Below are 288358 nucleotides of genomic sequence, written 5' to 3' on the forward strand. Positions count from 1 at the left end.
CAGAGCCCAGCTGACCCTTGTGAAGCCCAAGCCTCAGTGGAGCCCAGCCATGCCATGTGGAGCCCAAGCTGCAGTCACTACTGCCATGGGATTGGTTCCCATTTTCCCTTTGTTTGGAGATCATGTCAAGTGCTGTCTTTGAAGAGTGTTCTTCTTTGTTCCCAGTGGTACATTCCTTTTTCTGGGTAGGGCATGTTCTTTTTGTGTACTTTTTGCTATCGATGTCAGTGTTGTTATTTGTGATTTTAGTAAATTGGTATTTTAATTTTTAATCTCTCCATATTGTCCCTTCATTGTCGGAGGGGGTGGGGGAAAGGGGAGTGACTTTTTTAGAATTTATTTTCCCTGTTGGTTCTCAAAACCAGCACATCAATTAGCATCTCAATGTGGGGCATGAGAGAGAAGGTAAAATAACAATTTTGGTCAAAGCATTTGTGTATTAGGTCCAGAACTCCCTGGTTATCATGTTTCTTGGTCTGTTCATGTGGGTGTTGCTCCTAGTCCTGTATATATTCCCATATGTACTCTTCATGATAACATTTGTCAACATATGGAGAGGGATCAGCATTGCTCTGGTAATGTACTGTGTGATGTTGATTTATGACATGATAACATCAAGGGCAATGAGGGCTATTTGGGATGTGTATTTAGTGTTGTTTGTCTGTACTGGCCTTGGCTGCTATCTCTGGGGTTTCATTAAAAATCGTACCCAGCCTGTTGGGGGAACAGGAGAGGATTATTTCTCCCAGCCTTCCATGTCCTTCTCCTCCTTCAGGTCTGCTACAACAGTTTTTGAGAATGTTGAATTCCCCCTGTATTTTAAGGACAGCATAATCTTGTTGTTAGTTCTGCTATGTCTCCTCTGTATGGTCTACACCATGTTTAGAGACAGGACAAAGATTTGTAGGGAGGTTGTCCAGAGGCCTGCCCTGGGGGGTGGATAGTCATGAGTGGCATGGAATGTGAGAGTACACAAGCCAGTATTTGGAGGACTTCTCCAGAGGTTTTGAAGTTCACTCCTGAACAACTACAGGACCCTGTTAAAGTGATAAAACGTGTGAAGGAAAAATGCTGTGGCAGTTTCAGAGGTGTGAAGTTATGCAACGTGCTGGGCCCTGACCACTGCCTACCAGACACTGCTTGTTATGGTACAGCACCTTCAGGAGAGGGGAAGGAAACCAGATCAACAAGCACTGTGGCCACTCAAACTGCAGCTGAACCAGAGGTACAGTCCAAGCCAGTAGTAGTTGCCCCTATTCAGAAGAGGAAATCCAAGACCAAATCAGTTTGTGTAGTGAGGGATGAAGAGGATGCAGGACCCTCACAACCAGTGGAAGAGAAAGGGCCAGAGATAATCACCCAATCCCTATCCTTGTGTGAATTGCACAGTATGTGGAAAGATTTCAGCCACTAGACAAGTAAGTCCTTATTGACCTGGCTGCTCTGATTCTGGGATGCTGTGGCCAAAAATATAAACCTAGTTGGTAGTGACGTCAAACAACTGGGATCCCTGTCCCAGGATGCGGGTATTGATGAGGGCGTTGGGAGAAGACCAGAACCTCTAAACCTCTGTAGGTGACTCCTGTCAAGTGTGAAGGAAAGATTCCTTTGCAAGGAAGACCTTTCAGTGTGCCAAGGCTAGCAGGACACCATGGAGCAATGTATCCAGTGTCAGAGAATTAGCCGTGCTGGAGACAATTTATTCAGATGACAAGCAGTTCCCTACTAATCCAGATGGTGTCCAATGTACACCACAGATGTGGCTGAAATTTGTACAGAATGCGCCAACATCATACGCCAGCCAATAAGCTATGATGGCATGGAAGGAGGGAGAAGACTAAGTGGGAACTTTGGTTGGCAAACTCTTGATATACGAAGAAACTATCACCATCCTGTTGTGGGCCCACATCTAGTCCATAGGAGAAACTGCTCGAGAATTTCTGGAAATTAAAAGAAGAAAGTTTAAGAGGGATAACAAAAACATAAGAGAGGAGCTTAGAGAAGAAATTTTCCATGCCCCACCAGTACAGACAAGAGTCTCTGCTATTAGGAGCAGGCACCCCCCACCAATGGAGAGGGTCCACTCCATGAGGTAATCTCTAGTTTTACCTGCATGAACATGGAGAAAATGTGGAGGTAGGATGGACAACCCACCTCTGCCCTAGCAGCATGGCTACCTGAGTTGAAAGGAGGAACGACTACCACAGGAAACTTGTCAAGAATAAATGCTGCTCTGGTCTATTGTGGGCAAGTCCCTAGGCAGAATAGAAGGGGCGATGTTATGTCTGATCCTCTTGAAGAGACCTGCAAGTCATATTTACAAGAAGTGACTGAGTACCGTGACCAGAACTAGAGCGGTCCTGCCTCCAGCCAGGAGAAGGAAAGGGACAATCAAGTCTATTGGACTATGTGGATCTGATGGTTTGGTACATCAGACTGTCTTGGTTTAAAAGACAGCTGTCTGCCAAGGAAGGTGGGAACCTTCCTGGGATGGAAAATATGACCGCCTTTCCTCCAAATTATTATAACTTTGAAATTATGGGGCTTTCAGGCAAAGATATGGGAAAAAGAATAACAGTTCTTTACTAATATGTATGTGTATGACAAGACAAACAACAACAATGGCAACAACAACAAAGAAAACAGAAACCAAATAACAGCCTTCTCTCGGCCATCAAGCACTTTCCCCTTTTGTGTAGTTATGGTCATAGCTGGCAGGGGCACTGTTGGCTCCCAGCCAGGAAGAGCCAGTGCAATTATTCCCCTGCTGATGCAGGGGGCGCTGTCGCATGAGTGCAGCTGCCTCTCCACTGGCAATGGCAACTCAGGCAATAGGGAAGAGGGGAGATCACTCCCTTTTGCAAAATTCATGGGAAGGAGCCAGTCTCAGTACCACTCTGGGTGGTGAAATGGACTGTAGCAGCAACTTTGGAGTGGCGGGCTGGAACAGCAGAGGCGAGCACATCCAGGGTGGCAAACAAAGTGCAGCAAAAATCCCCAAAGCTGTGTCAGGAGCAGTGGAGGTCCAGCTGGACGTGGGATATCAAGTTAAAGTGTAGCAAAAAACCCAAAGCAGCAGCAGAAAACAGCAGGGCTGGGCAACAGCAGCTGGACTCCTGCAAACAGCTGGGAGATGCTCCCTCTGGAGACGGGAAGGGGGTTGGGGTCCTGGGTTTCCCCTGAGGCACCTGAGCAGATAGTGAAGGTCCCTCCCAGTGAGATCGGGTGTAGAAAAGGTCCCAGTTCAATGACCCCTCTTGTGAGCAGAAGCTCACCCATGATAAGGAGAAGCAATAAAGGACAAAACTCCACAGTGGCAGCGAATCCTCTGGGTAGCAGCAGTCTGGCACCAAAACCACACCTGTCTCCCTTCTGATCCCATGAGAGCGAGAGTGAGAGAGGACTGAGCCCAGCCCCCTGGCCCCCAGCCCAGTCTCGTGGTATCTGCATTTCCCAAAAGAAAACCCCCCAGCTAAGAGACTGTAGCAAACTGCACCCCTTTCCCCTTCCTCCCCATCTTGGCCACATCTTTTGTCTCTCTTAAGTACCTGTCATTCCCATCTCTTGGGCAACAAATGGGAGAAAAATTCCCTGAAAGAAAGAAAAAATAAAGGAAAAAATCCTAACCTCCAACACAGACGCACTGCATGAGAAGATAAGGCTTTAGCTGACACTTGCACACAATGTACCCTGATGCCATCTAGACATGTAGGGGCAGAATCTCTATTTCTGGGGTGACAGGTGTGTCGCTATTGAGTAAATGACTCATCAGAAGGCTGGTTGGCATAATAATGTGCCGTATACTTGGAACTGCTCCTTTTTGTAAGCTGTTCCAATCCAGGTAGATTTGATTGGTCATTTAGGTAATACATTTCACCTGATTGGCTAATTAACAAGACACCATTTTTATAAACATTCTTTGAGAAAGACAAGTAAACAGAGAGCAGGAAAACACCACCTGCAGGTTGTTTATAATAATAAGCTATCACTGTTTATCTTCAACTCCCTGAAGTCTCTCAGGCTGATTCTGGGAAAACTTATCTAGTTTTCTCACTCTCTGATCAGGCTGTCACATCCACAGGTCCCCCTTTTGGTTTAAAGGAGGAGGCAGTGTTTGTAATCCTCCGCGGGACCCCTTGAAGAAAGGAGAACAAACACAACTCCAGAGGTTCCCCTAGCAGTTGCTAGTTATCAATCAGAACCTCAATCAGATGCCATTTTGAAATGGTCGGAAAGATCAAATCTTGTGATTCCCTCTTACAAGAAATACACTATTAATCTTAAAATCAGTTACCTATTCTGATACAATATCAATACTAATTCTGATATAGTAACAACTTATCATTAGTTTGTTCAAAGAACTGACAGTCTTGTCAATAGTCCTTTTCTAGAAACAAGGAAAGGGTAGAATGTTCATTCCCTACTAGTGGAGGGGTCATCTGATTGATGGTCGGCATCTTGATCATTGTTCGGAGGTTGCCTGTCGGCCACAATCTGTTTTTGGTGTTGCAAATCAGGGCAGACACACCTTGCAGGTACCCATCGTACTCCAGTACCTGTGGAAACACATATATACCCATGGCCCCAAGTGATAAGGTTGTAGAGGCCCTCCCACTTATTAGTGGCTAGGTCCCGTATCCAGACTTTCACTCAAGGCAGGTGTGTCTCACCTGAAGGGTGCAACAAGAGGAAATGATTTAGACTGACAGGATTCACTGAATTCTGTGGCACTGTAAGATGATTGATTGTATGTAGAGCTTTTTCCAATCGACTGTATGGGGTTTCTCCAGGCATTCCCCTGTTTTGTTTGTCCAGAACAAGCTTTAAGGTACCATGAGCACATTCAACAATGGCCTGGCCCGTTGGAGAGTGAAGAATACCAAGTTTGTGTGACACTCCCCATAAGTGTAAAAACTGCCGTGTCTTCTGCGAGACATAGGTGGGGCCATTGTCAGTTTTCACAGAAGGTATTCCCAAGATTGCAAAAGCCATCCTCCAATGGGCAATCACATCACGACCCTTTTCTCCAGTGTGAGCAGAGGCACACATGGCAGAGGAGAAGGTGTCAATAGACATGGGCACATACTTAAGTCGGCCAAATTCAGTATGTGAGTGACATCTGTTTGCCAAAGCCGCAAGGCCTTTAGGCCTCTGGGGTTCACCCCCGCTGGTAAAGGTGCAGCAAGTCCATGACAGCGCAAGAACTGACAGTGTCACAAGCCTCAGTTGGCGTTAAGTGAAATTGTTTCTGCAGGGTATGTGCACTTTGATGGAAAAAATCATGTGATGCTTTGGTTTGTGCAATCTTGTCAGGCTAAGGCGTTACCCACGCAGGATGAGCCAACCTGTCTGCCCTGGCATTACCTTCTGCTATGAAACCTGGCAACTTGGTGTGACTCCAAATGTTCAAGATGTAATACAAATGAACTCAGGCCTGAATTGCACTCCACAAGGTTCTCAATAACTGAAACAAAACTGCGTTATTGACTTCCTTCAGAAATGAACAATCCAAATGTTTGGTTATGTCTGCAACATAGGCAGGATCAGTGACCAAGTTAAGAGGCACCTGAGAAAATTTCTGGAATGCCATGGCAACGGCCTTTAACTCAACCAGTTGGGCCAAGCCTGACTCATGGCTCTCCAACATTTGCCATCCTGATTCATCCTTCCAAGTAACAATGGCTTTCCCCATTTTTCTGGAACTGTCAGTGAAGACAGTAGGTCCTTGCACTGGCGCTCAGCTGCTTTTTGGCCGCAACAACAGATTGGTTGTTTTTGCCAACTGCAATAACTTGTGACTGGGCATATGATAGGCAATCTGCCCTGAAAAGTTTTGCAGTGCACTTTGCAAAGGAGCACTGTTAGCAAAGCTCCATTCAAAGGCTTCCCGCTCTATTGGAAGAATAATTCTTGAGGGATCAACTGCCATTAATTGCAAACACTGTTGATGGCATTGGATTATCAAATGAGAGATTAATTCAAACAACGTGGGTGCTTTTTTGGTTGATGGGGCAAGAAGACCCATTCCAAAATGTGCAAAGGATCAAACCATTTGTCACTCCATTGGCCAATGATACCCATAGGATAAAAATCTGGATTGGTAATGAAGGCAGTGATATCAATGGAAAGGTCTACTCGATGAACCTGACAAGCAGAAACAGCCTTTTGGACCTCCCCCAGTGCTCATCACGCCTCAGGAGTCAATTTCCGAGGTGATCGCAGGTCAGGGTCCTCCTTTAGAGTATCATACAGCGGGGACAGTTGTTTCTTGGTGAGTCCCAAGTAAGGACTCAACCAATTGATGACACCCATCAATTTCTGGGCATTGTTCAAGGTCTTAATAGAATCCGAGAATTGCACCTCCTGATGCTGAATGGTTCAGTCAAGAATTTTGACTCCCAGATATTTCCAAGGAGGGTGCTGTTGAATCTTCTCCAGAGCCCCCTGAAGTCCATAAGAACACAGATCAGCAAACAGCTGAGGCTGTATGCTCAGCAACTCATCCTGGGTGGGTGCTGCCACCAGGATGTCGTCCATGTAATGATAACAACATGCATCAAGAAACTGCTTGTGGACTCCGAACAAGGCCTGAGCCACATACTACTGACAGATAGTTGGGCTATTGTGACAGTCCTGTGGCAAAACTTTCCATTGACATCTCTGCACAGGTTTGGCATTGTTGATTGAAGGCACTGTGAAGGCAAACTTTGGTTTGTCAACAGGATGCAAAGGAATTGTGAAAAAACAATCCTTCAAATCAATAATCAAGATTTCCCATCCCACGAGGAGCATGGTGGGTGAGAGCAGACAATGCTGCAGTGCCCCCATGCTTTCCATCACTGCATTAATTTTTGGAGGTCCTGTAAGAGCCTCCATTTCCCAGATTTTTTCTTTATCACAAAGACAGGAGTATTCCAGGGACTAGTAAAAGGCTCAATGTGTCCCTGTTGAAGTTGTTCCTTGTGGAAGGGGCTAACAGCGGTCCTGTTAGCTAAAGGAGTGAGAAGAAGCTGAGAAGCAAGAAGAAGCTGATAAGGAGCTCTCTCCAAGGCTGTAACGAAGGAGACTGAGAGAAGAAAGATAAGAGAACTTTGCAGCTGGACGAAGCATTTTTAGAAAGTTAGTTGAAGTCACTGTAACTTTTCACCAATGGTGTTATGTTGACTTATTGTGGCCAATAGTTAGGGTAGAAGAAGCATAAACAATTGGAAAGTGTATAAAAGGTCAGCCATGTTCAATAATAAAGAGTTGCCATCTGAGACTGCTTGTGGTCTCTGCTTTGTGTCATGACCACCTCGACAGCGACATCTGGTGATCGCTGATGTGATAAGAACATAGTCGGTGGGGACCCATACGGGGTCCTAGCAATTGGCAACCGTGACCCACTGGGACGTAGTGGGGGAGGCGGCGATGGTGTAGTTGAGAGTGGCAGGTAGAAGCCACAGGGAGGTCCGGACCTGATTTCCTCCTATCAAGACACCTGGAAGTAGGTGAGCCACCAACTAGTAATAATGGGACATAATTTATCTAAAGAAGAAGAAAATGTTTTGGCTACATGGAAAGTTTTGTTAAGAAATAAGGGAATCAATACTTCAGACTATGCCTTTCGTAGTATATTGCTGTGGGCTAAATCACAGGATTTTGGCACTGATCCCGACACAGCATTTAGTGTTAAAGCATGGAAAAAAGTCAGGGACAGACTGTGGGAAGTCATCCGAGCGGGAGATAAAATGGTTGTCGATCTAGCAGTTACTTGGGAATCGCTCTTTGAGGCATTAAAGGAATGGAAAACAGAGAGAGAACAAGCAGAGCAGGATGTGGAGGAAGAGTTGGGGCTGATAACAGAACCTGACGGGGGGGGATGAGGCAGAGGGGGCCTCTGATGGGGAACTTGTTGAATCTATCCTTGAAGAAAGTCTGGGTGCCATGCAAGTTACCTGGCAAGCCGCCAAATCTTTCAGGAAAGCTGCCAGAGCTTCTGGGAAAGCTGCCAAAGTTTCCAGGAAGGCTGCCAGAGCTTCTGGGCTGGATGCCAAAGCTTCTGGGAAAGCTGCCAAAGTTTCCAGGAAGGCTGCCAGAGCTTCTGGGCTGGATGCCAAAGCTTCTGGGAAAGCTGCCAAAGCTTCTGGGCAACCTGCCATAGCATCTTCTTATCAGACCCCTAAACCTCTTAATCTCACACCTGCACAGCAGCTAGCTATGGTGCCTGTATATACTACACCGCTACGCCAGTTAGCTGAAATGTCTTTAGCAGAGAGAGAAACCCAGCCGTCTGCCCCCCCGCTTCCCTCCGCTCTAGTCCAGCCATCTGCCCCCCCGCTCCCCTCTGAGCTGCTTGAACAGTCTGCAAGGCCATATCCTCCGTTACCTGACAGTGACAGCAACAGCGAATCAAGTGATGAGTCGCCTGCAGTAACACCTGAGTTGGGGCAAGGAGCTCTGGTCACTTTACCTCCTAAGAGTTCTAGCCTTACTGTCCCATGGACTTTGCCCCCATGTCAACTAACTGTGCTTCCTTGACACCCTCAGGAGTTTTGGGAATTTGTTAGGTGTAAAGCAGTTGAAGAAAAGAATCGGGACATCACAGAAAGGTTAGGTGCTCCAAGAGTACCTCAGGAGAACAGTGCCAATGCAAATGTTGCTTGTGATAACCCTATGGCTTTTCCAGTTTTTAAGGCAGCTCCTGGAACAGGGCAGGATGATATTCATCACGTCTTTGCCTGGAGGGTTGTGCAAGATCTCCAATCGAAAGTGGCTCAGTATGGTATTGATTCCTCACAGGTAATGCAATTAATATGTGTAATTCATGCAGATCTGCTTGCACCTTATGACATCAGGCATCTTGCTACAATTCTGTTCCAGCCAGTACAATACGGTGTATTTCAAGACACTTGGAGGCGAGTGGCTGAGCGCACAGCTTTAACAAATATGCAATTGCCTCAACAAGACCCTCATCATGCTGTGGGTGTTGATGCCCTACTGGGCACTGGGCCTTTTGCCAATCCAGATTTACAGGCAAGGTGGGATCCTTCGATTTTGGCACAAGCTCAGCAAATTGGCATGAGTGCCTTAATTAAAACAATGGAAATGGCAGCTCCAAAACAGAAATATGTCACTATACAGCAAGGGACAAGAGAACCATTTTTGCAATTTGTGGAAAAACTTGCTGCAGCTATTGAGAAACAGGTAGATGATAAAATTTGGTGAGACAAATTGTGTATACAATTGGCTAAAGAAAATGCAAACCCAGACTGCAGAAAGATTATTGACACTTTACCTGGGGAACCCACATTGCCTGAAATGGTTACTGTTTGCTCGAAAGTTGGTTCAGTCAAGCATAAAATGGCAGCTCTTGCTGCAGTGCTAAGACCTTCAGTGAAATGCTATAATTGTGGACAACAAGGGCACGTAAGGTCACAGTGTACTATCCGTAAAACAACATCTAAGCCAAGCACAAGCAGCGATGTTGTATGCAATTGTTGTGCTAAATCTGGGCACCATGCTAAACAATGCAGGAGTAAATATCATGCTAATGGTCAGCTATTGCAGGGAAACCCAAAGAAGAGTGCAAAGGGGCGTGTGGGGAAACAAATACCCCAACAACCACAACAGCAAATGCGGGCCTTCCCAGCACTGCAAAGCTACCCATTTGCAAACAATACTCAGGGGCAACAAGTGGGTCCGCAGGGATTGATATACCCACCGCTGACACAGTAACCATTCTAACAAAAGAAATATGTAAAGTGCCCCTTGATGCCTATGGTCCGATAGGACGGGAATTGAGTGCGTTTTTGATAGGGAGATCAAGTACCACACTTAGAGGTATTCATGTGCATCTAGGACTTATTGATGCTGATTATTTAGGACAGATTCATGCTATGGTATCCATCGATGACCCTCCTGTCACTATTCAGAAAGGAACTTGCATTGCTCAAATTGTACCTTTTGGGAGTTCGGTTCCAAATACAGTGGACCGAAGTCGCGGCGCAGGAAGTTTTGGATCAACAGGAGTACCTCAAGTGTTCTGGACTGAGAAAGTAACAGAGAACTGTCCAGAAAAGACATGCATTCTCACCGCCAGTGGATGTCATCCAGGAACTATATCAGTAACAGGTTTGATTGACACTGGAGCAGATGTCACAATACTCTCGCGACTTTGTTGGCCTCAATCGTGGCCTCTCACTCATGCAAGTTTTGGACTTCTGGGGTTGGGCGGTGCTACAACAGGTGGCCTGTCAGCCATTGTAATTAATGTGAAACATCCTGATGGCCAACAAGCTAACATCAGACCCTATGTTGTCGATGTTCCTCAAAGTTTGTGGGGACGAGATTGGTTATCTCAATGGGGTGTCAAAATTACTACAGATTTTTAATAGGGGCCACTGTGATGCAGGGCAATGAGCGTCCAGTTGTGGCCCTGACATGGTTGACAGATAAGCCTGTCTGGGTTGGCCAGTGGCCCTTTACTACTGAAAAGCTTACTGCCCTGCAAGAATTAGTCACAGAACAATTGCAAGCGGGACATATTGAGGAATCATTCAGCCCCTGGAGTACCCCTGTTTTTGTAATAAAAAAGAAATCGGGAAAATGGAGACTTTTACATGATTTACGGCAGATAAATGCTGTAATGGCAACAGTGGGAGCTTTACAACCAGGCCTTCCTACACCTACGATGATTCCACAGGAATGGCAAATAATTGTCATTGATGTGAAAGATTGTTTCTTCACTATTCCATTGGTTGAGCAGGACAAAGAAAAATTTGCTTTTACTGTGCCTTCTATAAATCATGCTGAACCCAATAAAAGATATCAATGGAAGGTACTTCCCCAAGGCATGAAAAATTCGCCAACTATTTGTCAATGGTTTGTGGCACAGGCCTTGTCAGAAGTGCAGGAGCAATTTAAAAACTGCTACTGTTATTACATGGATGATATCTTGTTGGCATCTGACAACAAACAACAGTTATCAGCTCTTAAACAATGTGCTGTGACAAATTTGAAGGCTTTTGGTCTGATCACTGCCCCAGAGAAAGTGCAAGAACACATGCCTTGGAAATATCTAGGTATGTTGGTGACTAACCCTCAAGTTATGCCTCAACCTGTAAAGTTAGACCTTGATATTAAAACTGCTACTGATATACAGAAATTGGTTGGTTTAATAGGTTGGATTCGATCATATTTAGGCATAACTAATCATCAGATGCAGCCATTGTTTGATTTGCTGTCAGGCATCACCTCCTCTACTGATAGGAGGAAATTGACCCCAGCAACAAAAAAGACCCTAGAAGAAATTGAATTAGCCCTAGCACACAAATTTGTTAACAGGATAGATACCTCTGTTGGTGTTCAATTGTTTATTTTGAGAGACCATGAAATACCATGTGGGATACTGTGTCAATGGAGTGATAATTGGGAAGATCAACTGCATATTCTGGAATGGATATTTTTATCTTTCAGATCTCGGAAAACAGCTCCAGGACTTTATGAGCTTTTTGCAGATATTGTCATCAAGGGCCGCAGGCGTTGTCATGAGATTTTGGGACACGACCCTGTGACCATTGTGATACCTGTACAACAGTGGTATTTTGAATGTTGCTTTCAAAATAATCATGACTTGCAATCTGCTTTATCTTGTTTTACAGGCCAAATCACATACCATTTGCCTTCTCATCCTGTTCTAAAACTGGCCCAAGAGATTCCTTTTGAAGGGAAACAAATTTGTTCTCCTGTTCCAGTGGAAGGGATAACAGTTTTTACAGATGGATCCAGGAAAACCAGAAAAGCAGCTGTGAGTTGGAGAAAGGATGATCACTGGGAATATGAGACAATGATTCAGCAAGGATCTCCTCAACTGGTTGAACTTTGTGCTGTTCTTTTGGCTTTTACTTTATTTCCTGGTTCTGTAAATATAGTTACTGATTCCATTTATGTTGCCAATTTGGTTAAGCATTTGGATCAAGCAGTGTTGTATAATATTCAAAAGAAGCCATTGTTTATCATATTAGTGAAGTTATGGGCAGTTACTGGTGCTCGAAAACATCCTTACTTCATCATGCACATTCGCAGCCATACATCATTACCGGGATTTTTTGTTGAAGGCAATGCCTATGTAGATTCTCTAGTAGCAGCTGCTGCAATCAAAACTGTACCTAATGTGTTGCAGCAGCCAATTTTATCTCATCAATTTTTTCATCAGAGTGCTAAAGCTTTACAGCAGCAATTCAAATGGTCTCCTGGTGAAGCAAAATCAATTCTTTCTTCTTGTCCTGACTGTCATGACTCATGTCACTCAGTATTATGGTACCAACCCTAGGAGTCTTTCCGCGTTAGAGGAATGGCAGACTGATGTAACTAAAATGCCAGAATTTGGTCACTTCAAGTATGTTCATGTCACAGTTGATACTTTTTCTCATGCAATGGTTGCTTCGGCATTCACAGGAGAAAAAACTTGTGATGCTATTCGTCATTTTTAACATTCTTTTTCTATCCTAGGTGTTCTGTGTCATGTAAAAACAGATAACGGCCCAGCATATGCTTCGCAGAAAATGCAAGCATTATTTCGTGCTTGGGGCATTGAGCATTCAACAGGCATTCCACATGTCCCCACGGGCAAAGCAATTATTGAAAGAGCTCACGGTCTTCTTAAACGTCAGGTTCAAAAACAAAAAGGGGGAATGCAACAGGAGTCACCTCAAGTGAGATTAGATAAAGCTGTTTGTGCGTTACACTTTTTGCGTCCCCTACCTGACTCACAGTTATCTCAAATCTTTTACCATTTTTCTTCTTTGAATTCTAAGCAACCAGATTTCCATAGAAATGTTAAAGTATAGTTCAAGGATTTATTTACTGGTATGCGGTCTGGTCCAGTGGAACTAATAACCTGGGGTAGGGGTTATGCTTGTGTTTTGACAGATAATGGTCCTCGATGGGTTCCTGCTCACTGTGTTAAACCTTACCTGGAGCACGCAGGAAGGGACAGGATGGATGGTTCCACAACTGAAGCAGAACGTGCGGATGACACTGGCTAAGACCATATATCAGTACTTATTGATGCATGAAGGACAGGAATGATTGTATTAAGAATGGGAATTTTGTTGATGGTTGTGATTGTTGTTTTGTGTTTCCCCTGTCTGCTTGGATTTTTGCAAAGGGCCCTGCAAAAATCCATAGCAGCTGTATTTACAGTTCAAAAACAAAAAGGGGGAATTGTGGGAGTGTCATGGTTTGACACTGGCACAATGCCAGTGCTCCCATGAAGATACCCTCTCCCTGGTAGCTGCTGTGAGATGTGACCAGGAATAAGCAAAGCAGGCTCCTACTTAGGAAAGAAAAGAAAACAGAACTTTATTAACTACTCTACAACTACAAATAAAAAGGAACACACACACAGGGAAAATGAAAACCTCACAAATGCATTTCCTCCTCCCCCCACCAAATTTCCAACACAATACATTTATTCCTCAAATAACCAACTCTCGGTCCAGCACCACCTTTTAGACAATCAATCCTCAGTTCATCAAGAGGAGAGGAGTCCTTCTTGTACCATGGGCTTCCCCTGGAAACACAGCTGAAGCCTCGTGTGTTTCTGTGTCACTCGTGGCACCGCCCGGAGTGCATCTGCCGTCGTGACCTCTTCCTTTCATGTCCAGTGCTCTCACCACTGAACACGGACCAGAGCTGCTTCTAGGGTTGTCTTTTTTTAAGGATTCTCTGTCCTGATCCAAAAAAGGCACAGTCTCTCCTTTGGGACACCTGTCCCCCCCATATTTTTTCACCCCCTGGGGCCGAGGGGCACCAACACTGAACCCTCTTGGTTCTGTGGCCATTGCCTCCCCCTAGAATGCAGTCTCTGTGTCACAAGGAACATGGTTCTGTCCATGGCTATACAAAAAGAGTCCAGCAAAAGCCACTCCATCATCTCTTCCCACTAGGATTCTTCTCTACTCTTCTACTATCTCTCGCTCGCCCAGACCTCTCTCACACTTGCACATTTCCTTCCTCATCTTCCACTCTATCTTCCAGGAGAGGTCAATGATCTGTAAAGTTCTCATTCGCCAAAAAAGGGGTTAAAAGCTCCTACAAGTGGCCGGCTGAATCCCCCCCCCTTCTTCTCCTTCCCAGCCGTGCTGCCGGCACAGGCCCATGTTTATCAAGCTTCAAGGTTACAGTCCCAGGCAGCGGCTCTCTCTCTCTCTCTGTGTCTCTCAGGGGGGGCTGCCCGATGGCTCCCGGTGTCTCTCTTTCTCTCTTCCACCCTTCCACCCCGGGGTCAGGCCTACCTCTCCCGGCCACATGGCTTTTCCCCTCCCCCTGCCCAGCCAGCAGCTGGGCCGGGGGAGAGACCTGAACTCTTTCCCGCCGGAAACCCAAAAAAGACCCTCCCAGGGGAGAGCTCTGCTTTTAACCCCGTGTTCTCAGAGGCGTGTCCGTGTCCTAATGGCCAGGTTAAATGCCAATATTAAAGCCTGAATATCCATTGGCCCAAAACACAGCATCCCAAAAAAAACATTTCCTGTCAAACCACCACAGGGAGGGGCTAACAGTGGGCCTGTTAGCTAAAGGAGTGAGAAGAAGCTGAGAAGCAAGAAGAAGCTGATAAGGAGCTCTCTCCAAGGCTGTAACGAAGGAGACTGAGAGAAGAAAGATAAGAGAACTTTGCAGCTGGACGAAGCATTTTTAGAAAGTTAGTTGAAGTCACTGTAACTTTTCACCAATGGTGTTATGTTGACTTATTGTGGCCAATAGTTAGGGTAGAAGAAGCATAAACAATTGGAAAGTGTATAAAAGGTCAGCCATGTTCAATAATAAAGAGTTGCCATCTGAGACTGCTTGTGGTCTCTGCTTTGTGTTGTGACTGCCTCGACAGAGACAGTTCCTGAACCAATTCACAAAGGGTGACCAATTTTTCTTTTGTCAGGGGCCGCTGGTGTACCCAAATGGGTTTGTCCACCAGCCACCATAAAGGCAGCGTACGATATTTTCCGCCCTTTAGTGCAGTGGCCCCAATTAAAAATATGTCCCAATTCGTACCCCCCAGGCTGCCAACACATCCAGCCCCCAAAGATTGATCAGAGCTGCAGTGACATAGGGCCAAACTGCAGCTGTCTGCCCATCCATGTTTTTGACTAGCACAGACCGTTGGCTTACATAGGTCTGCGCTGCACCCCCCAACCCTTGGATCGCCGACCCTACGGAAGCCAAAGGCCATGTAGCAAGCCAAGCAGAGAAGGACATGACTGTCACATCCGCCCCTGTGTCAATCAAACCTTGAAGCCAGGTCTCTGGCAGGCAGGCACCCGGTAGGGTCAAGGTACATACCATCTGGGGTTGTTGAGCGGAAATATCTGCAGACCAGAAGACTTGTGGAAGTTCCATGGATTCAAAGCCACCATTCCCATGAGTCCACTGGCCAGTCCTGGGGACACATGGCGATTGGAGAGATGCTGCTGGTGCGGCAGTCACTGTCGCTGTCGTCTGCGCAGGCACCATGGAGAAGGGGGGTGAAACTGGGGGGGGTGGGGGGGCGTTGGCTGGATCAAATGCTCACTGGCAGTTGCCAATGATGGGTGTGGCCAGTACAGCTGTGCAGGCTCCATAGCTGATGACAAGGGAGCTGACAGAGTGACCAGTACGGCTGTGGCAACTGCTGATGACGGAGGTGGTTCCGCCCTCACCCACAGTGCGGGGGGGGAAACTGAGTTGGGAGTAGCAGCTCCTGACGGCTGTGAAAGAGTCGGTCCCCAGCTTTCAGGGGGGGAGGAAGGCGGGGCTGGCAGGCGAGGCCAAGTGGTTTGCGGGGCAGCGCAAGGCTGTCCTGCTGAGCGGGGCGAGGCTGGCCAAAACACAGACATGTCCACTGCTTCCTGGGGAGCAGAGATGGGCATCATCGGCAGCTGGAGTAGGGCCAGTTGTCGCAGCAGCATGCCAGCCATTCTTTGAGGAGCAGGGGAAAAGCTGATCCGCTGGACGTGGTGGCTACAGTTCTGGCGCTGCCAGTAGTGCTAGAGGGGCCGAAAGTGGCACAAACAAGGAGAGGCCATCCCCTGGGTGCGTCCAGGACGTGGCTATTGCACTCAACAGTGCCAGTTTTGCGGGAGGAGAATACGTTGTCCTCACAGAGTCATAGGGATGATGATATTTCAGCGGAACATAATCTCTAAGAAAGAGATAGGTTCCGCGGGGGGTCCCCATGCCCCCTGTCCGTCTGCATGGAGCCAGAGAAAAGCCGGCAGCCGCCCAGTCCTCCAATCCTCCCCCCAGGGTGTCGGCACCCCCAAAGGCAACATTGTCGTCCTCTGAGACCCCCATTTCCAATTCGCTTTCCCTCTAGGTGTGGCCTTGGGAGATACGGGACAAAAGTCCCCATACAGGTATGAGTCAAGGTACAGCAGAATCCCCTATAGTAACTTCCTCCAAGAGCCAGTAGCCCAACGCCTCCCACAATTGTGGACTAAAAGTGGTCTCTATATCTACTGGAAAGTCATGAGATTTGGCCCAGGCAAGTAGAGCTCAGAGTGACTCATCTGACACAGAGACTCCAACAAAGGAAATTATGTCCTTCCACACAGAAATGATTGCACATTTTTCCCTAGAAAGGTGACTCCCCATTGTGAAAACACTGGCCCCCAACCTCCAGCAAGAGGTACTGACTGTCCACTTTGCTGGGGAATTTGTTCCCACCTGAGCTTTTAAGCTATCAGGGCAAAACTGTGTTCCCAGTCCTTTCCAGGAGGATGTGGGGAAAGGTCGTTACCTCTCCAGGGAAACAGAGGGTGTCCAGATGTGGATGGGCTGCGTGGGCGCTGCGGGGTACTGGCGGAGTTCCAGCAGGGGTCGAAGGCGTCCCTTCGTCTGCCCAGCAATCCACGAAGGGCTGACCGATGCAATACATGGTGTGATCACCAGATGTTGCTATTGAGTAAGAAATGGCACAGACTCATCAGAAAGCTGATTGGCATAGTAACGCACCATATATTTGGAACTGCTCCTTTTTATAATCTGTTCCGATCCAGGTAGATTTGATTGGTCATTTAGTTAATACATTTCACCTGATTGGCTAATTAACAAGACACCATTTTTATAAACAATCTTTGAGAAAGACAAGTAAACAGAGAGTAGGAAAACACCACCTGCAGGTTGTTTATAATAATAAGCTATCACTGTTTATCTTCAACTCCCTAAAGTCTCTCAGGCCAATTCTGGGAAAACTTATCTAGTTTTCTTGCTGTCTGAGGAGGCTGCCACATCCACACAGGGAAATCCCAACAACTCACTGTACTTAAAGCTGAAATAAGCCCGACCAGGAAACAGCGGCAAAAACACCCCCTTGTGACTGGTCCAGAGGCTCCATGTATCCTTGGCATAGATTACCTCAGGAGCAGGTATTTCAAAGACCAAAAAGGATATCATTGGGCTTTAAGGATAACTGCTGAGGACACAGAAACAACACAGTTGAATACCGTGCCTGGCCTCTCAGAAGACTCTTCTGCTGTGGGAGTGCTGAAGGTTGATGAACAACAGGTACTGATTGCTGCAACATCGGCAATACCACACCAACCAGGACTCCATGATTCCCATCCATTGGATGATTTGTGAACTGGAGAGCCAAAGAGTGGTCAGCAAGACTTGCTCACCCTTTAACAGCCCCATATGGCCTGTGCGTAAATCTAATGGAGAGTGGAGACTGACAGTGGACTATCAAGGCCTGAGCCGAGTCACACCACCACTGAATGCTGCCATACCAAACATGCTGGAGCTTCAGTACAGGCTAGAGTCCAAGGCAGCAAAGTAGTGCCACCACTGACATTGCTAATGCGTTTTTCTCCATTCCTGTAGCAGCAGAATGCAGGCCACAGTTTCACTTGGAGCAGTGTCCAGTACATCTGGAACCAACTTTCCCAGGGGTGGAAGCACAGCCCCACCATTTGCCATGGACTGATCCAGGCTGCACTGGAAAAGGGTGAGCCTCCAGAACACTTAAAGTTCACTGTTGACGTCATCGTATAGGGAAACATGGTAGAGGAAGTTTTTGAGAAAAGCAGAGGAGATAATCCCAATCTTCCTGAAGGCTGGTTTTGCCAAAAAGCAAAGTAAGGTCCAGGGACTTGCCTAGGAAATCCAGTTTTTAGGAGTAAAATGGCAAGATGGATGCCATCAGATTTCAATGGATGTGGTCAACAAAATAGCAGCTATGTCCCTGCTAACCAGCAAGAAGGAAACACAGGCTTCCCTAGGCACTGTGAGTTTTTGGAGGATGCATATTCCAGATTACAGTCAGACTGTAATCCCTCTCTATCATGTGTGTTGGAGGTTAAATTTTTTTCCTTTTTTTTCTTTTTTTTCTCTCAGTGAATTTTGTCCCATTTGTTGCCTAAGAGATGGGAACAACCAATACTTACGCATCAAATGAAGTGGCCAAGGTTGGGGGAAGGGTGAAGCTGACTGCAGCCTCTTAGTTTGAAGGCTTTCTCTTGGGAAGTGCAGAGATACCACAAGATTTTGCCTGGGGGGTCAGGGGGCTGGGTTCAACTCCTCCCTCTCTCGCTCTCGGGATGGGAGTGGAGAGGTGCGGTTTTGCTTCCAGACTGTTGCTGCCCAGAGGATTCACTGCCACTGCAGAGTTTTCTTCCTTCACGGCTTCTACTTACTGTGGGTGAGCTTCCACTTGCAAGAGCAGCTGTTTAACTGGGACACGTGAGCTGTTTAACAGCTCGTGCCACAGCACCCCCTGCAGCCATGGGGGAATAATCACACCTGCCCTGCCTGGCCAAGAGCCAACAGTGCCCCTGCCATCTGTGGTCATAACTACACCAAAGGGGAAAGTGCTTGACAGCCGAGAGCCGGCTGTTAATGGGTTTCTGTTTTCTTTGTTGTTGGTGCTGTTGTTGTTTGTTTGCCTTGTGGTATACTTATATTCTAGTAAAGAACTGTTGGGGTTTAGGATTTTTCCTTCTGTTTCTTTCTCTCAGGGAATTTTCTCACATTTTGTTGCAAAGGAACAATAACACCCGGGTATTTAAGAGACAAAAGAAGTTGCCACAGCTCAGGGGAGGGGTGCATCTGGCTATTCTCTCTCTTTACCTGGGGGTTTCTCTGGGAAGGGCAGAGATACTGCAAGAATTGGGTTGGCAAAAGGGGTTGGGTGCAGCTCCTAGCTCTCTTCCTGTGCTCTCGGCATTTGGAAGGGAGAGAGGCTGCAGTCGCTGTGGGGAGAATTCTTCACCACTGCAGGATTCCGTCTCCTGCTGCCTTTCTTCTACCGTGAATGGAGCTCTGCGGCCGTTGCACTGGGACCTTATTAACACCTTACCTCACCAAACAGGGAGACCCTTCACCACCTGCTCGGGTGCCTCAGGGGAAACCCCGGGATCCATGAGCCCCTTTCCCCCCATAAGGGAGCCTCTCTGACGAGTTAAGGAGCCAGTCTGCCGCTGCCCAGCCCCCTGCCATTTCTTTACCACTGCTTCAGTTTTTCTGCTACGCTGTAGCCCTTCACCCCCTGCCTGCCGGGATGTCCCACGGTTCCAGCTACAGCTGCGGAGTTTCTGATACATCTCATCTGCCACCCTGGAATTTTGCTCATTCCTGCCATTCCAGCTTGCTGCTTCTGAAGGTCCTGCTGGGGCACCAGGATCGACTGCCCCTGGGGGTTTGTAAAGCAAGTTTTTTTTCCATTCCTTCCTGTCTCAGTCAAGCTGCCATAAAGTGCATGCTCACCAAGCTCACACTGGAGCCCCCCCTGCAGCTGTGGGGGAATCATTGTACCTGCCCTGCCCCCCAGGAGCCTGCCAGCACCCCTGCTGGCTCTGACCATAACTACACTAAAAGGGAAATTGCTTAAAGAGCAGAAACTGTTTATTGGGTTTTCTATTTTTTTTCCTTTTGTTTGTTGTTGCTGCCATTGTTTTTGTTTGCCTTGTTATACATATACATACTAGTAAAGAACTGTTACTCCTTTTCCCATATCTTTGCCTGAAAGCCCCATAATTTCAAAGTTATAAGAATTTGGAGGGAAGGGGGTCACATTTCCCATTCTAAGTGAGGTTCCCACCCTACTAGACAGACAGCTGTCCTTCAAACCAGGACAATATGACATGAAAGAAGAATGATTTCAAGTTGGACCCTGAATAACAACAAGCTTTTGAACAAATTAAACAGGAGATTGTTCATGCAGCAGCCCTTGGGCCAGTCAGGATAGAACAAGATGTGAAAAATGTACTCTACACCACAGCAAGGGAGAATGATCCTTCCTGGAGCCTCTGGCAAAGAGTACCTGGGAAGACTTGCGGATGAGCCCTGGGGTTCTGGAGCCCAGGATACAAAGGATCTGAGGCCTGTTACACCCCAACTGAAAAGGAGATCCCAAAAGCTTATGAAGGGGTTCAAGCTGCCTCAGAAGTGATTGGCACTAAAGCACAGCTCCTCCTGGTGCCTTTACTGCCAGTGCTAGGCTGGATGTTGAAAGGAAAGGTCCCTTCCACATCATTCCACTAATGCCACATGGAGCAAGTGGATCGCTCTCATCACACATTGAGCTCGGATGGGAAATCCCAAGCACCCAGGGATCTTGGACATCATCATGAACTGGAGTGAAGGCGAAAATTTTGGACTCATATCAGAAGAGAAAGGGGAGCAGGTGACACATGCATAGAAGGCCCCACCATATAACCAGCTACCAGAAAATGAAAAGCTATATACTCTCTTCACTGATGGTTCCTGCTATATATTGTAAGGATACTTTGAAAAATGAAAGCTGCCATATGGAGTCCCACACGATGACTCATAGAAGCTATTGAGGGACAAGTTGGATCAAGTAAAGTTGCAGAGCAGATAGACATCCAGCTGTCTTTAGATATCGCTGAAAGAGAGAAATGGCTAACACTCTACATTGATTCCTGGATGGTAGAAAATGCTCTTTTAAGGTGGCTAGAAGAATGGAAAAAGACCAATTGGCAGCATAGAGGGAAACCCATCTAGACTGCTGAATTCTGGTAAGACCTCACTGCCCAGGTAGAGAAGTGTGAAAATATGTCATGTAGTTGCACACATACCTAAATGATGGGCTACTGAATAACATCTCAGCAATGGACAGGTAGATAAAGTTGCCAAGATTAAAGTATTGCAGGTAGATCTTGATTGGCAACACAAGGGAGATACATTTCTGGCTCGATGTGCCCGTGACATCTCAGGTCATCAGAGAAGAGCTGCAACATAGAGATGGGCTCATTTTTGAGGTGTGGACTTAACCATGGACACTATCTCCCACGTTATCCATAACTGTGAAACATGTGCTGCAATCAAGGAGGCTGAGCAGGTAAAGTCTCAGTGTTATGGTGGATGATGGTCAAAATATGGGAAGGCCTTGCAGACTGATTGCGTCACCCTCCTGCTAACCTGCCAAGGCAAGCAGTCTGTTCTGACAGTGGTGGAAACAACCACTGGATGGCTGGAGACATACCCTGTGCCTCACACCACTTCACAGAACACCATCCTGGGCCCTGAAAAGCAAGTCCTGTGGTGACATGGCATCCTTGCAAGAATTGAGTCTGACAGTGGGACTCATTTCAAAAATAGCCTCATAGACACCTGGGCCAAAGAACATGGCATTGAGTGGATGTATCACATTCCGTATCATGCACCAGCCTCTGGAAAAATTGGACAATGTAATGGACTACTAAAAACCACATTGAAAGCAATTGGTGGTGGGACCTTCAAACACTGGGATTTACATTTAGCAAAGGCCACCCGGATAGTTGATACTGGAGGCTCTACCAATCAAGCTGACCCTGCTCAATCAGAACCCTTACATACCATAAAAGGAGATGACATCCCTGTGGTGCATATGAGGAATGTGTTAGGAAATACAGTTTGGATTAGTCCTGCCTCAAGCAAAGGCAAACACATCTATGGGATTGTTTTTGCTCAAGGACCTGGATGCATTTAGTGGGTAATGCAGAGGGACGGTGAAACATGTTGTATACCTCAGGGTGATTTGACTTTGTGTGAGAACAGCCTATAATATTGAATTGCATATGTAATTCTGGTTTCTGTATGACTCTGCCACTGTATGTTGTAAATATCATGGACAATGAGTATGGACTGCTCCAGTTATACCATCCATGGACTAAATGAACTCTACAAACATCTTGGGGGGATGATCAGTGACTACTGAAATCATACCTGTGCCTGTGCCTAGTTATATGTGTATATATATGTATATAGTTGAAAGGTGTAAATCTGCGCATGATGTAGACGGTATAGAATAAGCAGTGGATAATGTTATGGTTTCAAAGCCAAGGGATGGAGCTTTGGTGTTTAATATTTGATACCACCTATGTCACTGCTGGGAGGTGTGGTTTCATCAGGAAAGGCTGAAGGCCAGATGCTGGGAAAGGGCCATCTTGCCTGGTTCTCTCCAGGGAGAAGGTACTGGGGACAGCCCAGCAGACCTAGCTCCTCTTTGCCACTGGCAGTCCCTTTCCCATTTCTCTGATCTATGGCTTTTGTGGTTTGCTGCTGGATGACAGCGATGGTGAGCCCAAGATGCCACTTTGAGGAAAAAAAAGAGTGGTAGTGGCACATAGTGGAGCCCAGCTGAGCTGTGTGAAGCCCAAGCCACAATGAAGCCCATCTGAGCTGAGTGGAGCCAAACTGTAGCCGCAGCCACAAACCAACACTGCAGCTACCACTTCCATGGGATTGGTTGCCATTTTTCCTTTGTTTGGCGATTATGTCAGGTTCTGTCTTTGGGTGATAAGGACAGTAGAACAGAACAGCATAGCTTTGGAGAAACAGATAAAGGATGTAACTTAGGCAAACAGAAGTTATGCAAAACAACAATATTGCACTTATTCAAAGCAGGGGTTGAGGAACAGCCACCTAAAAAGGACACCAGACATTGAAGATAGACTCCAAAGAACCATATAAGGACTAAGAGGTACGACAATGTAAAATAAAGTAATACATATAAAGCAAGTAAGTGGGGATAGCTAATGAATATGTAATCAGTGTGTATAATAAAAGCTCTGTTTACCCAATGCTTGAGGCACTCAATTATGGGGAGGATCCTCTGAGTAACCAGCACTGCAATAAAGAATGCCTGCCTTCTAATACGCAAACCTGTGTTAGAAAGTTTCTCCCTGGCCTATTTCAGTATCATGGGAAGCGTTTTTCTTTGTTCCTGGAGGTAAATTCCTTTTTGTCGGTAAGGCACCCTCTTTTTATGTATTTTTTAGATTGATGCCATTGTTATTTGTGATTTTAGTAAATTGATATTTTAACTTATAATCTCTCCCTATTGTCTCTTCATTGTCTGAGGGGGTGGGGGAAAGGGAGTAGTTTATTTGGAGTTTAGTTTCCTCACTGGTTGTGAAAGCCCGCAGAAGCCCTTAGGTTTTATTTGTTTCTGTTCCCTGCAACCTTCTATCAGTGTTCTTAGATTATTTTTTTAAATATACTTTTGTGGTTTTGCATATAGTTATTGAGTGGAGTAATTTTCAGCTGAAGTAAAAATATCTATGCTTTGCATCTTTAGAGTGCCTATTCATTTTTCTTTAAATATCTCCAAAATTTCAATTATGCTTTTGATTGCTTTCTTTGACAGGGCTGCAATAGAGGAAGCATATTCAAGATCAATGACAAAACTAGCCAAATCAGTGAGCAATTACACACAACTTGGGTAAGTGTGTAGAAGAGAGAAATAGTTTAACATGTTAAGCATCAAGTTTGATTCTATTTTATTGATGATGTTCACAGTACCATAACTTTTCTACATTTAATGATTCTTAGTTTTTCAGTTACTGTGCAGCTATGCAAACTATCATGCAGCTATGAAAAACAAGACTGTATAGTTCTTTATTCACAGTTTAAAAAAACCAACCCAAACCAAAAAGCCCAACACCATGGAGGAGTTGCCTGTTCCTCTGTGTTTAAGGTTGAGGTTTTTTGAGACATAATAAAGAATGTGATTTTCTATTCTGTGTTCCCAAGCCTATGGTAATTAATTTGAAGAAAGAACTTATGCTCTGCAAATGTGGCAGCAAATTTTTTTATTTTATTATTTCTATTTTTCAAGTGTTTTCTCTGTCCTTGGACATGTTAAGAATGAGAGTTTTCAATAGATTTATTCCATAGCTTAACTAAATTTTTATGCACAGGATATGTTTTTAAAAAAATTGAATGTTAATGGATTTTTTAAAATTAGAAATATTATGCCAACAGCTCAGACTTCTTAGATGAGGCTAAAGATGATTTTTATTTTTCATAATCACAGCTAGAAATGGGAAGAGCTTTCCTCACTGGATAATCTGATACTAGTTGTTGCTGCTCTTCAAAGGTTCAGTATTTTCATGTTAGTTATAACATCAGTGCTTTAAAGGCTATACATAGTATTGATTTTTCAGCCACACTGACCTAGAAATTGGAGTGTATCTTTAGAATAGCTGTAGAAGTCCATGCAGTATAGAAATCTGAATCTGAAGAATTACCTGTCCTTCACCTTCCTTTATTATATGGTTAACCCTGTGGCCATAATGATGTAAGACAACTGAAAACTTAATTAGCCAAGTAACTTTTGCGTTCTTTTCACTATTCAAGTATGAACATAAAAATACCTGTACATGTTCAATTATTTGAGCTGCTCTTGTATAATCTTTGTCATTATTGTGTTGCTGATGGAGAAGAATAAGTTAATTTGCTGCATTTTACTCAATAGAGTCAACACAGGTAAAGCATATAGCACTAAAAAATTAAGTAAGATGCCAAGTACATTTAAAACATCAAATAATATTTATAGCAGTGGCTGGGTTTTTTATTTGCTTCAGTTTTAGGAACAGAGCTGAAATTCTACAGACATATCAGTTACACTGTAGCACTATTTTGAAAAAATATATAATCAACAAAGAAAAATAACACAGAATAATTAGGGTTGAAAGGGACCTCTGGAGATCATCCCACCCCACCCAACCCAACCCCCCCCCCCCCCCCCCCCCCCCGATAAGGCAGGGTCACCTAGAGCAAATTACACAGGAATGCATCCAGGTGGATTTTGAATGTCTTGAGAGAGGGAGACTCCATGACTTCCCTGGGCAGCCTGTTCCAGTACTCTGCCACTCTCAATGGAAAGAAGTTCTTCCTCATGTTCAGGTAGAATTTCTTGTGTTTTAGTTTATGGCCATTGCTCCTTGTCCTATCACTGGGAACCACTGAAATGAGTTTGGCATGATCCTATTGGCACCTGCCTTTGAGATATTTATATGTATTGATGAGATGCTGTCTCAATCTTCTCTAGACTAAACTGGCTCAGCTCCTTCAGTCTCTCCTAAGAATGATGCTCCAGACCCCTCATCATCTTTGTGGCCTCTGCTGGACCCTCTCCAGTAGTTCCTTGTCTTTCTTGTACTGAGGAGCCCAGAACTGGACACAGTACTCCAGGTGTGGCCTCACTAGGGCTCAATAGAGGGGCAGGATCACCTCCCTCACCCTGATGGCCACGTTCTTCCCAATGAACCCCATGATACCATTTTCCCTTCTGGCCACAAGGGCACACTGCCAGCTCATGGTCAATTTGTCATCCACCAAGACTCCCACATCCTTCTCCACAGAGCTGATCTCCAGTAGGTCAGCACCCAATCTATACTCGTAATTGAGATTATTCCTCTTCAGGTGCAGGACCCTACACTTGTCCTTGTTAAACCTCACTAGGTTTGTCTCCATCCAACTCTCCAGCCTATCAAGGTCTTGCTGAATGGCAGCACAGCCTTCAGGTGTATCAGTCACTCCTCTCCATTTTGAATTAGCAGCAAACTTGCAGAGGGTATATTCTATCCCTTTGTCCAGGTCCTTGATAAACAAATTGAATAAGATTGGACCCAGTATCGATCCATGGGGAACGCCACTGACTACAGGCCTCCAACTGGGTTCTACTCTGCTGATCATGACCCTCTGAGCTCTGCCATTAAGCCAGTTCTTTATCCACCTCACTGGCCATTCATCTAATTTATGGATGTTATGGGAGACTATCTTAGGTTGCAAATGCAAGATGTGGCTGGGGGTGTGTATACTATTGCCATCTGTTAGAACCAGGTGGGGGAGTTATCTTCTGTTAATTGGGCCACCTGTTAAAACCAGGTGGGGCAGTTTTCTTTATCTCTTCCACAACCAATCCTCCCTCCAGGAAATCTCTTCTGTTAATGGGCCATTGAGTGTCATTGTATGACTGATAAAATGACATCACCCTATTGTGAGATGCTCTGCCCAGGGAGAGGAGCCAAGCATTCCTACCTGGATATAATCGGAGATTTGGAACACCACAGGCAGCCTTTTGCCATTGGATTCCCAGAGGAAGACCAGGCCCATCTACACCACCACTGGACCTTCAGAGGAAAACTACACCCTTCTACAGGATCACTGCTTCAACAGAACCACATCTATCACTCCAGGAGGACTGCAGCCACCATTTAGTCGGACTTCTACCAACACCCTGACCAACAGGGTGTCAAGTCACATTCTGACTCTGTCAGTGTTGTTTTGTATTACTACATTTTTATTTTTCCTAATAAAGAACTGTTATTCCTACTCCCATATCTTTGCCTGAGAGCCCCTTAATTTCAAAATTATAATAATTCGTGGGGAGGGGGTTTACATTTTCCATTTCAAGAGAGGCTCCTGCCTTCCTTAGCAGACTCCTGTCTTTTCAAACCAAGACAGAGACAGAGTCAAATGCCTTGCTGAAGTCAAGGTAGACAACATCTACTGCTCTCCCCTCATCAACCCATTCTGCCATGCCATCATAGAAAGCTGTCAGATTGGTCATGCATGATTTCCCCTCAGTGAATCCATGCTGACTACTTCTGATGGTTTTCTTTTCTTCTACATGCTTGGAGATGCATGCTGACTGGCCAGTAGCTTCCTGGGTCCTCCTTCTTGCCCCTTTTGAAAATAGGAGTAACATTGGGCTTCCTCCAGTTATTGGGTACCTCGTCCATTCTCCATGATTTTTCAAAGATGATGGAGAGTGGCAGAGCAACAACATATGCCAGCTCTCTCAGCCATGGGTTCACCCTATCAAGGCCCATAGATTTATGACTGTTGAGTCTGTTTAGCCAATCTCTAACCCAACCCCCTATGACCAGGGGGAAGTCTTCCTTTCTCCAGCCTTCATTAACCTCCATGGTCTGGGATTCCTGAGGGCCATCCTTGTTGCCGTTACGGCGTGGCGACCTGGTTCGGGAGGTCCGGCACGGTGACCCAAGGCCCAGGGTCACTCGGTCCAATGCTACATACACCAATGTGGTGGACAGCAAAATGGCGTTTATTGAGGGGTCTCAGGGGTATTTATGGCTTGGGCAGTCTGTGTCACTTCCCTCTGCTCATGTCCGGCCAGGTGTGGCCGGGTACGGAGCAAAGGTCAGACTGCAGGGTGAGGGGGGCCTTCTTATCTACCTGTACAGCCCGAGATCTTCTGCACGCAGATCCCTAGCTCTCCACACATCCTCAGCAGTAAAAACAGAGGTGAGACAGAGTAGAAATTCTCCAGAGTAGAAATCCATTTTGATTTAGGTGAAATGTACATCTTTGAGTCTGTGGTTAGAAAACATAGCTATGTAGCCTGACTGCAAGGCCTAGGCTCAGGGAAACTATTTCAGTGAAGGACAGAGATAAGGATTGGGGGGGGGGGGGAGAGACAGAGGGTGATAAAGAGAGACAGAAAGACTGCTGTGAAAGCAGGTCAACCTGACCTAGGAATTCTTTCTGATAAAGAAGAACTAGCAGCAAATGTCACGCGAAATTCGTAAAAATGAATATGTATGAACCTATTGTGAAATTGTATGCATATGTATTTGAGAGGGGGATAAAAAGGGACCTGAAGTTTCCAGAGGTATGCATGTCTTTTAAAAAGAGTAATCTCCGCATGCGTCCGGCGCTGTAATAATAAACATACCGGCTTTACAACTTTCACAAAGTTGTGGAGTTTTTGGCTATCTCCGCAAAACAGAGGCAAAGAGGCACTCAGTAATTCCGCCTCCTCTGTGTCTTCCATTGCCAGGACACCCATCTAATTCAGCAGAAGACCCACATTTTCCCTAATCTTCCTTTTGCTGATGATGTTCTTGTAGAAGCCCTTTTTGTTGTCCTTGATAGCCCTTACAAGACTCAATTCCAAGTGGGCATTGGCCTTCCTCATTGCATCCCTGCATATCCTGATGATGTTCCTATAGTCCTTCCATGTGGCCTGTCCCTTTTTCCACATCCCATAAAGTTCTTTCTTCCATTTGAGATTTGCTACAAGTTCCCTGCTCATCCATGCAGGTCTCCTGCCCCTTTTGCCTGACTTCTTGCTCATGGGGATACACTGCTCTCGAGCTTAGAAGAAATGGTACTTAGATATTGACCAGTTCTATTGGACTCCTTCTCTAGAGCCCTATCCCATGCAGTTCCTTGAAGCAGGTCCCTGGAAAGGTAGAGGCTAGGTTTCCAGAAGTTCAGGGTTCTAGTCCTGCTTACTGCTTTGCTTCCTCCACACAGGATCCTGAGTTCCACCATCTCATGGTTGCTACAGCCAAGGCTGCCACCAGCCTTCCTGTCTTCAACCAGTTGCTCCTGGTTAGTACCAGTCCAGATTTTAGTACAAATCCAGATGAGCATTAAATTTTGTATTATGTTTTGTCCCCTCAATCTAGGACATTTGCACCAGTTTGGGATGTTTCCAAAATCTCAACAGAAAAACTGGCAAGTGGTCACTTGGACCTCATGCAGAGATTACAAGAGCTAGTAAAAGAACTTCATAAGTATGGAGATGAACAAATCAAAACTTATAAAAGGTTATTAATTATTTTTCTTATGCATGAACAATGACTTGGTAATGTTAAAATGTTTTGGGTTTTTTGACAAGTATGTGATATTTGGCAGACTAAAGAAGATGTTTCAGGAACATTAGAAGCAGTGCAAAATATTCAAAGTATCACTCAGGCCTTACAGAAATCAAAGGAAAACTACAATGCAAAGTTTGTCAAACAAGAATGTTTGAAAAAGGAAGGAGCAACACAGAGAGAAGTTAATAAGGTATTTCTGTGACATCTTACTTAAATTTATTGTGTTGTCAATCTGTAACATTCACCTTGTACTAATGAAATGCTCAAAAAGGACTAGAAGTGGTTATGACTTTCATAATGTGCATGATGCTTTGAATGCCTGGTTATGTTTTGTTTACACTTCTTTATCTGTTCTAACTGCACTGCAGTTTTAATTCTTTATTTTGTAATTATCTGCATCATATGATAATTTTGTTCAGTGACCTTTACAGAAATTGTATGTTTCAGCTTCTGTTTTCAGATGCATTTTATTAAGTAAATATGCAAATGTTCAATGCCTTTGTTAATTGATTAATGAGTAGGAAATTTTGTGTTGCCTCTTCAAGTGAGGTAAAGCAGCTAATTATGGGAGTATTTGAAGTCTGTTTCATTGGGAAGAAAAACAAGTTAACATTACTTTCAATGATAATTTAAGAGGTTTCAGTAACATGGACCAAAACTCCAAGGGATTGCATTTAGTACTCTTCTTGGGTCATGGAGGAGCCTAATCCATTTATAGAATCACAGCATGTTTACAGTTGGAAGGGACCTTAGAGAAGATTTGAGTGTCCCACCCCTGGAAGTGTTCAAGGTCAAGTTTGATGGGGCTCTGAGCTATCTGGCCTAGTGAAAGGTGTCCCTGCCCATAGAAGGAGGGTTGAAACTGGATGATCTTTAAGGTCCCTTCCAACCCAAACTATTCTATGACCTCTGGAGGTCATCTTGTCCAATCCCCCTGCTCAGGCAGGATCACCTCAAGCCCGCTGCCCTGGACCATGACTAGATGGCTTTGAAAATCTCCAAGAATAGAGGTTCCATAATCTCCCCAGACACACTGTTCCAGTGCTCGGTCACCCTTACAGTAAAAAAAGCATTTCCTGATATTCAGGTGGAAGCTCCCATGTCTCAGTCTGTGCCCATTGCCTCATGCCCTGTCACTGAGCACCACCGAAAAGAGCCTGTTTCTCATCTTTGCACTCTCCCTTCAGGTATTTACACGCATTGGCAAGATATCCCCAGAGCCTTCTCTTCTCCAGGCTGAACAGCCCTAGCTCTCTCAGCTTTTCCTTATGGGAGAGATGCTTCAGTCCCTCGATTATCTTTTTGGTCTGTTGCTGAACTCTCTCTAGTATGTCCATGTCTCTCTTTAAGTACATTAATAGCAAAAGGAGGTCTAAAGAAAACATTGGACTGATATTTGTTGAAGATGGTCATCTGACTAATAAGGATGAAGAAAAAGTGAAGGTACTCAGTGCTTCCCCCACCCACCAGTTTTTAATAATACTGATGGGTGACTGGGTAGCTCTAGATCTGATTCAGAGGACCATGACTGTGGGAACAGTGCCTTTCCATTTGTGGACACTGAAATTGTGAGGGACCAGCTGTATCAGCTGAATGTTCATAAGTCCACAGTGCCTGATGGGATTTGTCTCAGAAGGAGCTAGTAGATGCTACAGCAGGACCCCTCTCCATCATCTACCAAAGGTCTGTAGAGTCTGAGGAGGTGCCTACTCACCAGAAGCTAGTCAACATTATTCCAATTTACAAAAAAGACGAGAGGGAAGACCTAGGGATCAATAGACCTGTTAGTCTAACCTCAGTATCTGGTAAAATTACGGGAAGATTGTACTGGGTACTATTGAAAGGCGTTTAAAGGACAATGCAAACAGGCACAGTCAACATGGGTTCACAAAGTGAAAGTTCTGTTTAACTAATTTGATCTCCTACAATAAGGTCACCCACCTAGTAGATAAAGGAAGGCGGTTGATGTAGTTTTCCTGTGTGTAGTACAGGGACCTTATCTCCTCCCACAGTATGTAGGGATTTTATTTGGGCAGGACCAGGGCAATTAGTAGGTCCTCTGGTGTTAACCATCCAAGCGGCTTTTGTTAAATTTGCATCCCAATGCTTCCATGCCCCATTGTCCAGTGGTCTCCACATAGTCTTTAACAGTCTCAGTCTTTCCAGTGGGTAATAAGGGATGTTATATATCTACTCAATACCATGTTTCTTTGCCCAGGAGTTTATGAGGTTATTTCAGAAATGAGGCCCATAGTCTGATTAAATTTTTTCTGAGGTACCATGTCACCACAAAATGTGCCTTACGAGACCTGAGATGGTGTTTAGGAAGTGGCATGGTTTACAAGGTGTGTTTCCAGCCAACCAATAGCTGCCTCCATCATGGTGAGTATGTAGCTCTTGCCTTGGCAGTAGCAGTGGTGGCTCTTGTCTTGACAGTGGTCCAATAGAGTCAATTTGCTAGGTGTAGCGGGTTGACCACTGGCCAAACGCCAGTGCACTCATGAAAATCATCTACTCATCTTCATCTTCCTCTACTATAATTGGAGCAGAGGAGGTGAAAAAAACCCAGTTAAAATAAAGCTAATGGGGTTGAGATAAGAATTAGGAGAAAAGGCTTCAAGGGCAAGACAGGCTCAAAACTTTAAAAGGTATAAAGAAAACTTTATTAACTGAATTAAAAGAAGAATAGTAAGAACTAAAATAAACTTTTAGAACACCTTTTCTCCCCCCCAGACCCTCTTTCTTTCTCACTGACAATGCAAAGAGACAAAACCCAGGATATTCAGTCAGTTTATCACTTCTAAAAAGAATCTTTCTTCAGTTCACTTAAGGAGAGGAGTCTCTTTTGCTAGGCCATAGAATTTTTCCCGTGACTTAAAGTTCTCCCATGGTTTTAATTTCATGGCTAAACAGTCTGCCTGGTACCTGCTCACAGCGTGAAAGTCCTTCCCATCGACTTGGCAGTCTTCCCACAACTGCTATCGAGGGCCACTGGCTTATGGGGTACAATTTTTAAGGATGAACTGTTCTAGTCTAGAAGCAAAGAGCCCTATCTCTGAAAGCAAAAGTTGTCTCTGTTCAAGTCAGATCAAAGTTTTTTTCAGCATCTATATTCTCCAGTTCTCATGGGCTGCTGGTGAACGCTGCATCCCCCCATATGCTTTATGAATTACAGGGAAATAGTCTGGTGTACTATAATCTTCACCATTGTTTGCAGAAGAATTTCTGCTCCAAGGCTTGAAGCATCTCCTCTTCCTCCTCCCTCTCCACTGACCTTGGTGCTTCCATGTTGTTCTCCTCACATGTCTTCACCTTTATCTTTTCTCTGATTCTGGAGAGAATTGGTGTCTGTAGGTTTGTCTGTTCTCAAGCTCTATTAATTGAAAAAACAATAAAGTTCTGCAGTGCTGAAAAGGTTAATCTCATCCAAGCTTTGCATCAGGGAATTGCCTCTCCCTGTTGGTGGCACAATCTCTGCTGGGCAGCAGCCGCGGAGCTGCTTGCGGTGTTGATTTCAGCTGCATAATTACTCGCAGTGCTGGGATGACTTCCCAGTGGCAGAAATCTCAGCGGCTGTGCTGGGGGGCTGCACCGGGGCCCAGTGCCCCCCCCCCCCTCCCTGCAGTGGCAGGAGCACCCAGGCAGAATCTCAGCAGTTTTGCTGGTTTTTGCTGGGACAGCTCCACCCGGGGCCCAGCAGTGGGGCAGGGCCCAGACTGTCCTGGGGCCCGCTGGGCCCCCCAGCCACTCCTTCAAGGAGCAGAAAGGAAAAAAGGAACTTCCTGAGGTTTCTTCTTTCTTAAATATGGTCTCATAGAGGTGTTTCTAGCTTCTCTAATTGGCTTAGCAGTGTGTCAATTCTCAAAGCTAGCCAGCATTTGGCTTTTGCCAGGCACAGAGGAAGCTGTTAAGCAGCTTCTCTCAGAGAATTACTTCCATAGCTGATTTATTCCTCTTCACCAAAAATTCAATTAATGCAAAACCAGGACACTAGGCTTTGCCATATTTGTTTGCTTAATTGCAGCATGTTTCACATTTGTGAATACCCTGTGCGATGGCCTCCATGGTCAGGTCCACCCCTCGATCACTAGCCCATCTGTATGTTGCATCCTTTCCTAGATGTCCGGATGTTTCATGGGCCCCTTGGGCTATAAATAGCTCACACATTTGCTCCCAGTCTAAGCCTACCTGAGCTATTCCAATCTTAGCAGCCTCATCTACCTCTTCATTGTTCTGATGTTCTTCAGTGGCATGACTTTTGGGCACTTGAACATCTACATGATGTACCTTCAGAGCCATGTTTTCTACCCGTGCAGCGATGTCCTGCCACAATGCAGCAGCCCAGATGGGTTTACTTTTGCACTGCCAATTGGTCTTCTTCCACTGCTGCAGCCACCCCCATGGGGAATTAGCCACCACCCAGGAGTCAGTATAGTGTACAAGCCACTTTTGTCATTCAGCAATTTCTAGGGCTAGTTGGATGGCTTTCACTTCTGCAAACTGACTCCACACAGCAGCTTTCCACCTTCAATGGTTTCCTACCATGACAGGATCCATTAGTAAATAGAGCATAGCCTCTTTTGTCTTCCAATAACTTGTTATATGGTAGTGGTTCTTGGAAGCAACATTATCAGTACATTATCCCTTCCAGGATTCCTGGGCTGTTGGGTTTTCCCAGTCAAGCTTGCTGCATGATCAATGCTACCCACTTACTCCATGTAGCACTGATTGCATGATGTGCCATGGGGATGTTTCCTTTGAACAGCCAGTGTAGCATGGGCAGTTGCAGTACCAAGAGGAGACATGTCGCAGACATCTTTTTGTGAAAATCTTTTCGTGAAAATCTTTTCTTAGGGATTTTCCTGCTGAAGCTGAGAAGTTTCAGCAACAAATGTAAACAATTATTATCTGCTGCTGTGGAATGTGACAGGTCCACCTGTGATTGGCCCCTCTTGGATATTTATAATTAATGGCCAATCAAGACGGAGCTATCTCGGACAGAGTCCAAGAGAGCTGCCTTTGTTATCATTCTTTTCTATTCTATTCTTAGCTTAGCAGCCTTCTGAAGGAACCTTTTCCTTCCTTTTCTTTTTAGTATAGTTATAATGTAATAAATATATCATAAAATGATAAATCAAGCCTTCTGATCATGGAGTCAACATTCTCGTCTCTCTCTTCACCTGCAAACCCCTGTGATCACCGTCACAGAGACATGCTTCTGTCCCAACAATTTCTGAGGTGGCTTGAACCCCCTCATCGGCTGCTAATATCTCTTTTTCATTTGAAGTGTACTGGGATTCTGATCCTTAAAACCTCTGTTCCAAAACCTTAATGGTCAACCTCAGGTTTTTCCTGATGTCTTTTAACAGAGGCTCCAAGTGAGACCATGCTCCCCAGCTGCAGTGTAGAGTATATTTTGCATGGCTGGTCCTGTCCAAACAGACCCAAGAGCTACCACACAAGCTATTTCCTGTTTGATCTGCTCAAAGGCCTGTTGTTGCTCAAGGCCCCACTCAAAATGGTTCTTCTTCCAGATCACTCAATAGAGGGTGCTCACAAGCTGACTATAACCTGGAATGTGCATTTTCCAGAACCCCACAAGGTCTAGGAAAGCTTGTGTTTCCTCCATGTTGGCCAGTAGAGACCTAGTTGCTATCTCGTTGACCACATCCATAGGGATGTGACAATGTCCATCCTGCCATTTTATTCTTTAAAACTGGATCTCCTATGCAGGTCCCTTGACCTTGCTTCTTGTTATGGTGAAACCAGATTTCAAAAGAATCTGAATTATTCCTTTTCCATTCTCAAACAGTTCTGATTTGTTGCCCCACACAATGATGTCACTGATGTATTGCAGATGTTTAGGGGCATCACTGTGTTCCAGTGTAGCCTGGATCAGTCCATGGCAGATGGTTGGGCTGTGTTTCTACCCTTGGGGCAGTCAATTCCAGGTGCATTGAACACCCCTCCAAGTGAAAGCAAACTGGCCTGCATTCTGCAGCCAGAGGGATTGAGAAAAATGCATTAGCAATATAAATTGTGGCACCATTTGGCTGCCTTTGACTCCAGCTCATACTGAATTTCCAACATGTCCAGTATGGCAGCACTCAGGTGGCGTTACTTTGTTCGGGCTATGATAGTCTATTGTTAATCTCCATTCTCCATTAGACTTTCCCACTGGCCATATGGGGCTATTAAAAGGCAAGTGAGTCTTCCTGAGCACTCCTTAGCTCTCCAGTTGATGGATCAGCTCATGGATGGGGAGCTAGAGAGTCTCGGTGCAATATTGCTGGTGCACTGGCCTGGTAGCAATTGGCACCTGCTATTCTGCTTGCAACAATCCCACAATGAAGAGATCTTCTGAGAGGCCAGGAAGGGTAGATAACTGTTTGATCTTGTCTGTATTCATAGTAGCTACACCAAGAGCCCATTGATACCCCTTTGGATCCTTGAATTACTCTCTCCTGAGATAGTTGATGTCAAGGATACAAGGGGCCTCTGGGCCAGCCACAGTGGGGTGCTTTTTCCATTTTTCCCCCGTTAAACTCCCCTCAGCCTCCAATACAGACAACTTCTGGCATACCCCTGTCACTCCAGAGATCCAGATGGGTTCTACACGCCAGTGCCTTGAAGGCATCAGTGTGTACTGTGCACCAGTATGTTGCCTTTTTGAGACCTAAAATCAAGAGCCAAACAAGGTTACATGATAAAAAGCAGTTACCATTTTAATGAAAGTCCCTCCAGGTGCACAACACGCCAAAAATGTGCAGAAGATGCACATGTGACATAGGGCATATACAGTTTTATAAGTTTAGTGAATTAGCATAATTGACAAGAATCCCCATTTAGAAACACAGGTGATTAAGTAATTCCCTCTCTTGGTTCAATCCCTTCTGAAGCCCCCCTTCCTTGCTAGTTGTTTATGGGAAAGTGTCTTGGGAAGGTGTCTTGTCCTTGATTCCCATAAGAAGTAAGATTAGAACTGGCCATCAGGAATTTGTTTGTCTAATAGGAAAAGTACCAAAATTAGGAAACTATATAATAACAGTGTACAGAGTGATTAATAGATATGATGAATATATAAAAAAGGAAAAATAATTTTGGCATCAATATCTACTAAAACTTTATGCTTCTGTGGATCTGATGCGCCAGGCCATTGAATCCACACAGTCCAGTATGCCCAGCCATCCCTTTCCTCCTCCTGGCTGAAAACAGGGACCCTCTATTCTTGTTCCTGGTCAGAGTATTCACTGCCTGACCCTTGCAGTGTCAGACTGGAAGTCCCCTCACCAAGTTCAAAGGAGGTCATTTCAGTTCTTTGATTCACAAAAAAACTCCACAACTCGTAAAAGTTGTAAAGTAGGTATGTATTCAGTGCCAGGCACATGTGGGACCACTCTGCAAAGGCATGTGCACCTCCCAAGAATTCAACCCCTCTTTTAACCGCTAAAATGTTGCATATGCATTAAGTTTTGCAATAAGTCCATGCATATTCATATCCTAACCCAGCCCAGCCCCGCTTCATATAAAAATTAGCTTATCAGTCCTTCTGGGCTTGCGCAGAGCTCTCTGGTGGTCATCTGGTGGTCATATGGGATGAAGTCATGACTCTTCCTCGGGGATGAACTTTTTTACCCCGTCCTTCTATGCATGCCCCCTTGGTCTCTTGGCTGTAGCCCAACCTCAGGTTTCAAGGTTCAAGGAGCCCTTCTTATCTCTCTCCAGCTTGGAAACTCACATTCTTTTCACCTTGTTTGAGGTAGAAGACTGTTCTTATCAGGGCCTTGCATTCCTTTGTTCATCTCTGCAGGCCTTTTCCAGCACAGCAAGTTACAGACTAAGCAAGTTAAACATCACATTTCATCTAAAACAGCTATCCTAAATCCAAAATTAATTTCTACTCTAAGTTAATTTCGGACCCCCATGTCTCATTCTTTTATGTCCGGGAGACTGCTGATTGCCTTCTTGTCTCTCTGGGGCAACTACACTGAAAGTCTTCTTGGGTGATCCCTTCTCAACCGCTTTCTTCCTTCTCAGTCCATGGACACAGGCTTCCAGCTTTAAGGTGGGATCACCATCCTATCTCTTCATGTCCTCCCCTGATCATGCAGAAAGAGCCAAAATTCACCACATGGCCTGTGCTTGGGGCTTCCTTTCCCTCTGGCCAGGGCAGGAGAGGACTGATTTCTTGGGGTGCCCCTGACAGCTGAGGTGCTTTCCCAGGGGGATGAGGAAGGACAGAGATTTTCTTCAAAGTTTTAGAGCCAGGAAGACTCTCTGCGACTGGTGTATCCATTTCTGGGTAATACATTGCTGCCAAGCTGCTGGAATATGACCAAGGGGCACTTTGAATCACCTTCCTCCACATGGCCATTGTGCAAGGGACATCCTCTGGATCTTTAGAGACATCAAAATTTTGTAGATCACTACAGATGACTTACAGCACTGCTAATTCTCTCAAGTACTGGATACCTTCATCTGCAGTGGTCCACTTTCCTAGGGAGTTCACAAGATCTTCCTTAAATGGATATCTTGCCCTCGTGCTTAAGAGGAGCCATCTCCAGAGACTGAAAATTACTGCCTCCTTTACAATTCCGCTCTCAATTCCCCAGTCTCTAGCAAGGGATCCCAGCTGTCAGGCTTCATGACCTTCCAATTGCTGACTGTCAGCCCCATTATCCCAGAATTGAAGCAGCCAGGCAGAAGTCCACTCACCTGGCTGGCAGCTGTTATCTTGCTGCATGTCTCAAAGTTCTGATGAGGTCAGGGACTGAGTAACCAGTTTCCTGTTTGAATTGTCTCACTCCTTTCTTCAGTTTCTTTGTTGAAGGACCAGCTTTGTGATCAGACCCTACCTTTTCTCATTCTTTTCCTTCTTCTTCTTCCCATCTTCCTCCTCCTCCCCCTTTCTAATCAACCATATGGACCTCTCCTTGTCTACCTTTTCTTTTTCACTACTGCAGCAATTACTGTAGTTGCTGTGATTTGAGTCCCTGTCTCAGCTATAGTGTCCTGAAACGCAGTTTTGGTTCCTGCCTCAACTACAGTTCTCTCAGAGTACTGAGCTGTGGCTCCATAGGCACAGGCCAGGCCCCAGTACAGGGCAAGAAGCTGCTGGTATTCATTGGGGTAAGCAAGGCACCCTTTTATCAGTTTGTTAGGGTTCATTGCCTGTTCAGGTGTAAAGTCCCAGGTAATGGGAGGTGATAACTGCCCTAGGAAACATCTCAAATTCTTCCACACACACTGCCACCCAGGAACTGGATGCCTCAGGCTGCATTTCAGTATCCCCTCACTGAAGAGTCATCTCTTACACCAGGGCTACACTGCATTCCACAAACATTGTAATATGCCAACAATATTTATTAGTAGTATCAAATAAATCATGTAAGGGTTAACAAGGACCTCTGGAGCCTGCATAATAAAACCATCCACATCAGACCCAGGTAGGGAGAGGGAGATGTATTCCCTCATCTTTTTCACAAGACAGTTCCCACAGCACAAGACTGTCAATGCCAGGGCAAAGCACAGAACAATTGTCTGTATTAACATGTTCCCAAATTCAGCAAAATAAAGAGATAATTGGTGCAGCTGACAAACTCCGTGTCCTGCACAGGAGCTTGTTACTTGATAACTACTATTACTATAGCATGAAATATATATATATATATATATGTATATATATGTATATAACTGCCTTTGTCTCACCCTACATTGGATGCCATAAGGACTGTGGTAGGTTGACCTTGGCTGGATGCCAGGTGCCCACCAAGCCACTCTATTGCTCCTCTCCTCAGCTGGGGGAAGGAGAGAAAATATAGTGAATATAGTGAAAGGTTATAGGTCAAAATAAGGATGGGGAGATCACTCATCAGTTACAGTCACAGGCAAAACAGACTCTACTTGGGGAAATTAACTGAATTTATTACCAGTCAAATCAGAGCAGGATAACGAGAAGCAAAACAATTTCTAAAAACACCTTTTCCCCACTGGGCTTAACTTAATTCCTGATTCTCTTCCTTCTCCCTGCCAGCGGCACAGCGGGATAAGGAAAGCAGATTATAATTAGTTCATTATGTGTTGTTTCTGCTGCTGCTTCCTCCTCAGGGAGAGGATTCCTTCCCCTGCTTCAGTGTGGGGTCCCTCTCACTGGAGACAGTCCTCAATGAACTCCTTCCCATAGGCTGCAGGTTTTCACGAACTGCTCCAACATAGGTCACTTTCCATGGTGTGCAGTCCATCAGGAACAGGCTGCTCCAGCCTGAGTCCCCCATGGTGAAATAAATAGGGCAGGAAATCTTTCTCCTTTTAATGCCTTTATTAAAAATCAGCTCAGGTGGGAAGAATCGACGGATCGTGCTCACACCGCCGCTGCTTCCAGGAGGGGCACGGAGGAGGAGGAAAAGTGCAGCTTTGTCCGCTGGTCTGCAGGCAGAGCTGGGGCTTCCGCCCTGACGAGAGCACCAGGAGATTCCCCATTTTCTGGTTTGACATTCAAGGTCCTCTTTCCAGCTGACATCTTTTTAGGTTAGGATGAGGGGTAAAAAGGGTCTTAGCAGACACTGGATTTTGTTCTTCACATCTAGACATCACTTCGACCCCTCAATTCCATGTTGGCTCATTGTTTTTAGGGGTTTTTGCTAGGTTTGGTGAGGGGCTTCTTCATTTGCATGCCAGCCCCGATGTCATTTGCATGCCAACTCTGACGTCCCCTCCTCTTCACCGTCCCAGGTTCCATCCTCCAGGAAGCAGCAGGGTACCACTCGACAAAAAGGGGAATTTCCAACCATCAACAACTGTAGAGAGCTTTTTGGATAATTGGTTAGCTGAGAAAGGACATTTCGATGTGATACCGATAGATAAGGATAGGGGAAACAAGCTGGGAACTGAGCAACCAGTGTCCAATCACTGACAAAGGTCATAGTGACCTTCTCTGAAATGGGAAGACGGGGGAGAAAATCGCTTGCCAGAAAATGTAGTTATCTTAGGTAGAAAAGTTAGAAGAATGCAAACATAGAAGCAAAATAATTGTTAGAAGATAGAAGTAGGTGTGGTTGATCTAAGTGTGCTTTAACCAATAATGAGCTCAGCTTTTGCAATATGTATAAGCTTCATTAACACCAATATAAATATGGGTGAGCTTTCAATAAACTTCGGGATTTGCTATTCACGCATATGGTGTGTCGCATTTCTCCCGCCGTTCACGACAAACAACAGGTAGTTAAAGAAAACCTATTAGCAACAGGTGATTACCACAACAAATAGTTAGAACTCCACCCTGGCAGCAACTGGCTCAACCTGTGAACTCTGCAACCTTTAAAAAAATGGGCAACTTTTCTACTCATAACAATGGGGACACAAGTCCTGTGAGGAGCCTGCTTCAGTGCGGGCTTCCCACAGGGTCATGGCCACCTTCAGGCATCCACCTACTCTGGCATGAGTCTCCTCTGCAGGTGGATCTCTGCTCCTTCGTGAATTTCCACAGGCTGCAGGGACACAGCTGCTTCACCATGGTCTGCACCACAGGCTGCAGGGGAGTCTTTGCTCTGGTGCCTGGAGCACCTCCTCCCACTCCTTCTCCATTGACCTCGGTGTCTGCAGAGCTGTTCCTCTCACATATTATTACTCTGCTCTTTTCTGGATGAAATTACTTCTGAGGCATAACTTTTTTTTTTTCCTTCTTAAATGTTACCCCAGAGGCATTACTACCATCTTTTATTGGCTTGGCCTTGGCCAGTGGGGAGGGGTCTGTCTTGGAGACAGCTGACATTGGCTGTGTCAGACATGGGGGAAGCTTCCAGCAGCTTCTCACAGAAGCCACCCCTGTAGCCCCCCCACTACCAAAACCTTGACATGCAAACCTAATACTCCCTTGCAGCATCCTTCTGAACAAGTTGTCCAACTGTGGGATAAGCAGGTTCATGATGCACTGGGTGAAGAACTGGCTGAAGGGCAGGGTTCAAAGGGTTGCAGTGAATGATGCTACATCTGGCAGGTGACCAGTCACTAGCAGTGTTCCTCAGGGCTCAATTCTAGGGCCAGTTCTGTTCAGTATATTTATCAATGAGCTGCAGGCAGGAGTTGAATGCACCATTAGCAGGTTTGCTGATGATACCAAACTGGGAAATGCTGTTGACTCTTGAGGGACAAGAGGCCTTGCAGAGGGATCTGGATAGATTGGAGCATTGTGCTACGATTACTGGAATGAAATTTAACGAGTCAGAATGCCGGATTCTGCACCTGAGACAGAGAAATTCCAGGCACAAGTATAAATTGGGAGAGGAGAGGCTGGACAACAGCCCTGCAGAAAGGGATCTGGGGGTACTTGTGATGGTGTTCACAGGGGTTCTTGGATGAGGGAAGAGATGAGGATCTGACTCCATGTTTCAGAAGGCTTGATTTATTATTTTATGATATATATTACATTAAAACTATACTAAAAGAATAGAAGAAAGGATTTCATCAGAAGACTAGCTAAGAATAGAATAGGAAGGAATGATAACAAAGGTTTGTGGCTCCGCTCTCTGTCCGAGCCAGCTGGGCTGTGATTGGCCATTAATTACAAACATCCAACATGGGCCAATCAAAGATCCACCTGTTGCATTCCACAGCAGCAGATAATCAATGTTTACCTTTTGTTCCTGAGGCCTCTCAGCTTCTCAGGAGGAAAAATCCTAAGGAAAGGATTTTCCATAAAAGATGTCTTCGACAGGTACTGGTTGGCAGCAAGCTCAGTATGAGTCAGCAGTGAGCCCTGGCAGCCAAGAGGGCAAACTGTGTTCTTGGGTGCATCAAACACAAAAGAACCAGCCAGTCAAGAGGTGATTATCCCACTGTATTCAGTGCTGGTGTGGCCCCACCTTGAGTGCTGTGTGCAGTTCTCCGCCCCGCCATTTAAGAAGAATGTGAAGGTCCTTGAATGCATTCAGAGAGCAACCAAGCTGGTGAAAGGGCTGGAAGGAATGTCCTGTGAGGAGTAGCTGAGGACTCTGGGTTTGTCTAGTTTGAAGAAAAGGAGGCTGCAGGGTGACCTCATGGCTCTCTGCAGCTCCCTGAGGAGGGGAAGTGGAGAGGGAGGTGCTGAGCTCTTCTCCCTGGGATCCAGTGACAGTATGCGTGGTAATAGTTCACAGCTGTGCCAGGGGAAGTTCAGACTGGACCTAAGGAAGCATTTTTTTTTGCCGAGCGGGTGGTCAAACACAAATGGGCTTCTCCTAGAGAGGCGGTCAATGCCCCAAGCCTGTCAGTGTTTAAGAGGCATTTGGACAAAGCCGTTATTATCCTGCTGTAACTTTTCATCAGCCCTGAAGTGGTCAGGCATTTGAATTAGATGAGTGTTTTATGTTCCTTCCAATTGAATTGTTCTATTCTATTGTATCGGGGAGCCCAAAACTGGACACAGGACTCAGGTGTGGCCTCACCTCCCTCGACTTGGTGGCAACATTGTAACTTTTTCCAGTTTTCACAAAAGGAAGTAGTAGAGGAAACAGGTTATCTTTCCCTGTCTCTAATGATGTCTTCTCTTTTTCATGGAATCATTAAAGTTGGAAAAAACCTTTAAGATCATCAAGTCCAACCATCAACCTAGCACCACCATCATGTTCACCATGTTCTAAAATGCCATATCCACATATTTTTGAACACTTTCAGGGATGAGAACTCTACTATTTTCCTGGACAGCCTTTTCCAATGCTTTACAACCCTTTCAGTGAAAAAAAAATTCCTAATATCCAATCTAAACCTCCTCTGGTGGAACTTGAGTCTGTTTCCTCTCATCCTGTCACTTGTTACCTGGGAGAACAGACTGACCCCTGCTTTGCTACAACCTTTTTTCAGGTAGTCGTAGAGAGTGATAAGGTCCTCCTGAGTCTCCTTTTCTCTAGGCTGAGCCCACCAAGCTCCCTCAGCTTCTCCTCATCAGACTTGTGCTTCAGACCCTTCCCCAGCTCTGTTGCCTTCTCTGGACATGTTCCAGCACTTCATTGTCTTTCTTGCAGTGAGGGGCCCAAAACTGAACACAGTACTTGAGTGCCAAGTACAGGCGAAGAAACACTTCCCTAGTCCTGCTGGCTGCACTATTTCTGATGCAAGCCAGGATGCCACTGTCATTCTTGGACACCTGGTCACATGCTGGCTCATGTTCAGACATTGTCAATCATCACCCCCAGGTCCTTTTTTGCCAGGCAGTTTTCCAGCCACTCTTCCCCTAGCCTGTAGCACTGCAGGGGGTTGTTGTGACCCAAGTGCAGGACCTGGCACTTGGCCTTGTTGAAGCTCATACAATTGGCCTTGGCCCATTGATCCAGCCTGTCCAGATCCCTCTGTAGAGCCTTCCTACCCTCCAGCAGATCAACACTCCTGCCTGACTTGGTGTTACCTGTGAACTTACTGAGGGTACACTTGATCCCTTCCTCCAGGTCATCAAGGAAGATATTAAACAGGACTGGCCCTAATACTGAGCCCTGGGGAACACTACTAGAGACCAGCTGCCAACTGGATGTAGCACTATTCACCACCACTCTCCAGGCCTGGCCCTCCAGCCAGTTTTTTACAGAGCTGAGATTACACCTGTCCACACCATAAGCAGCCAATTTCTCCAGGAGAATACTGTGGGAAACAGTGTCAAAGGCTTTACTGAAGTCCAGGCAGACAACATTCACAGTTTTTCTCTCATCCTCTAAGTGGGTCACCTGGTCATAGAAGGCAATCAGGTTGGTCAAGCAGGACCTGCCTTTCGTAAACCCATGCTGGCTGGGCCTCATTCCATGGTTGTTCTGAACGTGCCGTATGATGGCAGTCAAGATGGTCTGCTCCATGACCTTCCCTGACATCAAGGTCAGGTTGACAGGCCAGTACTTCCCTGGATCCTCTTTCTGAAACTCCTTATAGATTGACATCATGTCACAGTAGAGACGGAAAAGATACTTATTTCTTCATATGCAATAGCCAATCTTTATTCTTCATAGCTCATATTTATATGGTTTTCTAAAGGCATCGTATTTAATTCTAATTGGTTAGTAACTTATGGCAATTCAGTTCATTGGTTAGTAGTTGCTAGTATATGTGTCCATGGAAAACTTTCCTCTCTAACGATGTTTACATTCTTGTCTCCTAAATAGAAGATGTTTCACGGGGGTAAAGTCTTTCTTCTCACAGGTGCAGATTCCTTTCTCACAGGAACTTACCAGGCTAGCTGTCAGCTATGCTTAGTTGAAGTAGCAGGCCTGAGCCATGATTTTACAAGGGTAACAAGGCTCTTATTTTATAAGGCTTTACCTATATGCAACAATTGCTAATTCACAGTCACCTGGAACCTCCCTGGTTGACCAGGACTGAATGATTGACTAAATGATTGAAAGTGACTTGGTGAGCTCTTCTGCCAACTCCCTCAGTACCCCTGAGTGGATCCCATCTGGCTCCATAGACTTGTGGGTGTCTAAGTGGCACAACAGGTCACTGACCATTCTCTCCTGGATTATGGGTGCTTCACTCACCTCCCCGTCTCTGACTTCCAGCTCAGGGGGTGAGTACTGTCCTGGTTTAGGGCAAATTTTGGCAGGAAACCTCTGAAGGGGTTTCCTCTAAAAAGCAGATTTCAGCAGTCCCTCCCTCAAACAGTTTGAGAGAAAAATCTCCTTGGAGAAAAGTGGAAAAGACTGTTTATTTAACAAGCAAAGTACTCGCAAACATGAAAACATGAATAATATTGAACCATAAAACCTCTCATTGCTCTAAAGAGATGGTAGATTCAGAGAGAGTACTTTTTGTGGATGTGTCTTGGCTCAGCTCTTTCTCAGTCCCTCCAGGGCTCGGGTCTCTCTCTGGGGCTTGGATTCGATGTCCCAGCTGCAATGCAGCTTGGGGGCCCCCCGGGTGATAGTCCTGGTGTTCCTGGACTGAACAATAGCTGAACAGTTAAAAAAAACCTTCTGGCCTCAGCTAGGTAGAAAAAACTAACTAAAAGCAAAGGAGAGCTCTCTCCCGCTGTCCGTGCTGCAGACATCACAGTCCATGTGAAAAAAATTCCGGGGGAGTATAATGAAGCTTCTGCAGACAAACTGCTGCTTCTCCCCCCCCCACCCCCACCCCCCCCTTTGCCCTCTCTGTCTCTCTGGGCCTAGCTTAAAGCTACAGGACCCATTTCTGGGCAAGAGAACAGAGGATGGGGATACCATCATCATAAAGTCACCCTAGGACAAGTACCCTGAGGACAACTGATCTTTGTATTAAAGACTGAGGCAAAGAAGACATTAAGTACCTTGGCCTTTTCTTCATCCTTTGTCACTGTGTTTCTCCCCACATCCAACAAAGGATGGAGACTCTTCTTGGCCCTCCTTTTGTTGCTGATGTATTTGTAGAAACACTTTTTATGTCTAAGGTGGCAGTTCTGCTGGCCCCCCTCCTTGCTTCTCTGAGAATTGAAAACTCTTTGATTCATCTTGATTTCCTGGTTGATGTTTCTCCATGTGAACAAGTGATAACATGGTTCTATTAGTCATGATTTTCCTTTTTTTTTTTTCTCTCGAAAATTACAGAATATAACTATATCTTTTCTGAGTACATTTTTTTAAAATAATTTGAAAATCATTGATAGTGGTCAGCTTTATAAGTAATCACAAGTGAAAATTAGTTTCCATTTTCCCTGAGGGACACATGAAATTTTTTAAAAAGAGGTGAGTATTTAAGAATAGTTCAGACCCTAGGTTCTGAGGCAGAGTCGATTTATTTCAGCTTGAGCTGGTGCCTCAAGAGAAGGACCCTGACAAAGAAATTCTTTACACCTTCATAGTCTGTGGCCCCAGTCTTCACATGCCCTGCACACTCCTCTTGGTCCAATGGCAATTTATTGTCTGGGGGTCTTCTAGAACTTCATTGGATTCTTTCTCCATGTCCATGTGGCCAGGCCATTAAACTGCTCTTATCTTCCAGCTTGGGCCAACCTTGAGGCCCTCCAGGGTCTCAACTCCTATCTGAAGGCATCCAGTCTTTCTTTGTTTCCTCCCCTGCATAGCCATTCATGCTGACAGAGTTCATTTAGAGTTCACCTATGCCAAGCTTTGAGCAGGGCCCACTTGTGCTAAGCTGTGAGAAAGTTACAATTAAACCATAGAATCACAGAATCTTAGAACATGCTGAGTTGGAAGGGACCCACAAGGATCATCAATTCCAACTCCTGGCCCTGCACAGGACACCCCAAAAATCAGACAATGTGCCTGAGAGTATTTTCTAAATGCTTCTTGAACTCTGGCAGACAGTGCTGTGGCCACTTCCCTAGGGAGTCTGTTTCAGTGCTCAACCACCCTCTGGGTGAAGGACCTTTTCCTAATATCCAACATAAACCTCCTCTCATTCAGCTTCATGCTGTTTCCTCAAGTCCTGTCACTTGTCACAGAGCGATCAGTGCCTGCCCTTTCATTTCCCCTTGTGAGGAAGTTGTAGACTGCAATGTCTCCCCTCAGTCTCCTCCAGGCAGAACAGACCAAGTGACCTCAGCTGCTCCCCATACAGCTTCCCCTCCAGACTCTTCACCATTCTTGGGGCCCTCCTTTGGATGCGCTCTAATAGTTTAAATGTCTTTCTTATATGGTAATGCCACTTAAACCTATACAATTAGTTTCTAATATTTTTAATATTGTATAAGTAAATTTATTTCAATCCCCAGTGGTGAGGAAAGCAATTCAGAACTAGAACAAATGATAAATACCTTATTGATGTCATTAACAATTCATAAATATTTCTGAGTTACAGCTGATGGGAATTTTCAATGAGATAAAATAGGCACGTTGAACACAAGCTACAAAAAGGCTGATGTTCTAGGCAAACAGTTTTTATTTTAATTTGTGGAAATAGCAAGATTATAAAAATTTTGAAAAACTTCTTCTTGTGTTTGCTATGCTGTAGACTCTGAAAATCACTTTTTCTCTACCAAAAACAATCATTGAGTTTTGTTGTCCCTGTAATATTGAGATTCTCCTGTATTTCTTTTTGTCTTTTAGGAATATTAAGTCCACAAAAAGAACATTTTGATTCATTAGCAACAAATAATGAAACAAAAAAATTACAAAACCAAAAAGGACTATTATAAACAACTCTGATCTGCATAAATTTGGTCATCAGTATGTTCTGCATTAACTTCACTTTCAAATATCTCTTAAAATTTCCATTGACAGAACACCTATACTTTTGAATATCTTTTCCCTTATATTTTTTCCTTCACTTCTAAGAGAACTGTACTGCCTTGTGTTTTTTACCATTACCTCTTTCAGAATTTCCCTAATAAATGTTTGCTCTGTATTCCAGCCCTGTTCTCTTCCTGCTTTTCTGGTGCAGATCTAAGTATTTGACATGAGCTATTTAGTTAACTCTGGTAATACAAAATTTTAAATATTTATTTCAAAATAAGTATAACAGTCATTACAGATAAGAGGAAGGTATTTAAATGAGGCAATTGCTTTGTTACCTTTTTATGTGGTTTACATATAGCTTTAAATAGGAATCTAATGGCTTGAATCAGTTATTTAGTGGTGAAATTTTGTTATGAAATTTCACTGTTTTGATATGCCCCTGAACATTTTTGTAGATCATCCTAGGCTTTCTGTTAATAGTGACTTTAAAAGTCTTGGATCAGGTTGGATGTGTGACATTTGATACTTTTTTTTTTACTAATCTATAGGCAGCAGTTAAATTGAAAAAAGCTACAGATACCTATAAACTGTATGTGGAGAAATATGTGGCAGTTAAATCTGCTTTTGAACAGAAGATGACAGAAACCGCACAGGTAAGTGTTATATTAAATTACTTTAGAATAAATTAATCTCCTCTATTTTACTTCTCTGATGATATCTGAAATTAAAGCTTTTGAAAAATTGGTTCAAGATAGAATGATCTCCATTGGAAATTGATACGAACAATAATGTCAGAAGTAATATGTTTGAAGGGCAAACATTGATCATGTATGTTGTGATGAGTGTCCTTGAATGACACAGTTGAACACTAGCACTCTGAAAGACTTTTTTATGAAGAAAACTTTTGAAAGTATTGTAGATACATTGAGATCATGTGGGAAATCTTGTGAATTGCTGGAGAGATAAATTCATTCATAGGAGTTTAAAAACTGAGATCCATCATGTTTTCATTATCATTCTGGCAAAACACTTCAGTAACAGCTTGTGAAAATGATTTTCCAGGGTTTATGTGAGGTGGTCAAAAGCACATATACTCAAATTTTTGTTTTGTTTTTCTTAAAGCTGTTTTAATCTGTATTTCAGAGGATATAAAGTTCTCTGTATGATTTCATGTCCTGCTGCTTGTTATGTTTTAAAATTTCTTTTTCAGATTTGTTGATTACCTTGCTCTGGAAGTTACTGAACCCTCACTGAAATAGATCCTGTGAATGCTTCTGATTCACTTCAGAGCAAATTCAGTCAGGTTGATTTAAATCTTTATTTAGTCTCAAAAATGCTGTATGCTATCTATTCCTTACCTAACAAGAAAGAGATTGTGTTTATAGCAGTTGACGCACTGCTCTCTAAAACAATAAGATAAAAACCACCAAATATTACTTTAATAGATTGGCCTTGCTAAAATTGCACTTCAAACTTTTCTATAACAAGCAAGAAAGCTGTGAGTAATGAACAGGAGTTTTTGTTTAGAACTGACAGGAGATAAACATGAAGAGTATTTGAAATAGAATTTATTGTCAGTGAAGGAAAATTTAGGGTATTTCAGCTAGAAAATTAGCTGGGCTTTTCATAATATCTTTAAAATTAATTTGAATAATTCTCTACAACAAAATAATGAAAAAAGTAGCAGGTTCTTTTGTATCCAGGGACTGAATATGAAGGTGCTTTTTGTTCAGCTTTATTTCTGTTATTAGGTAGGCATGAGTTATTTAAAACAGGCTGAGGTGTAGAGAAAAGAAATCTTTTTACTGTACCAGATCTTACAGATGGAAAAATGTGGCCATACTTTTGGGCTGTTTTGTTTTGCAATACAGAAATGATATAAATTTATGTCTCACTGCAAACCACACTTGCATAAATAATCTTAGTTCATTAACTTCAACAACCCTTTTACTCATAATTTAAATTTTCACTTAATATGATAACGGACACATGGAAACTGAATACCTTCCACAGCTATCCATATTGGAAATGAAAACTGGAATTCTACCAGTCTAAGTCCTGGCTGTGAACTCTGTTTTAAGTATAATGGTGTACCTGCATCTACAGTTTGGTTGCAGGGGAGCTACTTTAAAGATGATGCAAAAATAACACTTGTGAATATCATAGAATGGCCTGGGTTGGAAAGGACCTTAAAGATCATCTAGTTCCAACCCCTCGCCGTTAGCAAAAACACCTTGCACAGATCAGGTTGTTCAGAGCCCTGTCCAGCTGGGCCTTGAACACTTCCAGGGATGAGGCATCCACAGCTTCTCTGAGCAACCTGTGCCAGTGCCTCACCACCCTCAGAGTAAAGAATTTTTTCCTAATATCTAATCGAAACCTACTGTCCCTCAGTTTGAAACCATTCCCCTTTGTCCTGTCACTACGTGCTCTTATAAAAAGTCTCTCTCCATCTTTCTTGAAGGCTCCCTTCAGGTACTGAAAGGCCACAATTAGGTCACCCTGAAGCCTTCTCTTCTCCAGGCTGAACAAACCCAACTCCCTCAGCCTTTTCTCATAGGAAAGGTGATCCATCCCTCTAATCATCTTGGTGGCCTCCTCTGGACTCCTTCCCACAGGTCCATGTCCTGCCTGTGCTGTGGCTCCCAGAGCTGGATGCAGTACTCCAGGTGGGGTCTCAGAAGAGCAGAGGGGCAGAAACCCCTCACTTGACCTGCTGACCAGGATGCTTTTGATGCAGCTCAGGATACAATTGGCTTTCTAGGCTGCAAGCACATATTATCATCTTGTGTCCAGCCTCTCATCCACCAGCACCAAGTCCTTCTTGGCAGGACTGCTCTTGATCCATTCATCCCCCAGCCTGCATGACACCAGGGGTTGCCCCAACCCAGGTGCAGCACTTGGTCTTGTAGAACCTCATGAGGTTTCTGTAGGTCCAGTTCTTGAGCTTGTCCAGGTCCCTCTGGATGGCATCCTGTCCTTCAGGTGTGTCAGTTGCACCACTTAGCTTGGTGTCATCTGCAAACTTGATGAGGGTGCATTCAGTCCCACTATGTCACTGATGAAGACACTGAATAGCCCTAGCCCTAATATGGGCCCCTGAGGGACACCACTTGTCACTGATGTCCGTTGGGACTCTGAGCCATTGACCACTTCCCTTGATTCATAGAAAAACTCCACAACTCGTAAAAGTTGTAAAGTAGGTATGCATTTATTCAGTGCTAGGCACATGTGGGATCACTCTGCAAAGGCATGTGCACCTCCCGAGAATTCAACCCCTCTTTTATCCGCTAAAATGCTGCATATGCATTAAGTTTTGCAATAAGTCCGTGCATATTCATCTCCTAACCCAGTCCAGCCCTGCTTCATATTAAAATTAGCTTATCAGTCCTTCTGGGCTTGTGCAGAGCTCTCTGGTGGTTGCACAGGAGGAAGTAAATGGTCTTCCTCAGGGATGAACTTTTTTACCCCGTTCTTCTATGCACATTTTGGTCTCTTGGCTGTAGCCCAACCTTAGTGCTGGTTTGCACAGGTTTCAGGGTCCAAGGAGCCTCTCTTATGTCCCTCCAGCTTGGAAGTTCACATTCCTTTCACCTTGATTGGGGTAAAAGACTGTCCTTATTAGGGCCTTGCATTCCTTTGTTCATCTTCACAAGCCTTTCTGAGCACAGCAAGTTACAGGCTAAGGAAGTTAAACAGCACACTTCATCTAAAACAGCTTTCCTAAATCCGAAATTAATTTCTACTCTAAGTTAATTTCTGACCCCCATGTCTCACCCTCTGGATGCAACCATCCAACCACTTTCTTATCCGTCTAACAGTCTACCTTTTGAATTCATCCCTCTCCAATTTAGCGAGAATAATGTTGTGGGGGACTGTGTCCAAGGTTTGACAGAAGTCCAGATAAATGACATCTGCAGTCCTTCCCTTGTTCCCTGACGTAGTCGCTCCATCATAGAAGGCCACAGGTTGGTGTGGCAGGTTTTGCCCTTGGTGAAACTGTGCTGGCTGTCCTGCATCACCTCCCCTTCCTCCATATGCCTTAGCAGAGCTTCTAGGAGGATCTGTTCCATGGTCTTCCCAGGCATAGAGGTGACGCTGATGGGTCAGTAGTTCCCAGGATCTTCCTTTCAACCCTTTTTAAAGATGGGTACAATGTTTCCCCTTCTACAGTCACCTGGGACTTTACCTGACTGCCATGGCTTTTCAGATATCATGGAGAGTGACTTGGCAACTACATCAGCCAATTTCCTTAGGACTCTGGGATGCATCTCATTGTGTCTCATATACTTATGTACGTTCAGGTTCCTCAGGTGGTCATAAACCTGAACTTCACTTACAGTGGTAGGGACTTGGTTTCCCCAGTCCCCATCCTGCTATGCATCCACTTGAGAAGTGTGGGAAGAGAGGTTACCATCGAAGACTAAGAAAAAAAGTTGTTGAGCATCTCCGTCTTTTCCTCATCTTTTGGTGCCAGTTCACTGTAGTGGTGTTCGCAGGGGTCCCAGGATGAGGGAAGAGATAAGAATCTTGACTCCATGTTTCAGAAGGCTGATTTATTACTTTATGATATATATGATATTAAAAGAAAATGATATATTAAAACTATACTAATAGAATAGAAGAAAGGATTTCATCAGAAGGCTTGAAAGGAATAGAAAAGAATGATTATAAAATCTTGTGACTGACCAGAGTCAGAGACAGCTGGACTGTGATTGGCCATTAATTAAAAACAACCACATGAGACCAATCAAAGATGCACCTGTTGCATTCCACAGCAGCAGATAATTATTGTTTGCATTTCGTTTCTGAGGCCTCTCAGCTTCTCAGGAGAAAAATCCTAGCAAAAGTATTTTTCAGAAAATACGTCTGTGACAGTTCACCAGCATTGGTTTTTGGGGGAGATATGCCTTCTTTGACTTTCCTTTTCTAGTTGACATACCTGTAGAAGTCCTTCTTGCTATTCTTTGTGTTCCTTGGCAGATTGAGTTCCAGTTTTGCCTTGGTTTTCGTAACCCCATCCCTACACAATCCAACTTCATTTTTATACTCTTTCCAGGTCACCTGTCCTTGTTTCCACTGACTGTGCATTTGTTCCTTTCCCTTTAGTTTGACCAGCAGCTCCCTACTTAGCCATGTTGGTCTCTTGCCTTCCTTGCCCAATTTCTTGCTCCTGGGGATCACAACCTCTAGCTCTCTATGAAAGACTTCCTTAAAGATCTGCCAGCTGTTCCACTCCCTTATCCCTGAGGGCAGTCTCCCAGGGGATCCTATTGACTATCTCCTTGAAGAACTGAAAGTTTGTTTTCCTAGAAGTCAGGGATCTAATTTTCCTCCTTATGTGACCCTTGTCCCTCAGGACTGCAAACTCCACCAGTGCACGATCACTGCAGCCCAGGCTGCCTCCAGTCGTGACATCCCCAATTAGTTCGCTTACATTGGTGACCATCAGATCCAGTATCGCATTCCCTCTGGGAGGGTTGTCTATTACCTGGCTCAAGAAGTTATCCTCCATGCATTCCAGGAGTCTCCTGGATTGCCTACAGCTCTCCTTGCTACTTTCCCAGCAGATGTCAAGGTGGTTGAAGTCCCCTGGCAGGACAAGAGCCTGTGTGCGTGATGCCTCCTGCAGCCAGAGCAAGATGGCTTCATCAATAGGCTCCCCTTGGTCAGGCAGCCTATTGTAGACACTAACCACTAAGTTCTCTTTGTTGCTTTGGTCTGATTCTTGCCCTCAGGCTTTCAACCTGTTTGTGGCTGTTCTTCAGAGACAACTCTTCACACTTAATCCAGCTGTTGATGTAGAGGGGAACCCCTCCTCCTCTCCTTCCTCCTCTGAACAGCCTGGAGCCATCAATAGCATCACTCCAGTCACAGGATTCATCCCACCAAGTTTCAGTAATGGTAACAAGGTCATAGCTTTCTAGCAGTATGGTGGCTTTCAGCTCCTCCTGTTTGTTGTTCATGCCATGTGCATTGGTGTAAAGGCACCTCAGCTAGGCTGTCAGCTGTGTCACTTTCCTAGAGGAACACCCTTTAATTCCTTTGAGATAAGTCTCTGGTGTTTCCCTGTTGGCTTGTTATCTCAGGTCTCGGGTTCTCCAGCTGGTCAGAGTGACCCTGAGAAACATTAGAAAGTCTCTTTTCCCAGCCTGGCGCTCAAAGGAGGAGTCAGAGCTCTTCAGTTCTCGGTCTCAAGGTTGTTTATTGTATCTTATCTATAAAATTCTTTCTCCTGTCCAACCAAGGTCCACTCAGCAAGATAGTCCAAGGCACTTTGCCTGCCCCCAGGACGGTGTTATGTTTTTATACTAAAAACTACGTATACAATATTTACAATTACTTTCCAATACCTATCACCTATGTTAGACAGTGAGCTTCTACTCTAAACCAATCTAAAAGTGCCAGCATCACAGCAGAAAATGGAGGCCAAGAAGAAGAAGGAGAAAGGCTGGACACACCCAGATTCTTGCCTCTTGCCCCCTGAACCCCCATTCTAAAAACCCCAAAAATCTATTTTTTCACCCCGTGACAAATTCACTATCATTCTACTTAAACCGTCATGGCTTGCAGATCTTCATCTAAGGTTGGTAACTTGCTCCATGGGTCATAATCAAAACCACAAGCATCTTGGGCTTTGTGCCAGGGTCTCTGAGTCCCCTGGCAGGGGTCTTGGCCACCCAGGACAGCCAGAGGGATGTCCTGAATTCCGACACTCAGGAGTCCATCTCATCTCCGTAAAACTGCAAGTGTGTTCCAGTGCAGCCAGCACATTTCAGAATCATAGGCAAGGGACCCTCGCTAGCACCCTGTACCAATCAATCACAACCTAGATTATCCTTATTTGCAGTACATCTCACATTAAATATACTAATTCTAAAAACAAAATAAGTGAACAGCATGAGTATTTGAGCATTCTCAGCTGTTTCAGCACAAAACCAGTTCACTTAACTTAAATCTGTTTTAGACCATACAGATAAAGTTTTTTCTGAGGATGCAAACACCTTCACATGCTTGGGCTATATTCTAGGTAATTATGTACCAACATCCTCACTTAACGGTCCTCCTTTCATAGTTAAACTCCACCACTACTGTTCTATAAATTTTGCATTTTTTCCTTTCTTCTAATTTATTAAATTTCTGACACTGCGTTGCTGTGGTCACAGGGAGATGTTCTGTGGCCGCTCACTCCCCAAGACTGTCGCAATCTCAAGAGGGGCCACCCCCCGGATTTGTGTGGAGACTCTCTCAGGTGGCTTGCAGCTCCCTGCAGCTGTTGGCTGTGGCGTGGGTGGCATCCCAGCAGCACAGTACGAAGGACCAAGCCAAAGGAATAGGGAGTGATCACTTGTTTGAGTTCCAAGGAAGTTTATTTCCCCAGGGGAGTCAGGGACAAGTGACATCAACTGAGGGCAAAAGAACTGCTTTTAAGGAAGGGAGGGAATAAGGGGAGGACACAACTTTTCACCAATAGGAAGGCATTAGGGCAGGGGTGCAAGGTAAGGGCTATCCAATAGAAGCCAACAAGGGGAAGGAGCAAACCTTACAATCCAATCTTACTTCGAGGAAGGGATGAAGGACAGGGAACATTCCAGAGCAAAAAGGGTGTGCTATCTTTGACAGACCAGGGTAAGACAAGGGAACAAGGGATGTACAAGGAGACTGACAGGGGGATTGACATACACTTGGTGGGAAAATCTTGGGGTAAACAACTCAGGACTGAACCATCAGGGAAGCCAAATGGGGTACATGGAACAAACCATTGCAAGCTTATAACAAGGAATATTACAGAAAAACAAACTGTAAAATAACAGACTACCACAAATTTCCTGCTATTATCAAAGTGACATGGCTTGTGATATATTTTTTTGAAAAGTTGAAATTAGAAACATGATCTTCCTAATATTAAATTACAGATTATGTGAGTTTTTTCTGCAATAAACATGGAAAGATTTTTATGATTAAAGACATAGGAAAATATAATTCACTTTCTGTTTTAGATATTGGATTTGTCAGAAATTCTTCATGTTGAAAGTTTTTCTGAATAAAATTAGAGTTACATTATACAATTGCTATGCACCTGCTATGAAAGCATCTCGTCAGTTATTGCACCTTTTTCAAAGCTTTTTTTATAAACACACTGCAGTCAGTTATTGGAATGAAATAACTGGAATTGCTAAGTTATTCTTTGAAAGTCCTGTCTTAATTAGACCTGAGTGCAGTTGACTAGATAACTGCTGTTGAGCAGTTTTTATATAAATAAAGTTCAAAAATTAGTAATAATTCTTCACATTTTAAAACCTACAGGAAAATGTACCTACTTATAAAAAGGAATAATACTTGCTTATGCTGCGTGTGATGAGTTGAATAAAGAACATATGGATGACTTTTCATTTTTATTGTAGCTTAAAATGCTAAGAATTGACTTGCATTTATTGGGTCATTAACATTACAGATTTGTTTCAGTACATCTTTTCAAAATGGCCTGATTTTTCAAAAGTGAAAGTAAACAATTTGGGTAATTATTATAGCTGATTGTATTATAGTACCTAGACAGCTTTAGTCTTTGATCAGACCTGTTTGTGTTATCTCCTGTGCAAGGCCAAGATGGCAAAAGACAAAAAAAAAAAGTCTCTGAATGGCTGGCTGTTTTGATATACACTATAGAGAAGAGTTTAAAGGAGAATATTTTGCAGAGTTTTATGGAGACCTCAAACCAAACATGAAGGAAGTGGCATTGGCATAACCTCAAAAGTTGACCTTGAGTTTAGGTAAAAATTAGGTAGTTGTGGTTTAACTCCAGCTGGCAACTAAGCACCATGCAGCTACTCGCTCTCTCTCCTCTCTCCCTGGTGGAATGGTGAGGAGAATTGAAAAAAGGTAAAAAACCTATGTTGAGATAAGAACTGTTTAATAATTGAAAAAAGTAAAATATTCCATACCATATTATTATTGTTATATCCCTTTGGCCAGTTCGAGTCAGCTGTCCTGGCTGCGCTCCCTCCCAGCTTCTTGTGCAGCTCCTCACTGGCAGAGCATGAGACACCAAAAAGCCCTTGTCTCAGGGTAAGCACTGCTCAGCAACAACCAAAATGTCAGTGTATTATCAGCATTATTCTCATACTGAATCCAAAACATGGCACTGTACTGTTGGTTTCTCTGGGTCTGGATTGAAGGCACTTGAGACAGTAGTTCATGTTTGGACTCAGGTGTTTTCTTAGCAGTAAAACAGTCTCACAACAATGATTTTGGCAGCTTTTCATTAGAAGGCACAACATGGCTAACAATCTCTTGATACAAGGTCTTTTAAGACTAAACTATCCAATTAAGAACTGAAATCTAGATTATTTTCCCTTTTAACCAAATAACTGATCCCAAAGAGCCCTCAATGCAGACTTTTCTGCTCAATTACAAAATGCCACCCAAACCCACGAAGAAGAAGGAAGAAGAAACATGAAGAAGAAACTCAGGACGACACCCTGTGCCCTCCATCTTGCTTCTAGCCACATCATACTAAAAACCCCAAAACCTAAATTTCTCACCAAGTGATCCACCTACACTACTCTCTATAATTTATTTCACACTTTTGTGGATTCTAGTCTATCTTGAAGCCTAGGAAACTTTCTCCATGAATGAGGGTCAAAGTCAGTGCTTCCCTGGGGGTCAGGAGGTCAGGACACCCCAGAGCAGACAGAGAAATATTCCCAGTGCTCTGGGTTTCCACACTGTACCAGCTACTGAGAAGAAATGAACTCTTATCCCAGACGAAATAAGGACAGTAGTGAAAATAGGATGGAACATCACATTGTGTACAGATGTTGACACCCTGATAGTGGTTGAGAGTAGATATTAGAGAGATGGGCCATAGATAGCTTTGAAAGTAAAATAATATAGCTTATGTAATCAAGCAGTCAGTAAAAGAAATAACATCCTAGAATAGGCTACAGAGGATGAACACTCGAGAAAAAAAAATTATCTGCTTGATTGATGGCTGGAGAGAGGCATGTAAGTATGACAAAAGAAAGAAAGACTGAGAACTTAGAAGAGAGATCTGATTTGTCTGTATGAAGTAGTACTTGTTTGTGAATCAAGAGTAGCAGGAGGTATGAAATGTGAAGAGATGATCTTCAGAAAACCCTGGAAAAGCCGGAGAGAAGATTAAGTGGTGCTCTAAAGTTTGGACAGTTACAGAAGTAGGACGATAACTGTTGTCATCTTATTGAAGAAGTCCCATACCTGCTCAGTGATTTCTCATAGGTATTTCCTTGCAGCACTGACTCCTCCTTCTTCACAAAGCAAACAACAAACTCCAACTCTCACCTCACCTGCAAGCATCACTCACCCACCTAACCCACTCTTTTGTAGCACTCGTCTTCTTATTGGACACAGCTGTGGCCTATTAAGGGCAGGCCTGTTCCTACTCTTTGGTGATTAGTACAGCTGCAACTCCTCAGGTGTGAGACTACCTTCTGCACTATTTTCTTACATTCTATCCCTCCACAGATAACTAGGAAAGAGCTAGAGTAAAACATGGATTTCAGGATGATTATGGTTTACTGTTGGGAAGGATGACCTTTTTAGTTCTGATCTTTGGCTAGGAAAGGGTCATTAGAGGCATTGGAAATTATTTTAAAATGGGTGTTAGGTGAAAGCCTGGGTAAGGTCGAACAGGAGGGCAAATTTATTTGTTCAGTTGGTTAGAGCATGGTGTTAATAACACCAAGGTTGCACGTTTGATCCCTGTATGGGCCATTCACTTCAGAGTAGGACTTGATAATCCTTGTGCGTCCTTTCCAACTCAGAATATTCTGTGATCCTGAATTCCAGACAGACTGAAAAGCTTTTATACTGTGAGTTTAAAGATCAAACAAAACAATTGCACTTAAAGAAGCAAAGGATATTGATTTAACTGAAGAAATATAAAGCATTTGTATATTGTGAGCATGAAAAGAGGGTGATGAGGAGTTGCAAAACAGATTCAGAAATAAGATTTCTGGAGTTAGATAAATAAACTAAACCCTTCAGATATGAAAAAAAGTTATGTTGTTTTTTTATTAACATTCTTCAATCCTATTTTCTTTTGGTAGAAATAAGTCTGACTAAAAAAAAATTAAGATAGGTGAAGGTTTAAAGAGTAAATAGAAAAGTTGGATAATGCCTCTAAAAGGTTAATATAAAGTATATTATTTCATAACTATGAATTCTGCACCTTCTTTTCTTAAACATTGTCATTACCGTGATCAAAATCTGAAAAAAAATGGTTTTCTGTTTATTATATTTCTTAAAATGTAAGGTTTCATTTTTCAGTAATTATTTTCATTATGAATAACTGTTTGTATTGGTTTACAGAAATTTCAAGACATTGAAGAAACACACCTTCTTCATATGAAAGAGATTATAGAATCATTGTCAAATAGTCTAAAAGAAATTCATTTGCAAATAGGAGAGGTAATTTTTAAATTATCATTTGTTTGGATCATGCTACATATATTTCTTAACTCTTAAATGGAACATTTCTTACTGTGTTTATGGTGTCATGGTTTAACACTGGCACAATGCCAGTGCCCCCATGAAGATACCTTCTCCCTGGTTTCTGCTGTGAGATGTGACCAGGAATAAGCAAAGCAGGCTCCTACTTAGGGAAAAAAAGAAAACAAAACTTTATTAACTACACTACAACTACAAAGAAAAAGGAACACACATACACAGGGAAAATGAAAACTTCACAAATGCATTTCCTCCTCCCCCCACCAAATTTCCAACACAATACATTTGTTTCTCAAATCACCAACTCTCGGTCCAGCACCACCCTTCAAACACTCAATCCTCAGTTCATCAAGAGGAGAGGAGTCCTTCTTGTGCCATGGGCTTCCCCTGGAAACACAATCGAAGCCTCATGCGTTCCTGTGTCACTCGTGGCACTGCCCGGAGTACATCTGCCGTCGTGACTTCTTCCTTTTCATGTCCAGTGCTCTCACCACTGAACACGGACCAGAACTGCTTCTAGGGTTCTCTTTTAAGGATGCTCTGTCCTGATCCAAAAAAAAGGCACAGTCTCTCCTTTGGGACACCTGTCCCCACAATCTCTCCTTTGGGACACCTGTCCCCCCCATATTTTTTCACCCCCTGGGGCCGAGGGGCATCAACACTGAACCCTCTTGGCTCTGAGGCCATTGCCTCCCCCTAGAATGCAGTCTCTGTATCACAAGGAACATGGTTCTGTCCATGGCTATACAAAAAGAGTCCAGCAAAAGCTACTCCATCATCTCTTCCCACTAGGATTCTTCTCTACTCTTCTACTATCTCTCACTCGCCCAGACCTCTCTCACACTGGCCCATTTCCTTTTTCCTCTTCCACTCTATCTTCTAGGAAAGGTCAATGTTCTGTGAAGTTCTCATTTTCCAAAAAGGGGTTAAAAGCTCCTACAAGCGGCCGGCTGAACCCCCCCCTCTTCTCCGTCCCAGCCGTGCTGCCGGCACAGGCCCATGTTTATCAAGCTTCAAGGTTACAGTCTCAGGCAGTGGCTCTTTCTCTCTCTCTGTGTCTCTCAGGGGGGGGCTGCCCGATGCCTCCCGGTGTCTCTCTCTCTCTTTCTCTCTTCCACCCTTCCACCCCGGGGCTCAGGCCTACCTCTCTCGGCCACATGGCTTTCCCCTCCCCCTGCCCAGCCAGCAGCTGGGCCGGGGGAGAGACCCGAACTCTTTCCCGCCGGAAGCCCAAGAGGACCCTCCCAGGGGAGAGCCCTGCTTTTAACCCCGTGTTCTCAGAGGCGTGTCCATGTCTCAATGGCCAGGTTAAATGCCAATATTAAAGCCTGAATATCCATTGGCCAAAAACACAGCATCCCAAAAAACACATTTCCTGTCAAACCACCACAATGGTAATTACAGGATCATATCTTTTAAATTATTGTAGATTTTAAAACCAGTATGAGTAGGAGATAGACAAAAATGATCTACAGCATTCAAAAGACTTTGAAGCAGATATGGTTCTTTTTACTACAGATATCTAACATTATGCAGGTATTGAGCTTGTTTATGAGCTGTTTGAAGGAGATTGAAACATCTACTAAATTGCTGATTTGGTCTTTTGTGATGTTTCTATATGTGTATTTTCTTTTGTTATTCAAGCTTCTCTGAATTTTTTTATTAAATAGGTCATCCTCTAATTTTGTTCATTGTGTTGCAAATCTTTTTAATATCTAAATTCAACATAACCTGAATCTTTTATTGATTCCTGGTGTAGTTATAAGTTCAGTATCACAAATTTTACAGAATAAGGCTGAATAATTGTTACATTTTGTGTAAACCAAAAAGAATATATCGATTGACAATTTTGAATTCTTTCCCTAGATAATAATTAGCACCCATTTCACACATTTCAGGATACTTGTCCTTTTCTTTAACTAAAACTTGAAATTATATCATTCTGAAAATTTCCAATTTTTATATGCTTTGGTTTTTATGAGCAAAAGACCTTCAGTAACAATATTGAAAGAAGCTTTTATAGTGTTTTTTCTCTAGATACAAGTTGGTTTAATTAATAATATTTATAAGTAGTCCTTAATTTTTGATGTTCTGAAATGTAGGTTTATTTGTATATACCTAATTTGAGTCATTGTTTTCCTTGACTTGGAGGTTTTCTGCTAATGAATGGTAGTTGCAAGGAAGATGCTATTTATTTCTAAAACATATACATACTGCCTTGCTGGAAAATCTTCTTATTAACCATGTGGTTGTTCCTTTGTCAGACTAAAAACCATTACAAGGGTAATGCTTTTACTCAAGCAGGTGGGAATTGTGAGAATACAGTGGTAATAGTTTAGTAATAGTTTACACCCTTAAGTGGTGCTGGCTTAAGAGACATTGTAGTGGGAGATGTTGCGGACAAATTCAGAAAACTATGGATTACAAAAAGTGGTTTAGATAGAAGAAATGGAAGTAAATCTTAAATGCATCATCAAGCTGTATTCTTTCATTCTTCATTTGCATCTGTATCTTAAATACCTTTTCTAATACTAAAGCAAAGAAGGGATTTCCTTGGTAAAATACCTGCAAATATTTGGAAGCCCTGTAATATATTTTAAAGGCAAGTATTTTGAACCCTAACTCTAGAGAAAACCACATTTTAAAGATAATTACATTCTTTCAGTTACTGGTTTTAAAATTCCTTTTGTGGAGTGTGTTGTCTTTTTTTTTTTTTTTGACAGGTACATGAAGAATTTATTGATAATATGACAAATACTACAGTTAAGAGTTTAATACAGAAATTTTCTGAGTCAAAAGGAACTGGCAAGGAAAGACCTGGTAAGAGATAGAAAATAACAGTGATAACAGTGTAGGAAATGTTAATATAAAAACTGTAGATTTCCACTCTTAAGGAAAGGTCAAACCCTATTTGTTAATGTTTTATAGGGGTAATGTACTTAGAATTTCAAATTCTTAGAATTAATTATCTTTGATATTAAATTATTAATGGAATTTTATCAACACAATTTCATAGAGTCCTAAAAAAGGTTTGGGTTTGAAGGAACTTCAAACATCATCTAGTTCCAACTCCCTGCTATGGACAAAAAGACCTTCCACTAGACAAGGTTGCTCCAAGCCCTATCCTGCCTGGCCTTGAACACTTCCAGGAATGGGGCATCCACAGCTTCTCTGGGCAACCCATGCCAGGGCCTCACCACCCTCACAGCAAAGAATTTCTTCCTAATATCTAATCTAAACCTGCCCTCTGGCAGTTTGAAGCCATTTCCCCTTGTCCTGTACATACAGGCCTTTGTGAAATGTCCCTGTCCAGCTCTCTTGTAGTCCCTTTAGGTACTGGAAGGTGATATAAGGTCTCCTCAAAGCCTTCTCTTCTCCAGGCTGAACAGCCCCAACTCTCTCAGTCTGTTTTCATAGCAGAGGAGCTCCAGCCCTCTGATCATCTTTGTGGCCTCCTCTGGACTTGCTCCAACAGGTCCATGTTTTTTCTTGTGATGGGGACCCCAGAGCTGGATGCAGTGCTCAGGTAGGGTCTCACCAGAGCAGAGGGGCAGAATCCCCTCCCTTGACCTGTTGACCAAGCTGCTTTGAATGCAGCGGCCCAGGTGTCATGAATGAGTGTTTTAAAATCACTTAAAGAATCCCCGGCAAAGGTATCAGTAAAAACAGATTAAATATAAAAGCGACAGCACAACAAAGTTCATTGGCAAGGTTCACTCTGCTACTTACTAGATGGTTATGGCACCCCCAGGAAAAGCAACAAGCAAAAAATTCAGTCAATCAATCTAAACCAAAATAAACCGAAAAATATCTATGTGGAGGGGTGTGTGTGAGAGAGACAAAAGGATAGAAAGGGTAAGGATAAAAAGAAATACAGCCTAACAGTCCAACAGCACTTAACAGCATTTAAACTTAACAGTACTTATCTAGACTTAAGTTAAACAGTTTACTAAAGAATTCATATAGGATTTACTATACCGCAACAGTACCTTACTTACAGGCCTAACTTACAAATCTAAAGTACTTAATTTCAGAGAGCAGTGTTTCTCCCACATTTGCTATAGCATATGCACACTTACATGCACACAGATATAGAGTCTGTACAAGGTACCTGTGAAAAATACCTCTCAAAGGTAGTGAAATACTGACTTCTCAATGGGAGAAGGGTCGAGGGAGGCCTTATCACTCTCTATAACTACCTGAAAGGAGGTTGTAGTCAGGTGGGGGTCAGTCTCTTCTCCCAGGCAACCACTGACAGAATGAGAGGACACAGTCTAAAGCTGCATCAGGGGAAGTTTAGGTTAGATGTTAGGAAAAAATTCTTCACTGAAAGAGTGATTGGGCACTGGAATCATCTGCCTGGGGAGGTGGTGGAGTCACCGTCCCTGGACGTGTTACAAAAAAAGACTGGAGATGGCACTCAGTGACATAGTTTAGTTGATGAGGAGGTGTTAGGTCATAGGTTGGGCTTGATGATCTCAAAGGTCTTTTCCAACCTAGTTCATTCTGTGATTCTGTGTTCTGTGATTCTGTATCAGCCCAGGATTCATCATTGTTCGGCAATCCTCCGAGTATAGCTAACTTAAGAGTTAACTAGCTCTCAGAGGTTCCACTCAGGGAGGTTGCTGGTTACAGCTGCTGCTGCAGGCCAGGAGAGCTCAAAAGGTCTTACTTTGGACTGCTGTTTATAGGGTTGCAAGAGAATGGGCTTTGGTCATGACAATGTTTTATCCTGGCCACACTTCAAGTCATAAACTTTCTTTGAAAGTGTGAGAACAAAAGTATAGTTCCACTTGGGTTGTTATTCAGGCAAAAAAGTTTCCAAAGCTGTTCATTAAGAAAACTCCAGAAGCCTATTAGCCAGCACTAGTTCCTGGGAGCAGACAGTGTTTCTGATAAGCTCAAGAGGAGCTGAGCACAGGTCCTGTTTATCAAGGCTGAGGCCTAATGAGCATTTCTCACATCATGGCAGGGAGGGGGGGGGAAGATGCACCACCATAAGCTACCCTGTGACTAAAGTCAAGTTTTCTTGCCCCGCAAAGTGGTGGTATGGTCACCTCTTGCCTCTGCCTATAAACAGAGATTTAATTTCCTTCCAATTATAAATTCAGGGACATTTTCTATCAAGTCATGTACTTTTTTTTTTTTTTTTTTTTTTACTTCTTTGAACATGATGGAACAATATTATAAATGCAAGGAGGTATGTGTGACAGTGTTACCTATCTAGCCAGTATCCATACTAACGTATAGGATAATATTCAACAATGAGCATAATATGTCCAAAAATCAGCAAGATTACAACAGAGTGCAAGATTAGATCTAGAATTCCTGTTGTGGTTGGTGAACACCCGAACAAAATGTCCCACTTGTGATGTTCTCCATCTCTCATCACTCTTTCCAAGACGTGGCGTGTCACTTCTGTATCGTGATGCGTGGCAGCAGCTCTCTGGCTACAGAGAACAGCACACAACTTTCCCAGGCATCGCCTGAGAAAGGCTGTGAGAAGATCAGAGAAAAGAATGATAAATAAGTCTTATCTTAACTTGCTGCACCTGTTGTTGTGAACATGTGGAATGTGTTAGGGAGATTTGTTTACCAAAGGGTGGTTTCTTAATTAGCCAATGGTGATGGTGTTTGGATTGGAGGACCAATTAGGTCCAGGTGTATTGTAACTGTCTATAAAAGCAATGGGTTTCTTAATAATGATATAATATAATAATGAGATTGATCAGCCTTCTGTGAATCATGGAGTCTATGCTAATTATTACCAGTTCGGGGACGCCTTGCAATGACAGTGATGAACAGTGATTAGGGTTCTGTGTCCATTGTTTCAGACATGTTTCAGCAGTTGGCACGGGTTGCCGTGCTCCAGTAATTTTTTCACTAGTGTAAGGTTCATTCCAATGGGGGGGAAGTAAATCTTCATAAGATCTGTAGGTAGCTTGTAGTAATTCATGGGTTGTGACAGGAGCTGAAAAGCTGAAGTTGCATCCCCTAATTCTGGAAAAATTGCAAACACATGTTTGAGTGATTGCCCATTTCTATAGTGGTGTGGTCTATAAGTATGGAATCACAAATAGTTCTCATACAAACACAGCCTTTTCCAATGTACACAAGCACAGTTTCAAGGATTTCATCACGGTGTATTTCAAAATGACAAACATTTTGTTCAGTGTCAAGACAAATGTCTTGGGCCTTAATTTTACTTTCACAAATAAACCCCTGTTCTTGCACAACACATGCATCAATGTCGACAGTTTGCCACTTGTTCCCATTTTTGGGGGGCCATATTCTATGTTGTATTGGATAGAGTATAGTTCCATGGTGATTTAACCCCAGTGCAACTATTGGGTATATAGGATATACCAAAGCACTGCATATTGTTAAAACAAAAGCCGTGGCTTTACTGTTGGTAGGGTTATAGGTGACGTTAACTAGATGCCACCAGGATTAAAATTCTCTTTCAATTTTTTTTGTATTGGTCCAGATTATCTTATGAATTTCAGTGGGCAGTGCACCTTCATAGCCCTCCCTTATAATTGCTGCTACAGTAAATTGTACCCACAATTGAGCTTGAATGCAGTTGAGAGCATAAGAAGTATTGGTTTGGGCTGCACTGAGAGCATTCACTATCAGCTGGTGATCCTTTTCATCAGTTCTTTCCAAGTGAGGTACTATATCTGATGAGCCATTGATTAGATCCTAATGACAATAAGGAAGATTGTAATGGATGTTTTAATTGGTATAGGTCACTTGTTACTGAGTTTATTTTGTTTGCTAGGACTTCAGCAGCCATGCTATTTAATACTCCTAATCCTGTCCCCAGGATATTAGTCACGTCTCTCCTTGCTCATTTTGGAGAGGTGAAGGTGCATCCATGCAACCATGCCAACCACCCTGCATAGGATGTAGACAGGAATAGTGAGCAGGCAGGTTTGATTGCAGAGATTGATCTGCATTGATAATTCCACTTGTTTGATGGACCATTGTTACGGTCCAGTTTAAAAGTTATTTGAAATGTCTCTGCCTGAATTAAGGTGCAAACGAGACCATATACCAAAGTCAATAGTATGGGTTTTATTTAACAGTAAATATGAGAGAGCGAGAAAAAGAAAAAAAGGAAAAGAAAGAAGTAGAAAAGAGGCTGGGGGACAAAGACAGATTAAAGAAAATATCACCACTCCATGGATCCCAGTGATGCTCCATTGATCCTCTCCAGCTTGTCTTGGTGGTGAAGGTCCCCCAAAAAGCATAGAATACAATGGATTAATATATGCTCAGGCCAGGTGGGAATGCCCAGGTACCTTCCCTGGGGCAGGGGGAGGGGGAGAGCAGTTTGACATAGTCTCTTGCAGCAGACTCTGAATCTGTTGCATCACTTTGCGTCACGTGCAATGCTGTGGTCCAAGGCCTCAGGAATAAGTTTTGGGAGCACTTTGGGGGCTCTTTGATGGATTATGACACCCCATCAGCTGCCTTTCATGTGAATGTCCCGTGGATGCGGCCTGTGGGGTTGGGAGTTTCACAGCTGGGCTGATTTGTGTAAGGGAGGATGGGTGTTCAGTGCCTCTGACCTGAGGTTATGCCACACACCTGAAACCTCCTGCCCCCCGCCCTCGATTGGGGGGAAGTCTGTGTAAACCTGGCCTTTGTGGGCTGTGGTCTCCCCCACCCCAAACCCAGCCAGGAAAGATTCTCTGCTGCCTTTGACTTTCTTGTGGATGCATTCCTTTCCCTCAGTCTTGTTTGTTTCTCCCTAGACCTGAGATGATTGAACAATAGTGTCCCCTTTATCTTATCTAGGCCGCTTAACTCACAGTCCAAAGTTCCAGACAGACATCTTCAAGGAGGGGGTGTATCCGCCATGGAGAGAGGCAGGGAGACTGAGTTGTGGTGGTTAGAATCCGAATTTATTGTGGACTACATATACTTTTATACTATTCTAAGAAGGCTAGTAAGTTTTTACTACAATGATTGGGTTAATCATCTCATAAACAAACATACATTTTGCAATATCTCTTGCTTGCAGAAGTTGATGTAATTTTCTTTTCGATCAGTCTGATTTAACCTTCAGATAGTCTTGATTCAATCTTCAAAGCTGTTCTTGCCAAGGCATCCTGATTATCAAATCTCTTATGCTAATCAGGTCCAAAGTCTAACAGGGGTGGGCTTCTGTGGTTGTGGCTTCTGTGGTTGTAGCTTCTTTATACAGTTTTTTGCTATAATGGGCAAGACTCCTTCATTACAATGTTTAAGGCATGAACCATTTCAGTCTCTGACAACCATGAAGGTTTAAAGAACATTCGCTGACCTGAATATTTGATGGCATAGAGTTCAATTTTTGAAATTTGTGGAGATAAGGTTTTGCCAATCTTATCAGGAGCCTGGGAGGTAGTGGCATGCACTGTGACAGTTAAATTAGTTTGTGTCGTGCCAATATACATTTGCCCAGTTACAGCTGTGGATATGTTATACTTTCACATGCTACTACTTCCCTTTCCATATTTTGTTTCAATGTAATGCTCACAGAGCAGCCACTGGTCATGTAACATCTGTTCTGTTTCTCGAAGAAGGTATATTGGAAACTGAGTAAGTAAATTTCCCCTTCAGTGGTTGGAGGTTGTGTTTCACAAATTATAGTGAAATTTCCCTCTGCCAAATTCATGTCATTAGATGGAGCTCCTAAATTTGTACAATTATGGCTTGCTTCATTAGCAATTGTCATTGAAATGCATTCAGGCTCAAGTGTGGCTACAACTGTTACCATAGTGACCATTACAGATCGGAAAACTGAGGGTCTCTATCCCGTGGGTTGGCTTGGTGATGTATGTGCTCAGCCTGGTTCATTCTGATGCTGATTTCTTCTGTGAGAAGAATAAGCAGTCATTTGATCTTTAGTGGAGATGTGCTGGCATCATACCCAGTATTATTTTTTGAAAAAGTGAAATAAAACAAGTCTTTGCAGGATTTTCCCAGACAGGTTACCCCATTTAAAGGAAGGAAAAGTCCACCATGCACTAATTCTATGTTTTTTATCACTGTTGTCAGTAGCTTCTCAAGCAAGTGGGCCATGAGGTTTAGTCAGGGTCATAAGCACAGTTTCAGTTTGTGGTAATTTTACCATAACAGGTTGTCCTGGTTGTAGTGCTGTCAGATGTTCCCCTTTGATGAAAGGTGGAGCACCTTATTTGGGTTTTACAAAGAATGCTTGGCTCACAGGGCTCCCTGTAGATCCATACTGATTATTTAGTTGCTGAAGTATTCTGGGAATTCCAGCATCCCATCCCCTCATTTGTGGTTTAAGGCTCTTTCTCAATAGGCCATTAGCTCTTTCTATGATTCCATTTGACTGGGGATAATATGGGGTGTGAAATACTCATTGGATTCCTTCCTGTTTGGCCCATTGCTGTACCTCCTTATAGGAGAAATGTGAGCCATTATCACTTTAGATGGTATCAGGAGTAGGTAGACTTGAGAACCAAGATGGCAGTCCCATCTGACCATTGACCTTTTCAGTCTTTTGGCATTTAGCTGCCATGAGTAGGCCCGAGACTACTTCCACACCTGTGAGAATGTATCAGTATCCTGCAGAGGGTCTGAGTGGCCCGATGTAGTCAGTTTGCCATGTACACCATAAAGGTTTGCCTTTACTGATGTGTAGGGGTGGTGCTTTAGCAGGGTGATCTAATTGTAATTTTAATCTACACTGAGGGCATTCTGTAAGAATAGTTTCATAGGTTTTCCTGTTATGGGGCTGTCCTGGTTTATAAGACAGGTGTTTGTTAGGGAAGGCAGAAAAGCTTCCCTTGGAATGGAGAATGTAAACCACCTCCCTCCGAATTATTAGAATTTTGAAATTAAGGGGTTTTTAGGCAAAGATATGGGAATACGAATAACAGTTCTTTACTAGTATGTATAATAAAGCAAACAAACAACAACTACGGCATTAACAACAAACAGAACCCGGAACCCACTAAGCCTTTTTGGCTGCGGCACTTTCCCCTTTGGTGTAGTTACGGTCACAGCCAGCAGGGGGCGCTGACAGGCTCCCAGTGGACAGGGTTGGTGCGGTGATCCCCACATGGCTGCAGAGGGCGCTCCGGCGTGGGCTCGTGGAACACGTGGTAATGGTTGCTTTGTCCGAGATGGGAAGGGATGGAAAAGAGGCTTTGCTTCACAAACCCCCATTGCAGCCGATCCCGGTGCCCTCAGCAGGACTCTTGGAAGCAGCGGGCTGGAAAGGCAGGAGTGAGCAGAAATCCCAGGGCAGTGAACGAGAATGTCCCAAAACGGCGCAGTAAATAGCTGGAACCTGCAGAGTGTCCTGGCAGGGCAGGGGGATGTGGGGCGTAGCAGCAGAAGAAAGGTTCCCCGCTGGGTTGTGGTGGTGGTAGTGAAATTCCCCTTCTTTTCAAGCCACAGATCCGACCGTCCTTGGTAGGAGAAGGCAGCAGGGACAGAGTCTCGCAGTGGTGGAAAATTCAAAATGAAAGGAGTTCCCTCTCCCTGTCTCAAGCACTTAGCCATCAGTTGCCATTACCAACTCAGTGGGAAGAAATTCCACAGGTGATAAGGAAAGAACAGGAAAAAAAAACCAAAACAAAACAAAAGCAAAACAAACCCCCAGCAGGGTCCAACCTTTGCTTTGTGCAACAAAATAAAGTGCTTCTGTATCAGTATGACTTAATTTCTGATGTAACCATTCTCCCAATCAGTACCATTCCTGATTTGAGGAGTCTTCTATTTTTATTTCCTTGATTTTAGTTAATTCCTGCAACTTTCTATTCAAGTTTGTGGCTGGTTTGTTATCCTTGGCATGGGCTTTAACCCTAAACCAGGACACCATCCTATTCTGAATTATGTTTTTCTGGTTATATTTAATAATAATTGCCAATCTTAAGATCTCCAAAGGGGAGGTCTATTTACTTCCCCATTTAGTGATTCCCATAGGCAGAGCCACTGGGTAGCACCAGCCCAAACAGCACAGGAGTCCACATAGATTATTTTTGCTCCATTCTAAGCTGCTCAAACAACTGCTCTTAACTCTCCTACTTGTGTACTACCTTCACCTTCTGTTTGTTTGTTTGCGTGGATGTTTGGTGCAACAGCCTTGTATTGCCATTGACCATTTACCCTTTTTGCTGAGGCAACAGTGAACCAAATATCTTCTGTTGGCATCCCCTCAGCAAGGGGAGGTGCATCTAAAATTGATGAGGGTTTAAAGGTTGTTGTAATGTTGCAATGGATCTGCATTTATAGTAATTTATAATTTAGAAACTTTAGTAGGTCCTTCTGTTAATTTCATTCTTTCTGCAACTGTCATTACATAGGCATACCATTTCCTGACTAGATTTTTGTGTAACTCCTGGGGGAGCATACCCCTTTTAAAACAGATTCCAGAAAATTTAATGGTCCTCTGGTTTGTATGGGCTGTTCCTGATGTATCTTCTCAGCTTGTTTCACTGCTTAAAGATATAAGTCCGTTTTCCCATTCAGAGTATCTCTATTCTGTCTCTTTAAATGCAATCAAACTAAATACTAAATGTCTCTTTGGTCCATCAGGGCCAGTTTGAAACAGGTTACAGGAAATACCATGCTCCACAAAACCCCATTCTGCTATAATAGGATCATGGGGGTGTACTGGTCCCAGTGATTGATGTGTTTTTAATTGCAGTATTAGGATTTTGACTGCCTCCTCATGTTCTGAATTTCATTCTCACTGTTTTCCTTTTTGTAAAAGTGAATACAGAGGGCAAGCAATGATAGAAAATCCAGGTACATGTTTTCTCCAACAGCCTAAAGTTCCCATTAACTGTTATAATTCTTTCTTTGATTGGGTCATCTGTATTTGTTTTATTTATTTTCAAGTGTCTGGAGGAACTGTTCCCAAAAATTTGGTAAAACTAAAAAAACCACTAATCTAGCATTAAGAAGCAGTAATTCTTTATTCATCTGGATGCATGAGGGGAAATCTCCTCTGAAATACCATGCATACTGAGTACAGGAAACTTCCTGTTTATATACTGTATTTTATATACATATTCATCGATTGTCCCAGAATAAACATATATATGGTAATCATTTCCCCAAAATCATTAACATATTTTCCCTCCCTGCATGTATTCTTCTGTCCTGGGAGTCTCTTTGGTGGGCCCTAGTGGTCGGGGACCCCGAAGATATAGCTGACTGCTTGGTGAACTGGTAAAGTTGGCAGAAACTGGGGCTGGTTGCTTTCCAGTTCTTCTTACACAATGGGCATTGTGAAGTTCCTTGGGCCAGTGGGCTTTGAAGCATAAGCATTGTGTTAGCTCACCAGGTGTAGACAATTTTTCATCAGGCAACATCCTCACCCTTTGAGGCTTGTGAAGCTTGTCTTCTTTTCAAGCCTTCATATGCCTCACTTTGCTTTTTTACTAACATATAAGTTCTGTGCATTGCCTTAGCAATAATGTTTATGCATCTTAAAGCATGTATCATAATCACAATTATTACTATGATCACAATTATACTTTGCAAAAGTGAGGCCAACCAACCACTCAGAGAAAATGCAAGTCCTTTAAATATTTTATTTAACCAGTTACTTTCTAATTCTGCCCTTTATTCTGTGCTGGATGCAGCATCTGATTTTATCCTATCTGATCATCCAATTTAGCAGTCACATTTGGAATGTGCACACAAGTCTTGTTTAAATTCAGGTAACCACATACTCCATGTTCATGTAACAGCAATAGGTCTTAAGCCAATCTATTTTGTAAGGTCATTTTAGTCATGACTTGCAATTGTTCATTTATTTCAGTAAATTCCAATTGAGTTGCATTTGCTGAAGTTTCCATTTGTAGAGTCAAATTGTGTATGGCTGGTCTGTTCCTAAAGGTAGATATTTGAGAAGTAAAGATGGATTCTTAAATCTATCCCATTATAGCTGCCATACTGGAATGTTTGTAAGTTTCATCACATTTAACTTTTCCCCATAGTTGGGTTCCCAATGGTGACTCCTTCCATAAGGGACATGATATTAATATTCCTCGTGTCTGTTGTACTCTTGATTCTCCTAAGGGCAAATGTATGGTCCAAATTCCATTACTTCCTACCCATACTGTGGGTCCTGATGATTTTACCTTGTCCTGCTGACAGTCTATCCTTCTCCAAGTCTCATTGTTAGATAAGACCAGGTGTCATTAAGAAAGGTAGAATAATTTCTACAAACACATCCCAACCTTAAAGCCTGGGCCAAAGTCATGAGCTGCTGTACATCAGGATTCCTACCAGTGCAAGTGTATATTTGAGTGCAATTCCACTTTTCCTTTGTCCTTGGATCCTTTTGCCTTGATCTTATTAAATCAGGATGTTTTATATGGACCTGTAAGGGGTCCTCTGGGAGGCCTGGACTCCCTTTCCAGTCCAGACACCACGCAACTGGCTGGATATAATCCCACTGTCCTTTCTGAGGGCTATTCCATATTTCTGGTATTTCACTTCCCCAAGTGGTATTAGTGCAATCTGTCTGCTGATAGATATTTCTTGAAGTTGTTTTCAGATCTGGTTTCGAGATATTACAATTCTCAATGGTATTGTTCTTATGTGCCCATTGTAAGGAACATTGTTCTTCCATCTGTTCTTCCATCCCTGTCCAATCGGCATGGATACTATTTCCTTCCCATATGTGTTCCCAAATTTTTGTCAAATTTTTCACTAAAGCTCCCCACAGAACTGGATTTCCTGCAGAGGTTGGTGTTGGCAAGCAAGCTCTTATAGAAGTTACATTCTGTAATCTGCCAAAATCTTGCACTAACTTTAAAACCACATTTCTCTTCCCAGAGATTAACAACATTGTTTCTATTATTATTATGAATAGGCAATTATTTATCGTCTTCATCTAGATCCAATAGAAAATCATATCCTATACCTAAAACAATCATATTTATATATTAAAAAATTCCACTGTGTTAGTCAGTCTTGTTTCTACTGTGTTTTTTGTGTGGTTGCTGGTTTTACCCACATGTGATGAGCCCAGGTTTCAATTCCTTCCATCCTGAATGCAGTGTAGGTTACCAGGAGGACTTGGAAAAGTCATTTCCATTTTTCCTTCAAGGGATCGGAGTTCCAAGTCTTTACATAAACAAAAGCCCCAGGTCGGTATGGGTGAACAGGTGTATCCAAAGCAACTGGTCCCAATTGGGTTATAAACCAATGGAATCCAGCAAGAATCTTTCCTAAAGAAATCAAGTATAGATTTAAATCTGTTTCTCCCTTTGAATGTATTTCTCTGAGAATTGATGGTGTTTGACAGGGCCATCCATACTGCAATTCATAGGAACATAGTTTAGATTTTGACCCTGACTGAATTCTGACTGGCCAAAGAGACAGAGGAAGGATCTGTGGCCATTTAAAAGAGGTTTCCTGGCACATTTCACTAATTTGTTGTCTTGGGGTGATTTTATGATGATACTGTTATAAATGATCAATCGAAAAGCCAAATTATCAAATTGCGAAAGATTTTATTTTCCGTGACCAAAATACGGTCCTCAAAAACCCACAGCCAAAGAGACAGCGTCAAGCCTGGGATCGGCGCTGGGTGGAACTAGATCTGACCTCTATTGCATCAGATCTCCCTCTGTTCACCAAGGCCGCTTCCAGCGAGGCTATTTTATACAGTTTTTTATACCTGAGGCAGAGGCGCCCCAAGTTCTTTTGTGATCCTGCATATGCATGAAAGTTTCTTTCACTGAGCAGGGCTGGACAATTGCTGTTTCCCGAGTAGTGGCATGTGTTGATCGTGTCAGGGGAAGTCACGTATTCAGATGTAAGTCATCTCAATCGATGGTATCAGTCAAGCGATGATGACTCGAGTCTCTTGATTACTCTGGAGGATGACGATCATCCCACTGGCCACGTCTATTCATGGGTAAATGGGGGTATTGTTCTCCTGCTGCCTTCAGGAATTTCAACATTCCGAAGTAGACATCTGTCTCTGAGCTGCTTGTGGTCAGAGAATCATTTGGGATTTGCAATCTTATAAAATACATTCTCTCTTTAAGCATGAATTTTTTCATAACATATATTACAATACTCTATTCCCTTATCATCTGCTCTATGCCCAGAAATGGCTGCTGTAGTTTTAAGGTGGGTTCAGGGGAGGGGCAGGAGCCTTGAGGCTCTTGTGCAGGCTTTGTTCAAAGCCTTACTCCTAGGAGTGCTTGGGTGTGGTGCAGACCGGCATAACTTTGTTGCTTAGCTAGACTGGTCTTTTGTTAGCTTAGGAAAGGTTTTTTTCCGTTTCCCTGGCCTGTGACAGCAATCCTTCAGTGGTTTTTGTTTTTTCTTGAACTGTTCATCTTGGTTTTGGTCCAAGATCAGATAATCCACAGGAGACGGTCAGCCTGGACCACGAGAACTGCTTTGCTCGGCCCCAGACCTTGGCAAAAGCTGAACCAATGAGAGAAAGGACACCAAAATTGTAGTATATGATAGAGATAATTCATGCTATTAATGTATAAAATATTGTAAGATCCAAACTATGTCTTTTGACCACCCCAGCCGGGAGCAGTGTCTTATTCATATTCATCTAGTTCCTGGACGATGTTGAGATAGCATCGGGTTCTTTAACGTAAGAATGGAAACTTCCAGGGTGATAATCACTGGCTTCCCTGGGTCGCCAGGACCACTCAAGAGTGATTTTCACCTCGAAGATTATATCTACCATGATGATTAACGGTGCCACCCTGTTACATGTGAATACTGACTTCCCCGAAGTTCTCTGACAACATCTAGACACCTGGACTGGACTTTTGTCTACCTCTGCACATGTAAAGCCCCGGTTCTGCATGTGAAGAGACACAAAGAACATTCGGTCATCTCTGCCTCAGGCAGAATAAACTGTATAAGAACTTGCCGCACGAAGCAGCATTTGTGAACTGAGGGGGAGACTGACATTTTGGAGGTCAGATCTGTGTTCACCCAGAGCCGAACCCGGGCTCGACGCTGCCTTTGGCTGTGGTGGTTTTTGATGATCAAAATTCGGTCTCGCAGACAAATTAGAAAATCATTGCTAAATTTTCTTATAAGTTTGGCTCTCTATTTTATCATTTATAACAAAAATCCACCAGCTTCATCTGCTGTGAGGAGGAGACCAATGCCAGATGTTCACCAGGTTCCCATCTGTTTTGCCCAAGCTGCTGCATGAACTTTTTCCTTCCCTGTGACAAAACCTGGGCACCATTTTGTTCCCCCTGCCACACAACCAGTCAGTTTGTTTCTTCCCCTGGCATTTTGGGTTTTTTGTTCTGCTGTGGGTGTGTGTGTGGGGGGGTGATGTTCTGACAGTTCAACATCTAGCATTTATTCTTTTTTTTTTCCTGTGCTACGCAGGCACTTTGTTAATAAATAGTTGGGGGTTTTTTTCACTTTCACCCACTGGTATTAATTTTTCTCACTGGCAGAAAAAAAGATTGCTGAAGCCCTTTTTCTTTAGAAGAAATGCTCATTCCAGAGCATTTTCTCCTAAATTTGTCTCTACACTGTGACATTTGTTGTTTCAAAGTCTGATTCATCCTTTCCACTTTCCCACTTGACTGTGATGGCCAAGGGGTGTGTAAGTCCCATTTTATACCCAGGGTTTTGCTCAGCTCTCCCGATTCTCAGTGGCTTGTAGTATTTTTGCTAAGCATTTATCCTCACCGTCATAATTAGGCAGATGTGTAAAGTTGTTTATGTGGTACTAACGCTAGGATGCCTTTTTCAGCTACTCCTCAATCTGCTTTGTCTGCCATTTTGTTTCCCAACATAACAATAGTTTGTCCAGATTGATGTGCTTTGCAATGCATCACTGCCACGTCCTTTGGTTTTTGAATTTCTTCCAAAAGTTGTAAAATTTCTTCTTTGTGTATAATAGATGATCCTTGAGCTGATTGCAGTCCCTTTTCCTTCCATATAGCTCCATGGGCATGAATCCCACCAAATGCATATCTAGAATCAGTCCAAATATTTACTCTTTTGTCTGCTGCCAAATTCAATGCTTGTTTTAGTGCTATTATCTCTGCTTTTTGGGATGATGTATTAATTGGTAAAGATCAAGCTTCTAATAGATAGCAGTCACCACTGCGTATCCTGCCATCCATCTTCGGTCTTTTATGAAAATGCTGCCATCTGTAATTAATTCTTTACCAGGATTCTCTATTGGTTTATCCCACAAATCAGTTCTGCTGGAATATACCTGTTCGATAGTTTGGAGACAATCACGTGTCAGGGCTCCCTCATCCACTGCCTTTGGATCAAGAAACACGGCTGGATTAGTGGCTGCTCTTGTCTTCAATTCCATGTCATCCTGTTCTAAAAGCACAACTTGGTATTTAAGCATCCTGCTGGGGGATAGCAAATGGCCCCCGTTCTGCTCTAATATAGATCTCACCATGTGAGGGACAAAAAGAGTTATATGCTGTCCAGTCATGAGCTTCCTAGCCTCTTTGATCAATAGAACAATTGCAGCAATCACTCACAAGCATTCTGGCCATCCTTTCCTCACATTGCCCAGCTGTTTAGAGAAATAGGCCACAGGACTCCTCCAGATTCCCAGCTTTTGTGTCAGGACCCCCAGGGCTAAATGTTGTCTCTCATGTACAAACAGTTGAAAGGGCTTAGTTAAATCAGGAAACCATAATGCAGGTGCTGTCATTAATGCCTTTTTCAGTTCTCAGAAGGCAGTTTGGGACTCAGGAGTCCACACTAATTGTCCTCCCTTTGGCTCTTTTAGAGGTTCATAAAGAGGCTTTACTAAAAGTCCATAGTTTAATATCCGCAACCAGCACCACCTGACCACTCCTAGAAAGCCTCATAATTCTCAGATGTTCTCAGGTTCTGGAGTTTGGCAGATTGCTTCTTTTCTGTCAAGGCCCAGAATTCTCTGTCTTTGAGTGATCCCCAAGCCCAAACAGCTTACAGTTGCCTTTCCTATTTGAGCTTTTCTTTTTATTACTGTGTAAACATTCTGTCACAGAAAGTTCAACAGACTTATGGTTATTTGTAGGCATTGGTTTTGTATCTCTGCTGTTATAAATGATCAGCGAGAAAGCCAAATTAGTAATAATAGTGAAAAAATTTATTTTCACGACCGAAAATGTGGTCCTCGATAGCCACAGTCAAAGAGACAGCATCGAGCCGGGGATCGGCACTGGGTGAACCTAGATCCGACCTCTATTGCATTGGACCTCCCTCTGTTCACAAATGCCGTCTCTGGCGGAGCTGTTTTATACAGTTTTTCTGCCTGAGGCAGAGATGCCCTGATTTCTTTTGTCACCCCACATATGCATGAAAGTTTCTTTTTACTGTACAGGGCTAGACAATTGCTGTTTCTTGGGAGGTGGCAGGCATTGATCATGTCAGGAGAAGTTGGGTATTCAGATGTATGTTCTTGACGACTTCGGTTATCTTGATTGATGATACTTATCAAGTGCTGATCGTTCTTGGGTGTTCCTGGGTGGTTCCAGGAGAAGCCCATCTCCCCACTGGCCACGTCCTTTTGCTTGCTAACGAGGCATTCTTTCCTGCTGCCACCAGGAGTGTTGCAACTTCTATGTGGTAATCTGTCTCTGGGCTGTTTGTGGTCTGAGGCTCATTGGATTTTTGTTACATGTATGATTTATTTTACAATTTTTATTTTATACATTTTCCACACAAGCATGAGTTACTTTGCATCACATATTACATCTGCTGTCAGTAGAATGTCATCCACATACTGTAAAACTTCTCCTTCAGTGTTATTTTCTTTCATTGTTCTAATTTTTTGCTAGTTGATTTCCAAATATTGTTGGACTATTCTTAAATCCCTATGGTAGGATGGTCCAGGTTAACTGGACTTTGCATCCAGAGGTGAGACTTTCCCATTCAAAAGCAAATATTGCTTGACTTTTTTCCCCCAAGGGTATGCAGAAAAAGGCATCCTTAAAATCAATCACTGTAAACCATTTATATTCCTCTTTCAGTGCTGTCAAGAGTGTGTATGGATTAGCTACTACTGGATTAAAATTGGATACTTTTTATAAATGGCCCTTAAATCTTGCACTAACCTATATTCTCCATTTTGCTTTTTTAACTGGTAATATTGGTGTGTTATATTCTGATTCACAGTCCTTCAAAACCCCATATTCTAAAAATTTTTCTATAAGTTTCTCCAACCCCTTCCTCGCTTCCCATTTAATAGAGATTTTCTTTGGCCCTCCTTTTCATTAAAAAGTATTTATAAAAACACTTTTTATTATCTTTCACAACAGTGGCCAGATTGAGTTCTAGCTGAACTTTCGCCTTTCTAATTTTCGTTCTACATGACCATCAGTTACTACTGATAATTGTAGCTATTTATGCTTCCACTATAGCGTCTTCTTTTTCAAAAGGAGTGCTATCACCATACTACAGGGTTTTAAAAATTAATTTAAATTTTAATTTTTCTTATTTTTTACTTCTAGAATAAAAAAGTCTTTTTTCAGGGAAAAATTAATTTCTCCTTATCTTTTTAGAAAAGCATTTCTCTTTTTAGAACAGGCACTAAAAATGGGAGTTGGTGTTAGACGGTGTTAGAAAGAGTAATGTTGAGAAAATATATTTTGATTTCCTGGTTTCTAAATTAGAAAGCTTAAAAATTGCTGATAAACATGAAACAGGTTCAGATTACAGCAAGATAAAGATTTCTTATACATTTGTGTACTCACAGAATTGACCTTTGTGATACAGGTTAATATCTAAACACTAAAAGCCATCATTTGTTTTATCAGCAGAATCAATTCCATCTAAAACAGTCGAAATTCCACTTGTATCAAGTTGATCATTAGGAATTGCTGTCTGGCTTTTCTGCTGTCAGAGAACATGACCTGTTCTGCTATGAAGAGATAGCAGAATGATGGTTGGTCTACATAATTTGAGAGAAAGGTTGAATAAACTTTCTACTGTGGAAACAATTTAGCAGTGACATGTTGCAAGGGGGAGGTCAGAATGAGCATTGATATCCAGCTGAGCTGTCAACTGGCACTGAGCCGGACACACTAAGCTTTGCCATTTGAAGCATATGTAGTTTTAATAAAAAAATTCCCTCCTTTCATGCATGATTTGTACTGACAAACTTTAGTTTTTTACAAAAACAAGGATATGATTTGGTGTTGTACTTGTAACTGCAAGTACATATTTATAGACATTTTTTAAAAGCTTTTGTTTGAAACAAATATGTTAATGTTTATGTGTATGCATGTATGTGTGTGTGTAAATTGATCCCTTGGGATGGGGATGAATGGCAGATTTTTTTTTTTTTTTGAGTGCCTGAATGTTTCCAGTTTTTGAAAATTAAATGTAGTTAATAAAAATATATGCTTGAATGGGATAAATGGGATAACATTTCTTCCTGTCATGCATATTCCCCCTTAAACTATAAGGGAGACAGGTTCCAAAAGCAGATACAAATATAAAATAGCTTATAGTTCATTTGTTGAGTTTTTGATTTACCTTTTTAGCTGGGCAGGATTTTTCCAGTTCATTGATATACTTTTTGGGGGCTCTTCTTCAGGGTATGGCATTATATTATGGTTTTCTTCTTAGCAATTGTACTTTGCTTTTGTATTTGCCTTGTTTAAGAATCCAAACATCAAAACGTTTTTCCCTCTATTGAGGAAAGTGCAAATTATTTTATTCTTTTGACCTTAACAAAACTTTTATCTTCCCAATGACTGCCTCTCACTATACTAGAGATTAGTTTTGTAACTCTTTTCAAGGTAGTTGACAAAGAACCAGCTGTCTTCAAGACAAATGGTGTCACTTTGTCGATAAGTACAGGGTATAAAGTTTTTATTTATAAACCCTCTTCTGTAGTTGCCTTGTGTATATCTGAAAATACTGTTCTCATAGATGTGGGCTAAATATCTATTAGGGTACTGTATTATAATTAAAAGTGCAATTGTATCCATATATTTGAAATTTCTTCACCTTTGAATAAGATCAGTACCCCCTCATTGCTAGCCATTCACTTTTAGAGTCATGAAAGTCACGTCTCTTGTAACAAGAAAAACAATACATATATTTTCCCGGTCTCTGAGATGCATCCTGAGCTGCAGACTCATAGTTGCCTAGTTTATGCATGTCACTCATTGTATTTTGTTAGAATAATTTGAAATAAAAATTGTCCATTTATTCAAATTACCTTTCCCATCTTCTGCTCTGGGAAACTAAAGCTTCCTCATTTTCAAAAGCCTAACAACTTCCCCACTTCTGATTTATTTGCTTTAGTCTTTTGTCAAATAGCAGCTGTCTTCTTCGATGTGCCTATAAAATCATCATTTGTTTGCCTTTTCTTCATGTCCTTATCTGTCCTAACTGGTGGAATGCTGTGAGCTGCAGAAGCTTTCCCTGGAAAGTGTTTTAGGATGATGCTTGGTGGGAATGTATATATACAATCAGATGAGCTCACTAAATTTTTGAGGCCCGCTTCCTTTGGAGAATATTAAACTCTCATTAGCATCCTTATAGCTAGGTGTGTATCCTTAAGTGATTGAAAGCTCACTAGATATTCAAGTCTCTTTCTAAGAGCTAACCTTCATTTATGCACTATTTTTTTTAATCCTGTGTGTGTACAGCATCAAATACTTCTTTCAAGTCAGATATTTGAGATATTTAAGCCATAGAGTTACCATTCTATAGCTCAATGTAACAGCAGGCAGACCATCTGTAAATATGTTATCTTGAACCTGAAACTCCATGCTTAACACAACAGAACATTAATTCAGAGACTTTTTTAAGGGTTGGACTAGTTGTCAGCTATTACTTTTTGCATTTTAAGACGCTTGTCGAGATAGGCATTTTTGTTTTCACAGTCCTGCTTTAGTTCCAACATTTGCTTTTATTTTGCCTTCATATGAAAGCTGGAGAAAAGGCTTCCTTCTCAATTCAGATTTTCTTGTGTTTTATGAGAATAACAACAAGGGAAATCTCAATGCTTTGACTGTTGTACTTCAGATGATGACGATGATTATTATTTTTGCAGCATGATGTCTTGGTTTGAAAGACAGATGTCTGCTAAGGAAGGCAGGAGACTCCCTTGGAATGAAAAATATGAGCCCCTCTGAATTATTATAATTTTGAAATTAAGGTGCCTTGAGGCAAAGTTATGAGAAAAGGAATAACAGTTCTTCACTAGTGTGTGTATGTATAATGAGGGTAACAACAACAAACAAAGAACAGAGAACCCAAAAAACTATCTCTTCCCACTATTTAAGCACTTTCCCCTTTGGTGTAGTTATGATCGCAGCCGGAGGGGGCACTGGTGGCTCCCCAGCTGGGCAGAGAAAGTGTGATGACTCCCCCGCGTCTGCAGGGGGTGCTGTGGCGCAAGTTGTCCTCTCACGTGGACAATGGCGGGCACATCCGGCAGAACTGGATGGAGAAGGGGCTTCTTTTATGAACCCCCAGGGGCATCCGATCCTGGTGCCCCCACTGGATAGCAAAAGGAGCTGCAGCAGGAACCCCAGGGGAAGCAAGTTGAAACGGCAGGTTCTCCCATCAGGCAGAGAGTGAAAAGCTACATTGTAGCACAAACCCGGAGCAATGGTGGAGTTGTGGTGGGGGGTTGGGCAGTAGCAGTCTGGCTCCCAAATGCAGCAAAAGGCTCCTCGGGCTTTTCTCACCAGTGCTGGCCAGTCCTCTGGATCCGGGCTGTGCAGAGGATGGGGGCAGCCCCCAGTGGGAAACGAGGGCGGTCCCGGGTCCTGGCGGGGCACGCACTGGCTATGAGCTTCCCGACAGCAGAGCAGAAAAAGAAGCCCCGCCGGCATACTCACTCACAGTACTGAAGGAAAAAAACCCCAACCAACCAACCAACCAAAAAAACTCCCCAAGAAACAACAACAGCAAAAAAAAGAAGCAAGCGAAACCCACAGAAACAACAGGATCCCTGGTCAGAGACTGGCCGCCAGTCGAAACGTTTGCCAGAAGAGAGTGCCTCTCGCCCCGTCCCCAACTGCCCCCCGGAAACCCCAGCTCAACTTCCATTCATCATGACAGCCCTGGAGCCAGGGAGAATAGGGTGTGGGGCGGGGACAGCCAAAACCACTACAGGCACAAAACAAAACAGATCAAAGACCCCAAAAATGGGATGGGATAATAAACCATCCCCAAGACACATGGCAACATCCAGATTGTCCTTTTCAGTGCTTTGGGCTATGATGCAGTAGGGACTCTAGAGACATCCCCAGATCCCTCAGCCGCTCCTCATAAGATTTGTGCTCTAGACCCATTGTTGCGATTGAGTGGTTTAGCCACTTAAAGAAACACTGTCAAAAGTATTGGAAAAAGCGGGGTTTAATTTGGGTTTGTGAAACAGTGGCTTTACACAGTTCTATGGCAAGGTACACTCTATTGCTTACTGCAACAGATTAAAGCATACAAAGGAAGATCAAACTAGAAGTAATTTGGAATTATTTACACAGAAACCAGAAATGCAAAAGGGGTAAGGGTGCAAAGGATATGGATGCAAAGATAATAGATTCACACACACACAGGAAAAAACATGTCTACATCTATTTCTACGTGTGTAAATGTACCTATCAAAAACTCCCCTCAAGTTCTGTCGCAGACATCTTTCATGAAAAATCCTTTCTTAGGATTTTTCCTTGTGAGAAGCTGCAGTTTTCAGCAACCAAAGTAAACAATGGTTATCTGCTGCTGTGGAATGCAACAGGTGATTGGTCTCCTGTGGGTGTTTGGATTTCTTGACCACTCATGACAGAGCTGGCTCTTGCTCTGTCTGAGACACAGATCTTTGTTATTCATTCTTTTCTATTCTTAGCTTAGCTAGCTGCTGAAGAAACCTTTCCTTTCTATTGCTTTTTAGTATAGTCTAATGTAACATATATCATAAAAGAATAAATCAAGCCTTCTGATCATGGAGTCAACATTCTTGTCTCTTCTTCACCCTGAAAACCCTTGTGATCACAGTCACAATTGGTGACCCCCGACTGAGGAGGACAATCATCACTTGGTGAGACCACCAGAGGAGCATTGCTGCACTGGGTAAACCCTGAATGTGTGGCATTGATGGTTGCTTCGCAAGTGACCACCGAAGTGGATTCTAGCCAGGAGCTGAAGAACTGAAGATCCGAATTTGGACAGAGTTCACAGCAAGGCTGACCATGAAGAGAACCTTCTGAAAAGCCTCCAGGAAGATGTTCAGAAAGCTCAGCAGAACCGTGCAGATAGCCAGAGAGTCCTGGACACTGTCACAAGGTACTGTTGGTTTTTCCCCTCCTAAAGATGAGGCCATTCGCAGTTTGTGGCTGCTCATCTGGAGGACTTCTCCCCTAGAGGATGAGGTTCCATTCTCCCCTTCAGAGGAGAAACTTATTGCCCTCTGGCAAAAATGGGGTGAAGAGGATGGAATTCTCCTGTTGGAGACAGATATCTATGAGTTCTTTCGATGGGCAAAGCTCTTTGGGTTTTTTACGAATGTGCTATATGCCCTTGATGTGTTTGTCTGGGAGTGTATGGACTCCATTTTCCATTTCTTTTTATACCGGGGGTTCGGATGCCCCTCGATTTATCCAACCTTTTTGAAGCTCTTTCTAGTCTTGAAACGGAGAGCAGCTGTTTTTCCCTGGATTGCTAACTGCAAGGGCAAAGCCCCGTTCCCCCCGATTCCGGGGGAAGACCCTTTGGAGGGGGACGATCTGCTGCTTTCCAGCCCCCCTGAACCACAGTGGGGGGGCGAAGTTTCGCCCGCAGCCGAAGTTTTTTTTACTGCGTCTTCGGAGCATGCTCAGACGGAGCCGTTTGTTCCCCCCTCCCGTTGCTCTCAGGGGGGATGGGAGTGGGCGGTGCCGCCCCGGCCAGCGCCACGGGCACCGCCCCGGCCAGCGCCGCCTCAACCCGCCCCGCGGGTGCGGGCGGTTCCCCGCGCGGCCCGTCCTGCGGCCGTCCCTCCGGCAGAGCCTGTGGGGGCTCCGGCCGCGGTTCCGCCAGCTTCCCTGCCTGCATCTGAGATCTCAGAGACACCGCTTCCCGCGGCAGCGCCGATGTTGCTGGGCAACAGCGATCCACCGCTCCCCCCGGCCGTCCCGCCGCCTTCTGCGACTGTGGTTCCGCGGCCGATGTCAGAGCCCGGCGCAGAAGATGCTGCCGACCCCGTGCCGCCCCCGCCGCCCCCGCCGCCTCCCCAGGCGGCCCCGCTGCCCGCCCCGGCAGTTCTGCCGCCTGTGGGGACTTCGTCCCCGGTGTCTGCGTCAGAGGCTGCCCTGGAGCCGGCGGCAGCTGCAGCGGCGCCTCCTGCATCTAGCGTGACTTCCTCCCCGAGTTTTTCGGGTTGTCCCGGGGCTGCCCCTACGGGGGGAGCTGGGACAGGGGAAGAGGGCGTCAGCCTGTCCTTCCATGGAGGAGGCATGGCCCGACAGCTGGCTGTGGGCGCAGCGCGGCTGCCTGTTTTCAAGATCAGCATTCTTGGCGGGTTGGGGGGTGTTTGGTCCGGGTTTCCCCCTGGGGGATGCGAATCTCTCTGCCGCCCCTCGCGCGCCCCAGCGGCGAGGGGGAGGTGGGTCCCGAAAGTTCTGCCCCTGGTCCCCAGCCCAGAGGGGGTGGAGGTGGTGCCGTGAGGCAGATGGGAGGAACACCTGGTGCATTTGCATCGCAGAGGCAGAGGGCACAGCAGGAAGCGAGCATCGCTTGTCTGCTGTGGGGAAAGGACATCCCCAGACCCGAGACGAAGTTTCTCGGGACAGCTTCTGTCTTCCCATTGCCGGCATGCCTCGGTGATTTTGGGGAAAGGAAGCGTTTGGTCACCCCTTCTGCCATTGTACTGGCAGCAGGGTGCGGGTCTGTGCCGATGCAGAGCCTGCCTCGGGGGCTGGGCCTGGGCTGTCTGCCTTGGTTGCTTGGGCCAGGGCCACCTCCCAGCCTCCTGTTGGGTTTGGGGGCTTTGCTTCCCCCTTCTGGTCCTGGGCCACCTTTCTGTGGGCCAGGTCTGGGGTTCCTGATCCTTCCACATGGGCCAGGGCCCCCAAGGGCCTCTCTCTGGCTCCTCTGCTGCTGCTCTTTCCGACAAGAAGAAAAAAAAAAAAAAAAAAAAAAAAAAAAAAAAAAAATTAATTGAATAAAAAAGGGTGAAAGAGCTGGCAGCAGCTCAGAGGCATTGAGCAGAGGCATTGAGGAGCCAGGGATTGGCTTCAGCCCAAGTTGTTCAATAAAGGGCTGTGGCAAGACATTTCAGAAATTTTCTCGAAATTCTTTGAAGACTGTCAATGGACATTTGATAACTATTGATGGACTTTTCTGTAGCAAGCCTGTTTCAGGACCAAAAGAAACTTTCAGATATGGCAAAGAGGAACATCTTCAGACCATGGACTTTTCCTGAAACTCAGCTGCTTGGACTTGAATTTTCTTTGCATTGTTTTTGCATTTTCTTATATTGTAAAATCGTTTTAGTGATATGATAGAATTTTATGTTCTACAGGTGAAGAAATTCCCAGTGCATTCCACAGGAGCACTTGAGTGGAGTTTGATTGGCAACAGATAACCTGTCAAGTGTTTGTCTTTTTCTTCAGCATGAGTACAGCAGAGAAAATTACAAACGCTTTTTCCTTTTAATTTAATTAAATAAAAAAAGGTGACATGTCGCAGACATCTTTCATGAAAAATCCTTTCTTAGGATTTTTCCTTGTGAGAAGCTGCAGTTTTCAGCAACCAAAGTAAACAATGGTTATCTGCTGCTGTGGAATGCAACAGGTGATTGGTCTCCTGTGGGTGTTTGGATTTCTTGACCACTCATGACAGAGCTGGCTCTTGCTCTGTCTGAGACACAGATCTTTGTTATTCATTCCTTTTCTATTCTTAGCTTAGCTAGCTGCTGAAGAAACCTTTCCTTTCTATTGCTTTTTAGTATAGTCTAATGTAACATATATCATAAAAGAATAAATCAAGCCTTCTGATCATGGAGTCAACATTCTTGTCTCTTCTTCACCCTGAAAACCCTTGTGATCACAGTCACAAAGTTCAGTGAAATACATCAATTCTCTGCATTTCCCAACAGGCAAGGGTTGCACCTGGAGGAGCATGGAGATGGGGGATATCATCAGTGATGGTCCTTTGAGTATCACAAACTTGAGGGTTTGTGAGCTCTGAGAGGCCCCACTTAGAGGGAGGTGCTGACTCAGCCCACTGCAGTCCAGGAGAGCTCAAAGGACCTCACTCAGGACCACTGTTTATAGGGTCACCGAATCACAGAATCATTTCGGTTAGAAAAGACCTCTGAGATCATTGAGTCCAACCTTTGACTGATCACCATATTGTCAGGATTGGCTTTAGTCATCAGTAAGTTTCCTTCCTGGACATAACCCAAGCTGGTAACTACTGGCATTTTTTCCCAGAAAGTCCAGTAACAATGGTATTGTTCCTCTCAGGGTACAATTCAGGTAAATGGCTTACCAAGGCTACAAAGGATAGCTGCTTATCCTTTGTTTCCCACCTTTCTTGGGCAGATGTTGTTTCTGATTTTTCCCACCTTTACCATACAAGAGCTCCTGGTACAACCAGGGAGTGCCTCAGGGCCCGACTGGTACCATCAAGGGATGCTTCACTTCTCAGCTGGAGCTTCTGAGATTGTAGACCAGGCCCAAGGATGAGGGGAAAGGAGGGGGTGATGGGTATATATCACCACAACCCTTCACCAGCTTCAGTGCCCTACTTTGGACATGCTCCAGGACCTCAATGTCTTTCCTGTAGTGAGGACCCCAAGTCTGAACACAGGACGTTCTCCTGAGTTTCCTGCTTCTTCTTCCAAAGTTAGTAAACTCTCCTTTTTTTTCCTGAGTTCCAGCAAAATGTCACTGTTCAGTCAGGCTGGTCATCTTCCCTGCTGGCTCGTCATTTGGTACATGGGGACAGCCTGCTCCTGCACCTTGAAAATTTCTTTCTTGAAGAATGTCCAGCCTTCCTGGACCCCTTTTCCCTTCAGGACTGCCTCTCAAGGGACTCTCTCAACCAGTATCCAAAACAGGACAAAGTCTGCCTTCCAGGACAACAAAGGAACAGTTCTGCTGGCACTGTCCCTGACTTCTCTAAGAATTCTCGTTAATTTTGTGACTGCTGTGCCCAGGACGGCCTCCAACCATCACATCCTCCACCAGTCCTCTGTTCATAAGCAAACCCCGCAGGGCACATCCTCTGGTTGATTCACTCACCAGCTGTGTCAGGAACTTCTCTTCCACACATTCCAGCAACCTCCTGGACTGTTTTCTCTTTGATGTGTTGTATTTCCAGCAGACATCTGGTAAGTTGAAATCCCCCATGAGAACAAGGGCCAGCAATCGTGAGACTTCTCCCAGCTGCTTATAGAATATTTCATCTGCCTCCTCATGGTAGTACAGTGGTCTGTAACAAACTCCCACCAGGATATCTGTCTTGTTGGCTTCACCCCTGATCCTTACCCATAAACACGCGACCCTTTCATCACCACTGGCAAGCTCTAGACAGTCAAAACACTCCCTAACATACAGGGGCTACCCTGCTGCCTCTCTTGCCTTGCCCATCCCTTCTGAAGAGTTTATGGCCATCCATTTTAGCACTCCAGTTGTGTAAGTCATCCCACCATGTCTCCATGCTGGCAGCTATATCATAGTGTTTTCCAGCTGTGCAATGTTTGTTGCTCCTCCTGTTTGTTGTCCATGCTACATGCATTGGTGTAGATGCACTTCAGCTGGGCTATTGATCTGGCCATCATTTTAGGGGGAGAAGCCCTCATTCCTATGTGATTCTTTTCAGGCACTTCCATAGTTTCTGATAAATCAATAACCCCTGTGTCTTTGCTGCCACATAGATCTCCATTCCCTACCTCCACTGAGATGGCAGAGCAAAGGACCTTGCTAGCACACCCCTCAGTCACATGCCTCCCCCCCACCCCCCCCCCAGCTTACCTGTAGCAAGCTTGGTTTTATCCCTTTCCTCCTTCAAAGACAGTGTAAAGCTCTTTCAATGAGCCCTGCTAACTCCTGTGAAAAGATCCTTTTCTCCCTTTGAGACAGGTGAACCCAGCAGGCCTGGTGTTGTATAGACTGACCCATGATCAAGGACCCCAAAGTTCTGCCAGTGACACCACACTCGGTGCCAGGTATTGAGTTGCTGCCTCTTCCTGATTCTTCCTTCATCATTCCTTGTGACTGGAAGGATAGAGGAGAACATTACTTGTGCCTTTGATCCCTTAACCAGTCGTCCCAATGCCCTGAAGTCTCTCTTGATTGCCCTCAGACTTCTTGTTGCAACCTCATTGCTGCCTTCCTGAAAAATCAATACTGGATAATAATCTGAGGGCCGTACTGGGTAGGAAGCTCTCTCTTCACATCTTTCATGCCCCAGGGAGGCAGCAGACATCGCAGCAGACATCCTTAAGGAGTGGGTCTGATCTGCATATGTTACCTTCTGTTCCCTTCAGAAGGGAGTCTACTACCAGAATAACCTGTATTTTTTTTCTTTTTGTAATGCTGTTGTCACAAGTGTTATTTATCTTTCTTGCAGTAAAACAGCTAATAGATTCAAGGGAAGGAGAGAGGGTGTGTGGGGAGAAGGGACTTGTCTATTAACTCTGCTCATTTTGGTGAAGCATAAAATAAGCTAATAGATATCATTAAGAAGAAAGCAAATTTAAAATTTCCAAGTTGACTTTATAGACAAAAGTGGGACCTGCTTACTGAAACTTTTTGTGTGGCTTCCATCTCATTACTATCTCTGCCAATTCTTCAATAACAGAGTTTTTCAGATTGTGTTTTACAGTCTTCCCTATGAGAAAAGAATACATTGTTGCAAGAGCAAGGTGAAGTTTTGGGGGGTAATCTGGCCTCTGTTAAATCAAATTCAAAATAGTAATCTGATCATCATATCTCTGTGTGTTTCAGTACTAAGCATGAGTATTTGTGTCTTATCGAGCTGTAAATAAAACACTCTCAAAGACAAATGTTAGGCAACTGTAATGGACAAAATATAGAAAGTTTGTGTTAAAGAAAATCTTTGCTTTCTTCTGTTAGAAGTGAAGGTTAAAGATACTATCTGAAATAAGGATTGGTTTTACTTGAGCCTGGATTATTCATATATGTTTATTAGCATGAGAGTCTTGAAAGTTTGGGGATCAGTCTTAGTAACTGAGAAGGGTAAAGAAACTTAAATGGAATTTAAGACTGCTTTGAGATTGGCTTTTTTATATTCTGCCCTCAAGAGCTTCATTTGGAGGCTAAACAACTACGTTATGATGAATGGGATATTGATGGATTCTATTCCCAGGTTATTTTACTGGCAGGGAAAATGTTGCAGACTCAGTCTTAATTACAATAAATGAAAGTAATTACTTAGAGCACATCTTTTTTTAAAAAAAAAGAAATTATTAAATCTCTGCAAGTTTTAAGAGAAAATATTTGGTAGATTCCATCCAATGCCTAAAATAATTACATTTGTTTAACAACAGTGAGTATCAAGTTAACTCATCAGATTCTCAATTGTCTTTCTATTTGTTTGACTTAAGCATCTTTTTTTTTTATTTGCAGTTTGAGAAATTCTCTGAAAATGTAGTGTTTATACTGAATTAAACATAGATTTGTGCTGCAAGAGTTAAATATACATGTTGGGTGTGATGCATGAAAGACGAGACACACTAGCAGAGGTGCAAGGGAATCTTATTTACTCAAAAAGCACATCATGTTTTATACCCCTAAAACAAACTCTATATTTAGCTACAGGCTAAAAGCTTAATCACAGTTCTTCAATAAATCTGTCCTCTTGACATCTTCTATTATCATTTCCAAAGTCACAGGCCAGTAGACCATGAAGACTGTTTGGTTTTAAATTTCTTCACGTTCTAGTAGAAATGGTGTCTTGTTATTGTTCAACCCATTCAACCTGTTCAGAGACATGGATCAGCTGCCACTGCTGCTATTCTCTGTATAACTCTTTCCTGCTAACATCCTCAAGCAAACATTTGTTACCCCAACATTTCCCCCTTCTCTTTTTCTTGACGTCATGGACAAAGCAAGTGCAACCATAACTTGTTTTTGTGTGCCTTTAACGGCTCTGATTTTTTTGAAAAGGACAAGACAGAAAATTAAAAAATATATCATTGCCAGACAATTCAATAAAACCCCAAACTCGTAAATTTATTCCTGAAAATCAATTTTTTGGATTTAGCCAAGAGAGATATTTTTTTAAATCTGTCAGTACCTTTTGTTTCTCCAGTTTGCAAAGCTCTGAGTTGATCTTTTAACTGAGTGTGACACGAGTGAATATCTTGTCTTAAAGTTTTATCAAAGGCTCCTTGGAAGTGGTTTTTGACTGTTTACCAGTTTTGTTCTGTTTCATTCCACGAAAGAGGAGTGACACATAGCAAGTTATGAATGTGTTCCCAATCGCAATGTAAGGATATGTGGGATTTTTGAGCCTCAACTCTTTTGCCAATCCATAAAAGAGCGCTTTCCAAGACATCTAATCTGGTCATTATTTCCTTGTCACTTTGTTCTTATGTTTGTAACTCTTTCCTAATATTGGTTAAAGCTTGTCCCACAGTGTGGGCAGTTTGAATGGAATTAGTTAAAGCTGCAACAGCCACAGAGGCTGTGGTTTATATTATTAAAGCAGAAATGATGGCAAAAAATCAACCAACCCAGAAATTTGTGAAACTCGTTTCTTACTCTTTTGGATTTCCTCCTGGAATAGTTGAGCCAATTGTGAAAGACCATCTTGTCCTTCCCAAGTCTGAGTCAGATTCACAGGTACCCAAATTTCTGGTTTTCTTTTAAATGGAAGAAGAAGAAAAAAATTATTCATATCTTCATTGGTTACACGATTTAAAGACAAAAGAACTAGCAGATAAAAAATACAAGCCATTCCTATAATCAATTGAAAGATCATTAGCTAAAGCAAAATCATACAGATGTGAAGTACAAGTCATTAGTGATTGTCTCTTTAACAATGTCAAATTTCTGATGGTACGATTCTTAACCAAGTTCACCTGATATACCATATTACCAAAGGCAGGTAACAACATCTTCCAGAAATGCTTATGAATACATGATTGATTACTACCTAGATAATATTGAATCAGTGGTCCAGCCATTCCACCATCATGCCAAACAATGCTTGCAGTTTGCCTTTTGGAATGGAAGGATGGTTGTATTTGTCCCCTTTTCTCTAAGGATACCATGTGGTCCCCAGTCAATTACTCTTCCATACTGTAAGAATTGTTGTTGTGATTGTTGTCCTATACATGATGTCCATTCCAAACGTCGTAAATTGGAAATGGATGTAAAATGACATTTGGGAAAATGAGGTGGAGTGGTATCCACAGAATTGTTGGAGGTAGACAGAATGGTCGGCAATGTAATAGCAGTCAAATTTTTTACCATTCCCAAGGATAGATATATTAAATGTAATTGCATAGAAAAATTAGAACAAGGTAAGGAGAAAAAGGTGTTTGTTGGTAACACATGTATTTACAACATCCTGATCTAGGGGAGGAAGCCAAGTTCCTCCTACCCATTCCATTTCATTGTTGCTGAGGAGAGGTTCTGGATCCCACCAATTCAGAGGGCAAAACAGTGGTGGCTCAACAATGTGTGCCCAGTAGATTCTTCCTTCCACCACTTGATGGCAGTATAGCAGTAGAAGGACGGCAAGATTCATTGTTGTCATCCTCGGCTGCATTTGATGTATCTCGCCAGAAGCCAATATGGTCCTGTGGGCAAAGAAACACACCCATAACCTCTCCCCCAAGCTAACAGTGGAATGGACCTTTCCACTGACCGTTGTGTACATCTTTGTATGTAACTTCTGGGTGAATTCCTTCTCCATTTGTTGTCTGACCTAGATGTCTTTGATGTGCCATTAGGTCATCCCTAGTGGAAAGATTTAAAAAAATTAAAACATAGGTTGCTTTGTGTCCTAGGGTGACATTATGATGCTTGTATCCCCAATCGGGTGTTCTGTTTATGCTGGATGTTATATTCTGTGCCTTCAAGACTGGCTGACAGTGAAGGTGGGGAGAAGAAGGAGCATAGAGTTTCGTTATCAGCTGCACTCTCTCCCACAGTCTGATGGAAAACAGAACTCCACTGTTGTTGTCTGGGCACAGATGGGGCAGAACACCACGCTCCTTTTGCTTTTTAGTTGGTTAGTTAGTTTAGCTAGCTGAGGCAGTCCGAGTTTTCCCTGGACTGTTTTTCTTTCCCTTTTCTTGGAACCATTCGAACCTGCTCCAGACTGGGACCCGGGGAAACACCGAGAGCTTACACTTTGTAGCCTGCTGGGGGCCTACTCTGCAGCCTTTCCCAGCACCAGAGGGACTGATAACAGAGCGACCACCCACAGGAAAGACTTTCTGAATTTGTCATCTCTTCAGATCAGCGAATGAGTTTTGTCATCTGGTATTGTTCATTTTGTGTGCTGGGGAGTGCTTTGCCCATTAAATAAACAGGTTCTTTCCACTTCTCTCTGAGGAAATCCTTCCCGAACTGGTTGCGGGGAGGGACCATGTGGGTTTGCTTTCTGGAGGGGCTCCTTTTGGAGGTTTTGTCCCAAATTTGCCCCAAACCAGGACACTGTTAAGCTGCTTTTGAGGTATGGAGCATACCTACCAGATTTCCCCTTTTTTGTTTCTGTAGCATGTTTTTCAATATGTAATGTGCCATTTACACTATGGCTTGCCCTGTTGGAGAATGGGCAATACCTGTAACATGTTGGATCCCCCAGCTGTGGAAAAAATCTTGTGTTTTTCGAGGTGTAGATGCAGGTCCATTATCTGTTTTTATCTGTTGAAGGACCCGCATAGTAGTAAAAGTATGCAGCCAATGTCGGGTGGCATCTCTCGATTTCTCACTTTTGTGAGCTGATGCTACTATGAAACCTGAAAAAGTATCAATGGAAACATGCACATATTTAAAAATCCCAAAACTGGATATGTGGGAAGCATCTGTGTGACTGCGGTCACAAGGGTTTTCAGGATGAAGAAGAGACAAGAATGTTGACTCCATGATCAGAAGGCTTGATTTATTATTTTATGATATATGTTACATTAGACTATACTAAAAAGCAATAGAAAGGAAAAGGTTTCTTGAGAAGCTAGCTAAGCTAAGAATAGAAAAGGAATGAATAACAAAGATCTGTGTCTCAGACAGAGCAAGAGCCAGCTCTGCCATGAGTGGTCAAGAAATCCAAACACCCACAAGAGACCAATCACAGGGTCTACCTGTTGCATTCCACAGCAGCAGATAACCATTGTTTACTTTGGTTCTTGAAACTGCAGCTTCTCACAAGGAAAAATCCTAAGAAAGGATTTTTCATGAAAGATGTCTGCGACATGTCACCTTTTTTTATTTAGTTAAATTAAAAGGAAAGAGTGTTTGCAATTTTCTCTGCTGTACTCATGCCGAAGAGAAAGACAAACACTTGACAGGTTATCTGTTGCCAATCAAACTCCACTCAAGTGCTCCTGTGGAATGCACTGGGAATTTCTTCACCCGTAGAACATAAATTCTATCATATCACTAAAACAATTTTATAAGAAAATGCAAAAACAATGCAAAGAAAATTCAAGTCCAAGCAGCTGAGTTTCAGGAAAAGTCCATGGCTTGAAGATGTTCCTCTTTGCCATATCTGAAAGTTTCTTTTGGTCCTGAAACAGGCTTGCTACAGAAAAGTCCATCAATAGTTATCAAAAGTCCATTGACAGTCTTCAAAGAATTTTGAGAAAATTTCTGAAATGTCTTGCCACAGCCAGTCTTGCCACAACAACTTGGGCTGAAGCCAATCCCTGCCTCTGAGCTGCTGCCAGCTCTTTCACCCTTTTTTATTTAATTTTTTTTTTTTTTTTTTTTTTTTTTTTTTTTTTTTGTCGGAAAGAGCAGCAGCAGCAGAGGAGCCAGAGAGAGGCCCTTGGGGGCCCTGGCCCATGTGGAAGGATCAGGAACCCCAGACCTGGCCCACAGAAAGGTGGCCCAGGACCAGAAGGGGGAAGCAAAGCCCCCAAACCCAACAGGAGGCCAGGAGGTGGCCCTGGCCCAAGCAACCAAGCCAGACAGCCCAGGCCCAGCCCCCGAGGCAGGCTCTGCATTGGCACAGACCCGCACCCTGCTGCCAGTACAATGGCAGAAGGGGTGACCAAACGCTTCCTTTCCCCAAAATCACCGAGGCATGCCAGCAATGGGAAGACAGAAGCTGTCCCGAGAAACTTCGTCTCGGGTCTGGGGATGTCGTTTCCCCACAGCAGACAAGCGATGCTCGCTTCCTGCTGTGCCCTCTGCCTCTGCAATGCAAATGCAACAGGTGTTCCTCCCATCTGCCTCACGGCCCCACCTCCACCCCCTCTGGGCTGGGGACCAGAGGCAGAACTTTCGGGACCCACCTCCCCCTCGCCGCTGGGGCGCGCGAGGGGCGGCAGAGAGATTCGCATCCCCCAGGGGGAAACCCCGGACCAAACACCCCCCAACCCGCCAAAAATGCTGATCTTGAAAACAGGCAGCCGGGCTGCGCCCACAGCCAGCTGTCGGGCCATGCCTCCTTCACGGAAGGACAGGCTGACGCCCTCTTCCCCTGTCCCAGCTCCCCCCCGTAGGGGCAGCCCCGGAACAACCCGAAAAACTCGGGGAGGAAGCCACGCTGGATGCAGGAGGCGCCGCTGCAGCTGCCGCCGGCTCCAGGGCAGCCTCTGACGCAGACACGGAGGACGGAGTCCCCGCAGGGGCGGGCAGCGGGGCCGCCTGGGGAGGCGGCGGGGGTGGCGGGGGCGGCACGGGGTCGGCAGCTTCTTCTGCGCCGGACATCGGCAGCAGAGGCGCAGTCGCAGAAGGCGGCGGGACGGCCGGAGGGAGCGGTGGATCGCTGTTGCCCAGCAACATCGGCGCAGCCGCAGGAAGCGGTGTCTCTGAGGCCTCAGATGCAGGCAGGGAAGCCGGCGGAACCGCGGCTGGAGCGCCCACAGGCTCCCCCGGAGGGGTGGCCACGGGACGGGCCGCGCGGGGAACCACCCGCACCCGCGGGGCGGGTTGGGGCGGCGCTCGCGGTGCTGGGCGGGGCGGTGCCGCCCACTCCCATCCCCCCTGAGAGCAACGGGAGGGGGGAACAAACGGCTCCGTCTGAGCATGCTCCGAAGACGCAGTAAAAAAAACTTCGGCTGCGGGCGAAACTTCGCTCCCCCACTGTGGTTAAGGGAGGCTGGAAAGCAGCAGATCGTCCCCCTCCAAAGGGTCTTCCCCCAGAACTGGGGGGAACGGGGCTTTGCCCTTGCAGTTAGCAATCCAGGGAAAAACAGCTGCTCTCCGTTTCAAGACTAGAAAGAGCAACAAAAAGGTTGGATAAATTGAGGGGCATCCGAACCCACGGCCCAAAAAGAATTGGAAAATGGAGTCCATACACTCCCAGACAAACACATCAAGGGCATATAGCACATTCGTAAAAAACCCAAAGAGCTTTGCCCATCGAAAAAACTCATAGAAATCTGTCTCTGACAGGAAAATTCTGTCCTCTTCACCCCATTTTTGCCAGAGGGCAATAAGTTTCTCCTCTGAAGGGGAGAATGGAACCTCATCCTCTAGGGGAGAAGTCCTCCAGATGAGCAGCCACAAACTGCGAATGGCCTCATCTTCAGGAGGGGAAAAACCAACAGTACCTTGTGACAGTGTCCAGGACTCTCTGGCTATCTGCACGGTGCTGCTGAGCTTTCTGAACATCTTCCTGGAGGCTTTTCAGAAGGTTCTCTTTGTGGTCAGCCTTGCTGAGAACTCTGTCCAAATTCGGATCTTCAGTTCTTCAGCTCCTGGCTAGAATCCACTTCTGTGGTCACTTGGGAAGCAACCATCAATGCCACACATTCAGGGCTCACCCAGTGCAGCAATGCTCCTCTGGTGGTCTCACCAAGTGATGATTGTCCTCCTCAGTCGGGGGTCACCAATTGTGACTGCGGTCACAAGGGTTTTCAGGATGAAGAAGAGACAAGAATGTTGACTCCATGATCAGAAGGCTTGATTTATTATTTTATGATATATGTTACATTAGACTATACTAAAAAGCAATAGAAAGGAAAAGGTTTCTTGAGAAGCTAGCTAAGCTAAGAATAGAAAAGGAATGAATAACAAAGATCTGTGTCTCAGACAGAGCAAGAGCCAGCTCTGCCATGAGTGGTCAAGAAATCCAAACACCCACAAGAGACCAATCACAGGGTCTACCTGTTGCATTCCACAGCAGCAGATAACCATTGTTTACTTTGGTTCTTGAAACTGCAGCTTCTCACAAGGAAAAATCCTAAGAAAGGATTTTTCATGAAAGATGTCTGCGACACATCTGTTTGCCAAATGTCATTAAGTTTTACTCCTTGGGGGTTTGTATCTAACATTTGTGGTAAGGGAAAAGTCTGCTGACATTGTGAACAAGTATTCACTATATCTTGAGCTTGTTGCAAGGTCAAACCAAATTGTTTAGCCAATGCTTGGGCATTTTGATGATAGAAATCATGAGAAAGTTTTGCCTGCCCTAACTTTTGTGGTATAGTGACTTGTCACGGCAAGAGCATCTGCTATTACATTACCTTCCACTTTAGGGCCAGGCAGACTGGTGTGTGATCTAAGGTGCAGAATGTAATATTCATGAGACCTGTGAAATAAAAAGTTATACAAAGTGACTAATAATACAAAAAGATCTTTGTTAGAAACTTCCTTCAGGAATGAATGCTCTGTTCTCTCTATGATTCCTGTAACATAAAGAGAATCACAAACAATATTAATATGTTTCTGTGAAAAGAGATTAAATGCTTCTACCACAGCTGCTAGTTTGACTAACTGGGTAGTTCCAGGTTGGAAAGTTATTGAGTGCTTCCACTGTCCTGTGTCATTTTTCCTCGGGGTCACAACTTTGTGTGTTTTCCCTGATCCATCAGTGAGGACAGTTTTTGCATCAAGGATAGGTGTCTTTGTAAGCGATGTGGTTGGAAGGGAAGTTCCTTAAAAGATTCTAACAATGCATGTCAAGGCACTGAGTGAATAAACTGTCCATTATAGTCCGCAAGAGCAATTTGAAATGACAGTGAATTCCTGAAAAGATTCTCTAATTCTGCTGCAGTAATAGGGAGATGTGCTACTGCCGGATCATATCCTGTCAGGCTCTGACATCAGAGTCGTCCCATCGACAGCAGTCAAATAATCATTTCAAGCTGAATGGTTATAGTTTTTGAAAAGGTGTGTGGCAAGAAAATCCATTTTAATAACCAGAGATTGTGTTCTTGCACATCACATTGGCCAATAAGAGCATAGGGTTGGAAAAATTGCAAAATCAGGAACAGCTGCAAAGGCATATCTGAGTTTTGACATGTGGCAAAGGATTTATTGATTTTATCACTTACAGTCTCTAAAGCCTTTTGGGCAGTTCTTGTCAATTGCCTAAGGAAGAGAGATCTCGGTCCCCTTTTAACAACTGAAATAAAGGAGATAATTCTTCTGTTGTAATTCTCAGCAGAGGATGAATCCAATTAATGGTGCCCAATAACTTTTGCAAGTCATTCAATGTGTGTATGTTGGTTTTTAAAGTTACCAGCTGTGGAGTGACTGTTGTTTTGAGTAGTTTAAAGCCCAAGTATTTCCAAGGAGGTTCTGTTTGAATTTTGTCTGTGGCTATGCACAGATCTCTGCTGGTCAGTGTCATTTTTAAAGCTGCAAGACAATCGCACAATAATGTCATGCTGTTGGAGGCAATTAAAATACTGTTCATATAGTGATACAGCAAAGCAGATGGATATTTTTGCCATATTGGTTGTGTTGCGGAATGGATGCCAAACTGACAAATAGTTGGACTGTTTTTCATACCCTGGGATAGGACAGCCCAGTGGTATCATTCCATGGGGGTTTCATGATTGACAGATGGAAAAGAAAAGGCAAATTTAGGTGCGTCTCCAGGATGTAAAGGAATTGGGAGAAAACAGTGTCTTAAATCAATTATTGCCAATTCCCTATGTTCTGGAATCATTGTGGGATTAGGTATTCCTGGTTGTAATGACCCCATAGGTGACATGGCTGCATTGACTTCCCTGAGATACTGTAAAAGTCTGCACTTTCCTGATTTCCTAGGGATAACGAAAATAGGTGTATTCCATGGGCTGGTGGAAGGGACTATGTGACCCAATTGTAATTGTTCCTGTATAAGGATTCGGCCTTGATGAAGCCGCTCACCTCTTAGGGGCCACTGATTGATCCAGACGGGCTTATCTGTAAGCCAGGTCAGTTTCAAGAGTGGCATTTCATAGGTAGCCCCTATCAAAAATGCACTGTAATGATCAAGACCCATTGAGTCAGTAGATCTGGCCCCCACAAAGTGCTTGGGACTGGGAGTACATACAGCTGCAAGGTGGCAGTCTTGCCTTCTGGTCCAACGATGCATAGTTCTTTGGCTGATCGCCATGGTATCTGTTGTCCACCAACTCCAATGACAATAACCGTAGAGGGTGTCAAGGGCTAGTCAGGAGGACACTCCTGCGCTATGATGGATACATTGTCTCCAGTATCAACCAGTCCTGTAAAAGACTTAGAGTCTATTTGGCAGGTAAGTAATGGCTGTTGTGTTCCAATTACTTTAGACCAAAAGATCTGAGGAACACCTGTGCTTTCAAAGCTCCCATTGTTTTGTTGCTGCTGCAATATTGGCACTGGACAAGAAATTGCTGGCAATGGTATGAGTTGTGCCTAGTGACTCCCCTGAGGCACAGTACAAGGGAGGTTAGGAGCCCAAGCCATAATTTTGATTTCCCCTTTATAATCTGCATCAATAATTCCCAGTAAAATAAACAGTCCAGTTTGAGTGGTAGAAGAACAACCCATTAATAAAGTGTGAGTTTGAAATGGTAGTGGACCAAAACCAGCAGTGGGTAATAGATTAACAGAAGTGTCATTTAAGACTGTGGTAGAGCTGATGGCCAGGTCCAGGCCAGCCCTGCCTGGGGTGTCCCTTGCCATACCTGAATTTGCATTGGAGGTTGGCTGAAGTGGGTCCTGCTGGGTTGAGGGACACCAGCCTGCGCGCCCCTGTTTGAGTTTCCCTGGTTTTGGGGTGGGTTGCCAACCTTGTACTTAGAGTGGCATTGGTTACTCCAATGAAAGCCTTTTTTGCAGCAAGGGCAGGGTTTGTTTGGCTTTTTATTAGTTTTCTGTCCCTTTGGGCATTACTTTCTAACATGCCCTTCGTCTCTGCATGCAAAGCATTTAACAGCTGCTTTATCTGCCTGCAATTGCTGAGCGATTGCTGGAGCAATTAGTTCTGCTCTATATTGTTCTGAGCCGATATTAGCACATGCTTTGATGCAGTCATCAAGTTCAACATCTGTATGGTTGCATATTGGATCTTTTTTACAGTCATTATTAGCATTCTCATAAGCAAGGGATTTTAAAACAGCATTGGCTGCTGCTTGTATTTCAATTTGGTGCCTAATGGCTGATTGCAATCGATCAATAACGGCAATATATGGTTCCTGGAGAGCTTGAAGAATGGCGGCAAAACAAGGCTCTAAATGTTTTGTATCAGGTACCTTTTGTATCACACACAAGGTAATAACTGTGCTTTGTTCCCAAGTCTGCGGTTGTAATTGGAGTTGAGCACAAGCAGTAGCATACATGATGGTACCAGAGAGCTGGGGCGCTGTGATATTAATTTTTGGGTGCTGATTACCATTATTCAATGCCTGGGTTTGAGCCAAATCTATGAATTCTGTTCACCACACAGAGCATTGCCCCCCCCCCCCCTTAAAACTGTTTTAAAGAGAGATTTCCAGTCCACCAGTAACATGGTATGCGAATCAGTTATAGCATCTATTAAATTCACAGTAAAGGAGGAATGTAAGCAGTTTTCCTTCACCAATTTCCTTAGTTCTTTAACCATTTCATATGACAACTTTTCATGATGTGGATTTTGATTTCAATATATAACAGGCATTGCTTGTAAAAATTCAGTATCTCCTTCCTGTAAAGCCCTTCTGTGGCAGCTATGTATAAACCTTTCTGGCTCAGGATCAGTGGGTAAAATGTCCTCATAATTGTGAGAGGAATGAGATGTGGCATAAGAAGGAGGGTACGTAGGTGAGATGGTGGCAGCCACTTTTCGGCATGCTGTCTGTAATATTTCTTCCATGCTAGAAGCGGTGGCTGCCAGGGCACGTACAGGGGTTAGAGGAGGGTATAAATCTGGTTCTTGGTCAGGGTCGACCAGTCTGGGATCAAAAGGATCCTGGCGTTCTGGGTCATCCTCCTCAGAAGGAGAGGATAGTGGTGCATCCAAAAGGACACCATCCACTTCCTTAAATTATTGCAAGGCAGAATAGATTACACGCCAAGTAACAATATCATCAGAGTGAATGTCATGCTGAGTGACCTGACAAGTTTGTAAGCATTCACCAACTTTTTGCCAATTAATAAGCTCATAAAACCATCAGAGGGGTACCAGGGACAATTTTGACGGATCCAGATGAGTAAAAATTTGAGTTTCTGAGGTAGTACTTTAAATCCTTGCTCCCTGGTAATGGGCAGCAAAGTCTTTATGAAGTTTGTGAGATTTGGTTGCACTTTGGCCCATGATAAAAGAAAAAATTACTTCCTGACTGCTCGCTTTGGCTAACCTTGGTCTATAGCTGGTGATGATAGAAGCTCCTCAGTGATTGATCAGGCACAACCAGCTGGTTCAGTTGGGGTGCATCACCGGACTGGATCACCACAGCAGTATTCAGGCTACGTTGGGCACCATTTGTGATGCATGAAAGACGAGACACACTAGCAGAGGTGCAAGGGAATCTTATTTACTCAAAAAGCACATCATGTTTTATACCCCTAAAACAAACTCTATATTTAGCTACAGGCTAAAAGCTTAATCACAGTTCTTCAATAAATCTGTCCTCTTGACATCTTCTATTATCATTTCCAGAGTCACAGGCCAGTAGACCATGAAGACCGTTTGGTTTTAAATTTCTTCACGTTCTAGTAGAAATGGTGTCTTGTTATTGTTCAACCCATTCAACCTGTTCAGAGACATGGGTCAGCTGCCACTGCTGCTGTTCCCTGTGTAACTCTTTCCTGCTAACATCCCTCAAGCAAACATTTGATACCGCAACATTGGGAGTTACATTACAAATAGAAACATTTGAGGTACTTAATTTGTATTTGATTCATGCAGTTAAACCCAGTCAAGTAATTCACAATTCTAATTCACAGCTCAATTATTTTTTTGCTTTCATTGTGGCATCCCTAATTGCAGCACAATTATTTGCTATGTTCTACTACATAAAAACAATCTGAAGCTTGTATCTAAAATCTGTTTATATCAGCTATTTATTTAAAGACTATTACATTCACTAGAAACACTGGAAAATGCTTGCAAGTATGTGGAGGATCATTACCGGGACATCACGCCATGACCAACATGATCAAGTGAAGCCGATTTATTACAAAAAGCAAGCCATATTTATACTATTCTCAATTGTTCACGCCTCAAGCTAATACATGATTGGTTAAATACTTTTTACACATGCATTTTAATATTTTAGTTAATTTTAGTTAGTCTTCCTTCTTCATGTGTCTCGCTGCGGTTTTCTTGTCTGCCTTTGCATCCTGAACTGTCTGCTTTTGAGCGTGTTCTTCTCCTTTCGTGTCCTTCAAGGGCATGGTGACCTTACTCAGTTTCTATGAAGGCTGGATTGTGCATATGTTGCATATGTCCATTGTCCTGCAAAAAAGTCTCAACACAAGTACACCTTTTATAGTGGATGCTCTAGAATAATTTTATTTTCATAATAAAGATAAATCAGTGTACTTATTAGCATGTGTGTTTTGGGAAGTGAAAGTAATTTCTGTATTTGAGGTTTCCACAATCTATTTACTTCAGTTGCTTGTAAATAAATTCTCAATATTTCTGTCTCTCACTTGAAATAGTTGCATAAGGTGCAGTAAGGGGGGAGGGACTTAATGATCTTAGAGGTCTTTTCCAACCTTAACAAATCTATGGTTCTAATGAGGGTTAGTACTGCCCTTTGCAATGACAGTGGACTGCTACCTTGCGTCAACTTGTCACAAATCCTGATTTAGGATCTTGCCAACTATGCCAATTTGTTGTTGATGGGCAATTTAGACTGCTTAAAGACCTGCAGCCTAAGGTATCGGCAAAAGTGGTTTTATTGAAATATGATGCTATAATAGTGTGACTTAACAAAGTTTGATGGCAAGGTTTGCTCTATTACTGTGCTGCACAAAGGATTTAACAGTGATTCAAAACTACCAAGACAGAATCAAAGTTACTGAGGTAAAATCTTAGTGCTCTATATTACAAGATCTGCAGTTGGTAAGATGTCTCGACCTTGAGTAGCAACCTTGAGAGGCATCCCAGCTCAAGGGGAGATCACTGCCATGCAGTCAGCTACTTAGCAGGGAGAGCTCAAAGAAGGCTCACTTACACTGTCATATTTATGGAATAAAGTGGTTGGCTTGTAGTCAAATCTCATAAAATGTGAAAGGTATGTATGAGACTCCTTGTACCACCTGCTATTCATGTGTTAATCACATGATTGGTGTTCCAAGCACATATGCATTGATGCTCACTGGGTCACTCTGCCCCTTTGTAGGTTTTCAGAGAACAGATAGGAACTAGATAAACTCTTGACCTGTCTACAACTCAGGCCATTTATGTCCTTTTGAGCCTGTAACAAACTACTGCTAGTTCAGTTAAGGGGTTGAGTGCATCCAACTCCTTGCTTCCAAGTGTTCAGACAGAACTTCCAAGAGGAACATAGGGTCTAGACCATGTGATGGCCTCGTGTTTGGCCTTGAATACCCTTTGGCCTTCCTGGGCCCTTCCCTCAGGTAGGACTTCTGGTCATTTGGCCACTCAGAAGCTGGATTAGGGCCTCCAGGGATGGGTGTGGAGCATTGCCTCCTCTATGCACAGGGCTGGGATATTGTCTCTAGTGCAGGGGGGGTGGGGGGGCGGAAGTTCACTCTCTCGCCTGGGCAAGGCCCGACCTGCCCCCTCCCCCATACACATGCACCCCAAAATGTCTCGAGACATCAATCTTTCCAGTCTCTCACGTATATTATGGATGAAATTTTGAATCAGAAAACAAATAAGAAGTTTTTCATGTGGTTGTAATAATATTGAAAATTAAATTCTATTTAGACATTGTGCAGTAGTATTTTAGTTTTTTCAGCCTGAGAGAAGGAAAATATTTAATGATTCACTGTACATGTATGATTTTGGACCATTGGCAGAGAAATTGTGGTTTTCAGTTGCCACATAAATTTTTATTTATACCGTTCAGTAGTTTCAGGAAATATTAATAGTTGTTAAAATATCTTAGGGTTTGACCTTCATTTGAGATTAAATTTAACCTAATGTTTATCTTTGTTTTTATTTCTTTCAGGCCCTATTGAATTTCAGGAATGTAACACAGCTAGTGCAGTTGAAGGTGAGTTGTTGTAGCACAGTTATTTACCTAAGAATCCTGTAGATAGGACATGAGGGTGAGGACAAAAGGATAGTCACATGTTAATTTTGATATTCCCATAGACCAAAAAGTTGGGGTTTTTTTAAGAAACAAAATTCCATAGAAATGAGACCTACAATACTTTATGAGGGTAGGTTTAGATTAGCTATGAAGAGGAAATTCTTTGCTGTGAGAATGGTGAGGCGCTGGCACAGGTTGCCCAGGAAAGCTGTGGCTGCCCCATCCCTGGAAATGTTCAAGGCCAGGCAGGATAGGTCTTGGAGCAACCTGGTCTAGCAGAAGGTGTCCCTGCCCATGGCATAGGGTTGGAACTAGGTGATCTTTAAGGCCCTTTCCAACCCAAACCATTCTGGGTTTCCATGATAAGCCTTTTGACTGAAGCAAAGGAGATACATGTTCAGAATCTACTCTTACATTCCATTTGTCGTTGTTTTGAGCGGGATATAACACAGAAAGGAACTAAATTCCCGACTAGCATTTAAAAATAATTTTGAAGCAATTTCTTTCTCTATTAAGCTATAAGATATGGCTGAATTTATAGCTACCTGATTTGTGAGAAATTTTGAGTTATTTCACCCTGAAAATTTCTAAAAGTGAAGAGATTCCTTATGTGCTGTGTAATGTATTTCTGTAAATGGGAATACTGAGGGTTTTTTAATAGCGTGCTCAAATTGTCCATTGCTAAATTATAGAAAACAAATTATTTCCACCATTTTGCTTAAAGGCTTGCAGTAGGTAGTATCTTACATCAAAATAAACCTGAAGACTAGTTGGATTGGATGCTTGCACTTGGTCATTTTGTTTCAAGTTTGGCAGTCTACTTTGATTCAGCAAAAAATGGGGACAGAAGCAAACATGGCAGTAAGTCTGATGGAATATTCAAATTTATTTTTAGTACATTAAATGGACATGAAAGCAAACTTTTTTCTTTACTGAAGCTACATATATCCTGTACTAAAAATAAAGAAGAAAATATAGAGAGAAGGCACATTTCCAGACTCAGTGGTAGCCAGCATTAGAGCTGGCTACAGCACTGGGAAATCATGAACTCGGCATCAGCTGGGAAGCCAAGAGATGTTAAGTTTTACAGGACCAAGATCCTACTTTTTAGGAGAGACAGGGGCTTGCAGGTATCAGGAAAATGCAGGGAAATAAGAACAGGGTAGAACTGCAGTAGCTGAGAGAGACAGGATTCAGTTTCTGACCCAAGTCTATTATCTATTCAGGATTGGCTGGATCAATAGCTCCTGTTGAGCTTCTGTGAGCAGTCCCTTTCCTCAAATCTGGCAGTGCATCCATCTTCCATAAAATAAGTGGCAGTCTAGCATACCCAGCTTGGAGAGTTGGATGTAAAATAAAGATGAGTTTTATAAAGGCTTATGTTATTAATGTGTTGCTTGAACCATATTTTAATTTTTTTAATGAAGCTGATGTGTTTTAACCTCCGTAGGCAACTCAGCCCCACAGAGCCACTCACTCTCCTCTGTTGGGATGGGGAAGAGAATCAGAAGGGTAAAAGTGAGAAACCTCATGGGTTGAGACAAGACAGTTTAGTAGGAAAGCAAAGCTGTGTGTGTAAACAAAGAAAACCAAGGAATTAATTCACTCACTTCCCATGTGCAGGCAGGTGTTCAGCAACCTCTATGGGAGCAGGGCCTTTTCATGCATAGCAATGAGAAGACAAATGCCATCACTCTGAACATCTCCTTTTTCTCCTTCTTCCCCTAGCTTTATTACTGAGCATGTTGCTATAGGATCTGGAATATCCCTGTGGTCAGTTGCAGTCAGCTGTCCGAGCTGTGTTCTCTCCCAACTTCTTGTGTGCCCCCACTGATGGGGTGGGATGAGAAGCAGAAAAGGCCTTAGCTCTGTGTAAGCCCTGTGCAGCAGTAATGAAAACATCCCTGGGTTATCATCACTGTTTCGAGGACAAATACAAAACACAGCCCCATATCAGACACTGTGAATTAAATTAACTCTGTTCCCAGCCCAAACTGGCACATTAACGTGGCCTTAGCTGGGTTTCGGGGTATCCCCAGCAGGCTGCAATGGGGTCTGGATAGCGAAGTCCTGCTCGGCGCAGGCCTGTCTGCCTGTCCGAGTTCCCAAGCAGTTCTTAGCCGCAGGCAACCGTAGCAAGCTTAAGTGATATCAGCTCTTTTAGTGATTATCAGCTCATTGCAATTTCAGCTCTTAGCTTGCTAGGTGCCACAGGCAGGCAGACACAGGGAGAGAGAGGAGAAGCGCTGTATGAGGTTCCACAGCGATGTCTTTATTGAAGTCTGCGAAGGTCTCAGGGACAGCTCTTCTGCCGAGCTGGGCAAAAGTAGCTCTTTATATAATGTACAGGGGTTTTGGAAATTATCCAATAGTAAGGGTCAAAGGAAAGTGACCTTTAGTCTTACAGAGAGATAAGCAAGGGTCCAAAGGCGGAAGAGAGGGGCTTCTAAGGTCCAGTCATCATGACTCGGCATTTCCTATGTTAGGCTGCTGGCCGCCAGGGAGCCCTTGCAGGCTCTGGGCCTGCTACAGCACATTATGCTTCTGAACAACATATTAGAATAATTTTCTCTTATTCTTTTGTTCACTTAGTTTAGCTCCATACCTACCTTCACTGTTGGATTTCTGTATCACTTGTCATTGCAGCATTTAAAAGGTCTTGGCATTGGTATGCACCAGTGTCTGACATTGACATATATACTCATTTATTTGATCTTTTAATTTAAAGTGTTTGTTTCACAGGGATAAAACCATGAAAGAGGAAGCCATTTGGTTTATCAGGGATTATGAAAAAGGAAAAAGACACTGAGTCCATGTAAGTATATTTCCAGCTTGAAACCTTGTCATATATGAAAACTAGCTGATGTGTAACAAAAACATGGTTTTATAACAGAAGTTTAGAGGAGTGCCATGAATATTAAAACATTGCATCTATTTAACATTTTCCTAACTAAGGATCTTAAGGAAACCTACTCGTGTTTCATTCTGTCCTCTGCAGAGATAAGTAGTTATCCCTTGTTCTACATTTCAACATTGTAGATGTGAGAGACAACTGCTCACTTTAAAATTTTTAAAAGGTTTATTAAACCTAAACAAAAATACAACAAAAGGACTAAATAAGGAAAAACTGCAGCGCTGGGAACTGCCTTCATGGCTGCCTACCATATGACTGGTTCATCTTCAAGCTGGATGCTCAGTCTTTTATACTCCTGGGGGTTGCATCAGCCAACCCTGGCCCCTCCCAAAGTCTGTCAGTCAGCTCTTCTTTGTCATTTATTGGTGGAGACTGCTTTCTTGTAACTTGATTGGAGGGTCAGGCATTGTCATGCCTCACCCCTTTAGCAACAAGCTTTTCCATTCCCAGCTGCCCCATGGAAGGAGCACATGTGCATGCCTTCTTTCTACTTGCCCTAGATAACACAGACTGTCTGATGGTAGCAATACGGGGGGGGGTGGGGGGGTGGGAAGGGAACTATGGGGAGAACAGAGGACATCTGAACTACGATAACATAACAATACATCAGTAAAGCTTCTCTTAATATTCACACAGTATTTATCTCTTAATTGCGAGAGCCAATCATCTCATTATCCATCTATAACAATCCCCCCTTTTCTATTTTATAAGTTATTTGGCTTGAGTAATTAACTAATTTTTAATAGTATTTGTTGATGTGGGTGAAGACAGTGGAAAAGGGTTTTAAGTAAAATGATTGGTAGAGTTTGTGAAAAGAGGTCCAGTATGGCTTTTACCCCTACCTACCATGCCTACAGGGTTGCTGCCTGCAGCAGGGTTATTATAATCTTCTTGGTGGCGAGTACAGGGGCTAACCTGGTCTTGCCCTCTGGTTCTCACTATACTTCAGTTTTAAATGAATCATTTTAATGATTTTCACTGTTCCTCCCCTTAACAGATACTTGTAATTTTCATAATAATCTTCATAACCGGCCACGTGGTAGACAACCACAAAGGCAGTTCCCAGCACTGCAATTTTTCCTTATTTAGTCCTTTTGTTGTATTTTTGTTAAGGTTTAACAAACCTTTTAAAATTTTTAAAGTGAGCAGTTGTCTCTCACAGTAGATAATACGATCCTTATGTGTACTTCTCATGAAATACTAGCTCTGTATATGGAAAAAACACTCTTTTTCTGTGTTTGCAGAATTGAAGCATTATTTATTTTTTAGAAAAACTTTTGTGTACTTTGTAGAAAGACAGAAAAAGTTTTGCATTTTTTTTCAGTAAATCATGTGCACGTTGATTTCTGAAAGACCATCACTCTAACTCACGATTGATGTCCCACCATGACAAGTTGACCCTGGTTGGATGCCAGGTGCCCACCAAAGCTGCTCTTACACTCCCCTCCTCAGCTAGACTGGGGAGAGAAAATATAATGAAAGGTTCATGAGTTGAGATAAGGACAGGGACAATCACCAATTGCCATAACAGGCAAAACAAACTTGATTTGGAGAAATTAATTGAATTTATTACCAATCTAATCAGAGTAGGATGATGAGGATAAACCAAATTGCAAAATACCTTCTCCTCATCCCTCCCTTCTTTCCAAGCTCAACTTCACTCATGATTTTTTCTACCTCCTCCCCACAGGGGAAAAGGGAAGGGGGTCTGTACTAGTTTGAAAGCAAAGTAGCAGGAAATTCCAAGTCAGAAGTAAAATTTAATAGGAAAATTTACAATAAAGGCAATAATACAGAAACACTGGCTTAAACTTAAAGAGTCAGAATACAACCTGTCGCCCTATTGGTCAGGTGGTGGTAGCAGTCCAATTAAATGGTGGCTACAGTCCAATTGGCATGATCGATGTGGTTTTGTTGAAGCGGTGATCCTGTAGAAAGGTCTGGTCTTTCTCTGGAGGCCCAGTGGTAGTTATCGAGCTCTTGTCCTCTGGAAATCCAGTGAGTAGTGCCCCCATAGTGTTCCAAGCCTCAGATTATATACAGGTTGGAATATTTGGTTCCTCGCCCTGGGCGGAGCATTTCACAATGGGATAATGTAAGTCATGCTGGGATAACTTGATGGCTCATTAGCAGAGATGGCCACCTCAGTCGCAGATGTTTCCCTGGAGGATGTTATCAGGGCCGAGTCATGGAGAAGATAAAGGGCACTAGCCCTCCTATCTCAACTGCTTACGTATATGGTAATAGAATACATACTTCTGGTTACATCTTCTATTGTAACCAAAGACAGGGTTGCAGTCAGTTCATAGAATCATAGAATATCCTGAGTTGGAAGGGACCTAAAAGGATCATCCATATCACAGTCTTCGCTCACTGCGACCCCTTGTTCGGCTTGGCCAGGGGGAACTGGCAGAATAAGGGATAGGAATGACGGTCTTGCCTGAAAAATAAAGACTTTAATAACAAAATAACAAACAACGAAAACCACACAGTTAAGGGACAAGATCCAAAGACCCTTGGGGCATGGCACTGCAACAAGGTATAGGGGTCTTTTGAGGGCAAGGGTCCAATCACGAATGCAAACTCAGAACATGACCTTATTTGTATCAGGTACCAAACTAACTGAGAACAAGAACCAGAAACCTGACCAAATATAGGATAGTTCTATTAGCATAGTGAAGCGGTCCAGCTGGAAAAAGATTCATTGTCCTTCTCGGACATCCCGGCTAGCTATCCAGCACTGCTAGCAGTACAGGGGCACTATCCTGATCTCCGTGGTTCGGGACAGCACCTAAGGCAAACACTCTGTGCTATGACAGCAGCGCTACCTTGTGGTAGGATGTGGCTTGGCTTATGGCTACAGTCAGCAGAAATAAGAGAGCGCTCTCCAGCTGTGGTGAATCCAGGTTTATTGGGTCCCAGGGGAACCAACAGCCAAAGAGAAAGAGGGGGAAGTTGCAACAGCTTATAAGGAGGGAGGGAAACAAGGGAGAAGTCAGTCCTTGGACAAATAAGGTTTCAGAGGGGAGTGGGATACAAAAGATTGACTTAGGGAGAACACCAATGGGGATAACTTGAGGGTGGGCCTCAGCCCCTGAGCCAATCACTCGACACTCTAGCTGGAAGTTTCTAGAGAGTTCTAGAGAGAAGGGTGGGAGCGCCAAGTGACGGACAGGGCACCAGGGAGGGATTTGAGAAAGGGTACATTAATCTCCAAGGCAACTGGGGAGGAGTTGGGATAACTGGCAGCATAAAGGAGGGAAGGGAGAACCAGGGCAGAACCATTACATGATAGGGGGAACAGAACAGTCCAACTTATACAGACACAACACAACAGCATACTGACTCACATGACCCCACTCTTCTCACCATGACCTAACTAGAAGTCCCTTTTCCACTATCCTGTTTACCATGGTCACAGGTGGATACCTTCTGTATATGCTACTGAGGCAAAACTACTATTTCTCCCGGCTAGACGTGATGCCACACATCCAAGTCCAACTCGTGGTCCTGCACAGGACAGCCCCAAGAATCATACCACATTTCTGAGAGCATCGTCCAAATACTTCTCAAACTCTGTCAGCCTTGGTGCTGTGACCAGTTCCCTGAGGAGCCTGTTCCAGTGCCCAACCACCTGGTTTAGGGCAAATTTGGGACAAAACCTCCAAAGGAGGCCCCTCCAGAAAGCAAACCAACATGGCCCCTCCCTGTGTTGTCCTGGTTTAGGGCAAATTTGGGACAAAATCTCCAAAGGAGGCCCCTCCAGAAAGCAAACCAACATGGCCCCTCCCCCCAACCGGTTCGGGAAGGATTCCTCAGAGAGAAGTGGAAAGAACCTGTTTATTTAACAGGCAAAACACCCCCCAGCACACCAAATGAACAATACCGGATGACAACACTCTTTCACCGCTCTGAAAAAGATGACAAATTCAGAAAGTCTCTCCTGGGAGTGGTCGCTCTGTTATCGGTTCCTCCGGCACTGGGAATAGCTGCTGCAGGCCACAAGGTGCAAACTCTCGGTGTTTCCCAGGTCCCAGACTGGAGCAGGCTCAAGTGCTTCCAAGAAAGGGAAAGAAAAACAATCCAGGGAAAATTCGGACTGCTTAGCTAAACTAACAAGCAGGAGCAAAGGCAAGAGCAAAGCAGGAGCAAAACAGGAGCAAGAGCAAAGTGAAAACAAAGCAAAAAGCAAAAGCTGCCCTATGTACTGCCCCTGTCTCTGTCCCGCCAACCGCTGGAGGAGTGAGCAGGCTGATAAAACAAAACAAAGCTTCGCTCTTCAGAGCCAGTCTTGAAGGCACAGAACATAATATCCAGCATAAACAGAACACAATTGGGGATACAAGCATCACCCTAGGACATGTGTGATTTGCAGAAGCAAACAAACTCCACAACTTTTGTGAAAGTTGTAAAGCCGTTATGTTTATTACAGCGCTGGACGCATGTGGGAATCATTCCCCTTAAAATTACATGCATGCCTCTGGGAACTCCAGATCCTTTTTTATCTCCCTCTCAAATACATATGCATGCAGTTTCACAATAGGTTCATACATATTCATTCTACTGATTTTGTGTGACATTTGCCACTAATTTTTTCTTTATCAGAAAGAATTCCTGGGTCATTTTGCCCTGCTCTCCATACCAGCCTCTCTGTCTGTTTCAGAGTTCAAGGGGCCCCCCTCCCTTATCTCTGTCCTTCGGCTGAAGCAGTTTCTTCAAGTATAGGCTTTTTGCGAGAACAGGCAGTCAGACTAAACAGCTATGTTTGCAAGCTACAGACTTAATTCAAAGATGTACATTTAACCTAAATTAAAATGGATTTCTACTCTGGAAAATTTCCACTCTGTCTCATGTGTAAAGAACCTTTTCAAAATATTCAATCTAAACCTACCCTGACACAGCTTCATGTCATTCCCTTGGGTCCTGTCACTGGTCACCACAGAGAAGGGACCAGTGTCTGCCCCTCCACTTCCCCTCATTAGGAAGCTGCAGACCGTGATGAGGTCTCCCCTCAGTCTCTCCCAGGCTGAACAGATGTAATGACTTCAGTTATTCCTCATAAGGCTTCCTGTCTTAGTTTAAGACAATTTATATGGGGCAGAGACTCTACAATGAGTTACCTCCCCTTAGTTTTAACCAGTCCCCTTTTACCAATAAGGAGACATGAATATGAGAAGATATAAGTGAAAAAACAACAGTTTACTTAAAAGAAAACAGCAGCAACCAAGATAATAGCAATAACCACTAGATACAAAAGTGCTGATTCATATGCCCCCCGGGAACAAAAAAATCTCAAGATGGCGGAGTACTCCCCTCCTCCCAAATGGCAGCTGCCCTAACAGCCTGCTTGGCCCAGAGGACAAAGACAAGATGGTGGAGAAGCTCCTCTTGGGTCAACCTTCCCCCTGGAACAAGAAAACTAGGAAGGCAGGGGGTTACGAAGCAGTTCTGGTTGCAGATAGGGGGTGCTGGTTTTCTTTAAGGTAGTTCCAGCCCTGCAGTGTCAGCATCCCTGCTCCTTTTTGACCCAACTGAATCCAGTTCCATGTTGCTGCCACATTGCAAGCCGGTCCCAAGCAGCGGCAGCAAAAGGGTCAGAAAAACCCAAACCAGCAGCGTCAGACACACCCCCGTCCCCATCTCAGTAAGTGGCAGGTGGCTGGAAAACCTTGTGGAGCGGGTTCGACTTCCTGGAATAGCATGGCAGCTGCAGGAGATGCTGGAACTTGTGGACAGTGGGTTCAACTCCTCCTGGGCAAACACCAGGTCCGACCCCTCCTTGGCGAAACCACAGGCAGTGGGACTAAAATGTACTGCAAAATCCACCCCAAACCAGTTTTGGTTTGTGAAATGCAGCTTTTCGGATTGCAACTCAAAGATGTGAGAAATGAAACCCACTCCTCAGCTGATTTTTTAAAAATTGAATAAAGGACAATAGAGAACCAAATCAATAAAGCAAAAGTAACAGCACTGGGTGCGTAGCCATAGCCAGAGGCACACCAGCTAAGCATAGCAACCCTTCTTATATACCCTTCCTATTGCATCAGTCAAATACATATTCATAAACAATTATACATATTGAAACATTTCTTCAAACAAGTTTGCATATTGCAGGAACTTTTTAGCATGGCCCCTCCTCTAATCTGCCTTTTTAGAGCATGTGCAGTAATCTTGGTTGTAGTGTCTTAGGCTGCAAATGCAAGATGTGGCTGGGGGTGTGTATTCTATTGCCATCTGTTAGAACCAGGTGGGAGAGTTATCTTCTGTTAATTGGGCCACCTGTTAAAACCAGGTGGGGCAGTTTTCTTTATCTCTTCCACAACCCATCTTCCCTCTGGGGAGATATCTTCTGTTAACGAGCCATTGAGTCTCACTGCATGACCAATAAAATTACATCATCCCATTGTGAGATGCTCTGCCCAGGGGAGGGAACCAAGCACTCCTACCTGGATATAACCGGAGATTTGGAATACCACAGGCAGGCTTTTCCCACTGGATTCCCAGAGGAAGACCAGGCCCATTTACACCACCACTGGACCTTCAGAGGAAAACTACACCCTCCTACAGGATCACTGCTTCAACAGAACCACATTTGTCACTCCAGGAGGACTGCAGCCACCATTTAATAGAACTGCTACCAACACCCTGACCAACAGGGTGTCAGGTCACATTCTGACTCTGTCAGTGTTGTTTTGTATTACTACATTTTTATTTTTATTTTTCCTAATAAAGAACTGTTATTCCTACTCCCATATCTTTGCTTGAAAGCCCCCTTAATTTCAAAATTATAATAATTCAGAGGGAGGGAGTTTACATTTTCCATTTCAAGAGGGGCTCCTGCCTTTCTTAGCAGACACATCTTTTCAAACCAAGACATGGTTTTGAGGGTCATGTGTCACCCCCCCACAATGGCCCCCTCTTCCGTGGTTTCAGCAGGTGACAGTTATTGATAGTTGAAGTGGCAGTAGCAGGTGTCCCCATCACGCCTGTTCCTCAAATGTTATCTGACCACGCAGACGGTTTAGCTATTTCAGTTACTGCAAGTTAACCACTGAGGTGGCTCCAGGGTTTTTGGGGTCTCCATGAAAATGGCTGCTGTGGGTGTCCCAGACAGAGAAGTCCAGTTAATCACAACCTTTCCGGGCCCCTCAGGCAGGCTCCAGGGCCACAGGCAATCTTAGCAAGCTGAGCTCTTAAGTGAGATCAGCTCTTTAGTGATTCTCAGCTCATTAGTGATTTTCAGCTCTTGGCTTGCTAAGTGCCTTTGGTAGATGCAGGGAGAGAGAGGAGAAGCGCTGTATGAGGTTCCACAGAGATGTCTTTATTGGTATCTTCTGCAAAGGGTCTCAGTGACAGCTCTTCTGCTGAACTGGGCAAAAGTAGGGGTTTATATAGGGTATAGGAGTTTTAGGAAACAGTCCAATGGTAAGGGTCAAGGCAAAAGTGACCTTTAGTCTTACAGAGAGATAAGCAAGGGTCCAAAGGCGGAAGAGGGGCTTCTTTTGTCCAGTCATCATGACTAGGCATTTCTTATCTTAGGCTGCTGACTGCCAGGGAGGCCTTGCAGGCCCTGTGTCTGCTACAAACCACAAGTACTCTAAATCAACATCAGCTACTTCACAGATGTCTGAGTTAATTTCATTATTGCCAGTTAGCTACAAAAATAAAAGCATTAGTCATTATTTCACAACTATAGCTACTTCTGCCAAAGTTAACATTATATTATAATGCACAACATATAGCATCCACTTTAATATTTCCAAAAGCCAAAACTACAATGTATTTTTCACAAAGACGTGTCCAAGGCAATCCCAGAGAGAACAAAAGACAGCTCTCTGTATGTGTGTTCCCTCTTTTTAAAGTGACCCAGGATCTCCTCCTTTCCACGAACCGGGGTAAAGCACTCCAGTTCTGCTTCTGGTTCCCAGATCTCAGAGACAGTAAAACAGATTGTGGATGTGTCACCGAAACTGCGGGAAAAACAAAAACTCTCCAGCAACATTTTTAGTATTAGAGAATCAAAGCATTACTTTATTCTGGCCAGGATGTTGTTCTGGCCAGGATGTGCAACAGAAATAATTTTATCCACACATTGCCTGGGTTGTGCAAAGAAAATCCTTCGATTACACATCCTTTTTACCAGATTTTTCACATATTTATACAGTCAAGACCCAGAGAAATTCATTAGTTCAATGTTCATTGGTCCCAAGTAACACAGTTCTTAGTATTTGCTTTCCTATTGGTTATCGATCCCTTAGCCTTCGATGTTAATTAGGTTCTCATTCTTTTTTCTCTTATCTCTTTTCCCAGGCCAGGTGTCTTGGACCATGCCGGGATGATGTTTGGAGTTGATGTTTGTTTATGATCATTAATGGTCATTATTTTTTGTGTATCTTCTGTGCTACTCCCAGTTTGTTGAGATGTTAATGTCATCACACCTTGAGTGATCAAACAGTCCTTGAAAAGAAACTTTAAATTCTTTTCCCCGGGGCAAAGGTGAACACCCATGACTAAAGTAATGTAAAAAAATGTTGTACTTGGTATCATTTCCAACAGATGTTTTGCAGAAAATATGGAGTACACATATTTGGGTCACCTAGGTGTCATGGGAAGAGTGGAAGCTTCAGACAAGCCCTGCCTTAGCCTCAGATTTTGGCAACAATTTAAATTTAAGGAATTACTCTGGTCTGCAAGTTCTAATCATGGCAAAACAGATCTATTTATAAAAATGAATTATTTATTAAACAGACAAGAGGTAACAGATGAAAGATCTTAATCAGAATTACTACACAGTATAAAACTAAAGAACTACTAGTCGATTATAGCATAACATAAAGCAGTGCACCGTATCAAGGTACCTGTCGTGGTCAGGGGAGATGGAGAGACAACGCGACATCAGAATTGATGCATCAGAGAGAGTTTTAATGACGTGCACAGCTCTTATATAGGCTATTCAAAAGACTCCATGTTTGAACCTGATTGGCTATGATTTCCTTACCACCTAGTTCACTGGCCAGTAGCTACCTGCTTACATTTTTGCCAGGGATTGGCTGGCAACCACTCTGTAGCCAAATCCCTCCTCCTCTCAGTATGGCCCACAGTCCAGCTGGTCCTGTCATAGTTCCCCCTTTCTGTTTCCAAAATATAAAAGCCGTGTTTATCATCTCTCTGCAGGGCTCCTTGCAGAAAGGACAACAAACATGGTACAAGGAGAATGAAATTTTTCATTAAACTCATCAAGCTTAATCTTTCTAGCTATTGGTGTGTTTCATCAAGATTTTTATGATTACGTCCAAGAGCTATCAAAGGCACAATTGTACTGGGTGGCACGCCACAGGTTAATTACTTACAACTTACAACTTGAACGTTACAAACAAACTAACTTAAAAACTATCAGAGGTAACATTTAAAACTATCAGAGGTAGCATTTCTTTTTGCTAGTAATGTCCTTAAAGTGTCCTACTCTTGAGGTCCAGGTGAAGTCACAGGTGAGTTGTCATCCCAAAGGTCTCAGATTTCCATCTAGCTGGTGCAGAGGGTTGTTCTGGTCACTGTTCTATGGCATCTGCTGAGGGGTTGTCAGGGGGGTGTTATTGGTTGCAATCCAGAGCAGAGCGTAGAGCAGGTTGCACACACCAAGCAGGTGCCCATCAAATACCGGCATCTGTGGAAATACATGCATACCTGCGCCCCCAAGTGACAAGGTCCCAAGGGCCTTCCCATTTGTTAATAATGAGGTCCTGTACCAATAGGTTTAGGTAACTGGATGTTACTAGAGGACTGCAATGATAAGAAATTATTTAAGATGACAAGGTTTTGGGAGTTTTGCAATATTGTTAGATGGTTTAAAGTGTACAGGGCTTTGGCCACCCTACTCTATGGGGTCTCACTAAACATCCCCCTTTTCTGTTTTTCAAGGTCATGCTTTAAAGTTCCATGTGCACGTTTAACAATTGTTTGTCCTGTAGGGGAATGAGGAATACCTGTGTGGTGTGATACACCCTAGAGTTGTAAAAATTGTCGAGTGTTCTGTGATATGTATGCAGGACTATTATCAGTTTTTTATAGTGTGAGGGATGCCTAGGGCTGCAAAGGGTAGTCACCAATGTGCGATGGCACCACGTCTTCTTTCTCCAGTGTGAACTGAGGCCCAAATGGCAGATGAAAAAGTGTATATTGAAACGTGAACATATTTTAAGTGACTAAATTCTGAAATGTGTGTGACATCTGTTTGTTAAACTTGTAAGGCTCATAGATCATGGGGATTAACCCCCATCTGCAGTGGTGCAGTATGGCCTTGACAATCAGCACAAGTGGTAACAATACTGAGTGCCTCTGTATTTGTTAACAAGAATTGTCATTGTAGAGCTCAAACACCTTGATGGAAAAAGGCATGTGATGCTCTTGCTTGTGCTAGCATATCTGGCTGTGGCGCTGTCCTGGCAGGGCTAGATAGCCAATCAGCCCAAGCATTACCTTCTGCAATAAAGCCTGGCAAGTTTGTATTACTCTGAATATGCAAAATGTAGTAAGGACATGTTCTGGCTTGGATTGTGTGCCATAAAGTTTTTAGCAATTCAAAAAATGCAGCATTATCAATTTTTTTTAGCAGTGCTTGGTTTAATCTTTGTGTGACGTCTACAACATAGGCGTAATTGGTAGCAATATTTAAAGGAACATGAGGAAAACGTTGAAAAGCCATGGTTACAGTGCATAATTTAAGTAGCTGAGGTAATCTACTATTGTGACCTCCTAGTGTCTGCCAACTGTTATCATCTTTCCAGGTCATGATGGCTTTTGCTGTTTTTCCAGACCCATCAGTGAAAACTTTGAGACTTTTCAGGGGTGTGCGCTTGTTCAGTGGTTTTAAGGATAGCACAGTGGACTCGCTTAAACACAAGTTGTGGCTGGGTAAGTGATAGGTAATTTGCCCTGTATAGTTTTGCAAAGTACTCTGTAGTGGTGTGCTATTTGCAAAGCACCATTCAAAATATTCCTGTTGTACTGGTATAACAATTTAACTGCAAACACCTTAGATAGCATCTGATAATTAACTGTGCAATTAGTTCAAAAATAGTAGGTGCTGTCTTTTTAGGTCAGTGGGGCAAAAAGATCTATTCTAAAATGTGTAGTGGGTCAGACCACTGTGTGTCACATTGACCACTGATTCCTGTAGGATGTAAATCAACAATGACAATAAACACTGTAATACAAACTTCAGGACATATCCAGTAAATTTGTCTGTTCGTTATGGCCTGCTCTACTGTTTCAAGAGCAGTTTCCACCTCTGGAGTTAATTCTCTTGGAGACGTTAACTCAGGGTCACCTTTGAGAATATTGAACAGGGATGATAACTGTGGAGTGGTTAACCCTAAATAGGGTCTTACCCAGTTTATGATACCCAAAAGATTTTGTGCATCATTCAAAGTTTGAATTTTGGTTGAAAATTGAATTTTTTGCAGCTGTATTGTTTGATCTAATATTTTAACTCCCAGGTACTTCCATGGGAGTTGCTGCTGCACCTTTTTTGGTGCCACTTGCAGCCCAAACTTGCAGTGCTTGCATCAATTTTGGCCAAATCTGCACAAGGCCTTCTTTGGTTGGGGTTGCTATCAATATGTCATTCATATAATGGTAACAGTATGCTCTTGGGAATTGCTCTCTCAGTATGGAGAATGCTCATGCAACATACTATTGGAAGATCGTTGGGCTATTTTTCATACTTTTTGGTAGCACTTTTCATTGGTATTGCTCGACTGGCATTGCATGATTGATGGAAGGCACTGTGAATGCAAACTTTGGGATATCATCAGAGTGCAAAGGAATAGTAAAAAACCCAGTTTTTTAAATCCCCAATTTAAATGCCCCAGTTAGCATGTATCATGGTAGATGGCATTCCAGGTTGTAAAGCACCAATACTTTCCATAACTGCATTAATTTTCCCTAGGTCATGGAGTAATTGCCATTTACCTGATTTTTTAAAAATTACAACACAGGACTGTTCCACGGACTTGCCAATGGCTTGATATGTCCTTGATCTAATTGTTCCTGAACTAGGAATTTAGGGGCGTTTAATTTTTCTTTTTCAGGGGGCCACTGATGAACCCACACAGGTTGGTCAGTAAGCTGCTTCAAGGCCAATGTAGGGTGCTTTATGCCCTTTAGCACAGTGGCCCCTGTTAAAAATCCGTTCCTACCCAAACTCCCCACACTGACAAAACATCCCTTTTCCAAAAGTTGAGTGGCACAGCAGTGACATGGGGACGGATTGTGGCTGTCTGTCCCTCTGGATTCTTGAATAACATCAGTTTACTGCTTAAGTAACTGTGTGGTGCCTCTAGGCCAGCAATAGGAGATCCCACAGCTGTGGTAGGCCAGGATTGGGGTCATGTGTTATCAGATATGATGGTGACATCTGCTTTGGTGTCAATCATCCCACTAACCTTTATGTGGGATGGAGACATTGTAAGTGTACAAACCATGTTTGGTCTCCAATCGTAAATGACCTGAGTCCAGTACACTTGAGGCTCTCCTGTTGATCTTAAGTCTCCGTCTCCTTGCAGCTTTGAATCTTTTTTAGGAACACAAGACTTAATAGGAATGAGTTGGGCAATGTGAGTTTTAGCTGGGATAGTCATAGGAGGGGTAGGTGTTGATACCATGGCACAAATCTGTCCCATGTAGTCAGCATATATAACACCTGGATGAACAAAAATGCTTTGTAATGTTGCACTTGATCTTCCTAACAGCAGTGCACTTAGTCTTTTCCCTATAGGCCCATGGGCTTCAAGAGGGACTTTATGCACTTTTAATGAGGCTATAGTTATTGCATTGTCTGTGGAAACATCTATTCCAGCTGAGCCTCTTGTTCTCCCTGTGAGCTGGTCACATAGGCTCGGGCTGGGGGACAGGAAGGTTCTTGTGTCTTTGTGCGCTTCTCTTGTGCACTTGGGTTCCAGTTTCTCTGGTTGCCGAGAGATTGCCCATTAATGTGGAATTTGCATCTACAGTCCTTGGCAAAATGACTAGGTCTTCCATATCAGTGACAGTTTGCTACTATAGGCCCAGTCTCTCGTTTTTGGCATGATCCCAAATGAGTTGGACTTGCAGGGACAGCTTGCTTTCATGTGGCCTTCTTGCCCCTTTCTGTAGGATTGGTGTGACACTTTTACAAGCAGCTACAAGAGAATTGGCTGACAATTCCATGCTGTAGGATTCAGTTCCAACCTTAGCACGTGCATTAATCATTTCCTCTAAGGATGGATTTTTTTTGGTTAATAAATTCATAGCTTTTCTGCAGTCCTCATTTGCATTATCTCATGCCAATTGCAATATTAATTGATTCCTTGCATCACTGTTTGTTGTTTGCTTTTCCATAGCATCTTGTAAATGTTCTATGAATGGCATATATAATTTCTTGGGGCCTTGTTTTATGCTTGAATACCTTTGCATTGGAACAGACATATTTGCAATTTTCATCAGGGCTCACATTCCTAAGTCTCTTGCCTGTGCTAATATTGAGGGATTTAAACGTGTTTGCATTTGTGGACTTTCAATGGGGGCCAGTCCCATGAGTTGGAAAAACCCTGCCCCAAAGCATGAGTCTTGCTGTGAAACCTCTGAATTTCGCAGTCCCTGCTCTTCTGCATAACATCTCCAGATGGATTCAAACATCATGTATTGCACTGGAGTACAGAGGAATTTAGCAATTTGCTTCCTGTCCAAAGGAGTTCATTCACTGGCAGTTATAAACCGAAGCATATTTGCAACTGCAGGAGACCCCAGTCCATGTTTAGTAGCCAATTGGCGTAGCTCGGAGAGGACTTGCTAATTAAAAGGGATATGTCTATCAAGTGCGGTCTTACTACCTCACAGGACTGGGAATGCTGCAATTGTCCCGCCCTCTTTCTGCCAGTCCTCCGATGATAGCCAAGGCACAGGCACAGAAATTCGGCCGGCCCCCTCAATATCCCCACTTACAACCACTATCCATTTTACCTCCTTCCAGAAGCTAACCGGATCATGTGCAGGGGTGGTATCCGACAAGAGCAGGGATGGAGCTGGTACTGGCAGTGCGGCAGAGGCTTCGTCTTGGGGGTCGGCAGAAGGGCGGTAGCTTGGGTTCCCTCTGTGGAGGTCTCACATATCCATTAGTGATATGGGTCCCTCAGGCTGTTCAAGCCTTGGCTGCAGGTGCAGTGGGACACAGTGCAATGCGGCAGCAGGCTCCAGCTGTGCACTGCCAGCACTTCTGGGTTTGGGAGCTGCTTAGCTTCTGGGTTCCAGCATACTTCCGGGTTCTGGCACTCTTCCAGGTTCTGGCAGGCATGGCTGGGGTGACCCTCGCCACTGTGCAGGTGCCTCTGCTGCCAGCAGCTCAGCAGTCACTGCATGGGCTGTGCAGATGCATCCAGCACCCATGGTGTGGGGGGGGTCCAGCCCTGATAACGTGTCACGCTGGCACTGTGGGGCTAGGGAGCTCCCCCCCTCTAGCTGCTCCTCCAGCGTGCCTGGTGCAGCATATTTTTCCCTGTGGACTGCCCCCCGGTCTCCACCGTCCCATGATGTTTTGGCGGGCTGTACCCATCTTGAGCAGGCAGCTCCTGCACCACATGGTGTCTGCCATTTTGGGTGAGTGGTGCTTGCATTTTTGCAGCTGCTTTTGTGTTTCTTTCAGCTTTTATTAATTTTAACATATCCATCAATATCTTCCAGGTAGTTAAAACACTTATAGCAATTTCGTTGCCTCTAGAGGCAGAGTCAAAAATCAATTGGCTGACTTGTTCCCAGATTTTAACACTAAAGGCGGCATCTGTATTAATTTCTACATCTTGGCTCCTGCAAAACTGTAGTAAAGTCTCTAGAGCTTCTTCATCATGCTCAACCCTTCTTTTACTTAAGATCAGAGTCCAAATATTCACTATAGCTTTGTCCTCTGCTGAAATTTGACTACCCATGTCCCCAGCAGTGGTTCACCCTTTTTATGTCCTCATCTGGACGATCACACCTCCTTGGCTGTCGGCAGCTCTCCAGGCTGTTTTTCTCTCACAGCTCTGGCCACTTTTCTTTTGCAGCTCTGACTGTATTTTCCTCACAGCTCTCGGTTGTCCCTCTCTGGTGCTCTGTCTCCTTTTTTTTCTTGTGGCTTGGTTATCATGTCGGGATGCATCAAATGTCATGGTCGGGGGAGATGGAGAGATGATGTAACATCAGAGTTCATGCAGCAGAGAGAGTTTTAATGGTGTGCACAGCTTTTATATAGGCTATTCAAAAGACTACACATTCAAACCTGATTGGCTATGATTTGGTTACCACCCAGCTCACTGGCCAATAGCTACCTGCTTACATTTTTGTCAGGGATTGTCTGGCATCCACTCTCTGTAGCCAAATCCCTCCTCCTCTCAGTATGGCCCACAGACCAGCTGTTGCCGTCATAGGTACCTATATTAAAGCTAGCAAAAGAAATAGTATTGATTAGGAGTCAAATGTAACTTACCACTGAAATGATGATAATGTACACAGAGCCCTTTCACTTAACCTCCTGGGGAGTAACCGCAAAGCAGGCATCCCTGCTCAGGGGAGAAACTCCACACATTTCCAGGGAACGTGTAGAAGATTTCTGCTTTGTGAAAGTTTGGTGTTGCTTTGATAGTTTTAAAGAGAATGGATGTCAGTCAGTCAAAAATCCAGCTTATCTTGCCAGATCTCACTTTGGCAGTTTGGAGATGCCAGACCAATGTTAACCCCATGGTGCCAAAATAACTCACTACAAGACAGCTTGTCCTGTTTGAGTTATCTGATAACAGATAAGCTCTTTGGGGGTTGAGATGCCCTGCTACACTAGGTCACATAAGACACTTTCCCTCTAGGCCCTTCACCATCTTCATGGCCCTCCTTTGGATGTTCTCTAACAGCTTTATATATTTCTTATATTGTGGCACCTAAAACTGCACACAGTACTTGAGGTGAGGCTGCATCAATGCAGCGTAAAGCAGGACAATCACCTCCCTCAAGTGGCTGGTGATGATGTGCCAGATGCACCCCAGGACATGGTTGGCCCTCCTGGCTGCCAGGGCACTGCTGACTCATATTCAATTTGCTGTTGACCAGGAACCCCAGGTCCCTTTCCACGGTGCTGCTTTCCAGCCTCTCATTCCCGAGTCTATACACACAACCAGGATTACTCCATCTCAGGTGCATAATCTGCCACTTGACTTTGTTAAACTTCATATGGTTGGTTATTGCCCAGTCCTCTTAATTTGTCTAGGTCTTTCTGCCATGCGTCTGCCTTCAAGGGAGTCAACAGCTCCTCCCAATTTAGTATCATCTCAGTATACTTTCAAGTCCTATGTCCAAGTCATTTATAAAGATGTTGAAGAGAACCAGCACTAAGAGGGAGTCCTGCGGAACCCCACCCAGGTCACCAGCCTGATGTAACCCCACTCAGTATAATCCTTTGTGCTCAAGCTGTGAGCCAGTTACTCACCCACTGCATGACATGTTTATCCAGCTGAATGCTGGACATTTTGTCCAGACAGATCCTGTGAGCGACAGTATTGAAAGCTTTACTGAAATCTCAAAAGATGACATCAGCTGGCTTCCCTTGATCAACTAGAGGTGGGTTACCTTATCATAAAAATAAACTAGGTTTAACCAACAGGACTTTCCCCTCATGAGGCTGTGTTGGCTGTGACCAATGACTATTGTCCCTCAGGTGTTTTTCAGTAGCTCCCTGTGCTGGTTTAAAACCCAGCTAGAAAATTAAACCCACTCAAGCTGTTCCCTTTTCCCCCTGCCCCTTCTGAAAATGGGGGAACACTAAGAGAGGCTATAAGTTGGAATCACAGTTTACTGAAAAAATCACAATAACCACAACAATATTAATAAAAGAATGTACAAAAGAGAGTCTTACACACAAAAGTGTATTCACCACCAAACAAACAAAAGTGCTTCCTGAAGACAGTGCCCAGTGTGGTTTCCTAGATAATGGCAAAATGGTGACTGGCCCTGGGCTGGGGCTACATGGTATTTGGAAACAGCAAAAAACAATATATCAGGAAGACTATTGAGGCTTAACTTCCCTCCCCCCATCCCCCCATCCCCCCAAAAGCAGTGGAAAGCAGGGACAAAACAAAACCTGGAAAGCTAGTTTGTCCGAATAAGGAGTTGTGATGATGAAATGCTGACTTTTCACTGCCTCGCAGGGCTTGGGCCTCACTGCAGGGGCTCTCTCCAGGGTAGTAGTGACAGCAGTGTGGATGGGGGGGCTGTCTCTCCAGGGTGGTGGCGACAGCATGGCAGCAGCGACAGCAATCCTGGTCCCACATCCTCTCTGAAGCAAGCTCAGCAAAATATGATGAATTTTGTTTCCAGCCTCGTTTTTTTTTCCTGCAGAAACCACAGGCTCCAGTGGTGATGTGAGTGGTATCAAATAGACAGCACTAAAAACTTCACCCCCTTGTCTCTGTACCCAGGACACTCCCAGAATAATCTTCTCCATAATTTTACCAGGTGCAGAATTGAGACTGACAGGCCTGTAGTTTCCAGGGTCAGACTTCTTGCCTTTCTTGAAAATTGGGACAATGTTTGCCAGCTTCCAGTCCACTGGGACCTCTCCAGATTCCTAAGACTATTCAAAAATCATTGAGAGAGGTCTCACAATGACATCAGCCAGCTCTTTGAGTAGCCTGGGATGAATCCTATTAAGCACCATAGACATATAGGGATACAGATGAAGCAGCAGATCCCTCACAAGTTCAGGGTCATCTGGTAGTTTTATCATTCTCACAGCCATAGTCCTCCAGCTCAAGGCTCTGAGACCCCCAGAGCCCATCATCAGTGTTGAAGAGCAAAGCAAAGAAAGCATTAAACACCTCTGCTTGGTCTCTCTCCCTGTTTGTGAGGTGACCATCCTCATCCTGTAATGGGGTGATGTTATTTCTACACTGCCCTTTGCTACTCATGTATTTATAAAAAGCTCTTTTTATTGTCTGCCACATTTCTGCCCAGCTTCAACTCCAGTTGAGCTTTAGCCACACAAATTTTCTCCCCAGAGTGGCAAGCAACATCTCTGTATTCCTTCCATGTCACCTGACCTTTCTTCCACTGGCCATATACTGGGGGTTTTTTTGCCTTAGCTCCAGAAGAAGATCCCTGCTCAGCCAAGCTGGCCATCTGCCTCTCCTGCTTGACTTCATACATTTGGTAATTGCCTGCTCCTGTGCCCTTAGGAGTTGGTGCTTAAAAAGTGACCAGCACTGAGGGACCCCAGCATCTGCAAAAACATTTTCCCAGGAGACCTTACTCATTAATTCCTTGAGCAGCCTGAAGTCTTCTCTCCTCATGTCCAGATTTGAAGTTTTGCTGGCACTTTTCCTCCTGTAACCAGAGATTTTAAACTTGATCGCCTTGTGGTTGCTGTGGCCAAGACAGTTGCCAATCACCACTCATGTGACCTTCTCTATTAACAAGCAACAAATCAAGGAAGTCACCTTTCCTTGTCATCTCCCTTAGTACCTGTACCATGAAGTTATCATCCAGGTGTTTCAGGAATCTTCTGGCCTGGGTTGTACTAGCTGTGTGGTGTTCCCAGTAAATATCTGGCAAGTAGAAGCCCCCTATAAGCACAAGGGCTGTTGATTTGGAGGTGTCCCTTAGTTTCTTAAAGAATAATTCATCATCATCATTGTCCTGGCTAGGAAGTCTATAATAGACTCCCAGGATGACATCCACATTATTTGTTTGTCCCTTGATTCTTACCCAGAGGCTCTCAACTGTGCTATTGCCAACTGCAAGCTACCTACATTCCAGCCCCTCCAGTACATACAATACCAACCCCTCACCTAGCCTGCCCATTCCTCTTGAAAAGCCTATAAAGGTCCATCAGGGCGCATCAGTCACAGGACTCATCCCACCAGGTTTCACTTATGCCAAGGATGCCTGTTGGGGGTTAGGATTTTTCCTTTTCTTTCTCCTAGGGAATTTTCTCCCATTTGTTGCTAAAAGACAATAACTACCAACACTTAAGAGAGATAAAAGATATAGCCAAGGAGGAGGGGGAAGAGTGCAGCTGGCTGAACTATGGTAGCTGAGGGACATTCTCTTGGGAAGGGCAGAGATACTGAGAGTTTTTTGGCTGGGGGGAAGAGGCTGGGCTCAGCTACTCTAGCTCTCTCACTCTCGGCATCGGCATGGGAGGAGGACGGTCAAGCTGTTGCTTACTGTGGGGAGAATTCACTGTCACCACCGGAGCCCAGTCCTGTACTGCTTCTTCTGTACTGTGGGTCAGCCTTTACTCATAAGAGCAGCTGTTGGACTGGGACCTTATTAACACCCTACCCCACTAGAAAGGACCATCACCATCTACTCGGGTGCCTCAGGGGAAAACCCAGAAACCTGAGCCACCCCTACCCCTCTGAGGGAGCCTGTCCCAGGATGCCTTCAGGAGCCCAGCTGCTGCTGCCCAGCCCCACCTTTTCTCTGCCACTGCTCCGGGTTTTTTACTACACTGTAGCCCTGCACTCCCTGCCTGCTGGGACACCCTACAGCTCCTGCTACAGCTGTGGAGTTTCTGATACATTTTGTTTGCTACTCTGGTATCTGCTTGCCTCTGCCATTCCAGCTTGCTGCTTCTGAAGTTCCTGCTACAGCTCATTTCGCTATTGAGAGGGGCAGCAGGACTGGTGGCCCCTGTGAGGTTGTAGAGGAAGCCCCTTTTTCATCTCTTCCTCTGGCTGCGCCAATCATTACCCACGTGAGAGAGGTGTCTGAGCTTGTGCCACAGTGCCCCCTGCAGCCACGGGGGAATCATCACACCTTCCTTGCCTGGCTGGGAGCCAACAGCACCCCTGCCGGCTGTGACCATAACTACACCAAAGGGGAAAGTGCCTGAAAGCTGAGAGAAGGCCGTGGTTGGGTTTCTGGCATTGTTTGCTGTTGCTGCCATTGTTGGTTGTTTGTTTGCCTTGTGTGCTGGTTTTGCAATAACTGATTTTTGGTGAAGAGGGAAAAAGTCAGCCACGGAAGTGATTCTGTGTGAGGAATTGCTAGCAGCTTCCTCCATGCCTGGCAAAACCAACCACTGGAGAGCTCTGAGAATTGGCATGCTGCTAAGCCAATTAGAAAAGCTGGTAATGCCTCTATGATAACATATTTAAAAATGATAAAAAAAACCGCGGGAAGCTCTCTTGCTCCCTGCTCTCTACAGAGGAGTGGGGGGGCTGGCCAGGCCCCCGTCCTCTGTGTGGCTGGCCAGGGCCCCTTCCCAGATGGGGCCGCTAGACCCTGTCCTGGTGCAGCCACCTGGCCATGCTACTGGGGGCCATCCCAGTGCCGTGAGCAACCATGGGGTCAGGGTGGTGCTGCACCGTTGCGGTTGTCTCAACATGGCTCTCAATGGACTTTATTTACTTAGCTACTTTTAACCAGCCATGCTGCAGACAGAAAGACAAAAGTGGTGGCTACAGCTTTTCTTTATTCAGCATCCCATATGAAGAAAAGTCACAGACCAGAGCCAGAAGCCAGCACAGCTTGCACAGTGCCAGTGGAGACCACATGACCAATAGAGAGAGAAGCCCAGCAAGTAATTCCCCGATTGCGGAGCCTGGATAAGATCAACCTTTCAGCACTGCAAAACTCTATAAAAACTGTTTCAATTGATAGAACTTGAGAACAAACAAACCTACAAACACCAATTCTCTCCCAAGTCAGGAAAAAGGAAAAAGTGAGGACACGTGAGGAGAACAACATGGCAACACTAAGGTCGGTGCAAGAGGAAGGGGGAGGAGGAAGTCCTCCGACCGTCAGAGCTGAGATTCTTCTGCAAGCCGTGGTGAGGACTATAATACAACAAACTGTTTCCCTGTAATTCATGAAGTGCATGGGGGGATGTAGCATTCACCTGCAGCCCATGAGAAAAAGGCACTTGTGCTGGATTGTGTGGATGCTGAAAAGCTGTGATCTGGTGAGAGGCTTGAACAGAGAGAGAACCCTTGCTTTCAGAGATAGAGGAAGAGGATTCTTGCTTTTATACTAGAACAGCTCATCCTTAAAAACTGCACCCCATAAGCTAAATGGCCCATGAAAAGCAGTCATGAGAAGACTGCAAGCTGTGGGAGGAACTTCATGTTGCAAGCAGGTTCCGGGCAGACTGTTACCCATTAAAATTAAAACCATGTTGGAAAAGTTCACAGAGAACTGTTTCCCCTAGGAAAGACCCCATGGCAAAGCAAAAGAGACTCCTCTCCCTAAGTGAACTGAAAAAAAGATTTTTAGAAGTGACAAACTGACTAAAAATCCCATATTTTGTCTCCCTGCACTGTCGGTGGCAAGGAAAAAGGGCTGGGGGGGGGGGGGGGGGGGGGGGGGCGGGGAAGGTGTTCCAACAGTTTATTTTTAGTTCTCATTATTCTCTTTTAATTCTGTTCATAAATTTTTCTTTATACCTTTTAAAGTTTTAAGCCTGTTTTGCCCTTAAAGTGGTTTTCTCCAAATCCTTATCTGACCCCATGAGTTTTCTTTCCCCCTTCTCAGTTTAACTATAGCAGAGGAAAATGAATAAAAAATTTTAATAGGTGCACTGGCATTTGGCCAGTGTCAACCTATCACACCTTGTTATGCATATATATACTAGTAAAGAACTGTTATTCTTTTTCCTATATCTTTGCTGAAAGCCCCTTAATTTCAAAGTTATGATAATTTGGAGGGAAGGGGGTCATATTTTTCCATTCCAAGGGAGGTTCCCACCTTCCTCGGCAGACACCTGTCTTCGAAAACAAGACAATGCCATATCTTGGGGACTGGTCCAAGGCTTCAAGCTCCTCTTGCTTGTTCCTCATGATGTACATGTTGGTACAGAAAGATTTCAAGTGTGGTTCACCATAGCTGACACCTCATGGAGCAGATTGAAGGATTTCACTGGCACTCAGCCCCTCTGTCCTAGGGTGACGTTATGATGCTTGTATCCCCATTCATGTGTTCTGTTTATGCTGGATATTATGTTCTGTGCCCTTAAGACTGGCTCTGAAGAGTGAAAGTTTTGTTTGGGTTTTCTTATCAGCCACTCCCCCATGGCTGGTGGGACACAGAGACGGGGCAGTGCATAGTGCTGCTTTTGCTTTTTTGCTTTTGCTTTTCACTTTGCACTCTTGCTCTTGCTTCTGCTTTGCTTCTGCTTGTTCTTGCTTCTGCTCATTAGCTAGTTTAGCTAAACAGTCCAAATTTCTTCCTGGACTGTTTCTCCTTTCCTTTTTTGAACCAACTTGAACCTGCTCCGGACTGGGGCCTGGGAAACACCGAGAGTTTGCACCCTGTGGCTTGCAGCAGCTGCCCCAGCTCCGGAGGGACTGATAACAGAGCGACCACCCCCAAGAGAGACTTTCTGAATTTGTCATCTTTTTTCAGAGCGGTGAAAGAGTGGTGTCATCTGGTATTGTTCATTTTGTGTGCTGGGGGGTGCTGTGCCTGTTAAATAAACAGGTTCTTTCCACTTCTCTCCGAGGAATTCTTCCTGAACCAATTGGGGGGAGGGTCCATGTGGGTTTGCTTTCTGGAGGGGCCTCCTTTGGAGGTTTTCTCCCAAATTTGCCCTAAACAAGGACACCCTCAAATTTTAGTGTGCCATCCCATTGCTTATCATTGTCAAGCCTGATTTTGTCCCTTTCCCCCTTCCAATGTAGTTAAATCTCTATTAATTGGCCCTGATAGCTCCTGTGTCAGTAGACCTGGTGTTATATAGATCATGCCATGGTCAAAAAGCCCAAAAATTTTCAAATAACACCAGCTTTGGAGCCATGTGTTGATCTGATGGGTCTGCCTGTTCCCTTTGATATTCTTCCATGCTACTGGAAGGACCAAGAAAAACACTTCATGCCTTCCTGATCCTACAGCCAATCGTCCTGAGGCCCTGAAATCCCTTTTGATTACACTTGGACTTCTCTTTGTTATCTCATCTCTGCTGACATAAAGAACCAATGATGCCTTAAAGACCTAGAAATAAAACAACACACTTTTGAGACAATATTAATATAGGAGGCAATATAGGCTGGTCTTTATTGAAGGCCTGCAAGGGGCAGATATGGAAAATGCCCATCCCCGCATGGAGTGAATACAGTTTTATAAGTTTAGCAAATCAGCATAATTGACAAAAATCCCCAATTATATACATAAGTAGTGAGGTAATTCCCTCTTTTGGTTCCACCTCTTATTGTAGCCCCTCTTTAGATAGGAACTAAACTTTTTTTTTATGAAAATGTGTCTTAAAGAGCTGGTTTCAACCTTGGCTGCCAGGAAGAACCAAAACAGGATAGGGGCCTTGGACATCCTGGCTTGGAGCCTCTAGAATGTGTTTTTTCTTTCTGCCTGTCAGGGTAGGGAAAAGTACGGGGGCTATCTAGGAACTATATAACTATACAGCAATAGAGCTACAAATATATATGAAGGAAATATCAAAGCAAAAATCATTCTGGCATCACCAATGATGGTTAATAATCAGAGGGCCATACCAGACTAGAGAGTTTTCTAGTAACGTCCCTTACCTGAGCTCCTGGGAGGCAGTAGACTTCCCTGTGGATTAGGTCCAGTTGGCATATTGGACCCTCTGTTCCCCTTAGAAGGGAGTCACCTATGACAACTACTCTTCTTTTTTTCAAACAGATGAGGTCATGATGTGAGGGGTAGGCTGTCTTGCCCCAGGTGGTACTTCTATCTCAGAAAGACAGTCATCCACCTCATCAGTTGACTGTCCTTCTAGTTCCAGGGCCTCATACCTATTGTAAAAGTTGCCAGTCCTACTTGTCATCTTCAAGTTTTCAGGAGAAGTGATGCCTTGGAGTGGCTAACTGGAACAGAGGCTAGACAAGATTAAGAGAATAAAAGCAGGTATCTATTAAAGGCCTTCAATAAGTACACCTTTGGCAGTCAGAAGCATCCAAGAGGCTACACCCAAGATCGACAATGGTCATGAGTTTTTCATACAGATATAAGTTTGGTCCATTTACATATCAGGGTTAATCCTCCAATTACAGCTTCAGGTAATGAAGTCATATACCCCCGGTTTGCTCCCCCCAACTCTTGTTTATACTTTTTGGGGCCTGAGACAGTAGGGTGTCCTTGAGTTTCAGGCCTAGAGAGATTGTTTTGTCTGAATAAAATGGGAGAACAGTAGGCGACAAACTATGGAATTTGAGAGTTATACCCTAAAGCAGTAAAGGATCTGAAAAATATAAAAACTAAATCCTAAGGCATCAGAAGGAGGAGCCTTCTTCCTAGTACAGGCAGTGGTCAGCTTCCAGCCTTCATATTCAACAGACCTCTAACTTAATGCTTGACAGGGTTCTGAGCCCACCTGCGTGTCCACTGCAAGGCGAGGTTGAGAGTCCTGAGATTGTAGCGTCTCTGAGAATAACCTATCAATCTCTCACTCATTCTCATGGATGTTTCACAGTCTGTTCACTTCCTCCTGTAGTTCCTTCACCTGGTGACACAGCTCATCAACAGCAACATACCTTCTGCATAAGAAATTATTGTCAGCCCCAGCCTCACAAAGAGGCATCAGGCACTCCCAGCAACCTGAGACCTGGAGAGCTACATTTATCATCAGGTCTGTCTGGGTTGAAGCCTCTGACACAGCTAGTGCAGGGACTCCTGCTACAGGGGAATGAGCTCTGTGAAATGTCAAAACCATACCTGAGGGAGCATATGCTAGTAAGTTTGGGGATGAAAAGATCTCTGTGCCCTTCTTCACCAATTACTGGGTCTCTTTACTGACTCTGCTAGCTGCTCCTGTTGGACAGGAGACCTTCCTGCTAGCTCTGCCTGCATGAACTGCTGTGGCATTCACATTCTCTGAAAAAATTCCTTCGCCCAGGATTTTTCTCCTGGGAAGCCGAGAAGCCTCAGAGAAAAGGAAAACAATTCTTATCTCATTTGCTTCTCCTGTATTGTGCTCGTCTAGAATGTGTTTGGAGATTGTTTACCCACAGGTGATTGTTTCATTGGATTCTGGTGTGAGTTGTTTTGACTCATTGGCCAATTAGGGACAAGCTGTGTCAAGACTCTTTCCAGAGTCACGAGTTTTCATTATTATCTTTTTAGCATTCAGTAAGTATCCTTTCTGTATTCTTTAGTATAGTATAATATAGTATTATAAAGTAATAAATTAGCCTTTTGAGAACATGCAGTCAGATTCACCATTCCTGCCTTCGTTGGGGCATTCCCTGCAAATACAATAAACTGCCACACAAACTGCTGTCCCATGCCCTGTTGACAGAGCTGGTTGCTTCTGCTCCCTATAAGCCATTTATGAGAGAGTGGGAGCAGCTTCTGGTTGTCACTGCTGTGACTGCCACTGAACAGTCACTACAGACTCTGCCCACACTGATTCAGCTGTTCTAGGGCAACCTGTCAGCTCCATGTGTGTCTTGGTGCTCTCCTGCAGTTCCCCTGGCTCTAGAAACTTGCCCTGCTTGCTGTGAACCTCTGCTCCGCTGCGGGATGTGCCTGCACCAGAGCTATTTGCCTTGGCAAATTGAGGGTGTATTGGTTTGACATGGCCTGATTTTTGGTAGTGGGGGGGCCACAGAGATGGCTTCTGTGAGAAGCTGCTAGAAGCTGCTAGTGTTTGGCCAGTGTCAAACCACAACAGGCGGTTAATGGTAGTTCATCACATGTTATTTCTGCCACTGCTTCCTCCTCAAGGGGAGGACTTTTCATACTCTTCCCTTGCTCTAGCATAGGAGACAGCTCTCCATTAAATTCTCCACTGTGAGTACTTCCCACGGGTTACAGTTCTTCAGAAACTGCTCCAGCACGAGCCCCTTCCACAGGGTGCACTCCTTCAGGCATAGCCTGCTCCAGCATGAGTGCCTCGCAGGGTCACAAGTCCTGCCAGCAATCCTGCCCCAGCAGGAGCTCCTCTCTCCACGGGGCCACAGGTCCTGCCAGGAGTCTGCTCCAGTGCGGGCTTGCCACAGGGTCACAGACTCCTTCAGGCATCCACCTGCACTGGCATCGGGTTCCTCCACGGGCTGCAGGTGGATCTCTGCCTCACCATGGACCTCCATGGGCTGCAGGGGCACAGCTGCTTTGCCATGGTCTTCACCACAGCCTGCTGGGGAATCTCTGCTTTGGCACCTGTGTTGCCTTTTTCCCATCCTGGAAATGAAACTCGAGATAATTTTAGTAAGGAGGTAATATAAAAGGGGATCTTTATTTGAAAGCCTTCAGGGGCAGTTATGGAAAGATGTCCACAAAAGCTCACCCCCCCAGGGGTGAGTACATTTTTATAGGTTTTAGGAAATTAGCATAATTGATAAAAAGCACCAATTAGGAGGACAAGTGGTGATGCAATTCCCCCCCAGGTCAAGCCCCTTCTCTGGACCCCCCCCCCTTCAGCACTAGTTGTACTTTGTCCATGAGAATGTATCTAGAAGAGTTGTTCTTGGCCTTGGTTCCCAGGAAGAACCAAAATAGCACTGGAGCCTTGTACCCCCCAGGTCTTAGAGCTCTGGAATTTGTTTTGTCTTTCTGCTTAGGGAAAGGCCATGGAAAAGTACTGGGAAAACAAGCTACTAATACAATAGGTGAGAGAGTTACAAATATATGTGTGAAGAATACAGAGAACATACAAAAGAAAAAAGGCAAAACCCCAAAAGCATCACCTGAAGCACCTTCTCCCCCTTCTCCACTGACCTTGGTGTCTGCAGTTTCTTCTCTCACACATTCTCACTCTTCTTTACTAGCTACAGTTGCTGTTGCACATTTTTTCCCCTCTTCTTAAATATATTGCCCACGGCACTGCCACTGTTGCTGATGGGCTTGACCTTGGCCAGCAGCAGGTCTGTCTTGGAGCTGGCTGGCATTGGCTCTGTTTGACATGGGGGCAGCTTCTTGTGTCTTCTCACAGAAGCCACCCTTGTAGCCCCTCCACTACCAAAACCTTGCTACACAAACCCAATGCACCCAGATATACCCTTTGTCATATTCACACTCTATCTTAGATGGATTGGTAGCATGCTATGTATGTGTAATTATGGTCACTGTATTTCAGTATATTTTGTTCATAATTTTTAAATGTGTTTTTTCAGTAGAAGTATTTGATTTGACAGGAAATAGCTTTCAATTTAACAGCAATATAGAAATATTGTCAGTATACATCAGCATGTTCTTTGTTAATTTTTTCTTTTAAACCAGGCTTGGTTTTTTATATAGTGCTGAAATTAATGACCTGAGAACTGGAAATGCTAATTATTTGCACATACAAAGTGCCTTATAGATATTTTTCTTTTGGTGTTTGGTTTTAATAGTGATATGCTTCTAAGCAATTGCTTTCTTCTCTTTGTCATAATGCTATTAGGCTCCAAGGTGTTATTTTTTTGTGTAATTTCTCTCTATTTCTGTTCTTTCTGTGATTTAATCTTTCCCCTACCCTTTCTTCTGTACTTTATTATGTATTTATTATGCTGAAGTAAATGTTGAGAAATGTTGTATATAGTGTGATTTTAATGAGCAGTAATCTGAAAATACTATTCTGTTACAAAGAATTATTTTTTTCTGATGATGATTTAGTTTAGCATGTTTCAATTAAAATGTTGTAAATACTTGATAATATAATTTTAAATAGTTTTAGTTCCCTTTTTAAAAGTAATCCATTCTCTTTGAAAAGTTATTTACTACACTTTTGTGATTAAAACCTGTTGCAGTATCAAAGAGCTGCAAACAATTGTATTCAATCATTTGCCATTTGGGCTTTTGCATTTACTTAATTGCAAAGTAGGGATTTTGATAGCATTGAATACCATTGTATGATTGAGTTCTGTAGCTGTCAGCTTTTCTTTTCCTACATAAATTGTATTTTGCTACCACATGGACTATTACTCAAGCTAATCTGATGTCATGTTATTAGCCAGCTTGCAAACCAGGCATCTCCTTCCATCCATTCTTTAGCAGATTCTTTAGCCCAGTAAAGATTCAGGGCTCTTATTAGTAGCTTTTTGGACACAGTAAGGGACAAGAAGCTCCAAATTAGCTCTTCCCAGGTGTATCATTCAATGTGCTGTCCTTATTCAGAGATCATGTTTTTCCTTGATCTGTAACAGAAAAGGGCACTGAGGACTGAAAACTGGCTTCTATACTATGTGAAACACTTTGTACCTTTGTATGCCTGTCCACTGGATCTGAATAGTTTTCTAAATGTAGTCTTTTCCCTAAGAAATGTTATTTAATTTTGCAAGGTCATATGGATGTCTCTTTCCAGAAGAAATTTTGTTTTTCATGGCATAATGTCAATCAGAATAAATAAATTAGTGCTGTCAGTCTGAAATGGGAAAATTGCATTACTTGCTTTCAGCAAGCTGGACTGAAACTTGTTTTATATTATTAGGTTTTACATTTATACACAATGCAAAAATGAATAGATGCTGAGGTCAAAAAGAATTAAGTATGACTGCATGATGCTGACCTTCTATGTAATACATCATAGGCGTTTACAGGGATTCTTGCATTAATCCATAACTTCTAATTTAACTAGAACATCACATTTTAATGTAGGGTTTTTGAATAATAGAGAATCCATTATGTGCTTAAGTAAAATATTGTGATATTTATGACCTCTTAAAAAATCTTATTGCTAGCCTAAATTTTGTCTGATTTTATCTTAAACTGATGATCTTGTTAGCAGCTGTACATGATAGAACTCCGTATCATCAGAAAATTCTCAGCACATAAACGTCAAGTCCTTTCTTAATCTCCTCTTAAATTAGACTGTAAGTTTGTTGAGTTTGTGTAAGGCAGGCTTTCCACACCTAGAAGAACTCTAATGTTTTGTAGGCTTTTCAGTTTATCAATACAAGTTTTTAAAGTGTGGACATATATTGATATTGTCCCTAGTAATGGTTTTACACAGGGAAATACCATACACAATGTATTGTATTATATATTGCTATACAGGTTTTGTCAAGGATTTCACTTCTTTTTCTAATCACTGCTTTGCATGACTTGGTTGTTTTAGTTTTTAACTACAATCCTCAAATTCCCTTATAGAGTCCCTGTGGATGTGACAGCCTGGTCAGAGAGAGAGAAGCTAGATAAGTTTTCCCAGAATCAGCCTGGGAAGCTTTAGGGAGCTGGAGATAAACAATAATAGCAAATTATTAAAAACAACCTGCAGGTGATGTTTTTCTAATATCTGTTTTCTTGTTATTCTTGTAAGATTGTTTAAAAATGGGTGTCTTGTTGTTAGCGTTCAGAAACACATAATCACGAGAATGATTATATGTAGGTGCTTTTATTGAAGAGCTCTGGGTGTCAGGGGTACAAACCCAAATCTGACTCTGACATGGGTTTTTATATTCTATCATTATATAACTTTCATGTTAATTATTAAACTTATATTGTTCTATTGTATACATTGAGTTCATCTAAGCATGGGCTCTTCATGGCCCCCCTCAAACTTCTAACATAGTTTCTCATGATTCTTCCTACGATTAAACAATAATTATATTTAATTACTAAACAATCATCACATCTAACAATTATATCATTTATCATATACTGCTTACGCAGGTGCAATTTCACATGATCTGGCAAACACAAAGCCTAACATTTTCAGAGTCTATTTTTAACATTTTTCTAGGGCCCCACTAAGTCTAGCTTCTTTCTAATTCCCCGAATGTTATGAATTTAAAACCTTTTACTATCATTGTTAATTAGCCAACCAGGTGAAATGCATTGATTAAATGACCAATCAGGTCCACCTGTATCAACCAGTGTATAAAAAGAAGCAGTTTCAGTAATGAGGTGCTTATGCTACTTAGCCTTCTGACTGACTCTGTGTCATTTCTTGCTAAACAGTGATAACTCCCCATTTGCTAAAATATGTTACCTTATAGTAGAAACATGACTTAGTTTTATCTTAAAAGATCATGCATCTAGCAATGTAAAAGCATCTTAATCTAAAACCTGATATCCCCATTTTCCATGTCACTAGCATTTGCAGACTATTGAGATTTGCTTTGTATCTTGAAAATAGTTCCTGTGAGATGCTGTCAGTCATCTGAGTGATACTAGATCTGTCATAACTTTTTGAGATGTATTAGATCACTAATTTTGAAAATCTTCATTATCAATTGAATTGCTTTGATTGTAGTTTGCCTCTCATCTTTCCTTTTTTTAAAACTTTTATGGACTAAAGGCCATCTTGTTTGAGTACAGATGCTTTTTAAAAGCAGATGTCATAACATCTGTTCATTATACTTTTGGAGAGAAATCTAATATGTTGTCTCTTTGTTCTGTAAAATTGCTTTTAAAATAGCTGTTTCTGTTGCTGTGAATTCAGCTTAGCCAGCAGTGGGAGATAAGACATAAATAAATTAGAAACTTGGTCCCACTTGTTCTCTTTTGTGTGGGTTTGTTCAGAGGAGACAAGATCCTTCATCTCACTGCCAATTTCTTAACAGCCTGTACTCAATTACATATTAATGTTTCCATGTTAGCAAGTTTTCATATATGTTTTAAAAGACACTGTAGTTTTTACATTTAACCCATTTAGCCTTTCAGAAAAGATTATTTAGTTTGCTTCAAATGTGATTTTTTTCTTTCCGTTATTTTTTAATAAGTACAAATGATGTTCAACTTGACTGTATAAAACCACTGCTGTTCAGTTACACTGGTACTTAGGGCTTTAATTGTCAGGGTGCAGATTAGAGAGAACCTGTATTCTACTCAATCATTTCCATGTACTAAAAGTGTAATTGGTTCTGCTTTTTGCATTCATCAGTGAGAGATTCAGCATCATTAATTTTTTAAAATATTACTGCTTAAATTCAAATCATAGCAGAAAATTATAACACTTCTGAATAATGTGCTTGCACTTACTGCTTTTCTGCTGACAAAAATTTATTAAAGTGTTTTCAAAAAGAGTATTCTATTATTTTTTCCAGCATCTTGTGGTGCTTGACTGCAACTGTGCTTGGCAAACTCAAAACAATTAGGACTATTCTCAAAGGGATTCAGATCTTGACTCTTTTGGATTTTCATTCTCAGCTTAAGAACTGGTTATTGTCCAAAATGTCTTGCAATTGGGTTTGGACTATTTCATTAGGATTGGTGACTTATTTATTATGCACATCATCCCTAGAAACCAGACTCCTAAAGTATATTTATCCAAAATAAAGTGTGATACTATGGACTTCCCTTGATTATTTTTTCCAATATGATGTGATTTTTGGTTTTCAGCATTTACTATTAATTTTTCTTCTGCAGTGTTTTTAGCATAAACTTTCAGCTTCTTTTATTTACATGTCATTCAGTTGAATGTGTGTTGCAGCCTGAATTGCTGCTAGTAAAGGCCAGGGTAAAGAAGCAAAAAGGGCCTTGGCATGGTATCCACAGATGTTTTATTCAGCCGCCTGGTAAGATGTTCAGGTTCCAGGCACACACACATGGAGGGTCCAGCTTTCACTCTCCAGGGGCCCCGGGGGTGACCCTGGTCTCAAGGCAGTACAACGATAAGGGCCAATCAGGGAATAGGGAGGGAGTGGCTCAGGGACATGGGAACAGACATAGGAGCCAATGGAATCTTAATAGCTTCTTGAGGGAAGCTTCTTGTGTCCCCCCCCAACCCAGGGGATGCCCCCCAGGGTCTCCACAAATGTGGGAACCTCATGAGATTTAACCAGCCAAGTGCAAGGTGCTGCATCTGGGTAAAAAACTCCCAGTATCATTACAGGCTGGGGTATGAACGGATCGAGAGCAGCCCTGCCAAGAAGGACTTGGGGGTGTTGGTGGATGAGAAGCTGGACATGAGCCCAAAATGTGTGCTTGCAGCCCAGAAAGGCAATCATATCCCGGGCTACATCCAAAACAGCATGGCCAGCAGGTCAAGGGAGGGGATTCTATCCCTCTGCTCTGCTCTGGTGAGATCCCACCTGGAGTGCTGCATCCAGCTCTGGGGTTCCCAGCACAGGAAAGACATGGACCAGTTGGAACAAGCCCAGAGTAGGCCATCAAGATGATTAGAGGGATGTATCACCTCTCCTATGAGAAAAGGCTGAGAGTGGTAGGATTGTTCAGCCTGGAGAAGAGAAAGCTTCAGGGTGACCTAATTGTAGCCTTTCAGCACTTGATGGGAGCTTATAAAAAGGAGGGAGAGGGACTTTTAGCAAGTGCAGATAGTGACAGGACAAGGAGGAATGGCTTAAATTGTAAAAGGGTAGGTTTTGATTGGATATTAGGAAGAAATTCTTTACTGTGAGGGTGGTGAGACACTGGTACAAGTTGCCCAGAGAAGTTGTGGCTGCCCCATCCCTGGAAAAGTTCAGGGCTGGGTTGGATGGGGCTCTTAGCAACCTGGTCTAGTGAAACTTGTCCCTGTCCATGGGAGGGGGGTTGGAACCAGATGATCTTTAGGTCCCTTCCAACCCAAACCATTCAACAATTCTGTGATTCAATGTTAACAAAAATTTAACCAGAGTTTGAAAGGTAAATGGGTCAAATGCAATAGTTCAAATTACCTGAAATGATTAAAGTTACAAGAGCTGTATGACTGAAATAATTTGTGCATTTTATAATTGTTTTTTGTTTGTTTTTTTTATAGGGTGTGTCCAGATACAGACTCAGTTGTAAGTAGACTTATTTCCAACACAAATGCATATGGTAACATTGTTAAGCACTACAATCTGTTTTAACTTGACTAATATACAGGATAGAGGATTTAATATTTTGATAGAATACTTGAAGTATTTGTTTTGTTCAGAACATAGTCTTTAGCAGTATATACAAATATGCATCAGTAATACATCTATATTTCTTAACAATCTTAAGTTTTAAACAAGGTGTTTTTTTCTGCAATGATTTGCTTCTTTGTTTTGCAAATTAATAGTTTAAATTGCTTGACAAATTGATTTTAAGTAAGAAAAAGGTTCAGAGAACATAGCTTTGCATCATCATGTTCCTCTGCTTACAACTGTTTCTTTGGAGAACCCTTCTAATAATGGAGTTCTGCATGATTGCTGGCAATAGTGTGTAGGAATATTTGTTTTTAAATATGGCTTTAAATGCAGTATCTCAGTGCACTTTATTCATGGTCTGTTTTTCATTTGCCTCAGTTTGATCTATGATGAGTCTTAGAATTTTATTTCTTGAATTCAAATAATAGTTGCAAATGAAATTCATGTGTTAATGCTTTTTTATTTCCTTAATTGAGCATTTTCTTTTTAACAGCTAGAGTAGGGAATCATTTACAGAATTATTTATGTGTCCTTTTGTGGACTGATTTGGTTTTCAGTTTTTTTAATTGGATGTAAATTATATTAAATAATTTAGGTTTTCAAGCTCACCTGTTTTGTGGGTATTTTTCTTTGCATTTAATATTTGGGAGTTTTGCTACCTAATATTAAAACTTATTTTGAGAAACTTGGTTTCCATTCTTCTAAATAAGGAAAACTAAGTTTTGTCACATAATAGAACTCTATGTGCATGAATAGCCTTATAAGCATCATTTGAGACAGTTATCCTATACAAAGTCATCTTGACTTAGAACACATTAATTAGGTATGTTTAAAATAAAGTAACTTTCGAACAATCCCTAACATTATCAGTTTCTTTACAGAAATAATGTCTTGTGACTGTTCAGGTTGAGTCACTGGAGTGAAACATACCTGGATTTGATGTGCAGTGTTTATTTTCTTCCTTGCTTATTTTGGTCTCTACATTTAAAAAAAAAACATTAACAAATTCAACTGTAAATGTGTCTTAACATTCTTTCTGACTGCATGAGGCACACTATATGATAATTTGTTTTGTCTAGATGTAATTTATATATGACTGAAAAAAGACTTTCTAGATCCTCTAGAAAATCCTCTTCTAGAAGGTCCCATTTCAAATGTTTTTCATTTTTCTTGTCTTTTAATTTAAGATTTCCATTCTGTTTCATTTTTCAATCTTAATATAGCATGGTTATGGTGTGATTCCTTCCATTGCTTTTTAGATGCCAGATGGAACAGAGCAAGGAAACTGAGTCAAAGTATTGACTGAAACTCTATAAATAAGTTTTAGGAATAGAATGCCCAGTCCTCATGCTTTTTTTATAGGCGGTTTTACTTTTTTATGTCCTTATGTCTTATTTCTTTAAAAAATTATTCACCCCAGAAATTTTTTAGACCATACTAATTCAAAGACAGAGTTATAAAGCCTACAGATTTTATGTATATTTAGAACTATATAATAACTTAATCAATAATGTGTTGTATTACATCTGCAAACATAGGGAAAACTACAGGAGTTATTGTTATATGTTTAATTGCTTGATAGAATGTCTGAGAATGTGAAACCTTCTTTGGAAGAAGTCCGCCTTTCCAGTGACTTGTAGAGTTCAAGTCACATCCATATTGAGCTTATTTTTACTATAAATACTGCAAATAACATGTTTGGGTAGGGGGCTAGACCTTAATCCCAAATCATATTAATAACTACTTCTTACAGAAACACAAAATTTGCAAAGATCATCTCATCTTGAAGTTCAAAATTACATGTATATACAAGAAGATTGTGGGGTTTTTTCTCCATTCAGCGCAGTAGGCTGTAGTGAGTTGATGCTGGCCAGATGCCAGGCACCCATCAAAGCTGCTCTATCACTCCCCTCCATAGCCAGACAGGGGAGAGAAAATATAATGAAGGGTTCATGAGTTGAGATAAGGACTGGGAGACATCACTCATCAAATACTGTGATGGGCAAAACAGGCTTTAATTAGAGACATGAATTGAATTTATTACTAACAAAATCACAGCAGAATAATGACAAGTAAAATAAAGCCTTAAAAACACCTTCCCCCCACCCCTCCCTCCTTCCCAGCTCTACCTCCTCCCACCAATGGCGCAGGGAGACAAGGAGTGTGGGTTATGGTCAGTTCATCACTTGTGGCTTCTCTTGCTGCTCAGAGACAGGAGTCCAGCTGGCAGCCAGTCACCAGTGGTGTCCCTCAGGGGTCTGTGCTGGGACCAGTTCTGTTCAATATTTTTATTGATGACATGGATGAGGGGATTGAGTCTTTCATTAGTAATTTTGCGGACGACACTAAGCTAGGATCATGTGTTGATCTATTGGTGGGTAGGAGGGCTCTGCAGAGAGACTTGGAACCATTGAATGGATGGGAAGAGTCTAACAGGATGAAGTTTAATAAATCCAAGTGCCAAGTCCTGCATTTTGGCCACAATAACCCCCTGCAACATTATAGGCAGGGGACGGTGTGGCTGGACAGTGCCCAGGCGGAAAAGGACTTGGGGCTACTGGTTGACAGCCAGCTGAACATGAGCCAGCAGTGTGCCCTGGTGGCCAAGAAGGCCAATGGCATCCTGGCCTGTATCAGGAATAGTGTGGCCAGCAGGACCAGGGAGGTCATCCTTTCCCTATACTCAGCACTGGTGAGGCCACACCTTGAGTACTGTGTCCAGTTCTGGGCCCCTCAGTTTAGGAAGGACATTGAGACACTTGAGCGTGTCCAGAGGAGGGCAACGAGGCTGGTGAGGGGCTTGGAACACAAGCCCTATGAGGAATGACTGAGAGAGCTGGGGTTGTTTAGCCCAGAGAAAAGGAGACTCAGAGGTGACCTTATCACTCTCTACAACTTCCTGAAAGGTGATTGTAGTCAGGTGGGGGCTGGTCTCTTTCACCAGGCAGCAACTGGCAGAACCAGAGGTCACAGTCTCAAGCTGCATCAAGGGAAATATAGGCTGGATATTAGGAAAAAGTTTTTCACTGAAAGAGTCAAAGTTCTGGAATGGCCTGCCTGGGGAGGTGGTGGAGTCACCATCCCTGGATGTGTTAAAAAAAAAGACTGGATATGGCACTTGATGCCATGGTTTAGTTGAGGTGTTAGGGCATGGGTTGGACTCGATGATCTTTAAGGTCTCTTCCAACTTAGTCATTCTGTGAATTCTGTGAATTCCTTCCCCTGCTGCACCATGGGATCCCTCCTATGGGAGACAGTTCACTGTGAACTTCTCCATCATGAGTCCATCTCACTAGCAACAGCTCTTTGTGAACTGCTGCAGTGTGAGTCCATCCCATGGGCAACAGTCCTCCTCAAACTGCTGCAGCATAGGTCACTTCCATGGGGTGCAGTCCTTCAAGGACAGGCTTCTCCAGCAAGGACTCCTCTCTCCACAGGCCTACAGGGTCACAGCCTCCTCTCAGGCATCCACCTGCTCTGGCGTGGGGCTCCTCCATGGGCTGCAGGTGGATTTCTTCATCCCCTATGGACCTCCATTGGCTGCAGGGGGACAGACTGCTTCACCATGGTCATCACTATGGGATACAGAATAATCCCAGCTTCTCACAGATGCCACCCCTGTAGCCCCCCCCCCCCCATCAAAACCAGGCCATGCAAATCCAAAACATAGGCAAATCAGGTCTTGTCTGTATTGTGTGCATGGTACTTAAAAGATGCACTGTGATCCACTGTATAACATATGGTTCTGTCTTTGTAGAAGTGTGAAAAAGGGAGTAAGAATTAGTCAAGTAAATGTATATACCTTCATTAATATGAGATTTGTGATTATGTATCTCACCTGAAGGGCTGTGTTTTCTACCTCTGTTACAAAATGTAGATTTGCAAATAAAATTTTAATGTTTCAGGAAGCAGAACTGTTCAACTGTTCAAAATATTGAAAATAATATTTTGAAATTACTATTTAACTTGTTAAATAAGATTTTAAAGTACCATTTCACTTGTATGTGACACAATTTGTTGTTGCCATCATTACAGAGGTACATTAAGTATTTCTTCTACTCTTTGCCATTTTTATAAGAAATTTATAACTAGAGAAATTTTGAAGACATCTGTCGCAGACATCTTTCATGAAAAATCCTTTCTTAGGATTTTTCCTTGTGAGAAGCTGCAGTTTCAGCAACCAAAAGTAAACAATGGTTATCTGCTGCTGTGGAATGCAACAGGTAGACCCATGATTGGTCTCCTGTGGATGTTTGGATTTACTGACCACTCATGACAGAGCTGGCTCTTGCTCTCTGTCTGAGACACAGATCTTTGTTATTCATTCTTTTCTATTCTTAGCTTAGCTAGCTTCTGAAGAAACCTTTTCCTTTCTATTTCTTTTTAGTATAGTCTTAATGTAACATATATCATAAAATAATAAATCAAGCCTTCTGATCATGGAGTCAACATTCTCGTCTCTTCTTCATCCTGAAAACCCTTGTGACCACAGTCACAGACATCTGAGGTTTTTTCATAAAAAACTTGCTGTAGCATCTCAGCAGTTCATATAGACTAACTATGCATGCAAAGTCATGAAGTCATGAGTGGGATTTTATTTTTCTTTTCTGAATGGGAAAAGTATCTGTGAATCCAAGTATATCCATTTAAATATAATATACAAAAGTGTGGGGTTTTGCACATTTTTGAAATTTAGATGACCATATTAGAGACTTGTTTCTTTCTGTCCCAAAGCATTTTTATCAAACTGTTTAGCTAAGAGTTCAACATTATTTTAAATATAATTTTCTTCAGTTTATATTTAATTGCCTGCAAGAACTGAAAAACTGAACCAGTTTCAAGTTCCCAGGTGCTTTTTAGCTTTAAAAATCCAGCACAGTGCTGGAGATGTGCAAACAAAAATTTTGGAACCTGATTTTGAGCCCTTGTATATAAATGTTCATCGATGCCTTTTAATGAATGTGGATATTCTTTGCTAAAGCAACACTACAGGCTTGCTGTCTTTTCAAGGGGGAGAGAGGAAGTTGCAATCAGTATAACCTGGAATGTTTTTATTCACTTATTAAAGTACTGACTAGTATTTAGAATAGGTTATGCTCCTGCACCATCAGAGTCTTAGTGACTTAGCTGAAAGAATTAGAAGTAGACATTGGGAAAATATTTGGGGCTAAGAGTATTGTAGGCTCACTTAAAACTCATTTGTAAAGTTAAAATGCATCTGTTGATTTCTGGCCTTTTTGATAGAATAGCAGTAAAAGCAGATGCATTAAAACTTGACAGTTTTCATAGGAAATTTGGAGATTGTTTTGTTGCATTGTGTTCTTGAGATATCTGTCACACTTTTTCTGAACTACAGAGCATAACTTGAGAAAATTGTAATAATTATTAATGCATTACAGTGATTTTTAGGAGGTTTTATGATCAAATTTTTATTTGTCAATGATATAAAATTCAGATTGATATAAAAACAGCATATATTTTATTTCTCAATACCATCATTTTTGATGGGTTTTTTTAGAACATTCCTGATGTAGATGATGAAGGATAGAGCATTAAACCAGAAGCATCACAGGATATCCTTTTTGCTATTATTGTGCCAAGTTATTTCCTGTTATTACAATTATTTGGGATGAGGAAGTACTCAATAAAGTGTTAAGTAAAGGAAGATGAATGACGTGCTTATGTTGCAAGCTTTAGGCTTATGTTCTAAGTGTCTGCAAAATGCACAAAATTTTTTCTAGTTTAGATTTTATGCGTGTAAATGTTAAAGGCTAAAGCAGATGTCTGAGGAACTTTAGGAGAAGAACTTCTGTCTGACAGTAAAAAAATCCACAACAAAAACTTTAAGGCAACCATGCAGATCTTTTTCCATGAAAAGCTTTCAGAGAGTGTGTAAAGTACAGCTTGTTAACTCTTTTAAGCATATTAAATGGCTTTTTGTTGTATATCTGTGCCTTTCCCACTTTTTAATAACACTGTTAAAAAGATTGGAAGGTCCAGCAGTCTAGACATAGAATTTCTGGTAATTAATGAAGTATCATGCTGTTTCTAATTGGTGCTCATAGCTTTTTTAATGATAAAACAAATTTTTGTTATGTCTCTTCTTTTAAAATGGATTTCCCTTTTTTTTTTTCTTCCATCAGAAACAAAGGGAATCTCTACTTAAGAGCTAGGAAGAACTGTTGAAGATCTAAGCAAACCTAATATGTTAGCAAGTTAGCTAATTTTTGGAAGTGTATTCACTGATTTTTCAGGGGACAACAGATAAAATAAAAGTTAAATGTACACTTCGCAATTACTTTAAATTGTGAAAACTTTTAACTACTTGAGTACACCTTAAAGTGGGCCACCATCATCATAGCTTCTCTGTTCTCATCACCTTTGCCAAATGCCTCTGTTGCCCCCAGTGAAGGTTCCTGTACTGATAAAAATAATTCACGTTATGTCTTATTTGCATAATTGGTATAAAAACAAAATACTGTTATCCAGTTCTGGAGGGGTGCATTATTTCATGCTTTATATTTTTTACAAAATGGAGGCACGAGTGAATAACATTCATGCTTTTTAAGTGATTCACCTGAATTTCCTTTTATCCAGTATCCTTTTTGTCATGAAGCAATGGAAAAGGCCATAGATACAGTGAAAAAGCTCAGTGGTTTGCAATTCCTGTCAGCCAGGTAGTATTTCAGCTTCTGAAAATCTTGAACAGATTCACAAAGTCATCAGTTTCCTTCCTCGTTTCCTGCCTTAGCCTCCAAGAGTGGATATTTATTATTTTGATGGGAACTCTTGAGATTATTTGTTAGAGGACATTAAGTCAGTCTTAATCAGGCCAGTCTTAAGTGTTGAAAAAACAGTCACCCTAAAAATTGCTGACTGACCTTTCAGTTCATGGCATTCAGATCTAAATTGATTTTTGTCAGTAACTATTTAATAGACTTAATACCTCAGTGGCCAGCTCATGCTACCTTACAAGAGCCACCTGATTTGTAGGAAATTAATACTGAAACTCGGTAATTGCTTTCAAGGCAAGAAATTTTTTGGTGAAATTAAAAATCACTTGCCTTTTAAAATTTGCTTTTACAGTTGTGATCCATTTTGTGAGGCAGATAGACTGTAAGATGAAGACATTTGACTTTTTCCTCACCACATCTCAGGGTTTCTTTCAGTTGAATTGGAATTTGAATGCCTTCAGGGTTCAGGGGTTTAATCTTTGTCAGGGAGTATTTTCAAGAGATTTCATTTAAATGGGTGGCATATTTCCAAGTGAAAATAACAGAAGTGAGGTATAGAATATGCATGCTTCCACTAGGTGGCAAGATACTTCTCTTTCAGCAGAGGAAAAGTTTCAACTTGTTTCTTGTCAAAACAGCTGCATCTTTTAAGACTTAGCATAGGCCTTTCAGAGCTTTTGTTGAGTGCAGTTGCTGTCCATATAAAGAAACAGGGCTAAATTTATCTGTATATTTTGCTTATTTTGAGGGCTGAGTTGTCATTCTGTTTCCTTTTTTTTGCAAGGATGACAGTGCTTTAAGTGACTGATGGGGTTTACTTTACCATGCATCCTTCCATGTAACTGGCATCCTTTGCTGCAAAATTTTCAGTGCCTCTGCATAAAAGGGCAAGTAATGGTGGCTGCTGCTTCCTCTACTGTTATGCTTGGTACAAGTACCATGGCATACTGGTTATAACACCAGCAGGGAATTAAATTCCAAATAAGCCACTCCCCTACCCCCACCCCTTCTGGTAAGGGAAGGACAAAAAGAGAGATTATGGTTTGAAATAACGATTTGCTAAAAGCACAAAGCAATAGAACAAGACACGCACAATAACAACAGCAATATTAATAGTGAAAGTATAAAACAAAGAAAATGTGTTTTACCCACAAAAAGATATTGACCATCTGGAACAGAAAAGGAGGATGGTGGACTCTCCCTGTACTACACGTCCATGTGGTTTCCCCAGACAAAGGCATTATGGCAAACGTTCCTGCACACTGTGCCACATAGTCACCGGGAAACAAAGGCAAGATGGCGGGGGAGCTCCCCCAGCTAACGTTTCCCTTCCCCCAGCCTGAAAACAACAAAAAACAAGGACAAAGAAACCCTTCGGAAACTAGGTTGTCCAAGTAGGGGTTGTGCAGCTGCTCCACTGAGCTCAGTCCTGCACAGTTACTTGTGCTACTGCCTCTAACTCTCTGTCGTGTTGGGGGGGGGGGGGGCTGAAGGGGAAATGGACATGCTGGGGTCACATCTCTGTGCTGTCCCTGCCCCACTGGGCTCAGCTGCGCCTTTGAGCCATCCCTTCAGCACCAGAACTGGGAGTGGAGCTATTGCCTCTCCTCAGCACCATGTCCTGCAAAAGCATCCTGGCAGAACAGATGGGGGGACTGGCAGGCCGCAGAGGATGGGATCTGCAGGTTTGATGCTGACAGTCCCTCCTCTGGAGTGAGAAAAGCAAGATGGAACACTTCAGGTTATAAGTCTCGGCTTTTCCTGCCAAAACCGAGCCTACACTGATGATGTAGATGGTGTAGAATAACAGCTTGGTCACACCCACGAAGCACTAAACTGCCCTCCTCTCTGTAACAAGGATAGATGGGCATTTCATTGCTAATTAGAAAGGCTAGGACTTTTCCTCACTTGGTTTAAAAGGATTTCAACAATGCATACATTTTTCGTGTATGCTTTAGGATCCTTCATTGAATCTTGGAAGTAATAAATTTAACAAACAGAAGTATTAAAAACGGGACCACACTCCCAATACTAAAAGTGATTTCAGCATTTATTGTAATAAAAAGGCCTAAAGGAAGGGGGTCCACAGGCCGAGCAGGAGCGTTCCTGTTGAGGATGCTGCAGTGCCAGCACTGGGTCTTCTTGAGCAGTGACATCCCCAATGTTCCAGGTGGAGCGGCACAAATTCAGTGGGTCAGATGCCCCTTTTTATCCTGTTTTTTGTCCCTTTGGATTGGTTTCTTTTTGGATCCTTTCATTTGCATGGAGGTTTAAGGTGCTTGATTGGCCCATTACAGTTCTGTCCAGGCTGGCTCATTGGGGAGTGGTGCACTTTACTTAGGTGTAATATGGTACATTGAGTACTGTATTTCTTATGTTCAAATGTCATGGTTTGACACTGGCACAATGCCAGTGCCCCCATGAGAATACCCTCTCCCTGATTTCTGCTGTGAGATGTGACCAGGAATAAGCAAAGCAGGCTCCCACTTAGGAAAAAAAAAATTATTAACTAAACTACAAGTGAAAGGAAAAAAAAAAGAAACACACAAGGAAAATGAAAACTTCACAAATACATCTCCTCCTCCCCACCAAATTCCCAATACCATACATCCCCCAAATCATCAACTCTTGGTCTGGCACCACCCTTCAGAATACTCAATCCTCAGTTCATCAAGAGGAAAAGGAGTCCTTCTTGTGCCAATGGTGACCTCTTCCTTTCATGTCCAGCGCTCTCACCACTGAACACAGACCAGAGCTGCTTCTAGGGTTGACTTTTAAGGATGCTTCGTCCCACTCCAAAAAGGCACAGTCTCAACTTCAGGACATCTGTCCCCCCCATATTTTTCACCCCCTGGGGCCGAGGGGTACCCACACCACACCCTCTTGGTCCTGAGGCATTGCCTCCCCCTAGAATGCAGTCCCTGTATCTCAAGGAACATGGTTCTGTCCATGGCTATACAAAAAGAGTCCAGCAAAAGCCACTCCATCATCTCTTCCCACTAAGATTCTTCTCTATTCTTCCATCATCTCTCACTTGCCCAGACCTCTCTCACACTTGCCCATTTCCTTCTTCATCTTCCACTCTATCTCTCTTCTAGGAAAGGTTAATGTTCTGTAAAGTTTTCATTGTCCTAAAAGGGGTTAAAAGCTCCTACAAGTGGCCGGCTGCACCCCCCCCTTCTTCTCCTTCTCAGCCATGCTGCCGGCAGAGGCACATGTTTATCAAGTTTCAAGGTAACAGTCCCAGGCACCGGCTCTCTCTCTTTCTCTGTCTCCCGGGGGGAGGGGCGGGGCTGCCCGATGGCTCCCGGTGTCTCTCTCTTCCACCCTTCCACCCCCGGGGTCAGGCCTGCCTCTCCCGGCCACATGGCTTTTCCCCTCCCCCCGCCCAGCCAGCAGGGCTGGGGGAGAGACCTGAACTCTTTCCCGCCGGAAACCCAAGAGAACCTTCCAGGGGGAGAGCCCTGCTTTTAACCCCTTTTAACCCCTTTTTACAATATAATAACCAAACTAACAGTACATGCTTAAAAATTATCAACTATTTTACAACAGTTTCTAACCTATATTTAACAGAAGTGTTGCTACTGTAGAATCATTTATCTTTATACTTTCAAATATATAGTTGTTCAGTTCGATAATATTGTGTCTTGGATAACAGAATACCGTAATGAAGATGAATGGAATGTAAAAACTAAATTTTAACTCTGAGTTGTGTATTTTGAGCAGTGGATGATGAGTTTCTCCTCAATCCAGGTCTTATGAGCTCTCAGAGAAACCTATCACACCTGAGATAGCCCAGCTACCCCGAACAGCATAAAATTAGCAGGATGGCTTCTGAGGTAGTGTTGGAAACAGAAAAAGGTTTAATAAAAGGCAAAATAACAAAGCTCTTACAGTGAAAAACTGAGCCAGGGGCAAGAGGTTCTTGCCCACAAAAGCAATTATTTCTTTTGTTCTCTTCCTTTTCTAGTGAATTACCTAGGTGGGACCACTTGGCCTCTGTCCAATCAGACAGCCCCAGGTCTGAGGTGAAGTCCCAAAGGTCCTATGAGGTGTCTTTTGTACCAAATTGGGAGAGAAACTTCTGGGCTTTTTGCCTTTTTAAGCAGACAAAGAATAATTTAGTCACTCTGTCAACAGGGGGCACATTCCTACAAGTGAATATAATTGGAGTGCCTGTGTAAGTGCACAAAGAGCTTAGACAGCATTGTTTATCTGTGTTGTTTACTTAATATGATCATTTGGTAGAGAGTAATTGTGAAACATAGCAGAGTGATGAATTTGAAGTATTTCTACCTTAACTGAGAAAAACATACCAAAAAGATCCATTTCTATTCATCCAGTGATTCTGACACTGAAGAACATGAACCCAGGAGGTTCCATGTAGAAATAAAACCCATCCAATCAAATAATATCTCTCAATATACCATGCCTTCCTTGGATGAATTAAAAGTATCTATAGGGAACATTGCTCTTTCTCCAGCAATATCTGTAAGTAATTTTGTTCCTTGTATTTTTAACAAGAAGAAAAGTGGCAAGGAATAGTTTGTGTTACATATATTTTACTGTTCAGAATTTATTCTAGATTCAAGTTCAATTATAATAAAGCCTCGATCTTGGCTTTATTATCGAGCGGTGCAATATGGTCCGGGAGCCCAGTCCCTGAGAGAGACAGAGTGCCCGAAAGTTCAGCTAGCTTGTGGCTGTCGCCGCGGGCTACTCCCTTAGCAAGCTTGGTGATTGCCAGCTCTATAGTGATATCAGCTCTCTTAGGATATCAGCTCTTAGCTTGCTAGGTAGATAGCCCTTGGCTGAGGCTGCAGCAGACGGCGAGAGGAGAAGGAGCGCCTTGGTGTTCCACAGCGATGGTTTATTACGGGAGAGGCCGTGAAGGTTCCAACGACAGCTCTTCTTCTGTCAAATGGGTTAAAACAGGCCCTTTTACAGGGTTTAGGGGGATCCAAACTTGACCAATAGTAAGGGTTAGGTAAGATGGCCTATAGGGTTACAGAGATATGCTTTGGGGCGGGGGTCAGAGAGACAGGAACTTATTTTGCTGTCTCATCATGACTCAGCAGTTCCTACTGTTCAATTCTCCATGGAGCTTTACCAAGCTCCATGGGGTTTGCTACAACTCCACTTTCTGTTTTTAGAAAAAAGGCGTTCGCTATAGTTCTTTTGGAACAGTGAACAAGGCATGAGAACATAGCTAACACAATAACAACTACAAGGAGAATCCACAACATTGCCTTAACCAAAGATGCAACCCATCCTGTTAATCCCCATTGCCCAAAAAGTTCGTTGACCCAGTCTGGGATTCTCTCTACTTTCAAGTCCTTCACGAGATCTTTCAGTTTCTGGATGTTCGCATGGATGGATTCCGAGCGTGAAGAGAGGTTGAAGCAGCACATCCCTTTGAAGTCTTCACAGCCGTGTCCATGGGCAAGCAGCAAGAAGTCGATTGCTGCTCAGTTTTGGAGTGAAGCCTGTCTTGTGGTTTCTTCTTCCTTTAAAAGATCGCTCAGGGCAGCAGATGTAGCGTTAGCTTGTTTACTGAGCCAGCACCCAAGGTGATTGATTTCACGAAGGGCTTTAGCTGCAGCTACCCGGGGTAAGAACAGGAAGACAGCAATCTTTTTAGGTTTGTTCCAATCGTATAATTTAGGATCACAATTTTCATCAAATTCAGTGTAGGACCTTTTTTAGCGTTTTGATTTGCTTTCTTTTTTCCAATTATGTAACAAGGTGATGTTTGGAGTAAGGGTAGAAAGTTTTCCAAGGGTACAGGGACCTCCCTGGAGTCGGGAGGGGATCCCAGCCCATACTCTGTCACCACAGATGAGAAACATTCCCTTGGGTAATACTTTGGGATGGAGAGAGGACACAGAAATCACACGAGCCGTGTAATTGCACCAATTGTGAGAGTTATAGGCTTTGTTAATTGGTGATATCTCTTTTCGATATGTGTTTTTGTTCTGGTCAATTTCTGGCCAATTGTTTTTAGGACGTCTAAAGTAAAATTTGACACAATATGTGGCCTTGGAGGACCCCGACAGATCTAATTCTTGGGGTTCCTCTTGAGCATCGGGCAGCATTTTTGTCCACTCGTCCCAAGTATCAGCCACATTGGGTCTCTTACCTCTGGTGCAGAGGAGCTCTGAGTTATAGACGGGCCAGTCATCTGCTACAAAGGGAATTCCTACCAGACATGTGGAAAGTGGGTTATCAATGCTTCCCATGGACAAGCACATGTTGTCCTGTTTTAATGTTTTTGCTAAGGTTACCCAAACATTATGGCTAGGCTGTGGGCTAATCCAGCCGAAGGCACGCGGTACGGTGAAGAACATCCAGGCAGCAGTGAGGACAGCACCAACGGAGATATTTTTCATCTTTGGGCAGGAATAGGGCTTCTGATAGGGAATATAAGCAGAATTTGTTATCTTTATGATGAGAGGGTTTTCTCCCTTGTTCTTTTTTCTGTTCCCCTCCTCCCCCCCTTTTTTCTTTTAATTTCTAAGCTACAGTAAGGGAGGAGGAGTGGGTAGAAGGTTAAGGGGTTTTAAAAGGTTAGGAAGAGGGAATGATAGGGTTTTTTGAAATACAAAAAAAAAAAGGGTAACAACACATAATTCAGAGAACACTTTTGTGTTAAGGCTATCTATGGCTTGATGCATCAGAATGTTATTTAGCTTTCAATTCTGTCTGCTGTCTTGTGATGGGGTGGTCTGTTCTTGTGTTTGTCGGTATTTGGCGACGTCTTCGTCTCCAGGCAGAGCTGGTTTGGTTTTGAGGTGGTCTTGTGTTTGACTCAGGAGAGTTCTTGTCCCCGTTTGCCGGACTAGTGTTCACAGTGCCTAGGTATGGCTTTATGTTTTTTCCTGGGTACCACCTTGGACCAGATGGTAGTAGCACACACGCATATCCTCTACACCAGGTGATCAACTGGTAAGGCCCAGAAATTTGGTGTGTTTCAGGGTCCTTCACGAGCACTGGTGGTTTCTCAGTGAGCTTTGCTTGGGTGGTATTTGCAAAGTGGCGAAATATTGGTCGGTCAGGCTCTGATGCTGTACAGTTCAGGAAGTCAATGACATAGAGAGCCTTGCAAAGTCTTTCCACTGGAGATGTGATTCTCGTGTCTCTGTTCTGTTGGTCGAGGACTCCTTTGAGGGTTTGATGTGTCCTTTCCATGATGGATTGTCCTGTGGGGTTTACAGGTATGCCGGTCTTGTGTGCTATGCCCCATTCATTGAAGAACTCCTTTAACTTGCGGGAAGTATAGGGAGGTCCATTATCTGTTTTAATCTCCTTTGGTACTCCTAGGGTGGGAAAGGCGAGAAGGAAGTGTTTTATTGTGTGCAGTGTATTTTCTCCTGGATGTGATGATGCAAATACTGCTCCCAAAAACATGTCGACCGATACACGCACATATTTTGATCTTCCAAAAGGTGCGAAGTGAGTTACATCTGTCTCCCACAGCTGGCAGCTATTCAGACCTTGGGGATTAACTCCCGTCCCCATAGATGGTATCTGATAGTTTTGACAGTTCGGACATGTAGCAACAATAGCCTTTGCCTGATCCTTTGAGAGCTTGAACATTCTCATAAGGGCAGGTATATTTTGATGAAAAAATACATGTGACAACTTTGCCTGGGCAAAGATGTTAGGAACATTAGCAGTTTCTGCTGCCATTGCTAATGCATCCGCTTTTCTGTTGCCTTCTGCAACAAAACCTGGGAGGTCCGTGTGTGACCTCACATGCATTATATGGTAAGGTTGCTTTCTGTGGGAGATCAGGTGTATTAATTTAGAGAGAAGTTGGTACAATTTTGGATTAGAAACCTCTTTGAGAAGAGCATGTTCTGCTCTCATAGCTATCCCAACAACATAAGCTGAATCTGTGACCAGATTGAAAGGTTCATTTTTAAATTTTTCAAAGGCTCTGACAACAGCTGCTAATTCTGCAATATGTGGAGATCCCTCCACTATTTGTATGTCAGATTCCCAGTTTTGTGTTTGGGGGTCTTTCCATGTAATCACTGACTTGTGGGAAGACCCTGAGCCATCTGTAAAGAGGGTTAGAGCTTTGAGAGGTTTTCTACTTTGGATTAATTTTGGAATCAAATGGAAGGTTACATCAGGGTTAAAAAGTTTGTGTTTTGGGATCTTAACTGAAGTTTGGCCCGTATAGCTATCTAGGGCAAACTGGAGGCTTTCATTGGTCTGGAGCAAATCCTCAAAGTCTGTAAGGGTTGTTGGCAAGTATATGCATGTGAATTCACACCCTGAAAGAGAGCAGAGGCGAGTTCTAGCCTTTTTTATTAAATGTGCTATGACCTTCTGGTAGGTGGTAAGTGTCTTTGTAGGCTGGCTATTTGTAAAAATCCATTCCAGTATCAAAGGGTCTCAAAGCGGGGAGTCCCATTGGAAAATCAGTCCATGGAATCGAGGTGCTTTTCCCAGGATGATAAACTGGAAAGGCAGGCTGGGCTCGAAGCGATGGGCTTTGCGTGAAGACAGGGCTTCCTGGACTTTGGTGATGGCACCTCTGGCTTCTGCCGTGAGAGTGCAGGGAGAGTCCAGGTCTTTAGGCCCACAAAGAAGATTGAACAGGGAAGCAAGGTCCTCTGTTGTAATTCCTAGCAGTGGACGTACCCAGTTGATGGATCCGCAAAGGCTGCGTAAGTCCCTCAGGGTTTTTGGGTTGTCGTTTATGGTGAGCTGCTTGGGTATGATGGTCCTTTCCCGAATCTGGACTCCAAGGTAAGTCCATGGTTTGGTGTACTGTATTTTGTGACTGTGGTCACAAGGGTTTTCAGGGTGAAGAAGAGACGAGAATGTTGACTCCATGATCAGAAGGCTTGATTTATTCTTTTATGATATATGTTACATTAGACTATACTAAAAAGCAATAGAAAGGAAAAAGTTTCTTGAGAAGCTAGCTAAGCTAAGAATAGAAAAGGAATGAATAACAAAGATCTGTGTCTCAGACAGAGCAAGAGCCAGCTCTGCCATGAGTGGTCAAGAAATCCAAACACCCACAGGAGACCAATCACCTGTTGCATTCCACAGCAGCAGATAACCATTGTTTACTTTGGTTGCTGAAAACTGCAGCTTCTCACAAGGAAAAATCCTAAGAAAGGATTTTTCATGAAAGATGTCTGCGACAGTATTTTATCCTCACGAATCTCCATTCCTGCCTTTTCTATGGTTTCAATAGTCTTTTAAACTGTTTTGTCCAAGTAAGCTTTATCTGAAGCACACACCAGGATATCATTCATATAGTGGTGGATGATAGCATCTGGAAATGATTTCCAAATGGGAGACAGGAGGTGAGCCAGGTACCACTGGCAGATAGTTGGACTGTTTTTCATGCCTTGAGGAAGATAACACCAATGCTATCTTTTGAGCGGAGCCTGTTTGTTAAGAGAGGGAATGGAGAAAGCAAACCGTGGAGCATCCTCAGGGTGCAGAGGAATGCGGAAGAAACAGTCCTTAATATCTATGATAGCAAGTGTCCAGTCTCTAGGCAGCATCGATGGGGAGGGCAGGCCAGGCTGGAGGGGGCCCATGTCCTCGATGACCTCATTGATTCTGCGAAGGTCGTGGAGGAGCCTCCACCTGTTTGCCCCAGGCTTTGGTAGAACGAAGACTGGAGAGTTCCAAGGGCTGTCAGACTCTACTATGTGGCCTTTTGCGAGCTGTTCTTCCATGAGGGTGTTTAGGGTGCGCAGCTTGGCTTTAGAGAGGGGCCACTGTTCAATCCAGATCAGCTTGTGGCGTTTCCAGGTGAGACAAGGTGTATCTGGCAGTGCGCGTGCCTCAGTGGCCCCAATTAGAAATCCTGAGTGGGAATACGTAGGGAAGCTCCCCACTGGGATAGAATGTCTCTGCCCCAAAGGGTGATGGGGGCCCTTACCACAAATGGGCGGATGGTTGCCAGCTTGCCTTCAGGCCCCTCAACGAGGATGTTGTTCTTGCTTCTCATGGATACTGTAGCTCCGCCAATCCCAGAAATCATGCCTGCAACAGGTTGTAGATCCCAGTGTGCTGGCCATTCTGAGCGGGCGATGATGGTCACATCAGCACCGGTGTCCAGCATCCCTGGTAGGTGGATCTTCTTCCCTCTGCAGGTAAGGCCGCACTCGATGGTAGGCTTGGTTGGTCCCACGACTTGTGCCCACATTGCTGTAGGGTTGAGAGGAATCTGTTCCCTGTGATTCTTTGGGAGTAAGAAGGCTTGTGCTATTGGAGTTCCCTTTGAAAGAAAAAATGGTGAGTCCATGCAGTATACCTGGACAAGAATCTCTTGTCCCGGCTGCACTGTCAGCACTTCTGGAACAACAAAGATTTCCTTTGGTCTATTAAGAGAGTCACCTATAATTAAAATGTCTGAAGGACCACCTTTTGGCCCATATTTGCCTGTGGGAACACGATGGACATTCTCATTATTAAAGTCAATGGACAAAGCAGTTACCAATTGGCAGCGGGTTCCCATCTGGGTTGCCCCATGTCTTGGATCCTCTTCTTGTGGTCTGGAACCTCCTGGGATGGTGTGTGGTTGGGTCTGGGTGGCCTTTGATTTGTTGTCATAGCCTGGGGCTCCACCGGGCTGCGCAAGGCGTTTCCCAGACGCTGCTGGTAGCGCTGCTGATTCTGGGGTCTTTGATAGGTGTTACAGGGGTATCGGGGAGGTGACCTCTCTGGGCAGTCCTTTATGTAATATCCAAGATCCCCACAGTGATAGCATTTAGATTGGTCTTTAGAAGCTATTACTGCATATGCCCCAGAAACTCCTTCAGCAATACCCTTAGCTGTTGTAGTGCGTTCTTATATTTTGTAATACTTTGAAGTAGTTTGTTTTGTATTCCCATATTTTTCCCAAATGGTTTATCCCAGACTGTACCCCCCCCCTTTTCCTTCTACTTGTGTTATCCCTTTCCCGGGATAAGATCTCCAAAACCCCCACCCTGGCTCTCTGTCAGTCACCTTGGCATCCCAGCCCCCTATCCAGAAGTTTTTGGTCCAAGTTGTCGAGTGATTAGCCAGGGGCTAGGGGTCAGCCCCCCAAGTCCTGCCCCAGACGCTGTTTTGTATGTCTATCCCCCCAGCACCCATCCCCCAGAGATACCTATTGGTCAGTAGGATTTTATCTATGTTAGTTTCCTCCCCCTTTTAAATGTGAACTCCGGACATCCCCCGGGGCTCTCGGCAGGAGGCCCCCTGAGGTATAGGAGTCCCTGTTCGGGCTCCTTAATAAAAACCTTGGAATATCCCCTGCTGGGAGACGGCCCCTTTCTCTTCCACCGACGTCTCTGTCTTCTCTGCTGCAGCAAAGGCAAACAGCCTGAGTGCCCTCAGCACCCTCGGGGCACAGAGAGTGTCTCCCCGCAGTCGGCCGTGGTGGGGCCGCCCCCCCACTCTCTGCCGACCCGGGTAAGGCCCAGGGACTTGAGAGGAATTGCAGAGAGACTGGGACAGCTTGGCGCCCAGCCGTGGGGCTCTGAGACCATTCCACGAGCCCACGGAAAGGGGCTTGGACATTCTTTCAGACTGTTCGTTAAGCCTTTGGCCGGCAAGCTACCTCAGAAGAAAAAAACTCCATTTTAGTGAGTTGCTCTCCTGTGGACGAAACTGGGAGCTTCGAAGTACCCTAAGAAGTCAGTTTCAGGTGGAACACACCACCCAGGCCTTTTCGTTCCCCTGTCCTGCAGCTGGATTGGTAAGTTTTACCCTTCTCTTGTTTCTCCCCTCTTTGGCAGGGGGGTGTTTCCCTGCCTTTTGTTCTCAGGCCCGCCGCGGAGGGCCGAAGTTTTTTTTTTTCTCTCTATTGTTGGCAGGCTGCCAGCCGCAGGCTTTTTTTCCTCCTCCCCCCCCCACCTGGGTTGGTGAAATTTGAGATACAAATTTAAAATCATAGCCAAAAATGGGTGCTAGGCTTTCTGTATCTCACAAGGGTGTCTATTATTATCTTTTAAACATTCTTAAGAGTGAAAAAATCCGATTTTCAAAAACAGATGTTAAACAATTCGTCAGATGGCTTTTTCTTCACGTTCCCGACGTGTCGACTGAAAATATCAGTGATTTGGCTTTTTGGGACAAAATTGGTAGTGAATTATTGAAGGCAGGGAAATCAGGAGACACCTCTCCGTCAAAATTTGCTTTTTTAGCCCTGCAGATAAGAAATGTTGTAAAATTTAATTTAAAGATGCAAGAACAGCCATCCGGCAACAGTTTCAATACCTCTGTTTCCCAAAAACCCGATCTACCCCCCTCCAAGTTTGGTTCTCCCTCCCCGACCCCCCTTTCCCCACCCCCAGCCCCGGCACAAATCCCTACCCCCTCCCAGAAGCTCCCTGTCTCCAACCCGGACACTTCTGCCCTGAATTCCCGAAATCCCGCCCTTCCCCCTGCTTCCACAAGTTATAATACCGTGTCTCACAACCTTAGTGCCTGCCTTTGTACCCCCGATCCGCGTCAGGTAATCCCCTCTGACCATAATGGTGGACACCACATGGCAATGCCGGTTCTTTCTTCTTCCCATAACCCTTTTCGCTCTCCCAACAACCCATTCTGCTCGGAGCACCCCGCCCCCGAAACCCGCCCTCCCTGCGTCCTTCCCCCGGCCCCTCCTCCGGCCCCTCCCGCCCTTCCCCCAGCCCCTCCTCCGGCCCCTCCCGCTCCGGCCCCGGCCGCCCCTCCTGCTCCGGCCCCGGCCCCCCCCGCCCCCTCAGAGCTCTGCCCGCCCGCCGCGGGCTCCCTCCGCCCCTCCCACGGCCCGCCCTCCGGCTCCCAGGGCAGTGTAACAAGAGACGCTGTCGCCGGCAGACAGAACCCGGAAACAGCACAGGTCCTTTCTGTTGCCCCTGTCTCATATATTCCAGATGTCACCGGGGCATTCCAACCAAATTATAGCCCCCTTTCTGTTGATTCTGTTAAAGAACTAGCCAAAGCCCAAAAAGATTTTGGGAGATCAAGTGAATATTTTAGAGGGCTCCTTAAAGCTACATTATTTGCTCACATTCTAACCCCTGCTGATATAAAACACCTTTTTTCCTGCCTGTTATCCTCTTCTGCATATCTCTTGTGGGATGCTGCATGGACAAAAGGATTGAGAGCAATTTTACCAGCTCTGTGGGCTGATGAAGCTACTGCTCGTGATGTTTATGGTAACATGCTATCTCTCGACCATCTCTGTGGACAGGGAGGTTGGGAAGATGGAGTGACTCAGGCAGAAAGCATTCCCACAAGGGCTTTCAGAGAATGTGCTAGAGCAGCTGAGAAAGCTTTCTTTGGGCTCCGTCCTGGTATTCCAATTGAGAATTATTTGAAAATAACACAATCTCCATCTGAGTCCTTTTTGAGTTTTGTGGAAATGTTGAGAAAAGCTGTTGAATTGCAAGTTCAGAATGAAGGAGCCAGGATGGAAATCCTCACCGAGATTGCCAAAGAAAATGCCAATGAGAAGTGCAAAGCTGCTATCCTCAGCCTGCCTCTTGACCCAACGCCTACGCTGCAGGCCATGCTTGAAGTGTGTGAGAAGAAAGTAACCATCACCCTCGCTGACCACGACGAGAGACCAAAACCACAGAGAAGGATTGCTGCAGTGGAAGGCCCTGAGCCATCATTCACAAGCCAGCTCCAGCATGTCACGATGCCACAAGAGAGAATCTCCAATTCTAATAGACCTTGCCACCTTTGTGGGAAGTTAGGGCATTGGATGCCTGACTGCCCTCTGAAAAAGCAGTTTTTAGATTTTAAATACAATAAGCTTAGAAACCAGGATTCCCCAAAGGACCATCTCTCAAAAAACTGAGTAAAGAGCGCTCCTTTCCCCAGCGCTATGACAAAAATAGGGTGGGCTCAATTCAAGTACGGGGGAGGGAAAAGAAATCTAGTGTAAAAGATGTATCGGTGCCAAGCGAGGCACTGGCTTTGAGCAAAACAGAACATTCATTTCATTGGAATAATCCCAGACCAATTTTAACCACTGACTCTTCCCATAACCCTTACAGGCTGGCGTTGACAGAACCTCTCCATCTCAGAGACACTAACTGGCATTTCATATCTGTTAACCCTGAACAACCAGGTACTTGGACACAGCTTTGCCAGAAACGTCACAGTAAGTATGTCGTCCTTGGGGACACAAAACACACACCCCAAGAAATTATTATTCCTCCGGGTCTCATATCATCAGACCCGAAACAATTTGTCATATGGCTTCACTGTACTCATCCACCCGTGTACTTGCCCAAAGGCCAAATTATAGCCCAAGCAATCCCAGTGCCTGAGCCTCCATGGGACCAGGAGCAAGCAGACACCCTCAGAGGTAAACTCCATCCCAATGTCTGCTGGACTCAGGTATTGGGAAAAGAAAAACCCAAGCTATCATGTGGGTTACACCGTGGTAGTGAGTACAAGTCCATACAAGGACTTTTAGATACCGGAGCAGATGTCACGATCATTCCATCTAAAGAGTGGCCATCACACTGGGAATTGCAAAATGTAGCAGGACACGTGCAAGGTGTAGGGGGAATTCAATTGGCAAGACAGTCAAAAAATGTTGTTCAAATTGAGGGACCCAATGGTAAAATAGCTTCCATTCGCCTGTTTGTTTTAGACTACACAGAGCCCCTCTGGGGCAGAGATTTAATGGTTCAATGGGGAACCACAATTGACATCCCAGAAAACCCGCAGGTTTTTCGGGGAGCGGTCGCTGAGGTGCGCCATGCCCAAAAATTGATTTGGAAAACTGATACTCCAATAAGGGTAGTTCAGTGGCCGCTCAATAAAACCAAATTAAAGGCGCTTGAAGAGCTTGTACAAGAGCAGTTAGAAAAAGGTCACATTGTGGAGACCACGTCGCCGTGGAATTCGCCTGTCTTTGTCATTAAAAAACCAAACAAAGACAAGTGGAGACTCCTCCATGACCTCCGTCAAATCAACAACGTTATTGAGGACATGGGCTCCCTACAACCAGGGATGCCCTCACCAAGCATGCTTCCACAAAATTGGTCTTTAGCTGTAATTGACATCAAAGATTGTTTTTTTCACATTCCCCTACATCCTGACGATGCTCCGCGTTTTGCCTTTTCGGTTCCCACCATTAACCTGGAGGCCCCAATGAAGAGATACCATTGGACGGTCCTCCCTCAGGGACTGAAAGTGAGCCCTGTGATTTGCCAGAGGTATGTCTCTTCCTTGTTGTCTCCAGTCCGTGAAGCTGCAGGAGATTCCATCATCCTGCACTACATGGATGACATCCTGGTGTGTGCCCCAAGTGATGCCATGCTTACTCACACACTTGACCTGACAATCAATGCATTGGTTGCTGCAGGGTTCGAGCTCCAAGAAGAAAAGATTCAAAAGATGCCACCTTGGAAGTACCTGGGCCTTGAGATTGGAAAGCGGACCATTGTGCCGCAAAAATTGACTATCAAACATGATATCAAAACCTTAGCGGATCTCCATCAACTTTGTGGATCCTTAAATTGGGTGAGACCTTGGCTAGGCATTTCCACCGAAGACCTAGCCCCCCTTTTCAATTTGTTAAAAGGGGGAGATGACCTTAGTGCTCCTAGGACCCTCACCCAGGAAGCGAAAACCGCACTGGAGAAAGTTCAGGAAATCATGTCTACTAGACAGGCCCACAGGTGCCAGCAGGGTCTCCCCTTCAAATTTATCATTTTAGGCAAGCTGCCACACCTCCATGGGATGATTTTTCAGTGGGAAACTCTCCAGGCAAAGAAAAAGGACCAGGTCAAGAAAGATCCCCTCTTAATTATAGAGTGGGTCTTTCTCAGTCACAACAGGTCAAAAAGGATGACAATGCCACAGGAGCTGATGGCAAAATTGATCCGGAAAGCAAGGATACGGATCAGAGAATTGGCAGGGTGTGACTTTGACTGCATTTACATTTCCTTAAACCTGAAATCAGGCCATTTGTCTCAAGCAATGCTAGAGCAATTTTATCAAGAGAATGAAGCCTTGCAATTAGCCCTAGATAGCTACACAGGCCAAATCTCGATTCACAGACCGGCCCACAAAATTTTCAATTCAGATGTTCAGTTTTCATTATCACTGACAAGTATTCAGAGCAGGACACCTCTAAAAGCACTGACAGTTTTTACTGACGCGTCTGGTGCGTCTCACAAGTCAGTGGTAACTTGGAAAGATCCCCAAACTCAACAGTGGGAAGCAGATATTTCCAAGGTGGAAGGATCACCCCAAATTGCTGAGTTGGCTGCTGTAGTCAGAGCTTTTGAGAAGTTTCCCGAGCCTTTAAATGTAGTTACTGATTCAGCTTATGTTGCAGGTGTAGTGTCTAGGGCAGAGAATGCTGTGTTGCAAGAAGTTTCCAACATTCCTTTATATGAATTACTTTCTAAGTTAGTAAGAATTATTTCTGGCCGAGAACACCCATTTTATGTGATGCATGTTAGGTCACACACAGACCTGCCGGGGTTCATTGCAGAAGGAAACCGGAAAGCTGATGCCCTTGCGGCTACAGCCAAGATGGCCCCGCTCCCAGAGGTATTCCAACAAGCAAAGATCAGTCATCAATTTTTTCATCAGAATGCACCTGCCTTGGTTCGACAATTCCATCTGAAGCACAAACAAGCCCAGGCCATCGTAGCCACGTGCCCTTCTTGTCAAAATCAGTCACTACCTACCTTAAGTGCAGGTGCAAACCCTAGGGGCTTGCAGAGCTGCGAAGTGTGGCAGACAGATGTAACCCACATCCCATCATTTGGCAGATTTAAATATGTCCACGTCTCCGTGGATACCTTTTCTGGTGCCATCTATGCTTCTGCCCACACAAGGGAGAAAGCCAGTGAGGTAAAGAAGCATTTCATGCAAGCCTTTTCCACATTAGGAATCCCTAAGGTCATCAAAACAGACAATGGCCCAGCGTACAAGTCCAAAGACCTTCAGAGCTTCCTGCAGCAATGGGGAATAGAACACAAAACAGGCATCCCCTATTCCCCGACAGGCCAAGCTGTGGTGGAGAGAGCCCATCAGAACCTAAAAGGTTCTTCACCGACAACGTGAAGTTATGAAAACGGAGACCCCTCAAATCCAGCTGTCCAAAGCGCTGTTCACACTGAACTTTTTGAACTGTACCTATGAAAACCTTAACCCACCTATTGTAAGACATTTTAACGAGAACAGTCAGCACAAGCTAAAAGTCCGTCCACCAGTCCTCATAAAGGACCCTGAAACTTGGAAAATAGAGGGGCCCCATGAGCTCGTAGTCTGGGGTAGGGGATATGCGTGCGTATCCACTCCCTCAGGCTTGAGATGGATCCCCTCCAGGTGGGTGAGACCGTACATTCCTAAGGTGTCAAAGGACAAAGCTGCAACACAGGTAGCCAGCGCCTGCTGGAGGAGGAAGCGCCGTCAGACTCTTTAAAGTTAAATCATTGTTACCTGGACCTCATCCCTAACACTTTTTATTTTCAGTTTTAGCGTTTTCCTTTGATCTGAACTCAGCCCTGGTGTCATCAGAATGAGCCCCATCCTTCCGTTGCTTCTGTTGACAGCCGTCCATCCAGGTCAGATGTGGATCGTTCCACAACCCCAAGCAAATGTGTGGACCACCCTCGCCAGAGTCCTCAACCAAGACCACATTTGCCTGTCAGCCTCTTCTGTGTCTGACCCGATGTCCACTTGCCTTGTGGGGATCCCATCTAAATATGATGAATTTCCGCCAACATTAGCTGCTCCCCTTCCCCCAGTATATAATCCGTTATCCCCTTGGTCAAAATTAATTGATAGACAAGTAGTAGCAGAAAAAGAACCCCAAGAATTTGAACTCCTTGGTTCTGCCAAGGCATTCTATTGTGTTCAGTTTACGTTTACACCAAAAGATCAAGTAGATTTGTACCATGAAGTCAAACAATTTAAAGTGAATTATACAGCAAAAATTTGGTGTAAGAAAATTTCCCAAGTAGGAATACCTTCTACCCCTGATAATAAGCCCTGTGCCCTTCCTAAGGGGTTTTTCCTCATTTGCGGTGACAGGGCATGGGCAGGCATCCCCTCTCGTCTAATCGGAGGTCCATGCACCATTGGCAAAGCTGAGCCTGTTTACACCCAACAAAACCCAAATCATGGATTGGCGAACCAAAACCAACACCCACAATTCGGCCCGCAAAAAGAGAGATTTAAGGAATCTGGACCCAAATTGCGATTCTGAAATTGTACATTGGTCCAAACCAAAAGGAGTTGCGATCACCGTGTTTTTGCCATGGGTGTCTGCAGCGAAAGCTCTAGGCGAATTATCACATCTAGAATGTTGGGTTGCTAAACAGGCCAATATTACATCAGCTGCACTTTCAGACCTCCTGGCAGACGATGAAACAACAAGGCAAGCCACCCTACAAAATCGGGCTGCAATTGATTTTCTCCTCTTGCTACATAATCATCGTTGTGAGGAGTTTGAAGGTCTCTGTTGCCTGAATCTGTCATCCAAAGCTGAAAATGTCCACAAAATCATCGGGAAGATGCAACAAATGGTCCAAGACATCAAGCAAGAAACAGCAGACTGGATGGACGGACTCTTTCAGGGATGGGGACTCTCGGGCTGGGTCAAATCCATTTTGAAATCTGTATTTTTAGTTTTGCTTGTTCTTCTTCTTATTTTGATCAGTTTTGGGATCATCAAGAGCATTGTGACCAAACTGATCTCGAAAGCTATTTCCCCTTTAGAGGTCAATCAGGTGATAGTTCCCACCTCTTCTGAGGAAGAGACAGAAACCTCTGCAGAATTTACAAAACAGCCTTGGTTTGCTGATGCTTGATATCACTCCGAGCTGAAATTTAATGTTTAGGTGCCTCTTCCTTTTATATTTAAACGAAAAGAGGGAGATGTTGTAGTGCGTTCTTATATTTTGTAATACTTTGAAGTAGTTTGTTTTGTATTCCCATATTTTTCCCAAATGGTTTATCCCAGACTGTACCCCCCCCCTTTTCCTTCTACTTGTGTTATCCCTTTCCCGGGATAAGATCTCCAAAACCCCCACCCTGGCTCTCAGTCACCTTGGCATCCCAGCCCCCTATCCAGAAGTTTTCGGTCCAAGTTGTCGAGTGATTAGCCAGGGGCTAGGGGTCAGCCCCCCAAGTCCTGCCCCATATGCTGTTTTGTATGTCTATCCCCCCAGCACCCATCCCCCAGAGATACCTATTGGTCAGTAGGATTTTATCTATGTTAGTTTCCTCCCCCCTTTAAATGTGAACTCCGGACATCCCCCGGGGCTCTCGGCAGGAGGCCCCCTGAGGTATAGTAGTCCCTGTTCGGGCTCCTTAATAAAAACCTTGGAATATCCCCTGCTGGGAGACGGCCCCTTTCTCTTCCACCGACGTCTCTGTCTTCTCTGCTGCAGCAAAGGCAAACAGCCTGAGTGCCCTCAGCACCCTCGGGGCACAGAGAGTGTCTCCCCGCAGTCGGCCGTGGTGGGGCCGCCCCCCCACTCTCTGCCGACCCGGGTAAGGCCCAGGGACTTGAGAGGAATTGCAGAGAGACTGAGACAGGAACCTTCTAGCGGCTTCTGACAGAAGCCATCCCTGTAGCCCCCTCACTATCAAAACCTTGTCACACAAATCCAATACATTCTTATCTCAACCAATGAGGCTTATCTTTCCTTTCTGATTCTCCTCCCTGTTGGGGGCAGGGAGGTGAGGGAGCAGCTGCATGGTACTCGGTTGCCAGCTGGGGTTAAACTACAACACACTGTTACAGTGGAGTTACTTTCTAGACAATGTTCAGGGAATCACATACTCAGATTTTCACTATTGCTGGATAGGCATGAAGTTGTTCATGATAAACATGCTACTATAGCAAAAATAATTTTTAACTGAACTTGAAAGGTCCAAAACATAAATTTTGCATCAACTGAATATTTTTAATTGAACAAATCAATTGTGACCGTGGTCACAAGGGTTTTCAGGATGAAGAAGAGATGAGAATGTTGACTCCATGATCAGAAGGCTTGATTTATTATTTTATGATATATGTTACATTAAGACTATACTAAAAAGAAATAGAAAGGAAAAGGTTTCTTCAGAAGCTAGCTAAGCTAAGAATAGAAAAGAATGAATAATAAAGATCCGTGTCTCAGACAGAGAGCAAGAGCCAGCTCTGCCATGAGTGGTCAGTAAATCCAAACATCCACAGGAGACCAATCACAGGTCTACCTGTTGCATTCCACAGCAGCAGATAACCATTGTTTACTTTTGGTTGCTGAAACTGCAGCTTCTCACAAGGAAAAATCCTAAGAAAGGATTTTTCATGAAAGATGTCTGCAACAATCAATAGCTTGAAAATTAAAGGATAGCATATGTGTAGGATTAAAATTTTCAAAATATGAAATACTAGTGAAATTATAAACAAAACTCAATTGATTTAGTGATATCACCAAAGCTTTGGGGAATGAGTGGGATTGAGTAGATCTTTATCAGTCATGTGCTGACACAAGTAGCCCCGCTGTGACTTCACCCTGCCCTTGGTGCTGGTTGGTAGAGAAGGGAGGTGGCAGATTGCAGCAGCTGCCCATCTGGCTAGTGAGAGATTGCACGACACCTTAATCTCTGCTCACTCCTTGCAGTGCAGGTCCATCTGCTGATAAGGAATGTAGCAAAGAATGCAAGTAGCCAGACAGCATACCTGGCCAAGCTATGCCTAATCTCTTCTATGAATATTATGATTCTTTGGGTTTCATTTGACTTACTGACTTGGTAAAATTTTACTGTGGTAAGATCCTCTTCTTGTCTTTCAAAGTAGCAAGATATTTCCACCATATTCTCATTAGGGAAAAAAAATCTGGTCTTATGCATTAAAAAAACTGAAACATTGTCTCTTTTGCTTTTCTGTTTTGGTATAAGGTCAGAGTAGGGTTCATTTTGAAATTATTTTCTAATTTCAATATAACATTGTAGTAATTGCTCTTAGACCAAGAAATCTCTTCTTGATATCATCAGAATTAAAGAGAAAAATTTAGCTGGTATTGTTCTTGTTGTGGTTTGACACTGGCCAAACACCAGGCACCCACGAATGCCGTTCGCTCACTCTCTTCTGCTTTCAGTTGGGCAGAGGAGAGGAAAAATATAAACTAAGGGCTCATGAGTTGAGATGAGGATCGGGAGAAAACATTCCAAGGGCAAAACAAGTTTAAATTTAAAGGTGTAAGGTAAATTTATTATTAACAGAGTCAGAGGAGGATAATGAGAAGTAAAATAAGCCTTCGAAACACCTTTTTTCCCTCCCAGCCCCTCCCTCTTTCCCACTGACAGCGCAGGGAGACAGGGCGTGGGAGATTTGTTCAGTTCGTCACCCAAGATCTTTTTTTGTTTGCTCAGGGAGAGAAGTCTTTCCTCTACTATGCCATGGGGTCTCTCCCACTGGAGACAACTCTCTGTGAACTCCTCCAGCATGGCTCCAATCTCATGAGCAGCAGTCCTGCCAAAATTGCTGCAACGTGAGTCCTTCCCACAGGCAAACAGTCTTTCCGAAACTGCTGCAGCGTGGGTCACTCATCCACAGGGTGCAGTCCCCTAAGGATAGGCTGCTCTAGTTTGGAAGCAAGGGCCCTCTCTCTCTATTCAGCTCTCCCACTGGTTCATAGCTTTCTCCAGCATCTACCTGCTCCAGCATGAGTACTTCTCTCACAGGCTGCGAGTGGATCTCTGCATCCCCTGTGGACTTCATGGACTGCAGGGGCACAGCTTACTTTACCATAGTTCTCACCACAGCCTGCAGAGGAATCTTGGCTCTGGCGCTTGGAGCACCTCCTCCCCTTCTTTTACCACTGACCTTGGTACTGCCATCTTGTTTCCCTCATATGTCCTCACTTCCTCCTCTTCTCTGACTAGAAGAAAAACTGCTGCCCATAGGTACCATTGCAAACAAGTTCCACCAATAGAAAGATTCTTGTAGGATCCCACAGCACTGAGAGGTTGACCTCATCTAGGTTCCGCGTCAGGGAGTCGCTCATCATGTTTCCACTGCTGGCCAGGTGGCCCCCTTGCCATCACGTGGGCAGTGGCAGCCGCTACAGCGCTGGCACTATTTAACACCTCTCTTCATGCAGGGTGCTGCTGCCCCTGCCCTTCTGCCTGTGTCATAGCTAGCTAGGGGCAGCCAGGCAGGCAAGGCTCGCCATGGGGCACACTGAGATATTGGTGGCATCGCCACCCCTGGAAAAAACTGCGTGTGCACTGTTTTGATTTTCTTCTTAAATATGTCATCACAGAGGTGTTACCAACCTCTCTAATTGGGCCAGCAGCATGTCCATCTTCAGAGCCATCAGAGATCGGCTCTGTCGGACATGGTGGAAGCTTCTAGCAGCTTCTCACAGAAGCAACTTCTGTGGCACTCCCCCGCTACCAAAAAATCAAAAAAAACAGGCTGTGCCAAATCAACACAGTTCTGCTATAAAGTATGATTTTGCAAAAATTTACATGTGTTGGAAATTAGCTATTATCTGGATATAAGTGGAAGATTGCAAGTTGTCTTCATTATATGTCGTGTCCTTTTACAATTCTCAAAGTCTATATAAAAATCATATACTCAGTGACAAGTGTGATAGAACAACAAAAGAAAAATTACCCAAACAAAGCAGATGCTTCAGGAGTTCCAGTACCTTTTAGATAGGTTAATTGCAAATTGTTAATTAGTTATTTTAATACCTTAACAGTTAAATGGGTCATAAAACTATCCACAGATTTAGGGAGGAAGGGACTTTTGAAGATCTCTAGACCAATCTCCTGCTCAGAGAAGGGCCAACTTCAAAATTGCATCAGGTTGGTCAGGGATATGCCGAGTTTTGAAAATCTTTAGGGAGGGAGATCTCACAACCTCTTTGGACAACTTGTCCCAGGGCTTAACCACACGGTTACAAGAAGGAATTTTTTTCCCCTATGTTCAGCTGAAATTTCCTTTCTTATAGCACTTGCACCTCTGAATAGAGCCTGGCTCCATCATGTTTGTAGCTTGTGAAAGACTGCTAGTGTATCCCTTCCCAGACTTCTCTTCTCCAGGCTGAACAAACTTAGGTCCTCCTTCAGCCTCTCCCTCTCTCTCATATCCTCCAGTCCTCAGCTATTTTAGTTGCCCTCTGCTGGGCTCACTTCCATTTTGTTAGTAGCTCTCCTTTAGGTCTGAAAATCCACATTTGCTGCACACGTCCACAGGGCTATAGGGTTAGGTTCTGCTACGGTGTTACAGCACAATTACTGTCAGGCTATTACATAATCAAATACATTAGATTAACCTAGCCAGGCAAAAAATTATAATGATAAGTTCTGAAATAATGGGATTCATTCACATAGAAAATGTGGGTTCTCTGTTTTACACTAAAACTAGGTGTCCTGGTTTAGGGCAAATTTGGGAGAGAATCTCCAAAGGGGGGCCCCTCCAAAAAGCAAACCCACATGGCCCCTCCCCCCAACCAGTTCGGGAAGAATTCCTCGGAGAGAAGTGGAAAGAACCTGTTTATTTAACAGGCACAGCACCCCCCAGCACACAAAATGAATAATACCAGATGACACCACTCTTTCACCGCTCTGAAAAAGATGACAAATTCAGAAAGTCTCTCTTGGGGGTGGTCGCTTTGTTATCAATCCCTCCGGCACTGTGGCAGCTGCTGCAGGCCACAAGGTGCAAACTCTCGGTGTTCCCAGGTCCCAGTCTGGAGCAGGTTCAAGTTGGTTCAAAAAAAAAACGAAAGGAGAAACAGTCCAGGAAGAAATTTGGACTGTTTAGCTAAACTAACTAATGAGCAGAAGCAAGAGCAAGAGCAAAGCAAAAAGCAAAAGCAAAAAAGCAAAAGCTGCACTATGTACTGCCCCGTCTCTGTGTCCCACTGTTTTGTGGAGATAGCCAAAAACTCCACAACTTTGTGAAAGTTGTAAAGCCGGTATGTTTATTATTACAGCGCCGGATGCATGGCATGCGGAGATTACTCTCCTTAAAAGACATGCACACCTCTGGGAACTTCAGGTCCCTTTTTATCCCCCTCTCAAATACATATGCATACAGTTTCACAACAGGTTCATACATATTCATTTTTACGAATTTCGGGTGACATTTGCCCCTAGTTCTTCTTTATCAGAAAGAATTCCTAGGTCAGGTTGACCTGCTTTCACAGCAGTCTTTCTGTCTCTCTTTATCACCCTCTGTCTCCCCTCCTTATCTCTGTCCTTCATTGAATCCCTGAGCCTACAGACTACAGGCTTCAAACTACAGACCTAACTCAAAGATGTACATTTCACCTAAATCAAAATGGATTTCTACTCTGGAGAATTTCTACTCTGTCTCATTTCCCCCCTTTTCTAGAAAATAAGTAAATTCTTTTACTTAATGCAAACCCCTACGACAATAAGGGTCTCTTAATGCTTTACCATGTACGTTTGATAAGGAGGTTAACACAGCTACTCACTGTAGTATTCTCCAATTCCAAATTAGCAATATAATGGATAATCCTAAACTTATTCCAACTAATATTAACAAAACTACAATGGGATGATGCAACTTATTAAAGATTCCATTTGCAGTTGGTGACCACCCAAAGATCACATCCCACCAGTGATGATCTGCATTTTGTTTTATTCTCTGTAGAATTCTGGTTATTTCTTTTGTATCATGTTGGACAGTAATTAAGGTTTTCTTTCCTCTTTCTTGGATTTCCTTCAAGATCCCCAGTAGGTCTTGGTGCTTAATTAATTGTTTTACCAATGTAAGGTCCATCCCAATAAGGGTAGGTGATAGTCTGTGATATAGTGTATAATTAGTTTTAATCAACTGGTGGGATGTCACTGGGGCCAAGTATAAAAAATCACACCTGATAATCTTTACAAAATTACAAATACAAAAATTAGAATGATTTCTACTAGACAAAATAATATCGTTGCTATCAATTTTTACAGCAGCACAGGCAGTTCTCAGGCACACACAACCTTTTCCAGTATATACGAGCACAGTTTTCTGATCAGTGACTGGATGAACTTCGAAGTGGTAAATACTCTGTTCAGTGTCTAGACACACATCCTGGGCATTAATAGTATTGCTTTCACAAATGAATCCCATCTGTTCTCTAGTAATGCAGGATTCTAAGTTTACTGTTTGCCACTTTTCATTCACCTTTCATGTCCACACTCTATGTTCTGAAGGGTAGAGTACTTTTTTTTCATGGTTTAATCCCAGTGCAATGATGGGGTGGATAACGTAAACAGTGGCATTACGTATGGTAAGCACAAAGGCAGTGCCCACATTAGAAGCAGGATCATAGGTGAAATTTACCATAGTCCACCAGGATTGAAACTTCCTTTCAAAATCAATTGCATTATCCCAGACAATTTTCCGAATTTCAGCTGGAAAATTACCTTCACCCCCTTCCCGTATGATCAGAGCTGCTGTTGCCTGCATCCATAACTGTGCTTGTATACAACTGAAAGCTAAAGACACTATCTTGAACTGTACTAAGTGCTTCTACTATTAACTTGTGGTCTTGGTCCCCAGCCTTTTCCCACTTTGGCAGTACTTTTGAAATCTGCCACTGGCTAGTTCCTAATGCCAATAGAGATGACTGTAAAGGCTGCTTCAATTTTGTTAGGCCACCTGCTGCATTGGCCAGATTATTCATCAGTATTTCTGAATCAATTCCATTTAAAACTCCTAATCCTGTCCCTAATATCCCAGTTAGATCCCTTCTTATTCTGCTCCTGAGGTATACCTGTCTTTGTAACCACATTGTCCAGCCCTCAAAGGATGTTCTTAGGAAAGAGGAGCAGGCTGGTTGGATTTTTGAGATGTTATTCCCGTGGATTACTACAGTGGATAGGTTTAAATCTTTTATCTCAGAAAGTTCTCCCATGGATCCAGTATACTGATTAAAAGCCTGGGACCAAGGCCATTCAGCATCGCTTTGGATAGAGGTACTCTCTAGTTCTAAAACTTCAGTTATAATTACATACAAAGCAATTCTGTAAATCAAAGTATGAACTACCCCCGACCGCAATATACTCATTTTGCCCGAGTAAGTTTTAATCTCAGTTCATTGTCTCCTGGTGTCACTCTCCAAGGGGCTTCTGGGGCCTTCTTCACTCGAGAGTGATGGATCCAGACGTTCTGCTCCTTGATTTTGATTGCAGTGAAGGTGGTGAGAAGCACCTGGAATGGTCCCTGCCACTGTGGGTCCAAAGTCTTTTCTGTAAGAGACTTAACATATACATAATCTCCAGGCTGCATGTTATGTACTGGCCCATCTAACTCCCTGCTCCGAGTTCCAGCCACGTGTTTCTCAATTTCTCTGAGCTGTTTGCTTAAAGCCACCATGTAGGTGGCCAGTGTTACCTCCCCAATGTGGGTGGACATTCCCTTTTGTATTCCATATGGTCTTCCATAAAGTATTTCAAAAGGACTCAACTTTTCTTTAGCTCGAGGTTTAGTTTGAATTTGCAATAGTGCCAGTGGAAGAGCTTGGGGCCAGGGTAGATTAACTTCCTGCCCCAGTCTTACAATTTGCTGCTTAATCAAATGATTCATTTTCTCCACCTGGCCGCTTGATTGGGGGCGGTACAGAGTGTGAAGTTCCCAATCTATGCCCAGGTGGCAACTAAGCTGTGGCACTATTTTGGAAATGAAATGTGATCCTCTATCCGAGGATATTGTGGCTGGAACTCCAAAGCGTGGTATTATTTCTTGTAATAATACCCTGGTTACCTCTCGAGCTTTGACAGTTCTGGTGGGGAATGCTTCTGGCTACCCTGAAAATGTATCTGTCAATACCTATAAATACCGATACCCCCCTTTCCTTGGGAGTTCTGAAAAGTCAATTTGCCACAGCTGTCCAGGCCCATGGCCTCTCCCAGTCTGACCGAGTTTTGGCCTGGGGGTATTTTTGGGGTTAGTCTGGAGGCAAAGATCACACTGTCGGGTCACTTGAGCAATAGTGGCATATAAATTCCTAGCAACGATTCTTTCAATCAAGTAGGTGTATAGGGCATCTATTCCCCAGTGTGCTTTCTGGTGTTCTTTCCTTACTAGTTAATACAATAAATGGGAAGGGATTACCAGATTCTTTTCAATGGTAGCCCACCCTTCTTGGTTATATGTCCCTCCTCTGATCTTCAGTTAATTTTCTATCTCTCTTATTATATTCTGGCTTACCTTCAAGGGAAATTTGTCCATCTGGAATTAGGGCTCCTTCAGTAGTTACCTGACCTTTTGCTGCTTCTTTTGCCTCTCTATCCGCCAGCTCATTTCCTTCTTCCAATTCTGAGCTCACTCTTTGGTGTGCCTTAATATGCATAACTGCTACCTTTTCAGGTAGCTGAACTTCTTCCAGCAGCCGGATTATCTCTTGTGCATGTTTGATGTTCTTCCCCTGTGAGGTCAGCAGTCCCCTCTCTTTCCAGATGTCTCCATGTGCATGTACAACTCCGAATGTATACCTCGAGTCTGTATAATGTTTATTCTCTTTCCTTTTGCCATTTCCAAGGCACGGGTCAGGGCAATTATCTCAGCCTTCTGCGTAGAGGTGCCTGTTGGTAAGGGTCCAGATTCTATTACCTCTCTGCAGGTGGTCACTGCATACCCAGCATGTCGCTTTCCATTGGCAACGTAGCTACTCCCATCAGTGAACCAGGTCTCTGCATCATCCAAAGGAGTGTCCTTTAAGTCTGGGCGGCTGGAGTAGGTAGCTTCAATGGTCTCCAGGCAATCGTGGTGTACTGCTTCTCCTTGATTTCCACTGAGAAAAGAAGCTGGGTTGAAAATATTAGTCACCACTATCTCTACATCATCTTGCTCTACCATGATGGTCTGGTATTTCAGAAACCTCTGTGGTGAAAGCCAGTGGCCACCCTTTGCTTCCAGTACTGCGGACGCTGTGTGGGACACTAGCACAGTCATTTTCTATCCCAGAGTAAACTTGCGTGCCTCTGGAATATTCAGCACAACTGCTGCTACAGCTCTGAGGCAACCTGGCCATCCTTTGGCTGTTGCATCTAGTTGCTTGGAGAAGTAGGCAACTGCCCTCCGGTATGGACCCAAGTCTCGAGCCAATATTCCCAGGGCAATTCCCTGTCTTTCATGGGAAAATAGAAAGAATGGTTTACTTACATCTGGAAGTCCCAAAGCTGGACCTGACATGAGGGCACTCTTTAGCTGGTGAAAGGCCCGTGTGGCTTCTTTTGTCCAGTGGAGATCTCTGTTTCCATTGGCAATAAGAGCATAGAGAGGTCTGACAAGCAGTCCATAATTATAAACCCACAGCCGGCACCACCCTGCTATGCCTAAGAAGGTTTGGAGTTCCTTTATTGTCTGGGGTTTCGGGGTTTGGCATATGGCTTCCTTGCGAGCCTGCCCTAAAGTCTGTTGCCCAGCACTCACCTCGTACCCCAGGTAGATTACCTTCTGTTTCACTCTCTGTGCCTTTTTCTTTGATAGTCTGTATCTTTGGAGTCCTAGGAAATTCAAAAGGCTTACCATCCAGGCCACACATGCTTCCCTCATCCGAGTGGCTACTGGAAGATCATCCACGTACTGCAACAGCCTTCCTTCTTCCTGTGGAGCTTCCCAGGACTCTAGATCTTTTGCAAGTTGCTCCCCAAACTGTGACAGTATTCACAGGGATTCTTGGATGAGGGAAGAGACGAGAACGTTGACTCCATGTTTCAGAAGGCTTGATTTATTATTTTATGATATATATATTACATTATAACTATACTAAAAGAAATAGAAGGGAAATCTTCATCTCAGAAGGCTAGCTAAGCTAAGAATAGAATGTAATGAATAACAAAGGTTTGTGTCTCGGACTGTGGTAGGTAAGGGACAGGCGTTCGGAAGATTTCGGGCTGTGACGGAAAATTACAGGAATCCTTCTGCCCCTCTCCCCATAGATAAAGATCACCCTTGGAATGTAGCCAAACAGGTAGCCCCCCTAACCTATGGATGCCAGTAACTTTCCACTCCATACTAACCCTAGAAAGTATAGCCAAACCCCTTTCTGACGTAGAGAAACCCCTTAGTCCATAAATACCCTTGAGACCCCTCAATAAAGGCCTTTAACCGTCCACCACATTGGTGTCAGCATCCGTTATTGGCCCCGAGGGATCCCAGGAGGGGATCGCCGTGCTGGACTTCGAAACCAGGTCACCGCCGCCTTCCCAAGAAGGCAACATAGTGGTGCCGAAACCCTGGACAAGTCCGGGCGACGGGGATACTCCTGGCCGGGGGACAGCGTCCACAGCGCAGGAACGACTGTGGCGAAGCAGGGGGACGCCCCAGAGACCCGCGATTCGTATGGAAGCGATAGCGAAGGTCGTAAGTTCGATACATATGCAATGGGGAATCAAATGTGAGCTCAGGAATTTTAATCTAGCTTTAACGAGACTCCTCGAGCTCGGGGTCATTGACCGACCCATAGATATATTGCAGTCTGAGGCGTGGCAGAAATGCACTGTCGCGTTAGCAGAGGACACAAAAGCCACAGGCAGCAGCAAAAGCCTGAAAGCGTGGGGGAAGGCAGAAGCAGCCCTACGCAAAGCATTAGAAGAACGGGAGACGTGGAACGCTGCGCGTTCCTGTCTGTTAATCACGCCACAGCTGGGGGAGGGGGTGATAACGCGAATTCCCCCTGATAGCGACCCGATTGAGAACGGGGAGACGCGGGGGCCGGGCGCATCCCATCCCTCCCCGAGCCCAGAGCCCCCAGAGCCCCCGGGGGACCCCCTGACCCTTTCGGGGGACCCGCCGGGGCCCAAACCCCCTCCGGAACCCCCCAGAATGCCCGCGGGCCCCTCGCCTATCCCTTCCCCGCCGACAGCCGACTTAGAGCAAGAAGCGGAGGGACGCGCGCGGTCCTTTTGGGAGGGATTGGCGACAGAAGCCCGAAATATCGAGAAGGCAAGCGCGCGGGCGGGCAGCGGAGGGGATCCGCCGCCTTACCCATTTGAACACGGCGCGGGTGGCCGGGAAGAGGGGTGGAGCCCGTCGGCCCGCGGCAGGAAGAACCCGAAAACGCGGCCAGCTGCGGACACGCATGCGCGGGAAACCAGCACTGAGCCCATGCCCGGCCGGGAGCCGTGGAGCCCAGCAGACACGCACGCGTGGGGGTGCGACAGAGGGCGGGCACTCTCTCGGGAGCCGCGCCCACTGTTGCCACCATATATGGGAGAGATCCCTCCCTGCGGGAGGCAGGGCGAGCCCAGGGGGCGGGAGCGGCACCGCCCCCGAGGGGAGGAGCGGGGCTGAAGCCGAACAAAACGGCAGGGGAAACCGGAAGTTTATTGGCAGTCGACTTCCGACTCTGAAGAGAACCACAGCTCCCCAGACCGCCCTGCGGAGCCGACCGAGTCCAGCAGCGACTCGGAAGCAGAGAAAACAGAATCAATGCGGTTTCGGACAAAACCAAATAAAACTTTTAACACAGTCGGGAACCAGCCCCAATACGAACTCACCGATTGGGGTAAAATCAAAATTGAATGCGCGGGATGGGCACCCGTAGCATCGGTGCATGCCTTCCCGGTGAGAATCACAGAACCCCAGGGGAACCAGCAAAGAACATATACTCCCGTTAATTCCAAAGACATCCAGACAATAGTAAAAGCTATTTCAGAAAAAGGAATTAACTCAGGGGTGGTTTCCACTCTTGTGGACGGTCTTTTTAGCAATGATGATTTACTCCCTTTTGATATAGTGCAAATAAGCCGTATGCTTTTTGAGAGGGAGGGGACGTGCGGGATTCAGCCCCCTCCCGCTATGGATGCGAGACGGCCCATCTATGCCAACCCCTAGTGGGGCAGGGGATCTTCATACCCTATGCTCCCACAGGCAAAAGCACACAGAAAGGGAGAAACATGACCTACCCCAAAGCCTTGCCCACAAGGGTCACCGACGTCCCGACTGGCGATGAGGAAGCCTTCCAAATAGGCCGCTCAGCCAGGTCAGGCTCGGACCCAATCCTTCGCATGTTAGAAGCTACCTTTCTATCCCTGAATGAATCTAACCCTAACCTAACCGACTCCTGCTGGCTTTGCTACGATGTTAAACCCCCTTTTTACGAAGGAGTCGCTTTAGATACCCCCTTCAGCTATTCCACAGCCGATGCCCCTCGCCAGTGCAGATGGGACACACCCCGCAAAGGAATTACCCTGAGTCAAGTCACAGGTCAGGGCAGATGCTTTGGCAATGCAACCCTAGCTAAGCAGAAAGGCGACGTCTGCACCGAAGTAGTTGAGCCCGACAGGAAGAATAATAAGTGGGTAGTCCCATCTGCATCTGGGATGTGGGTTTGCCAGAGATCTGGAGTGAGTCCCTGCGTGTTTCTTGCCAAATTCGATAACTCTAATGACTTTTGTGTTCAAGTTCTGATCGTCCCTAGGATCCTGTACCTCTCAGACGAAGAGGTGTACCACCTTTTCGAAGAAAACAGTCGGCTCCACAAGAGAGAAATATTAACAGGTATAACTATCGCAATGCTGCTCGGCCTAGGGGCAGCTGGAACGGCAACAGGTGTCTCAGCCCTAGCAACTCAACACCAAGGACTGTCCCAGCTGCAGATGACCATCGATGAGGACCTGCAGAGGATCGAGAAATCCATTTCCTTTCTAGAAAAGTCAATCTCCTCGCTCTCAGAAGTGGTCCTGCAGAACAGGCGAGGACTGGATCTCCTGCTCATGCAGCAAGGGGGCCTGTGTGCTGCCTTGAAAGAGGAATGTTGTTTCTACGCTGACCACACAGGAGTCGTCAGAGACTCCATGGCAGAACTCCGAAACAGACTGGCTCAGAGACAGAAAGACAGGGAAGCCCAACAGGGCTGGTTCGAATCCTGGTTCAATCAATCACCATGGCTAACCACCCTAATTTCTACCCTAATAGGTCCATTGGCAATGCTGCTTTTAGCTATTACCTTCGGGCCATGCCTGCTGAACAAGCTAGTCTCATTCGTTCAGGCCCGCCTAGAACGGGCTAGCATCCTGTTCGTGGGACAGCAACAATTACTGTGAATTCAACAAGGAACACTGCCAGTCACGAGAGACTTGCCTGGCAGAAACTTACTCAGGTTTCCCAAGACCCTTTTCCCTAGTCAGATCTCAACCTCCTACCTCATTTCAGTGCCTATGTATAGGACTACCTCGTTCATTTGTGAAAGAGGGGGGGGAAGTGTGGTAGGTAAGGGACAGGCGTTCGGAAGATTTCGGGCTGTGACGGAAAATTACAGGAATCCTTCTGCCCCTCTCCCCATAGATAAAGATCACCCTTGGAATGTAGCCAAACAGGTAGCCCCCCTAACCTATGGATGCCAGTAACTTTCCACTCCATACTAACCCTAGAAAGTATAGCCAAACCCCTTTCTGACGTAGAGAAACCCCTTAGTCCATAAATACCCTTGAGACCCCTCAATAAAGGCCTTTAACCGTCCACCACATTGGTGTCAGCGTCCGTTATTGGCCCCGAGGGATCCCAGGAGGGGATCGCCGTGCTGGACTTCGAAACCAGGTCACCGCCGCCTTCCCAAGAAGGCAACATCGGACAGAGAGTCCAAGCTAACTGGGCTGTGGTTGGCCATTAATTGTAAACATCCAAGATGGGCCAATTACAGATGCACCTGTTGCATTCCACAGCAGCAGATAACCATTGTTTACATTTTGTTGCTGTAGCTTCTCAGCTTCTCAGCAGGAAAAATCCTAATGAAAGGATTTTCATGAAAAGATGTCTGCGACATGTCACCTGTTTTTATTTAGTTAAATTAAAAAGAAAAGTGTTTGTAATTTTCTCTTCTGGGCTCATGCAGAGGAAAGAACAAACACTTGACAGGTTATCTGTTGCCAATCAAACCTCAGTCAAGTGCTGGTGTGGAATGTAGAACATAAAATTCTATCATATCACTAAAACAACTTTACAATATAAGAAAATGCAAAAACAATGCAAAGAAATTCCAAGTCCAAACAGCTGAGTTTCAGGAAAAGTCCATGGACTGAAGATGTTCCTCTTTGACATCTCTAAAAGTCCCTTTTGGTCCTGAAACAGGCTTGCAGAATCCTGAAACAACAAATTCCTAAAGAAAAATCCATCAACAGTTATCAAAAATCCATTGGCAGTCATCAAACAATTTGAAACAATTTGCGAAAATTTCTGGAATGTGTTGGCCACAGCCCTTTATTGAACAACTGGGGCTGAAGCTAATTTTTGGCTCTTCAATGCTTTTGAGCTGCTGCCAGCTCTTTCCACCCTTTTCATTTAATTTAATTGTTTTTTGTTTTTTTTTTTCAGAAAGAGCAGCAGTAGCAGACAGCCTGAGAGGCCCTGGGGCACCCTGGCCCTCTTGGAAGGATCAGGAACCCCAGACCTGGCCCACAAAACGGTGGCCCAGGACCTGATGGGGGCAGCGAAACTCCCAAGGCCAACAGGAGGCCAGGCAGCGGCCCTGGCCCAGGGAACCGATCCAAACAGCCCAGGCCTGGCCCACGAGGCAGGCTCTGTGTTGTCACAGACCAGCACCCCGCTGCCAATGCAATGGCAGCACGAGTGACCAAACGCTTCCTTCCCCCCGAACCACGGAGGCATGCCGGCAGTAGGGGAATAGAAGCTGTCCCGAGAATCTTCATCTCGGGTCTGGGAATGTTTTTTCCCCACAGCAAGCGAGCCATGATCGCTTCCCACTGTGCCCTCTGCCTCTGCAATGCAAATGCAAAAGGTGTTCCTCCCATCTGCCTCCCGGTACCACCCCCACCCCCTCTGGGCTGGGGACCAAAGGCAGAACCCCCAGGAGCCACCTCCCCCTCGCCGCTGGGGCACGCGAGGGGTGGCAGGGAGCTTTGCAACTCCCAAGGGGCAATCCCCAACCAAACACCCCCCAACCTGCCAAGAACGCTGAGCTTGAAAGCAGGCAGCTGGGCTGTGCCCGCACTCAGCTGCCGAGCCACGCCTCCTCCACGGAAGGAGAGGCCAGCCGCCGCAGCCACTGCTGCAGGGGCAAACGGCTCGGGACGGTCCGAGCTCGGACATGCGGCCGGTTCCAGGGCAGCCTCTGACGCAGACACGGAGGACGGAGTCCCCGAAGGCGTCAGAACTTCCGGGGTGGGCAGTGAGGGCAGCAGGGGTGCGCGAGAAAACGCCGCCGTTGTGTTGCTCGGCTCCGGGAGTGACAGAGCAGATGCGAGCTCTGCCCCTGCGGGAGGGGCTGGCGAGGACGGCACGGGGTCGGCAGCATCTTCTGCTCCTGGCTCTGAGATCAGCTGCGGAGGCGCAATCGCAGAATCCGGCGGAGTCTGCATGGGAGGCGGCGGGGGCGGCGCCCGGTCGCTGTTGTCGCCGAGTGCGTTGCCTAGCAACACAGGCGCAGCTGCGGGAAGCAGTGTTTCAGAGGTCGGCCGCGCAGGCGCAGAAACCGGCAGAGCCGCGGGCGGGGATGCCCGGAGACACGGCTGCGGGGTGGGTTGAGGTGGCCCCGCGGGCCCGGAAGGCAGGACCTCGGAGACCGGTGCCGCCCACAGCTCTGGGCAGGGCGGGGTCCAGGAGGCCGGCCGGGGCGGTGCCTGCAGGGCTGCCAGGGGCAGTGCAGCCCACACAGACTCCCCTGAGAGCAAAGAGGGGGGGGAAAGCGGCCCTGTCTGAGCAGGCTCCGAAGACGCAGGAAATAAAACTTCTTCGGCTGCGGGCAAAATCTCACCCTCCTGCTGCGATTCAGGGGGGCTGGGAAGCAGCAGGTCGTCTTCTTCTAAAGGACCTTCTCCCGTGGGAATTGGGGGGAACGGGGCTTGCCCCCTGCAATCAGCAATCCACTGAAAGGACGCTGCTTTCTGTTTCAAAACCGGGAAAAGCGTCCTGAATGATGGATGAATCCGGGGGTACCCCAGTCCACGGTCCAAGACGGCTTCGAAAATTGATTCCATGCATTCCCATATGAACATATCAAGGGCATAGAGCACATTCGTAAAAAACCCATATAACTTTGCCCATCGAAAAAACTCATAGAAATGTCTCTCCACCATAGGAATTCTGTCCTCTTTACCCCATTTTTGCCAGAGGGCAATAAGTTTCTCCTCTGCGGGGGAGAATGGAACCTCTGCCTCAGTGGGAAGCCCCCACCACATTTGCAGCCACAATCTGCGAAGGGCAGCATCATCAGAGAGGGAAAAGCTAACAATACCTTATGACAGTGTCCAGCACGCTCTGGCCAGCTGCTTGGTGCTGCTAGGCTTTCCGAACATCTTCCCGGAGGCTTTTCAAAAGGTTCTCTTTGTGGTCAGCCTTGTCTGTGAACTCTGTCCAAATCAGGATGTTCAGTTCTTCAGCTCCTGGCTAGAATCCACTTCTGTGGTCACTTGTGAGGTGACCATCAACGCCACACACTCGGGGTTTACCCAAATGTAGCAATGCTCCTCTGGGGGTCTCACCAAGTGATGAATTTCTTCCTCATTCACTCGAGGGTCACCATCTGTGACAGTGTTCACAGGGGTTCTTGGATGAGGGAAGAGACGAGAATGTTGACTCCATGTTTCAGAAGGCTTGATTTATTATTTTATTATATATATATATTACATTATAACTATACTAAAAGAAATAGAAGGGAAAGCTTCATCTCAGAAGGCTAGCTAAGCTAAGAATAGAATGGAATGAATAACAAAGGTTTGTGTCTCAGACAGAGTCCAAGCTAACTGGGCTGTGGTTGGCCATTAATTGTAAACATCCAAGATGGGCCAATCACAGACGCACCTGTTGCATTCCACAGCAGCAGATAACCATTGTTTACATTTTGTTGCTGTAGCTTCTCAGCTTCTCAGCAGGAAAAATCCTAATGAAAGGATTTTCATGAAAAGATGTCTGCAACACCAAACAGAGTGGGGGAATTTTTGAAGCGTTGGGGCAATCTTGACCATGTGAGCTGGGTTTTGCGCCCACTTTTAGGGCTTTCCCATTCGAATGCAAAAATTTTCTGGCTGGCTTCGTGGATGGGGAGGCAAAAGAAGGCATCTTTTAGGTCTAAAATGGTAAACCAGCTTAGCTTAGGTGTTAGACAAGTTAATAAAGTATATGGATTGGCTACCACTGGATACAAATCTTCTGTTACTTTATTGACAGCCCTCAAATCCTGTACTATCCGGTATGACCCATCAGATTTCCAAACAGGTAAAATGGGAGTATTGAAATCAGATTTGCATTCTTTCAGTAACCCTAACCGCAGAAAATTTTCAATTATTGGGCTGATTCCTTCCCTGTCTTCTTTCTTTAGGGGATACTGCTTAATTCTCACTCATTGTGTCCCTTCCTTGAGTTTAATTACTATAGGGGAGGCGTTTTTCACCCTCCCTGGTACATCAGAGGCCCATACCCCGGGAAATACTTGACTTAGTATCTCTTCATCAATTTCATCTTTGATTTCAATAGCTGTTAAGGTTAAACTTAATACCTCTATGTACTTTTGATCATTCACCTCCAGAGTAACCTCTCCATTTTTGAATGTAATGGTTGCTTGTAACTGCTCCAATAAATTTCTGCCTAAAAGTGCCTTTGGTAAATTGGGCATGTACAAGAATTTATGAATACCCCATTGTTTTCCCAATTTATACCTCAAAGGTTTGCAAAAATATGCCCTTTCAGACTGGCCAGTCGCCCCTTGCACTACAACATAATCATTTTCCACAGGTACTAAAGCTTTATTTAAAATTGAATATGTAGCCCCTGTATCAACCAAAAATTCCACCCTTTTCCCTTCTTTCCCCAGCCTCATTGTTATAACCAGTGGATCCACTGGGGTAGAATCCCCCGGTCCTCCTCAGTTGTTTTGTACGTGTGCAGCCACTTGTTGGTCACCTCGTCTCCGTTCTGGGCATTGATCTTTCCAGTGACCAGTTCTTTTGCAGATTGCACACTGGTTTCTGCCCAGCTGAGGTGGTCCTTATCTGGGTGGTCCCTGGTTGCGTTTTCTTTGCCTTTCCTCCTGTACCACTGCCACCAACTTTTTCATTCCTTGTTTATATCCTTCTTCCCGGTTACTAAATACCCTCCAGGCCTCCTCTAGCAAGACTTCGAGATTTCTCCCTTCTGGTCCCCGAATTTTCTGAAGTTTACGTCTAATATCTCCAGCAGACTGCCCCAAAAATGAATTAACTAGCTGATTCATCTCTATCTCAGACCCCGGATCCAATGATGTATGACGACGCATAGCATCCCTTAAACGCTCTAGAAACTCAGATGGAGTCTCAGAAGGCCCCTGCTTAAGGGAATATAAGGCAGACCAATTTATGGGTTTTGGAATAGCTCTTTCCACCCCTGTTGCTATCCACTCTTGATAATCTGCTAATTTCTTTACCTCTGCTGATACATTAGGATCCCATTCTGGGTCTTGGAGGAGAAAATATTCTTTTACATCTAGCTGCTTGCTCTCGCAGTAATCCTCTGCCAAAGTCCCTGCTGTCTTTAAGATCAGCTGTTTTTCCGTTTCAGTGAAAGCAACCAGTAGTAACTGGATGTCAGCCCAACCTGGGTTGTGTTGCTTGATAACATATCATAGACGTTTGGCATTAAGTATCGGATCAACACAATAATTCCTAGCAATCCTTTCCCATGCCTCTAAATCAAAGTGGTAAATGGCACTTTAATCATTAATCTCCCGCCTTCTGGTCCCACTGCCTCTCGCAGAGGGGCCTGTAACTGCTTGCCTCCTAGTTCTAGATGCAACTGGACTGTCGGGGTGGGGGTGGATTCTAGTGGATGTGCCTTCCCAGCCTGAGTCCTCCTCCTTTTTGGGGAAGTCCCCTTCCTCTTCATCCTCATCCTCAACCTCCCTCCTCCTAGGAGGAGCTTTCATTCACTCAAATGTATCTCATTCTTGCTCCTCAGAATGATAAACTTTGTCTGATCTCATACACCGTTGTCCTATACTGCATGCTGAACAACAACGTTTGATTTGCCCTCTCTTTGCTTTGTTTTCCTTTTCAAGGGCCAAGACCAGTGGATCCGAGGGCGGTCTGATCCCTCAGTCCCTTTGCCATTCTTGGTGATTACTTAAAACAAAAAACATATCAGCTTACGAAACCTCATCCCATTTACCTTATTGTCTTAAAAACAACATTAACTGCAGTAAGGTATTATAATCTAAAGTTCCAGTGGGTGGTCACTTCGCTCCGTCCTCTAACCTGTACAATGGCCACCAGCATGTGCAATATTGGATTAGATCTTTTTTATTCTCAGAGCCCCCCCCTACTGGTGACTTCCTTCCAGTGGGCCAAGATGCACCCCAAGGGGCTAGCCCGAGGAACTTCCTTGCTCTGGTTAGTTCCGATTATCTCCTTCTCCTTGCTCTATCTCACTTCCACCCAAACCTCTCTTCACAGAGCTTCACAGTAGTTTCCCATTCTTCCTCCCACACACAGCTCCAGGTGGCAGGTATCAGATGGGATTTCCCACACACAAGCTTTAAGATCTTAGGTTCTGAATCAGCTTGATCAGGAAACTTTAATTTACACTCGGGGCATGTGCCCTGATGCTTATTAGAACAGCAATACCAGCGTCTCTCACAAACTCTGCACTGCAATAATACCCATGCAGCGTGCCAGCCTCTTGATGCACCAAAGGCTCTCAGGAATTGTCCGCAGAGGCAGGCTATTCCGTTTATTACAGGGAACTCTAAATCCTCTACAGCAGGTTGTTCCCAGTCCAGACTTACTATAGTACCAGCTGAAGTCCGGTAAAGCCCCTCTAAATGAACTCGTTTGTCTCCTCTATCTATCCAATAATTCACAGGATTCACAAACTCCCAGGGGTCGAGTCCAAACCACTGGGGCAGAGGAACCCCTTGGGTTCATCTAGCCATGGTAAAAGGGTGCACAGTCTACACCACAATTCACCACCTTTACTCAATGAACGTCCTCACCCATGCTTCTCCACTACTTGCTCTACTTCTCTGCCGGGCGCTCCCTGCCCCCACAGCCTGCCCCAGCTGGTGCCTCAGGCCTCACTCGGCCCCTCCAGTCACGGGTAGAAACCCCCCCGCGCTGTAGATATACTCTCTTTTATACACCATGCACTTGCATGATTACAAACACAATGCATTAACCACACAATGCATTAACCATACAGTGATAGAGTGTCCAGACACCACACACACACACACACACACACACACACACACACACAGGTTCACTCAACCCACCCCCAGGGTTGCTAGCGGCTGCTCTATCAGACAGTGAACCCCCGTCCCTGGTTTAGCCTCTCGATCGGCTGCAACCACAGGCTGAGCACTCAGACGTCTCTGAGTGACTTAGTCAGCAGTCCTATCTCTCTTTTCCCCCGGGGGTCCCTCAATACATACCGTATCTTCCGCAGGCCAGCAGGTCCTTGTCTGTCTCCGCAGGAGGCAAGCCGAGACGAGCGGAGCCCCTCCAGGGAAATCCCGGGGCTTGCCTAGGAGTCCGTCTGTTCTCCTCTGTCTCTGCGGGGACAGAGACGGTTCCTCCTGGCTGGCATCGCCAGAATGTTTTGCGGAGATAGCCAAAAACTCCACAACTTTGTGAAAGTTGTAAAGCCGGTATGTTTATTATTACAGAGCCAGACGCATGCGGAGATTACTCTCCTTAAAAGACATGCACACCTCTGGGAACTTCAGGTCCCTTTTTATCCCCCTCTCAAATACATATGCATACAGTTTCACAATAGGTTCATACATAGTCATTTTTATGAATTTTGCGTGACATTTGCCACTAGTTCTTCTTTATCAGAAAGAATTCCTAGGTCAGGTTGACCTGCTTTCACAGCAGTCTTTCTGTCTCTCTTTATCACCCTCTGTCTCCCCTCCTTATCTCTGTCCTTCATTGAATCCCTGAGCCTAGGCTTTGCAGTCAGGCTACAGACTACAGGCTTCATACTACAGACTTAACTCAAAGATGTACATTTCACCTAAATCCAAATGGATTTCTACTCTGGAGAATTTCTACTCTGTCTCACCGCCAGCCATAGGGGAGCGGCTGATAAGAAACCCAAACAAAACTTTCACTCTTCAGAGCCAGTCTTGAAGGCACAGAACATAATATCCAGCATAAACAGAACACATGAATGGGGATACAAGCATCATCACGTCACCCTAGGACACTAGGATAGATAAAGCATTAAAAGAAAGATGTTGAGAAACACTGTAAAATTGATTGGGGAAAGAAATGAAAGGCTATTTACAGTCTTTTTTCATCTTTTTAAAATCAGTTTCTGTCTCTGTAATACCCTTGTGATCTCTCGTGTTAAGCCTAGGCCATTCAGCCCTCCATTGACCTCTAACTCAAGTCCACCACCTGCATCTCCCTTGGCACATGCAGAGAGCATTTCCTCAATATCTACTACTTCCCTCAGTGCAGCAAACACACTTACAGTTGGTAAGTGTGAGAGTCTGTCCAAAATATCCTTCATTTTTGCCTCACAATTGCCATGAAGTAAAGACCACCGAAAAATTAAAAACTCTTGAGCCAGTGGGGGGGAAAAATCATGTGCCTCTTAGCTCACTGTTTCCACAGGTGTTGTTTCCTATACGCCACACTGAATCTGAAGGGGCACCCTGCCCTTTCCTGAACAATGGACCTGGAATTTCTCCCCACCTCCTGGACTGGCTGGTTTGAGCTTTGGGGTGGTCCCTCTTCCAAGAGAAGACCCCTCTCGCCCGTCCTCAACCATCGTGACAGACAAGCAGAGATGTAGGCCTCTTCATCAAGGAACAGAGACAAGAAACCCCTGTGCAAGAAACCCCCCTCTCACCTTCTTCCAGAGACTGGGACTGAACCCCCCAACTCGGGGGAGGTGTGCATTGGGGGGGGAGGAAAAGCTGCCCAGAGCAAGCACAGGTGCGAGCACTGGGCCATGAAAACAATAGTCCTTGCTTGTTGCCTGGCTTGAGTTTGTGTACCCCTATTCTTTCCCCCTGAAGACCTTTGTTTTGGCTGAGAAACTCATTCCCCCTTCCCCCAACGAAAGGTAGTATAACTGGGGTCCAGATCAGCCGTGCCTTTCGAGATCTCCCCAGACGTGGCCTGGTAAGCTTCGATGGCTGGACCTCGAAGGATAAAAGCAGCATCATGTTTGGTAGCTATACCCATTTCCACTCTTCTCCTCCCTCTTTTCCTTATCTTCTCCTTTTTCCCTGGTTCCCCCTCACCAACGCATTTCTGTTGTGGTTATTTCAATAAAACTGCATTGGTTGATTGTTACTGCAAATCTCCTGTGCCTTCATTGGTTCTTTTGCACTTTGAAATCACTCCTACGAACCACCGCATTACCCATCCACTAGGACGGGTCGCGACAGTGAGTTAACCATTTTAATTCACTTTAGAAATGGTAACATTCTGCCACTGAGTTCCACCTGTTAAAAACACCATTCCTTGGAGTTATCTGTTCCATATGTGAATTCAGTCTAGGTACTTCAAGCATTCTTTGCAATACCTGCTTCTAAATGACATGAGAGACAAGACAGAGGATTTGGCTAGATTGGACCATGATCCAATTATGGTATGTTCTCTAGTGAAATATTTTTCAAAATTAAAATATTTCATGAATTTGTATTTGGTGTGCTGTCTTTTCATCAAACACAATGTTATGTATTTGTTCAAAAGATGTTATTGTACATGTACAGAAATATTTTGGGATACTGATAAATTTGAATTAATATTAATGTTCCAAAACTGAGTTATTTTAATGTTATTTTTACTTTGTTATCCTGTAATTGCAGTTTCCAAAGAAATGAAACTAATGCATCTTTTTCTTCAAGTTAGTGAAGTATTATAAGCTAAACAGAGGTGTTTACTGAAAGCAAAACAACCAACCAAACAATAAAGATGAATATGAAAAGCAAATCAGTCTTCCTGTGCTGCCACTAATTTCAGAAGAAATACAAGGAAACTTGTGGGACAGGAGAGGGGGATTAGTTGTGGGGGGACATTTTAACTTGTTTCTGTAGAAGATTTGAAGTATTTAATTCCTGAACACTATTACCACTTTAGTCCCAAGTAAACTTAGACTCTTGCATTAATGCTCAGGTCTCCCCCTCCTGTTTGCACCAAGAACACTTCTTTTGATGCCCTGTTCATGGCCTGCCGCATGCATTGAAAAAGGCATGGCAAAAGGAGCAGAAGAATTACAAGCTCTACTAAAATATGAAAAGCTATCATTTAACAAAAGTTCTACAACATCACTGATTCCCACACCCATGAAGAAACCCAAAGTTCACAATCTTCTGTGGGCGAAGCACAAGGGTTGGAATCTCTGTGCAGTCCATGTCTGTGTGTCTTCTTCTCTGCTTGTGGAGTGGTCAGCGTTTTTTTGCACTTGATAGAGTTTCACATTCTTCACTGAAATCTACCTAGACTTTGTACCTGTTAAAACACAAACAAATCCACATCCCCATAGGGACTGGAGGATTTTCTCAAAATCCCAGAGGTGAAGAATGGGTCCTGATGTGAAAATAAAACATTGATCAGTTCTGTTTCAAACTCTATGTATATTGCATAGAGAAATGTAAGATAACAGTAATTAGGAATCAATCAAATAATACATATAATCAATAACACATACAAAATCATACAGTTACCAAGCATTACAACACTGAACTGTCATCCCAGAGTCTGCGACAGCTGATAAACCTTAAAACAACAGAGAATTGGAGAATTCATGTCCAGATTCATGTTTCTCCAAACTCCCCCTGAAAATAGGTTTAGCTGTCATATATGGTCAAATTGCCAAGTCAAAAGGACTTGAATACTTTTTGATGCAGAAAACATCTGGGCTGATTGTCAATCACTTCATTCAAGTAGAGCTAGAGATTGGCCAGAGCCCAAACTCTAATTGATGGATATCACTTAACGCATTTTAAAACAAGACTCTTAAAAATAACAATTATGAATAAGAAACCTTAGGGTTAAAAACCAATCAAACCATCAAATAATTGAATCCCTCCAAAATTTCTGTCAGGATAGAGATTCTTCAAACACAGCAAACTTCTTGAACTCTCTGCTGGAGTACCTCTGTAATAATAACTGAAGAAAACCACAAAACTGGCAATCTGGATTTAAAAGAAACCCAAAAACATATGAATAGTTAAGAAATAAAAAAACAAGATCCTGAAGCAGCATGTGTCTTATAGATGATCACACAAAGAGATAGTGAAACACATGAAAGCTGGCTGTAAATACTACAATATCTTGATAATAATTCTTATCACAAAAATCGGAGAATTCTCATTATATAATCAACTTATCAACAGGAAGTGTTTGAAGGGGTTAAGACAACCTTTTTAAAATAGTCATATAACATTAACAACCATCATTATTTATCATTATTACTTATAAAAACCAAAAATAACAAAGGTTACAAACTCAATATCAACAATCCCTAAAACTCAGAACCATTGGAGAATCAGCTGATGACCCCACAGATAGGATCTAATTGATGTTTCCCAAATGCTCTGTCTTCAGACACATTTTGGATAATTGAATCATTACTAATACTTTTATCTTTATATGGTAGTTTCCCTCCCTGGGAGGCATTTTTCACAATAGAGGATTTCCATCGACATCATATTTGGAATAACCTTGATTTGCATTGATTTCCCTTTTTTCTGCATCTTGGGCAAAGGCCTGGTGCTTTCTCACTTTTCTCATGAAAATGAATTGGAATTCAGTAATACACAGTAGAAGAGTAATAAAAACAAGAAATGACAGATATATTGTAAAGAGCCATTTAGAAAATTCAACTCGTATAAAGCTTTATTCAACCAAATCATGAAGCCCCGCACTTGTAGCATTGTCTTCCAGAATTGTTGCTCTTTTGAAAGTTTGCAAAAACCCTTTCAAAGTTTTCACTTTGTGCTTTGAACATTCTCTCCATCCGTTCCTCCAACCCTTCCTCCACGATGGATGCAACATGTTGAGGTGTTCCCACCTTGCTGCATGCTTCCACCATCTCTGCCAGAGAAGGTTGGCCTGGGATTGCACTGATGACTTGTTTGCATTCCTGGTTAGCATTGGCAAATGCAAAGCTTTTATGTAGATGTGGTTTGACTGCCTCTTCAGCCACTTGTCTGTCCTCTGCGTGATACGATCTGTGAATGAAGAGAAAGATTCTGAAGCGCCTTGCCTGATGTCTGTGTACATGGTGTCTTGAGTTCCTGCTGGTGCAACTTGCAAAATTGCCTTCCTCACTGCTTCCTTGATGTCATTCAACACCTCTCGTGGAAGTCTTTGTGCTTGTTGTGCTGGGTTGTCCTCAGGAGGATCACCTGCTAGCTGTGCCATGGTGAGAGCTGCATTGGGTCTGCCTTGATATCTGGCTTTCAGCTCACCAAGAGCTCTCCTCCATCTTGTGTCCCACACGAGGGCTTGTGTGTCTGTGAGAATCATTGACACAAGAGACCTGAGATCATATGGTGCTAAGTCATATACATTGAAAGTGCCTTTTGAAAGCTGTTTAAAATATGAAGATCCCAGTCCATTATCTCTGATGGCCTTGATTAGATCTTTGACTACTTCATGATCTAATCACTCCCATTTCAGATTCTGGCCCTGTGCATCATAATTCACAGGCATTGCAATGTGTCCTGTGCCAATCATAGGGTAATTTCTTTCTTTCGCTAGTTTCATCTTAATATCTGCCCAATCTATCATTGGAGGTGTCTGTGCTGTGGGTACCTGTGTCTCCTTGGGCACTTGCCTGTAGAGTGGAGCCAACTGTTGTGGCTGCTGCCATGCTGCAGTCTCCCCCATTTTGGGACTCACTGGCATCAATAGCATCTGTATCCCCTGCTGAGCTGTGCCTACTTCATTTCCAGGGAATGTTGACATTCCTGGAGTTGCCCTTGGTCCTGGCTGAGGAACAAGGATTTGAGATTCCTGAGCTGCTTGTGAACTCTGTAAGGATGAAGACTCAATAGTCATAAATGAAAGAGGAACACTTGCTTATGAGGAAAAAGCACGACTGCCTTGCATTGACTGAAAAACCTGTGGAGGCTGAGCCAACAACTCTGGACGGGATTCCAGGGTTGTGCCCATATACTGTAAAAGAAATTTAACAATGCCCTTTGGTATCAAGATTGACTGTTCCTGACTGGATGAGCCAGCATCAGTTGGAATCACCCAGGCTGGGACACCCTCTGAAGCAGAAGTACGTACTGTATCATCTTGTTGCTGCACTTCAGCAGGAATGTCCTGAGCCCCATGGTGTTCAGGAGCTGACAGATGCTCTGCTCGCTGTGCTGGAACCATTCCTTTTGAACTAGCTTTTCTTTTATATGAAACTGGAAAGAAGTGTTGCAATGTTACAGTCCCGCCACTAGGTGGCGCTGTTTCCCAACCAGCTGGGGTCAGCTTTACAACCGGCTGTGATGGCTGCACGCTTTCACTAAAATTTTTTGTTTGCAGCTCTGGCAGGTTTTTGAGTGCCTCACATAACATCTGCTGTATTTGTGAGAAATTTCCAATTTGAGATTTTGACTGGGGCTGGGGCTGTGCTGATTGCTGTGCTGGTTGCTGGAACTGGCTGTGCACTTGCTGTGCTAGCTGTTGGGGCTGGCTGTGCTGTTGTTGCCATGGGAACTGTGATGTGGTGGTGCCTGGAGAAACATCTCCACTCTGACCATGCCCCGTCTCTGCCTGCGTCACCATGGGAGTGGGAAGGTCTCCGCCCTGGCCACGCCCCCCTCTCAGCCTGCTCTGGAGCAGCTGCGCCCTAGGACATGCCTTCCTCCTGCCCGCAACCGCCCCCCACTCTGCCCCGATCCCGTTCTGAGTCTGGTGTCTCCGCCCTGCTCTGATCCCCACCGGGGCTCGCCCCCGCTGGCTCCACGCCAACACCCGCACTCGGCAGCTGTGTATCCCACCCCACCAACGCCTGCTGCGTCTGTGAAACTGGAAAAAAAGCCCCCAGTCTGACTTCCAGGTTTCATGTCATCAGCACGCGTCCGCCGCGTTCCACTGCCGGCACCATGCATGGGCCCGCTGCCGCTGCTGCTGGCACTGCTCATCCCTCTCCTGCTCAGCCCTGCCCGGTCCCGCTCAGCCCTGCCCCCACCGTGGCCGAGCATGCCCTGGATGGCTGCTGACTGCCCGCTGCTGCGATCGCGTGCACCGCCACCGCCATTGCCGCGCGTGCTATTGCTTCCACCGCTGCCATGTCTGTGACTCCCCCCCACTGCCTCTGTGGCCCCCCGCATGCCTCTGCAACCCCCATTGAAATAAAAAGGGCAGGAGACTTTTTCTCCTTTTTATGCCTTTATTAAAAGTGATCAGCTCAAGGTTGGAGGTCTCGACAGGTCCACGGTCTCTCCGTCATCTCTCCAAGGGTGACTCGGAGGTGGGGGAATGTGCAGCTTTGTCCACTAGGGGGCAGAGCTGGGGGTCCTGTGCTCATAAGAGCAGTGGATGTATACCATGTGTTACAACTTTCGTGTTTTACAGTCTTGGGGTCTTGGTTCCAGATGAGGTCTTTACTCAGGGTGAGGGGCAACAAAGGTTCTCAGCATCTCTGCAGGCTCGGTACTTTGTTCCTCACGTCCAGACATCACTCTGATCTCTTACTTCTGTGTTGGCTCGTTGGTTTTCGGGTTTTTTCGGTAAGTTTGGTGGGGTGGCTTCCCATGGCATGCTGGTCTCGAGATTATTTTGCATGCCCTCTGATGCCCCCCCCCCCCCCCCCCCCCCCATGTCCCCTCCTCTCACTGTCCGGGGAGAAGGGCTATCAACTTAGCTTTAGGCAGGGCCATACTGATACAAAAGGAACAATTAACTAAAACGACCGGTGATTACAATAACAAACAGGTAGAACTCCACCTTGGCAGCAACTGGTTTAACTTGTTCACTCTGCAACCTTTTTTTAAAGAATTGGCAGACTTTTTACTTATAACACCATGGCTGCCTCTGCGTCCGCCCTGGGCTGCTGGCCGGCCGGCACTGCCATGGCATGGGTTTGCCAGTTGCCGAGAAGCGGCTCTCCCCCGGGTTCCATGATTTTCTCTGCCCCCCCTCCCCCACAGTTCCACTGCTGCGTCCGCAGTGAGGGTCTGCACTGGTTTCTGCGAATCAGGAAAACACGCCTCAAAGAAGGCAAAATCCAAGTCCTCCAACTCGCTTGGGAAAATCTCTAGCTTAAGCTTTCCCGGGACTGGTGGGGGTGATTCTGGGGATCCAGGAGCCTCAGGAGACACTGGGGACACTGGGGACTCTGGAGATGATGCCAATTCCTCCCACACCTGTTTGGTAGGAACTGTTTCTGCCCCTCCCTGATTGGTAAGGGCAACTGACGCTTGCTGCTGGCAAGACGACTCCCCTCCCCCCACCCTTGGGGGGATACTTGCTTCTTGCTGATAGCTGGTAGCTCCCGTGGAATTTCGCGAAATTGCCTCTAGCATTACCCTTGCTGGGGATAAAAGCTTCATGGCCGTTTTATCTTTTTTCGTTGCCAAATGATAAAGGTGTCTGTTGGTGTCTTGCCAAAACCCAGGCTCAAACAACAGACGGGATTCTGAATGTGGGTAATTACAGCAAACCCATTGCATGGGGTCTCTGAGTTCTTTTTCAGGGATTTCCACTGGATAAGTGGCCGTCACACTCCGTAGGGCTGACAAAATGCTAAGTTGCTCCTGGGAGTATGTTGCCCCCATGTTCTCAATTTTGACCTGTCTTACCAAAAGCTGGGTTGTCTGCAAAGTCAATCCGGATGTTGTCCTGTTCACTGGCCAGCAGCTCACAGGTGGGGAACTCCCAGGCGCCTTCCAGGTTTCCTCCTTTCTGGGTCGAGTTTGAAGCTATTTGTCCCGGCAGAGGTCGGGGTGTTTGTTCGGGAATTCCTCTCTGTTGATGTGCCTTTTCTTGGGCTGGGATTCTGTTCAGTGGTCTGGACATGAGTCTTCTGGAGCCCGAGCCCCCTCGTGCCTACCCAGGGAACGCCAAAATCTCGGGGATCTCTGTGGTCATGATGACCCCGAGATGTGTTAGAGAGTCTCTTTTCCCAGCCCGGCAGCCAAAGAAGGAATCAGGATTCTTCTGTTCTTGTTCTCAAGGTTGTTTATTATTTCTCATCTATAACATTCTTTCTCCGACCCGCCGAGGTCTATCTGGCAGGACAGGTTGAGGCACACTGACCGCCTTCAGAGGTGGTGTTATCTTTTATACTAAAAACTATGTGTAGATTATTTACAAAAATTTTCCAATACCTATCACCTCTGTTAGACAGTTTGTCTCTGCCCTAAACCAATCCAAAAGTGCCACCATCACAGCAGAAGATGGAGGCCAAGAAGGAGAAGGAGAAAGACTGGACACGCCCAGATTCCTCCATCTTGCCTCCTGAACCCCCATTCTAAAAACCCCAAAATTCTACATTTCACCCTGTGATAAACTATCATTCTACTTAAACTTTCATGGCTTGTGAATCCTCATATAAGGTTGGTAATTGTTCCGAGGGCTAAAATCGAAGGCACGGGTGTTTTTAACTCTGTTCTAAGGTCTCAGAGCCCCCTGTCAGGGTCTCAAGTCCTCCAGGGCAGCCAGAAAAATTTCCTGGGTTCCGACACTCAGGTATTTCTCAATGTTACTGATGCCAAGGATTCCTCACTCAGGCTCAGCACCTCTGTCCTAGGGTGACGTTATGATACTTGTATCCCCATTCGTGTGTTCTGCTTATGCTGGATATTATGTTCTGTGCCTTCACGACTGGCTCTGAGGAGCAAATGTTTTTTTTTGGCTTTGTTATCAGCCTGCTCCCCCACAGCTGGTGGGACACAGAGACGGGGCAGTACATAGTGCGGCTTTTGCTTTTTGCTTGGCTTTTCGCTTTGCTCTTGCTTCTGCTTTGCTCCTGCTTTGCTCTTGCTCTTGCTTTTTGCTTCTCCTCATTAGTTAGTTTAGCTAAGCAGTCCAAATTTTTCCCTGGATTGTTTTTCCTTTCCCTTTTTTGGAACTACTCGAACCTGCTCCAGTCTGGGACCTGGGAAACACCGAGAGTTTGCACCTTGTGGCCTGCAGCAGTTACCCCCAGCGCCGGAAGGACTGATAACAGAGCGACCACTCCCAATAGAGACTTTCTGAATTTGTCATCTTTTTCAGAGCGGTGAAAGAGTGTTGTCATCTGGTATTGTTCATTTTGTGTGATGGGGGGTGTTTTTCTTGTTAAATAAACAGGTTCTTTCTACTTCTTTCTGAGGAATCCTTCCCGAACCAGTTGGGGGGAGGGGCTGTTTGGGTTTGCTTTCTGGAGGGGCCCCCTTTTGGAGGTTTTCTCCCAAATTTGCCCTAAACCAGGACAACCTCAGAAGAGTATCTGCACAGCTTCTATTAGGAGTTCTGCATTGAAAGCAATGCAGCTGTTTCCACCCTGTTCAGGACCAAAGACAGTAAGGTCTATGTAGCCTTAGCTGTTGCAGTGCTGGCACAGTTCAGTGTCCACCAGTTTCTCAAATGTTGAGAAGCATCATAGAAAGATAACTGATATTTTGGTTGCCAGAGTCCATCCAGGCTCACTTCCACAGGCCTCTGCACTGGTGCCAAGGAACTAGAAATTGGTGGCAGCAGCATCAATAGCCCCAGCTGTATGTGTGCTACTGGAGACAGTGACAGAGGGAAATTGTGAGGTGAGGGAGGAGGTAAGGAGGTGTGCACTGACACCAGGGTTTGACATGGTTATTAACCTGGCCTAGCAAAAATAAACAAAGCCAGTTTCACCTGCATTGATTGTATGAATTAAATAGTCATGGAGACCTGGAAAGGGCAGTGCAGATGGCATGAGGACATACTCTGCACTACTGTCTGTATTCTTTTGGCTTTTACACAATTCAGTGTTTCTCTTACCCCATTTGTTCTGAATAATTGAGAGTTAACTATAATTATCTTGTTTCAAATGAGCTTGTAGGCATGCATAATTGAATTTCTTTTATGCTTTAGCCTTGTTTTCATTTGCAATGGGTTTTTTTATTTATTAAATTGTTTAACACCTATAACATCTATTTTTTCTTTAAATACTTTGTTTTCTTGCCATGTTTTGTTTCATTTACATGTAATAGAGGATGATCTTTTGATTGGAACGCTTCCTACAATTGAAAAGCTTTGTGAGACACCACCAGGTATTGTACTAGAAGCAGATTTCCATGTTAACAAAACATTTTTATGCACTACAGTTAATAATATGGTATTTATTTTGAAACAAATCTCTTCAGCTATTTCTGATGTCTGGCAAATACAAGTAGCTTGAAAGCTCAAGTACATAAGTTATATGTTGCTGAAGTCACCAAAACTTGATATAGACACTTTTATACAACACAATTTTCCATCTATTCCCCCCTCCCCCACCAACAAGCTGAAAATTAGTCTCTCTTGATTCTTCAGTTTTTCATTACTACATTCTTGGAAGAAAAATAAATATATTTTTACTTTGACAATCTTCATTCTCATAAGACAAGGAGATAAAACCATTTCTGTATTTCTAAATAATACAAGGCTTTGAAGATACAGATAATAAAGAAAATATTTTAAAATACATTTCATTTTTATGGCAGCAGTGTAGCCAAGACGAAAATTTCCTGAATCATTGTTCCTAAACTGAACTAAAACAATTTGATCAGACTTTTATTTGCTCTTTTTGTGGCCAATGATGCTGTCTTTTATTTTGCACTTTGGCAACCTCTTTGAGTGTGGCAATGCAACTGTTTGCACGTTTGTGTCATTAGCTGTTGTGTCAGCACAGCTGAAGGGCTATTAACAGTGGTTGGGGCTGAGGAAGGTGGCAGGGCATCAAAGCCAGATTTTCTGGTGCTGCCAAAGGTCTCAGAACTGGACCTGTGAGCTTGACTGCAGCCTAAAATACCACGAGTCCACCTTGGCACAGCTCTTTGACATCCTGTCCTGAGAACTTGCAGCAAGCATCTGATACAGGCTGTTTCACCAGTGGTACAAAAAAAATTTAGTAAGATGCTTTCTACTACGCTATTGCACTAATAAAAAGATAGAACTTCAAGTGCTCTATCTTAGTGTCATTACACATATAAAACACTACTGAAAAGTAAAATCCCATAACAAATGCTTTTGTCAATTTGCATTTGACATTTCAGTAATTTCAAAAAGCTTTAGCTGAGGTCTGAGTTACTTTTTATAGTTATGCATTGTAACTTTGTTGTGCAGGCACAGACGCGTGAAGGCTGACACTGGCCTGGTAATTATTTTTCTTGTAAACTGATACATATTTCCAGGTACCTCCAAGGTACTCCCAGAATCTTTACTAGGTAAACATTAGAAAATTAGCAAAATATTTCTCCAACAATTTCTATTTTGAAATTGCAATCTTTGTTGTCTGAAATAGTTAAAGGAATGTTCAACAGTTCACTTATGTGGGGTAATATTAATGTATGTGCATTTATGTTCATACATACTCCGACTGAATTCTTTGTATTTCTGTGACTATTTTATCATTCATTTTTCCATACTATAAGCATACAGTAGGGACTTTTTTTAAAGTATTGTAGTTAACATCTAATTTTCTTTGGATCTGTTGACTTCAGTTTCATCAGTAGCCGTTTTAATGCAGTGTTCCTTTGTCTCATCTGTATTTCCTTGTGTCTGTCCATTTACAAAATGTCATATCGATAGTTTTGTTTTTCTATGCTGCTAAGCAGTGTTTTGATGGTGTGATTGTACTGTATTACATTTATATTTTTCAACATGTTTTTCAAGTAATATTTCAGACTCTGCTGTGACCATGATGGTAGTAACCTCTCATAAAAATGACAGGTGTAGTCAACCATTCTGAAATCTGTTGCTAAGCTTTTTGAAAATTAAACCTATACACTGTATGTATTCTAGGTGTTTTACGTGGTCCCAGCCCTGTCAGACTTGGAAACCAGGACATCATGCCTGTTGCAGCAGCCCTTACTGAATCTGTTAATGCCTACTTTAAAGGAGCAGATCCCACAAAGTTAGTTAAATAGTAAATTATTTTGAATGTAATAAGTTACAATAAAAGAATTCACTGTTTGTACTTTTAATATTTTGGGGAAAAATATATATACATTAGAAGGTGGATTCACAGGGGTTTTCCCCTGATATAACTGACATCAGTGACTTATCACTTTCTATTTGCCTGCATCTGACTAAGTGTTCATATATCTCTGCTTTACAAAAATGCATTTAGTAAGAAAAACAAAAATAAGAAGGGTTTCTACTACAGTCAGGTAGGTGCTGCATGTAAATTTGGACAGCTTAAAAGTACCTCATTCCCTCTGTCATACTGCTTGATATACTACTTAGGCTTTGCTTAAGCATAGTTCTTCTGTGTTTTCAAAGCCTGAAAAATAACCCCCCATACTACTGTATGCTTAACCAGCTAAACATTTTTCTTCTTTCTTCTGACTTCCAAGTTGAAAGTGATAATATATTGTCATTGTGCCACATCACCCTCATTTGAAATTGATTTTAGAATCATAGAATATGCTGAGTTGGAAGGGACCCATCAGGATAACTTGAGTCCAACTCCTGGCCTTGCACAGGACCACCTCAAGAATCACACCATGTGCCTGAGAGCATCATCCAAACACTTCTCAAACTCTGTCAGGTTTGGTGCTGTGGCCACTTCCCTGGGGAGCCTGTTCCAGTGCCCAACTATCCTCTGGGTGAAGAACCCTTTTCTAATATCCAACTTAAACCTCCCCTAACACAATTTGAGGCCATTCCCTCAGGTCCTGTCCTGGCGCTGTCCCTCCACTTCCCCTCATGAGGATATTGAAGACCACTATGTCTCCCCTCAGTCTCCTCCAGTCTGAACAGACCAAGTGACCTCAGCCACTCCTCTTATGGCTTCCCCTCTAGGCCCTTCACCATCTTCATGGCCCTCCTTTGGACTCTTATAGCTTAATGTCTTTCTTATATTGTGACACCCAAAACTGCACACAGGTCTCAAGGTGAGGCCACACCAGTGCAGAGCAGAATGGGACAATGCCCTCCCTTGATTGGCTGTCAATGCTGTGCTTGATGCACCTCAAGACACGGTTGGCCCTCCTGGCTGCCAGGACACTGCTGACTCATTCAACTTGCCATAGAGCAGGACCCTCAGGTCCCTTTCTGTGGTGCTGCTCTCCTGCATTTCATTCCCAAGTGTATACACACAACCAGGGTTGCCCCGTTCCATGTGCAGAATCCAGCATTTGCCCTTGTTAAACTTCATACAGTTGGTGATTGCCCATCTCTCTAATTTGTCAAGGTCTCTCTGCCTTCAAGGGAGTTGACAGGTCCTCCCAATTTAGTGTTGTTGGCAAATTTACTTAGTATTCCTTCGAGTCCTGTGTCCTGGTTGTTAATGAAGATGCTAAAGAGAACTGGGCTGAGGACAGAGCCCTGTGGAACCTCACTAGTGACCAGTCACCAGACTGATGTTACTTCATTTACTAAAACCCTTTGTGCCTGACCCATGAGCCAGTTGCTCACCCATCACATAACATGGTTATCCAGATGTGTGCTGGACATTTTGTGCAGAATGATCCTGTGAGAGAAGGCATCAAAAGCTTTGCTTGAAGTGCAAAAAGATTTTATCTACTGACTTTCCTGGATCAACTAGGTCAGTTACTTTGCCATAGAAGGAAATCAGGTTTGACAAGCAGGACTTTCCCCTCATGAAGCCGTGCTGGTTGCGACCAATGACTTCATTGGTCTCCCACTGTTTTACAATACCTCCCAGAAGAATCTTTTCCATGATTTTACCAGGTACTGAAGTGAGAGTGACAGGCCTGTAGTTTCTGGGGTCCTCCTTCTTGCCCTTCTTGAAAATTGGGACAATGTTATCTAGCCTCCAGTCAGATGGGACCTCTCCAGATTCCCAAGAGCACTCAAAAATCACCAAGAGAGGCTTTGCAATGACATCAGCCAGCTCTTTGAGGATTCTCAAATGAATCCCATCAGGCCCCATAGATTTGTAGGGATCCAGATGGAGCAGCAGATCCCACACAAGTTCAGGGTCGACTGGGAGATGATAATTCTTGCAGTCATGGTCCTTCAGCTCAGGGTACTGAGACTGCCTTGGTCCATCATCAGTGTCTTAAGTGTTAAACACCTCTGCCTTGTCCATGCCCCTGTTTGTGAGGTGACCATCATCATCCTGTAACAAGGCGATATTATTTCTGCACTCTTTTGACATTAAGATATTTGAAAAAACTGATCATCTGGTTTTATCTCCCATGCCATGGGCAGGGACATCTTCCACTAGACCAGGTTATTCAGAGCCCCATCCAGTCTGGCCTTTAACACCTCCAGGGATGGGGAGTCCACAACCTCTCTGGGCAACCAGTTCCAGTGCCTCACCACCTTTAAAGTAAAGAATTTCTTCTTAATATCTAACCTAAATATAGTAGAGGAAATGTATTTGTATATGTGTATAGAGGCTTTGCCCCAGAGGTCCCGGTTGCCCTTGATGGGCTGCAGCTGCGATGTCCTTAATTGGGCTGCAGCTGTAACTGATGAAGATGACCGGGATAAAAGAGGGTGGGTAAGCCAGTCAGGGAGAGCCTTGGAGGAGCCCTGGCCTGAGAGAGAACGGTGTGCAGAAGAAGGAGTCCGTGAAGATATGCAGCCATGAGAATACATCAGAGAGGTACGGACTTTAGAAATCTAATAACAACAATATGGGACTCTAGAGAAGTAATAGAAGAACAACACCTAAACGTACCCTCCTTCAGCTTAAGACCATTCCCCCTTCTCCTATCACTACATGATCAAGCAAAATGTTTCTCTCCAGCTCTCTTGGAACCCCTTCAGGTACTGGAAGGTGCTATAAGGTCTCTCCAAAGCCTTCTCTTCTCCAGGCTGAACAGCCCCAGCTCTCAGCCTGTCTTCATAGCAAAGGTGCTCCAGCCCTCAGAGCATCTTCATGGCCTCCTCTGGGCTCGCTCCAACAGGTCCACATCTTTCTTGTGTTGGGGGCCACAGAACTATATGCAGTTCTCAGATGGGGTCTCACAAGAGTGGAGTAGAGGCGCAGAATCATCTCCCATGACCTGCTGGTCATGCCTTTTTTGATGCAGCCCAGGATACAGTTGGCTTTCTGGGCTGTAAGTGCACACTTCCAAGTCTGACTATTTTCTGCTTTGAAATCAGCTCATCAGATTGTAAAAGTATGATTGATTTAAAATTAATATGAAAACTAGGCAGTTAATGAGTTGCAATAAAATTGATATTTTCATTCTCTTCTAGATGTATTGTGAAGATCACTGGTGATATGACATTATCATTCCCAAGTGGGATTATTAAAGTCTTTACCAGCAACCCACCTCCAGCAGTGCTCTGCTTCAGGGTAAAAAACACAAGCAAACTAGAGCACATTCTTCCAAATGCACAACTTGTATGCAGGTTTTGTATTTTTATTTAATATAATAGTAAAGTACATGAATTTTAAAATGTGAATTCTTGTATATGTATATCAGAATTCTCTACAATCTTGATTTGCTTATACATAACTTAATTTTCTGAACTAATCTTGTTTAGCTAGGTTTTTTTTCACTGCTACCATTAAAATTTCAGGGATTACTGGACTTGAAACTTATGCTGAATATAACAGAAAACAAAAATAGTTTTTACTTTTAGCTGTGTTTTTACACACGTTTAATAAATAAAATGGTTTAAGAAACTATTTTAAAACAACCAAACAAAAACCATTTTTCTAATCAAACTATATGAACAATATAACTAATATAACTTCAGAGAAAAACTGCCAAAAATAGGACACATTGTCATATGGGTTTCTTTATACAATAATAACAATGGTTTCATTTGTCAGTTATCAGCATAGGTTTTAAAGTGTATAATTTCTGTGGTAGATCAGATCCATTACAAAACTGTACCTCTCAAGTGTATAGCAGCATGCTTAGGAGAATTCTTAAGAAGAAAAGCTGCTGGTTGAGTAGAATAATAAAGTAATTGTTTGGACATCTTTTCAAAAAAAAGAAAAAAAAATCAGATACCTTTCAGCTGAGCACTTTCCATTTCATTTATTGGAAAAATTATTTGAAACAATCAAAATACATGTATCCATTCTTTTGTATTAATTTTATTGCGATAATTCATACTTAATGTAAGGAATGTTTCTTACAAAATTAAATTTATTCTTTGACATGACAGTTTATAACTGAAATGTTAGAAGAGCTGAGCTGTATCTGACAGTGAATTCTACTGAAAAATTATACTTGGGAAAAAAGTGAAAATGTCTAGTATTCTTGTCTGAGTATTGTAACACTTCACCTCTAATTAGAAAGGATGCATGTACTGGATATTTATGAAATTAAACCTATATGATAATAATATGACATTTCATATACTGCAATGACTATCATTTGCTTAGCATTTATAGAGATGAACCTTTTTAATGTGACTGATACTTGTGGAGATGTCAGAAATTCTGAAAGAGAAAACAGAAGGATTTTGCTACTGGTTTCATTTGTTTACATTTTGGAAGGCCTCTGTTATAAGTGTTTATCTACATATTTTACTGAAAATGGAAATTGCATGAATGGCAACACTGTATTGAGATCCAAATTCTAAGTAAATTGGACAGGCTACTGGTATGTAAATAACTGTTCTGGCATATTCAACCCATTGCAGTCATATTTACTGTGTTCCAGGTGCTTCTTTTCAGCTTTCATTCTGCATGCACTTTCTGCATGCCTCCTTGGGGATTGGTGTGATGCCTTCAGTTTTAGCTTTTATATTTTTCAAATCCTGTACTGAATTAGTGTATAACTCTGAACTGCATATAAAGTGTTTGTAAGCCTTCTTCACATTTTGGTCAGACAAAACAATCTTTCCAGGCCTGAGAACCAAGGACACTATCTGCCTCAGGCCCCAGAAAGTATAAACAAAAGTGAATTGAGGGAGAGCAAACTGCGGGAATGTGACTTCATTACCTGAAGCTATACTTGGACAATTAACCTCTGATATGCAAATAGTCCAAACTTATATCTCCTCGAAAAACTCGTGACCATCATCCATCTCAGGTGTAGCCTCTGCGAGGCTTTTGCACTGCCCAAGGTGTATCTATTGAAAGCCTTTAATAAATACCTACTTTATTCTCTAACTCTCTCTATCCTCTGTTTTAAGTAGCCACTCCAAGGCATCTGGTGCAGTTCCTCTATGTATCCACAGATGATCTGTGGAGCTCTGATTCTTATTTGAATTTTGCTTCTGAATCAGTTTTCTTAAAAGCTTCATCCTTATTAAAAGATAAACCTGATGCCACCAGAACTGAAAATATTCTTGAGTTGCAAAACACCTTTTCAATGCTCCAGTAGTTCCCGACCAAGATTTTGCTTCTGTAGTCATGTGCACTCTTAGCTACATATAGAAATTATATAATAAATTGTTACTAAGATTAAATGTAGCTATAAGTATCTGAGAAACTTTTACCTGAAAATATTTTGAAAGCTTACACTATAAATAAGTGAAAGTGTGGTAACACATTCAGCACAAATTTTAATTCAATGCATTAGTGAAGCTGTCATAACAAAAGCTAGTAATGATTCTAGGATTTATTCCAAATTGGACAACATTCCTCTTCAAACACCACTTTCTTTCCCACCTCCCACACATTCTCATGGCACCTGACTGTATTAAAATTGGTTTTTATTAAATGTAAAATCCAAATTTGGCATTCACTCCATCTTGTGAAGCAGATAATCAGTGCAGGAAACTCACTGCTCAACAACCTGGATGGAGAAGTTTTTTGAGCTACAACAAACAGTTAATTTGTCTTAATATTTAGGAAGATACAATTATGTGTTTTAAAGCATTAGAACAAATTTTTCCTTGGAACAATAAAGAAGGGGAAAAATCTAGTCTTAATTTTTTAGACATGAGAAATAATAAAACTCAGTGTTGATTTTTGATTCCTACCTTTCTTTTTCTTTGTAGTGATCAGTCACAAAGTGACTCTAGTACTAAGGATTTTTGGATGAACATGCAAGCCATAACTTTTTACCTCAAGAAATTATCAGAACACAATCCATCTGCATCCTATTATAATGTGGATGTTTTAAAGTATCAGGTAAACACTTTTTTCCCTTTGGATTTTTTTTAAGAACTCTGGTCTATACAGAAATTATAAGAATTGTTCCTTGCCTGTTTGAATGCAGATGAATTGTCATCTCTCATCTAGGCCCGTTCTGAGTGCATCACTGTTTTCAGTGCCTGGGCTCTGCCAAGGCTGAGTGAATTCATGTTATGTCTTCATGACATTCCCTGTTCATTCATGACCTGTTTCAGCTTGATGACACTTTGATCCAATTCATGTGTGTAAGCTTCAAACACTATTTGTTAATGAAGTTAAGTTTTTCTTGACTTTAGGGGGTTTGGTCAGGATTTGAGTTTGTAATTATATTCTATTTTGATTTTGTAATTGTATATTTTTTGAATGCTGTAACTAATAAATTGTAATGTATGGAGATGCATAATATTCTCACCTCTCACAATATAAAGAAACAATTTATCCTGGGAACCACTTAGAGGCACGTGAAAGTCAAGAATGTCATTGAGAGTAGTCAGTATGGCTTCACCAAGGGAAAGCCATGCTTGACCAATCTGATAACTGTCTGTGATGAAATGACTGGCCTGGTAAATGAGGGGAGAGAAGTGGATATTGTCTACCTAGACTTCAGGAAGGCTTTTGGCACTCATCTTTATAGAGAAGCTGATGAAGTGTGGGCCAGATTAGCAAACAGCAAGGAGGATTGAAAACTGGCTGAACAGCCAGGCCCAGAGGATGATGGTCAGTGTCATAAGGCCTAGTTGAAGACTAAAAAAAAAACTGTTTCGACTAATGAAAGCCAGAACAGGAATGAGCCTTGTGGGCCAGAGCTAGTTGAAACCTTTTAAAAATTATTTAAATAATTAAAAAAAAAAAAACCAAAAAACAACAGGAATTACTTTAGGCTATAACAATCTTCAGAATTCTAAGATTAAGGGCACAGAGGTCAATTGTTCTGTTGGTCATTTGTCAGGATTTATACTCATTGCCATCTTTTCCTAATTCTGCCCAAAATAGGAATATTTAATTAAGACCTTTCAATGGTTTGTTCTTTTACAGGTATCTTCAAATGGTATCCAGTCCACTGCCTTGAATCTTGCAACTTACTGGAAATGTAATGCTAGCACTACTGATGTGCGAATGGATTATAAATATAATCCAGAGTCTATGAATGTGCCTAGTATGCTGTCTAATGTGCAGGTTGTGGTACCAGTAGATGGTGGAGTAAAGAACATGGAATCACTTCCACCTGCAAAATGGTAATATTAATGCTTTTCTTTTTATTATTTCAAATTAATTTCAGAGTATTCATTAGTGTCAGCCTGAAAAATGTCACCAGAACAGATAATTTTTTTCCTCTTGATAAAATGCATGGTGTCAGATGTTTCAGACATTGTCTGGTCCAAAACAGAAAATGTACAGCCAATTCACATAGACTAAAATGAGATTATATGCACCCATTCCAACTGTGCAATAATACAAACATTTCTGAATACAAGCATTTCTGAAATTTCCAGTGTTTGCTTTCTTTTTGCCAATAGACAGGATAGATATTTTAAATAACATGATTTGAAACAAAAATATCTTAATGGCTAAAAACCATATATATCTCTGTGTGTATGTATTAAACATATCAAGATATATAGGTTATATAGAGAGAGAGTAGAAGAAATGCAGTTCTTAAAAATATTTCTTGGTGGTTCTAGCTTAAAAATTGGCCTATAATTGAAATAATTTTTAAAACAAACTTCAGTAGATGAGGAGCTCTTCACGAGCCTGGTAGCACTGTCTCTCAGATAAAGTGTCATGCTGATCATTATATGACTCATACCTACCTGGTCCCACCTTCTAAGCCTGCAGACCATTTACAGCAGCAATTGAAAGTGAGACATCTAAGAAAATTGTTTATACAAGTTTGTGAAAACAGCAGAGGATATCAGGGCTAGGCAATGTGACATACTTGGAGCAAAAGGTAAACAGAATTCAATCACTGTGCCTATGGTTTGGCAGCACATAGGTACTTGCCCAGCTGTAATGTAATTCCTGGACTGTTTATTTTCAAGAGGAACAAGAGGGTCATTTCAACATGAAGGTTAAGAGGGCAAAGAATACCAAGTTTTGGGAAGTCAGGCTTTGTTAACCTTATTACTTATAGATGAGTTTACCTTATAAAGCAAAGTTCAGAAATAAAATAAGCCTGGTGTATTTATCAGAAAGGTTCTGATGTTTCTGAAGGCAATACATTTAAATGTGTTAATTGAACAAAGTGGTAATACAATATCATTTTAAGTGGAAAAAATCCTGTCAAGACAGAATCTTTCTTGACTTGGTATTTCAAGGGAGCAATACTTTTAACCAAATCACCTGAAGTTTATTCTGAGCAAAGGCAGGTTCAGTATCTTGCCTCCCCAACTTGACTAGAACTTTTGGTGAAGCCAGTGTCCCCCCTCCCTGCTCAGGCTTCTTCAACAAACCCCTCAGTTATGGAACCTGAGTGAGGGCAGGAATGCCCACTCAGAACACTTAGTGCTACCTAGAAAGACTCAAAACTTAGTGACAATTTCATTTCAGATTCATCAGAGTAAGGGACTTGAGCCCCATGTATTCTCTCTTTTATCTAGGCAACTACCCAAGGCTGGAATTTTGAGCCTTGAAAGCAGACCAAAAAATACACTCATGTCCCAGGCAGCTCTAGTATGTGTCTCCTACTATATGCTTGTTCTAGTGGGTTGGGTGGTAGAGTTTTGGGTTTTTTTACGAATAAATATGTCGCAGACATCTTTCATGAAAAATCCTTTCTTAGGATTTTTCCTTGTGAGAAGCTGCAGTTTCAGCAACCAAAAGTAAACAATGGTTATCTGCTGCTGTGGAATGCAACAGGTAGACCTGTGATTGGTCTCCTGTGGATGTTTGGATTTACTGACCACTCATGGCAGAGCTGGCTCTTGCTCTCTGTCTGAGACACAGATCTTTGTTATTCATTCTTTTCTATTCTTAGCTTAGCTAGCTCCTGAAGAAACCTTTCCTTTCTATTGCTTTTTAGTATAGTCTTAATGTAACATATATCATAAAATAATAAATCAAGCCCTCTGATCATGGAGTCAACATTCTCGTCTCTTCTTCATCCTGAAAACCCTTGTGACCACAGTCACATAAATATTTTCTGATTCAACCTCCTGCACTACCATCTATGCTACTTGCGTGAGCATTTCACTCCTGCTACACCAATGCCAAGGAGAGTTTCAAACCTATCATCCTTCATGCTGCTCACAGCTTTAAAAGTTGTAGACTTTCCTTTGATGGAACAGCTGTAAAGTGCTGAAAGAGTTTAAATGCCCTGTCATCTTAGAGATTATGATTCTTGGTTCCCTTTGCTTTTCTTCCCCTTTACAGCACCAGAAGTTAGCTTAAACCCTGAGTCACTTCTGCCAACTTCTTTTACTAGAATGGAAATGGAATAAAATTCACACAGCCAGGAGTCTCACATAGGGGAGAACAAACAGTAGTGCTCCCTCTCATACTATCATCATGAAGCATAAAGACCCAGCTTTCAAACTGCTTCCAGCATTTTTGGCCTGCCCTTACCTTTTGAGACCACAGAGGGTTTTGAATTGTGGAGCCATAACCTGGGCATAGAACAGTGTTAACTGTATAAAAATGTGCTATATATGTCTGAGCTCTGCTGCAAGCTCAGGGGTAATGCAGGTACACCGTTTTGTTTTCTTTTTTGCTTGGTATAGTTTTCCACAAACTCACTTTAAAATTATGAAATATTTTTATAAACCTCCATTGAGAGATGTAGGTTATAGGCTCATGGTTTGTAAGGTACCAGTGTAAATCTGGGAAAATAATATAAATAATTGAAATTTTAAAAATCGATGCTTATAACTAACCTTCCATTGCCTTACAGGAATGCAGATCAGATGAAAGCTTATTGGAAAATATCTAGCATTTCAGAGAAGTTTGAGAATGGAGGCAGGTTGAACTCTTTTGTTTTCTTGCACAGACAAATGATAGCAGTAAAAAGGTAATAATTTTAGCCTCTATGCCTTCATGCCTGTTTACACGTGCCATATCCTGTTTATCAGTTCACCTTCTTTTCAATGAAATTCCTCCTTTCACCTTCTTCTCAATGAAATTCCTCCTGAGAGATTCCATTAACAGTGAGATGTAAAAATATTAACTGATTATAAAAAGCAAAATAGTGAAGCCCCTTGAAATCAGCTAGTGCCACTAAAACAGTTTAGACTGGGCAAGGAAATAATTACATCAGTGCTAGTTGGAAATGAGCAGTTATTGAAAAGGAAATATGTTTAATATCTGTATTCTGATTTTCCACATGCTAACAATTGAGATAAAGTAGAAAGAGGTAAGTGGAAGAACTGGGGAAAAGAAAAAAATCCAAAAGTCCTGCACTGAGATAGACTCGACTATAGACAGTTCTTCACCAACATTTTTATTATTTTTTTATTTTGACCATGTACAACTCCAGGAAAAAAAAAATCTATGTACATCTGCTCAGAGTGGTAATTTAGATAGCATTTTGTAAGGTACCAATAGTTGTCCTTTGCCCAGCTGCCTTTCCCTGAGGTCCAGTTAATGTCACAGCCATTGCAGGTGCAATGTTTTTTTGAAACACTTGAATATATTTTTCCAAACTTACAGTGAAAAGAAGTTCCAATTTATCCAAATTATGACAGATCTATTGAAGAAATAGAGTTTAAGCCAAGAACAAACCATTGCATAAAACAATTTCATTCATCAATTCCTGCTTTTACTCTAGTAACGTTTCAGTTACTAGCTTTCCTCCTCACTTAGCAGTTCCTACTGACTAGTTGTTTTAAATAAATAAAAATACTTGACTTGCACTATTCCATTAATTCATTGTTTAAATCTCTTTTTTCCCCAGCATATTTTGCAAGAACAAGAAGAGTCTTGTTTAAGAACTAGAAAAAGAGACCAACAATAATGTTGGGGGGTTTTATGTCTTGCATTGACTACAAAGGTGTACTTAAAGCAATTTTGAACTATTACTATTTTATAATGGTACTGAAGTGAATTTTGCCATTGTCTATAAAAAGGAACTGGTTTTTGGGAAATGTATTTTATCAAACCTTGCATTTATTAGAAAAATAAGAATTGCTTTCCTCTTGCTAAATTACTGTTCATCTGCATTTCTTCCAATGGTTTTGTTCACGTGCATTCATCCAGGCAAATCGTGACAGCATTTAAATATTCTAATGTACTTTAAAATCTGCTAAAGAAAAGTACTACATACAAGATAAACCAGGAAGCATAAATTATGAGTATAGGGAACAATCAGGTATTTAATGTAATAGGAGACTACCAGGCTGTCTGATATACACATTCTTCTAGGAGTATAATCTTGTAGAAATGTGTATTGCTTTCCTCTAAATCATTCACTAGTCAGTGTCCTAAACAGAGTATTGGAAAAAGAGAGTTGTACTCTCATCTCTTCTGAAAATCTCTATAGGACTGCCACTAGGAATAGCTCTTAAAGATCACCATGTCAGTTCTGCTCCTTACTACTAAAAATTCTGAGAGATAACCTTGGTCTTGAAAAACAACTAGCCTTTCAGTTTTGTTATTTTTATAGGTTCTGGATCACTCAGAGCAAAATTTGAACTTTCAGAAGGACCCAGTAAACCAGCGACACTTGCAGTGCAATTCATTAGTGAAGGAAGCACCCTTTCAGTAATAGATGTAGAGCTAGTTGGCACTGGCTACCGACTTTCCCTCCTTAAGAAGAGATTTGCCTCTGGTAAGACACTGATGTGCTTACATATTCAAATTAATATGATATATAGTGCTAAATTATACATTATGAAACTCTTTATTAAGTGATGCATAAATTATTACTTTTCCTCAAAAATGTGGCTGAAAACTGTTTTACTTTTTTTTTTGCTTTCCGTAGTTAGTCAAATAGCTGCTTGCAGAAAACTAATGAAAAAATATGGTTTATCTACCCATTGCAAAAATCCTACCTTTATTTTTCAGGATGGTATATGGCAAACTGCTGATTAACATGTGGAAGTCATTGCATCAAAGGAGTACAAGAAGTTTGCTCTGCCCTCTCTACTTTTCAAACACTATTTTAATATGCATTTATTTTTTTTAAATGTTGATCTACTCTGAGGTTTAATCATCAGAACAGAAAATGCACTTTTTAAAGTAATTTTGCAAACTTTTTATTACTTTATAATAGCACTGAAATTAGCTAATATTGTCTGTAAATGATCATTAATTGTAGAGAGCTTTTTGGATAATTGGTTAGCTGAGAAAGGACATTTCGATGTGATACCAATGGATAAGGATAGGGGAAACAAGCTGGGAACTGAGCAACCAGTGTCCAATCACTGACAAAGGTCACAGTGACCTTCTCTGAAACGGGAAGACGGGGGAGAAAATCGCTTGCCAGAAAATGTAGTTATCTTAGGTAGAAAAGTTAGAAGAATGTAAACATAGAAGCAAAATAATTGTTAGAAGATAGAAGTAGGTGTGGTTGATCTAAGTGTGCTTTAACCAATAATGAGCTCAGCTTTTGTAATATGTATAAGCTTCATTAACACCAATATAAAGGTGTGTGGGTTTTCAATAAACTTCGGGATTTGCTATTCACGCATATGGTGTGTCGCATTTCTCCCGCCGTTCATGACAAATGGTGACCCTGGACGTCTTTCTGCGGGAATAGCCACGGTCAGCGGCGTGAGCGGAGTCAGGTCCTATCGCAGCTGAGGACGGCAATAAGCACTGCTGAAAAAGGGAAGGTGCCGTGCCCTGGGTGACCCCAGAGGGGGGCCCGGCTGATACGTGCTGCCGGAAGCCTGAAAAGAGCTGCAAGAAGCGCGCTGTTATCGTTTAACATGGATAAGGAAAGGCAAGCAGCATATGATTTATTTACTGATTTTCTACGAGGGCGTCAGGTGAAGGGCATAGATTTACAGAAAGAGCTTTCTGGGTTGTTAGCTTATGGGTGTGCACAGGGGCTTTTTTGTAATCCGCACACGGTGCATGAATTGTCGGCGTGGCGTATATTTGGGGATAAGCTGTGGCAGGCAGTCATAGATGATGATAAGACCGCGAGAAAGTGGGGGAAGTTATGGCGTGTCGTTCATGATGAATTGCTAAAATACCAGGCAGAGGAAAGAGCTGCCCGGCAGGCCAGCGCAGCTCATGAAAGGAACAGGAGTTATGGGGACTGGTTTGGTTCCCCGCTGCCTCCTGTTACGCCCACTGTAAATCTGCCGCCGGCATCGCCTTCTACTTTAAACGGCAGTTCCCCACCCCCATCGGCGCCTGCTCTAAGCAGCACGGCCCCGCCAGCTTCGGCGCCTGTTTTAAGTAGCATCCCCCCACCGATTTCGGTTCCTGCCCCATATGGTGGTCTGCCGCCGGCACCAGCATCTGCAATAAGTGGCGGCTCCCCGCCAACCCCAGCCCCCACTCCAGACAACGGCTCCCCGCCACTACCAGTTCCTGCTTTGGACAGCAGCCCCCCCCCCCCCCCCCCCCGGCATGTCCTCCGGCCGTGCCGTCCGCGCCGCCTGTCCCGGTGTTAAGCCCTACACCTCCTCCGCTTAATGGTTCTCTCGTCCCCGGGTCGGACAGTGACCTTGCAAGGGCCGTTGCTCAGCAGCGAAGGGAGGCATGGGCGGCGGTAGCTAAAGAATTTATGGACACGGGGGATGAGGAGGCAAGATCGGCTGCTATGGAAATGGCTTGCCCGGTGGTTTATTCTCCCGTGGCGGGGGGAGGGTTTCAAGCCACAATAACTGCCCTGGATTGGAAACTGTTATCGCAGTTACGATCCACGGTTAGTCAATTTGGAGTAACTAGTGAACCCACAAAACAAATGCTGGATTACATCTGGGGCACTCAGGTTTTGCTGCCGGCAGATTGCAGGATGGTAACACGGCTCATTTTTACTCAACACCAACAGCTTTTGTTTAATGCCCATTGGCATGCGATTTGTCAGCAATGTGTCGCAGTGGTACGGCAACCAGGGGACCCGTTATATGGGGTAACCCTGGAGGAGTTAATGGGGTTCGGGCCGTTTCTTAGAACGGAGGCACAAGCATTAATTGGGCCCGAAAAGTGCAGGGAGGCTATGCGGTTAGCACGTTTAGCTATCGATAGAATTAAGGATCCGGGAGGAATTCCTTCTTACATGGGGATGAAGCAAGGTACGGAAGAGTCATTCGGAGCTTTTATAGACAGGGTAGCCAGCGCTATTGAACGAGCAGGAGTCCCTGAGTTCATGAAAGGGTCCATGCTTAAACAGTGCGCACTCCAAAACGGCAATCAGCTTACCAAGAATGTGATAAATACCCTGGGAGCTAATTGGTCTATAGAGGAAGCTTTAGAACGATTAGCTAATGTCCCGCTGGGATCACAGGCAATGTTAGTAGATGCTATTAAAGAGCTAGGGGTCAGGTTACAGAAGCAGGCAGAGTCTTCCCAAAACCAAGTACTGGCGGCCCTCACCCCGCTCCAGGCAGCAGCAATCAATGCTCCGCGAGCTCCATCGACTGGCCGACTCAGATGCTACTGATGTGGAGGAATGGGACATATGCGACGGGACTGTCCCGCCGTCAGTGTTTGGTGTAAAGATTGCCGCCTGGACACCCACAACACCGGAGTCTGCAGACGCCACTCGGGAAACGGCAGAGCCAGCGCGCCCGCCAGCCGCCGCGCCCAGACACAAATAGCAGCTGTCACAACTTCGGCTCAACCTGCCTCCAGCCCGCAACTGCCGGGAGCCTTGGACTAGACCTTGAAGCAGCAGCAACTGTGACTTTGATGACTACTCGCCCGGAAAAGGTTCCAACTGGGGTAAAAGGACCACTCATTATTGATGGATTACCTATGGGAGCTTTGCTTTTAGGGCGTTCCTCGGCTACGATGATGGGATTATTTGTTTTAGCTGGAGTGATAGATGCTGATTACACAGGAGAGATTTCTATTATGGTGCATACTCTTTTTCCACCGATGCGGATCGAAAAGGGACAAAGGATAGCTCAATTGATTCCTTTGCAACAATTGGCTAAAACTTTACCCCCTCGTCAGGCACAGTCCAGAGGAGAGCATGGATTCGGTTCAACGGGGGGCCTTGCCTTTTTGACAATGAACTTAAATGAACGGCCAAAGAGCACTGTGATTTTGGAATATCAGGGCGACAGGAAAACCTTGGTAGGACTGTTAGATACTGGCGCAGACTCCAGCATTGTGAGTCCAGATTTTTGGCCCCACAATTGGCCATTGCAGTCAACCACGATGCCAGTGACCGGAGTTGGAGGCCTGACACTTGCAAGGAAGACACCCATGCTATCTGTGACTGTTGAGGATAAAACTGTACGGGGTGTTTTGTCAGTTGTACCTTTGCCTCCTACTGTGCAGTGCCTCATCGGTCGGGACATTCTGGCTCAGATGGGTGTAGTCTTGACAAATGAACACCCTTTAGGCTAAGGGCCATTGCATGGACTTTCCCAATCCCATTAACCTGGACCACGAACACTCCGGTATGGGTTAAGCAGTGGCCTTTAAAAAGGGAAAGTCTCGAGCAGGTTCACATGCTGGTATACGAACAATATAAACAAGGACATTTACAGCTGTCAACAAGTCCATGGAACACGCCCATCTTTGTGATTAAAAAGAAGTCGGGAAAGTATCGCTTAATACATGATTTGCGAGCTGTGAATGAACAGATGGAGCCAATGGGAGCCCTACAACCTGGTTTACCTAACCTGGCTATGCTACCAAGGGACTGGCCACTTTTGATTATTGATCTGAAGGACTGTTTTTTTACTATTGCTCTGCATCCTCGAGATACTCGGAGGTTTGCATTCACTCTGCCGTCTTTAAACAGGGCAGAGCCGGACAAGAGGTTTGAATGGGTATCTCTTCCCCAGGGCATGCGCAACAGCGCCACCTTGTGTCAACTTTATGTCGATGCAGCTTTACAACCCTTGCGACATGCCTGGCCTGGCACAATCATTTACCATTATATGGATGACATTTTATTTGCACAACCAGAACCTTTTGCACGTCAACAAATTCAGGCAATACATGATGCTTTGAAGCTCCATGGACTGACTGTAGCTTCTGAGAAAATTCAGTTATCTGCACCGTGGAAATATTTGGGGTGGACACTTACTGATCAAATCGTTACCCCTCAGAAATTGCAATTAAACATTAAATTACATACATTGCATGATGTTCAGAAATTACTGGGGGATCTACAGTGGCTTCGCCCCATTGTTGGCATCCCTAATGACCTCTTAGATGAGCTTCGACCTTTACTGAAGGGGACTGATCCGGCACAGCCTGTTCGTATAACCCCTGAGCAGGTTGAGACACTGCAGCAGATATTGGACTGTGTTACACAAGGCAGTGTTCACAGACGTGATCTCGACCTTCCTATACAGCTGACGGTTTGGTGTGGATCAAAATTTTTACTGGGTGCACTTACTCAGCATAACAGAAAAACGGGGGAGTCATGGGCCTTGGAATGGATATCTCCTCCACTTCAACAACATAAAACTCTTCTTCAGAAAATTGAAAGTTTAGCTGATCTGCTCAGAAAGGGTCGTGAACGGACAATACAGATTATGGGAAAGGAACCTGATCAGATACAGATACCAATGAAAAAGGATACATTGACATGGTATCTGGCAAACAGTATGGAGTTACAAGAGGCCCTGTTGGGAGCCGGTAGCGTGACTGCCACTGATGATATTCCCAATGTACCATTGAATTGGGTAGGACAATGGGGTTGGATTCAATGCCCAAAAAGATCACTGAAGCCCTTATCAGATGCTATAACTGCCTACACTGATGCAGGAAGGAAATCCAAAACTGCTGCAGTGACCTGGCAAGAAAAGGGACAATGGCATCATCACATACTCTGAGCTACTGAGATGGACACTTTACAAACGATGGAGCTATTGGCTGTTGTATGGGCCATGATGCATTTCTCTGGACCTCTTAACATTGTAACAGATTCTTTGTATGTTGCAGGAGTGTGTGAGCGAATAGAGGATGCCTCTATAAAAGAGGTTCAGAACAAGAGGTTACATGAGCTGTTTATGCAACTACAGAGAGCAATTAAGCTAAGAAAGCATTCTTTTTGTGTTATCCATATCAGAAGTCACAAATGGGATATTGGTCTGGGAGAAGGTAACATGCGGGCAGATAAATTAGTCTCAATCACACAAACAACTCTGATTCCCAAACAAACCATAGCCAGAGAGGCACACTCCATGTTCCACCAGAATGCAAAGGGCCTCCATAGAGAATTTCAGATATCTATGGAGGAGGCTTGGGCAATAGTCAAAGCCTGTCCTATATGCAGTCATCATAATGGAGGCTGTGGCTTAGGTCTGGGAGTTAACCCGAGAGGGCTGAGCACAAATGAGACCTGGCAAATGGATGTCACACATGTGGCAGAGTTTGGGAGGTTGAAGTATGTACATGTTACCATAGACACTTACAGTCATTTTATATGGGCCACAGCACAGACTGGTGAAAAAGCAGGGCAGGTAGAGAGACATCTCAGCAGTTGTTTTGCAGTAATGGGAGTGCCACAGCGCATCAAGACAGATAATGGGCCTGCTTACTGTAGCAAAAGAATAAAGCAGTTTCTGCAAACGTGGGGAATAGAGCACATAACAGGCATCCCCAATTCTCCTACGGGACAAGCGATTGTTGAGAGAGCAAATGGTACCCTGAAAAGATATCTGAGTAAATATAGGGATACCAGAGAGCCACAAGAGAGATTGTTAAAGTGCTTGTTCGTCTTGAACCACCTGTGTGTTTTTGGGGAAAATAAGGTTCCTGCTGTGATTCGTCACTATGTACGTGAAACAGATGGTGTAAAGAAAGATATATGGGTGAGATACAGGGATCCCAAAACAGGACAATGGCAAGGTCCTGCTAAGGTGTTATATTGGGGCCACAGATATCTTTGTGTTTCTACTCCTACAGGATCTTTGTGGGTACCTGCTAAGTGGACCCGAGCAGCTGTGTTTTATGGAACATCTCGACCGGCTGAACGAAGGGGATCGTCAGCGGGTGGAGACGAAGCTGCTGATCATCCTTCGACCGATACTTCTCAAACTGAAAGGACACTGTGATGCTGCCATCGATCGAGCAGTTGATCGGTGCAAATCTCTTGATAACATATTAAGCTTGTATTCGATGCTTTCTGAGTTTGAATTTGAGGGGCCTAGGAATTTAGCTTGTATTAACTGTCAAGATAGACGTTGTACTGCATGGGTACTGCTTTTTTGTGGAGGTTGTCAGGAGACTAAGTGGGTACACCAAACTCGATTACCTGAGTTGTGGTGTGAAAGGTGTAAGTTCTATTGGCGGTTTAACTCTTGGCAGAGAGATCTTACATCGTTCACAGGACTGCCTGGTTTCCAAGGGTTACAATTGTATGAGTCCCCAGAACAGAAGATCCTCGCGTGGTTTAGGTGGGAAATACAACATTTAGTCAGACGTATTCTGGGGATATCTCGGTCCTGTATTTTGCAGACTAAGTGTGGTAGAAATATTCCTCTGGCACAGGCGAACGTGATAGGTCCTATTTTGGTGGGTCAGGATCCCAACCAAGTGTGGGAGGATTGTCTGAAAAGCTTAAAGGGGCTGAAGCTAAGGAGAAAGAGACGTTCTTAAGAGTTTGTGACAGGCATGATGGCCGAGTGGCCCAAAAGGGTGCCTGAGAAAATCAAGGTGGGATGGAAACTTTATGTTGTTGCTTTATCAATTTTTGTTTCTTTTGGGGACAGTGTAGACCATCAGGCATGGGCCCCACCTCAGCCCAAAACTAACATATGGGTCACCCTGGCAAATCTAACTAAACAGGAGACTATTTGCCTGTCATTGTCTTCTCCTGGCAATCCTTTCACAACTTGTTTGGTTGGATTACCAGCAGATCCCTGGCCGTGCCCTTTACATGTGCCAACTTGCAAGGCCAGCAATGCTAGGATGAGTGTGGACAATTGGGATCAATGGATTTCCCGCTTTCCTCTAGCTCCACAGGAGCCCCAAGAGTTAGAGTTGTTAGGGTCAGTGATGGCAGATGCATGCATTCATTTTAACCATAGAAGCCTGCTGTCAGTCAAGAACCATTCTAATGTTGTGACTTCTAGCATGGCTGTCTACCGGAATGCATCGGCCTGGTGCAATTATACAACGAAGAGAGTGTCAGTCTCATCCAATGACCCTATTCAGTTGCCAGCAGGATATTTCCTAATATGTGGAGACCGTGCTTGGGCCGGTATCCCATCAATGCTGCACAGGGGACCATGTACACTTGGACGGCTGTCTCTACTTACACCCAACATGTCCATGATACTGAACACGAGCCATCGCCATTGTAGAGGCAGACGAATGGCTCATGCTTTTGCAGCTGACTGCTGAGACGATGTAAAGTTTTGGTCCCCAGTGGCCATAGTTGCAGCATCTTTCTTAACTCCAGGGGTATCAGCAGCAGGTGCTCATGCTATTTTAAATAAGTTAGGATGTTAGCTTGCTAAACAAACAAATGCAACTTCTTTAGCAATTTCCAGTCTTTTGCTTGATGTAGATTCTATTTGCCATGCAACGCTTCAAAATAGGGCTGCAATTGATTTTCTCTTACTTGCACAAGGCCATGGTTGTGATGAATTTGAGGGCATGTGTTGCATGAATCTCTCTGATCATGCACAATCTGTACACTCACAGCTCTCTGAGTTGCGGAGGTTAACTGGGAACTTACAGGTGGAAGCAGGCCTTGGTATTGATGGATGGCTCAAATCTTTAAACTTAGGATCATGGTTACGTTCTATTGTTAAGATTAGCATTGTAGTAGCTATTGTAGCTTTGCTGTTAGTATTAGTCTTGCCTTGTTTTTGTATATGCTTACAGAATATGGTGCCAAAGATGATAACTACCGCATTTAACCAAACTATGCTTGTTCAACAGAAAAACGGGGGAGATGTAGAGAGCTTTTTGGATAATTGGTTAGCTGAGAAAGGACATTTCGATGTGATACCAATGGATAAGGATAGGGGAAACAAGCTGGGAACTGAGCAACCAGTGTCCAATCACTGACAAAGGTCACAGTGACCTTCTCTGAAACGGGAAGACGGGGGAGAAAATCGCTTGCCAGAAAATGTAGTTATCTTAGGTAGAAAAGTTAGAAGAATGTAAACATAGAAGCAAAATAATTGTTAGAAGATAGAAGTAGGTGTGGTTGATCTAAGTGTGCTTTAACCAATAATGAGCTCAGCTTTTGTAATATGTATAAGCTTCATTAACACCAATATAAAGGTGTGTGGGTTTTCAATAAACTTCGGGATTTGCTATTCACGCATATGGTGTGTCGCATTTCTCCCGCTGTTCACGACAATTAATAAATTTATATTTGAAGTCAAAATAATAATCAGTAGTTGTAACAAAAGTATGAAATTGTATGTTATACTGTAAACATTTAACCTAAAAATATGGGAAAGCAAGTAAGAAATATTTCATCTTTCCATAAGCAATATTAATTTTTCAGATTCTTCAACTGCCAGTTTGAAAAGAAAGCAGAGGCAAAGTCTCACCATTTTTCTATCTACTCAGGCCAGCTGAATTAGAGAAGTGTAAAAAAAAAATTAATTTACTGCCTGTGTATCGTATATTATTATATAGGGTTTTTTTCTGAAGTGCAATGTGTTACAAAAGTTGCAAAAGACAGAAGGGATTTACTTCTGCAGCTAGAAAATTTTATGGGTGTTGTGATAGTTTGAATCAATGCTGTAGATTTAATTTATTTTTATATGAATTGAATAACATTTGTGCCTTTAAAAAAACAACTGTGCCTATCCACTTTGTTGTTTACATGACTCAATTCCTTTTTCAAATTTTGGCTCTTCAGCAAGAAAGCACAGTGTTTGTATAATAGATAGAACTTTATAAAAATTCCTTTTACTGGGATTTAGAAAGCAGATTTGCAAAACTAGAGGTTATTTAGAAAGAGGTTTAAAATACTGGTTTACTTCCTCATGGGGTAGTTCAATAAATGCAGCTGTAGTAAACGGACATGCATCATACAGGACTTTGAAACTCTGAGATAGTAATGTCACCAAAGATGAAAATCCTGAAAAATCACAGAAGATGGTAAAAGCAAAGAGTATTTTCTATCACTTGGACTGCAAGCCTTTGGCATTTAAATGCTTTGAGGGTTTTGTGATGTGAATGCAAACATAATACTTTGGGAGAAATAGCATTTTAGAAGGGTATTTTATAGCAGCAGGATGACAAGTACTGCCATTTCTATTAGCTTAATTTCTTATCTAAATCCACCAACTTCAGTATTTGTATTGGCATCTAATCTGCTCGCCACAGCCTTAGCACAAGGAAGTGATGCATAAATGATGCATTTTAAAGCAAGTCACTAATTTAGAAATCTTTAATGCATGTTTATTATCAAGTGGGTTTTTTTGATGACGAAATCAAAAGTATTGGGGCAAAATAATTCAGTAACCTACAAGTGGGAATTTTATATGACCATTTTGAATACCAGTATATTTCAAATTTTCTATTAAAACAATAGAACTTCCTTCAACTAATTCACACAAAGCCAGTAATGAACTGGACTGCTGAAACTTTACAATAAATTAAGCTGTGTAGAGGCTACATAAATTCTAATGTATACTACACACTTTTGCAGATCAGAGTTCCATTATTAGCATTAAACACATACTGTACTGTAGATTTGATTGGAAGAGTATATTTGGCTCTTAACTTGCTAATCTTACTGAATGGCAAATTTCTAACTCATATTAAATGGTACAGCCATTTTACTGAAATCGTAATTGTAATTTGCTTTGCAAACAAACCATATTTAACATGACAATATTTTATTAATGAAACCCCAAAACTGTATTGCTGCTTTTAGTCAAGTAATGTTTTCATTTCTTAATTAAATAACGCAGTTCTGTTTCAGCCCTTTTCAACTAGGTGATTATACATATATTTGCATTGGGTTCAAGTTACAATTTTGAAGCCATACAAGTTTATATAGACTTTTTGTAAAGAAATTTTAAAACAATGTAGAAAGTACATGTGTCTGATAAGAAAACCATATGTAGCAAGCTGGTTCCTGCTTCTGTATACAGCACTATCCTTTTTAGCTGCCTCCTAAGGAAATTAATTTGTAAACAAAGCTTTAAAAAATCTGAATTTTTATGGATTCTTAGTACATCGGGCTGTAAATTACAGCACACAAGTTTATCTTACAAAAATGGTAAATACTTTGGATTTTTCATAAAACAAATTTTGAAAAAAAATTGCACCACAATAAACATATAATATATAATTTAAATGCCATTTTATATTGCTTATACTTTCAGTTAAGCCCAAAAAGCTTTAAGCAATGATAGAATAAAACTATGCCTGTATTGAACATTTTTAAGGTGTTAATTGATTTGTAAGGGATAAGTAGTAGAGCTAATCAGAACAGGAAAGACACAGACCTGTTGGAGCAGATCCAGAGAAGGGCCACAGGAATGATCAGAGGGCTGGAGCCCCTCTGCTATGAAGACAGGCTGAGAGACTTGTGGTTATTCAACCTGGAGAAGAGAAGGCTCTGGGGAGACCTTATTGCGGCCTTTGAGTGTTTCAAAGGGGATTATAAGAAGGATGGGGACAGACCTTTTAGTTGGGCCTATAGCAATAGGACAAGGGGTAATGTTTTTAAATTAAAGCAGGATAGATTCAGGATAGATAGAAGGAAGAAAGTTTTTACCATGAGGATGGTAGACACTATAACATTCAAGGCCAGGTTGGATGGGGCTCACTAGATAAGGTTGCTCAAAGTCTGGCCTTGTACACTTCCAGGAGTGGGGCATCCACAACAACTCTGGGCAACCTGTTTCAGTGTCTCACCATGCTCAGAGTAAAGCATTTCTTCCTAATATCTAATCTAAACCTGTTATCTGGCAGTTTGAAGCCATTCCCCCTCGTCCTATCGCTCCATGCCCTTGTCCATAGTCCCTCTCTATCTCTCTTGTAGCCCCTTTAGGTACTGGAAGGTTCTATAAGGTCTCCTCAAAGCCTTCTCTTCTCCAGGCTGAACAGCCCCAGCTCTCCCAACCTGTCTCCATAGCAGAGGTGCTCCAGTGTCACAGTGAGTAAGAAATGACACAGACTCACCAGAAGGCTGGTTTGCACAGCATAGTACGTCTTTACTTTGGATCCTCTTTTATACATTGTTCCGATACAGATAGACCTGGTTGGTCAATTAATCAATACATTTCACCTGATTGGCTAATTAACAAAACGCCTTTCTTCTAAACAATCCTTGAGAAAAACAAGAAAACAGAGATTAGGAAAACAACACCTGCAGGTTGTTTATAATAATAAGCTATCATTGTTTATCTTCAACTCCCTAAAGTCTCACAAGCTGATTCTGGGAAAATTTATCTAGTTTTCTTGCTCTCTGACCAGGCTGTCACATCCACACTGCAGCCCTCTGACCATCTTCCTGGCCCTCCTCTGGACTCTGACCAGCAGGTCCACATCCTTATGTTGGGGACCCCAGAGCTGGATGCTGTACTCCAGGTAGGGTCTCACGACAGCAGAGTAGAGAGGGAGAACCACCTCCCTCAACCTCCTGGCCACACTGCTTTTGATGCAGACCAGAACGTGGTTGGCTTTGTTCCACATGCACATTGCCAGGTCATGTTGTTATGGATAGAGTGGGAACTTCAGACAAGCCCTGCCTTAAGCTCAGATTTTTGGCAGTATCTTAAATTTAGGTGGCCTGCACCTAAACCGCTCCAGCTTGCAAGTTCTAAGAATGGCCAATTTGGTCTGTTATAAAATGAGTTATTTATTGAATAGACAGGAGATAACAGACAAGAGGCCTTAAACAGAGTTACTTACTGCACAGTATAAAACCAAAAAGAACTACTAGTATATTACATAAAACAGTGCATGACATTGAGGTACCTATATTAAAGCTAGAAATGAAATAGTATCGATTAGGAGTCAATGTAATTTACCACCAAAATGACAATAGTGTACACACAGTCCTTTCACTCAACCTCTGGAAGAGTAACTGCAAGGCTGGAGTCCCAAACCTTGGGGAAAAGGCCCTACACATTTCCAGGGAATGTGCAGAAGACTTCTCCTTTGTGAAAGTTTGGTGTTGCTTTTATAGTTCATAAAATGGAATGTCTGTCAGTCAGAAATTCCAACTTCTCTTTCCACATCTCGTTTCCACAGTAAGATGTTTACTGTGAGCTGAAAGCATCCATTCCATGGCACCAAAATAACTCACTTCAAGGCAAACTGTCCTGATTATATTATTATATTATATTATATTATATTAATTATATACTAAAACTATACTAAAGAAAGGAGACATCAGAAGGCTAAACAAGAATGATAATAAAAACCCACGACAGACCGGAGAGTCTGACACAGCTGGCTGTGATTGGTCATTAATTAAAAACAATTCACCTGGAACCAATCAAAGATGCACCTGTTGGTAAGCAACCTCCAGACCACATTCCAAGCAATCAGATAATTATTGTTTACATTTCTTTTCTGAGGCTTCTCAGCTTCTCAGGAGAAAAATCCTGGCAAAGGGATTTTTCAGAAAATATCATGGTAACAATTGAGTTATTTCATCAATGTCATGTGAGGCTCATGTGAGAGTGAAGTGCCCCGAGTTATTGCACCAGCTAACAAACAACAGATAAGCTCTTGCGGTGAGGGGCAATGCCCTGTTATACATGTTGAGCTTATTATCAATCTTATCAATCAAAATCCCCCAAGTCCTCCTCAGGGCTGCTTTCTATCCATTCTCTACCCAGTCTGTACTTGTGCTTGGGATTGTCCTGACTCAGGTTCAGGACCTTGCACTTCACCTTGTTGAACTTCATGAGGTTGACACAGACCCAGCTCTCAGTCTAGTTCAGGTTCCTCTGAATGGCATCCCTTCCCTCCAGCATGTCAACCGCGCCACACAGCTCAGTGTCATTGGCAAACCTGCTGAGGGTGCACTCAATCCCACTGTCCATGTCACTGACACAGATGTTAAACAGCACCAGTCCCAACGCTGACCCCTGAGGACACCACTCATCACTGGTCTCCACTTGGACATCGAGCTGTTGACCACAACTCTAAGTGTGACCATGATGCCTAAAGAGGCTACCTGTAACTTTAGAAAGAGTTAAAGGAATAAAGTAGGTATTTATTGAAAGGTTTTCAAAGGATACACCTTGGGCAGTACAAGAGCCCGGCCATGACTCTGCCCAAGAAGGACCCAAGATGTATGCAAGATGGATGATCTGTCGTGAGTTTTCACACTTTCTTAAATTTTGGTCCATTTGCATATTGGAGTCAATTGTCTAATTACAGCTTCAGGTTATGAAGTCCCATCCTCCCAGTTTGCTCTCTTCAATTCGCCATTGTTTATACTTCTTTGGGCCTGAAGCTGCAACAGTGTCCTTGGTTCTTAAGCTGGAAAAGGATTGTTTTGTCTAACTACCCTGTGAAGAGAACTTACTAACACTTAATATGAAGTTCAGAGTTATACACTAAGTCAGTACAGAATCTGAAAAATATGAAAGCTAAAACTTAGAGCATAATTTCCTCCCTTTAGAGGCTTGACAAGGGCTTTACCTTGTCAAGTGTCTATTCTAAATATCTACTAATAATAGATATTTAATAACAGATAAGTATCTAACAATAGTAAATAACTAACAACAGTAAATATCTAACAACAGATAAATATCTAACAGTAATTAAATATCTAAAAATAGATAAGTGTCTAATAATAGTAAATATCTAACACTAAACATCTAATAATATATAAATATCTAACAATAATAATAAACAATTATAAACAGTGATAAATATCTAACAGTAGAAATGTCTTGCACAGTCAGCTATGATACAAAGAAGGATAATGATTACTATGAACAGTTCTTTAGGCACAGAAGAGGAATAATTTAAAACATGTTTTCATCTGCATCAGTCTCTGTTTTTTCTGTTGTTTCAGGAGCAGAAGCATTCTTCACTCTGGAGTAGTGAATCCAGGGTCCTTTGCCAGCAACTTTGACTGCAGTGAGGGTGGTCAGCAGAACTTGGAATGGTCCTCTCCACCTGGCTTGTAGAGGATCACTGTCCCACCACTTAACATAGACCCAGTCTCCAGGTTGGAAGGGATGTGCAGGTGTGTCCAGTCCTATGGGTCTGGATAGCATGATGTAGTTCTGGAGCTTCTGCAAAGTGGAACCTAAAGCCATTAGATATCTTTGTAAATCAAGTTTCCCCCCATATGAATTTTACCTGGAACATGCAGAATCTGATATGACCTGCAATACAGTATTTCATAGGGACTGATGTTATCCCTCCACCTTGGTTGTATGCGGATTCTCAGTAAAGCTATAGGCAAGGCTTGAACCCATGATCATGGATGTTTCCTGACAAATTTTGCTAATTTGTGTTTTGAGAGTCCCATTAATATGTTCAACTTTACCACTCGCTTGGGGTCTATAAGGTGTATGCAGATCCCAAGAAATTCCCAAAATCCAACTAACTTCCTTAACCACTGTTGCAACAAAGTGTGGTCCCCTATCTCATGACATCTCCAAGGGAACCCTGAACCTCGGAACTATATGATTGAACAAAACTTTCACCACTTCCTTGGCTGTGTTAGTGCGACAGGGGTAAATTTCTGGCCATCCACTGAAGGTGTCCACTAACACCAGTATGTATCGGTATCCCTCTTTGCATGGTAACTCTGCAAAATCTATTTGCCAGTAGTCTCCAGGAAGATCCCCTGCCTTTGTTACTCCTAATACAACTCTTTTCCTCATGCCAGGGTTATTTTTACAGCAGATTTCACATTTTCTCACTACTGATTGTACAATATCAGTCATTCCCTTTCCTATTACTACCTTTTCTAGATGTTTCAAAAGATTTTCAACCCTGAAATGTGTGTTTTCATGTTCTCTCTGAGCTAGCTCCCAAAGGATCGGGGTGGGACTACAACCTGATTTGCTGGTGTAACAGCCCAAACATTTTCTGTGATCTCAGCTTTAAGGAACTCAATTAGTTTGTGGTCTGCTTGGTTGTATTTTGAGGTGAACCCTGACAAATCAATCTCTTTTTGTGGAATTACTGTGAGAATACCTCTTTCTGCAATTCGTCTTGCTGCTTTATCAGCAAAGAGATTTCCCAGTTCTGGAGTGGTTTTCCCTTTTTGGTGACTTCTAAAATGCATGATAGCTACTTCTGTGGGTTTTTTAATGATCTCCAAGAGGGCAAGGATCTGTTCAGCATGTTTGATTTCATTACCTTAAGCGTTCAGAGGTCCTCTCTCCTTACAGATGGCTCCATGGGCGTGGACAACACTAAGTGCATATTTAGAGTCATTCCATATATTTACCTTCTTTCCTTCGCTCAGGTGTAGAGCACTCGTCAGTGCAATCAGTTCAGCTTTCTGCAATGACACCTCTGCTGGCAGAGCCTTTGCCTCAATCACCTTGTCCTGTGTATTCATTGCATAGCCCTTCATCCTTTTGACATTTTTCATAAAGCTGCTTCCATCTGTAAAAAGCTCCCAATCTAGATTTTCCAGGGGCATGTCTTTGAGGTCTGGTCAGATGGAATAGACCTCTTCAACTGTCTGCAAACAATCATGTTCAGGCTCATTGTCAATTAAGGTGAAGGACAAAAACATGGCAGGGTTAACAACAGAAGTTGTTTTCAAAGTAGCATCATCCTGTTCTAATAACACTGATTGGTATTTAAGCATCTGGTTGCTGGACATCCAATGTCCCCCCTTTTGTTCAAGTACAGCTGCTACAGCATGAGGTACGTACACTACCATGTGTCGCCCAAGGGTGACTTTTCGGACCTCCTGGATCAAGATGACAGTGGCTGCCACAGCCTTCAGGCACCCTGGCCAGCCTTGGGCAACGTTGTCTACCTGTTTGGAAAAGTAGGCCACAGCCTTCTGTTGGTTTCCAAAGCGCTTTGCTAGTCAGTCTCTCATATGTAAAAAGTTCAGAAGTGTCACTGTCATATTTTCTGAAAAATCCCTCTACCAGGATTTCTTCTCCTGGGAAGCTGAGAAGCCTCAGAAAAGAATGAAAACAATAATTATCTGATTTCTTTGGAATGTGGTCTGGAGATCGTTTACCAACAGGTGCATGTTTGATTGGTTCCATGTGAATTTTTTTAACTTAATGACCAATCACAGCCAGCTGTGCCAGACTCTCTGAGTCAGTCATGAGTTTTTATTATTCATTCTTGTTAAGCCTTCTGATGTCTCCTTTCTCTTTCTTTAGAATAGTTTTAATATAGTATTCTTTTAATATAATATAATATCATATCATAAAATAATAAATCAGCCTTCTGAGAACATGGAGTCAGATTCTCATCTCTTCCCTTGTCCTGGGGACCCTCACAAACATCACACAGAAGGTTTACTTAAGTCTGGCAGTCCCAGTGCTGGAATTGACATTAGAGAGTGTTTCAGCTGTTTAAAAGCTGCTCTGGTGTTTTCAGTCCATATGATAATTCTTTTTTTGGCTGCTTTTAAAGCTCCATATAAGGGTTTTACCAGCAGTCCATAATTTGCTATCCACAAACAACACCAACCTACCATTCCCAGGAAAGCTTGCATCCCTCTCATGGTATGGGGCTCTGGGAGTCAACAGATGGCTTCTTTCTGTTCTTTGCTGAGCTGTCAGTGTTCATGGAAGATCTCAAGCCCCAAGTAAACTACTGCTTCTTTAGCAATCTGTGCTTTGCCTTTAGAAACTCTACCCACTCAGTCCCAAGAAGTTTAATAAACTTAGGGTAAACTGTATACAGTCATCTCTGGTTCTGGCCACAATCAGGATGTCATCCACATATTGAAGAATAACTCCTTCTGGCTCCTGTCTTTTCCAGTCTTCTAAGTCCTTTGCTAGCTGGTTTCCAAATATTGCTGGGCTATTCTTGAAACCTTGGGGTAAAACTGTCTAAGTAAGTTGGTTTTTCCTCCCTGTCTTGGGATTTTCCCACTCCAAAGCAAAAAGCTCTTGGCTGTTTTTGTGCACAGGAATGCAGAAAAAGGCATCCTTCAGGTCTACAACAGTAAGCAACCCTAATTTGTCTGTCAGTGTGGTCAAAGGGGTGTAGGGATTGGCTACCACTGGATGTATGTCCTCTGTAATTTTGTTAATTCTCTTAAATCTTGTACTAATTGATAAGTCTTATTATGTGCTTTCTTGACACCTAATATAGACATGCTGAATTTGGACTCACATTGCACTAGTAACCGACGTTGGAAGAATTTCTCAATTGCAAATGCCTATCCCTTACGGTTCTCTAATTTCAAAGGGTATTGTTTTTGCCTTACTGGTGTGGGTCCTGGTTTGAGTGCAATACTCACTGGTTCTGCCCATTTTGATCTTCCTGGGATATCACTAGTCCACACTATTGGATTGACAGCATTTTCAACTTCAGTGGGGATTTCACCACATTTTTCCTGTATAAAAAGTGCAGTGATTTCGACAAATTTAGATTCAGGAATTGAACTCTGTCATGGTTTTGCATGGGAGACATTTAGGGAATGTACACTCTTTCCCTTTTTAAATTTAATCTCTGCTTCAAATTTATCTAACAAATCCGCCCCCAGCAATGGTTTAGGGGAGTTAGGAATATAGAGGAATTGATGAGTTACCAGTGCTCCCCCAGTCTGAATTTTAAATGCTGGAAGAAAGGCTGTAGCAGGCCCTGGGCCTGCAAGGCTTCTCTGGCAGTCAGCAGCCTAAGATAGGAAATGCCTAGTCGTGATGACTGGACCTTACAAGCCCCTTTTTCCACCTTCGGAAAGGGCTTATCTCTCTATAAGACTATAGGTCACATTCCCCTCAACCCCTACTATTGGACAATTTCTAAAACTCCTGTATCCTAAAAAACCCCCTACTTTTGCCCAGTTAGACAGAAGACGCTGTCCCTGAGAACCTTTGCAGAAGATCAATAAAGACTTCCCTGTGGAACCTCACACAGCGCTTCTCCTCTCTCTCCCTGTGTCTGCCTAAGACACTTAGCAAGCAAAGAGCTGAAATCACAAAATTAGCTGATAATCACTAAGAGCTGATATCACCTAAGCTTGCTAAGGTAGCCTGCGGCTGGGACCTGCTTGGGAACTCGGACAGGCTGTGCTGAACAGGACTGCACTATTTGGACCCATGGCAGCCCGCCCGGGACACCCCGAAACCCAGCAGAGGCTGCATTAAAAGGCCATGTTTTGCTTACCCTGGTCAACCCAATAACATGTACGATATCTTGACTCAGTTTCCCCTCTAAGGTATTTAACACAGAATATGCCACTCCAGCATCTACCAAAAATTTGATGTCATCTTTCCCCAGCTTAGCTATAAGCAAAGGTTCTGCTGAGGGAGAAGCCTTTGATCCCCATCATTCTGAGCTTGATCTTTGTAGTACTGAGAGTTGGGGAACTGGGGATTTTTGTTTCAGTGCTGGAAAGTCTTTCTTCCAATGTCCCCATGTTTTACAAAAAGCATACTGATCTTTCTCCTTAAGGGAAATTTTCTTGGGTGACTTTTCCTGAGTTGCCTTCTTACTAGGTTGGGGTCTAACTCTTTCATTTGGGCCCCTGTCTCAAAATGCCTTCCAGCCAACTTCTAGCAATTTATATCTCGAACTCCATCTATATTTTGCAGCTTTCTTCTTATATCATTTTTAGCTTGACCCATAAACAAGAGAACTAGATGTTCTTTACCATCAGCTGATTCATGTAGCTATATCTTCTGAAAAATCTCTTTGCTAGGATTTTTTCTCCTGAGAAGCTGAGAAGCCTCAGAAGAAAAGAAAAACAATAATTATCTGCTGCTGTGGAATGCAACAGGTTCATCTTTGATTGGTCTATGTTGGTTTTTTCTAATTAATGGCCAATCACAGTCAGCTGGCTCAGACTCTCTGAGAGTCACGAGCTTTTGTTATCATTCCTTTTTTTTTCTTTCCTTTCAAGCCTTCTGATGAAATATTTTCTTCTATTCTTTTAGTAGAGCTTTAATATAATATATATCAGAAAATAATAAATCAGCCTTCTGAAACATGGAGTCAACATTCTCGTCTCTTCCCATGTCGGGGCTGCCTGCAAAATTCCCACAGATTCAGGATCTAGATCTGCATATTTTATGGCAGTTTCTCTTAACCTATTAAAAGAAATCAGTGGGTGATTCATCATAATTTTGCTTTACTTTGCAAATCTTTGACCAATTTATAGCTTTAGGGACACCTTGTTTTAATCCATATACCACAAGACTTTGATTTTGTTTCAACCTTGCTATATGTTCTGGTGAATTTGGATCCCATCTTGAATTTTCTAATCGAAAAACCTCTGTAACTCTGCCTTGGATCAACCCATTTGCTATACTTGCCTCTATTGGCGATGAAGAGAGACAGGGAAACTCCAATATAGTCAGAAGAATCCAAATTTATTGTGGAATACCTATGCTTATATACTATTTTAGGAAGGCTAGTAATGTTTTACTACAATGATTGGGTTAATCATCATATAAACCAACTTACACATTTTACAACATCTCTTGCTTGCAGAGTTTGATGTAATTTTCTTTCCCGGTAAGTCCTGATTTAATCTTCTTGCAATCTTGATTTAATCCTCAAAGTTCTGTTTGCTCTTGCCAAGGCATCCTGTTATCAAATCTCTTATGCTAACCAGGTCCAAAGTCCATCATCTGTCTTGTGTGTACCAATATGCCTCTACCGATGTTGTAATAGCTTTATTAACCATTTGTCTCTCAGTGGGATCAAGTAATGTGTCTAACAGAGTTCAAATCAGCCCAGTCAGGGTTTTGTGTGTTAATTGCCCTTCCTACTAATTTTGCCACCTTATCTGGATTCTCTTTATATTTCCCCACAGTAGTTTTCCACTGTTCCAACTTGATAAGGGAGTATGGAACCTTTACATATATTGGCCCCTTGTTGCTGATTGCTTGCCATAACGGGGCTTGCAGAACTGGTTCTTTTCCTTTTTCCTTTTTTGACCTAGTACATTTGACTATTGGGCTGCATTCTTTTATGGCCCTTCTAGCTATCTTTCCCTTCTTTCGCCTGCTCAGGGCAGCTGTGATCTCATCTTCCTCCTCAGAAGAGCTACTTGAGCAAGAGCTGTCTGACTCTGTTGAATCTGCTGTGGTAGATCTACTTTGACCAATCCCGATTCTAGAAATTGCTAAGCACAACTTACACCACCGTAGGAACCGGGCTGGGTGCCTGCTGGCTTTGATGATGTCATCTCCTGAGGCAGCTCCCCAGAGCCCAATGTTGCTATGGAAACTCATGGGCCTCAGAGAAGGAGAGGCACCAGTCCCTCCATGGGACGTCCACCCTCCGCCCTCTCGATAGAAGGCTCTGCCCCCTGGCTCCACTTCTGGGGGTGGTGCCGTTGGCTGCACATGCTGGCTGTCCCCTCCCCCCGCCCCCACCCCCCCAGGAGCGAGCAAGGAGGGGAGGGGGGGCCGCAGGTGGGGCAGATGTCCATGTCTGCAGCGGCAGTGGCTGCAGCAGTGTCCATGTCTGCCAAAGCCCTCCTCCCTCCTCGTTCACCGGCTGGGACCCCGCGAGAGCTGCATCCTCCCCTGCCCCCACCTCCCCCATTTCTGTGTCAGTGGCAGCACTGGTGGCACCAGCAGTAGCGGCACTAGCGGTGGCAGAAGCGGTGGCACCAGCAGCGGTAGTGCAGGGGCCGAACCCGGAGCTGGGCCCAGGCCCGCTGCAAGTGCGGCCGCGACTGGCTCCGCCCTCAAGGCAGGGGCGATGAGGTCTAACTCCTCCTCATCCTTGATTTTTGCACCTGCTGTTCAGTATTGCCTGTTCGTTCTTATTTTTCCTCTCTTTTTTTCCTTAAAAGCAGTATATGTTCTTTTTTAGGTGCTGATGGGCTTTGCTGACATGATAAAACCATAAAAAGCCTAGCATACACTAGCTCTTCAAAATACTTGTCCTCACACATGTGAGATATCAAACTTGATATTAATTTCTTATCTAAGCTGCCAAATTCAGGCCACGTCTCATTGTTAATCTAATTCATAAGTTTGCCACATTTTTTCTGAATATCTGATTGTTCCAGATTGCAAGGCAAGATGTATTCTATTACCATCTGTATGGCAGTTGTCTTTTGTCAAGTGGGCAGTTTTCCTTATCTCTCTCTGAGTGATCACAATCACTTCTCCCTAGGGAGGGGACATCTGCTGATAACAGGCGATTGAATGTCACTGCATGACTGATAAGGACTATAGCATCCCATTGTGAGATGCTCTGCCCAGAAGGAGGAGCCAAGCATTCCTACCCGGATATAATCTGGAGATTCTGGAATACCAACACAGCTTCTCCACTGGATTTCCCAGAGGAACAGCAGCTGCCTCTTCTTCCACTGGATTGTCAGAGGAAGACTACACCCTTTTCTACAGGATCCCTGCTCCAGCAGAACCACACCTACACTCGAGGAGGACTGCAGCCACAATTCCAATTGGACTGCTACCAACACCCTGACCAACAGGGTGTCAGGTTGTGTTCTGACTCATTCAGTATTGTTTTAGTTTCCTGCATTGTTTATTTTATCCTTTTATTTTCTTCCCTATTAAAGAACTGTTATTTCCTGCTCCCATAATTTTTGTTGCCCGAGCGCCCCTTAATTTAAAATTTATAGCAATTCGGAGCGGGGGGGTTCATTTTCTCCCTTTCAGGGGAGGCTCCTGCCTTCCTTAGCAGGCACCTGTCTTTCCAAACCAAGACACTGATACGCCTGGATTTTAAAAGCAATGACTCTCCACTGGTTAGGTTCCCGCAGTTTTTCAATACTAACCCTAAAGGAGTATTTCTCAGGATATTATTAATATCCTCACAGTGGAATACACAGTCCATGTCTTAACACTTATTCATAAGAAAGTCCGCAGAAATAAAAGTTACCAGGGAGAGAAAGAGAGTGAGTGAGTGAGTGAGTGAGTGAGTGAGTGCACAAATGAGTAAGATTCGTGTTTAGAATTCACGACCTTGGGAGATGCAGCGTGTGAGCTAAACCACTGTGCCACCGCTGGCTCCAGGCCAACAACTACCACTGCAGTGCTAAAACTCCGCTTTTTCAGAGGACGTTCCCTCCTACACTAACAAATGCAAATGCAGCTCTGCCTAGACCCACTGGGGTCTTTCCACAATAAACAAACTATAAGAGAGCTCTTCACACCTAACTCAGGTGCTAAAACAAAATACCACCTTTATTCAGTTACTCATGTGCCTCTGTGCCAGATCCGAGGATTCTTGGGCTCTGATACCTTCTGCAGCTGGGCCCCCCCTCAGTGTGCTGGCAGGAGTGGGGGGGGGGGGGGAAGCTGGGGTGCTCTCCCCAATTCTCCATTGTTTATACTTTTTGGGCCTGAAGCTGCAACGATGTCCTTGGTTCTCAGGCTGGAAAATGATTGTTTTGTCTAACTAAACTGTGAAGAGAACTTACTAACTTTATATGAAGTTCAGAGTTACATATTAATGCAATACAGAATCTGGAAAATATGAAAGCTAAAACTTAAGACATCACCCCAATTACATTTATAAAATCTTCACTTATTTGCATTAATTCCTGATTTAGTACTAAATACGTTGCCTCTGTAGCTATTAAAAAATCAATTTTCTGTTTGTGTTTCTGCAGCTCTTCTATAACCAGTGGGTCTGCTGGGGAGAGATCCCCCAGTTCCTTCCCTTCATTCACCCTTAAGTTCAGCCTGTGTGTGGGTTGGTCACTGGAATTCTTCCTTTATCTTAAGGCAATCCTTCTTCCAGTGCCCTACTTTCTTACAATTTCAACAACTCATAGGCCCTTGGGTTATTATAGTTCCACCTTGGTCTATTTAAAGGAATATAATCATCTATATTCCCTTCAAGAGTCCCAGCTGTTATTTGAGTCTGTCTCGGGTTGCTGTTGATAATTGCTGCCCTGAGAGGCGTAGGATGTCTCTGCTTCGGCCTGCGCAACTGAAGAACGAGTCTGGACTCTTCACTTTTCGGTCTTGAGGTTGTTTATTAATTCTTGTCTATAAAATTTTCTTTCTGCCCAGCGGAGGTCCGCTCTGCAGGGCAGCCACAGGCACTCTGACCGCCCCCAAGGCGGTGTTGTCCTTTTATACTACAAACTACGTATAACATATTTACACTTAATTTCCAATACCTATCACCTATGTTAGACAGTGCACTTCTACTCTAAACCAATCCCAAAGTGCTAACATCACTGCAGAAAATGGAGAACAAGAAGATGGAGAAAGGCTGGACACGCCCAGATTCCTCCATCTTGTCCCTATAACCTCCATACCAAAAATCCTAAAATCTACATTTTCACCCTGTGATAATTTTGTTATTACACTATTCAAACCTGTGTGACTTTCATATCCTCATACAAAGTTGGCAACTTGCTCCAGGGGTCAAAATCAAATCCCCAGGTGTTCTGGGCAGCATGCCAAGGTCTCCGAGCCCTCCGGTGGGGTCCTCGGCAACTCTGGACACCTGGAGGGATGTACTGAGTTCCGACAAGTCTGTACCTGGGTCTAAGCTGCCTTTAAAACCAATTCTTTTTCTGTGTCAGTGTCACGGTTTGACGCTGGCACAATGCCAGTGCCTCCATGAAAATATATGCTCTTTGGTGTCTGCTGTAAGATGTGACTAGGAATAGAGCAAAGCAGGCTCTAACTTAGGAATAAGGAAGAAAAACTCTATTAACTTACATCTATATATAAAAAGAAACACACACACAACTCAGAATGAAAACTTTCCAAAAACATTCCTCCTCCCCCCACAAAATTTCCAATACATCCACCCCTCAGATTATCAACTCTCAGTCCATCACCACCCTTTAGTTAATCAATTCTCAGTTCATCAAGGAGAGAGGAGTCTCTCTTGTACTATAGGCTTCCCCTGGAAACACAGTTGAAACATTTTGTGTTTCCATGTCACACATGGCACCGCCCGGAGATCATTTGCCATTGTGACACCTTCTTTCTATGCTCATTGCTCTCACTACTGCGCAGGGACTAGAGCTGATTCTAAAGTTTTCTTTTTAAGGATGCTTTTCCCAGTTCCCAAAAAAATCAGTCTCTCACTTTCGAGACACCTGTCTGCCCCAAATTCACCCCCTAGAGCCCAAGAGTCTAAAGAACAGAGATCTTCTTCTTCTTCTCTGAAGACGGAAAGGACCACCACCCTCCTCACTCGTTGTCTCTGTTCCCGCACTCCTTCACATAACATCGCTGCTCTCTCTTAGCTCCAAGCCATTGTGTCCCCCTAAATGCAGTCTCTGTGTCACAGAAAATATAGTTCTGTCTATGGCTATACAAGAAAAGTCCAGGTAAAGGCTACTCTATCACCTCCTCTCACCTAAGATTCTTCTCAACTTCTCTCGTGGCCTATTTCTTCTTATCTCATCTCTATCTCTCATTCAACTCCAGGAAGATCAGCATTTGTAAGGTTTTCATCATCTAAGAAAAGGGTTAAAAATCTCAGGCTCTGCCTGTCCAGAACTCCCACGTTGCCCTGCCGGGCACCTTCTCGCTGCACCCCCCCCTCCCTCTCTTTCTCAGCCGGCTGTGCTATCAAATTTCAAGGTGGCACAAGCACAAGCTCTTTCTCTCTCCTGGTGGGGGTGGCTGCCCGATGCTTCTTAGTGTTCTTCTACCTTTCTATCCTGCAAGGGCCTTCATTTCCCTTCTCTGTCCAAGGCCCTACCTCACCTGGCCGCATGGCTTCCCCTCCCCCACCCAGCCCTCAGCTGGGCTGGGGAGGTCTGACTTCTTTCACAGACAGAACCTAAGAGAGCTTCCCCCTAAGAGTTCTCTGCTTTTAACCCCCTACCCTGTGTTCTCAGAGGCGTATCTATGTCTTCAGTGGCTACACCAGGTGCCAATATTCAAATCTGAGCACCTATTGATTTGACTACAGCATCTTAAAAAAACTCACTTCCTTTTCTAACCAGGACAGTCAGTTAAACTGTCTAGCATCAGGTCTATATCTTCCCAATCCGGATCTAAAGCTTTAATAAATCCTCTGAACTCTTAGCTACCCCCACCGGATCATCTCGATACTCCTTAGCTGCATCATTCCAACTGTCCAGGTCTCGTATAGGAAAATTCACTTTAATCGTTATTGGTCTTTCTGGCCCTGATGCTTGTCTTAAAGGTGCTTGCAAAGCTGTCCTGGCCTTTTTACCACCTGTTAGGGGTGGGGAGAAATAAGAAGCTTCAACTTTTAGTTTTTCTACCCCTTTATCATACTTGCTCCTGATCTCTGCTACTGCTCCTTCATCCTCTTCTATATAATCTTTATAACCCATTTCTGCTTCAGCAGACTCTGCAGCAGCCTCTGCTCTGGCAGCAGCTCCTGAGGCAGCAGCAGCAGCAGCAGCAGCAGCCTCAGCTCCAGCAGCCTCCCCCCCCCCAGCTCTTGGGACTCTAAATGGGCTTACATAATCTTCTATCCTATCTTTTTGTTCCCGATTCTGAATTTTTAGACATCTTTGACCTATACTACAAGTGGAACAACAATGCTTTAGTGACCCTACTTCTTGTTTCTCGTAGTTCTTTTCTAGTGCCAATACAAACAAGCCTCTTGGGGCCAAGTTTATTCCACAATACTTCTGCCAATAATGATGTTCTCTTATATTAAAGAACATGTCAGTGTATATCACTTCATTCCACTTGCCTTCTCACCTTAAAAACAGTGACAACGTCTCATAAATAAGGATTCCATTTAAAGGCCATTTGTCACCTTCATCTAGCTGGTAGAGAGGCCACCATGAATTGCAATATTTTATTAAGGTTTTCTTACTAGCATTTCCCCCCGGGGGCCCTCCAATCTCTTTCCAGTGTGCTTAAATACAACCTAAGGGGCTGTCCTGGTTTAGGGCAAATTTGGGAGAAAACCTCCAAAAGGGGGCCCTCCAGAAAGCAAACCCACACGGCCCCTCCCCCCAAGCGGTTTGGGAAAGATTCCTCAGAGAAAAGTAGAAAGACCCTGTTTATTTAACAGGCAAAACACCCCCCAGCATACAAAATGAACAATACCGGATGACAACACTCTTCCACCACTCTAAAAAAAGATGACAAATTCAGAAAGTCTCTCCGGTGGGTAGTCGCTCTGTTATCAGTCCCCCTGGCACTGAGGGTAGCTGCTGCAGGCCACAAGGTGCAAACTCTCGGTGTTTCCCAGGTCTCAGTCCAGAGCAGGTTTGAGTAGTTCCAAAAAAGGGAAAGGAAAAATAATCCAAGGAAAAATTTGGACTTCTTAGCTAAACTAACTAATGAGGAGAAGCAAAAAGCAAGAGCAAGAGCAAAGCAGGAGCAAAGCAGAAGCAAGAGCAATAGCAAAGCGAAAAGCCAAGCAAAAAGCAAAAGCCGCACTATGTACTGCCCCGTCTCTGTGTCCCGCCAGCCGTGGGGGAGCAGGCTGATAACAAAACCAAAACAAAACATTTGCTCTTCAGAGCCAGTCGTGAAGGCACAGAACATAATATCCAGCATAAGCAGAATACACGAATGGGGATACAAGCATCATAACGTCACCCTAGGACACTCCATAATTTCTCCACTTTGTTCATTTCCCATCTTTCACTCTTGTGGTATTTTCTGGGTCCCCAGGACAAAGGAAGAATTGAGAATCTGACTTCATGTTCTTAGCAGGCTAATTTCTTATTTTATGTACTTATATTAAAGAATGCTATAGTAAAACTATACAGGGGTGAGTACATTTCTATAGGTTTTATAAAATTAGCATCATTGATAAAAAGCACCAATTAGGAGGACAAGTGGTGATGCAATTCCCCCCCAGGTCAAGCTCCTTCTCTGGAGTCTCTCCCTCGGCACCAGCTGTGCTTTGTCCATGAAATGTATCTTGAAGAGTTGTTCTCAGCCTTGGTTCCCAGGAAAAAGCCATGATAGCACTGGGGCTTTGTACCTCCTGGGACTTGAAGTTCTGGAATTTGTTTTGTCTTTCTGCTTAGGGAAAGGCCTGGGAAAACTAGCTGCTAATACAATAGGCTACAGCGCTACAAATATAGGTGCAAAGAATACAGAAAACATAAGAAGAAAAAAGAAAAAAACCAAAATGGCATCACTGTCCCCTTTTTTAGAGGCTAACAAGACTCTACCTTGTCTAGTCTCTATTCCATATTTAATCACATTATTGGTTTACATAACTGGCTATTCTACTGGTAATTATACAGATACTAATTATAAATACAGCTACTATGAATGCTTCTTTTATCTAGGCCCAGCTTGGTAAACATGAAGTGAGTGTACTGAAGATATTTAAGGTTCAGTGAGCTCCTTTGAGAGCTACCTGGTGTAGGATTTGCATTTGCCTTCAAACTTCAACCAAATCCTTAATAATTCTTTCACTCTGATCTGCATAAGAACAACCAGTGTTAATGATTATGTGGCTAATAGGAAATTAAGAATCATTCTGTTTTGTAAAACTATACTAGATTGATCACGGACTTCTTTTTGTAAGGCCAAAATTGCATCTGTAATTTGCTTTTCAATATGTTCAATAATTTTCCATATGATTGAATATTATATTTAGAATCACAGCCCTGTGGGCACAGGCCCAATCCTTATCAAGGGGAAAAATTTACTAGGCCAGATTGTCATATCCAGTATCACCCTGACAAGTTATTCTTATGAAGAGCTTTTGGATACATTTTGGACTAGAGCTACTGTCCTGATTTAGGGCAAATTTGGGAGAAAACCTCCAAAAGGGGCCCCCCCAGAAAGCAAATCCACATGGCCTCTCCCCGCAACTGGTTTGTGAAAAATTTCCTTGGAGAGAAGTGGAAAGAACCTGTTTATTTAACAGGCAAAGCACTCCCCAGCACAAAAAAATGAACAATATCAGATGACAGAACTCAATCGCTGCTCTGAAGAGATGACAAATTCAGAAAGTCTCTCCTGTGGGTGGTTGCTCTGTTATCAGTCCCTCCAGCACTGGGAAAGGCTGCTGCCCAGTGTAGGCCCCAGTAGGCCACAAAGTGCAAGCTCTTGGTGCTCCCTGGGTCCCAGTCTGGAGCAGGTTCCAACGGTTCCAAGAAAAGGGAAAGAAAAAAAACAGTCCCGGGAAAATTTCTCTGCCTCAGCTAGCTAAACTAACTAAAAAGCAAAGGAGAGCTCTGTTCTGCTCCATCCGTGCCCAGACAACACAGTCCCAGGGCAGAATGTGGAGGACTGAGAAGTCTGATAAACTCTGTGCTTCTTCTTCTCCCTGCCTTCACTCTCAGAGCCAGTCTTGAAGGCACAGAATATAATATCCAGCATAAGCAGAACACACAACTGGGGATACAAGCATCATAACGTGTTGTAGTGCGTTTTTATATTTTGTAATACTTTGAAGTAGTTTTGTTTTGTATTCCCATATTTTTCCCAAATGGTTTATCCCAGACTGTACTCCCCTCCCTTTACGTGTGTTATCCCTCTCCCGGGATGAGATCATCCCCAAAACCCCCACCCTGGCTCTCTGTCAATCACTCAGCCTCCCATCCCTCCATCCAGAAGTTTCGGTCCAAGTCGTCGAGTGATTAGCCAGAGGCTAGGGGTCAGCCCCCCAAGCCTTGCCCCATATGCTGTCCTAAATGTCTATTCCCCAGTGCCCATCCCTTAGAGTCACTTATTGGTTGGTAAAATGTTATCTACTTTTGGTTTCCACCTCCCTTTAAATGTAACCTTGGCACATCTCCCGGGGCTCTCGGCAGGAGGCCCCCTGAGGTACAGGAGCTCCTTTGGGACTCCTAATAAACCTTGAATTAACCCCTGCTAAGAGTCGGCCCTTTATCTTCTACCGATGTCTCTGGTGTCCCTTCTGCTGCAAAGGCGACCAGCCCAGGTGCCCTCAGTACCCTCGGGGCACAGACAGTGTCTCCCCGCTGTCGGCCGTGTTGGGGCTGCTCCCCCCGGTGTCTGCCGACTCAGGACTGGCCCAGGGTTCCTGAGAGGCTCACAGAGGGACCAAGACAATAATAGGACAAATGCAAAAAAATGAAAAGTTTTAGGGCCAAATTTGAATCATGGTTATCAACTGTGCAGACAAGAGGCACCAAAGCACAATTTAAATCACATCATCCTAATTTGTATTAGTCTCTGTTTTCCAGTTTTTTCAGGAGCAGAGGTCTTCTTAACTCTGCATCAGCGAATTCAGAGTTCTCTGCTAGCACCACTGGTTTTAGTGAGGATGTTCGGGATTTGGAATGATCTTTTCTACTTGTAGGGTCACTGTCTCTCTACTTAGTATAGACTCAGTCTCCAGGCTGGAACAGATGGGCCGGTGTGTCCAGTCTTATCCATCTGGATAACATGATGAATCTCTGGAGTTTCTGCAAAGTGGAACCTAAAAGTTAAATATCTCTGCAAGTGAATTTTTCTCCTCATATGAATTCTCCCTGTAATATACACAATTTGATATGGCTTGACATGCAGTATTTCATAAGGACTTATGTTGTCTCTCCACCCTGGTTGCATCCAAATTCTCAGCAAGGCCACAGGCAAGGCTTGAACCCATGTCATGGATGTTTCCTGACAAATTTTAGTAATCTGTATTTTGAAGGTGCTGTTCACATAGTCAGCCTTATTACTCATCTGGGGTATATAGGGAATTTACAGATCCCAAACAATTCTCAACATTTGGCTAACTTCCCTGATCACTGGGGATTAACCTCAAAGGATCCCCAAACTTTTGGAATTATATGATTGAGCACAATTTCACCACCTTTTTTACTGTGTGTGCCAGGGGTAAGTCTCAGACTGTCCACTAAAGGTGTGAACTAATACATACTTGTTCTCTTCTTTGCTTGGTAACTCAGCAGAATCTATTTGCCATTAATCTTCAGGGAAATTTCTTGTCTCTGTTATTTCTAACACAACTGTTTTGTCCATGTTTGGGTTGCTTCTAGACCAGATTTCACATTTGTTTGTTATAGACTTGTCTTGGTTTGAAAATATAGGTGTCTGTTAAGGAAGGCGGGAGCCTCCCTTGAAATGGAAAATGTAAATTCCCTCCCTTGGAATTGTTATAATTTTGAAATTCAGGGGCTCTCAGGAAAAGATATGGGAATAGGGATAACAGTTCTTTATTAGGAAAATTAAAAAGAAATGCAAATGCAATAGTACAAAACAAAAAACCACTGACAGAGTCAGAATACAACCTGACACCCTGTTGGTCAGGGTGTTGGTAGCAGTCTGATTAAATGGTGGCTGCAGTCCTCCTGGAGTGATAGATGTGGTTCTGTTGAAGCAGTGATCCTGTAGAAGGGTGTAGTTTTCCTCTGAAGGTCTAGTGGTGGTGTAGATGGGCCTGGTCTTCTGGGAATCCAGTGGAGAAGAAAGCTGGTCCTCTGGGAATCCAGTGGGAAAAGGCTGACTATGGTATTCCAAATCTCAGGCTATATCCAGGTAGGAATGCTTGACTCCTCCCTCTGGGCAGAGCTTCTCACAAGGGGATGATGTAATTTTATCAGTCATGCAGTGACACTCAATGGCCCATTAATAGAAGATATCTCCCCGGAGGGAGGATTGGTTGTGGAAGAGTAAAGAAAAACTGCATAATTAACAGAAGATAACTGCCTTACCTTTAACAGATGGAAATAGAATACACACCCCCAGCCTAAGACAAGACTGTACAGTATTAGTAATTTCTCTTTTTATTGCTACTTTCTTCAGATGTTTCAAAAGGTTCTCAGTTCCCTTATGTCTTCATATTCTCACTGAGGTGGGACTGCAATCTGTCCCTCTGGTGTAATAGTCTATTCACTTTCCTGGACTTCAGCCCTTGTGTCAGAAAACTGATGGTCCTTTTGATCACACTTCAGGCCAAATTTCGACAAATCAATTTCTTTCTGTGGCACCACTATTAAGATGCCTTTTTCTGCAGCTCCTTTTACTATTTCATCATCAAAATAATTCTTTAATATGAGAGTTGTTTTCTTGTTTTGCTGAGCTTTGCAATGCATAAAAGCTGCTTCTTTACATTCCCAAATACTCTGTAGCAATGCATGGTTCTGTTCAGTGTGTTCAATTTCATTACCTTGAATAGATGCCAGTCCTCTTTCCTTCCAGATGACTTTGTTCAGTTCTAGATCTTTCATTGATGTAATCAGTTCAGCTCTCTGTGCTGACACGTTTGATGTCAAGGCCTTCTCCCTGGTTACCTGGTTTGTGGTTGTCACTGCATAACTTGTCACTTGTTTGCCATCTCGCATGAAGCTGCTCTTGTCTGCATACAGCTCCCAGTCTGGCACATCATCAGGTCTGGTCTGCTGGAATAGGCTTCTTCCATGGTCTGCAGTCATACTCAGATACATCATCAGTTAGTGTTGGGAACAAAGACCTACGAGGACTGAGAGCAAACATTTTCAGAATAACATTACCCTGTTCCAGTAACATGGCATGAGGTACATGTCGTTGATGTCCACAGAACAAATTTACAACGAGTTGGATGCAACTGTTGGATGCAACAATTCTCAGTTGCTGATTTCTCCAGTTCCTTTGCCAGCTGATTTTTGAATATAGTTGGGCTGTTCCTTAAACCCTAAGGCAGGACTGTCTTGGTGTGAAAAACAGAGTTCACTCCTTAGAATTTTTAAAAGTTTAATAATAGGATAAAAAAAGGACAATATTTCCAACTCTGGGGTGCTTTTGGCGAATGGCCAAAGAACACCCAAAAAGCTTTAAAGTCATGTTCTCCATATACAGTTACATTGCTAGGGTTACATGCATATTCATTACCTTATACATTATTCAAACTCTTGGCATACTGATATCTTTCATAGATCCTAAATGCCTTGCTTTTAAAATAATTTATTTTTCTCAATACCATAATTTTCTACTGTCATCCTGTGGTTCCCGACTTTGGGCACGGTCATTATTTGCATATTTTGGACCACATATTTAATTAATCAGATAAGGCATGGGATCAAATATGAAAGAAAATTTAGACCAGTTATACCACATACCAGTACAAATCCTGCCCTCTTCCACCAGGATATTTTAAAAAAAATCTTCTAACCCTCCTTTATTCATTATAGATTCCCATTTTTGGACTGGCACATGGGCTATTTTCTGGATGTTTCTGTCTATATCCAAAACTTCATCCCCATTATCATCAATTTGTAGACAGCAATCAGATGTGTTAAACTTTCTGCAAACCCCTCCTTCTTCTGCTAATAAATAGTCTAGTGTTAACCAATTTTGATACACTGCAGCTCTTGTTTGCCTTTGCTGGTTGGCTATTAATTCCATGGCCCCTGGGTGTTTCATTAGATATGATTTCTACAACTGCTTGGAGTCTTATGATGCAATTTAACATATATATTGGGGTCTGATATCCCCAACTCTTATCTTGTGCCCAGGTAGTTGGACTATATGTCTGTATTATTTGTTCAGGTGGCCACTCTTCATTGCCCCACTTTTGGCATCCCCAATTTCTCCAATTAGTTCTCTCTTATTTCTTTTTAAGGCATCATATACTGGTATTCCCAATTCATCTCCGTCTTGGTTTGGTAACAGAAAAATTCTGGTTGTATAATCCTTAGAATGCAACTTCCTTTCCATAGGGGAGGAAATTTTGGATAAGGTCTTTTCCCACATATCCAGAATAAGCCATCCAATGCTTTTCAGTATTCCTTTCTTTGGTTATTCATGTTTTCCCAAAATTTATATTTTTAGGGCTCCCATAATAGGGATTCTTCCCAGGGTCATTGCACCAGAAAAGTTTAATCTCCTTTTCATATTTACAATTATTTTTCTTCTCCTGGGTCCAATAATGTGTGGGTTTTTCAGGGACTTACAATGTGAAAGTTCCAAAATAAAATTTATACCTTTTACAGGAAGTTTGTCCTACATTATCTAAATTTTTTTTCTCAAATGCCAGAGGCACTCCTCTCCTGTTAATTCTGAACTTAATATCCACCCCTCTGGTCGATTTCCTTCTTTTATGTTGGTCCTATTCCATTTAAGGAGTTTGACCAGGCCCAGGCTACTACCTTTCCATGGCCACTCTTCAGACATTAAGCCCCCCTCCACATACCCAGCAGTTAGTAACATTCAGTTCTTTGCTGATTCTTTCTCCCAGATCTACAAATAAATTCTTCCCTAACCTTGGGATTTCTATCTCAGCTTCTATTTGTTGTTTGAGCTTTTCATAGAAATTTCCACGTGGAGTTAGCTCTGGCCTTTTTGTAAACACTTTACCAACTGAAGTGTCTCTTACATGTGTTTTCAGAATATTTTGCATCGGCTGCAGGGGGTTTGGGGATACTAATTTTTCTTTCACTAAGTCTCCTTGAATTCCACCCCCAAGAGCTCTTTCAAAACAAACCCATTTCTCTCCTTTTGGGAATTCACTCCCTTGCCTTGTACCACTCTGTCCTAGGTTTTCTGCAACCCAGAATGTTTGCTCAGCATGTGTGCAGGTGTCTAATTTGGATGAGTCATAACAGTGCAGGTCAACAAGGGTGTGAGTAGTAAAAAGAGAACCTACATAAAGCGATTGATAGCATTTGTAACATGTATTTTCTAGATCTCCAAGGGGGAGAAGACTAACCAGGAGTAATAGGAGCCCAGTATAATGTGTACCCCCACCGACTATGCCTGATGGGATTGCTGCCCACAGCATGTAAATATGATCTTGGTGGCAAGTACAGTGGTTAATCTGGTCTTGTCTCCTTATCTCCTTATCACAAAATTACCTGTGTCACCTGCTTTTTATATATTGTGGTTCTCTGTAGTTCTTTAAATAGCTAGCCTTTATTAATTTCACTTTTGGAATAGGGTCTTATTACCTTCCCATCATATGAAGTTGTTGTCTGCATTCAAAATGTGGTATCTGTTTTTGATTTACTATAGCCTCCCACTCAACTTCTAATAGTTTGTTAGTATCAGGGAGCATCCATTCAACTCCACAACAAAGCATTAGAATTGGTACTTGCCTTCGATTAGTGTCTGAACTTTTCCCTTTATCTCAACAAATTTTGCAACACACTTGCCACCTGGGGGAGCTACAATGCCAGAGCTGGCCACAATTTTCACACTGACATTGTACCCCACTTGAGTGTCTCGTTCCAGGGTGCTTTAAGCAGGCTATGTGACCAAGAATAAATCTGAGAGATGTCTCAGCAGAGAGAGCTAATCATTGTTCTTTTTGCATGTCACAAGCAAAAGCAAAATCTCTAGGATTGTTTATGGACCTGGTGTTTGTTTATATGTATATACCTGATCCTCCTGACTGGGGAGGTAGCAAAACACAGCCCTGGAGTTTAGAAAGCTTCTGGCCTTTGGGAATACAAAAGAATCAATTAAGTCTGCAGGGAACTCCCTCCCAGTCTAGATTGATGTGCAGTTGCTTGTGGTTTACTTGCCACATTGAGCTTGTGCGTTCCATTTTAAAGTAATTTTCAGCCCTTCTGTGGAAGTGATGATTCTCCAGTCACAGGGTTCTTCTACTGGTCCTTTAATCCTGCTAGCGTGAGTCCATCTTTGTTTTGCAGTTCATACAGCCAATTCAGTGATTAGCAGCACCTGAAAAGGACCTTCCCAGTCGGGGGTTAAAGGTTGGTCTTTCCATGATTTAACCATTACCTAGTCCCCAGGATTAACATTATGAATTTTGAAATCTAGGGTAGCAGTCTGAGGGATTCTTCTCTTTTTCCGTAGTTCCTCTAGAGTTTGCACTATAGGTAGGGCATATGTCTTGACACTGTCCTCCTCTTCTTCATAAGTGGCCATATTATTGGGTGAAATCAAAAATGGTAAACCAAACATCATTTCATAGGGTGAAACTTTTAAGTCTGATCTAGGCTGTGTTCTGATTCTCAACAAGGCTAGGGATAGGTGCTTGATCCAAGACATTTGGGTTTCAATCATAAGCTTAGTTAGAGTTCTCTTGAGAGTTTGATTAATCCTTTCAACGGACCCCGAACTCCGTGGATGCCATGGAGTGTGTAATTCCCATTTTATACCTAAAGCTTGGACTACTTGCTGTAGTAATTTTGAGGTGAAATGTGTTCCTCGATCTGAGTTGATGTGATTTACTATTCCATACCGGAGAATGATTAATTCTAGAAGAGTTTTGCATACCACAGTGGCAGTAGCTTTAACCACTGGTACTGCCTCTACCCAATGGGTCAAATGATCCACTATTTCCAACAAAAATTTTCACCGTTGCACTCGGGGGAGTTCAATGAAATCTACTTGGATGATATGAAAAGGTCGTAAAGTTAGTTCTCACCCTCCTTAGTGGACTTTCCTCATGACTTTTCTGTTTACTTTCTGGCATATTGCACATTTTTCAGTTATTTGTTTGGCTATTCCATAAATTCCTATGCAACCCCAATTTCTCAGGAACTGATCACTCAGCGCTTGGGTACCCTAGTGAGTTTTACCATGCATGCTTTCTAATATTTTCCTGACCAATGGTTTATTTAATAACTGCCTTCCATTAGATAACACCCACTTCCCTTCATTATTAATTTTTTGCTCCTATTCTAAGGAGATCCTCTTCTTCACTTTTACTGAATACTGATATATCCTGAATTTCTCCACTAGGGGTCAGTATCATCATCACTTTATCTTTCTCGGACTCAGCTACATTTTTAGCTTCTAAGTCTGCTAAATTATTTCCTCTTATTTCTAAGGTGGTCCCTTCCTGATGCCCCTGAATATGCACAGCAGCAATTTCCTCTGGCAACTGTAAGGCCTCTAAAACTTCTGAGATAAGTCTAATGAATTAATCCTTTCCCTTTTGAATTTAACAGTCCTCTTTCCTCCCAGATTTTCAAAAATGTATGCACTACCTCAAAGGCATGCTTAGAGTCAGTCATACTTAGAGTCAGTCTACACAGTCCCCCTTTCTCGTGTTAATATCTCGAGGGCTCATTTCAAAGCATACAATTCACATGCTTGAGCTGACCAACTGAGGGTAACATTCTCTTTTCTATAGTTACTAACCTTTCATCTACTATAGCATATCCTGACATTTGCTGCCCCTGAATCACCCTTGAGGATCCATTGATGTATAATTGTTTCCCCCCCTGCAGGGATTGGTCTGTCAAATCCTCTCTCACTTTGGTCTGGTAGTTTATAACTTCTAAGCAATCATGCACTAGTTCTACTGGTTCTCCATACAAATATTGCGCAGGATTTAGGTGCTTATCTGTAATTAGTTCTAGGTCATCTTTTATACATCAAAATTGCTTTATATTTTAGCACTCAAGAATCAGTGAGCCACTTCTCAGCTTTCCGGTTCAGAATATTTCTAACTGCATGTGGGGTGTGCACTTTTAATTTCCCCCCAAAAGTTAATTTTCTACTTTCTTCTACTAATTGGGCAGTGGAGGCTACTGCCAGGATACAGGTTTGCCACCCTCTACTAACAGGGTGTTTTGGTTCAGGGCAAATTTTGGAGAGACTCTTTAAAGGGGCTCTTCTAGAAAGCAGATTCAATCGGCTTCTCTTTTTAACTGGTCCCGGAGAAAATATTTCTTTGGAGAAAAGTGGAAAAAAACTGTTTATTAAATGATAACACTTTTTGCTGTTCTAAAAGAGATTATAAACTTAGAAAGTTTCTTCTCCGGGTTGTAGTTCAACTTATTCAGTTTTTTATCAGTCTTTCCGGTGCTGGAAATGTCGCGGCCCAGGCCTGGCCCGGTGGGCCACAGGTGCAAGCTGCCGGTGCTATTCTGGTGTTCAGTCTAGAGCAGGTTTAAACAGGTCTAAAGAAAAGGGAAAAAGGGAAAAAAAACTACAGTCCAGGGAACTTTTTTGCTTCAGCTAGTTAAACTAATTAAAAGCAAAGGAGAGCTTTGTTTCACTGTCTGTCTATTCGCAGACAACACAGTCCAGGATCAGGAATGTGGAGGAGTGAGTGCAGTGTATGAAAACAAACTGCGCACTTCTTCTCTCCCCTTTCACTCTCTGGAATAAGTCTTAAAGGTGCAAAACTTATTATTCAGCATAAACAGAACAAGATGATTTGGGATAAAAGCATCATATAGTCAACCTAGGACATTCCACTCCTTATTTTCATATCGTCAGCTTATTACTAAAACTAATATATATTCTAACTCAACAAACACATACATTATACATCTAATATACAGCTATATACAGACAATGGTAGTAACATTTAGCAAACAGTGATATTTACATATAGGTTTCACCTAACAATTAGATCTTCTTGAGGTATACATCGTGTTCTTCTATCTTGGCCATGGTGCAACTGCAGAGCTATGATGTAGTTGCCATCACGGAAACATGGTGGGATGACTCACATAGCTGGAGTACTGCACTGGATGGATACAAGCTCCTCAGAAGAGACAGGAAAGGAAGAAGAGGAGGAGGGGGGGCCCTTTATATTAAGCAAACTTTCGATGCCGTAGAAATTGAAACTAAGGAAGATGGAGTTGAATGTCTATGGGTAAGAATTAAGAGGAAGGCCAACAAGGCTGACACCCTACTGGGAGTCTGTTATCGTCCACCCAACCAGGAAGAAGAGGTAGATGACTTATTCTATAAGCAGCTAGGTAATGTTTCAAGATCATCAGCCCTTGTTCTTGTGGGTGACTTCAACCCACCAGACATCTGCTGGGAACTTAATACAGCAGTAAAGAGGCAGTCCAGGAAATTCTTAGAATGTATGGAGGACAACTTTCTGTCACAGCTGGTGGGTGAACCCACCAGGGGAGGGGCTATGTTAGATCTGCTGTTTGCAAATAGAGATGGGCTGGTGGGAGATGTGGTGGTTGGAGGTCCCTTGGGGCAGAGTGATCATGAAATAGTAGAGTTCTCAATAGTTGGTGAAGTCAGGAGGAGCACCAGTAATGTCGGGTCCGGCTGTCTGTCTCTGCCCCGACACGGGTAGAGTGGTTCTTGGGTGGCACGCGATGCAAAGGACGAGTCTGGACTCTTCAGCTTTTCGATCTCCAGGTTGTTTATTATTTCTTATCTACAAAATTTTCTGTCTGCCCAACAGAGGTCTGATCTGCAAGCAGTCACAGGCACTCTCTGACCACCCATGGGGCGGTCATGTCTTTTTATACTAAAACCTACGTACACAATATTTACTTTTATTTCCCAATGCTTTTCACCCATGTTAGCAAGTGCACCTTCACCAGAAACCAATCCCCAAGTGCTAACATCATCACAGGAGATGGAGGACAAGAAGAAGAAAGAAGAAGGACGAGACACGCCCTGATCTCTCCATCTTGTCTCTATAACCCCCCTGTACTAAAAACCTTAAAGTCTATATCTCACCCTCTAAATGTGTCTCTTTTACACCTTTTACTCTAAAGTGATTCTCTTGTCTTCAGACTCTTGTTACTTCTGTGGATGGATCAAAATCAAGCCACCAAACACTCTTGGCAACATTCCAGGATTTTCGAGACCCCCAAGGGTTCTCCTGGCATCTCTGGACATCGGGAACGATGTGCTGAGATCCCACACAGTAAGACTCTTACATTGAACTTCCAGAGGGCACACTTTGGCCTGTTTAGGAGACTTATTCAGAGCGTCCCTTGGGAAACAGCCCTTAAAAACAAAGGAGTTCAGGAAAGGTGGGCATGCCTCAAAACAGAGATCTTGAGGGCACAGGAACAGACTGTCCCTGTGTGCCGAAAGATCAGTCAACGGGGTAAATGTCCAGCCTGGCTGGGCAAGGAGGTTTTGGAGGAACTTAGGAATAAAAAGAGGATGTATCAGCGTTGGAAGGAGGGTCAGGTCTCTAAGGAAGTATTCAAGAAGGCTGCTGGAGCATGCAGAAAAAAAATTAGGGAGGCCAAAGCTCATTTTGAACTTAGAATGGGGACTTCTGTAAAGGATAATAAAAAATGTTTTTACAAATACATTAATGCTAGAAGGAAGGGTAAGACCAGCCTTTGTTCTTTATTGGACAAGGGAGGGAACTTAGCATCTGCAGATGAGGAGAAGGCAGAAGTGCTTAATGCCTACTTTGCCTCAGTTTTTAGTGGGAAGATGACTTGCCCTCAAGACACCTGCCCGCCTGGAATGGTTGATGGTGTCAGGGAGCAGAATGGTCCCCCCATTATCCAAGAGGAGGCAGTCAAAGAACTACTGAAATGCTTGGATGTTCATAAATCTATGGGACCAGACGGGATCCACCCCAGGGTAATGAGAGAGCTGGCAAATGAGCTTGCAAAGCCACTCTCCATCATTTACCAACAGTCCTGGCTTACTGGTGAGGTTCCGGATGACTGGAAGCTGGCCAATGTGATACCCATTCACAAAAAGGGTGCAAAGGAGGATCCTGGTAATTATAGACCAGTCAGCCTGACCTCAGTACCTGGCAAGATAATGAAACAGTTTATATAAAGTGCCATCACACAGAATTTACAGGATGGCCAGGGTATCAGACCCAGTCAGCATGGGTTTAGGAGGGGTAGGTCATGTTTAACCAACCTGGTCACCTTTTATGACCAGGTAACCCGCCTAGTGGATGCAGGGAAGGCTGTAGATGTTGTTTATTTGGATTTCAGCAAGGCCTTTGACACTGTCTCCCACAGCATACTCCCAGACAAGCTGGCAGCCCGTGGCTTGGAAAGGAGCACTCTTTGCTGGGTTAGGAACTGGCTGTATGGCTGGGCCCAGAGAGTGGTGGTGAATGGTGCTGCATCCAGCTGGCGGCCAGTCACCAGTGGTGTCCCTCAGGGGTCTGTGCTGGGGCCAGTTCTGTTTAATATTTTTATTGATGACATGGATGAGGGTTTAGAGTCTTTCATTAGCAAATTCGCAGATGACACTAAGCTGGGAGCATGTGTCGATCTGTTAGAGGGACGGAGGGCTTTGCAGAGGGACTTGGAATGGTTGGATGGATGGGCAGAATCTAATGGGATGAAGTTCAATAAGTCCAAGTGCCGAGTCCTGCACTTTGGCCACAATAACCCCCTGCAATGTTATAGGCTGGGGACGGTGTGGCTGGACAGTGCTCAGGGGGAAAGGGACCTGGGGGTGCTGGTTGACAGTCGACTGAACATGAGCCAGCAGTGTGCCCAGGTGGCCAAGAAGGCCAATGGCATCCTGGCCTGTATCAGGAATAGTGTGGCCAGCAGGAGCAGGGAGGTCATTCTTCCCCTGTACTCAGCACTGGTGAGGCCACACCTTGAGTACTGTGTCCAGTTCTGGGCCCCTCAGTTTAGGAGGGACGTTGAGATGCTTGAGCGTGTCCAAAGGAGAGCAACAAGGCTGGTGAGGGGCTTGGAACACAAGCCGTATGAAGAACGACTGAGGGAGCTGGGGTTGTTCAGCCTGGAGAAAAGGAGACTCAGAGGTGACCTTATCACTCTCTTCAACTTCCAGAAGGGTGACTGTGGTGAGCTGGGGGTCGGTTTCTTTCTCCAGGCAACAACAGACACAACAAGAGGACACAGTCTCAAGCCGTGCCAAGGGAGATACAGACTAGAATTAAGGAGGAAGTTTTTCACAGAAAGAGTGGTCAAATACTGGAATCATCTACCCAGGGAGGTGGCGGAGTCACCATCCCTCCATGTGTTTAAAAAAAGACTGGATGTGGCACTTGGTGCCATGATCTAGTTGAGGTGTTAGAACATGGGTTGGACTCAATGATCTTAAAGGTCTCTTCCAACCTAGAAATTCTGTGATTCTGTGATTCTGTGATCTTTTTGCATTATTTACCATGTGAAACTTGGTCTCTGAGCAAAAACTCCACGAATGGGTTTGTTTGTAATAGAGGCAGAATTAATTCAAACTGTCTTCCTTAACAAATTTCTGATAGGTATTATTGGGACTTTGTTTTTATCTACTTTATGTAAAGGCTCAGATAGGGTAGGGCTTACTCTGTTAGAAGAGATTCGGGTGTTAACTAACCAGGTGTCTTTTGCCAGATGCTGCTCTTAATTTGTGAAAGATCTTCCACTTAATGTTTTTAAGGTGGTTTTTAATAGTTCATTGTACCTTTCTACTTTGTCTGCAGCTGGTGCATGCTAGGGGATATGGTACACTTACTCAATGTTATGTTGTCTAGCCCAGGTGTTGAAATGAGTCTTATCTGACTCAATTCTCTCAGGGGTACTATGTCTTCACAGGACTTGTTTTTCAAGGCCCAGGATAGTGTTACGGGTCATAGCATGAGGCACAGGGTAGGTTTCTAATCATCCTGTGGTGGCTTTTATTATAGTCAGCACATAGTGCCTGCCTTGGCGTGTTTGGGGCAGTGTGATGTAGTCAATCTGTCAGGCCTCCCCATACTTGTACTTGGACTATTGCTCACTATATTATAGGGGCTTTATTTGTTTGGCCTGCTTGATGGTAGTACACATTTTATAGTCATGGATAACTTGAGAAATATTGTCTATGGTTAAATTTACTTTTTGGTCTCGTGCTTACTTATAGGTGGCATTTTTATCTTGATGGCTTGAGGCATCATGGGTCTATCAAGCTAAGAATAACTTCTTTATGTTGCCAATTTAAGTCTATCTTTGACACTTCTATCTTTGCAGCTTGGTTTATCTGCTCATTGTTTTGGTGCTCTTCATTGGCTCTACTTTTGGGGACATGGGTATCTACATGGCAGACTTTCACAGGTAGCCTCCCTACCTTGGTAGCAATGTTTTTCCACTCATCAGCAGCTTAAATTGTTTTTTCTCTATGCTGTTAGTTAGCCTTTTTCTACCTTTCTAGCTATCTCTACAGAACATTGGCTACCATCCATTAATCAGTGTAGAGGTAGAGTTTTGGCTACTTCTCTCTCTCAGCAATGTCCAGGGCGAGTTGAACAGCTTTGAGTTCAGCAAGTTGGCTTGACTCATCTTTTCTTTCAGTGGCTTCTGCAACTTGTTGTGTGGGGCTCTATATGGTTGCTTTCTACTTTCGTTTCATTTTCATAATGCGGCAAGAACTATCAGTAAAAAGAGCGTATAATGTTTCTTCCACTGGCAGTTCTTTGTATGGAGGAGCTTCTTTAGCACATGTTATTTCTTGTTTCTCTTCATCAGAGACACTACAGTTTTCATTTTCCGGCCAGTTTGTAATTATTTCCAGAATCTCAGGGCTATTCAGTTTTCCAATACAGGCTCACTGTGTGATGAGAGCAATCTATTTGCTCCATGTAGCACTGGTGGCATGGTGGGTAGAGGGAACTTTTGTTTTGAACATCCACCTCAGTACTGCAGGAGTTGTGCTTTAGTGTTTATTATTTCTGAGGCGGCTTGGACTTTTTTATAGGTTGGTAAAATTTCTTTTTCTGTTGAAGTATAGTTGGCTTCAGACTCTTTGTAGCTTTGACTCCAAAATTTTAGTGGTTGGCTGTAGTGGTGTTCACAGGGGTCCCAGGATGAGGGAAGAGACGAGAATGTTGACTCCATGTTTCAGAAGGCTGATTTATTATTTTATTATATATATTATATTAAAAGTAAATGATGTATTAAAACTATACTAAAAGAATAGAAGAAAGGATTTCATCAGAAGGCTAGCAAGGAAAGGAAAAGGAATAATAACAAAATCTTGTGACTGACCAGACAATCCGAGACAGCTGGACTGTGATTGGCCATTAATTAGAAACAACCACATGAGACCAATCAAAGATGCACCTGTCGCATTCCACAGCAGCAGATAATTGTTGTTTTTTTTCCTCTGAGGCTTCTCAGCTTCTCAGGAGAAAAAATTCTAACAAAAGGATTTTTCATAAAATATGGCTACAGTTGGCCTTGAGTTTCTCTAGACACTTTTTGCCAAAGGCTCTAGGATAAACCATGGTTCCTGGCTGCAGAGTAGAGCACGTTTTTAACATCTGGTTCTGTTTTAACTGGGTCATGGGCTACTGCATGAGCAATCTCCTGTTTGATCTGGGTGAAGGCTTGTTGTTGCTCAGGGCCTCAGTGGAAATTGTTCTTCTTGCAGGTGACCAGGTAGAGAGGGCTTACAATTTCACTGTACTCAGGAATATGTAGTCTCTAAAAATCTATGACACCTAGGAAAGCTTGTGTTTTTCTTCTTGCTGGATGGTGGAGACATTGCTGTGATCTTGTTGATGACATCAGTGGGAATCTGACGCTGTCCATCTTGCCACTTCACTCCCAGAAACTGGATCTCTTGAGCAGGTTCCTTGATTTTGTTCTTCTTGATGGCGAAGCCGGCTTTCAGGAGAATCTGGATGATTTTTTCTCCTTTCTCAAACACTTCTGCTGCCGTCTTCCCCCACACAATGATGTCATCAATATATTGCAGATGTTCTGGAGCCTTACTTTTTTTACTCTGGATCTGTCCATGGTAGATGGTAGGATTGTGTTTCCACTTCTGGGGCAGTCGGTTCCAGGTGTACTGCACGCCTCTCCAGGTGAAGGCAAACTGAGGCTTGCATTCTGCTGCCAGAGTAATGGAGAAAAATGCATTGGCAATGTCAATAGTGGTGTATCACTTCGCTGCAAGGATGAGTGAGTCTTGCTGATCACCTTTTGGCTCTCCAGCTCTCGGATTATTTTGTGGATGGGGATTACGGCATCTTGATTCGTTCGGTATTGTTGGCGGTGCACTGTCAAGGTGGCAATCAGCACTCGTTGCTCTTTCACCTTCAGGAGTCCTACTGTAGATGGGTTTTCTGATAGTCTGGGCAAGGTGTTCAATTGCTTGACGCCTTTTGTCTTTATAGCAGCTATTTCAAATGTCCATCTGAGTCTTTTTGGGTCTTTGAAATACCCACTTCAGAGGAAGTTTATGTTTAAAATGCATGGAGCCTCTGGGCCAGTCACAATAGGGTGTTTCTTTCACTCATTTCTAGTTAGGCTCACATCAGCTTCTACTAAAATAAAATCTTGTGATCCCCCTGTCACACCAGCAATAGAAACAGATTCTGTCCCCACATGTCTCAATGGGATTAATGTGCACTGCGCACTAGTGTTGACTAAAGCTTTATATTCTTGTGGTTCAGATGTGTCACGCTAATGAATCCACACAGTCCAAAAAACACGGTTTTCTCTAGCCTCTACCTGGCCAGAGGCAGGGCCCCTCTAAGCCTGGTTATCTTTCTTTCCCTGGGCATATGTCTTGGAGGTTCTTTTAAGGGGATCGAAAATATTGTCATTATTATCATATATGACAGTTCAGTTATTGGCTACCGGAGCTGCTTTCCTTTTGGAACTTCCTCTCTGAGTCTTTAGTTCATGCACTTGTTGTGCCAGAATAGCAGTAGATTTTCTATCCCATCTTCTTATGTTTTCTTCACAATCATGCAGGAAGAACCACAGCTCAGCTCATGGGGTGTACCTTGTCTCCCCATTTGGGGAATGTTTGCGTTGGGTACCAGAATTTCTGATCTGTACTGCCGAGATTTGGAGAAAGCCCTCTTTAATCTCCTCCCTGAGTTTCTTGTGATTCTCCTCTATCTTGTCTTTTAATTTCTGCAGACATGTTTCCACCGCTGCGATTCTGGCATGTGTTGGGCCATGTACAGCATCTGCATATGCTCGGAGCTTCTTTGTCATATCAAGCACAGTCTTCTCACCGTCATTTTGCTTCATTATTGCTAAAGTAGAAGCGTATTCTTGTGGTTCAAGTCGTACAAGTTTTCATTACATCACAGATGTACATGGTATCAAGTCTGGATTTACAGTGTTTACATTATCTGAGAAGACAATTTCTGCCACTGCCATTTCCCTCAAGCATTGAATTCTTTGTTCTATGGTCTTTTATTGGGTTTGTTGCATATAGAGATTGTCTGTACGCAGGTATATTTGTGCTACACTTCCCAGGACCCGTGCCCAGAGGTTGTGAGGGTTAGCTTCTCTTATCTTTCCTTGGTCGATGACAGCTTCATGTGACAGGGATCTTAAATGCTTCGCTTCACTATCCTCTATCGTAGCTTCACCTGCAGCATCCTAGAGATGGATTAGCTAACTAATAATCGATTCATCAGGTCTTCAAGTGGATTTTTTTTTTAGGTCACAAAGGTCTTTTAGGGAATAGCACTCAATAGTGGCTTTTGATGCTGTGTCAGTTGCATTAACTTTGGGTTTTGTATCAGTAATTGGTGTTGAGGGTCTTTCTCTTGGATCATCATTGTCAGTCACTGGCTGATTGGTTTTGCTTGTGTGTTTCTTTTTTGCAACAACTACCAGTGGCTTAGGTTCACTGTCTGGTTTAGCTACAGTTTGAGTAGCTGGGGTGTTGGCTGCAGCCTGAGTGACTGGGGTAGGTGCTGCTTTATCTCCCTGCCTCTCTGCCTCTGTCTGCTGCCCTACAGTATCCAGCAGTGTGCGATAAGCATAGGCTAGGGTCCAGCTTATTGTAATGAGCCTTTTCTCTTTAGAGTCATGATGGCACTTCTCTTTTAGGTATTTCCCCACTTCAGTTCGGTTCTGAATTTGTTAAAATTATATCCTTTAACACTCATTTCCCCTACCTCATAGGTAGCAGTTTCATGTTGGGTGGTCAGAAAAGGTAACCCAAACATCATTTCATAAGTTGACCCTCCCAGATCTGACCTGGGTTGCGTTCAGATCCTCAGTAAGGCTAAAGGTAGGCATTGTACCCATGACATTCAGGTTTCAACTATTAATTTAGTCAAAGTTCTCTTTAAAGTCTGGTTCATCCTCTCTACACGACCAGAACTCGATGGATGCCATGGGGTGTGTATCTCCCATTTTATCCCCAAGGCTTGAATTATTTGTTGCAACACTTTTGACGTAAAATGCGTTCCTCTGTCCGAGTCTATCCTATTAACCATTCCATATCTGGAAATAATCTGTTCCAAAAGGGTTTTACTTACCATGTTGGCTGTGGCCTTGGTAGTGGGAACTGCTTCCACCCAATGAGTTAGATGGTCTGTCATTACTAATAAATACTTCCATCTTTGTACTTGAGGAGGTTCTTTAAAATCTACTTGGATACTTTGAAATGGTCAAAGAGCTAACTCATGACCTCCTAATGTTGTTTTTCTCATTACCTTTTTATTTATCCTTTGGCAAGTTATACATCTTTCAGTTACTTGCTTTGCTACTCCAAAAATCCCAATGCACCCATAGTTCCTTAAAAAATGATCACACAAAGCCTGAGTACCCCAGTGGGGTTTCTGATGCATGTCTTCTAATATTTTCCTAGTAAGCAATTTATTAAGTAATTGTCTTCCATCAGGAAGTGTCCATTTCCCTGATTCATCTTGTTCTCCTCCTATCTTGTTTAATTCTTTTTTCTCTGCTCCACTAAACTCTGGAATTTCCATTTTTTCCTCATTTGGAGTTAATATTAACATAACTCTTTCAGCTCCATTTTCTGCTGCATCCTTAGCTTCCTGATCTGCCAAATTATTTCCTCTTATTTCCGGGGTCAGTCCCTTTTGGTGTCCCCTTAATGTGTGCTATAGCTATCTCTTTTAGGTAATTTTAATGGCTCTAAAACCTCTAAAATGAGCCCCTCATGTACAAATCCTTTTCCTCTTGAATTAAGTAATCCCCTTTCTTCACAAATTTTTCCAAAGGTATGTACTACTCCAAAGGCATACCTCGAATCAGTATATATAGTTCCTTTCTTGTGTGTTAAATATCCCAGTGCTCTTTTTAGAGCATATAATTCACAGGTTTGAGCTGACCAGTTTGAAGGTAGTTTTCCTTTTTCAATAGTTTGCATGTTTTTCCCATCAACTACTGCATACCCTGACATTCTTTTTCCTTGTAGACATCTGGAGGAACCATCCACATAGATTATTTCCCCTTCTGAAAGGGCTTGTTCTTCAAGATCTTCTCAAACTTTTGTTTGGTATTGGATAATTTCTGGACAATTATGTATTAGGTTATCTGCTGGTTCTCCATATAAGAATTGAGCTGGATTAAAACTTCTGTTTACTTCTAGAGTCAGGTCATCACTGTCTATCAAGATTGCTTCATATTTTTACATTCTAGAGTCAGCCAATCATTTTTCAGCCTTCTGATTTAATACATTTAAAACTGCATGAGGTATGCACACAATTAGTTTACCTCCAAACATAAGCTTATGACTTTCTTCTACCAGGATTGCAGTAGCTGCTATAGCGTGAATACATACTGGCCATCCGCGGCTCACTGGGTCTAACATCTTTGATAAATAAGCTACTCCTCTCTTTACTCCTCCCCAGTCCTGAACCAGAACTCCATGAGCTACCCCCTTTTCTACATTCACGTACAGATGGAAGGGTTTTTCTAGGGAGGGTAAGCTTAAAGCTGGTACTGAGGCCAGTTTTAACTTCAGTTCTTCTAATTTAACATCATCCTCCTTGGTCCACTTTATATCATCTCCCTCTGTTAATTTTCCATACAAAAAATTTTACTGCCTGTGTGTACCCATCAATCCGTAATCTACAATATCCCAGTAATCCAAGTAGTTTTCTGATTTCCCTCTTTGAAGAGGGAGGGGGAAGAGATAAAATTCCTGCAATTCTCTCGGGGTTGAGCTTCCAGCTACCCTTACTTATTAAGTGTCCAAGATATTTTACCTCTGGTTCTACAAATTGCAGCTTCCCTTTTGACACCTTAATCCTTTTTCCCCAAGAAAATTCAAAAGTTTTATAGTAGCCTCTCTCACTTCAGTTTCCCCAGATAGTGAAAGATCATCTGCATATTGGATAATTTGTATTCCAGGAGGAGTAGGGAAATCTTGTAGTATTGTTGCTAAAACTTACCCAAATAAGTTTGGGAATTCCATAAACCCCTGTGGTAACTTTGTCCATCTTAATTGCTGCTTTCTCACAGTTTTTGGATCCTCCCATTTGAAGGCAAAAATATCTCGTCTCTCCTCGGCTAGTGGGCAAGCCCAAAAAGCATCTTTAAGATCCATTACAGTAAACCACTGATGCTGGGGTGGGACCTTACTTACAAGAGTATAAGGATTTGGTACCACTGGGTAGAGAGTCAGAGTTCTTTTGTTAACCTCCCGTAAATCTTGTACTAGTCTATAACTCCCATCAGGCTTTTTTACTGGGAGAATAGGGGTATTATGAGGAGACATACAAGGTTCTAATGTCCCATCCTTTATTAGTCCTTCTATTACTGGCTTCAAACCTTCCCATCTTTCTAAAGATATGGGGTACTGACGTACACGTATGGGACAATCTTCTCTCTCAATTGTAACCCTTATGGGGGTCAATATTTAATCCTCCCCTATTTCCTTTTCCAGCCCAAACTTCCTTGTTAATTTTTTCTTCATCCTCTTGGTCAATTTTTAAAACTCTAGCTGTCATTTTCCCGTCTTCTGATATAACGCTATTCCTAGTTTCACTTGTAAGTCTCTTCCCAATAAGTTGCTACCTGCCCCTGGGACCAATAAGACATCCCCCATCCAAATTTTAGTTTCCTCCTCAATTACCACATCTTTAATGAATGGAACTGTAAAACTTTCTCCTTTTGCCCCTGTTACTTTTACAGTATCTTTGCTCACACTATAACCTTTTGGAATATTTAACAGGTAGGTTCTTTCTGCCCCTGTGTCTACCACAAATTCCAATTCTTCTTCTTGGGGACCCACTTTTAAAGTTATCACAGGCTCCAGATGGTATTTGTCCCCTAAAAAATAGAGCCTGTGACATCCCTATTCTTCCTCTGTGCCCATCTCTTTGAAGATTTTCAGATCTTTTATCTGCTTAGGACAATTTCTCCTATAATGTCCTTTGCCCTCACAGTAAAAACAGACATTTCTGGAATGCTCCTGAGACTTGGTTTGTATTGGGGTTCTATTCTTTTCCTTTCCCCTGTCTCTACAACTTCCATATCTCGGAGTAGTGTCTGTGTGGTTTTGATTTTTCTGGAAATTGTTTTCTCACATGGTGGCTGCCATGTGTTTTGCTTTCAGTTTAGCTTTTTCTTCATGTCTGCAGACATAAACTTTCTGAGCTTCCTTTAATAAACCATCTAATGATCTATTATGCCAATCCTCAATTTTTTCTAATTTTTTTCTAATATCTGGCCAAGCATTAGTAACAAAGTAATCCTTAACAAAGCTTTTCCCACATCAGTTTCAGGGTCTGTCCTGGAATATTGTTTCATATGTCTCCTAAGTCTGTCTAACCATTCAGTTGTCCTGGTTTAGGGCAAATTTGGAGGAGAATTTCCAAAGGAGGGCCCCTCCAGTAAGCAAACCCATGCAGTCCCTCCCCCCCAGCCAGTTCGGGAAGGATTCCTCGGAGAGAAGTCAAAGAACCTGTTTATTTAACAGGCACAACACCCCCCAGCACACAAAATGAACAATACCGGATGACACCACTCTGAAAAAGATGACAAATTCAGAAAATCTCTCTTGGGGGTGGTCGCTCTGTTCTCAGGCCCTCCGGCGCTGGGGCAGCTGCTGCAGGCCACAAGGTACAAACTCTCGGTGTTCCCAGGTCCCAGTCTGGAGCAGGTTCGAGATGGTGAAAAAAAAGGAAAGGAGAAACAGTCCAGGAAGAAATTTGGACTGTTTAGCTAAACTAGCTAATGAGAAGAAGCAAAAGCAAGCAGAAGCAAAGCAGAAGCAAGAGCGAGAGAGAGCAAAGCGAAAAGCAAAAGCAAAAAAAAAAAAGCAAAAGCTGCACTAGCTATCACCCTGTCTCTGTGTCCCGCCAGGCTGATAAGAAAACCCAAACAAAACTTTCCCTCTTCCGAGCCAGTCTTAAAGGTACAGAACATAATATCCAACATTAACAGAACACATGAATGGGGATACAAACATCATAACGTCACCCTAGGACAAGTTTCTTCTTTCCCCTGCTGTGCCGCAAAAGCCTTTCTAATATTTTGCCCTCGGGGTGCCCCCTCTTTTATTCCCTTGATTATTAAATTATGTATTTATTCATTTGTTTCCTCCCCTCCTCATTATTTTGACCCCACTCAGGAGGTGCAGTTGGCATTTTGTCTTCTCTGCGGGGCCCCTGCAGATTATCTTTTTCCCAAGCTTTTATTCCAGCCGCTGTGATTAATTGCCTTTCTTCCTGAGAGAAAATTTCATTATAGACTGCATTTCTTCCCAGGTATACATGTTTGGACCTAAAATTTGGTTTAATTGTTCAGCTGTGCCTATGGGATCATCCAAAATCCCTTTGATTTATTTTTTAAAATTTCTGACCTCAGAAGAAGTCAAAGGGGCATCTACAAACCCCGTTCCACCCCCTCCCATTGGGACCTCTCTTAGTGGAAATAGACCAATCTCTTTATCCCATTCTTTTTGGTTTTTATCCTCTATATGTTTTGCAGAGACAAACAAAACTCCACAACTTTGTGAAAGTTGTAAAGGCAGTATGTTTATTACAGCGCTGGACTCATGTGGAGATTAGGAGATTACTCTCCTTAAAAGACATGCGCACCTCTGGGAACTCCAGATGCTTTTTTATCCCACTCAAATACATATGTATGCAATTTCACAGTAGGTTTATACATATTCATTTTTACAAATTTTGCATGACATTTGCTGTAGAGAGCTTTTTGGAGAATTGGTTAGCTGAGAAAGGACATTCCGATGTGATACTGATGGATAAGGGTAAGAGAAACAAGCTGGGAACTGAGCAACCGGTGCCTAGTTACTGACGAAGGTCACAGTGACCTTCTCTAAAACGGGAAGACGGGGGAGAAAATTGCTTGCCAGAAAATGTAGTTATCCCAAGGTAGAGAAATTAGAAGAATGTACACATAGAAGCAAAATAATTGTTAAGAGATAGAAGTAGGTGTGTTTGATTATAGTGTGCTTTAACCAATAATGAGCTCAGATTTTGCAATATGCATAAGCTTCATTAACACTAATATAAAAATGTGTAAGCTTTCAATAAACTTCGAGATTTGCTATTCATCGCATATGGTGTGTCGCATCTCTCCCGCCGTTACGACAAATGGTGACCCCGACGTGATACCTTCGGGACTAGCCACGGTCAGAGGCGTAAAAGTCAAGTGCAAGTCCTTTCGCGGCTGGGGACAGCAAAAAACACCGCTGAAAAAAGAAGGTGTTCGGCCCCGGGTGACCTGATAGCAGGGCCCGGCTGCTACGTGCTGCCGGACCTGAATAGAGCCGCAAGAAGCGCGCAATCGTCGTTGAAATAGATAAAGACAGGCAAGCAGCATATGATTTATTTACTGACTTTTTACGAGGGCGTCAGATTAGAGAGATAGATTTACAGAAAAAACTTCCTGGGTTGTTAGCTTATGGGTGTGCACAGGAGTTTTTTCGTAATCCGCATACAGTGCATGAATTGTCAGAATGGCGTATATTCAGAGATAAGCTGTGGCGTGCAATCATAGATGAAGATAAGACCGCGAGAGAGTTGAGAAATTTATGGCAAGTCGTGCATGCTGAATTCTTGAAATACCAGGCGGAAGAAAGAGCTGCCCAGCAGACTAGTGCAGCCCGTGAAAGCAACAGGCGTTGCAGAGACTAGTTTGAGTCCCCGCCGATACAAGCTCCTGCTCTAAACAGCAGCTCCCTGCAGCTATCGGCTTCTGCCGCGGGCAGTAGCCCCCCCGCGCGTATTCCAGCCGTGCCGTCCGCGCCGCCTGCCCCGGTGTTAAACCCTGCACCGCCTCCGCCTCCTCCCGCTCCGGACCCGCACCCTCTGCCGCTCTGCCGCGGCGCACAGCCCGCAGCCGCCCCGCCGGAGAGGCTCGTGCCGGCCCCGGCCCTGGGCGACTCAGCAGCTGCAGCGCGGCCGCCTCCCGCTCCGCAGCCGCCAGCACCGCTCCGCAGCCGCCCCGCCCCCGAGCCGAGGGGGAGACAGCAAGACGGGCCTTCCACCCCCCGTGGAGCAGCGGGCTCCGGTGAGTCCGCCCGCCCCGCGGCTGCCCGCAGCTATCACCACTTCGGCTAAACCTGCCTTCAGCCCGCAACCGCCGGGAGCCTCGGAGTAGACCTAGCAACAGCAGCAGACAGTGAATTTGGTGACTGTTCACCCACAAAAGTCCCAACGAGAGTAAAGAGACCACTCATTATTGATGAATTATCTGTGAGAGTTTTGCTTTTAAGACATTTCTCGGTTACAGTGTTAAGATTGTTTGTTTTATCTAGAATAATAGACGCTGGCTATGTAGAAGAAAGTTCTATTATGCTGTATATTCTTTTTCCACCTGTGCGAATCGAGCAATGAACTGTTAGATGCACTTTAACCTTTGTTAAAGAGAACTGATCCAGCACAGCCTGTTCGTATAACCCCTGAACGGGCTGAAACACTGCAGCAAATATTAGACCGTGTTACACAAAGCAGTGTTCAGAGACGTGATCTTGATCTCCCTGTACAGCTGACAGTTTAGTGTGGAGAAAAGAAAAAAAAAAAAAAAAAAAAAAAAAAAAAAAAAAAAAAAAAAAAATTTTACTGGGTGCACTTACTTAGCATAACAGAAAAACGGGGGAGATATGGGCCTTGGAATGGATATCTCCTCCACTTCAACAACATAAAACTCTTTTTCAGAAAATTGACATTTTAACTGATTTGCTCAAAAAGGGTCGTGATAGGACAGTGGAGTTAGATTTAATGCCCAAAAAAGATCACTAAAGTCCTTATCAGATGCTATAACTGCTTACACAGATGCAAGAAGAAAATCCAAACAACTGTTACTCATTGTATACATTTATATGTTTAAAAAACTGGACTGGATGTCATGTAACATTTAGAATTATAATTTAACCTGAATGTTAGTTTGCACAAAAAAAAAAAAAAAAAGGGTTCCCTCCAAACAACAAAAACAACAAAACTTCCACTCCAAACAGATACTAAAATATATAATAGACTTCCAACCATAATATTAATACTATTATTATTAGTATTATTATTGTAGACAATTTTGATAAGTAATTACCAAAAAGAATATATTCATCCTTACTGTTTAAGCATCAATTGACTTTTAAAACATAAAGCATAAACACTGATGTTTGAAGCCTAGAAAACATTCATTCTATTGTTTGAATAATGATTTCAGTCTACAGGAAAACTGTTGCTTAGCTTGTCCTGTAACATCGAACAAAGAGTATTTTGTACTTAGTTGTTATCCTTTTTCTTTGTCCAAGTGAGAACACAATATGTCATTTAAAATATTCTCTCATTTAATTTACATTTTAATCTGAAAGAGAATATGAGTTTAAAAAATCATACCACAGCATTAACGTCCCTTTGTACTTAGAAACATATTTCTTGTACCTGTTCAATTTAAAGCAAACCTGCAATACTCTAAGCACCTGACTCAACTTGTAACTTCTCCATCACTTCTTATATTTTTTTCCCTCTGAAAATAACCAGTGTGAGCTGTAGCTTGTCTCACATGTGTTAAGTTCTTCACTAGCTTTGCATAAAGAAATTCACAAGCACATGAGTTATTCTATACTGCTTATTTGTCTTAAATATCCGATTTAAAACACATCATCTGATTTGTATTTCTTAATATTTTATAAGTGAGTTAGTTCTGAGTTATTTTTCTCTGTTTCCTGTGTTTAACCAAGATGCTGAAAGACTTTGTTGATACGTTAGACTTCACTGAAACAAAGGCTTCACACAGATCAAGCCTTGGTATTGATAGATAACTCAAATCTTTAAACTTAAGATCATAGTTACGTTCAATTATTAAGGTTAGCATTGTAGTAACTATTGTAGTTTTGCTGTTAGTATTAGTCTTGCCTTGTTTTTGTATATGCTTACAGAAGATGGTGAGAAAGATGATAACTACTGCATTTAATCAAACTATGCTTGTTCAACAGAAAAACAGGGGAGATGTAGAGAGCTTTTTGGAGAATTGGTTAGCTGAGAAAGGACATTCCGATGTGATACCGATGGATAAGGGTAAGAGAAACAAGCTGGGAACTGAGCAACCGGTGCCTAGTTACTGACGAAGGTCACAGTGACCTTCTCTAAAACGGGAAGACGGGGGAGAAAATTGCTTGCCAGAAAATGTAGTTATCCCAAGGTAGAGAAATTAGAAGAATGTACACATAGAAGCAAAATAATTGTTAAGAGATAGAAGTAAGTGTGTTTGATTATAGTGTGCTTTAACCAATAATGAGCTCAGATTTTGCAATATGCATAAGCTTCATTAACACTAATATAAAAATGTGTAAGCTTTCAATAAACTTCGAGATTTGCTATTCATCGCATATGGTGTGTCGCATCTCTCCCGCCGTTACGACAATTTGCCACTAATTCTTCTTTATCAAACAAAATTCCTAGGTCAGGTTGACCTGCTCTCACAGCAGTCCCTCCTCTCTCTGTCTCCCCGCCCTTATCTCTGTCCTTTGGCTGAAGTAGTTTCTCTGAGCCTAGGCTTTTTACAAGAACAGGCAGTCAGACTAAACAGCTGTTTTCAAACTACAGACTTAACTCAAAGATGTTCATTTCACCTAAATCAAAATGGATTTCTACTCTGGAAAATTTCCACTCTGTCTCATATAGCCTTTTTCCCGTGTTTTTAGGAAGAATCAGGAGAGGGCTGTCTTTTAACTGAACTTCTAGTGATTTTAGGTAAGCTGCCTCCTCCAGGGAGAGAGAATTTCTTTGAGCCGGAGCTGTGGTTACCAAGGGAACGGAGCTCAGGGCAGGAAGTGAGGTAAGGGGTGGGCTTCGGGCTGGGGCTCAGTCCTCCAAGGGCAGAGCATGGGTGTGGTCTGCTGCCAGAACCTCCAGAGGATGGGGTACTTCTGGGGGATACCAGACAGGAGCGTGGATAGCCGGCATGTGGCTAATGGCAGCTGAGTCAGTGGCTCCCAGCAGAGGCAAAGCACCAGTGGTGGCACCCTGCACAGCCGGGACGGGCAGGGCAGCCGGGTATTGGGCAGTGGGGGAAGTGATTGGAGATGGGATGGCTGGGACTGATGGGACCCCTTGCGCGGTTGGGGCAATGGTCATAGACCACACAGCAGGAGGGACCCCCGGCATGGCCATTAGGGTTGTAATATATGGTAGGGATAATTCATGCTATTAATGTATGGTATAAAAAATTGTGAAATCCAAACCATGTCTTTTGACTACCCCGGCCAGGAGCAGCTGTCTTATTCAGATTCAACTAGTTCCCGGACGCACGTTAAGATAACAATCGACGCCTTGACGTAAAAATAGAAGCTTCCAGGACGATGATCATTGGTTTTCCGAGTTGTCGTGAGCCATCCGAAAGTGATCATCGCCTTGCCGATTGCATCTATCAAGATAGTCAGTGACGCCACCCTGATACATCTGAATACATGGCTTCCCGGAGCCTATTGTCACTGACTACACACCTGGACCGGGCGTTTGTCTAACTCTGCACATGGAAAACAACAGCGATGCATGTGAAGAGATACAAAGGAAATTTGGTCATCTTTGCCTCGGGCAAAATAAACTGTATAAAACCTCACTGCAAGAGGCAGCATTTGTGAACCCAGGGGGAGACTCTGACACTCTGGAGGTCAGATCCAGGTTCACCCGGTGTTGACCCCGGGCTCGACACGGTCTCTTTGGCTGTGGTGGTTTCGAAGACCGAACTTTGGTCTCGCAGACAAATTAATAAATCTTTCCTAAATTTTTTATAATTTTGGCTCACAATTTGATCGTTTATAACAATCTGGTGACAACCCGACATGATTTGAATTTGGGGTTTGGGACCCCTTCCCGCCCAGAGGGCACCCTGCTGATTTCAGCTGTCTGAGCGGTATTGGAGTCCGCGAGACCAATCAAAAATTACCAAACAGAAACCGGAGCCACAGCCAAAGAGGGATAAAAATGGGCCAAATTCTCGGAAACTCAGAAAGATCCCAGGGGATCTCCGAGCCCGAGGTTTTATTCCACTCGGAAAATCGATGTGCAGGAAAAAGAACCGTGAGTATCGCATGGTTGAGTGGGGTGTGACCGAAAATGTGTGTGAGACGTGACTCTGTCACGAAGCGAGTGTGGACCCCACAATCGCAGTTCCACCATCCCACGAGGGATGTGGTCGGTCAAGGGGGAAGCGGACGCTCTTTGCTTAACACCCGTAGGACCCGAGACTTGGAGGGAGTTCGAGGGGGAAAATCAGTCACGGTTGGGTCAGGAGGGGGAAGAGACAGTCTTAGAAAATTCTAGGAGCCTGTCTGCCTTCTGATCCGGGTAAAACAGGTAAGAAAATGGGAGATCAGTCGAAAAGTCAGTGGAACGGTTCTCCGCTCGACTGAGTGAGACTGGCGACGTTTTGCAAACTCAGGAAATCAACATCAGACAAAGAATCGGGACTTGCGACGAGTGTCCCTGCCAGAGGAGACAAGGTGAGAAAAATCGCAGAAGGGATTTTTGGAAAAATGGGGCTGAGAAAGAGCAGGTTTCAGAGAAAACCCCAGGAAAAATCTCCCCAGGGTCCCAGGAAAGTTCTGCCAGAAATCCCAAGAGATAGTCCGTTGGGGTGGATGATAGAACATTGGGATGAGACCCCAAGGAGAGCGGGCAGATCCAAGGAGAAAATGATCCATGTTTGTATGGAAAAATGGGGAGGGAAGGAGATCGGAAAATACATAGTTTGGCCAATTTTCGGCACATTTGAGGCTTGGACTTGTGAGTCCTTGTACGATCACGTATTTGATCGCCGCCTGCAGGATTTTGAGGAAATTGAGTATGCCGAGATGTGGAGGTACGCTTGTACAAGTTTTTACCCGGTACAAGCCCTGTGACACACGGTAAACAGGGGAAAGGAATGGGAACCTTTGGACAATCTTCCACCTCCTTACCTTGTTCCTCCACCACAGCCCGGACCAGCTCAGGCACAGCCGGTGCCCGCGCCACCTCTCGAGGCAGCGATCCTGCTGGGTCAGGTCTCGGCACCGCAGCTCCCACTGGAGCAGGCTGCGGAACCTTCACTTCCACATGAACAAGTGGCAGCGGAGACTCCGCTCCCATGTGAGCAACTTCTGCGGCAGACCCTTCCCAAAACTGAAGAAAAACAGGTAACTGTCCCCAGAGGCAGCTCTCCCCTGGCCCATCAGACAAGGAGGGCAACCAGGGGAGACAGTGGGGACGAGGAAGAGAAGCCCGGCTTCTTCCCTTTACAGGAAGTGCCGACGGCTCCGGGGGTGATCGGCTTCGTACATGTGCTGATCAACACCAATGATGTGAGGGCGTTCAAGAAAGAGATGGGAAAATTGATGGATGATCCTTTGGGGTGGCGGAAAGGCTAGATGAATTTCTAGGGACCAGCACATACACCTATGAGGATCTCCAAGCAATCCTAAGATCGCTGTTTAACAATGAGGAAAGAGACATTATCAGGCAAGCCGCAATCAAGGATTGGGAAAAGAGGAACCCTAATGGGGGGGAGCGGGGACGAGAGGTGGCCAAACCAGAAGTTGTCCTGGAATGCCCAGATGGAGGAGGGGAGGCAAAAAATGATAAATTTGAGAAATATGATAATTCAGGGTATCAGGGAGGCGGTACCCAAGGGACAGAACATGAGCAAGGTACTCAGAGAGTACCAAGGAAAAGATGAGACCCCCATGGAATGGTTGGAGAGACTCTTCAAGGGTTTGAGAATGTATTCAGGGACGGATCCCGATTCTCTGGTGGGGATGGTTTTGCTAAAAACTCAGTTTGTAGCGAAATCTTGGGAGGACATTCGGAAGAAGTTAGAAAAGATAGATGGGTGGCAGGAACAAGGATTTCAGGAACTGCTCCGGGAAGCCCAGAAAGTCTACATGAAATGGAATGAAGAGAAACAGAAGATCCAAGCCAAGGTATTGGTGGCTGCGGTAAGGGAAGCACAAAAGCAGGAACAGGGTAAGGACATGGCGAAAAAGGCGCCAGCTAAGAAACAGAGTACTTCACAGGGAAAAGGATCGAACGATCAGAGGCTAGATTTTGAGAGCTATTACTGCAAGCAAAAGGGACACAGCCGAAGGAATTGTCCCAAAAAAGCCAAGGACCAGGTGATGTTTCAAGAAGATTAGGGATGTCAGGGGCTTTTCAGTTTGGGGTCCGGAACACCGAGGGAGCCCTTGATAAAATTAAAAGTAGGACCCCACAGGGAGGAAATGTGTTTTATGGTAGACTCAGGGCCAGAATGGACAGCGGTGCAACAGCTGCCAAAGGGGTGCTCTCTGAGCGACGATTCCATGATGGTAATCGGGGCGAAGGGGGAACCTTTCGAGGTTCCAATTATAAAGGATGTATAAATAGAAACGGAAAACAAAAAGCATACAGGTAATATATTACTGATACGGGATGCTGATTTCAATTTGCTGGGGCGGGACATGATGGTTGCCCTGGAAATCGGCTTGGCAGTGGAAAAGTCCCGGCTCAAGGTGAGGATGTATAAACTCACTGTTCAGGACGAGGAGAAAATAGACCCGAGGGTGTGGTATGTCCAAGGGGAAGCTGGGAGGCTGGACATAGAGCCAATTTGTGTCGAAACTGAGAGACTAGAAGACCCTATATGGGTCAAACAATATCCCATCTCCATGGAGGGAAGGAAGGGATTGAAACCAGTGATTGACGAATTGATAAAGAAAGGAACGTTGGAGCCGTGCATGTCTCGGCACAACACCCCAATTCTGGCTGTGAGGAAGACGGCAAGCTTTAGGCTGGTGCAAGATTTAAGGGCTGTGAATCAGAGAACTAAGACTCTGTTCCCCACAGTCTCGAATCCTTACACTTTGTTAAATAACATTTCTCCCAAGGACACGTGGTACAGTGTGATCGACTTGAAGGATGCTTTCTAGACTTGTCCTCTAGCAGAGGACAGCAGAGATTACTTTGCATTTCAGTGGGAAGATCTGGAGACGAACAGAAAGCAGCAGCTCAGGTGGACGTTGTTGCCTCAGGGCTTCGTGGACTACCTGAACTTATTCAGGCAGGCACTTGAGTAGGTTTTAAGTCATTTCGTACCAACAGAGGGGACAAAATTGTTACAATATGTAGATGATTTGTTGGTTGCAGGTCCGAGGGAGGAGGTTGTAAGGACAAGCACAGTTATGGAATATTAATCCAAATATTTCCGGGTGGGACGTGCCTGGCCTCGTCTGACCCTTGCTGCTGGGCCAAAGGCGGCAGCTGTGGTGTTTCACCTCAGAGATAACTTTGGCCAGCTGGATGCTGCAGCTAGGCACTCGGAACAAATCCAGGCATAGTAGAAACTCAGTTTACCTCTGGTGGAAAAGGTTCAGGCGACGGTGAAGAGAAACAGGAGAGGATTCTGTCATAGAGTTTTAATCCAGAGTTTTATTCCAGGCTGACAGACCTCTGAATCTTGTAACAGCTCCCAACGGAATACAGACCGCATGGTCCCGTCTCCTTTTAAGCCCAGTGACAGGGGGAGGGGAAGGGACAGGTGAGCCACCAACCAGGTGGGAGGAGGGGAAGGCTCAAGGGATAAAGACACTTGGACAGGCCAATGAGCCCGGACCTGAGGGGCATCTTTTGAACTTCTGCCAACCACACCACGACCCTGATGGAATGTTAAGATTGATGGACAGCTCTTAGGAGGAGGGCAAAGGGGGAGGGAAAAGGAGAGGTTGGCACACCTGGGGGGTTGGGATAGGTGAAACAGGAAATGGCATCACACTGCAACACACAATCAAGCTTTTGAACTTTTTGGGGGAAAAGGGGTTGAAGGTGTCAAAGTCAAAGTTGCAGTTCACAGAGCCTGAGGTCAGGCACTTGGGACATTGGTTAACCAAGGACAAAAAGAAATTGGATCCAGAGAGGGTGGCAGGGATTATTGCCTTACCACCCCCGCAAACAAAAAGGGAGGTCAGACAGCTTTTGGGGTTGTTGGGATATTGCCGGCAGTGGATAGAAGGGTACAGTGAAAAGGTGAAGTTTCTATGTGAGAAACTCACCACAGACCAGATCAAGTGGACGAAAGCAGACGAAGAGGAATTCAGGGGAATCAAGGAAGCACTCACAGTGGCATCAGTGCTGAGCCTCCCTGACCTGAAGAAACCCTTTCAGTTGTTCGTGGATGTAAGCAGTCACACAGCACATGGGGTGCTGACGCAGGACTGGGCAGGGGTCAGGAAACTGGTAGGTTACTTGTCAAGGCTTTTGGACCCGGTCAGCAGGGGCTGGCCCACCTGCTTGCAGCCAATTGTCGCTGTAGCATTGCTGGTGGAGGAAGCCAAAAAGGTAACCTTCGGCGCACCGTTGGTAGTATTTGCATCTGTCCTAGGGTGACGTTATGATGCTTGTATCCCCATTCATGTGTTCTGTTTATGCTGGATATTATGTTCTATGCCTTTAAGACTGGCTCTGAAGAGTGAAAGTTTTGTTTGGGTTTTCTTATCCGCCTGGCGGGACACAGAGACAGGGTGATAGCTAGTGCGGCTTTTGCTTTTTTTTTTTTTTTTGCTTTTGCTTTTCACTTTGCTCTCTCTCGCTCTTGCTTCTGCTTTGCTTCTGCTTGCTTTTGCTTCTTCTCATTAGCTAGTTTAGCTAAACAATCCAAATTTCTTCCTGGACGGTTTCTCCTTTCCTTTTTTTTCACCATCTCGAACCTGCTCCAGACTGGGACCTGGGAACACCGAGAGTTTGTACCTTGTGGCCTGCAGCAGCTGCCCCAGTGACGGAGGGACTGAGAACAGAGCGACCACCCCCAAGAGAGACTTTCTGAATTTGTCATCTTTTTCAGAATGGTGTCATCCGGTATTGTTCATTTTGTGTGCTGGGGGGTGTTGTGCCTGTTAAATAAACAGGTTCTTTGACTTCTCTCCGAGGAATTTTTCCCGAACCGGTTGGGGGGAGGGGCCGTGTGGGTTTGCTTACTGGAGGGGCCCTCCTTTGGAAATTCTCTCCCAAATTTGCCCTAAACCAGTACAGCACTTTCCCCATCCTTCCATCCACAACTGCGTATCCTGATTTCCTTTTCCCCTCAACGACCGTGCTTGATCCATCCACAAACCACTTCTCTCCTTTATCCAACTCTTCCTCTTCTAAATTTTCTCTGATCTTTGTTTGCAATTCAACCACCTCCACGCAACCATGAATCAGCTCCTCTGAAGCTTCCCCAAACAAAAACTGCGCAGGGTTCTGTGCTGTTGTTGTTCTCAACTCCAAATCCTGCGAGTGAATCAAAATGGCCTCATACTTCAGCAACCTTGCATCAGTGAGCCATTTGTCTGCCTTCTGCTGTAGTATGCCCCGCATGTTGTGCAAGTTAAGGAAAACAACCAGCTAGGGTCAGGCAGTAAAAGCCTGATCTGCACCGGTTGGTGGCAAACCCAAACAACTTGCTAACATGTTTGACACCTGAACTAACCTGGTTTACCATTTTAGATCTGAAAGATGCCTTCTTTTGCTTCCCTATTCTCAAAACCAGCCAGAAAATTTTTGCATTTGAATAGGAAAGCCCTAAAAGCCGGTGCAAAACCCGGCTCACATGGATTGTCTTGCCTCAAGGCCTTCAAGGCTTCAAAATTCCCCTATTCTGTTTGGGGAACAACTTGCAAAAGATCTAGAGTCCTGGGAAGCTCCACAGGAAGAAGGAAGGCTATTGCAGTACGTGGATGATCTTCTAGTAGCCACTCAGACAAGGGAAGCATGTGTGGCCTGGACAGTAAGCCTTTTGAATTTCCTAGGACTCCAAAGATACAGACTATCAAAGAAAAAGGCACAGAGAGTGAAACAGAAGGTAATCTACCTGGGGTATGAGGTCAGTGCTGGGCAATAGACTAGGGCAGGCTCACAAGGAAGCCATATGCCAAACCCCAAAACCCCAGACAATAAAGGAACTCCAAACCTTCTTAGGCATAGCAGGGTGGTGCCAGCTGTGGGTTAATAATTATGGACTGCTCGTCAGACCCCTCTATGCTCTTATTGATGATGGAAACAGAGATCTCCAGTGGACAAAGGAAGCCACACGGGCCTTTCACCAGCTAAAGAGTGCCCTCATGTCAGGTCCAGCTTTGGGACTTCCAGATGTAAGTAAACCATTCTTTCTATTTCCCCATGAAAGACAGGGAATTGCCCTGGGAATATTGGCTCAGGACTTGGGTCCATATTGGAGAGCAGTTGTTTACTTTTCCAAGCAACTAGATGCAACAGCCAAAGGATGGCCAGGTTGCCTCAGAGCTGTAGCAGCAGTCGTGCTGAATATTCAAGAGGCATGCAAGTTTACTCTGAGATAGAAATAGACTGTGCTAGTGTCCCACACAGTGTCTACAGTACTGGAAGTAAAGGGCGGCCACTGGCTTTCACCACAGAAGTTCCTGAAATACCAGGCCATCATGGTAGAGCAAGATGATGTAGAGATAGTGGTGACTAATATTGTCAACCCAGATTCCTTTCTCAGTGGAAATCAAGGAGAAGCAGTACACCACGATTGCCTGGAGACCATTGAAGCTACCTACTCCAGCCGCCCAGACTTAAAGGACACTCCTTTGGATGATGCAGAGACCTGGTTCACTGATGGGAGTAGCTACATTGCCAGTGGGAAGCAACATGCTGGATGTGCAGTCACTACCTGCAGAGAGGTAATAGAATCCGGACCCTTACCAACAGGCACCTCTGCGCAGAAGGCTGAGATAATTGCCCTGACCCGTGCCTTGGAAATGGCAAAAGGAAAGAGAATAAACATCTATACAGACTCAAGGGATGCATTCGGAGTTGTGCATGCACATGGAGCCATCTGGAGAGAGAGGGGACTGCTAACCTCACAAGGAAAGAACATCAAACATGCACAAGAGATAATCTGGCTGCTGGAATCAGTTCAGCTGCCTGAAAAGGTAGCAGTTATGCATATTAAGGCAAACCAGAGAGTGAGCTCAGAATTGGAGGAAGGAAATGAGCTGGCGGATAGAGAGGCGAAGGAAGCAGTGAAAGGTGAGGTAACTATTGAAAGAGCTCTAATTACAGGTAAGACAGAATATAATAAGAAAGAGAGAAAACTAATCAAAGATTAAAAAGGGACATAGAACCAAGAAGGGAGGGCTACCATTGAAGGGAAGCTGGTAATCCCTTCCCATTTGCTGTGGTCACTAGTAAGGGAGGAGCACCAGAAAACACACTGGGGAATAGATGCCCTAAACATCTATTTAATTGAAAGAATCATTGCCAGGAATTTATATGCCACTATTACTCAAGTGACCCAACAGTGTGATCTTTGCCACCAGACTAACCCCAAAAATATCCCTAGACCAAAACTTGGTGAGATTTGGAGGGGGTATGGGCCTGGACAGCAGTGGCAAATTGACTTTTCAGAACTCCTAAGGAAAGAGGGGGGTATCTGTATTTATTAGTATTGACAGATACATTTTCAGGGTGGCCAGAAGCGTTCCCCACCAGAACTGTCAAGGCTCGAGAGGTGACCAGGGTATTATTACAAGAAATAGTACCATGCTTCGGAGTTCCAGCCACAATATCCTCGCATAGAGGATCACATTTCATTTAAGTAAACAGCTCAGAGAAATCAAAAACATGTGGCTAGAACTCGGAGCAGGGAGCTAGATGGACCAGTACATAACATATAGCCTGGAGATTATGTATATGTTAAGTCTCTTGCAGAAAAGACTTTGGAACCACAGTGGCAGGGACTATTCTAGGTGTTTCTCACCACCTTCACCGTGATCGAGATCAAGGAGCAGAATGCCTGGATCCACCACTCTTGAGTGAAGAAGGCCCCAGAAGCCCCTTGGAAAGTGACACCAGGAGACAATGAACTGAGACTAAAACTTGCTCAGGCAAAATGAGTATATTGCGGCTGGGGGTAGTTTGTAATTTCATTTACAGAATTGTTTTGTATATAATTATAATTGGAGTCTTAGAACTAGAGAGTACCTCTATACAAAGCGATGCTGAATGGCCTTGGTCCCAGGCTTTTAATCAGTATACTGGATCCATGGGAGAACTTTCTGAGATAAAAGATTTAAACCTATCCACTGTAGTAATCCACAGGAATCAGGTATATGGGGAGCAGGAGTGACAGGAATGGGAACTGTGGACACTTCAAGGGATCAGAAGAGAAGAAATCAGGGTAGAATACTGGGTGGTCAATAAGACCATTCATGAGAGACCAAATCAAATTAGTCTCAACCTCTCCTTTATACAGGTACCGGGAAGTTGTGATAGCCCAAATAAATCAGATTGTTGGTGTAATTTCACAATAATACAGCCTGTAGATGTGTGAGAAATAACTGCTCACTTTGAAAATTTAAAACAGTTTATTAAACCTTAACAAAAATACAACAAAGGACTACATAAGGAAAAAGCTGCACTGCTGGGAACTGCCCCTCATGCATACCATGTGGCCAGTTCATCTTCAAGATGGATATTCTGTGTTTTATACCCCTGGGGGTTGCATCAGCCAGCCCTGGCCCCTCCCAAAGTCTGTCAGTTAGCTCTTCTTTGCCATTTATTGGTGGAAGCTGCTTTCTTGTAACTTGATTGGAGATCAGGTGTTGCCATGCTGCACCCTCTAAGCAACAAGCTTTTCCATTCCCAACTGCCCCATGTAAAGGGCACATGTGCATGCCTTCTTTTTTACCTGTCCTAGACAACCCTGGCTGTCTGATGGTCACAATACAGGGGAGGAGGGAGGGGGATGGGAACTATGGGGGGAACAGAGGACATCTAAACTACAATAACCTAACTATACATCACTAAAGCTTTTCTTAATATTCACACAATAGATATTGTTTAATTGCGAGAGCCAATCATCTCATTATCCATCTATAACAGAAGTGACTTCTCTTTGGGCTCATGATGCTATTGGGCTCTCATTTAATTTTAATATAGATGCTATAATTGCTAATGCAAATTAACATCTCAGAAATCCAACCAGCCTGCTCCTCTTTCCTAAGGACATCCTTTAAGGTCTGGACAACGTGGTTACAAAGACAAGTACACCTCAGGAGCAGAATAAGAAAGGATCTAACTGGGATATTAGGGACAGGATTGTGAGTTTTAAATGGAATTGATTCAGAAATACTGATGAATAAACTGGCCAATGCAGCAGGTGGCCTAGCAAAATTGAAGCAGCCTTTACAGTCATCTCTATTGGCATTAGGAACTAGCCAGTGGCAAATTTCAAAAGTACTGCCAAAGTGGGAAAAGGTCAGGGACCAAGACCACAAGTTAATAGTAGAAGTGCTTAGTACAGTTCAAGATAATGTGTCTTTAGCTTTCAGTTGTATACAAGCACAGTTATGGATGCAGGCAACAGCAGCTCTGATCATACGGGAAGGGGGTGAAGGTAATTTTCCTGCTGAAATTCGAAAGATTGTCTGAGATAATGCGATTGATTTTGAAAGAAAATTTCAATCCTGAATAGGACTAAGGTAAATTTCACCTATGATCCTGCTTCTAATGTGGCCACTGCCTTTGTGCTTACTATACGTAATGCCACTGTTTATGTTATCCACCCCTATTGGTATTACCAATATTGCAGATGGGATGTGCCTTGGCTTGTCTGGCCCCTGCATCTGAACCAAATAGTGGCAACTGTGGTGTTTCATCCCAGAGACACTTTCAGCTAGCTGGATGTTGCAGCTGGGCGCGTGGAGACGAGTCTAGGTATGCCGGGGCTCCGGTGGTGGCGGCATAGAGCTTCGTCCCATGGAGGGTCCGCTCCTCAGGTTTTCCTCTGACAGAGAAGCTTTAAGGAGATGGTGAAGGAAAGGAGTCAGTTCTGATGGAGGGTTTTAATGCAGAGCTTTTATTCTGGCCCACAGGCCTCTGAATCCAGCAACTGCTCCAACAGAACTCCCCCACCACGTGGTTGCTCACTCTTTTTACCCGGGGGAGGGGAGGAGGGAAGGGGTAGGGAGCTCAACAAGCAGGCACAGGAGGGGAGGTCTCAAGGGACAAAGGACACCTGGATGGCCCAATGCCCCCCCGCCCCAGGGGTAGAGGGCATCTTTTGAATCTGCCCAATCACTTGACGCCTTTCTGGAATTCCAGGATTGAAAGACAGTGCTTGGCAGGGGTCAGGGTGGGGAAAGGATAGATGACTGACACACCTGGGAGGGAATCTTCAGGGGAGGAACTGGGGTTCTGAGGTAAACCATGAAAGCACACTGCAACATGTCCCCCTCGTTTTGTTTAAAATGAAGAGGACTGGGTTTGGGGGGCAGAATGCTCGCCAAACTACGGTTGGTAAGCTGGTTCCTCCTCTTCAGGAGGGTCGGTATTTTGCATTGAGGTTTCCAGGTCTTCCATTGGAGCACTAGGGGCTTCCAAATGGTATATTTCAGGAGGGGAAGACGAGCTTGAAATTAGCTTGTAAACTGTGCGCTTGATTGGCTCAAAAACAATGCTAACAACTACAATAACAATAACTAGAATAAACAGCATTAAAAACACAGTTTTCAGAATAGATCCTAACCAGCCTGAGAGTCCCCAGCCCTTGAACAGTCCACTCAGCCAGTCGTCTGTTTCTGTCTTGATGTCGTTCACCATGGTTTTCATTTTGTTGATCGTGACATGGATGTTCTCTTCTTTCAATGACAAGTTGAGGCAGCAGAGACCTTCAAATTCTTCACAGCAATGGTTGTGCAGGAGGAGCAGATAGTCTATGGCCGCCCTGTTTTGAATGGTGGCTTGCCTGGTAATTTCCTTATCTGATATGAGGTCAGTCAGGGCAGTAGAAGTGAGGTTTGCCTGTTTTACAACCCAACATTCCAATTGACCTAATTGTCCCATGCTTTTTGCTGCCAAGATCCACAGCAGAAGGACTGTAATTGCGGTGGCCTTCAATCTGGACCAGTGAACAATTTCCGAATTACAGTCTGGGTCTAATTGCCTTAGGTCCTTTTTTTGGATAGCCAATTTATGTGTATTGTTTTTTATTTGCCAATGCATTAGATTTCTTCGATTTGGGGTAAACAGGCTCAGCTTGCCAAAGGTGCATGGACTTCTGAGCAGACAAGAGGGGAGACCTGCCCATGCTCTGTCTCCACATATTAAAAACACACTTTTTGGGAGCTCACGGGGCTTATAATCATCACTTGATGAGTGCATGACTAGGACTGAATTTTTGCACCAGTGTTTGTCTGTATAGTGTGGGTTGCTAGGGTGAGGATAGGTGTTCAGTTCAACTTCATAATATGGTAACTGGGGATTAAATTTAAAGTGAAGTCAAAAAGTTGCATTCATGGAGCCCAAGAGATGGAATTCTTGTGGCTCCCTTTTTGGCATCGGTAACTGTCTTGCCCACTCCTGCCATAGCAGTAAAGGATTGTCATCAGGGTAGTGACCAGGGGGAGGTGCTGTTTTGCAGAGATAAACAAAACTCCACAACTTTTGTGAAAGTTGTAAAGCCGGTATGTTTATTACAGTGCTGGACGCATGTGGGAATCGTTCCCCTAAAATGACATGCGTACCTCTGAGAACTCCAGATCTCCTTTTATCTCCCTCTCAAATACATATGCATTCAATTTCACAATAGGTTCATACATATTCATTCCACTGATTTCGAGTGACACTTGCCACTAATTCTTCAGAAAGAACTCCTGGGTCAGGTTGCCCTGCTTTGTCTGCCCCCCTCCTCCCCCCTTATCTCTTGTCCTTCGGCTGAAGCAGTCCCTCCAAGCACAGGCCCTTCAAGAGAACAGGCAGTCAGACTAAACAGCAAGCTACAGACTTAACTCAAAGATGTATATTCCACCTAAATCAAAATGGATTTCTACCCTGGAAAATTTCCACTCTGCCTGAGTGCGAGTGAGTTAACTTCATTTAAAGCATGCCACATTTTGTTTGGGAACTCTGCGGATTTAAAAGGAACTCCCACCAGGCAAGTTGACAGGGGGTCAGAGGCTGTTGCTGTGGAGAGACGGATGTGATCCTGTCCAAGGGCTTTGGCCCAGGTGGTCCATACATTTGCTTTGGGCTGAGGGACTATGCAGGAGGTCGCTGGTGGAATGATCGCGAGTAGGACAAGGAGCAGACTTGGTCTCATGATGTCTTGAGACTGCACACGAACAGCAGGATCTAAACCGGTAAAAGGAAACTTAAGACAGAAATATATTACGAACTATTTCAGATAGGATGTGTAAATGGAATTTCTTCCAGGGACCATGCGTGGCATCTCCTTCAGGTAGCATTAGCAACCTGGGGCACTTCTGTAGACTTCCCTGAGACCTTGGGGTCATAGGGCCTTACCCATTTGGATGGAATCCACTTTAAACCAGAGGGGGTGGACACGCAGGCATATCCACATCCCCATGTAACCAATTTGTAAGGTCCCACTGTCTTCCAAGTCTCAGGGTCCTTTACTAAGACTGGAGGCTTTTCCTTCACTGACATCTGACTGCTCTCCCCAAAGTGGCGTATGATGGGCAGATTCAGGCTGTCAAAAGAACAGTTCAGAAAATTGATTGTGAACAGTGCTCTGGACAACCGGATGTGGGGAGGTTCCACTTTCAGGACCTGATGTTGCTGGTTCAGGACTCTTTTGATATCACAGTGAGTCCTTTCTACTACGGCTTGACCTGTAGGGGAGTAGAGGATGCCTTTTTTGTGCTCTACTCCCCATTGCTGCAGGAAACTCCTGAATTCCTTGGATTTATAAGTGGGCCTGTTATCGGTTTTCAACTCCTTGGGGATGCCCATGAAAGAGAAAGCCTGTAGGAGGTGCTTTATGGCATCAGAGGATGATTGTCCCGTGTGAGCAGAGGCATAGACTGCTCCAGAAAAGGTATCTACACTGACATGTACATATTTCTGCTGCCCAAATGACTGTATGTGTGTTACATCTGTTTGCTACAGTTCACAACTGTTCAACCCCCTTGGGTTTGCTCCCACGCTCATCGTAGGGAGTGCATGTTGTTGGCAATTGGGGCATGTGGCCACAATCGCTCTGGCCTGTTCTTGAGTGTTGTGAAACTGACAAACGAGGCCAGGTGCATTTTGGTGGAAAAGCTGGTGGCTGATTTTTGCCTGTTCAAAAACATTTGGGAGAGGGGCCATCTCTGCAGGTGCAGCAAGAGCATCTGCCCTTCTGTTGCCTTCAGCGATAAACCCTGGCAAGTCAGTGTGTGACCTGACGTGCATCACATAAAATGGTTGCTCTCAGTGGGAGACCAACTTTAGAAGTTTTGAGAGTAATTCGAAAAGTGCGATGTTAGACACTTCTTGCAGTATTGCTTGATCTGCCCTGGATACTACTCCTGCCACATAGGCAGAGTCTGTAATCAGATTGAATGGTTCCGAGAACTTTTCAAAGGCCCTAACAACTGCAGCCAACTCAGCAACCTGAAGTTAACCTTCCACCTCAGCAATGTCCATCTCCCACTGCTGAGTTTGAGGATCCTTCCAAGTCATAACAGATTTGTGGGATCTCCTGGACGCGTCTGTAAAGACAGTCAGAGACTTTTTTTAAAGGTCTCCTACTTTGAACGTTTCCCAATTTCAGAGTGAATTGAACTTTTTGTTCGAAAATTTTGTGGGCCGGCCGATGGATAGAAATTTGTCCTGAGTAGGAATCCAGAGCAAACTGCAAAACCTCATTTTCTTGAAGCAAATGTTCCAACATTGCCTTAGTAATTCGGCCCAATTTTAACCCGATTGGAATGTGAATGCACTCAAAGTCACATCCTGCCAGCTCCCTGATCCGGGTCCTAGCTTTCCGGATCAGTTCTGCTACCAGCTCCTGGGGCTTTGTCATTCTCTTGGACCTTTGGTGACTGAGGAAAACCCACTCTATGATCAAGAGAGGGTCCCTCTGGTCCTGGCCCTCTTTAAGTGTTTCTTTTGCCTTAGGTGTTTGTTTCTGTGCCCACTGGAAAATGATTCCATGGAGGTGTGGCAACTTACCTGAGATGATAAATTTGAATGGCAGGTCAGGCCAACATCAGTTGGCCTGTCTTGTGGACATTGCTCTCTGAACTTTTTCTAGAGCTTTCTGTGCCTCTGGGGTAATAGCCCTAGGAGAACTCGAGTCGTCTCCCCCTTTCAATAAATTGAAAAGACGGGCAAGGTCTTCGTTGGTCAGACCTAGTCAGGGCCTTACCCAATTTAAAGACCCACAAAACTTGTGGACATCCAGAAGGGTCTCGATACTCGTTTTGATTTCTAATTTTTGAGGAACAATGGTCCTATTTCCAATTTCTAAGCCCAAATACTTACAAGGTGGCATCTTTTGAATTTTCTTTTCCTGGAGCTCGAACCCTGCAACAATCAATGCATTGATTGTTAGGTCAAGTGCGTGGGTGAGTAAATCATCACTGGGGGCACACACAAGGATATCATCTATATAATGATAGATGATGGCCTTCTCTGAGGCTGCACGCACCGGGGACCGTAAGGAAGAGACATACCATTGGCAGATCCATGGCGAGGCTTTTAGTCCTTGAGGAAGAACTGTCCAATGGTACCTTTTCCTCAGGGCTTCCCTGTTGATGGTGGGGACCGAGAATGCGAAATGTGGTGCATCGTCAGGGTGTAGGGGAATTTGGAAAAAACAGTCTTTTATATCAATGAAAGCCAAATACCAATTTTGGGGGAGCATCTCTGGGGATGGTATACCATGTTGGAGAGAGCTGATATCTTCAATGACATTATTAATTTGCCGGAGGTCATGGAGGAGCCGCCATCTCTTTTTGTCAGCCTTCTGGATGACAAACACTGGAGAGTTCCACAGAGATGTAGTCAACACTATGTGACCTTTTTTCAGCTGCTCTTCCACTAGCTCCTCGAGTGCCTTCAGTTTTTGTTTACTGAGCATCCACTGTTCTGCCCAGACTGGTGTATCTGTGTCACCCTGGGTTTTTAAGATTTTCTAAGCCTTCTGATGTTGACATTCTTGTAGTGAATTTTCTCACACACTTTCTGTAAATAACTCATTGTTTTGCATTCCTTTATGGAGGAGGAGAGAGTTGATGGACTGTTGGTTTAACCAGTGTCATTGGAGAGGTGCCACTGTCACCCTCCAATCCACTGTCACTTTTGGAAAACTATAAATGTTGGAGTCAGAAAATAAACGGCCCTTTTTTTCTCTTTCACCTTGAGAACGGTGTGAGCGTGTGTTCTTTTGTGTCCTATAGCGACATTTGGTGACCCTGACGTGTGTATTGCAGCAGATTGCGGTGAGGTTTTCCCCCCCCTCTTTGGTGCTTTGCCTGTGGTTCTTGGGGTAATGGCGAGCACTGTGGGTTTTGAGGAGGATCTCCTCCTTTTGGATCTTTGGAGGGGGGTCCTGGAGTGGAAACAGATTTCTGTTTCCTGGGATGACTTCGAGAGATTGTTTCTGTGGGCCCGGGAGCGAGGGTTTCTTTCGGGTCCTGAGAAGGTGTTCTCCAGGGAGGAGTGGTCTCGTGTGGGGACCCGCCTCATGGAGGCCCTTTTTGACGATTGCACTCTAGATGCGGGACCGCTGCTGGTGCAGTGGAAGAGATGTGTGGAGCTTTGGGAGGGGTCTGGCTCTTGTACCCCTCGAAGTTCCTGGGGAAGCTCTTCTGCCTCAGACGTGGAGGAGGGGGAGTTTGAGTTTTTGTCCGATGTGGAGTCCCCCTCCCCGCCTCCGGACGGTGTGCTGGGGGGCGGAGCCCCGTGGGTTTCTGCGGGCTCTGTGGATTCGGCGGGCCGTCCTCGTCCTGCTTCGCCCGGCGTGGGCGGTGGGGTGGGGGACGGGTTGCCTTTTCTTTGTGCCTTTCCGGTTCTTGAGGGCCAGCCTCCGCCTCGGCTTGAGTCTGGTTCGGTGATGACCTGGTGTCCGAATTGCGGGGTTTCCACGAAGTTCCCCCTGGCCACGGCGGGGGCGGGGTCGCCCACCTCCGAGCCGGGCTCATCAGTGGGGGGGGGCGACTTCGCCCGTCCCTGGGCCGGCGCAGCCCGCTGAGCGTGCGCAGTCGGTGGACACAGCCGGGGGCGGGGCATCGGTCGGCGTTCTGTCCGGCCCCGCTCCGGTGGGCGGGCAGCCCATCCCTCTCTGCTCGGTGGGGGCGGTACCCGCTGGGCAGTCTTGTGGTTTGGGACGGACCCTCATAGGGGGCTTGCCGGGCTCCCTGGTGCCATCCCGCAGCAACGCAGCTGCGCGGACTGCGTCTCTCTTGGAGTCCCGTCCCTCCCCTGTGTCGGGGGCCGGGGGCCCCGCGCCGGTCTCGTCCCAGCCTGCGCCAGATTTGCGGGCCGGGACGGTACCTGCGTCCGCTGGGGCGCCCCCTGCTGGAGCTGTAACACGACAGGGCGCTGGGGTGTTTACCTTTAGCGCACCTGTTGACACGGCCAGCGGGAGGCCGGTGGGTGCCTGGGGCCACGGCACTTCCTCGTCGAATTTGTGGACGCTTCCTGCCTGTCAGGTGACCGTGCGTCCCGAACGTTTTTGGCGAGAGGCGAAAACCAAGACTGACGAGATGAATGAGCCTGTTTCCTCACGGCACCTGCAGGGTCGCGGGGCGGGCTCCTTTGGCTCTGCCGGTGCTGCGGGGGGCCCAGGGCCGAGTGGTGTTGGCCTGGCTCCCAGGCGATTTTCGTCTTTTGCCCCTGTTGGGCCTGAGGACCAGGGAGCGTCAGGTGCGGTGGCTTTGCCAGGGGATCCTCAGGTTTTCCCTGTGCTCAGGGGTGTTGCTCATAACACCCATGAACCCCTTTCATATAAGCTGGAGAAGGAGCTCCGTGAGGCAGTTGCTCAGCATGGTTTGGGGTCCGCTGAGGTTATGCAGACTCTCCGGAGGGTTGATTCAGATAGGCTGACGCCTTACGATCTCCGTCGTGTGGCACGTTCTCTTTTTGACCCTGTGCAGTATGGTGCCTTTGAAACCAAGTGGGCTCGGTTGGCGGCCCACGCGGTGTTGCGGAATGCTACGCTGGGTCCGCAGGACCCCAGGCGTGGGGTTGTCGCTGACATGCTGCTGGGAACAGGGCTTTATGAGAATGTTCAAGGGCAGGTTGGATTTGATCCCCTTGTGCTTGAACAGTGCCACTCGCTGGGCATGGCTGCGATTGTTCAGACCCTGGAAATGGCTGCTCCGAGGCCGCCGTTCCCGACCATTGTCCAGGGGGATGACGAGCCTTTCATGACGTTTGCGGAAAGGCTGATTGCATCCGTGGAGAGGCAGGTGCCTGATCCTGTGGCAAGGAGCGTTACGATTACGAACCTTGTCAAGTGCAATTGCAATGCTGCTTGTAGGAAAGTCATAGTGGGTCTGCCTGGTGATCCTACTGTCTCTGAGATGGCGGAGGCCTGTGCGGACATCGTCCCCCTGGATCGGAAGTTGGCTGCCGTGGCTGCCGCTGTGCAGCCGGTTTGGGCGGCGCCGCAGGGCAAGCGGCCGCAGCGGGGGATTGCACAGGCTGGCAAGAAGCATGGGAAGAAAGCGCAGAAGGTGAAGTTCCCCATGTTCTTGTGTGGTCTGTGTGGTAGGCCGAATCATATGTCTGATGTGTGCAAGGCGACTGTTCATGCTAATGGCCAAGCTTTGCCAGGCTCGGGAAACGGCAAGCGGAGCGCGCAGGGGGGACACGTGCGGACACAAGCTTCTCTCCAGACCCCGGTGCCGATGGAGGTCTCCTTTGCCAGCTTGCAGCCAGCACCCGTGGATCAGCAGGAGTGGATGTCTGTACCGCAGCAACAGTTGTGTTAGAGTCTTCTCAGATATGCAAGGTTCCCCTGGATGCCTTTGGTCCCTTGGGTGGGGGCATGAGTGCTCTCCTTATGGGGAGGTCTAGTGCCACCCTTCAGGGCATCATTGTGCACCTGGGGCTCATCGATGCGGATTTTACGGGGCAGATTTGTGCCATGGTCTCCACACCCACCCCCCCGTCACGATCCCGAAAGGGACGCGGCTTGCTCAACTTGTGCCTTTCAAGTCCTCTGTTTGCAGGTCAGCTGATCAGTCACGTGGAGCTGGCGGTTTTGGCTCCACTGGGCCGCCTCAAGTTCACTGGACTGCTGTCCTGACCATGGACCGTCCCGAGATGCTGTGCACCCTGTCTGTTCCTGGTGCGATGCCGCCAGAAGTCCGCGTTCATGGGCTTCTCGACAGCAGTGCTGACGTCACGGTTCTCTCCCTTGTGACCTGGCCCTCAGAGTGGCCCTTGGATCCGGTGGGGACATCTGTCGCTGGCCTGGGAGGGACGGCGCAATGTTATGTGAGCCAACGGCCTGTGCTGGTCACGAACCCAGAGGGACAGGTGGCCTGGGTTAGGCCTCATGTTACTTCTACTCCTACCAACCTTTGGGGGAGGGATGTTCTGTCTGCTTGGGGGGTGCGCATTGGGACGGATTTTTGATGGGGGCCACTGCAGTGAAGGGCGCAGAGTGTCCGACGCCTCCTATACGGTGGCTGGTTGACAAACCTGTATGGGAAAAGCAGTGGCCCCTCCCTCAAGAGAAGTTGAATGCCCTTCGGAATCTGGTGCAGGAGCAGTTGGACCAGGGTCATCTGGAGCCTTCCACCAGCCCCTGGAACACCCCTGTCTTCTGCATCAAAAAGAAGTCTGGGAAATGGAGGTTGTTGCAAGACCTCCGAAAGGTTAATGCCGTGATGGAAAGCATGGGAACATTGCAGGCGGGCATGCCATCGCCTACCATGCTTCCTGCAGACTGGCTGGTCCTCATTGTGGATCTGAAGGATTGTTTCTTTACAATTCCTTTGCATCCCGATGACAGACCAAAGTTTGCCTTCTCAGTGCTAGCAATTAACGAGGCTGAGCCTGCACAGAGGTATCAATGGAGGACATTGCCTCAGGGCATGCGCAATTCTCCTGCCATATGCCAGTGGTATGTGGCCCGTGCCTTGTCTGGAGTTCGCAGGCAGTTTCCTGATGCACGTCTGTATCATTATATGGACGACATTTTGGTGGCCGCATCCACCCAGGATGAGCTGCTGAGGATTCAGCCTCGGTTGCTTGATGCTTTGCATGCTTAGGGACTGCAGGTGGCTCCGGAGAAGGTCCAACAGCAACCACCTTGGAAGTATTTGGGGGTCAAAATTCTGGAACGGACGATCCGTCACCAGGAGGTGCAATTTGTGCATCCTGTGAGGACACTGAATGATGTTCAGAAATTGGTGGGTGTCATCACTTGGTTGCGTCCGTATTTGGGAGTAACCGATGCGCAGCTGTCTCCTCTGTATGATTTGTTGAAAGGAGACGCTGATCTAAAATCACCTCGCACACTGACCCCTGAGGCGCATAAGGCGTTGGAGGTGGTTCAGCGAGCTGTTTCGGCTTGCCAAGTTTATCACATTGATCCCTCCGTTGATGTCACTGTGTTCGTCACCACTCCAGATTCGTATCCCACGGGTATCATTGGCCAGTGGAGTGACAATTGGTCTGATTCCTTGCATGTTTTGGAATGGGTTTTCCTGCCCCATCAGCCGCAGAAGACGGCAACTGCGTTGTTTGAATTGATCGCTCGCTTGATAATCAAATGCCGGCAATGGTGTTTGCAATTGACGGGTGCGGATCCCGCAAAGATCATACTCCCGGTGCAACGGGAGGATTTTGACTGGAGCTTTGCAAACAGTGTGTCCCTGCAGAGTGCTCTGGAAAATTTCTCCGGGCAGATCATTTATCATCTGCCCAGTCATAGGCTACTGCATATGGCAAAATTCACACAAATCTCTTTGCGGCCCAAAAATAGCCAGGAACCCGTGCAAGGACCCACTGTCTTCACTGATGGTTCAGGGAGGACTGGGAAGGCCATTGTTACCTGGAGGGACGGATCTGAGTGGCAGGTTCTGGAAGGCCACGAGGATGGGTCAGCCCAGTTGGTTGAACTGAGGGCTGCTGTCATGGCATTTGAAAGATTCTCCCAGGAGCCTTTCAACTTGGTCACGGATTCCGCCTATGTGGCTGATATCGCACAGCGGTTGGGTCACTCGGTCTTGAAGGAGGTCAGTAATCCTGCCTTGTTTCACTTACTGAAGACCTTGTGGTGTGCCATTCAGGCCCGGGTTCATCCATTCTATGTTCTGCATGTGAGGAGTCACACCACTTTGCCGGGCTTTATAGTGGAAGGTAACGCGAGGGCTGACAAGCTGGCTAACCCAGCGTGAGTAGCGCCTCAGCCTGATACACTCGCGCAGGCCAAGGCATCGCATGGGTTTTTCCACCAAAACGCACATACCCTGCAGAAGCAGTTTCAGCTGACGCCAACTGAGGCGCGTGACATTGTTGAGTCATGTGATGACTGCCATGCACTTGCTCCGCCTTTGCCGGCAGGGGTGAACCCCAGAGGCCTTAGGGCCTTGGAGCTTTGGCAGACCGATGTCATCCTGGTTGCCGAGTTTGGCCGGCTCAAGTATGTGCATGTCACTGTGGACACGTTCTCCTCTGCGATGTGGGCTTCGGCTCACACTGGGGAGAAGGCCCGCGATGTCCTTGCCCACTGGAGGCAGGCCTTTGCCGTTTTGGGCATACCTTCTGCGGTGAAAACCGACAATGGTCCTGCTTACGCATCACAAAAGGTGCGGCAGTTCCTGCAGTTGTGGGGTGTTTCGCACAAGTTCGGGATCCCTCATTCCCCGACTGGTCAAGCTATTGTAGAACGCGCTCATGGTACTCTGAAGCGGGTTCTTCAAAAACAAAAACGGGGAATGCAGGGTGAAACCCTGCACAGTAGGTTGGCAAAAGCTTTGTACACAATCAATCATCTCACTGTGCCACAGAACTCAAATAACCCTGTCATTTTGAATCACCATCTCTCGTTGCAGGCTGCGGACGAGGCACATCAGCCTCGAGCGAAGGTTCGGGTGCGGAATTTAGTCACCAAACAGTGGGAAGGTCCCTACGACCTTATCGCTTCGGGGCGCGGGTATGCTTGTGTATCCACAGATACTGGGGTATGCTGGGTACCTTCGAAATGTGTTCGCCCTGACCTGCGACCGCAGAGGCAGAATCCAGCCGATGAGCAAGACGGAGACCGTGACCAACCTGAAAGGGATCAAGCGGGCAGATCATTGAGTGATGACTCAGATGCAGATGACGGGAGTGATCGCTCTGATGATTCGTCCGCAAGTGGACACTGAGCATTGTTCATGTTTTTCCTTTTTACATTGTTCATTTTCTTTTCTTTTTCTTTTTAAATGGAAAAAAGGGTGAGATGTCACCCTGGGTTTTTAAGATTTTCTAAGCCTTCTGATGTTGACATTCTTGTAGTGAATTTTCTCACACACTTTCTGTAAATAACTCATTGTTTTGCATTCCTTTATGGAGGAGGAGAGAGTTGATGGACTGTTGGTTTAACCAGTGTCATTGGAGAGGTGCCACTGTCACCCTCCAATCCACTGTCACTTTTGGAAAACTATAAATGTTGGAGTCAGAAAATAAACGGCCCTTTTTTTCTCTTTCACCTTGAGAACGGTGTGAGCGTGTGTTCTTTTGTGTCCTATAGCGACATATCTGTCTTCCAATTCAGTTTTTGGGTATAGCACTTTTCAGTGACCACTGCCAAAAATCCTGTGGAGAGTCTGGAATGTCAATTGTGACTCCTCACTGGGCGATTAGGTCTCTCCCCAACAAGGGTTCTGGATAATCTAACACAAACGGACGTAGATTTGCCAATTGTCTGTTTGGTGTCTCGATTTAGACAACGCTCTTAGGTTGTCTCGCCAATTGCATGCCCCCTATACCTTGAACGTGACCAGCCACGTTTTGCAAAGGCCAATGTGCTGGCCAATCCTGTGCTGGGATTACTGTGGAGTCCGCACCCGTGTCTACAAGCATCTCAATGTGTTTTGACTCCCCACTACCTCTGATATTACACCAGATCTTGAGTTTGTCCTTCCCAATAGCTTGGACCTGGGCGACTGTGGGTCCTTGTTTTTTGGTGCTTTCAGGTAAACTCGGCACTGGGATAGCTTGTGCAATGATTTGTCCTTTGGGAAGAAACAGGGGTGGGTGGAAACAGTGCAGCCAGAGAACGAATTGCTCAGGATCTGATGCTACCATTCCTGGAGCAATTTTGATCTCTTGTGATGTGTGTCTGGTGTCCCCAATGAGGATGTACTTACAGCAAATTTGGTGCCAAGTACCCTGCTGTTGTGGGTTGACGGAAACAAAATGCCAGTCAGTGTCTTTCAGGTGGAGTGGTTCTGTCAGCTGCAACCTGAAAGACGCATTGATAGAAGTTGCACTTAGAATAGTTTCACCTAAGTCATAGCAAAGGTTATTTGGTGTCACGTCTGGTGGTGGACCAGCAGAAGTGGTCTTTGAAGCATCTGCTTCACTTAGAGAAATTGGGATGTTACCGCGCGCTTGGTCTTTTTAGCTTCCCCCATTCCCTTGGCCTGCTCTTTTCGTGTCTGCGCACCTGGCAGGCCAGTGCTCCCCATTTAGTTTTTTTGATGTTGTTGACCCCCTGGGAGTGCTTGTAGTTCTCCTCTCCTGCTATTTTTAAATTCATCAAATTGCTTTTTCAGGGGACACTGGTTAACCCAGTGCCCAAGGTTCTTACAAAGCAGGCATGGCTTTGTGGGGTCAACCATTGCTGGTCTTCGCTGCTGCCCAGTGTGCCACTGTGCTGATATAATGGGCACTGGGCTGGCAGTGGCGACTCTCTGTGGTGGTCTTGGCAGCAGCTTTGGTCTGGTGTCCTGAGCCACACTCATCAGAGGCACTTTCCTGTTACAAACTAGAAGCATATCTTTTAGTGTGGGAGGGGTTTCTAAAGGTAAGCTTAAAATTGCAGTTCGACACTGTTCATTTGCATTTATAAATGCCATTTCCTCTAAAACCTCTTCCCTTGCATTCTCTTTCTTAACTTGGATTTCAATGGCTCTAGTTAACCTTTCCACAAATTTCAAAAAAGGCTCTTATGGTAGCTGCTTGATCTTACTATATGGCTCGAGAGGGCCTTCAGGTTGAAGGGTAAAGAAGGCTTTTTCAGCTGCATCTTTGACTCTCTCAAGTACTTCCACAGGAATTACTGCAGCTTGGGTTGGGGCCAAAGACCATTGGCCCTCATGGAGAGATGCTCAATGGTAATTGGCAAGCCATTAGCATCCTTTGCTGTGTTTGGATCAGCATGAAAGTCTGGGAGAGCTTCTTTCAGCAGTTGTTTCCATGCCAATTCCCATAGTTTGAATTCTGTAGAGGTCATGAGGCACGAAAAAGCTGTTTTAAATCATGTGAGACTACTACAGTCC

At 44.0% G+C, this 288358-nt stretch overlaps 1 pseudogene; it reads left to right on the forward strand.

Annotated features, from left to right (window-relative positions):
* Nucleotides 1-15876: 15876 nt before the first annotated feature.
* Nucleotides 15877-210119, forward strand: LOC129132401 (F-BAR domain only protein 2-like; annotated as a pseudogene).
* Nucleotides 210120-288358: the final 78239 nt, after the last annotated feature.

Source organism: Agelaius phoeniceus, chromosome W (assembly GCF_051311805.1).
Source record: "Agelaius phoeniceus isolate bAgePho1 chromosome W, bAgePho1.hap1, whole genome shotgun sequence".
Taxonomy (NCBI): domain Eukaryota; kingdom Metazoa; phylum Chordata; class Aves; order Passeriformes; family Icteridae; genus Agelaius; species Agelaius phoeniceus.